The sequence below is a fragment of the Hippoglossus stenolepis genome, chromosome 14 (assembly GCF_022539355.2).
Source record: "Hippoglossus stenolepis isolate QCI-W04-F060 chromosome 14, HSTE1.2, whole genome shotgun sequence".
NCBI classification, from domain to species: domain Eukaryota; kingdom Metazoa; phylum Chordata; class Actinopteri; order Pleuronectiformes; family Pleuronectidae; genus Hippoglossus; species Hippoglossus stenolepis.
The window spans coordinates 8,051,552-8,283,674 of record NC_061496.1 but is presented as its reverse complement, the minus strand read 5'-3'; the positions used below and the strand labels follow the sequence as shown (position 1 = coordinate 8,283,674).

At 41.7% G+C, this 232,123-nt stretch overlaps 13 protein-coding genes and 1 long non-coding RNA gene across 26 annotated transcripts; 6 read left to right on the top strand and 8 right to left on the bottom strand.

Annotated features, from left to right (window-relative positions):
* The first annotated feature begins 10,972 nt into the window (after nt 1-10,972).
* ptprc (protein tyrosine phosphatase receptor type C) lies at nt 10,973-32,659 on the top strand. 2 transcript variants are annotated; one of them, XM_047342879.1, is made up of 33 exons: nt 10,973-11,299; nt 15,812-15,832; nt 16,663-16,755; nt 17,013-17,033; nt 17,917-17,937; nt 18,689-18,781; nt 18,992-19,021; nt 19,834-20,106; nt 20,209-20,436; nt 20,528-20,638; nt 20,965-21,114; nt 21,225-21,377; nt 22,652-22,801; nt 23,060-23,268; nt 23,363-23,423; nt 23,557-23,665; nt 23,913-23,950; nt 24,458-24,567; nt 24,646-24,736; nt 25,272-25,348; nt 25,556-25,592; nt 25,716-25,813; nt 26,529-26,654; nt 26,904-27,061; nt 27,433-27,568; nt 27,922-28,071; nt 28,370-28,460; nt 28,545-28,678; nt 29,250-29,375; nt 29,469-29,591; nt 29,678-29,829; nt 30,578-30,713; nt 31,873-32,659. In XM_047342879.1, exons 1-33 carry the CDS (start codon nt 11,236-11,238, stop codon nt 32,137-32,139), a joined length of 3,837 nt encoding a protein of 1,278 aa, XP_047198835.1. In that variant the 5' UTR covers nt 10,973-11,235; the 3' UTR covers nt 32,140-32,659. The 2 variants fall into 2 exon arrangements, with proteins under 2 accessions (XP_047198835.1, XP_047198836.1); XM_047342880.1 differs by lacking the exons at nt 17,013-17,033; nt 17,917-17,937; nt 18,689-18,781.
* A 278-nt stretch (nt 32,660-32,937) lies between these two features.
* abhd8b (abhydrolase domain containing 8b) lies at nt 32,938-42,682 on the bottom strand. 2 transcript variants are annotated; one of them, XM_035177000.2, is made up of 5 exons: nt 42,400-42,682; nt 37,680-38,486; nt 36,458-36,628; nt 36,056-36,272; nt 32,938-35,220 (listed from the first exon to the last, which is right to left on the bottom strand). In XM_035177000.2, the coding sequence occupies exons 2-5, from the start codon at nt 38,474-38,476 to the stop codon at nt 34,936-34,938; spliced, it is 1,470 nt and encodes a 489-aa protein (XP_035032891.1). In that variant the 5' UTR covers nt 38,477-38,486; nt 42,400-42,682; the 3' UTR covers nt 32,938-34,935. The 2 variants fall into 2 exon arrangements, with proteins under 2 accessions (XP_035032891.1, XP_035032893.1); XM_035177002.2 differs by lacking the exon at nt 42,400-42,682 and adding an exon at nt 39,595-41,918.
* A 2,208-nt stretch (nt 42,683-44,890) lies between these two features.
* LOC118121588 (DET1- and DDB1-associated protein 1) lies at nt 44,891-48,837 on the top strand. Its single transcript, XM_035177589.2, has 5 exons — nt 44,891-45,229; nt 45,818-45,898; nt 46,113-46,164; nt 46,666-46,727; nt 46,897-48,837. The coding sequence occupies exons 1-5, from the start codon at nt 45,221-45,223 to the stop codon at nt 46,999-47,001; spliced, it is 309 nt and encodes a 102-aa protein (XP_035033480.1). The 5' UTR covers nt 44,891-45,220; the 3' UTR covers nt 47,002-48,837.
* A 114-nt stretch (nt 48,838-48,951) lies between these two features.
* ano8b (anoctamin 8b) lies at nt 48,952-87,361 on the bottom strand. Its single transcript, XM_035177585.2, is given in 21 exon segments — nt 48,952-52,700; nt 53,732-53,842; nt 54,419-54,550; nt 55,336-55,527; nt 56,450-56,839; nt 56,964-57,123; nt 57,611-57,858; nt 59,776-59,910; nt 60,061-60,135; nt 60,225-60,280; nt 60,446-60,572; nt 60,768-60,920; nt 61,020-61,181; nt 61,291-61,418; nt 61,904-62,020; nt 62,243-62,339; nt 62,414-62,552; nt 66,430-66,562; nt 67,320-67,430; nt 86,970-87,062; nt 87,065-87,361. Coding segments are annotated over 21 exon segments (3,555 nt in total). The 5' UTR covers nt 87,138-87,361; the 3' UTR covers nt 48,952-51,977.
* A 3,090-nt stretch (nt 87,362-90,451) lies between these two features.
* Nucleotides 90,452-103,776, top strand: gtpbp3 (GTP binding protein 3, mitochondrial). Of its 2 annotated transcripts, none has more exons than XM_047343203.1 (11): nt 90,452-90,776; nt 91,416-91,687; nt 92,336-92,422; nt 93,212-93,294; nt 94,029-94,148; nt 97,506-97,578; nt 98,517-98,660; nt 99,647-99,812; nt 101,974-102,104; nt 102,393-102,579; nt 102,916-103,776. In XM_047343203.1, exons 1-11 carry the CDS (start codon nt 90,715-90,717, stop codon nt 103,145-103,147), a joined length of 1,557 nt encoding a protein of 518 aa, XP_047199159.1. In that variant the 5' UTR covers nt 90,452-90,714; the 3' UTR covers nt 103,148-103,776. The 2 variants fall into 2 exon arrangements, with proteins under 2 accessions (XP_047199159.1, XP_035033027.2); XM_035177136.2 differs by having other exon boundaries at nt 91,413-91,687.
* Nucleotides 103,777-106,686: 2,910 nt separating this feature from the next.
* Nucleotides 106,687-112,851, bottom strand: plvapb (plasmalemma vesicle associated protein b). Its single transcript, XM_035175707.2, has 9 exons — nt 112,396-112,851; nt 111,890-112,066; nt 111,580-111,670; nt 110,821-111,022; nt 110,410-110,629; nt 108,194-108,343; nt 107,863-107,985; nt 107,275-107,379; nt 106,687-107,026 (listed from the first exon to the last, which is right to left on the bottom strand). The coding sequence occupies exons 1-9, from the start codon at nt 112,597-112,599 to the stop codon at nt 107,018-107,020; spliced, it is 1,281 nt and encodes a 426-aa protein (XP_035031598.1). The 5' UTR covers nt 112,600-112,851; the 3' UTR covers nt 106,687-107,017.
* A 2,100-nt stretch (nt 112,852-114,951) lies between these two features.
* babam1 (BRISC and BRCA1 A complex member 1) lies at nt 114,952-118,763 on the bottom strand. 2 transcript variants are annotated; one of them, XM_035176935.1, is made up of 9 exons: nt 118,627-118,763; nt 117,544-117,989; nt 117,383-117,441; nt 117,174-117,294; nt 116,977-117,055; nt 116,852-116,879; nt 116,628-116,757; nt 116,445-116,531; nt 114,952-115,923 (listed from the first exon to the last, which is right to left on the bottom strand). In XM_035176935.1, exons 2-9 carry the CDS (start codon nt 117,973-117,975, stop codon nt 115,723-115,725), a joined length of 1,137 nt encoding a protein of 378 aa, XP_035032826.1. In that variant the 5' UTR covers nt 117,976-117,989; nt 118,627-118,763; the 3' UTR covers nt 114,952-115,722. The 2 variants fall into 2 exon arrangements, with proteins under 2 accessions (XP_035032826.1, XP_035032827.1); XM_035176936.1 differs by having other exon boundaries at nt 116,852-116,876.
* Nucleotides 118,764-119,289: 526 nt separating this feature from the next.
* On the top strand, nt 119,290-129,154 carry ushbp1 (Usher syndrome 1C binding protein 1). 2 transcript variants are annotated; one of them, XM_035176934.2, is made up of 14 exons: nt 119,290-119,482; nt 120,106-120,320; nt 120,414-120,550; nt 120,893-121,056; nt 121,276-121,464; nt 121,586-121,851; nt 122,660-122,800; nt 122,975-123,063; nt 123,179-123,308; nt 123,567-123,801; nt 124,558-124,716; nt 125,235-125,332; nt 125,899-126,006; nt 126,116-129,154. In XM_035176934.2, exons 1-14 carry the CDS (start codon nt 119,477-119,479, stop codon nt 126,279-126,281), a joined length of 2,103 nt encoding a protein of 700 aa, XP_035032825.2. In that variant the 5' UTR covers nt 119,290-119,476; the 3' UTR covers nt 126,282-129,154. The 2 variants fall into 2 exon arrangements, with proteins under 2 accessions (XP_035032825.2, XP_035032823.2); XM_035176932.2 differs by having other exon boundaries at nt 123,176-123,308.
* Nucleotides 129,155-140,145: 10,991 nt separating this feature from the next.
* LOC118120819 (nuclear receptor subfamily 2 group F member 6) lies at nt 140,146-150,218 on the top strand. Its single transcript, XM_035176164.2, has 5 exons — nt 140,146-142,112; nt 143,157-143,251; nt 146,030-146,364; nt 146,728-146,974; nt 147,610-150,218. The coding sequence occupies exons 1-5, from the start codon at nt 141,844-141,846 to the stop codon at nt 147,882-147,884; spliced, it is 1,221 nt and encodes a 406-aa protein (XP_035032055.1). The 5' UTR covers nt 140,146-141,843; the 3' UTR covers nt 147,885-150,218.
* A 453-nt stretch (nt 150,219-150,671) lies between these two features.
* si:ch73-61d6.3 (occludin) lies at nt 150,672-168,352 on the bottom strand. The gene is made up of 9 exons (XM_035176163.2): nt 168,084-168,352; nt 162,783-163,396; nt 162,379-162,573; nt 161,447-161,614; nt 156,026-156,189; nt 153,825-154,043; nt 153,036-153,207; nt 152,684-152,725; nt 150,672-152,164 (listed from the first exon to the last, which is right to left on the bottom strand). Exons 2-9 carry the CDS (start codon nt 163,374-163,376, stop codon nt 152,063-152,065), a joined length of 1,656 nt encoding a protein of 551 aa, XP_035032054.1. The 5' UTR covers nt 163,377-163,396; nt 168,084-168,352; the 3' UTR covers nt 150,672-152,062.
* Nucleotides 168,353-171,985: 3,633 nt separating this feature from the next.
* csnk1g2b (casein kinase 1, gamma 2b) lies at nt 171,986-208,208 on the bottom strand. Of its 7 annotated transcripts, none has more exons than XM_035176147.2 (12): nt 208,029-208,208; nt 204,155-204,960; nt 189,306-189,375; nt 181,305-181,453; nt 180,726-180,960; nt 180,161-180,246; nt 177,947-178,031; nt 177,700-177,848; nt 177,408-177,488; nt 175,650-175,751; nt 174,162-174,268; nt 171,986-173,194 (listed from the first exon to the last, which is right to left on the bottom strand). In XM_035176147.2, exons 2-12 carry the CDS (start codon nt 204,380-204,382, stop codon nt 173,140-173,142), a joined length of 1,347 nt encoding a protein of 448 aa, XP_035032038.1. In that variant the 5' UTR covers nt 204,383-204,960; nt 208,029-208,208; the 3' UTR covers nt 171,986-173,139. The 7 variants fall into 7 exon arrangements, with proteins under 7 accessions (XP_035032038.1, XP_035032042.1, XP_035032039.1 ...); XM_035176151.2 differs by having other exon boundaries at nt 177,700-177,845; nt 208,029-208,205; XM_035176148.2 differs by lacking the exon at nt 208,029-208,208 and adding an exon at nt 207,774-207,975.
* On the top strand, nt 206,998-213,001 carry LOC118120814. 2 transcript variants are annotated; one of them, XR_004698245.1, is made up of 3 exons: nt 206,998-207,182; nt 210,284-210,436; nt 212,633-213,001. It is a non-coding gene; the product is annotated as an uncharacterized LOC118120814 (long non-coding RNA). The 2 variants fall into 2 exon arrangements; XR_004698246.1 differs by lacking the exon at nt 212,633-213,001 and adding an exon at nt 211,119-211,615.
* On the bottom strand, nt 209,659-213,961 carry zgc:101100 (uncharacterized protein LOC445169 homolog). The gene is made up of 4 exons (XM_035176155.2): nt 213,669-213,961; nt 212,664-212,836; nt 211,211-211,386; nt 209,659-210,407 (listed from the first exon to the last, which is right to left on the bottom strand). Exons 2-4 carry the CDS (start codon nt 212,827-212,829, stop codon nt 209,901-209,903), a joined length of 849 nt encoding a protein of 282 aa, XP_035032046.1. The 5' UTR covers nt 212,830-212,836; nt 213,669-213,961; the 3' UTR covers nt 209,659-209,900.
* Nucleotides 213,962-220,446: 6,485 nt separating this feature from the next.
* Nucleotides 220,447-231,744, bottom strand: rexo1 (REX1, RNA exonuclease 1 homolog). Its single transcript, XM_035176645.2, has 16 exons — nt 231,404-231,744; nt 228,372-230,245; nt 228,182-228,268; nt 226,438-226,639; nt 226,158-226,306; nt 225,934-226,071; nt 225,585-225,708; nt 224,826-224,951; nt 224,564-224,704; nt 223,916-224,029; nt 223,751-223,824; nt 223,369-223,479; nt 222,941-223,056; nt 222,675-222,813; nt 222,286-222,406; nt 220,447-221,555 (listed from the first exon to the last, which is right to left on the bottom strand). Exons 1-16 carry the CDS (start codon nt 231,594-231,596, stop codon nt 221,467-221,469), a joined length of 3,798 nt encoding a protein of 1,265 aa, XP_035032536.2. The 5' UTR covers nt 231,597-231,744; the 3' UTR covers nt 220,447-221,466.
* Nucleotides 231,745-232,123: the final 379 nt, after the last annotated feature.

Genomic DNA, 232,123 nt, shown 5'->3' with positions numbered 1-232,123 from the left:
CACTCTGCTTCCATACAAAGTCCCAGCTGTGGTTTTTAGGCAATGAAAGTACTTTGCTTCGATCAGAGAAAGTTTTATGGTAAATGTAAATAACAATGTGTCTGAAGTCACTGTGAACATTTTTCTGTATTAAAGCACAGACTGTGAGGATGGACGACATGACGGCTCCCAAAAGTCAAAGGGTCGTGATTGCTCCGTTGTGGCTGGTTGCAGTATAGGTCATTAATCTCACCTCCTCCATGTTAGCAGATGGGACATGGACCAAACAAAAACATTTCTTAAAGTTGGTTTCTGTAAATTTTTAGGACTGTTTATGACGTTGCTTCCTCCCACTATCCAGAAATGTCCCATTTCTATGGCATTAAAACTTACTGGAGAAATGGAAACTTTGACATGCATCATATGATAGGAACTACCTGGAAGAACGGACACCATCAAATGTATCTGATGTGTATTTTGCCATTTTTGTTTTGGTCCATCTCCCAACCATTCACATGGAGGGGGCAGGATGTATGACCTATACTGCATGCAGCCACCAGGTTGCATTGGCTTCACTTTTAGGTGCTGTCATTTTGTCCATCTTTATAAACAGTCAATGTATTAAACAGAATCATAAAGAAGTTAAAATATTTACCTATACAGTATATATATATGTAAATTAAAGTCTGTAATTATTAAAATAAACACATTGTTGATTTTAGTTATCTCTTTGGAAATATAGAACCCACTGTATTACACCACATAATAATAAAATATACATATCATTCTCATTTACACAGTCTGTAATTTAAACTAAATGTATTGTTTTATTCTTTGGGAGCAGCTCGGGCCAATGAAACACTCACATATACTCCTGAATATTTTATATTAAACCACATCACTTCTCCTGATGATGAATTTAATGCAGCTCATGTGATTCTAAGTCTTTTTTCCCTCCCGGTGCTTAAACACTGTTAAATTGAATTGAATTTGGTGCTTAGTCAGATCAGTGAAACCACCGTCCCTCCGGCACTGATGTCACTTTAAAAACGCCCACCAGGATTATTGTTCACAGATTAGTCAACAGAAAATGAAAACAAGCCTTCGATGAATATTTTACAGTAAAAGGGAATTTTTAAGCAGAATGTATAGTAAGCATTTTGTAAAAGACTCAAAAATATTTTATCATCTCATGGGGCATCTGGTGAGTCTGTGTGTGTGTGTGTGTGTGTGTGTGTGTGTGTGTGTGTGTGTGTGTGTGTGTGTGTTTTCCTGAAGTCTCAGAAATGGTAATGCCCTTAACCCCAATGCAGGGGAGACTTAACAGTTGGTATTGACTTTGTGAACATTTACCATTGAGGATTCAGACTATTCAATTCCATTTCAACTGAGGGCTGCAAAGAGAGAGGGAGGAAGTCCCTAGGCTCCGTGTTGCTCACACACAAACACACACAGTCACACACACACACACACACACAGAGACTGCGTGTTGCATGTATTATTCTCCAGTGATATCGACTCAATCGGATTTTAACCCCTCTCTGCTGGAGCCATACAGAGACAAACGCTCTCAACATAACAAAGTCTGTGTGTGTGTGTGTGTGTGTGTGTGTGCGTGTGTGTGTGCGTGTGTGTGTGTACTTTTTGGATTATTGTTTCAGATGTGTAGCCCTTTGAATAGCCGTCACACAGGGGAGTACAAATGTGCCACTTCAGTCAACACAAATCAAAATAAAAACCATAATTTACATTTTTATCCACTTCTCATTTTTACTTTTTTTTTTTTTACAAATTTAGTTTGTCCTTAAAGGGATAGTCCAACAATTTGAAAAAAACAAATGCTCTTATGGGTGTGTGCTGGGTTGCTGGGTTGCTTGGGCTGGATCAGTGGTTTCTTGAAATCTACTCGTGCTGCTCAGCAACTCATCTTGGCCAAGAGGAAGTCTGGTGCACAGCTCCTCCTATAAAAGGTGCAACTTGAGTTTTAGTTCCTCTGTTTTTGTTTGGACTAAAGAAAATGAAAGAAAACATGTTAACTTGTGATCGCTTTGAAGATGTTGGTAGGATTTTGATGCTGTTTGACTGAACGAGGCTGATTCCTGACTGGATATAAAGATGGATGACGATGCTTACACTTCTTCCTCCTGTTGTCTGTGTCTGTGTCTGTGCACTGGTGATTGTTGTGTGGAGCCAACATCAAATTTTCCTATTTGGAAAAAGTGCAATGGAACGCCACTCGAAGTCGGAGCCCTGACTTGGGAACTCGGGGCAAATCCATCTACCCTGACTCCACTGAGAAGCAGGTGTCTGACGTCACACAACAATGGCGGCGCTCATAGAGAATGGAAAATTCTAGATTCTGGAGCTGAGGCCCGTCTCTGTTGGACTCGTTTCCTCGTTTGTGTGATTTAGTGACAGTGCGTGTGTTCTCTCCCTCTTGTATATTCGAATATTTCAATTATCAAAGTGCAGTAAATTAAAATACTAAATGACGTCTGTTACCTCATGCGTTGTTTTCCCTCTGCCTTGTTTCTGTATGCAAGGAGGCTGCACTGTTGAATTGTCTCATCACGAGCCAAATAAACATCAGCTTCTCACGTTCAGCCATGTTTGTCTCCGCTGGACGCCGTGCCGTATGCACCGTGCACTGGAACGCTTAGAAGTTGGAACTTGGAAATTTCAAGATGGAATATCCGACTTCCGAGTTCTCTCAGGAACGAGTCTCAGTGGTCAATCATGACGTGTCATCCCTTTTTTATCAAATAACGAATCAAAACCAAACTGACTATAAAAATCGGCACTTGAACATACATCATAGTGATAATTATCTAAAATCATAGAAACTCTCTTTGAGTCCTTTGGTCCAAGTCCCGTCTACTAACATGGGGGAGGCAGGGTTTCTGACCTGCAGCCAGCTCAGCTAATCAAGATGATGTGGCTTCACTTCTGGGATGTGTCATGTCGTCCATCTTTATATACAGTCCATGGTTTCTGCTCTTTTTGCTAAGCATCATAATAATAAAGGCAAACTGAACAGTCTGAGCTTATTTCCCAAAAGGTTTGACTCATTTCACTTCACCATTCTTGTCATTTTCTTTTTCGCTCTTCTCACTTCTGTACATTCCGTGGTTTTCTGCCCGTGTCGTCTCTCGTGTCGTCTCTCGTGTCTCTCTCTCTGCGGATTGATTCCACGCAGCCACGTCCCACCAGGACACCCCCCTCCACCCGCCCCCATCATTTATACATGTGAGCATTAGGACTTGTCACAGTCTCTCAGTCAGGCCCTTCATCAGCCCAGGCCATAGATTCTCATTAAACGGGTGAATCCAGAGTCCCTGACACTTTGGCCATCACACGTCCACTCTCCTGTTTCTCCACCACTGACCATTTGTCCGATCCGACTGGACAGATAGAAGTGGAGCGACCGAGCCATTGTTTAACGCTCAGGGTTGTGTATCTGCTATCATATCTGCTATCATATCACACTGGCAGACACACACTTTTGAGCTGCTCTGAGTAAAATACACCTCACAGTCCACAGTTGCAGCCAGTAAATTCTTTTTGCATGTATATTTCGGTGTGTTACTGTGGCTGTAACTTGACTGGACGACAGGCTAATCAGTTTAACCACTGGTCCAACACGGTCAGGAGATAGCCAGCGCTGTGTGGTCACTAGATAAGAGGCGCTGCTCCTCGAAGGCCGGGATAGCTGCCTCGTTAGTGCTGGGTCAGTGAACTGCCGTCCAGATTTCTAAATGGCCACTCAAAGCCCAGAACTGGATTTGTGCGAGTGTGTTTGTGTGTGTGTGTGTGTGTGTGTGTGTGTGTGTGTGTGTGTGGGCGTGAGACCTGTGTCGCTGCTGTCTCTCTGGACTTTCTCACCGAGGGCTCGCTGTTTGCTGCAGTTAAACAAGTCCCTTCAGCGCGTCGTCACAGGGGGGAAATGTTTAATAGGGATGTTTGTTTACCTGCGTGGCTGCTGACTGAGATTAGAGTTGAGCAAACACACGCACACACACACACACTGGAACAAACACACACACACACGCACACACACTTGAACAAACACACACACACACACTCCTGAGGGGCTTTGTTGTAATATTGAAGCAGGTAAATATCAGCAGCATACAGAATTTAGCAGGCCTGAATAGAAGAGTCCTTACACTCTTCCAGCCCGTTGACCCTGTCTCTCTCTCTCTCTCTCTCTCTCTCTCTCTCTCTCTCTCCTCTCTCTCTCTGTATCTATCTATCTGTATCTCTCCAAACACACACCACACACACACACACACACACACACACACACACACACACACACACACACAAACATCGACAGACACACACAAGCATGCACTGGTCTCGCCCTGACCCCCACAACCACAGAGAATGTGAGGTCTGTACTGAGCTGCTGCTAGATTGACTGGCAGTTCATGGGTCCACAGAGAGAGAGAGAGAGAGAGAGAGAGAGAGAGAGAGAGAGAGAGAGAGAAGAGAGTGTGTGTGTGTGTGTGTGTGTGTGTGTGTGTGTGTGTGTGTGTGTGTGCGTGCGTGCGTGCTGTGCGTATGCGTGTGCGTGTGTGTGTACAGGTGTGGTGGTGTGGCAGCAGAGAGCAGGATCTCCTGGGAGGGCCGGATGTTGGGTCAGGAGGTAAACATGAACGGAAGAAGAGTAGAGGAGTAGGAGAGAGATAGAGATAAACATTGAAGACATGTATTCACGTGTGTGTGTGTGGGAAATGTAAAAAATGGATGCTTCCTACACCTCTTGCTACATCAGGTATTGGTTTGGCATATGGGAATCTCTCTTTCTCACACAAACACACACACGCATATAGCATATTCATGTATGTGTGGTGAATCTGTGGTCGATTTTGATTTATACATTAATCTCCATGTTGTGTGTATGTGTGTGTGTATATAATATATATAATTTTTTGATATTATACATCAACATTTAATGGCAGCAGGAGGGCGGGAGCCTGCACATTTTTTCACCTCAGTTTGAATGCACCAGATCTGTCACTACACGGGGGGTAGAGAGAATGTCATGGAGGAGGTATGTCTTTCTTCATCGTATCCATCCACATAGTATTTTAATTGGGTTTTCTCTCCTCCACAGAAAAAAAAAAGAGAGAGAACAGGGGTGAGAGGAGGGATGAATCATGAAGGGGTGGAGAGGGGGGCAGAAAATGTGCTGCTCTGGGTTTCCGTCCTCACCTCCCCAGCTATGTCGTCTTATCACTGCGGCCTTCACAACAACCACACACCGACGCACACATCTGTGTGTGAGCACGCCGACCGGCCCTCAGCAGCATTGTGTGGTGCTGTAATGTGTTTGTGTTGAAGCTCATTGAACAGTGGTGCAGCTGACATTCTTTCTGCGTTGGATAAGGCCGCTTCATAGAAACCTAATAATAGTGTTAAAGCCGCAGCGTCTCCCAGTGACTGTCAAACACTCCCTCAGCGATGGACACACTGATTGAGCCGAGGACAGAGAAGGTCTGCAGAGAGACAGAGTCGATGTGTGTGTTTGTGTGGGTGATATGTTCGTGTGTGTAAATATGGGAGAGGGCGTGAATGCTCCAGAGTGTGTGTGTGTGTGTGTGTGTGTGCGTGTGTGTGTGCGTGTGTTGTATGTTGATGGTTGATGTACAGGCCTGCAGGGCAAACGCTCTAGGCTGCTCTCGTTAAGAACCTGCCAGTCATCGGCAGAGAGGAACCAAAAGGAGTCCAAATCGCAGCACCGTGCAGGTGTGTGTGTGTGTGTGTGTGTGTGTGTGTGTGTGTTGTGTGTGTACACGTGTTTGCGTGTGTATAAAATGCATTCAGCCAATTCGATATTCCCCCAAAAAACAACCTAGGGGAGGGATGTTTGTGGAAAGAGGGGGGAAACGGCTGTGGCGCAACGTGAAGCCACACTGCCCTCCGGTGGTTTGTAGCTGCTTCACCACCGCAGACAAACCAGATGATCTAGAGGTTTGATTTTGTAGGTGAACTAACACAAGGCCTATAGTTCACCTTCGAGACGTGAGAACAGGAAGTGGTGTAAAGTGTGTTTTTTAGATGAAGCCAGATGGTAAAGATTCACATAGTAAAGACTTAGATAGTGGAGGGGATGCTTGCAGTCTAACGGAGTCACAGTGTGTGAGCCAGAGAGTGTAGACAGGAAGGAAAAAGGGGAAGTGTAGAGAGGTTGTTCTGACTATAATCTCTAACCCGGCCCTTCTGATGAACACAAGTTGTCTCCATTTAGTTTAAGATCTGGAGAGAATCAGAGTGTGAATGTTCTTCTTTGTGAATGATATAGAGGATGATTTGGATTCACCTTCAGTGAGAATTGATACAAGTCACTTCCTCCATTTTGTGGCCGCCGCAGGAGGACTCAAGCCTTCATATGCACTTCCTTCATTTTTTATATTTTCATACTTTTGCTTTCAAACAGCGACAGCTTCTTTGGACCTTGTAGGAGGAGAGCCAGATCATCATATGCAACCCAGAGCTGTGGCTAAATGTGCAACAACCACACCGCACTTTAAAACTGTCGATTTCTCTTATAAGCTTATGATTTTCATCATATCAATCCCAGCTTTAATATCGTACACTTTCCCTTCAGTAACTTTATTTCACACAAACACTTTCAAACAGAATAATTGTGATTCAGTTATGTCAGAGGTAAAAAGAAAAGAAAAGGTGTTCATTCTTTTATGTCTGTATCGGCCACAGAAACTTTTGATAACGATTGAATTTCTCTTTTCAAGTTTAGCCAAAACTTACTTTCTTTTGAGAAACCTCTACATACAATTTGTGGTTTAAAGCCGATGGATACACGAGCGAAATATCTATAAAAGCATCTCTAAAGTAGTGGAGGTGTTTAAACAACAGGCAGATGTTGAACTGTAGAATGACGCTGTATGAAACTCATAACCCACAAACAGAGTGTAGGTGCACGGTGCAAAGAGCAGAGCAAAGATTGCACGCAACATGGTGCAGTGCAAAAAAACATGTATCACCAGTGATCTGCTTTTACCTCACACCCGCCCCGTGGTCACAGCTGCTACTGCACAGAGGAGAGGAGAGGAGAGGAGAGGAGGAGGGGAGAGGAGAGGAGGGGAGAGGAGAGGAGAGGGAGAGGAGAGGAGAGGAGAGGAGAGGAGAGAGGAGAGGAGAGGAGAGGGAGAGGAGAGGAGGGAGGAGAGAGAGGGGAGAGGAGAGGAGAGAGGGGAGAGGAGAGGAGAGGAGAGGACAGGAGAGGAGAGGAGAGGAGAGGAGGGAGGGGGAGAGAGAGAGGAGGGAGAGGAGAGGAGAGGAGAGGAGAGGAGAGGAGAGGACAGGAGAGGAGGAGGGGAGGAGAGGAGGGGAGAGAGAGGAGAGGAGGGGAGAGGAGAGGAGAGGAGAGAGAGAGAGGGAGAGGAGGAGGAGAGGAGGGGAGAGGAGAGGAGAGGAGAGGAGAGGAGAGGAGAGGAGGCAGAAAGTTTTAAAGCAACAACCCAAGATTGTACAAATTGAAGGGGGAAAAAAGGGAAGCTATGACACAGCTTCTCATCCAAACCACACCTCCCGCCTCAACGCCTACATAAACCTCCAGAGCTTAAAATAAAGGCCAGATATACTTTAAGTTTTCACACGGATTATTACAGTATATTCATTCTCACCGCTGGAAATCAGTTAAAACTACCCGTCCTCAGCTGCCTTTATGTCGTCTCTCTCACACCACGTGGGGTAACATGGGGAATATACTGAACCCAAGTGAAGACCAGTAATTCCCCCTGAAATCTTACTAAATAAAGGAAGATCTGTTATGTGGGAGGAGAAACTTCCTCTGAAATAAGCCGTCATCTTAACAAGGTTTCTCTGCGGTGGATGTGAAATCATCACTGTTAAACTAGAATGGTGCTCGGTAAAAATCCAACCTCTGTCAAGGCCCAACAGTCCCTGAGGTTCCTCCAGGTTTATCGCCCTATTGCACCAAATTGCACTCACTCATAGACATCGGTGCCCTAAATATGCTTTATTTTTCTCATCTAGAACCACAGATTATTCCCTGAAGAATCTCTGAAAGTGTGAAAAACAAACACAAAAAAAGGGTCATATCTTGCAATGTTATAAAGTGAAAAAAGTTTTGTTCAATTTCCCATCAACTAACATGGAGGAGGTCGCATTTGAGACCTGAACCGCTGCCAGGCACTAGGTGGCGATCTAGAGAGTTTGGCATCACCCTCAAGGAGCTGTCATGTCGTCCATCTTTAGATACGGTCTATGGTCCAGACCTTAACTGTGGTGAAGCACAGATTAGAGATTATGAAACCATTTCTAGAGTCTGTGAGTCTTTGCCAGCAGCACAGAGACCTACATTATTGTGGAATGGAAGAAGATTGGAAATACAAAGACTCTTCCTAGAGCAGACTGTCCAGTTCGACCTGTCAGAGGGGCTGACCAGAATCCAACCTTCATTCTGTCAGAGTCTCAGAAGTCTGTGCTGGAAGGACCATCATCTCTGAAGTCCTCCCGAAGCCGCAGGAGACAAATGTCTGACTTGCTTCCCCCGTTGAACAGGAAGCAAAGGTTGGCCACTGCCACAGTCGTGTATGTGTGATCGAGCCCTCACACAGAACTAAAAAACACTGCTCATCACCTGGAGAATGCTGTCGACGGCTCAGCACAGTGGTGGCAGCTTTGTCAAGTGAGAAGTGGGAAAACACCTGAAGGATTGTCTTTAAACGTGTTGATAAAAAAGTTCAAATGATGCAAAGAGGTTCTTGGTCACGCAGATACCAGTGTCATGTTTAGCTCAGCTGACCAGTCGCTGTTTTTTTTTTTAGAATAAAGAGTGTAAGAATGTAGAGGTGTTTGTTCAAAGGAGGGTCCTGAACTAAAGATGCTAATTTTGTCTGTTTCTTCTGTAACATTGCTAAACGACAGAGCTGCAGTTCCAGTTAATATCAATATTCGCCTTTTTTCTTAATAAGTAAAGAAAAGGAACAAGTGTTGCAGGGGGATATCGTGGTTATAGTTGCCAGTGGCTGCATCATTTGTCCGACCACGTGTGCTCTCTTTTCTGTTTGTGGTTAGTTTGTCACCCAGCAGCGAGAAACACACATGGACATTTTGGACACTTTGCAGCACTGTCATGTTATCATGTGATTTAGACCAGAGTCTTTTATTTAACCTGCGTTTGAGACAATAAGCCTTGTTTTGGTTTTTCTTCATATGGCCCTAATTCTCCATTGTAAAAAAATACATAAATAATACTAATGATAGAACTGAGACACTTTAAAAAGGGCCAGTGATCCAGAGAAACACATGATCGATAACACATTTCTCTGTTTGCTAGTGACACGTTTCTGTTCACGTCACTTTCCTGCTCAGACTGAACCCAGAACAATCAACATTATTTTTCAGTCGACGCTGGGGAAAAAGAAGTTTACACATACTTTGCTTTTTACCTCCACCGAGGAGGCTATGCCCCTGTCCATTTGTGTGTTGGTTTGTTGGTTTGTTTAAAAGTTTGTTGGTTTGTTTAATCTCCCTCCCTTAAGTTTCCCTTACTAAACTTAAGGGAGGTATGAGTTTAACAATCTGTTAACACTAGATACGTGCAAATTAAACTGATAACAGACCATGATACTAACACTACAGTGACACAGTTTTCACGTTGTGGCAGATGATTATATTTTTGATTTAGTCGACAGATGGAGCTGTGGAAAATAACTGAAATTTGACATTTTAAATCACATTATAGACGGTTTAGGATGAACTCTTTGGAAACAGGACACTGGTGAACAAAACCATAAAGTTGTCTGATCTCTAAATACTTTATACTACACCAGTATATACACTTAGGTCAGATTTGGGAGCCTGACAGCTTTAAAAGTCATAACTGTACAGGGTTGTTTGACTTGGACACACACATGGAGGTCAAAGAGTAATAAGAGCCTTGTGTGAATTGCATGAACATGATGCTGCTTGCCTAAGAGCCACTTCCTGATTACAAGAATCTACAGTATACTCTCAGAAGTGGAAATAACCAAATACCATATGTTTCAGTGTCTTAGGAGGAAATCCTTATTTAGATCATCGCCCTAAAAATGTGAGGTCATTGTTGGAAACATTGTCTGTTCCTATAATGGGTTCAAACTTATTTCCACAGAAATATTTGATGTGAGTTGATCTCTGTGTTCTCGTCTTTGTTTCGTAGACTCGACGGTCGACTCTATAACTGCGGTTGAACTTCAGCTCAGCACCAAACTGTCAAACATTATAAAAAAACAAACTCTCCTTAGTTGCATGTATTATTTTCCCATCACTGTGTTAAATAGCTGAGCGTGTTTCATCCAGATTCACATCAGCTCACCACCCAGTGTGTGAGGCTCACTCCCCGGAGAATTTCTCTGCTCCTCTCCTTCCTCTTTTATCCCCCTATTTTCTTGTGTATGTAAACAGGAGTGAAGCAGTTTTGGGCTCCGAGGCAGAGCACAATGATCAAACAACCACGCACACGATCAATGACTTTGAAGAGATCTAACATCCCTTATGAATGTGTTTCACACAGAGTGAACGGCAGAAGTGAAGAAATGGCCACAAGAAAAGGAAAAGGCAGCATCTCTTTTCTTGCACGCTGCAGGGCCGGCTACTCGTGTGCTTTGACTACGTGTTCGGGCGACTGTGGGCTTGAAGAAGTTCCCCCGGTGAACGTGTCGTCTCTCAGATGTCACATTTCTTGTGTTAAGAGCCTCAATTTTTGTGTCTGTGAATTTAAAAAAGTAAAGAAAAAAAGGTTATGCAGGCTATTAAGCATGTTTCCAAAAGTGTAAAACAGCAAAAAATAACCCTTGAATTAAAGCTAAACTTCACTCTTTTCTTCTTATTATTCTGAAGATTTTCACACTTGAGCAAAAGCAAGTGAAGATCCGACGTGAGACTTCCTGTTCTTGGTGGCGTAGCCTAAAATGAAGCTTCCTGTCACTGAACGTTAAGGTGAAGGCAGCCTCTTTTCGATGTGACATCACTCGCACTCGCTCGACTTGAAACCAGAAGCGAGGTTCAGGGTTTGGGGAACAAGACCAGGAAGCTGCGGCAACTGATAAGACAGAAAACATATGAAGCATAAAATAAGACAACGTTGAGAACTTACTTCTCTCTTAGAGTCGTGTTGAGAATTGGACTTAAGCTTCGATCAGGCATCTTGAGATCTGCCGGTCGGTCCCCTCTAGGACTGTGCTGTGTGGTCGTGGCAGGAACACGCCCTAACTCCTGGATATGGCAGGTCTCCGTGGTGTCAAGATCCTGCTGCTCTGGGCTGGAATCATTGGTTTGGCCAAATGTAAGTAATCATCTGTAATGTAATAGTAACGTTGAGTCCTTGCACGTGTCATGAAAGTATTAAAATCTAGTGAAAAAAATCTGTAAATGACGTAAAACAAGCTAATCAACTGAACACCATGAGGTCTTGTGTTCTAAACTCCTAAATTGACTGTTTTTGAAGTTCGGTTGTTGAGAGTGTACTCGTCTTCATGAGGAATGTTGAAAAACCCTCCATGCCTGAGATGCAGACGTGAATCTGTCAGTCGAGCAGCTTCTTCTCTCTTTTAAACGTCAGCACTCTAACTGTAAGAACACTGAGGCCAGAAATGACAGACGTACTGTACCTCACGTCTTTGAGTTTGTGCAACTTCACGTTTCTTAAACTTTCCAAACCTAAGAACACGAAACAGAACAAGTGCGCGTGTTTGTGATGTGAGGAGCCTGAAAGTGACAGGTTCCTGAGCCCCTCTGGCAAAAGAAGCAGCAGCTGTGCTTCAATCAAAGACTGATGTTAATAAGACAAGTCTCCTTAAAACAACACTTTCATTTGGTTAAGAGCTGTGGGAATTTTTTGCAGTCGTGTTTCTGTTCTGCTTCGACTGTGTGCGCGTGCGTGTGTGTGTGTGTGTGTGTGTGTGTGTGTGTGTGTGTGTGTGTGGTGGTTTGTATGTTTGGTTGGGGGTTGTGTGACAGATATGACATGAGTTTTTGGGGTGTGTCTCTGCAAGCTCTTCACTTCAACCCCAGTGGCTGTGTGTGTGTGTGTGTGTGTGTGTGTGTGTGTGTGTGTGTGTGTGTGTGTGTGTGTGTGTGTGTGTGTGTGTGTGTGTGTGTGTGTGTGTGTGTGTGTGTGTGTGTGTGTGTGTGTGTGTGTGTGTGACCCAGCTCACAGCCTCCAGCCTCACTCGGAGTTCTGCTGCTGTTGGAGCATGTTCTGCTATTTTCAGCTTGAGATCTGTTCACATGAGCTGAAATAAACTCTTCCCTGTGTTGTTTGTGGCTTTATGACAGATCCTTAAAGAAAAGGGGCAGCGGCTCCCGTCGAAGCAAACGTAGACTTTGTAATTAGATTGATCTGTGTTAGGGAGGAAGGCCGTGAATTCCCATTCAATCTCCACTCTCTATTTCAGAATAGCACACAATCAACATCCAGGTAAAGATAAAAGAAAATGTATTAGCTTGTACTCGCAGGGACTAAATGGTGATTCAATAGGAAATGTAGTCATGTGGGTAATAATGTTAGATGATATGATAAGTCAGGGTTGTATGATGATACTACTAATGGATAATAATGTCTATGACTCAAGGATTAGAGCTCTAGTAATGATATTGACCGAGTCATCAAAGCAGGATGAGTATAGCTGGGATGTAGACTTTCTTAGACAGGGACCAGTTGGTGGAAATGTCCAGACGCATCATCGGTTGCAGGCATTTTGGACCGAGATGGGGAGGTGGTCTCGTGGTCCACAGAGAAGAAGGAAGGTTTCATATTTTAGCGTGGAGGAATCCTTAAGTGTTAATGAGTTTAGTTTGAGTTTTGGGGGTCGTTGTCTGTCCAGAGTGTAAAAATGACACAATTCCACATTTACATTTCATTTTACATTTTCCTGACATGTTGTTTGGTCTATTTAATGAAACAATTGCCCTTGAATCTGAATCTGAATCAGGAGCAGAATTACAATCAGCTTCGTTGGCCAAGTGTGATTTAAGCATCTGAGCTTTTCCATTGATGAAACATTATTTTTCATAATTAAAAGCAAATTAAAAGCACGTGGTGGTACATTTACTCCAGTTCTGTACATTCTTACTATTTTGATGTACTTTAGTATTTTAGTTATATGCAACATTATGTTTCTACTCCAACAACATTTCAGAGCAAAATATTTTACATTTCCTTTAGTTAATTTTCAGAGTAATATTTTAAAAATGTACAATCAGCATTTCCAATGTGATGCAGTGTATACACACAATTCTATTTATCTAGATATCGGTTTTGCTAACATTTAATGTACCTGTAAATATTTTACAGTGGTGTAATGTATGAAGGTATAGAAAAACATTTAAAGTTAAATGTTCCTGCTGATACTTTTACCTAAGTACAGTTTTTACATTTTGTGGTTTTCCGGCTGTTTCTGAAATAAAGAAAATATTACAGCATTAATTTATATAGTTATTTTATTAAGAATAGAACAGAAGTCATATAATTATGAACGCAGTTAATATTATTCAAATATTAGGGGTTAAAAAAGCCTTTAAAATGTATATTTTCAATAATTGAATTGTTGTAATCACTTAACCAGATAAAAGTCTAAGATATAAAAGTTGCTTTATCAAGAGAGACATAGGAAAACAAGTATGTATAATAGGATTTTACCATATAATTATACAGCAGACCACAACAAATATAAGTATTAGACCAATAAACGTATTTGTCAGTATCAAATTTGATTCTAAAGTCTTATACTTGTCAGATCAGCGCCAAAAAGCCCCAAAGCGTGCGAGCACCAGTTTCATTTGCCTAAACTCTCCCCAAGTCTATTTTAGATGAAGCAGGACGGAGTTGTGTGATCAAACATTTGACCACTTCCGTGTTCCATTCTGAGTTGCCTTCACTTCCTGGCAGAGCAGAGCAGATCGACACGGGCCAAACAGACTGAGACGAAGTCAATGACTTCGGAATGCTTGGAGAGGAAAAAAAAAATAAAAAGGGGAAGTGCGGCGTTCAAAATGCAGAAGTGAGGTCAGAGATGTTAAACATGCTGCACGATTAAAGCAGATTGTGGGAGGAGGGGGAGCTTATCACAGAGGGGGGTCTGTGATCTGTGAAGTATGCAAAACACGTAAAATACAGAAAAATCACTGACGGAGAAAACATGAGGGACCTCAGACATGTAGATGGATTCAGGGACAGGGATCATGGGGCGTTTGAGCTCTGATAAAACAGTGTGAATGTCACAACTTTGTTTCACCCTCTGCCCTGAAGACACAGAAAAAGAAAGAACCCAAAAGACAGAGAAGGCTTCACTTTTGGTTAAGACGTTGAAAATGAAACGTAAAAACTTCATAAAGAGGAAGTTACAGTGGCCTTTTTTTTCTATCCATGTCTACGGAAGCCCTGAGAGCTCAACGCACTGCAAATTAAGAAAAACAACTTCATCGATTTGAAGGACACAACACAAGCTAATACAGAAACGCGCTGCAAATAGGGAAAAAGTGACACCGGGAAAAGGTGATGAACCTGTCTGTACTTCAATGCTTTGTGACGTTACCGAAGTCTGCTACTCATCAGTGGTGATAGAGCTTCACAAAGCATTGAACTGTTTCCGGTGTCGTTTTTTGCCACCACGAGGCATGAAGAGGCTGCACAGGGCGGTGAGATGTCACTGCACACAGAGAGAGAGAGAGAGAGAGAGAGAGAGAGAGAGAGAGAGAGAGAGAGAGAGAGAGAGAGAGAGAGAAGAGGGCGCGCATCTCTGCAGTAAAACAAGAACGAGCCAAACCACATCCTGAGACTCATTGTTCGACTGTCCCCTGCTCACTCATTGCTCCCCACATAGAGAACCAGAAAACTACACATTGTTGTTTCAGTGGGGTGTGGTAGAAACTAGTCATGGCTTATATGAAAACCGTAATCCAAATAAAACAAAAAAATACATGAAAAAAGCGTATCAATACAGATAATTGGACATATATTAGTTTAACAGAAGAAAAAGGGAAGAATCTTTGCTACGAACACAGCTTGAAAAACAGAAACTAAAAGCTAAGTTTTGTAACAAATCAAATGTTGAAACAGCAGAGCATTTCTTTTTATACCAGGACAATGACACAGAGGAATCCACAGCTTGATCACTTCACCGCATTTAACTTATACGAAGGTAGACGAAGATGCTGAGCCTGTCCAGTTTGATCATTCAGGAATTGTGAATTGTTGCCAAAATCGTCTCTAAAACAACAAGTTAAATCTTGTAGCTCACTTTGAAAAGAAAAAAGTGTACAGATTTGAAATATACTAATGTGAAAAATAGTCAGCTGTAAAGGCTTTTTCATTGCTTTCATTTTACATTCAATCCATAGAGCACAAATATTATTTTAAACAAGACTTTGTGATGCTTGGTTTTTCATTTGTTAAAAACGACGATGTAACAGAAAAGGTCAATTTGTTATTCTATAAAAGCGAGTGATGTGTCCAAACGGTTTAAGTGTGGGGGACTCTAAGTTTTAGTGTCAGGCAGGAAGTGGTGGTTTGTCTTCTGAAATAGCAAGTGAGGCTATTTGCCACATCGTCATGGCAACCAGGTTGCACAGACGACTTAGTAAGAAAATGGTGGCTTTGCTCTTTTGGCCTGATCATTCCCACCAGAGTTTTATTGACCAATGGGAAGAAAATGCTGTAATAAAAAGTTCAAATGAAGATTTCTTAAAATAACCCACTGATCTGACATATTCTCTGCGACATTCAGCTACACTATTATGACAAATAAAAAAACTGCAATGCAACAGTTGACACAATTTTTCTCTTCTGTGATTCCAGGTCAAGAACCCACTGTAACAAGTGAGTGAGAAAACACAAGTTAATGTATACAATTCATTTAGTTGTTGCTGTAATTAGTCGAGAAATCAAGAAACGTTTTATTTATGTATTCTGTGAGCAGAATTTAACTGCAAACACCAAGTAAGCCACAACACTAATGCTGAAGCCACAACATGAATATAGAAGCCACAACAAGTATGTAGAAGCCACAACACTAATGCTGAAGCCACAACATGAATATAGAAGCCACAACAAGTATGTAGAAGCCACAACACTAATGCTGAAGCCACAACATGAATATAGAAGCCACAACAAGTATGTAGAAGCCACAACACAAATGCTGAAGCCACAACACAAATATAGAAGCCACAACGCAAATATAAAAGCCACAACACGTATGTAGAAGCCACAACATGAATGTATTAGCCACAACACAAATATAAAAGCCACAACACGAATATAGAAGCCACAACACAAATGTAGAAGCTACAACAATTGTTGACAATGAAATGAGCAGTGACTGAAAGTGGTCAAGTCACTGTTGTATGGGTAAAGCGAGCAGTCGTTTGTAAAAAAGACAAAAAAAATTGGCTGCTAAAAATGAGATGCTTGGCTATTTGAGGTGTTAGACATCAGGTGCTTGGAGCATCCAAACAGGAAGAACACACCTGTACCATCACACCTCAAATAGACAAGACTCTAATATTCAAGCAGCAACACTTTCAGCAGGTTTGTGTTATTCGTTCAAACGCTTGTCTGAGACATCTCAGCCACCGTAGTTAAGCATCATATCAGGTAAGACTGTTGGCAGTCAAGTGAAGGTGACCTCCATCGTGCTCTCCATCCTGCAGCCACTGCTCCCAACGCCTCACCCATAAGCAGCAACAGTAACACCACTTCGCCCCTGACCTCACCTGAAGTCCCCCGGCTCCACACCACACGAGGTTGGAATTTTCTCTTTTATCATGTGAGAGTGTGATTAGATTGTGTATTAATGTGAGTACAGACAGTGACAGCAGCACTTGTTACTGTGAGTAGTATTTGTTCCAAGTGACTCAGCGATTGAAGACATTTTGTCATAGTTACAACTGATTATACCACTGATCTGACATATTCTCTACGACATTCAGCTACACTATTATGACAAATAAAAAAACTGCAACGTAAAAGTTGACACAATTTTTCTCTTCTGTGATTCCAGGTCAAGAACCCAATGCACCAGGTGAGTGACAAAATACAAGTTAATGTATAAAATTAATTTAGTTGTTGCTGTAATTAGTCGAGAAATTAAGAAACGTTTTATTTATGTATTCTGTGAACAGAATTTAATTGCAAACACCAAGTAAGCCACAACATGAATGTAGAAGCCACAACACGAATTTTTAAGCAACAACACTAATACAGAAGCCACAACATGAATGTAGAAGCCACAACACAAATAAAGAAGACTTACCATGGATGTGGAAGCCACAACAAGAAAGTAGAAGCCACAACACAAATGTAGAAGCTACAACAATTGTTGACAATGAAATGAGCAGTGACTGAAAGTGGTCAAGTCACTGTTGTATGGGTAAAGCGAGCAGTCGTTTGTAAAAAAGACACAAAAAAAATTGGCTGCTAAAAATGAGATGCTTGGCTATTTGAGGTGTTAGACATCAGGTGCTTGGAGCATCCAAACAGGAAGAACACACCTGTACCATCACACCTCAAATAGACAAGACTCTAATATTCAAGCAGCAACAATTTCAGCAGGTTATGTCTGAAATTATGTAAAAATCACAAGATGGCAGCCCCCATGTACAAGATATTTTGGCTTCAGTTTTGCACAACAGGTGGAGGTGGAGTCCTGGCAACCAGGTTGCACAGCGCCGCCTCCCACAGACGACTTAGTAAGAAAATGGTGGCTTTGCTCTTTTGGCCTGATCATTCCCACCAGAGTTTTATTGACCAATGGGAAGAAAATGCTGTAATAAAAAGTTCAAATGAAGATTTCTTAAAAAAACACTGATCTGACATATTCTCTACGACATTCAGCGACACTATTATGACAAATAAAAAAACTGCAACGCAACAGTTGACACAATTTTTCTCATCTGTGATTCCAGGTCAAGAACCCACTGTAACAAGTGAGTGAGAAAACACAAGTTAATGTATACAATTCATTTAGTTGTTGCTGTAATTAGTTGAGAAATCAAGAAACGTTTTATTTATGTATTCTGTGAACAGAATTTAATTGCAAACACCAAGTAAGCCACAACATGAATGTAGAAGCCACAACACAAATGCTGAAGCCACAACACAAATATAGAAGCCACAACACGTATGTAGAAGCCACAACACAAATTTGGAAGCCACAACATGAATGTAGAAGCCACAACATGAATGTAGAAGCCACAACATGAATATAGAAGCCACAACAAGTATGTAGAAGCCACAACACAAATGTAGAAGCAACAACATGAATATAGAAGCCATAACATGAATGTTGAAGCAACAACATGAATATAGAAGCTACAACAATTGTTGACAATGAAATGAGCAGTGACTGAAAGTGGTCAAGTCACTGTTGTATGGGTAAAGCGAGCAGTCGTTCGTAAAAAAAGAAAACAAAAATTGGCTGCTAAAAATGAGATGCTTGGCTATTTGAGGTGTTAGACATCAGGTGCTTGGAGCATCCAAACAGGAAGAACACACCTGTACCATCACACCTCAAATAGACAAGACTCTAATATTCAAGCAGCAACACTTTCAGCAGGTTTGTGTTATTCGTTCAAACGCTTGTCTGAGACATCTCAGCCACCGTAGTTAAGCATCATATCAGGTAAGACTGTTGGCAGTCAAGTGAAGGTGACCTCCATCGTGCTCTCCATCCTGCAGCCACTGCTCCCAACGCCTCACCCATAAGCAGCAACAGTAACACCACTTCGCCCCTGACCTCACCTGAAGTCCCCCAGCTCCACACCACACGAGGTTGGAATTTTCTCTTTTATCATGTGAGAGTGTGATTAGATTGTGTATTAATGTGAGTACAGACAGTGACAGCAGCACTTGTTACTGTGAGTAGTATTTGTTCCAAGTGACTCAGCGATTGAAGACATTTTGTCATAGTTACAACTGATTATTTCACAGATGTTGCTTGATCATGTACTGATGTTTTGTTTTCCTCTTTTCTCCCTGAAGTGCAACGTTCTACAGCTCCCACGCTACAGTGTGAGTATCAGTTCATAAAATCATATAGAACATTTTATATTATAACTAGAACGGCACTGAGCAGAATACATACCTCACCCCGCTAATGGAACCACATTTAAATTCACCAGATTTGGATTTTTATTTGATTCTGAACCAATATGCTCAAAAATATCTTTTTTGATTTTTTTCATCGAGAATCTTTTTAAATGTAATGTTGCTGTTTACTTTTGTATTTCCTTTTCTTTTAAATGTCATTTTAGCATGTTCTTATGTTTCTTAAAATCTGTTCTCTTCTTATTTGACTTACATTAGATTTTGTAATCTATATTGTTTGTAAAGCGCTTTGAGGTGAATTTCTTGAAAGGTGCCATACAAATAAAGTTTTTTATATTTATATTTATATATATTTATTATTATTATTATTATTATTATTATTATTATTATTATTATTATTATTATTATTATTATTATTATCAGTAGTAGTAGTAGTAGTAGTAGTAGTAGTAATAATAATAATAAAAATAAATTAAATAATTAGTTCCGGACCGGACCAAACTTCTATCAAGTTTTCCGTCCAGTAATTATAATTTTTTGCATAATCCTGCCAATTTACAAAAAGGCAAACAGATGAAAACTCGTCAATGTCATTGTCAATCTCAATTTAATTTATTAAGCACATTTAGAAAACAGTGATTCATAATATATCAAAAAATACTAATGATAAAAAATAAAACATAACCTCCTTGGCAGAGGTAATCATATTGTTATTATCTGGTGTCTGTGTTTTTCTATGACTTATTTTATTTTAATTCTCTTGATTTTGTCTGCAGGTACTTACACTGTAAAACCCATCAAGTTTGGCCTCCAGATTAACATCACAAGCTCGGCAGTTATCCATGTTAATGCCACCATAATGATTAATGAACAAGGGAAACCACTGACTAAAGCAATATCCTTGGCTCCTCATTCCAATCAAAGTTCATCCCATGAAATCAAACAGCTGAAGCCCTGCACTAAATATGAGCTTGATGTGACACTTGCTTCCGATAAACACCAACCAACGCCCTGCATTACTGTAAATGATACCGTGACAGATCCAATAAGTGAGTCAAAAGAATTTATGTTGGTTAAATTCATTTTTCAAATTAAAAGATAGTACTGTGTGTAAAACGAGCAGATATTTGTTAATCCCTTGTGTATTTCAGGTGAAGAGGACATTAAAGATTTCAATTGCAACTCTACCAGCAGCAAATTCGTGTGTTACCGAACTGGATGGGACATCAGCTCTTTACAAACAGATAGGATCCCAGCTCAGCCATGTGACAACAACACCGTCTGTTTCAAACCTGGTTCTGATGACATTTGCTCTAATATGACTTTGACCTTCTCATCCTGCAACAACAACTTTCAGTTCAACAGAAGCATCCCCCTCGGTATGCGTAACAGTGTGTACTGTTATTTTGAAATGCATGTCCTTTTGAACTTATTTCCTCATGTTTTATGTCTGCTCTTCTTTTTCCACAGGTTTTTTAGATGTCAAAAGCATAAACCAAACTGCTCCAACACAATTTCCTGCAGAATTTAAAGCAGAATTACCTCCAAACTGCAAACTCTCCATTGATTACACCTGTCGTGGTAAGTGGAAAGTCTTTGTGTGTCTGCAACATTATACATAGATTTACATTGAAAGAGGTGATGATATGAATTTACTACTGTCCAGTTTCACTTTAAACTGAAGTGACCTACATTTATCTAAGATTCTTAATTACTCACGAAAACATCAATGCTCAAAAATGAGTGTGAAAATAAATATGACGTATTGTCTGAACTCCTTGCTTAATGCAACAGACAGTGGTTTCCTTCTAGTAAATTTACATTAATGAAAATGGAATTTTTCCCATTATAATTATTATATGATAGTATAATCATAAGACTAATAACATAATCAATGTGTCTTAAAGTGTCCTATCATCCTGGCGAGCCACGAGTCAATAAGGCTAAGAAACCGTCTGAGCTGGAGCCTTTCACGGACTACAGCTGTATCGGTCACATCAAGGACAACAATGTCAACGTATACAACACAACTCAAGTTAACGTCTGGATCGACTGTGGTATGTAGACGTTCACTGGACGACAGCTTATGTCCTCAGACACTGGGGAGGGAATGACTGTGATGTCAGTACTCAGGTCTGTGTTCCACATGTCTAACTTGTCCCAGCAGATCTCAAAATAAACATCACAAATACAAGCACCACCAACACATCCTCTCAGCTGACTTGGAACACAACCAGTAACAGATGTAAAAACGTGATTCAGAATCTTACGAAGCTTTCGTACAGCTGCAGCTGTGTAGATCGACAGGGATATGTATGGGGTAAGTGAAATAGATTATTTCCCTCATGCTTTTATTCTTCCTTGTTTCTTTTCTTCACTTCTGAAGATGCTGGAGATCGTTTCACTCATTCGTTGGAGTATAGAAATGTAATGTGGACATTTCGATCATTTACATTGCTCCACGCTAACATTTATGCATGCTATAGGCTTACATCATAGACTGAAAGATGAACAACGTAACAGCTCCCTTAAAGTGAATCCAAATCATCTTGATCATCCCCTGGTGGCCGGCTGCAGTATAGGTCATAAACCTGGCCTTCTCCATGATAGCAGATGTGACACGGACATAAACAAAAAAACTCAGAATAGTAAATAAGTCAAGTAAAATATTCCCAAGATCGTTTCTGTCATTATAGATGTTATCTTATCACACTGATCCAAATGATCGTTTTTTTTGTAAGCTTTGTTTTGATTAGTTATTCGATGCTGTACAGACAGGATGAAACGTCATGATTGGCAGCTGGGATTGACTCATGATTGGTCGAGCATGTGTATCGACAGGATCTTGATACCGTGGCTACACGCTGCAACCATGGCTTGCACAGACTCTCAAATTATGTCAAAAGCACAAGATGGCAGCCCCCATGTACAAGATATGTTGGCTTCAGTTTTGCACAACAGGTGGAGGTGGAGTCGTGGCATCCATCTTTATGTACAGTTTCATGTACACAATTAAAAAAACAACATTGTGATCATATTCAGTCATTGGAGAGTATTTTAAAAGTTTACATAAATGTTCCTAGTCTGCTTTCCTACCAGTCACATAATGTATATAATAAGTCGACTTGACCCGCGCCACTCTAATCATGTGATTAGTCTCATTCTCCACAACCCTCTATAATACACACCCTGTGTATCACTCCCTTTTCTTGCCCCCCTGCTGCTGGGTCAGTATTGCTGCCGGCTGATTCAGCCCCTCCCCCTCCCCAGCATCCACCTCCAGGCTCCAACAGAAGGTTACAAATATTTGCTCATATGTATGTAATCATATCTGGGGGAGTGATGAAGTCGGAGCCTAAACACAAACTATGTTCTGCCAATGTGAAAAACATTTCAAATGTGAGTTGTCTGACTGAAATAGTTTAAGCTTGCAGGGCTGCATAGATGATATGAACTGATAGTAAAAAATGTTCTTACTTAATGGGAAACTTGACCCCCCCAAAGAAGCAGAAAACAAAGTGCTGTTTTATGTTGCTATAATTTTGCATCTGTTATCTAGAACATAAATTAACAGCTTGTGAAACTGTGTCACAGGTTCCAAACAGCCTTCAGGAGGAACCTGCAACATTCCTCATCTGCAGCCATACACGGACTACACCTGCAAGGTCCAAGCCTACTACAACAACAACTACAACTACAACCATGATAGGCCCACTACAGTTCAACAGAAAACTAAGATTGGAGGTCAGTGACAAACAGAATGAAACCAGTTGTACTTTTTGTAGAACAACTAGAACGGCACTCAGTGGAGTTAATACCTGACCAACAGACTTCTTAGGAAACCACATTTAAATTCACTTGATCTGGATTCTTATTTGGATCTGCACCAAAATAAATATAAGTCCCCTATTTCACTTCATTATTCTGTTAATAAGTGTTGAAATATCACTTTTTTGGAGGACGCATACAGTGTTGTAACCGTTTTTCTTGACTTTCTTACAGTACCAGGGGATATAGATCGACTGATCCTGGAGGTTAAAGACCATAATACGATCATTGTGACCTGCCAATATTCGAAACGCTTCAATGGACCTGACAGAATATTCAGAGCACAACTTCATTATGGTAGTAGCTCTCTGAAAAACATTAGCGGGGGCAAATGTAAATTTGAATTCGACAACCTGAAGTACTCTACGACCTACGAACTGAAGGTTTGAGTCATCCTTCTTTTTACCGTCACTGTTTCATTCCTGATGTTTCTTCTAATGCTTTAATAAGTGACAGAAGGATTCTCCATCTTTCCAGGTGATTGCTGCCAACAGTCGGTTTGAGAGCAAGCCCATCACAAAGCAAATTTCTACTGAATGTATGTGCCATTTCGATCAATGTCTCCATTTATCTCACGTTGCTTCGTTAAAGCAGACAGATTTCCTTTTTTTTTTACACATCTAATTCAATACATTATGTTAATGTTGTTCTTCGTCAACCTCATTTTATAGATAATGACAAAGCTGTCATTGGTTTTCTCGTCTTCCTCATCATCCTCACGTCTGTGGCTCTGCTGCTGGTCGTCTACAAGATCTTGGACTTGAGGCGCAGGAAGTCCCAGTGAGAATGATTCTGCATAAATCTTACATCGGTGTTTCTGTCAGATTGCCTCAGGGTTTTGTTTTTATTTATTTATTTATTTATTTAAGATGAATAAACCTGCAGATTTGTTCCCCTTATTTACGTTACAGGAATAGTTTAATCATTGCATTTGAATTGATGGCACTTCACACAGGAACATCATCACTGTTACTCTGCTCTGTATTTCATCATCTAATCTTTACAACCTTCACTATTTTCATTGCAGTGACCTGAGTGAGAACATGATACTCATTTCAACAGCAAGTGAGTAGATTTAAATCAACTCTCATTCCACTTTCCTGATTTTTCTTTAGTGTGATTTTAGCAGTTTACTGTTGTTTTCACTTCATGATTTGTATTACAATCAGAACACAAATCCTTGTTAGGTAAGTTATTAATATGAATATATTATTATTATTATTATTTCAAAACTTAATCAATTTACTTTATTTATATACTTTTCATCACATAACATGCAGCTCAATGTGTTTTACATAAAACAAAACAACAGAAGCTTAAAACAGAGCATATTAAGACGATGTATGTTAAAATAATACAATAATTAAAAACGGTAACACAATGTTACGATTACAATAAAAGCAAGATCATAAAAATAAGTGTTGAGCAGTTTTTAAAAACATGTCAACATGATAGTCGCTATTTTGCATGTTGCATTCTTTAATGTTGCCTTCATAAAATTATTTCCAAATATTTAAAGTAACAGCAGATTTTCCTGAGTGTGTTTAACGTGCTTAATATTTGCTGCTGCAGATGATGAGGAGAACCTGCTGCCCGTCGAGCCCATTGCAGCAGAGTTGCTGCTGGAAGCCTACAAGAGGAAACTGGCTGATGAAGCGAGACTCTTCCTGGCTGAGTTTCAGGTACTTTTACTGGTTTGTGGGTTTTGGCGTTTTGTTTTTTTTCCTTCACTGTTAGATGACATTTGTTTGTGCTTACAGAGCATCCCCAGAATTTTCTCCAGGCACTCGGTGAAAGACGCCAAAAAGTCCACCAATGTCCCCAAGAACCGCTACGTCGACATCTTACCCTGTGAGTGGGAGCGTGTCCAACCACACGTGAAGCCTTTTTAAATAAAAGCGATCAAAACACTGAGCAGATGAGTGAGATTTTATCCACTCGTTTTTACCATAAAGATTAATAACACTTGCTTGACGATACACTGTGAATTTGCTGTCATGGATTAATCTTACTATAGTTTCCATTGTGGTATATATGTACTTTTTAATATCTCTGGATATGTTGAACCAACGTGGTCAAATCCTGCTTAATGGCAACATTGGATTTACAGGATCAATCAGTGCAGAGCTATATCCTGAAATTTAGGTATTAATTATAATCATAGTCATAAAAATCATCTTAAATAATTATATTTAATAATAATAATTTATCCTATCATATAACAATATAATGATGCAATAAAATGCTTTTTTAAAATCCAGATCACCCACATGTGTTGGGTCATCTCCATATGTCTCCTACACACAAACACACACATTGTGTATTTTAATATAATAGAAGTTTCCCCTGTGATGTGAATTCTTTTTCTTTTTCTCCCTTGAACCAGATGATTATAACCGTGTCCAGCTGACCACAGGAAATGGCGAGGCAGGATGTGACTACATCAACGCCAGCTTCATTGATGTACGGAGGCGGATCGTAATACAACTGCTTTTCCTGTTAATGCCACTGTTGCTGTGACTAAGAATGAGGAGAAGATTGAGCTGCAGACTATGATAGAAATATGAGATATCACATTAATAGCTAAAACTTTGATTTTGAGGGTTTAATGGACACAAAGTTTGTGTTCTCTTTCCGTCAATGAACATTTTACTTATTTTCTGACTGCAGGGGTACAAGGAAGCCAAAAAGTACATTGCAGCTCAAGGTAAAACCATGTTCTCATGTTCTTTCATTCACTCAGTCAATACACTTGTGATGCTGTATGTTTCTGGTTGATACAAAGTGCATGGCTCCCTGTGTGCATTTACATTCCGTGTGTGTGTTGTAGGGCCCAAGGATGAGACTTTGGGTGACTTCTGGAGGATGGTCTGGGAGCAGCAGTCATCTATTATCGTCATGGTAACCCGCTGTGAAGAGGGAAACCGGGTAAGAACGGCAGCTTTAACATTTAGTTGGCATTGGGTGTGAGGGAAACTTTGCAGGGTGAGGGAGTGAAGTTTTTGCTTAAGCAAGATTAACAAGTTAACAGCTGTATTGCTTCCACCAAATCTGAGCGGTGGTCACAAAAAAGCAGTTTTAATCTTGTGGAGTGACTCTATCGGACAAATATGTTCAAAACTCTGAGTTTCCTCTCACAGAGATATTCAGAACCTTCATCCAGTTGTTATCCGGCTTCTTAACTCAACCTCAGGCTCTACGAAGCCTTTTATTCAAACTCAGAATATAGCATGATATTCATCTGTTAGTATTATAACACAAATATGTGCCGGATTTTTATAATTCAGCATTTACCCTATGTTCTGTCATCCTGGGTTAGATAAGGACCAAATTAAGACAATGCATCCTCACTGAAAAATAATAAAAGTAAATTGACAAACTAGACCTAAACTCTAAAAGACTGATGTCACATTGATACAGTGGATTTCTTTACATAACTAGTTGAAAATGATTCACTGTGGGAAAACATAAAGAGCGTATATTCCCATAACTGTCTGGTTTGAGTCTGTCTACCACTCACATATCAGATTTAGACATGACAACAATTCACACACACGTTTTCACTGACTGCATATTTGAATTTTGGGTTAAAATACTCAACCAGCAAGGTTTAATGTGCTCTCTCTCCTGTCACGTGTCACAGGTCAAGTGTTCGCAGTACTGGCCGTCTCCAGATCGGGAGGCCGAGATCTTTGAGGAGTTTATAGTGAAGCTGAACTCAGAGGAGACCTGTCCGGATTACACCATCCGTCACCTCAGCCTGACTAACGTGAGTCTCCATTAAAATAATTGAATATTTAAAATTGTGTGTTGTTTTGTTTGTGTCTGGATATGTGTGATCTTTACTGCAACAAATATAATTGTGTGCATGCTTTGGTGCATGTGTGTGTGTGTGTGTGTGTGTGTGTGTGTGTGTGTGTGTGTGTGTGTGTGTGTGTGTGTGTGTGTGTGTGTGTGTGTGTGTGTGTGTGTGTGTGTGTGTGTGTGTGTGTGTGTGTGTGTGTGTGTGTCTCAACAGAAGAGAGAGAAGAACTCAGAAAGGGAGGTGACTCACATCCAGTTCATGAGCTGGCCTGACCACGGCGTCCCAACGGAGCCACACCTCCTCCTGAAACTGAGGCGGCGCGTCAACGCTTTCAAGAATTTCTTCAGCGGCCCCATCATCGTCCACTGCAGGTACATGCAGGGTCCCATTCTGTGGCCAGCTGCTGCTCTACCGGTCTTTTTAGAATTACAATTATCATCATGAACGACATTCAGTGGTAGAAAGTCATTAAACATATTCAAAGAACAATTTTTTTAAGTAATTTATACTTCACTCTCTTTTTTTTTACTATATTACATTTACCCAGTTAATGGTTAAATTTCATATCAACATTGTGAGATTTTTTTTAATTTAATTTATTGTTTGCCTCTCTGAACTTGCTCCTTGTGACTTCCAGAATTATACTGAAAAGGATTCATCAGACCAGTTCATCTCTATTTTTCTATTAGAACTAATGGAATTAATGAAATCAATTAACACAGTGTTGTTCTCTCATGCCCAGTGCTGGAGTGGGTAGAACAGGGACTTATATCGGCATTGATGCCATGATGGAGGCTCTGGAGGCGGAGGGCAGAGTGGACATCTACGGTTACATGGTCAGACTCCGCAGACAGAGATGCCTCATGGTTCAAGTGGAGGTGAAATAACAGTTTAAATCCTATTTTGCGTGTACGTCTGTGTGAAAGTGTGTCTGATTAGAGCTAAATTTATGATGATACATTAAAACTGCAGAGAGCTGTCAGAAAGTCCAGTAAACTAATAAATATACAGAGATTATATATGAAAATGTATATATGGACAGGCAGGAATTAATCACGTATCATAGGCAGATACACAAGTAAGTCTGAGTTTACAGAAGCATTGAGTAAATGTAATGAATGAATATATATAGAACTTTTTTAATTGATCAAGTTTTTGATTGACTATGATTGATTGAATTGTTCATCCTTTGTGTATCATGTGTATATAAAGTACATTTGTCCTCACGTAGGCCCAGTACATCCTGATTCATCAGGCTCTGGTGGAGCACAACCAGTATGGAGAGACTGAGATCCCTCTGTCCGAGGTCCACAGCACACTGAGCACACTCACAGAGAAAACCTCTGAAAGTGAAGCCACCCTGATGGAGGAGGAGTTTGACGTATGGCACTTTATTTATTTATTTATTTATCTACATATTATTTTATTATTTGTAGGGACATTTATAATAATAATAATAATAATAAACTTTGTATAAAACAGTTATAAACCAGAGAACGACAAAGAGATCATAATAGCAGATAATACGTTTAATGTAAACAATTGAATCACTGGTTTTTATAGTAACTGAACTGAGATTTGCACCTACAACCACATATTAACTTGTATTAACACAAAACTTAAATGTTTTTAATCCTTAATATCTTGATGATAATTTTAAAAATTCTCTTGCAATTCAGAGAGTCCCCCTATTTCATAAATGGAGGACGTTCAATGCAGGGGTCACTGAGGAGAACAGGGAGAAGAACCGCCCTTTGTCTGTCATCCCATGTGAGTATCAGCTCACCACGGAGATTAGTTATTTTAAAATTTTACACAACAGAATAACAACTAAGGTAACATATCAACCCTCAGATGACTACAACCGAGTGCTGCTGAAGATCGACGAAGGACGCAGTCATGATAGTGACCCTGAAGATGAAGAGGAGGAGTCATCAGATGAAGAGGATGAGGAATCCTGTAGATACATCAATGCCACCCACATTAATGTATGATTATTTTAATGACACTTTCCATTTGTTTGTCTCATAACCTGTTTCTGTGTAAAACTGAGCAGGACACCAGGACAAAAATAAGATGCTTTGTTTCGTTAGAGCCCTTTGGACCTGTCACCGTCTTTCCAGGTGTCGTCTCTGTAGCTCTAAGTAGATTCCATTCCTTGATACAGTCTGTTTAGTTGTAAAACAGGTGTAACTAGAATGGCACTCACCACCTGCATGGCCCAGCAGTCCCTTTTAATTCAAGCTGCACCGAATTTATAGATATCAGTCCTCTAAATGTGGCAAATTTTTCTCATCAAGATCCACGAATCATTTTCGGGGGGGAAATTGGTGAAAATGACGTCCTCACATCTCCAAACGTTAAAGAAATTGAATGAGTTCTTCCCTGATCCTTCCCGTAGTTTTTAGCATAATCCTTCTGACAAACCAAGAAAAGAACCAACAAAAGATGGACAGGGGGGAAGTTTCAAAGTCTTTGGTGGTGGTGATGGTGTTCATCTTATTTGTGGGGCTGATGCACGACAATAGATAACAGTAGGTGTTTGTCTCGCTCTCACAGGGATACTGGGGCCCACGTGCCCTCATCGCAGCTCAGACTCCACTGCCGGACACCATGGCTGACTTCTGGTTGATGGTTTACCAGAAGAGAGTGTCCACTCTTGTCATGCTCTCAGAGGAGAATAAGGTGCCTAAAGTACCATGCACACATGTAATTACATAAACCTTACATGTACGTAAAAAACTACATCACACATTTCCTTTACATATATGTTCACAGGAGTCGGACACTGTGTACTGGGATAAGGACAAGAGGACATTTGGGGACTTGGAGGTGGAGGTGGTGAGCACAGACACCACCCCGAATTTCATCAGACGCAATCTGATGATCCGCCACGACAAGGTAACACAAGAGTTACTCTGCAGCTGTAACTGAGTCGGCTCTGTCTCCATAGCTGTCAGTTTATTGGTCATTGCTTCTGTCAACAGAGGACAGAGAGTCGCTCGGTGAAACAGTTCCAGTTCCTGAAGTGGGCGAACAGGGAGCTGCCGGAGACGCCTCAGTGCCTCGCAGACATGATGAAGGAGATCAAGAGTGGCGGTGGAGGCAGCAAATCACAGACGGCCGTGGTCCACTGCAAGTAAGACAACAGACACAGGAGATGTCCTCTGGAAATAAGACGTCTGGAAAGAAGGACTCTCAAAGCTCCATTTTGCCTCTATGATCTCTTTTGGAAGAAAGATAGTCAAATTAGTTTAGGGGTAGATTGTAGTGTCAGCTCATTAAAAGGAAGATATGTATTTGATTCCGGTCTGGAAGGAGTTAGCGTGGTCTCTAGAAAAAAAGACAATCTGAATCAGAATAAGAAGAAATGTATGGATGCCAAGGAAAAATTGTGTTTTGTTATTTTTTCTCCGATCAAGAATATAAATATATACAGATCTAAAATATATTACATTGAAATAAAGTATATAAATAACAAGTATATACAAATATATACATTTTAATTGTATATTACTTGGTTACATATTCTCAAAGCTTCACTAATAATACTTGAAAATCCTCTAAAAAAGTCTTATGGATAAAAAGAAAATGTATTTGCTGAGTGTGACCAATAAGCAACAAGTATATTTATCGTTCTACTGTTCTTACTTACGATTTACACCAAAGTATAACAGCAGGAACAATCAATGACATGGGTTTATCCCATTGTTTAAATAGTTTAGAAAATCCTAATGTTTCACTTTTTCCGAATAGTGATGATAATGATATAAAAAGAAAAGAAAACCAAATGAGAACAGTAAATAAATGTCCATGCTGACCTGTATGTGGTGCAGTTGGAGGAACTGAGGGGGAAATGAACGTGTCTGTGTGCTCCCTCTCTTCAGTGACGGCTCGTCCCGCAGCGGGATCTTCTGCGCCCTGTGGAATCTGCTGGACTGCGCTCAGACCGAGAAAGTGTTGGATGTTTTCCAGGTGGTCAAAACTTTACGGAAGGAGAGACAGAACATGATCTCCAGTCTGGTAAGAAAAAGGAAACTCAGGATCTGTCAGGACTTGTGGTTGTTACACCATTCAGAGTGTTATAGCACTTGTAATAATAATAATAATAACCCTGTTACAAATAGGACAATCCTGGTTGTAGCGAGAGATAAATTTAGTTGAAGGTCTGAATACATATTGTTTTCTCCACTTCATTACTGTTTATTTGCCTTAAATACAACTTTGAAAGAATCATAGGAAAGGGGTGATAATCCCATTAAAGAACCAAATCCCAGCACTCTTACCTCACTTCCCAGTCTTTGGCTTTAAGACCCAAGCCCATCATTTACTATGGAAGATCTAAACCTTCAAAAACAAGTCATTTAAAAAAACTATTTTCATTTTAAAAGCAGCTTAACATGTTTTAAATCATCTGGGCACCGTTCTGTTTAACAATTGCATCTCTTTGCATTACTCAAAATAAACTATGTCTGTCTTCTTCATTTTCACCTTAATGGGCAACAACTTGTGTTTAGAGCATTTGACTATACATATTTCCATAGACCACATAAGACCAAAGTGGTGTGGCATGCATGCAAATCATTTTAAACGTTTGCGAGTTAATCTTAAAAACATCTGCATTGGTTAAAAAGTCTGGTTTGGGCAGTTGTTTGGTGCACAACTGAAGTTATGTCCCTAACATCCGCTGGTGGCCACTAACACCTGCTAACATCCACTGGTAGTTGGTAACTTAAACTGTGCAGAAGACCTTCGGACGTACAAGAGATATTCACCATCTTGTCCTGTAGTCTAAAAAAATGTAACGCAACTGACAAAAACATTTGACAAGTTCACATTAAAAGCTCATATTTGGAGCTGGTTGTAAAACTACGTCAATTGGTTGCCAAGCGATGACGTCAGAAACTCACACCAAAACGTTCTGCAGCTTTGCGTGTTGTTGTTCGACTTGAGGTGACGTTATCTCGGATTTTCTCTGTCGGGAAGTTATTTTTCCGATGTTACGACACCACGTGAAGGTATTATGTCACAGAGGAATCAGCACAGATATAAGTGTGTTTGTCTTGATACATCACTCGTCATTTCAATCGGCTTTAGTTCTGATAATTTGGGGAAAAATCTGCACAGAAGTCTTTACACAACGACGTGGGTTAATGTTTCCACCTGTGTGTCTCTCTCTCAGGAGCAGTACCAGTTCCTGTATGACACAATGCAGATGGTCTTCCCTGTCCAGAATGGGGAAGTGAAAGCGGTGCAGGCCTCAGCAGCTGACTCCATCCAGATTATCAGTGAAACCGCAGCAGCCAAGCAGCCAGACAGCGCTGCCAGCAGCCAGCAGCAGGAGGCGGCAGAGAGCACTCACCTGGTGGCTGAGGAAGACAACGAAGAGGAGCCTGGTAAAGAGTCCTCGCTGATGGAGGACACCAGCACTGTCCCTCTGGAGGTCTGAGGAGCGGTGGCACACGTGGCTGAGCCTTTTCCTGAGGAGATTTGTGCTGCAGCGCAATGCTTTCTTTTCAGTTTCTTCATGAATGTATAGAAACTGTTAAACTCAATGTGGTTCAGGTTCTGACGTGTTAAAGAATTTGATCAAATGTTTTACTTTTGATTTCCAAAGAGAGGAAAATATAATGTTAGAGTAAGTTATAAATATTTTAGTAGCTAATGTGTAAGGGTGCAAATGTGTGCAAAGGTTATGAATAGTGCTGTCGTCAAACTCAAACGGACTTTGGATTTACTGTATATTGATACAAGAATTCAAATTTTAAATATGCAATACATTGTTTTATATCCCTCTATAACATGCATTTTCAGTTGAGAGGGTTAGTTTATGTTTTGGTTTTCTTGCTAAATAAACAGATGCTATGTTTTCTTCATTTATACAGATATATATTTGATATATCTAAATAATTAAGTTTAAAATTTGTAATGTAACACAGTGATATTTGATTAAAAGATACTTACAATAACGAATTGGTTTTTTTTCAACTTTATTCAAATGATTTGACTTTATTTTAACCCGCTATTGTATAAATGCTCCAAAAATAGTTTTTTCCTTGTTTCAAAGAATAACACCCTAAACATTTTTTTATTAACTTTAACTTTATTTGCCTTTTAATTATTAATAAATAAATAAATATTAATCATAAGCCAAATCTGGGTGAAGAAAGCTGTTTCTCAATTAGAAGAGTCACATTCAGAAAAACACACAAGGTTAGAATAAAATAAAATAGCAAAATTCCCAACATAATATAATAGTTAACTTTAATTCATTAAAATTCTCTAAATGAGCAGTTTATTTACATCATCATTGTCAAAGGCAAACAGTTATAAAATATAAGACACAAGATATAAAAAATAACAGGACAACCAACCTGTTGCATTTCTGTGATCAGAACGGCTTCTTCCCTGAACACAGCTTCTGGTGAATCTCTAACAATCCACCACAAATCTAAGTAGAACGTATAAAAAGTATATTTTATGTATAAAACATATAAAAAAAAACAATGAACCTACATCATAAATACTTTAATTATTGAAGTGCTAAGAACATGTCCGTGAATGTAAAGACAAACACTACTGCATTGTGGGTATTGTGGAGCTTTGGATTTAATAGCTTCCTGCTGACTGGAGTCAAAATGAACTGTAAATAAATTCAGACTTCTGTCACAAATGCAGTCAACACTTGTTCTCAGCTTAACTCTTACGTGCGCGAACATTGGACTCAACAATATGTGTCAAAATACATCTTAATATAATAAATTTGCTATAGTAACTATTTATCTTCTCTAGGTAGAAAAGGACCATTGCAGTTCAAGTTTCAATGCAAAATGAACGATCATTATTTACACAATAAATAAAAAGAAACTAGGGTCGATTTCAGAGCACAGACTGGCTGAAATATTATATAAATATATAATTAAAAGCTGCATACATTATGTGCTATGCGTGAACCATAAAAACCATTAAAACAAGATATGTTATGGTTTTTCTGTTGTTTTATTACGTCTGAAGAGGGACTCACCATCGACTTTACGTGTATTTGATTCTGCTGCAACAAAGTTTACCCCTTAAACTCAAAAAGTGTTTTGGGGACTCAAACACGTCACCCACCCCTCCATCCGTGTGTGAGTGGAGAGGAGATAATGAGTGAGTTTTCCTTTTTCAGTGAACTATCCCTTTATATCTTTATATATAACTCCGATGAGTGGGAGGTGAGGCTGCTCCTGATCTTGTAAACTTCTAATGCACGGTGCAGAAGTAATAATATTGCTCAGTCCAAAGATGTGTCAAAGAATAAAAATAAATGACACATGCATTTTAGTCACTGAATATCTTTGCATTTTAGTGGCATTTTGCATATCACAATATTTTCATTTGGTCTTTTTAAATCATCGCTGCAATGAGCGAGGTTTCCAATTTATCCATGTAGACATTTCACAGGTGGCTAAGTATGTGTTTGATATTAAAGCTTGATAAAACGAGTACATTAGGCTTATCAACGAGCCAGGCAGTGGGCAGCACCACTGCCACGCTGTCGGTTTGAGTCCCAGCTTGGCCGGGGTCTACCTGTTTGGAGTTTGCATGTTCTCCCTGTGTCTGTGTGGGTTTCCTCCGGCTTCCTCCACAGTCCAAAGACTGATTCGGTTATCGGAGACTCTAAATCCCCCGTACTGGGTGTGAATGTTGGTTTGTCTCTATATGTCCGCCCTGTGGTACGTTGGCGACTGGTCCAGGGTGTACTCCTGGCTGGGATTGGCTCAAAGTGGTAAAGATGATAGAATGGATCTATCTTTAACCTTTCTGTGCAGCAGGTGACACATTTTGTCCACAGAGGTTTGACTTTTGCTGCTTGACAACTGATAATTTTCATTCTTGCCATCATGCTAATGTTTCTGCCTCTTGCTCCACCTACTCTAACATCACCACTTCATCATCACTTCAAGGCACAACCATCTCATCCCTGCTGAGGACGGGAGAACGGTCCATCTTTGTCTTGTTACATTACTGGAGCTCCCTTTCCTCCGTCTGTCAGCTGACAACACTGGAATCAGATGTGAGGTCTCTGTCGTGTCCAAAGTCAGCTGAACCCCTTCAGAGGAATTGGCTCTTTTGGCTCGTCATCAGGCTCAACAGCTCCAACAGGCTCCGTTGTCCAGGACGTACAAAGTGCATGGCCAGCCGTGATTTAGTGAAACAACCACGTGAAGTTTCAGTTTTAATCTGCGTCAGCTTTTGTCTTCAGTCATTTCTTGGCCCTGCTGTCTGGCTTCTCCTCTGCGCCGCAGTTTGATGAGGTTTGCCTGGCAGTCGCCGGTCGGACCTTGGCGGGCTCAGACGAGGCCTTGGCGTTGTCAGAGTTGGCTTTGGCAGTCTCCGGACGTGTTTTGGACTCTTTCTTTGGCGGCGGAGGGCTGGCGGGCTCCCAGAGGAAAAACTCATGCAGGAGTGTGTTGACGACCTCGGGACACTCCATCATTATCATGTGACTGCCATCCTCCAGCAACTTCAGGAAGGCCATTAGGAGGATCTGACAAAATGTAAAAAAAAAACAAGTTTGGATTAAGAATCATTAACAAATCCCAACACTTTGTGTTTTGTGCCAAAGCCGTTTACAACCTCTGAATCGCTGCCCACATCTCAGAACTTAAGCCGCATAACGAAGAGAGAAAAGAGACACTTTTGCTAAATTATCATGCTGCTGAGTTTCTAATGCAGCTGGAGGAAATCACATTCTAAACTGATATTGCTTGTGAAGTCAGTTTGGGTGGAACACAGATAATATTAGTGCAAGACGTGTTAAGTTGTTGAGTTCAGTTCTGTTGTCTTCTCTGAACAAGTGATTCTACACAGCAGCCCCTGAAGATCAAGTAGTTTTGCACTGTTTAATCCTTTAAACCACAATTTTGGCCATTTTTTGTTTTTATCGTGTTCAGCTGGAGACAGAAAGGAAACAGAGGGAGTGTGAGATGAGGAATGAAATGTAGTTAAAGTCCCTTGTTGGACTCAAATCTGGAACACTGCACTTTAGTGTTAGCACATAGGGGAATTATTTCATTTTACTTTTTATTAACTGGCGCTTTTTATACTTTATTATTGATTGTTGGCCAAAGCATTGGTTTTATTGAGTTCCTGCCTTTCAGAGCCTTTATTTTCCACACACTTCCAAGGGCTTTTTTATGTCTTAAATGAGACATTTGATGCTTTTACAGTTTCTCTTTCTCATGTGTGTTGTATAGGTTTTTTGTGTTACTAAAAAGTTTTGCAAAGTTGAAAAGCCACAGTAAAGGGAGTTCCTGAAACGCGGTTTTAGTGGATCAGTTTTCCAGTTTGGTTCTGAACTTGGTGGGGTTTGACCTCTTCACCTCTGCCATGCGCTGATCCTCCTCCACGGGAACAAACTTGTCGTGCATGCCGTGCACCAGCAGGATGGGCACAGTGAGCTCGGCGTGGTAGACCTCGTCCCCCTCAGGCCAGTACTGCCCGCTCATCATGGCGCGCAGCACAAAGGACGACACGTTAAAGGCATTGTTCTCTTTCAGCAGCTGCTTCTCCTTGGCACCCTGCCGAGCAAAGCCGGCCCTGCAGCGGACAGAGCAGAGGAGATTCAATCCAATAACAAAGCGCTGGAAAACATCAAAACTGTGGTGGAAATAAAAAACACTGAGGGACCACATGCATGACACAAAGAGGCTGCAGTCTTCACATCTTTTTATCTTTCCCATTTTGTGCGTCTCTGTTAGCCGTCCTGTTGCAGGCTGTCTTACTTGAGAAAGCTCCAGGCGAACAGCGGCGACAGACAGTGAAGCACGCAGGTGGGCAGGTTGAAGATGGAGCAGAGGCTGGGCTCCAAAGCTGTGGGACCACCGCCGTTGATCATCACCATCTTGTGGATCTGCTCCGGATACTCGTGAGCCAGGAACGTGCAGAACGACACACTGGGAGAGAAGAACAGGAGGCTGGTCACAGGACAGGCTCGCAAAAAGAACGTATCAATGACTTTTCTCTATAAATTATGTTGAGAGTGACATTTTTGAGATTTTTACAAGTTATGTTTGTTTGTTGGTTGGTCTGTACGTTTGTTTATGAACAAGATTACGAATAAATTTATAAAGTACAGATTTCCATGAAACTTGGTGGAAGGATGTGATATGGGTCAGAGAAGAAGACGTTACATTTCTGTCTGGATCTGGATCAGGGGGGCGATTTTTAATTCACTTTCTTTAACATTGTGAGATTTTTCGACATTTTCATAGATTTATCAGGGAATAATTCATAGATCTTGATGGAAAAAATCAGCCATGTTTAGAAGACATTTATGATATTTATGTGTCTGCACAATTTGGGTTAGGGTTAGAGGGTTAGGGTTATCAAATCAAAATCTGGATCTAATGATTTTAAATGTGGTTTCATGAGGGGTCTGTTGGGCCTTGGTGGAGGTATAGGCTCTACTGAGCTATTCTAGTTTTTTTTAAATTAAAATGTATTAATCTTTTAATCAATTTTCCATATATTCATTCTTCAGAAGAAATACTGTATCAACATAATAACAAATAGCTGCAACAGTAACCACATGATCAAATTTTTGGTTTATTTCTGTAGAATTTTAAAAACTGGAAAATGGTTATCACAGTCTCTCTGAACCAAAGATGCTGCTTATGGTGTTTTTTATTTTATTAATCCAACTGTACAAGATCTAAAAATACTGGATTTACAATTAAATAAAAAAGACTATGGATGCATTCAAACCAGTAAATGCTTGGCAGTTTTTGATAAATGAATATTAAATCATGACTAATTGTTGTAGTAACTAATTTTTATCAGAGTGATTTTTGTCTTTGTACATTACGTCTTTCTAGAAAAAGGAAAACCTTTTTCAGAAGTCAAAGTGACATCAACTACTTTTGTTAAGAACGTCTCCTGAAGCCCTCCACATGCTCTCCATCACTTCCACTGGGTTTCATGTGAGTGCTGTGATCTTAAATTTACCCGTAAGAATGTCCTATGAGAATATTCCTCTTCCGTGCGTATCTCTTGAAGATGAGTCTCATATCCTCAGCCAGGGCGTAGAACGTGTACGCTGCAGCGATCTGCGGGGCCGAGCTGGCTCCGTGACCTGCCAGGTCTGGGGCGATGACCTCGTAGCCCAGCCGAGAAAAGAAGTCCAGCTGGCTTCCCCAGATGTCCAGCGAGCCTCCCACTCCGTGGATGAAGAACAGGGCCACGTCCTGATGTGTCCCTTTACAGGCTGAGATCTTCCTCTCACAGTCGATCACCACAGTGCGTTTGGGTTTCCGCCTGCGCATCCTTGGTTGCTGTAACTGGTCGTTCTGTTCAGCAGCAGGTGCCACGTCTCGTTCTCCTGCTTCAGATGCCCCGTTGTTTCCAGCTGTGATGCCGTCTGACCGGGCCTCAGGGATGCTGACGGGCGGTGAGGTGTTAGCACAGTCTACAGGTTCAACCTCTGCTGGGCTGTTAGGCTCTGTCTTTCCATTCTGGCCGTTTTTCGGCTCTGCACTCGCTGTGTCGCCCAAGTTCTCAATGAAAAGTTGTCCATTGCGATACACTGTGATCTTTCGTTTGCAGCTGACACTCCCACCCTGCCCGGTGGGTTCCTCCACCACCGGCCGGTCGGGGATGATGTGCCGAACCCGCAGGACGCGGCCTGGTTTCACCTCCACAAACTCGTAGCCATCAGCGGGTTCTGAGGTTTCTACTGGAACCACGATGTTGGCCGACTTGGAGGTCAGGCAGCAGAGGAGACCTTCCAAAAAGCTGGTCAGCATGGCTGCCAGTCTGGAGAGAAGACAGATGAATCAGAACAAACATGCAAACATGACTACAACAAGGTTCACAGAAATCCAAAGGAACATTCATTTAAGGTAAAACTATACCGACTATAACAATGATAAAATATCTCTATGGAGAGTAAAGATAAACTACATCAATCATGATTCTGTTTATTCTGTTTATTATTAAGTTTGAATCAAGTCTGGAAACATAAAAAACCCTCAACATATTAGATGAAGAGTTTTCTTTCTATTTGAGCCCCATTAACAGGTTATTCTAGATGTTATTATTGGGGCGGCACGGTGGGGCAGTGGTTAGCATTTTTTCCCCAAACAAGAAGCTTCTGGGTTCGAACATGTCGACTGGGGCCTTAAGAGCGTTGAGTGAACATGTTCTCCTTCAGCCTGTGTAGGTTTCTTCCTCCGTCTTCCTCCCACAGTCCAAAGACATGCAGGTTATTTAACTGGAGACTCTATTAGACATTAGCCCTCTCTGACTGGTGACCTCTCCAGGGTGTAACCTGACCCCCTCCCCAATGTTAGCTGGGATTACTCCAGTCCCACCACAACCCTCAATCCGTTAATCACAAATATGAAAAAATATCAAAATGTATTTATTTAATACTTGCAAGTTTCAAAATGCACCATGGAATCAGAAGGAAACAACTAGAAACCTGTATTTTCCTTTTTTTATTTTCCACTAAAATAATCAGCAATGGTATTTCTTTAAAAATGTTTTTTTTTAAATATGCATGGGCCTTGGAAGTCCCTTTGTTTAACGTTTGCATATTGTAAGACCGAACTTTCATGTAAAGAATGGAAGAATGTATTTGATAAATACAAAGTTTACAAAAAAATAGGAAACCTGTACTTTAATAGTTCAGATTAAAGAAAAGAGAGGAAAAGCTAAATAACAGCAAACGACTGGAACGTCACTCAGTAGAGCTCACACCTTCGCTAAGGCCCAATAGTCCCTTTAAATTCGATCAAGCTGCTTTTGTCATTACAAAGCAGAACGTTAAATCTCTACGTCAAATGAGCGTCTGGGAACCTTCACTGCACCAGTCAAAGAGGTAAACAAGTTCTTGTGTCTCTACAATCTGGCGTCTACTTACAACTTAAACCCTCACGACTTTCTGTCCAACGCCGGCGAGCAGCATCTACCGTCAGTGCGGCCTTTGGGGGTATTAATAGACGGGGACAGTAATAGCTCTGGGAGTTAAAGCTGCCCGCCATGTGATCACTCTGCAGCTGGGCTCACACACCGACATACTGTCAGGACCAGTGGCTCGTTTTGTGGGGGTTAATATTTTGCCATGTTGGAAAAGAGAGGTTACTTTGGTGTAAGTTCAGCTCAGATAGAAAATACATTTATACACACATTCACATGGTCTAAGTCGTGTTAAGTGCTCCTGTTACAAATGTGTTCAAATGACAAATCAATACATATGGATTTAATAACTATCTAATTGTCTTTTTCATGAAATCAAAGCAAAAGCATCAAACCTTCACAGCCAGAGAGGTTAATATCCAGAGAATGGACGAGACAGTGAATATACTGCACATCTCATACACACAACAGGTGTGTGTTTGCTCCACAGTGCATGTCAGGTTGTCAGTTGATTACCAGCCATGGCAACAGCAGAGCAGCCACACAGGGTCTGAAAGTCTCTGTGCCGGTGGCATTAACCTACCTCCCTGCTGGACGGGGATTAGGCTCCCTGTCTGCACACTACAATCTGTCTTCCCCCTCGGTCACAACACACTTCTATCCTCAGTGTGATCTGTTGCATCTTTTTCTACACATGCAGCCCATCAGCTCCTGCTTTCATCCAGGGATCACGGACACAATGTAATGCAGCATTCCTGCTTTGCTGGCTGTTCTCGTTGTGCTTATACGTGCACATCCTCCATTGAAACAGCAGTGATGTGCAGAGCTGTACATGTGCACTGACTGGAGAAGGCAGAGCAGGACATGTTGATTCCACCGGGGACGACACGTTCTCCTCTGATGTTGCTCCCACGTCAGAGTACATCCATTATCCATTAACAAGATGTGACCTGTTTCATATGTAATGTTGGTTTCTGTTCTGTTTAATTTAAAATCAATCAAATCATAACATACATTATCCCAAGGCACTTTGTAAAGATTAAAGAGAAAGGAAGAAACCTCTAGAACCAGACTCAGTGTGAGCGGCCGCCTGCCTCGACCTTTTAGTGATATAGTGATTAATAGAATTCATTTCAATTTAATCACTGGCATAAATAAATATGTACTGTGTGTTAAAAGGTGATCTACACCAATATAAACCAGCTGAAACCTGCCATTCATCCACTCATCCATCGATCCATCCACTCTCACTTTCAAAGTGCAATATTACCTAAATCAACTATAAATATTAAATTAACTTGATAGCCAACTTATTTTTGGTGATAGTGACTAAATACAGAGACGGTGTTTTGTGATGAGGTTGTTTTGTCGTGAATGTTAGACACTGTTTCTTTTATTTAATCTAGGCCACATATATTATTTAATAAGCAGGGGTGGAGGTGGTGTGGAGAGTTTTTTTGCGGTACAAGAAATGTTTGCAAGCTGAAGCTGGCAAATCACAGGGCAAATAACTCTTGTAATATTGCATATCAGTATTCATAGAGTTAAGTAAACTTCACAGAGTATTTAAAATATCTGTAACAGTTATCAACCCCCCCCCACCATTACATATCCAGAATACATACAAAGCTGGGGACTCCTCAAACAGGGACCGCTTATTATTAACACCTTATAAAGTACAACTTAAAGGCCCAACCAGTGTTTTCTCTACTGGAGCAGTGGTGAATTGGTTTTGAGCAGCTCACTGGAAGGTGATAAGAGAGAGTCAAGTGCTTCCCATTCACCTCCTACTCAGACTGATCAGGATGTTCTAAAGGTCGAACCGATCACAAGCCCTGACTAAGTGTCGGGGTTTGTTTTCTAACTGTTACATGTAGAAAACATTGTTTAATCCTTCATTTTATCCCAGAGATGTGTTTTTATATGTGTTATGTGTGTGGGTAGTATCTTTCTCCTCCATGACACATGATACATTATTATCAGCCCTATCTGTGGGTTTGCTTCTTGTTCCATTCTCTACATGTGGCCTCAGTTGTCACTGGCTGCAGGAGACTCTTATATAACGATTCACGCACGTCTGACACAATCCCAGTGAGGCCTGATGCCAAGAAAAGAGTAGAGACGTCGGTGGAGATTAAAAAACAACTACAGAGCTGTAAGTTCACTGCTGATAGGCCTCTTCAGCAATTTGACACTTTATAGTATATTTCACCTTTAGAGATCCTATTGGAATCGACTGCACTTGCTTGCATGACTCAAATCGAGTCAATCACCACTGTCTGAATGTTGCACATATGAAGACAAATGATCTGCACCGAACTAATAAAAAAACACATCATTCAGCCCCAGTTTTATGCTGCATCCTGTAGGAGGATGATTAAATATGGAGCGTGCAAAACTGTAGAATAATAATATGAGCAAACATATTCATATATAATGGTGATAATAAAGGGGTATGAGCAGCTACATCCTGCCTGTTGCTGATTTTAGTGGGATGAAACGTGTCTAGTAAACTGAGTAAAGCACATGGCCCCATCTATTCACTACCACAATAAAAGAGTTGAATAGTCCACTCACTGTCGTCTGATGGTGCAAATGAGGCAAGTGCCAGAAGGTTTTCTCCTTTATTTTAGAGTTATTTTAAATGACATGTAATGTAGCATAGTATTTAACAGTATAGACACACAAAACCTGGTTGTTCTGGTTGGAAAACAGCTTCATTCTGTGCCTATAATTCCAAAATCAGACCATCCTGATCCAAACAACCACAATGCAAGAAAAAATACAAGTAAGGAAATAAAACACCTACCTCTGTTTTCCAGAAAACTCAGCTTAAAATACGTGGATTTCTTGAGAGGCACCGAGGAAGCAGGAGAGCTATAATCTGCAGCAGCCAATCCAATAATCTAATTTATCTGGATTCTGTTGTAGCCTCCACATGGTGGACACTGCCAGTCCACTGACAGCAGCTCTGTGTGTGTCTGTGGCTTGTCAGTGGATCCACAGAGCTGCTGCTGCTGCGGGTCCCTGCTCTCCACCTCCACGAAGGAGCTCTGCAGGATGTCAGGCTGTTTTAAATCCATCAGCTGTTGTTGTTCCAGTATTACCTCCTGCCTCAGTGTGTGTGTGTGTGTGTGTGTGTGTGTGTGTGTGTGTGTGTGTGTGTGTGTGTGTGTGTGTGTGTGTGAAGCTGCAGCTGCCCCCTGCTGCTGCATGACGGAGACAACCTCTGGACACACATGGAATAAAAAAATCTTTCTCTCGCCCCAATAAGATGATGAACCCAATATTTAAAATGTGTTCATGTATTGGTGATTCCACTCTGTGTTTAGCTTGTTGTTGTTTGACTTGGATGTTTGACTTTCATATATTAACAGGAAAAAGATGATCTTCAGCCCCACCTGGTGAAAGGGGAATGTTTCTTTATGATTGTGTGTACCTGAAATCTAAGTAAGTTTCTGGTGTGTTATATACAGCATGATTTATAAAGTTTGGATGCAGGTCCTGGTCCAATATGCAACTTACACAACTTAGCTGTAGAAACATGAAGCCTGCATTGCACATATGAAGTAGTTGAACTTAATAGAATCGACAATAATTGCTACTTCATATGGATTCTGGAGAGTTTTTAAGTGATCGAGTTTTTGAGTGAGGGAAACATTTTAAAAGGGTAATTAAACTTTTGTTGAAAAAACTAATTATATTTAGGGCCCGAGCACCGAACGGTGGGAGGCCCTATTGTATTTCGAAGGATTTGTATTTCCCTTTTGGGGATTTTTCAGGGCCTAGACATGCTCAAATTCTCACCAAAGTTTGTAGGAAATTCAAAACCCTAAAAAGTATTTGAATTCTGGAGTAATTTGAAATGGGCGTGGCAAAATGGCTCAACAGCGCCATCTACGGAAAAGCCCCTCAGTTAGCTTTCACCGATCTTCACAAAAATCGGGACACCTGTGTATCATGACCAGACGCACAAAAAAGTCTAGAAGTGCATTGTGAAAAACACAACAGGAAGCACGCCATTTTGGATTTAGTGGCCATTTTCCACATTTTCCACATTTTTACTTTGACGAACTTGTCCCAGGGCTTTCATCAGATCAACTTCATATTGAGATGAATGTCATCTCAACAAGATGGAGATATAAACTACCTCGAATTGCTCACAATCCTGACCTGAACAGCTCCATATATTAATATTAGTGCAAGTTCATAGCGCCACCTACTGATCAGTGTGAAAATAAAGTTGTTGTAACATTGTCCAATCGACATAAAATTGCTCACGCTACATCAGAGCCCCTACTTGAACAGATCTATTAGTCTGTATGTAATAATAGTGATGGCGCCACCTACTGGCAACAGGAAGTAAGCTTTGTTTTACAACTATTATTCGATTTACATACAATTTTCACTGTGTGAACTGCAATTGATACCGTGGACCGTAATGCGCAATTAGCAGGCAAGGATCGACGTCTCGTGACAGATGCAGGAAGTGAAGCGTTTATCCTTCCCGCAGTGCGCAAAACGCATGCAACGCAGAGCCGTGTGCCTGCTCGCCGATCGCTCTCTCCACCAACAGCAACAGGTCCCGAGTTGCGTGTGCTCGGGCCCGTTCAGTGCTAAAACGTAGCCCTAGTTCTAAGAATGTCATTTGTCTTAAAACATGTCAGGCGAGGATCTTTAAACTAAACCATGAAGTGTTAAATACTATATATTCTTATATTTTTTGAACGTTGGTGAATCTCCAGGTTTAAAGCAAACAACTTGATTCTTTTCACTTACAGGGAATTTCAAGGACTGTTGTTCTCTTTCACAAGATGACCTGGTTTTTCCACTCACACACAAAACCTCTCATAAAGTCACCAGATGGGCCACCAAGCAAAGTTAAATTACAGGATGTGTCATCGTGTACTTCTGAAAACCAAACAAATACAAATGGCAGAATAGAACATAAGGCCTCAATCATTTTGGGGTTGTACTTTTGTACAGTTGGAATAAACTTAAGACTAGACGAGAAGAGAAGAGAAGAGAAGAGACGAGAAGAGAAGAGAATAGACTCCACTAGAATAGAAGAGAATAGAATGGAATAGAACATAATGAAATAGAATAGAATAGATTGTAATAGAATAGAATAGAACAGAGCACTTGTTAAACGGTGTGACCAGTAGCTGCTGGTGTTTTTATGACGGAGCTCCTCATGTGCAGAGCAGATCACCTAGTTATTCACCTAGCTTGTCTTTCTCTTCGATGATTGGCTGTCTGGTCGAGCTGCGGTCACGTGGATGCAAGCCTAGGCCAATGGGCGCTCTCGGGGCGGTGCTGCGGAAGCTACCATCATGCTAGCTGCAAGAGTCCTGTGGAAGCCGCTCTGCTAAACTCATGTCCTGACGTCCACTGTCTCGTCTTCCTCGTTGTCTTGTCCCTTATTCTCACGGACACGTGGATCTAGGATGGAAACAACAACAACGTGTGCCTGAAGCTCGTCGTCTTTGTGCGCCAGGAGGAGCCGGCAGGACAGTCGGCTAAGGTGAGCTAGCCGCGAAGCTAGCGCGGCTAACCGTAACACACCGCCTCTGCCATCACGACAACAGACACAGCCCACGAGTCGGTGGTTCGACGTTTCTGGAGACATCATGGAGAAGGTTCGCATTTCACACACAGACACACACACACACGCACCATGTCTCCCAGCTCCTGTTGGTTCATGTAGGAACAGCGAACGTGCTAAGTGCGAGCTAGCTGCTAGCCACACCTGCTCCTCCTGCTTGAAATGCATTTACCGAGGCCGAGCCGGCATCTGTCTCCGCTGGGCTCGGGCTCGCTCGTTTGAAGCCGCTCGTCGTGCAGTTCATCGGGCATCACCTCCTCCTGTCGCCGGAGGTCGGTGAGGGGCAGAGCCGCGGGGCCCCGTGTCCAGCAGGGGTCTCTGAGATGAGGGAACGCCCAGCGGCACCGAGCCGGTTATCCTCCATCCACATTAACAGGGACACCTCCACCTGTCAATCACCTGTACTAGAAACCTCCTGACCACACACACACACACACACACACACACACACTGCCCATGTGCACTGCCACAGGTGAATGGCAGCAGTCTGTTCGTTACAGGTGTTAATATGTGTGGAGGTCACAGGACACATGGCCTGAGACTTGCAGCCTTGTTGAGATTCTCATGAACTGCCTGATGGAAGAAAAATACATTTATCAAACCACTCTCTCCCCCCCCACAGGCGGATTTCTTGAAGGGACTTCCTGTCTACAATAAGAGCAACTTCAGCAGATTTCATGCAGACTCTGTTTGTAAAGCATCTGTGAGTATCCTACGACGATATGTATTTCACCAGACTGTCACTTGGCCCACTGAATATTTGCTTTGGATTATATGTTTATCTTTTTATTTCATAAAATGTTTTCCGACACATCAAATAAACGATACTGACTTTGTTACTTAAGTTAATACACAAAATGTTGCTTGAGAAGAACTCACAGCTGCATTTTGTAACCTCTTACTGACCTGTTTTACAGAATCGAAGGCCTTCTGTGTACCTGCCAACACGTGAATACCCCTCTGAACAGAGTAAGCTCACAGTAAATAGCCTGGATACATATGTCTTAGACTGTATATTTAGATAGACGATATGTGTCCACCTCCTTCCACCAGAAAATCAAGCCAAAATAACCCACATAAGAACACTGTCAATCATGACGTTTCACCTTGTTTTTATTGCATTAAACTTACCAGAAAAAAATGATCACTTGAACAAACATCAGTGTGATAAGAGCTACCGAAAATCACAGATATCATCTTGGAGAAAACATGTATGTACGTGTGCTTTGACTTTTTAGTTTGGCTAATGTCCTGTCCACTAACATAGAGGAGGCAGGATTTATAACTTATACTGCAGCCAGCCACCAGGGGATGATCAAGTCACTTTAGCTTCACTGAGGGTTAGAATTTACAAAGGGAATTTAGAACCACTGATGTGTTTTTAATAAATGTCTATTTATCAAATCCATACCATGATTGTTTTGTGGAGACTAATCAGGCTAAAATTATTTATTTTCTGTGTTTCTACAGTTATTGTAACAGAGAAAACCAACATCCTCCTGCGTTACCTCCATCAGCAGTGGGACAAAAAGGTGAGATGGTGCACTTGTTTAGAGTTTATAACCTAAGTCTTCAATTATTGACTGTAACTTTTTTATATTAGGTCTTTACCTTGAACAATCTTTGGTGTTTGGTAGTTTTATTATTATTAAAAAACAAACTGAATTTACTGATTGCTGTATGATTCTCTGTGTCACACAGAATGCAGCAAAGAAAAGGGAACAGGAACAAGGTGAGGGGGACAGCCCGGCACCCCCAAGGAAGATCGCCAGGACAGATAGCCAAGAGATGAATGAGGACTCGTAAATGTGCGCGTGTGTGTGTGTGTGTGTGTGTATATATATGTGTGAATGGACGTGTGTGTTTGCGTGCACAGGGTATAGCTAATACAAACCAACAAATTCAAAGGATAATCCGACCCGAATACTATGGCAGGATGCCAGAATCTCACACAAAGAATTAGGGGAATTCCTACCAACAAAGCAGCCTTTCCTGGTGTAAAGATTTGAGTGCATGAAAAGATCGACAGAGCAAAACCAACATCAGCGAGGGATCCTTATACGGGTGTTAATTAATGTTGGCTATTCCCTGTGTGTGTGAGTATAAATGTATATGCTTGTATGCATGCTGAGCTGTGATTGTGGGTTTCTTGTGCGTTGTACTGTGTGTGTGTGTGTGTGGGTGAGAGCTGAGTCAATAGTTGAAAACGTGTCGGAGTAGATTTAGGATCAGCGATGGACTTGACAGATGAAACTATACCCTAAAAATCAGTCTCATACATGACTCGTGTAGCCTCCTGCCTCCTGGAGAGTCTGTACTGATTAGTGCAACGATAACATTTTTTGTTACTGTTTTAATTTTATTATGATAACTTTTATTTTTTACGTACGGCAACGAGCTTCCTGCCAGCCACAGTGCCCGCCCTCTCGGTTTCACTGCCCACTCTGCGACCACACGGGGGCATTGCCACATTTCTCCACACTGTCAGAATCAACAGAACCAAGAACGCACTGTGAAGAACAGCACAAAGTAGAAGCAACTCTTTCCCTTAGATGTGTGTTTATGGTGAATATGCATATCGTCGTTCTATCCTGGGACTTGTGCTCTGTAGGAAAAATGTTGTGTTGTGGCTCTGAGAAATATTTTTTACATCTAGCACCACCTTCTGGCCGGTCGAAGGTAGTAAGTAAGAAAGGCCTTGAGTTTCAGTTTTAGGATGAAAAAGATGGGAAAAGTTACATCCAGATATGAAAGTGTTTATCGTGTTGTTGGGTTTCCAGCTGCACCACTCGGCAACAGCACAGATAGTGAAGAAGAATATGTATAGTAATGTATGAAAAATAATACATTGTGTGTAAATAATTACCAATAACAGATGGAATATCTTTGTGTCTGCATTTTTTGTAAAATATTACACACCTGTGGATACAATAGAAAATCACCCTTGTGAGTGTTGAGAGCCGGGCGGACGTGACCTCTTCTCGCATGTTGATGTTTTCATGGCTGGGTTTCATATCCATGGACCGGTAATAAGAGTGAGGGGGTGCGGGGGTGCGGTGTTATCTCACGTGACTGCAGGAGGTTTTAGCCTGGAGGCCTTACAACCTGTCAGCGCGGTTCAGACTCTCTGCTGGGGATGGCTGTTCTGTTCGCCCCGTCAGTACGACAGCCCCGCATGGTTTGAATCTGAGAGCTGGCTTCGATGAACACGAGGGTGGGGGGTTTGAAGGGGGGCGTTATAATTTCAGCCATAGAATGCACAATAAGCATGCACAGCCAAGTGCTGTCGCCATCCTGCCTTGTTCCAGAGATTCAGTTTTGCATCAGTCTTACTGTACATGACTTAATGAAGCTTTTTTTCTTTTCTTTTTAAAAATGTTTTCTTACCACCGCGCATCAGTCACATTAAAGCGTCCTGTCCTTTTATTGGTTGATGCTGCAGTGTGGGTCGACAGCGTGGACGGTCATCTTCCTACCTGCAGTATAAATACACCATCTGTTATTGAAGCGAAGAACCATGTTATGCTTCTGCTCTGATAGACTGTTCTACTACTCCACCCCAGGCCTTGCCCCCATCTCATGTGTGTTAGATAAGATGTGTTCTTTTTAGCTTTGCTGAAATAAAACTGGATTGAAACTGGGGTTTTCTTTGTCATGTGGTGCTTTAAAATGCAGTTAAAATCCTTGACGCATGCATGTCCTAACCTTGAGGTTTGTCTTCAAAGGAGAAAAAGAAATGAGTCACAACACATAAAATGCATTTGAAATAGTTTTATTAACTATTTTTCAGGTCTTACAAAAATATGACAAAATAAATTAAAAGAAATAAATAGTCCCATTTCCCAGTATTTTTCTTTAAAAGATTTGTTTTGTACAGTGGTACATTGGAAGAGCATGTGATGTTCAGTAAGTGAGGCTTCCACAAAGATGACTTCTCTTAAACTTCGAGGTTGAGGGTCAGGTTTTTTTTTTTATGTAGCTGTGGTGAGAATCTCACCTGTTCACAGACACTTATCATCGTCCAGTAGACAGAACATTTGCTAAATTCACTCAGTCCTTTCCCACTGATTTGACTTGTAAAGTGTGGATACACTAAATTCCTACGAGAGCTGCTGCTTTGATAGTGAATTAAAGACGACTGATGAGTCTGAGCTGACGCCTGTGCTTGGCCCGAGTCACTAACATGTTACTTTACTTCAATTCATGCAAATTTAAAGACCTCCGTTAAAACAATATGCAAAATTTGTTGCTGCTAACAAGAACTCAAGGATGAAAATTGGTTAATTGTGCCCAGTTCTCCCTGATTAAGGAGGAACTACATACAAATCCAGGCCTGATCTGAACTCCCATGCGATTTGCCGGAGTCAGCGAACGCCCTCATGTTTGCCCTCTCACTCCAGTTGCCTCCATCAGGACACCGGCTTGTCCTCTCTACAAAAACACCCAAACGATGATGAATCGACTCTGTTGCATCATTTATTCGTCCCTGATGCTGCAAGAATAAAGGTTTGGATGAAATTAAGCTCAGCTCTTGTTCTGAAGTTTTCCAGTGAGAACAAAACAAAGAGACACCGGGGATATCAAATGTCTTTCAGCATGTTCTCTTCTCATTTTACACGCACAGAGAACAATAACTTCCAGATATAAAAAGAACATACTGCAGATTTACAGTCACACGACACTGCGACCACACAGACGTCCTATTCCCTTATTGCATTCAATGTCAGCAAGATATTTTTGTCTTTCTGTGGAAGTACGTTTCTGAATTCTATTTAGGCGCATGACTAAGAGGTGGACTTTGCTTACTGTAAAGTTATGAAAGCAGCGACGGAACATAAAAAACAGTTTGAAGCTGGGTGTCGTCAGCACCCCTAGGACGGGTCGATTCTGTAAACACAAAGCTGTGGATGGATGAGATTAACTGTTTCCGCACATTAAATATGAGACGGGGCTGGCAGAGCTCTTACTGGACGGTAAAAAAACAAAAGATGCATAGAGTCTGGCTCGGGGTAATGCAGAAGGAAGTGGTGCTGCAGGTGGGGGGGGGGTTAATAGTCTTCAACAACTCGGTTATTGCCAAAATCATTGCCAGAGGTGACGGCGTGGAAATGCATAGTTAATGTTACTGTGTCTCAACCCAGAGGGCGATGGCCACCGACACCTTCGTTGCTGTGTTAGACGCCATGATTCATTTCCCTTTCACAGTCCTGCTGCAACCACACAAGTCAGATGACTAACTGCTTATTTCAATTCGTTGTTGACTATGTACCCATTTGTGTTTAAACTGTTCAGTGGCGCCCCCTTCTGGGGAGACTATAGAAGTGAAATACCGGTTAATTAATGGTAGACGATGATGGGCTTCCGTACTTTGAGGAACATCTATTTTACAAACGGCGCCGAAGTGCACGATAAACAGAATTTACAGAAAATACATGATTGGATAACAGTATAATCCGAATGAAATAACACTTTGGTTAAAAAAAAAAGAAAGAAAATCTCCATCATCAGCAAATGATGCGTATAAAAAAGATAAAGCTCAACATAAAATAAGAGCAGCTATTGTTTTTTGTTTTTTGTTTTTTTTCTAAAAGCCTCTTCTGAATATTTAGGAAAGTTCCATAGTAGCTGAGAGCAGGGACGGGTGAGAGGAGGGAAACAAACAATCCAGCTTTTGCATAATGTCAGGAGGCAGGCTGGTGTCAGCGCTCTCTCTCTCTCCAGGGTAGAGAGAGGTTTGCTTCTATGCAGGGCGTCGAGGTTTAGTGCAAATGTTGTTGTTTCTTGAACTCGCTCGTTTTGCCAAGTCTGGTTGGAGTGTGTGGAATGGAGCTCCGTCTGCCTACAAGATGTTCTACAGGCGTGGATGGAGAACGGCGCTCAGGCCTCTGGGCTCCAGGTTCCTTTTTAATTTTTTGCAAAATCCCCATCGTCTGCTTTATTTTACTCATTTATTTATTTGCCTTTTCTGGTCTCTCTTTCACTCCATCTTTTGGGGGAAACACTGGTATGCGACAGCTCGACTTCTTTCTCTTGGAACAAATCTGACTCTGCCACAGGTCGGGACCGCGTGTGGGAGGACGTCACCTCTGCTTTGAAAATAAAGCTGGTGATTTATCGGGGATGTTCATAAAGGGAGGGTTTGGGTGATGATTGATAGGAATAATTAAAAACACTGATTGGTATTGCTTTTACATTTTTTTTTTTTTACCCACTTCAACACAAAAGTGAGGGGCCCTAGAATTCCTCACTGGTGATGATCACCGGTGTTGTGACGGCTAAAGAACACTCTCAGTAGTTAATCGCATGTACAATCGTAGATCCTTTCACACCAGGTTTTTTAATCTTTTTTCCTCCGCAGCAAGCTGATATGTCCGAGTGGGAGGCCACAGAGATGCTTACAATTTCTGACTAGAAAAAGAAAAATCAAGAAACACAGCTCTCTGCTTTAAAGGCTTGAAAATATAAGAAACGCAGCTCATGCATTTCTTTATGTATTGCAGACAAGGAAGGGGTTGTATGTTTGTCTGTGTGTGTAAAGGATTGTGTGTGTGTGTGTGCATGTGTGTTTATTCAGTCATCGTAGCAACGTCTTTCTCATAAAGCCAGTTTTTTTTGTCCCTCAGCAAAATAACCCAACACACCAGTCACCTCTCATCATCTCATCGTTTCCTCTCCCTGCTTCAGGTACGTCTACACGCCACCTAGGACGATTCAGCAGGTGGGTCAGGCTTCTCAACACGTCGCTTCCTCAGCCGAGACGAGTTTTGTTCTCTCTGGAGCGACTAAACTTTAGAGCCGGCCGCGTCCACAACTGTTGAAGGTCCGTTCTCAGAGTCTTCCCCTCCGGGCGAGGGGATCTCGTCTGGAACGCCGTTCAAGTCAGACCTGGAAATGTGTCTTTCTGATGCCCCCTCCCCGGGTCTGGGCAGCGCCGCCCCGTTCACACACGTCCCTCCCTCGGATTTCCCAAAGTTAAACAGTTTCCCAGGGTTGAAGGCTTTGCTGGGTGACTGAGAACGCTCCTGAGAGCTGCTACCTAATGATGAAGATGATGATGATGCCGATGCGGTGGAATTGTTGGCTGAGGCGGCAGACGCCACACCTTCCTTCTTGTTCTCAGGTGACTTGAGGAATTTGAAGCTCAGGAACCCAGGGAGCTTTGGCTCGTTGCTGGTGGGTGACTGCGGGGAGCGGGCGCCACCCGAGGAGAACTTGCTCTGCAGCGGGATGATCTGCTTCAGCTTCATCACGTTGTTGTTGGCCAGCAGAGAGCTGGGCCTCTTGGGTTTGTCGGACCCCCCGCCTCCTCCCCCTCCTCCACCCCCGGCCCGCGATTTGCTGCCGTGACTTTTGTCATGGTGGTGATCCCCAGAGGAGTCACCCTTGCTGTCGTCCCGCTCCCTCTCCCTCCGGGCCATGTGCTCCGCCTGCCTCTGCCTCTCCTCTTCCTCCCTCTTCCTCCTCTGCAGCTGCTGGTAATGCTGCTGCGCCTGTCGCTCGTGCTTCTGCAGAGGAAGGGAAACATCGCCACGATATATTTATCAGAATCAGCAGTAACCCAGCAAACCTTTACAATACTGCAGTGGCAACAATCAAACAAATACCTTACTGTAGTAATAAGCCTGCATTAGCACTGCAGGGCACAACTACACCTTATTCTCTTTGCTATGTCGTAGATATTGTATTTCTCAAATGTGTTGTTGTTAAAGTATCAGCAGAATGAAACACTAAAAAGAAAAGTGCAGCGTCGCAGAACTGAATGTTTTCTACTTCTGCCAAGGAGGTGATGTTTTCATCCGCATCAGTTTGTTGGTTTATTTCTCAGGAGGATTACACGAAAAATTATTTTACGGATTTCCACCAAACCTGGAGGAAGGATTGGGGCCGGGTTTAAGAAGAGAATTTCAAATTTTATTACTCATGCAGATTAAAAAATGTATCCGGGATTCTTTTCACGTTCTTAAACTATGTTTTATGACAGAGAGGTTGGGTCATCAGACGATTCCTTTTTAACTCCTGTTTTCATGCGCTTATGGTTTACGCAAAATCTTGATGAGAAAAAATCTGTACATTTGTTTATAAGTTTGTTATTTGATTGTCAGCAGGATTATGAAAAACTAATTTACTGATTTGCATGACATTTTGTGGATGGGTGAGGGATGACCCAAGGAAGAACCAATACAATTTTGGTGCAGATCCAGAAATTCTTTAACATTTTCTTTGATTTCTCAGAGAATAATTTATGGATCTTGATAGAAAAAAATGTCACTTTTAGAGGACTGACATATATGATAGTTTACAATCTGCTGCAGACACAAATCAAAATCTGGATCTAGTAAATTTAAATGTGGCTTCATGAGGGGACTGTTGAGACTTTTGCTCTACTGAGTGTTCTTCTAGTTTTATTACGTTACAGTTAGAGGTAATATTTTGAGGCCTTGTTCAATCTGCCTGAAAAGTTCTTGATCTTGAACTTTATCTCTCTTTAATGGACATTTTAATTAATTAATTAATATAAATAAGTCTCCTCATTTACCTTGAAGGCCTCCCTGCGCTGATAATCCAGTTTAGCCATCTCCTCTCGGACCCATGTAGGGATGTCAGGTATGGCCACGTGGATGATGTACTTCAGGAGAATGGCAAAGTGCTGCAGACAAACAGGAAGGCAGAGACTTAAAACCACGACATTAATACAGTACAACCAGGGTCAGAAACAGAGCACCAAACAAACATCGGGCTGTGAGATTCTCCTCCTGATCGGCCCGACTCCTTTACCAGGCCAAGACAGAGCTGCGGGCTGTTTACCCTTTTCCAAAAATAGAGCCACAGAGTGCATGGCTGACAGAGCCAACGTGAACCAGAGCATGTTCCAAGAAGCAGGAGAAACACGGAGGGAGCTTTATACTCAGTTATGGACAATCAGTGAACATACTCTATGTTCAGAATATATGTATATGAATATTTTTGACCGACCAACACATCTTCTTCTTAACATTCTTTTGAAAATATCTGTAGCATTTAATGAATCGTCCAAAGTCTTTACAGATAGAAAAACAAAACATAAAGTTGTAAATGGATTTGCAAACAAAATATCTGGCACATACTCTGATAAGCGTACACCTTGTGCTGGGGTCATTAGAAAAGGGGGGGTGGTGTTGGAAGAGTTCCAGAGGTAAAGTTTGAAAAAGCTCGGAGTCCTTCTGAGTGACGAGCGGGAACAAACCTCGAGGATGACGATGGAGATGATGGCCATCTCCGGGCTGAGCCACGGGAACAGACGCTGCAGCTGACCACACTGACCAATCAGGTAACAGTTCACTATGATGGCGATCAGGCCCATGGCTTCCATTGCAGTCTGTGCACGAGACAAGAGAACAGGTTGCAGCTTTGTTGTTTCTTAAAAAAACGATTTTGTGATTTGCTGAGAACAGAGGGAGCTTTTATATTGAGTTCAGGTTCGTGGCTGTTTGTCCGACTGTTGGCAGGATTACGCCGAAACTACAGAATTGATTTTCCTGAAACTCAGTGGAAGGGTGGAGTACGGGCCAAACAAGAACCCATTGATTTTTGGAGTGGATTCCATTAAGTGGCGACTCCATGAATTTGAAAACATTGTGAGATCGGGCGTTTTTGAAATTGTGGGGGAATTTATCAAGACATAATGCAGAGATCTCTATAAAAAAAAAAAAATCAGACATGTACAGAGTGTTAATGTCTATGAATAAAGTCAAATATGGTGCGGTTTTGGATAATGATATGGATTTTGTGAATCAAAATAAGGATTTTAAATGAGGTGATCTTTATTCAGTACTGTACAGTAACAAATATACAACTTTCAACTATATAAGAACGGATATGTTGCCTGTGTTCAATGTGAGCAATTTGCAGAAAATGTCTGTATACATGTTATATTTATTTGATCTTAATACATGTACTGTATATGCAATTTGGTGATAAAGTGGCCAATTACCCGTGGTTAAGTGCTAGTTTTCAGCCTGATGTTAGTGCTTGATAAACTCCAATGCCACTGTTCCATACAGTAGTCAAGGTTCAATATTTCTAGTTGTCTTTGAGTGACAATAAATTCAGCTGACGTTCAGGCTTGGCAGAAAAAGCTCATGAGCTCATGTCTTCACTCACCTGCCACTGGCCGATGCTCTCCACTCGGAGTCCAAACGGCCTCTGCAGGCCGGTGCAGAGCTTGAAGGCATCGCTGCGGATCTCGATGATGTTGTTGATGAGCGCGCACATGGCCGCCAGGGGGAACGCTGAGGAGAAGAGCACCACGTATCCGAACTGGACAAACATCTCCTGGTAGTCCTGGAAGGTGTCCTGGGAGGGACAAAATAGATCATTGCACCACAGCTCTGGTCCGAATGTCAACATTTCACTAATAGAGAAGAAGAATTTGTTTGACTGAAGCAAATCAATGAGCAAAAGAACAGAAAAGAAAGGTGATAGCTTCGCATTTTTCTGAAACAACAGTTGTTATTCAGATCACACTCTGGGCTCTTGTGCGGTCGTGTCACTGAAGGCTGATGGATTCTGTTGGATTCATGTTGCAGTGCTGAACTAAGTATGAGGAGAATGCCAGCGAGTTCCCCAGCAGACAACATGCAGTAGAAGGTTGTTCTCTACTATTATACAACATCAAGTAGCTATTTTCTATCTGTTCTGATTATGTTATGGCGTCATAATCTGACCGATCTACAGAGAAACTTTCTGCGATCTAACTTTCATAGAAAACCGCTCAGATGAATTTGTCAGTCTGGGTGTTTCTCTCATGCTTCTGTTATGAGACATTTAGAAAACAAGGGTCAATCAGCTTTTCAAATAATCTACTCAAACAGAAATAACCTCAGAAATAATCTGACCAAAATGAAACACAGAATTCGCTGCTGGGAACGTCACAGAAAAGTAGATCTACTTCCCGAGTGTGTCCCCTGTGTTCATAGTGATGCAGGGTTTTGGCTTGTACTCAATTTACTCTTGTGTGTTTGCTAAAGAAGTTGCAGCAATGATGATTAGTAATGATTTGCAAGTTTGTTTGAACTGCAAAAAGAAAATGACAAAATACACATAGTGCGGTTTTCTTTGCTCTGCTTCGCCAATTAACATCAGTCTTTCCTGGGTCTGTGCCAAGTGTTATTTCAACTAATCGTCCTGATATGAGGGTAACACCCAGGGTGACAAATACGACGTCTATCTGTTGACACACTGTCCGCAGTTCACAGACGAGGTGTTTCCTCCTTACAGCATAAGTCTGCATGCAGCTCTCCATCTCAGCCTGAGTGAGCGTGGTGCTCTCCCTCTCTGCAGGGGGGTCCATCCACGATTCCCTTTTGGTTTTAGGCTCGGGTCTCTCCGTGCTCCTGCCTCTTCTCCTGTGTCGCAGTGACGTGCTGCTCTCAGAGCCAGAGGGAAGTGGAGCAGCAGCAGCAGCGGCAGCAGCATTAACTCCCTCAGCCGCACCTGTCCCTCCCCCACCAGCCTCCTTCACATCATGGATGTCATTATCGTCGTCGTCGTCACACATTTCAAACACAGAGGACGGGTCCATTCCCTTTTCCACCATGGTGGGGCTCCCTTCATCCAGGTAACTGTTGTCTATGGGGGGTCCAGTGCAGACGGGTCTTCTGTCCACCTGAGCATCATCATCATCATCATCATCACAGATCAGCAAAAAACACCATTAATAATAAAGACTATATTAAAAAACAGTATAAGCAGATTAACAGTCACATTTATGTTATCACAGTGTATTTTACCTTCTCTATGAAGCTGACCTTCCTCAGCTTCAAACCGCAGTCGATCAGACTTTCCTCCTCCGTCTCTCCTTCGCTGAACCTCCCACTGTCGGCCTCGTCCCTCTCACCTCCCTCCTCTTCATCGGGCACCCCGCACCCCCCGTTTAAACACTTCTTCTCCCTGAGAGGAGTCGAAGAGACCAACACACGTCAGACAAAACGTGTAAAAAATAACAAAAAACTTGTGTTTTTGTCAACAGCTCAGTGTCTAACCCCAACGTGAATCATAACTGTATGTGTGTGCACAGACAACGGTAGATACGTGTCCGTCTGTTTGAACAGAAGCAGGTCTGTCTGCAGTGACTTATACTTTACGTGTTGATGTATACGTCTTAAGCCCCATCAATATGGATTTTTGGAGTAAAACATTTAGCAACAATATATTGGGCGATAAATATAAAAAAGAACAATATTTGCAAATAAAACAAACATAAATGCATCTTCTCTGCAGGATAATAAAAGCTTTTATTTATCGTATATGCGTATCGGAAAACAACAGGCTCATTTTGATCGATTTTTAAAAGGACTAATTTCACACAAATACAGCTAATTATATAGAAGTTGAACACATTTTTTATGTAAAATGTAATGTAAGTAATGAGTCTGACCTCCTGTCTGGCTGCCCCAGCCCAGGCCGCGTGCCCCTCAGTCCAGGTCCCGGCATGTGCTGGTCAGTGGGAGAGACCTGGGCTTTCCCAGCTGCCAGCCGGGCATATTTCAGCAGCACTGAGAGCAGCAGGTCCCACATGGCTCGCAGTGAGAGCTCGCCCAGCTTGTGGCGCTCATACAGATAAGGCTGCAGCACCTCCTTCACATTTTGAAGGAACTGGCGTATGATGAGCAGAGTGGCCAGCATCTGAGAAGGACGCAGAGAAACAGTCATGACTGATCAGAACATTTTAAAGAAATGCCTCCCTGGAAAACAAAATGCAAACTGCTCGGGATGCAAAAGGAACAAAGAGGACCGGCTGGACAGAGAATAGACTCCCAGGCTGAGAGGGGCAGTGGGAGACACACTCTTAATGCAACAAATCAATCCTAACACACTTATGTATGCAGACTTTATCCACAAGCAAATCACGTAAGACAGAGGCCTGCTGCGGAGCGTTTCCCAGAGCATTAAAAATGTCATGACTTCCTTGGGATGTGTCCAGAAGTGTAATATATTTGAAAGAACCAACATCACAGCGTCTAATCCACTGTGGGAAAATGCTCCAACAGCTCTGAAAGCATATTTCACTGATGAACATGAGCATTAGAAGCCTTTCAGTAACTCTCATACCAAACAAATGCAAATCATATACTTTAGAACCAATATGCTTAATTAAGAATATACTTCTGGTTTATTACAACTGGGGTATGATGAGGAATCTTTTTTTCTCACTTTCTTAAACATTGGACGGGTGTTTTTCAACCTTTTCATTGATTTTTAAGAAAATAATTAATGGATCTTGACGGGGAAAAAAATCTTGTTTAGGGAACTGATATTTAAGAGTGTCTGCAATTTGGTGCAGATCCAAATAAAAATTCAGCTCTAGTTCATTTAAATGTAGCTTAAATTATTTTCATTTCTCCAAAATGTCCTTATACACCAGAATCATCCTTTAACACTCAAAACCAAGCAGTGAGTTTATCTTCAGCCGTTTAACATAAACCCAGAGGATGAACATTGTCATGAACTGCGTCACGAAGGCTTTACTGTCGTTTCATCTCGTCTCCAAGTCAAATAATGCCGATGCACAAGATGCAAACACCAAACCACAATGAATCCCAGTCAAGGACACACGGACAGAATGTTATTTCAGTCAATGATGGGAGACCTCGGAAAACGGAGAAAAGGAGATCGTGTGCTCCCGCTGCTTCCGACTGGAACAGTCAGCTCAGCTATGTCAGAGTCTGAATCAAGCTGACAACACCAGATGGTTTTCTGTGTTTTCAATGTTTTAGCCAGGTTATTTTTACTTTTGTTTTCTATTTATTTCACTGCAGCATCAAGAATAACTACAAAAATACAAGAAAAGTCGTGTCTGCTTATTTTACTCTTGTGTGATAATGTAGTGTTCAGTATATATAGTATGAAGTGTGTACAGTATATCAGTTGGTACTACGACATGGGAAAACAATGAAGTCAGGTGATTTTATCAGTTTATGAATGAAGTGTCACTCCGGCTGAGAGTGGAACAGAAACTGTCAAGACTGGGTGAGAAATGTAAGTGTGAGAGTTGTAAACAGCGATTAACTCAGACTGCATGAGAGGAAAAGACAAATAAAGAAATCCACGTTGACTCCACATTACCATGTCGAAGAAAAACGTAAAAAGAAATTGAAAAAAATGTTCCATCTATGCAGGTGAGGTGGTTTCATGGAGGGAAGGTGGGTGGGGGGTGTGCTGTGAGTTCTCAGTCGTCCAGAAATGAAAACACCAGTCATTTAACACTTAGTTATCTTGAGATTAGAATATCAATGCATGAACCGGCCCACATGTCACTGCTGTCAGTTTTCAAAATGACACATATTATATTTGAGAAGGTGATATTGTAAAATCTGAATTTGGTTTTAGTTATTAAACGTAAATATGAATCCTTCAATGCCAATGGAAAACAATTCAATTTGTAAAAGCAAGCCTTCACCAGACAGAGACAATTAAAACAATGGGCTGCTGGTTCATTCATTCATTCATTCATGGTTGAAAAGTGCCATGCAAAACCCCCCCCCGGGGTGGTCAGAGTTTGACCTCTGACCTCCCACCCCGAGGAGGAACAGGGGCTCGTACTTTGGACCTGAGAAAAGTCCTGGAGAACCAGGGGACAGAGATCATAAACATCTTGATCTTGAAGAGGAGGGAGGGCAGCAGGTTAACCCGGACCTGCCGCTGCAGACTCCTCAACAGAGACAACACCAGCAGCATCTTCCACAGACGCACAAATGGATGGATGTGTGGATGGAGGGTTATGGGAATCAATGCATGGAAGCAAAGAGAGCAGAGGATTTTAAGAATGAGAGATTACAACAACACGTGTTGGGAGTCTGGAGATTTACTGACAGAGACGTTTCTTACCTCTTTCAGACGCTCCATGTCTTTGAGGTAGAATCCAATGTAAAAAAGGCTGAGATAAGAATTTACAAACTGAAACTGCAAGAGAAAGAGAGGCCAGGTGTCATATTTGAAAGGAAATAATCAGATTATATGGTTTAAATATTATGTAATGAAAAGCCACTCACAAGAACCATTTTGATGATGAGATTTTTCTCATAGGCACTCTGGAGTCTATAGTTTTCTGTTGAAACACAAAATACAGTGAATAATCTTTTATTGCACCTCTTGAAGACTCATAAACAATTTAATATACTGCAAAAATAAAAGTAAATTAGAGTTTACAAGAATCTCGAATGACAGCATCGTTATCTTTAATAATAAAGATAAGATCTTTATTTATCCTCACCCATGTCGTTGAGCCAGCAGGCGATTTTCCTGTACACCTCGTCACATGCCGTCACAGTGATGGCTAGCATTATTTTGGGGATGAAGCGAGCTAGCCGAGGCATTTCCTTGATCCCCATCACAAATTCCTGCAGAGACACAGATTTTTGTTCATCATCTCCAGGAAATAAACATCAAGCACGTGTTGGTTTTCAGTTCTTTGAAAGAGAAGTTCACTAGCAGGGACCACGCCACAAAAATATGCAATTCAAAAGGTTTTAAGTATGAGTGCTACGTTCAGACGAGCAGGAGACGTGTGCAACAGATGCTGACAGCTGACTGACCTGCAGCTCAAAGCAGATGAGCATGACCAGGAAGACAAAACAGAGACAGAGGATACAGATGGGCAGGCTGACCAGCCACCTGAATACACGCCTCCTCCACGGAGGATAGTAGAACTCCTCACATCCTGTTACGGGACTACAGCGCTTGACTCCCTGCAGACAGAGAGATGCAGAGAGAGGGAAAGAGTGTGAACAGACCTCATATAGAGGAGGGGAGGAAAAGGAGGATGGAAGGTTTTTACTTTCTCTCACCCGGAACTGAGGCCGTGGTTCCTCCAGGGATTCAGACGGCGTGTCCAGAGTTCCCCACTTGTACGCCAGCTCAGCCCCCCTCCTCTTCCACCGCTCCAGGAACAGAGTGGCCCACACGACGTTGAACAGGGCAAACACCACACAGCAGATGTCACGGCTCGTCTGAAAGCCCCCAAACACAAACAGATGCTTAAATCTGTGATCAGGTTATACAATATTTTTCGGCTGGTGATTAGAGATGTTTGAGGCCACGACAGGATCTCCCACTCACCTGATCTGACTCGGTGAGCATCCACAGCACAAAGCCGATCACAGCAGGATACAACATGGATGTGGTGTAGAAACCCAACCAGGCAAAATACATGGCGATCTTCACCCCGAAATAGTCACAGATATCATCTGCACAGACAAAGGGAAAAACTGAAGTTAGAATGAGGAAAACGCTGTGTGTGCTGTTTATTCCCCAGTCAGACAAGGCAACATATTTTATTTTGTAATAAAGTTGTTTCATCATCAAGACATTAGCATGTTATTTTTACCGTATGAGGACAAATGATTGATTAATCCTAATAAACTGTATTTAGTGTCTTTAATGGCTATTGGTTGGAAAAGTGAATGCATAATTAAACTACATAATTTTCTGACTTTGTAGAGATGTAATGATGACATTCCTGCCATATGATTCTAAGTTATGTTTGATCTATACAAGCTTCAGGTCATGTTTGTAGTCCAATAGGACGCAGAGATACCACAAAACATTTTCTGGGTTCTTTGTAACTTCTTCATGGCGTAATTTATCACATACGATATGAAACAAGTGGGAATAACTGATTAATATAAGCTTTAGATTGTCTCAGTCTGTGCTCATGTTTTGTGATTCTGACCTAAAGGTTGTTTCTCACAAACAGCCTGGACCCAGGACTTCATCAGCTGACCCAGGATCCTCTGCTCATGGAGAGGAAACATCTGCTGGATCACACCTCGCGCACTCAGCTCCGGGACTGCAGAGAATAATGAAGCGAGAGGAAGATAAATTGGATTTGCACAGAAGACAGAAACGCAGAGAGATCAGACTGCAGTAAACTGTGAGATCCTCATGACCTCAAACCCAAACCAACTGAGGGATTATCTCCAAAGCCGAGCAGGGAACACCCCTCTGTCTCAAAAAAGACAAACATCACCCAATCTCTACTAACATTGTACTGATGATAGAAGCAGCTTACTGATTGGCTGGCCCTCCAGGAAGTTGATATTGTGAAGCACCTCCCCGTGTTTGGCACGTAGATTTTCCAGCCAGTATTTAATGATGCTCTGCCTCTCCTGCAGCAAACGAGAGGAGTGAGACACGCACGGTAACTTGAGAACATGTTCATACGCGTGTTAGCGACTCTGACCTGTGACGTGAAGAAGCACAGCTCGCTCTCGATGTTCTCGTAGATGTAGTCCTCCTCGCAGGAGAAGCTGCGCGTTCCTCCTCCGAACTCGGGCTTCACCGCTTTCCTCAGTCCCATCTCGTCAGCACCTCGCAACAAACTGCAGCACAAAGAAAAACCTCAAGCCTTAAACGCTCGGTTCAACTTGTCTCGACAACATTTGCTTCAGAAAGTGACTGATATGCACATATTGCACATTTATGTTAACAATCTGTATCAGAATATGTTGCGTACCATTGAAATATAAGTATATGCACATATAAGTTTTTATTATAAGAATTTAAAAAAATTATCCTACAGGGGATGAAAAAAGGTACATCTGATATCTTGTGTTATTGCTCTTCTCCTGCTGTGGGTGAAGAAACTAAAGTGCTTTAAAACCAGATATTTCCTGATTAATGTCGAAATTAATTACCAACTATTTTAAAAATAAATAATTTTTTTAAGGAATTAATGAAGCAAAAATGCCAAATATTCTCTCGTTTGAACTTCACACATTTGAGGATTTACTGGGTTTCTTTGTTTCATAACATAATTACAATTTCCTTTGACTATTTTCAGACATTTTTAAAAAAAACTATAAATTAATTTGTCGAAAACATCATATTTGTTAACTGAAGTCATGTTGTGTGTAAATGAACACATTTCTGAATACACTTAATCTTATCTGCGTAGAAAACAATGGTTGGTAGATAGATAGATAGAGAGATAGAGAGGTAGAGAGGTCGATAGAGAGGTAGATGTCCCAACAACCCCTCCTCCATGTCCCTTTCTCTTCCTCCCTCCTCCTCCTTCTCCTCCTTCCACCGTCACTCTGTCTCCTCCATCCCTCTCATCCCCCTCTCTCCATCCTTTCATGCCAATGAGTTCTCTCATTGACCCCCCTCCTCCCCTTCTTCATCCCATCATCCCTTTCTCCTCTCCTTATGCCCTTCCCAGCAGCTTTGTAATAATGCAGCACCACGCCCTCTGTTCCCCTCAGGCCGACAGCTCAGCTCACCTCTCTCTCTCTCTCTCCCCCTCTCTCCCTCCCTCACATGTACATGTATGAATAGTTTAGCCTGTAGCATCCATCCATCATGCAGCTCCAGGCTCTTGGCGGAGCCGGACAGAGAGGCACATTCAGCACTAGGATAGATTGCAGCAGGAATGTGAGGTGTACGGTTCTGTATCACCCCTGACTGGTGTTTACAGCGCGCAGCTGTTACAGACAATGTCCTTGTCTGAGGAGGCAAAAAACAGGGCTGTATCTGTTTAAACCAACTGTTTAGTAATCTAAGCCAATAACTGCAGGGCCTCTCAGAGGTGTGTGGCTCCTTCTGCTGCCAGGAATCTTAATGAGATTCTCCCTCTCTTATTTGATCGCAAACTTTATCGTCCTTTTACACTCGTCCTAATTTGGAGACGCAATCAAACACAGCATGTGGACCAAGCTGAGCTTAGACAGCAGAATTCTGAGGGGCCGTTCTGCACGTAAGGTTTATGCTAATTCAACAAATATATATCCGGTCGTAGACTCTCAGCAAAATAGAATGGCTGCAAACTGCCCAGTCATGGCTGAGGAATGAGGAATGGATTGTACATGAGGTAAGAAAAGGAGACGTCTCACAGAAAATGTGCAACTGTGCTTTTTAAGTTGTTTTCTAATTAATAAATAGAGCCATTCTGAAAAAAGTCTCTCGCTGTGATGATGCATGATAACAACAGCAGGATTCCCTCACTGGTTACCGAGCTCCTTCAAAACAAGCACTTAGTGTGAAAACAACGCTGTTTCTGATGATATCATAATGAACACAAGCCTGCGTGGAGCCCTCAGCTTGTATTCTCAGATACAGATGGGTGACGAGTTAAAAGATAAAGCAAAGTGTCACGCAAAGCACCAGACCACTAGTTTTGTAGGCTCACCCTGTTTGTTGATGTAAATGATACCAGACTACATTTGGCCACTATTCATCAGGGGTGACAGTTATCCAAATTGCAAAATACATACATTTACACGGCTGCTACAAAGACTTTAGATAGTGGAGCTGTAAGATTGTTCAAACGTTTGAACCTTTGCCAAGACTTTGAATGATATTTTTCCTTTAACTTATCAACATCTATAACTGGACTAAAGAGGGAAGGGGAAAGTCTCAGAGCTTCAGGAACAGTTATCCAAGGTGAGAGGGCGGAATACGTCCTGTGTTAACTTTTCTGTCACATGAAATGTAGGTCAACTCATCTGACAGCAGGTGTGTGTGTTTTTGTGTGTGTGAGAGAGAGAGAGAAATGGGAGAGAGAGAGAGAGAGAGAGAGAGAGAAAGGAGAAATAGTGAGATTGAAATAATTTTTCCTTGAGCCTCTCTCTCTCTCTCTCTCTCTCTCTCTCTCCTCCCCCGTTACCTTTCCTCACTCCTTCCTTGTCCTCTCTGCCCTCATCCTCTCACATATCCTCTCTGCTTCTGCCTTTCTCTTTCATTTTCTGTTTATTTCTTCCTGTCTTTTCCTTCTGGCCATCTGTCCACTCCTGCTCCATTCACGGGGGAAAGGTCTGGTCTCATTGTTAAATGCACAGTCAGCAGAGAGGACTTAACATTTGTCATGTGCTGAAATGTAATAGGGAACAGTGAGTGCTGCCCTCGTCTGCTGGATTGGATTTCTCAGTATTTATACACACAAAGTCAACACTGAGATGCAAACGACCCTGCGCTCATGCACAATTCCCCCCTGGGATCTTCTTTTTAAAAGACACTGTGTCTGTGTGTTGTGATCAGAATGAATACAATCACCGTACTGTTCAACCTGCCTCCGGCTTCCTGCAACACTGGAGACAACCTGCAGCACATGCAGCAGCAGAGGAGTGGAGCTGATACACCTGTCGTCACTGCAGCTTCACTAATGATCCACCGTGCAGGAGCTAAACTGCTGTGCTTATTATAGCTACAGTTATATATATGTATGAAAACCATGACAAATTAATGCACTATTTTACTCTAGCACAGAACAACAGGGATATTTTTGTCTTCAATATCCCAACTCCGGCAGAAGCATCTAAAAATAACTGAAGCTCAAACTACTGGAGGAAGTGATCTACTGTATAATTCAGTAGCCGGTGCGTTCATTTCCTGTCTCTCTGGAGGAAAGTTACAGCTGTAACTTCTGGTCTGTGTCTTGTCCGGAGTGACAGTGTGATTAATTCACACAGCTACAGTAAACACAGCCTCAACAGCAGTTACCTGTAACAGGTCACGAGAGAAAAGCAGAAATGGGTTGTGTTCAGCAGGGTTAAATATAAATACGGAGCCGTCGAGTCTTTTTATATCGCTGGGAATATTTTTACCTTCGCAAAGGGAGTTTTGTTTTTGTCTGCGTTCATTTTGTTAGTTAACAGGAGAAAAACTTCTCAACCGATTTCCATGCAATTTTGTGGAGGGGTGGGCCAGATTTTCACTTTCTTTAACATTGTGAGCCTTTTCCAACATTTTCCTTGCTTTCTCAGAGAATACTTCATGGATCTTGATGAAAAGCATCAGGCATGTTTAGTGGACTGACTGCAGATCCAAATCAAAATCTGGATCTGGTGGATTTAAATGTGGTTTCATCAGGAGACTGTTGGGCCTTGGTGGAGGTATGTGCTCTCTGAGTGACATTCCAGTTTACCCATGTGGAGAAATACATTAAAATATTATTGAATGCAGTTATTCGCAGATGAGAAAACTGATTTAATTGTTATATATTTCTGATGGTCAAATACAGCAGGAGGGATAAGATTTAGGTTTAAAATAATTTATCAGTTTACTTTATCCACCTTCCTTAACATAAGGATACACTGCTTCTCTATTATTTAACTGAAAATGGAGTATTTCGCGGGTTTGGACAAAACATCTGGACACATCTTTCACAACATCTTTCACTATTATCTGATTAATCGCAACAGTAATTTACAGATGAATCAATGATGGAAAATAACTGTCGGGAGTCACGGGCAGATTTCTTACTTTTCATACGTGGCGGTGACGAAGAACGCGTAGACTCGTGTGCGCTTGTGATGTCGAATTTGTATGATGAGCTCTGGGATTCCCAGCCGGATGTGGTTCAGTAGCCATAGTAACGTGTGGTCATCTGTGGCGTCTGTGGTAGGAAATGAAGAAGAGAAACACATTTTCCAACATACCCACGCATCATGGTACACAGGAGCTGCTCCATCCTCCCACTGTTTATTCCTGAGCGGCAGCTGGAGGCGAAGTGTCGTACTAACAAACACTAGACATTGACTTTTCCTCTCTGCCGTCTGAGCTGGTTCACTGATTCCAACTGATCACAAGCCGGATTCTCTAATGTTGAAGCTGTGGCTCAGAGAGTTGAAGGGATAATATTGTAACCCTGGTGTCTGACTGGGTGGGGTTCTCTATGCTGTGGGCACAGTCTCATTAACTATCACACTGAAAGTCAGTTTTAACGTGTTCAACAGCAATGTCACCTTTTCAACTGTCCCCCTGTAAAGTAAAGGGACATGTAAATAAGAAACCTAAATAAACATATCAATATATATAAAATATCCAATAATATATTTGACACACATTATATATATATATATTAAATATGAAACATTTTGTTGTATAATACTTAACTTAACTCTAAGATATTACACAAATTAATATACAACAAAAATGTCAATTATCCTTTTTGCTGTCAACAGTGTCATCTAACTATTGATTCTTGTAACAACCATTACAAAATGAAGACGAATAAAAAAGAAGTCCCTGCAATCCCTGGTTTAGTTTATGGTCAGGACAGGTATGATAAGTAAAGGTTGGGGTTAAGGACCAGGGATGTCCTCACATGTATAGAGATACAGACGTGAGTGTTTGTGTGTCGAGTGCTTGACCTGCAAATGTCATGAGGACGTCACAGTTCTCTGTGGGCACCGTTTTCATCCAAGACTTATGAGACATGATGTGTCTCCCAGCCTGCAGCAGCCGCTTTCCGAACAGCTTATCTGAGAGAGAGAGAGAGAGAGGAGAGAAGAGAACGTCACCATTAAAAACGGCGCGAGGAGCAATGACATTTCTGTCAAACACCCCCCAAATCTTAGAGCCACTGCCCAAGCACACACACAAACACACACACAGAGAGTCGCCCTCCTTGGTGGGACAGATATAAATGTCGTGCCCCTTCACCTCACAACATGACACTAACAGAACTAATCTGGCCCTGCCAACACCAGAAGCCAAACACTCTCTGAACTGTCACACACACACACACACACACACACACACACACACACACACACACACACACCACACACACACACACACACACACACACACACACACACACACACACACACACACACACACACACACACACAGCTCAATCAACTCATCACGTCGCTGCAGCTATTTCACTCTTCTGCCATGTCCTGACTCCTCAGTTATGAAAGTTCAACTCTCCTTTCCTTGTCTCTATTCCTATAGTAATAAAACTCCCAAAATAGCTCCACTGTAGCCAAACAGTGGTTTCACATTATAACACAGTCGTCCTTAATGCAGCAGACTGAAGGTAAACAACGCACAGTGTGTATATCCTCTGGGCTGGATCCTGTTACGTCAAGGATATGTTATATTTTAGCTTTGGTCTCCCGGCTCAAATGAACCTTATCTTCACTTTAACACCTGATTCATGTGCAACCGACCCTCTTGAGTCTCATATTCCCGCCAATGAGTACTTCAGGGAGGCAGCAGATACAGACAGTTCAAACAGGAATAAAGCGATTATGTGACCACAACGTTTAGCTGTCAGAGAAAGGTCTGTAGAAACCGTTCCTGTCCTGAACTTTCCTGAATCATAATGACAGCGGCCTGGAGAGAATGCCTCTCCTTTAACAGCCCTGTGATCAGCGAGGCGCGGGGAGTCAGAGGAGACAGGAAGTGGAGAGGAGATCGCACAATATACCGTTTATAGGAAAGCTGAGTCGAAGCAAAAGACAAAAACTAAAATTACAAAGGATGGTGATGGATATGGTTTTACTGTGATTGATTAGGCATCAAAGCGAATCCACACCCATGCAGTCCTGAAGGTCATGGCAACAGCAGGCTGTAAATTTAACCATGACACCTGCACTACTGCCGTTAATGCCGTAAATCAAACGGTTTCTCTGCGTGTTCTGCGGCACCAATAAACATATGTCACATAAAAACATCATTGTGAACCCCCCCCCCCCATTTCCTGGAAATGGAGACAGAGAGGGACACGTGGGAGATTCCAAGAAAACGATGCACATACGCACAACACAAAGCTGATGGACAAACAAAGTCACGACGCCAAATGCAAGTACATTTTTTGCACTTGATCTGTGAGCACACAAAGCTGCATTAATGTAGATCTACAAAGTGTAATTGAGGGTCATTAGTGATGAACCCACAGATAATTATCACTAAATCTCTGCGGCACCCTTCAGCTGAACAGAGATTCATCTATTAGGATTAATGCTGAGGTTTCTGCTTCCTAACCTCACTCCAGTCACAGCAGGAAGCTGGTTTTTAGCTAAAATGTTGTGATATGAACAGCACCAACCTGCAGACAAAGTCAGTGTCTGAACCCAGTGATGCATTTAGCTGATTAAGCATGAGCCTGATATTTTATTCAGGAGTTGCTCGACACCAGGGCCGCATGGTGGTGCAGTGGGTAGCTCTGTTGCCTGACTTCTTGGTTCAAATCCCAGTTTGGCCTGGGGTCTTATTGGAGTTGTTCCTGTGTTCCCCGTGTTTGCATGGGTTCTCTCCGGGTTCTCCAACTTCCTCCGACAATCCAAAAACATGCAGGTTGTGGTTAATTGTAGATTCTAATTGGCCGTAGGTGTAAATGTGTGTGTCATATCCTGTGATATTCTGGTGACCTGGCCAGGGTTTACGCTGCCTCTCGCCTGATGTCAGCTTAAAAGCATAAGTGGTATAAATAATGGATGGATGGTCGAGACCATAACAACTAAAAGGAGAGAGAATATTGAATTCATTCATCAGTTGGCCAGAGATACAATTCTGTTTGCTCTTAATGTGGCTCCATGTTTGCAGGACATGCACGATCCTGACAAATTATGGTTTAACACAAATAACTAATAAAACATATTCCTATAGATTTGTACAGTATCTTTTTGTTGCACAACTCATGTTCCTCTGGACGCACAATATTTATTCACCCACACACACACACATTCATACAATGTCACCATATACCGTGCTTTTCTATCACGCATCATTCACACTCGGTAGGAGAAGCTATCAGGGGCAATTTCAGGTTCCGCTTCATCTTAATTTATCGCAGTTTTTATTTCCTCATATTTCCTTCCGCTCTATTTTGTAAAAAGTAGAACCATCTGGCAACAACATAAAATAAATACCCAGTATTCTGAATCTACTCCGACTTGTCGGCTTTTTCATAAAATTCAACCATCGACTTATTTCGCTGAAGATGATATTTTCTGTCAGGAAAGATCAAAACCTGTCGGAGGAGCGAACAGAACTTGACTCGGAGGTCTCATTACTATTTAAAAGGATTTCTCTTCAGTACTTACAAACAGGTTGTGACAACTTTATCTGGTTCCACACGGCTCTTCCCCTTCGAAGAACATCTTCAAGCATCGCAGCAGGTCCAGCACTAAACAGAGCCAGGTAGTTTTTATTCTTCTGGATCCTGAAACCAGACTGGACGCCTCGCTGTGCTCAGAATGAAATGCTGCAGGCAGTGCTGCGACATGACAGCAATTCTAATGAGTCCTAGTATTATTTGCTGAGGGCAACACACACACACACACACACACACACACACACACACACACACACACACACACACACACACACACACACACACACACACACACACTCTTTGTCTCTTTGTCTCTCTCTCTCTCTCCTGGAACAGTTAGCAGACTGGTTTTAACACTTACTTCTAAGTGCGTACTCTGATGGTTTGAATACATTTGTACAATTGTTCTGTTGTTTAACATGAACAGCAATTCCTACATCACCCTTCAAGGTTTCACTGCACAGGCACAGGCCTGTCTATCAGGTTTGTGTGACTCTGTGTGTATAGTATTTTTCAGACACACACTGAACTCAAATATCAGAGTCAGTTGCTCCGGACACCTTTTGGATCTTTTCCTGCCAGCCCCCCCATAAAATGTCAGAAGATTAGGTCCATGTGAGAGGACTGGGCTCGTTGATGTTTCTAACACACAACGGACGCAAAACTGAAAAAACTAAAAAACCAAAATAATACAAATATGTCAGGATGAAGAAGAGGAGCCATACACGTGGGAAGATGCCACAAAGATGTCAATTTGGAAAGACAACAAGCTTTTGCCGAATGGCTGATGTGCTGCAAACAAGCAAGTGATTTCTGCTGCTGAATTTATACGTCATCGTCCTGCCTCCTGCGAGTTATCTGCAGATGCCAGACATTGTCCTGTTGTAAACACGTCTGACCTGGAGAATCTCCTGCTGCGTTCCTCATTTGTGAAAGACAATCTCTGGAAAATGCCGCACACAATTCTCTGGAGTTCACGTCTGAAAACGACTTGAGAGTGTTTCTCTGCAATGCACGAACAAACCACCTCTCAGCTGTATAACTGTCAGGTGATAATTCTGTTTTCACACACAAGCAGTCATGCGATCCATTGTTTTTATAGAAATAGCGATAACAGTTGTTTTTCTATGCGCAGTTCAGTGAAAACACGTCTTGTTAGTTTCCAGTCCATTATATAAAATCCTTTTTTAACCCATTTGTCTCATTATATCCACCCCCCATTGATTTAGCAAGGGTAATCAATTTGTATTGACGGCTTTCACCTAATTTCACCTCATTAGTGTTCATTCTGAAAAGAGTGAGCGCCACAAATAATTTGCACGTAGCGTAAGATGGATTTTACAGTGCAAACACCTTTTACTGTCTTCAAAAGACCTAATTTACAGTTTAAAGAGTTTAAAAATTCCATGTTGCATGTGTCTTTTAAATGACAATTAAATCTCTGTATAGAATGTATGAGTTTATTTGTATAGCACCAAATCAGGACAGGCATTATTTCAAGGCACTTTGCAGAGGAAGTACTACACGTGATCCCAAATGTTGTTTACGTGAGTAAAAACGAGTTTGAAAAGCTCCTTTTGGCCCCGTAACAGAAACCAGGTCAATGTAGACGAGGTTGGCCACTGTGATGCAGACACAGCCTGTACGACCCACGGCCTTCACAGCGATATGTTGGAGGGCTACAGCTTATCAGACAGCAGCCAGGCAGTCGGGGGTGTCTTTCTCTGATCCGAGTCGCCCTCTTCAGCGTTTCCGTGGGGTATTTACTCCGTGCGTTACCATGCAGGTATTTGTCTGTGTGCATGAGTGTGAGCCTGAGATAGACCGTGTGAGATTAATTGGGTGCAAGTGATTATGAAACTCAGGCAAACACGGAAATGAAGAAGGTCACAGACTTGATGATGCCTTTGCTGGCAGTGTGACTGGGTTTGATAACAGGCTGCTCTTTATGCTTGGCTGCAGCCGCTTTGGGTCAATTGATGATTTAACTCAGTCAGGTAGAAGTGGTTTAAAGTTTTCGACCGAATGTTCCTGCATAAACGTCCCAGAAACACAAGTGAGCTCTGCAGTATTTTGTGTAAGAGAAAAAAAAAATGTGTCAGTTGAAGTGATCATCAGGCATTCATTTTGATGATGGGGAGTAATTGCTTTAGGTTTTTGCTCGGGAGCCGCTCAGGGACTCCGGCTGAACATTTCATCTTATTATTTCCAAACAAGCTGCTGTTGCTGCTTCAGTAGCTATAGAACACATCACTTTCTATTGACTAGGGGATTTAATTTCCAGGTAAGACCTTGTACAACACAGCAGGCAAAGCAACGCCAAGCGCAATGCAAGTGTCTTCATTTCCTGTTCGTCACACACATCGTTTAACACTAACAATATATAGCTTCAGCCACTAGTTGTCACTCAATCATAACAATAACAACAGACCTATGGGAGAGAAGTAAACTGCAATGAATAATCTTGAACAATTACAAGCGACCAATACAACCAGTGGAAGGAAAGAAATCTAAACTAAAACTAAAACTAATTGGCGAGAAGTGTGTTTTTCTTTGTCGTTGTCCCAGAAGTCAGAGACTGACAAAGCCATGGGTAAAGCAGATATTATGCAATTAAAAGAAATATCTTTAAATAGCAAATACACTTGTATCTATGCAAGCGCCCATGGTCCTAAAATGAGGAGTCAGGCACATGTCGTCCTTTGCTCACTTGAGGCAGCAGCAACTTATTGCTCTGCCGACCAATAACAACCTGGAGTACAGATGGTGGTGCAGTATTTCACTGGTATTTTAAGATTATCAAGATAATAGCTACTATGCACACACCCACACCCACACACACACACACACACACACACAGATGGTCTCGGTCACACTAGAGCAGATCTGTTCCCTCTGCAGAGAAACAACCTCTAATAGCAAATAGTCAAGCTGCCAGCACACTTGGCGTTTAAAGGGAGTGTGATATGACATTATGATTTATGTACATGTGCGTTTATTGCACACCCATGATTAATTAAGAGACTCGGTACGACCATGCTCCTGATGCAGCAACCTTTTTAATGCTGTTTAACTAGCAAAGTGGATTTCACACACCCTCGAGGCACTTGCAATGTTTTAGACTACACACTTAGATAATTACAATAGTGCCCATTAATATCATAATAACAGTAAGACATCAGATTTTAAGTGATTTTAAGAAATATTACACATGGGAGAAGCCTTGGATATAAACCGGGCTTGATGAGGTTCCTCCGTTTGTTTCACCAATTATCCAATCACGAGATAACGTGTCTGCTGAATTAGCACAAATGCTCTATGATTATATTAATGTCAACACACAGGTGACATCATTTGGGGGGACACCATATTTCTCTCTTTGACTTTGTGAGGCCTGCAGTGCAGATATGCTGAGGATTTGTACTTTCAAAATGCACCTCTACAAAAAGACGCCTTTGCCCGGCAGCAGCATGTATTTCCTCAGAGGCTGGAGACTAGATTATTATCTTCACAGCCCCGAGTCATATTGAAGTTTGACTTTTTATTTATTCAGCAGAGCAGAGAGAGGTAGACAGACACAAACACGCAGCCATACTGTAACACAGAGAGAGAGAGAGAGACGGATCCAACAGAGACAAGGTTTTTGATCACAAACCCTAAGAAAAGATTTCCGTTGTCACGTCTACTGAGTGTGCGAATGAAACAAATTGACCCTGAACGATTACATCAGTAATATTTCCTTAATTAGAATAATCTCCATCCATTGTCGATTTTGAATATCACTGCACTCTCCCAGTCACACAAACCTGCTCCCAACTTCACGTGTGTCTTCAGAAAACACACATGGCAGAGATTCACATACAGGCTCACATTGAAACACACACACACACACACACACACAGACACAACCAGAAACAACATGGGCAACAATTCAATGCATACATAACTAGGGCTGCATGTTAATCGCAACGTCCTCCTCGCGCTTGTCCTCCCGAGGCAAGGTGCCGTACACACAAGGCTCCAAATCAACAAACACTTCCAATTCCTCATTGCATCTTTCTTTCCCACTGGCAGCTGCACACACAGATGTGTTGTAGACGATAGGAAAGCTCCTCTTCCCACTGCAGCAAAGCACTGCTCCTGTCTCTCTTTGCTTTTCTTTCACCTCCACCTGCTCCTCTCTTCCACACCACAGAGCCCTAAGCCTCTCTTTCTCCATCCCCCTCTCTCTTTATATATTTTTGCTACTACCATTACTGCCTCCTTCTCTCAGCCAAATCCTCTCTTTCAGCCCCCCCGGTCAGAATCGTTTCTGTCATTCCTTCTCGCTGTGCTTTATTTTTTTTTTATCCATTTCTCTCTTATGCTCTGCTCTCTCTCTCTCTCTCTCTCTCGCTCAGACTGTCTCAAGTGGCTCAAGAGGTATTTGACATCTTTGTGCACATGCAGCTTCTATAGGTGACGTCTTCAAACTAGGGAAAGAAGGGGGTGGGGGGGGGGGTTGCTAAAGAGTAATACAAATAAACCGAGGTCAACACGGCGCTGGTGCTTCAGTTGTAAATACTGCCACTGAGAGAACTGAAGATACACAAAGATCCTACTAATTCCTTTCATACACAAGCTCCAGACAGCAAGGTTCAATATTTGCTGTAGGTGTTTTCATAATGAATCATTTTCAGTCAAATGTTTATACACACACATACAGTACATACACACATATATACACACACATATACATATATATTTCACAGTTAACAGACTGCGCACCAGATGCTATATGCTGTGAACGTCTGGTTATTATTTTCCATGCATTTAAACACTTTTTTATATATTGCATTAGCCGGAGGAGTTTTATTAATCTGTTTTTGTTCATTCCAAAGTCTGGTGACTATTTGCTCTTTACTTTTACATTTACTGGAGTCCAATAGTTTTTGTGTAAACCTTTTGTTCGGTTTTTCTCAGATTTTGTTGTACTCTGTTCACAGCAGCACTGCAGGTGTGTGATGATGTGTGAGTCCTTGGTTCCGACGGTTAATGGTCAGTTAATGAGTGTGAGAAAATCCCAAATTACCTGTGATATGCACTTTGGAAAAGCAAGTCATCAAAGCTGGTTTCCTGTAGTTGTATTACAATCAACCTGCGATCAGTACTGCTTCTACAATTCTTTATTTTTACAAAAATGCATAAATGCAACTGAGACACACTTTGCATGACATCAGCCTCAATTATAACAAGACACAGGAAAGCTTCAGTAAGTCCTCTAAAAGTAACTAAAACTAAACTGTTTCTTTCATGTAGAACAGTAAATGAAAGAGAAACAAGAAGAATGCTTCAGTGAGGTTAATGTTAATCATGTGCATCATCTTTTAGTGTTAAAAGATTAAAATAAACTACAAAATCTGTATGAAAACCAAAGTTATTTATGTTCCTCCATAAGGGAACATGCATGACTTCACCAAACATCCGTACAAATAGTTGTTGAGAGACAGTTCACCAAAAACCAAAAAAGCAACTCAAGGTGGCGATGAAAAGGACAAAAGAAAAAGTCCCTTGATCCCCAATTAAGCAGGCTTCATCCTCTGGGGATCATGAACAGTAATAAAATCCATTAAGAGGTTGTGGAGATAATTCAGTCTGGATGAAAGTGATGGACAGACAGACATTTCTATACATACAGCCATTCTGCGAGTACAGTCCGGCTTTAAACATCCCCAGAGACACCTGCTTCATGATTAGAAAACCTGCACATGAGATTAGGACGTTTTTTCCGCAGGAGGGAGATAAGAGGCTCCTGTTCTGCCTTTGTGACAAAATGGGACGAAGATGTCAATGCTGGTGAATGTCAGAACTCTGGTTTCCTCATTAACAGGCACAGGGAGGATAACAGGGACTCGTCCTTGGCTTGAAGAATAACAAAGATTGCATATGACACCGGAGCCACCCATGGCTGAGAGCCAAGAGGTCGAGGCAAGACCATGTAGAAAGAAATCCAGCACAGTGCTCTCACAGCAGAATAGTTAAAGTATCACTTTTCCTGTCTGCTTTCTCTCCTTTACATCACTCATTGTCTGCGCTCCCCACTTAGCTCACAAAATCTGCCTCCCTCATCTCCCACTCTAGCTTTCTTTCTGCCAAGTCGGGTAATGGGTGCTACATTCTTGGTAAGCGGGTTTATTTGTGTGAGCTACGTCAGTGCAGAAGCCAAGTAGCAGGGATTGAGCCGTCATATCTGCGAGAAAGCCGGGGTTAAATGAGGAAAGTGATGCCGAGCTCTATTCAGTCAGGTAATAATCATGAACGGAAGCCAGCGTTGAATCCTTTCAAGCTCGGTCGATGCAGACTACTCCTCCAGACAGCTACCACAGACTGGTTATCCAACTGGCTGAATTGAGCATTGTTGTGTGGGACTGGGAGGGCAGGTTTTTTTTTTTTACGAATTATGAATAAGCCATTGGTGATGATGAATATAGTGGAGTGAATGGCAGCATTGTGGAGCAAACAGACCTCCTTGTTGAGCGTCCGGCAACTGCCCAAGTGGAAGGATGGTTTTCTGATGAACATGCAGCACAATGGGACATGAATTACACCCAACAACGATGTGAGCATTCACGAGTGGTAATTTCTGTGTTGTATGAAGAATGCTTAAGATCACTGCAGAGCCAAACCATTCCTAAAAAGGTAACATGTTCAATAGCTTTGCTTGAACTTGGCTAAATACTTTGGATAATGAAAATCATGGAGGGGGAAACATCCCCTGCACATGATCTCTATACTTTACATTTATATATATTAAATACTTAAGTTCTCCTGCCACAGTTTCATAATGATGCAAACATATTTTACACAATTTCAAAGATCTCTCTCTTTCTCTTTTGATCTGACTCAACAACACACCAGCACTGGGAGAAATCCTTCGGCCCTTTAAAACATCCATTAGGTTTTCACCATCCTCAGTAAACAGGCAATCTTGGTGAAAACTTGGTGGATACCACTTTTGCTGTGTCCACTCATGGGCAGACATCTAAAAGAACGTACCGTGTGTCATTCCCAGAAAAAACAATGGCTCCAAAAGTTCATCCGGAGAAACCCTCCCAAGTAATATTCCCGACAAGTTTGGTTGTTATTGAGTTATTTTGTTCATACATACACACAGAGACCGGGTCTAAATACGGAGGATTAGATGATAACCACTGTAAACCCATTTCCTATGGTGAGCTTTACAGATGCTAGTGGGCGTTCCAATAACTGTCAGGCAACTTGGTATTTCTATTCACATCTGAAATTAAACTGGATACAGCAGCCATTGAGAAAGAAATGATAAGAGAAGAGTTTTAAAGAAGGGATACTGTAGCAGTGAGTCATTGAGTCTGATGGCTATGGACTAACTGATCTGCACAATGATATTCTAACCCTCCACAGGAAGGATGGGAGGGAGGCTCCGAGTCAGATCAATGCTCGGAGGAACCAGTGATTATCCCACATTACTAAACCGTTCCTCCCATTTCCTTCCCCGCTCAATGACAAGCAGAGGAAGACGTAAATTAATGACTTTGATTTTTTGGTGCCTTTCAAAAAAGAAGCCTGATAAATGCAGCATTTCATCCTGACTTACTTTGCTCTGGATATTCTTCTGCAGAATGTGCGGACGGTCAGTAAAAGGGTTACAGAACGAAAATAAGAACGAATGCATTTTCATGCATGAGTAGTGGGAGCTGTGTAAATTAACCATTTTGTGATTTATTTGAAACTATAAAGGGACTGATTAATTTGAAAGTGTTGCAGAATTGAGCCAATTCAACCCAACTGGAGCAACAGATTTTACACTTATAAGCCTCGTCAGTTTAAAAAAAGACAAACGAATAACTCTTCTCTGGTTGAATGGAGACACTCAAAGTCTGTCACACAAGAACGGGCTGTTGACTCTTGCTTCAATAAACACTGATCAGGAGGAAAGAGAAATACTGGTGGTGACATCTCTCCGTCAAAAGGCAAACATGGGTGTTGGAGCAGTGGCGGAGCAGTTGACTTTCCTTCAAAGCCAATTTCATCAGGCATGATCAGAAACATCACAACCCTCTCACTGCATTTTACCGTAAAAGCTGCAGAACACCAGACAAGATTTCAAGACGTGTCACCAACAAACAAATGATGATGTTGAGGATACATAATGTGTGTATTAGTATATGTTGTTTTGCATGGGATGGTGTGGACTGGGGAGAAGAAACAGGGGGTTAAAGGCAGAGGGAATATATGAGGGGGCACCGCAATAAAAGCCTGAGCTGTACCGCTGTAGGTTTTCATCAGTCAACATTGGCGATGTGCAAATATATGAGCTGGAACAGAATGTTCCCCCTCAGCTAGCGAGTCTTTCACCACATTCAAATCACTATTAAAGGCAGGAGCCAGAATCTGACGAGTCTTTTCAGACAAGGAACAAAGATAAGCACAAAAAAAACTGTGAAAACTACCTCTGTACACTAACGACACTCAGTAGAGGAAATAAAACAATTTAATGATTCTTTTTATGCCCCATTCCTTCAGCAAAGTTGGTGCAAAGCAGTTCAGCATTTTTTGCATAATAATTCCGACAAACAAAGTAATCAGCCTCATCAGTGGATGTGTCAGTATAAACTCATGTTGTTTAAACACAACATGAGTTTATCAAGTTTTGTTTAAACACACAGAAATTATTTATAAATTCTAGTGAACATTTCAACATTTTTCAAGCTGGTTTTAGGTGAAATGTATATAAAATTATGTTTGACAAAAATGAGAATGTTTCCACTGTAACCATAAAAACATGCAGATTGGGTTTGCTCATAACATGTCTTCATTTTGTATTTCTTAAAGTATGTTTGCTTTAATAATATAAAAGTTGGAGCAATGTCGAACTAAATAAAAGCAGTTAGTAGTGGTGTTGCTCTCAGAAAAGCAATAAATTCAATCGCAAGATCTGTATATACAGTTATAATGCACATATAGGTTTGCATGAGTATAACAGTTCATTAACAACATAGTGTCGACAGTAGTGAGAGTTTACGCAGAACTGATTCTTCCAAACTATATACTTTAGTGCTATGGTAGGTTGGTGTTGGCACCATAGATTTTTAGTGAAGGGTAATGGCACTGACATTGTAGAAAGACCAACAAAGACCTATACAGATGCAGTGCCTTAACAGAAGTTGCTTGTGGCCATTGTTTTTCTCCCTTTGTATGATTCTTGTAAATAAAAGATGGCTTGAAAAGGGGAAATATACTATTCAATAGATGAACTGAGATGAAATGTCAGGGGAGAAACTTCTTCAAACTTCCTCTCCAGAGAAACAGCGCTTCAGCGATAAAGAGCGGAGGCTGACGAACACTGATCCTGCTCCTCGTTAAGCTCCCGTCCGGACCTACACTTTTACCAAACAGCACACAGAGGAGGACAAAGAGGCTGGAAATCAACTAAAAGAGAAAAGCAATAGAAGAGCTGAGGTATAAAGTCATCGCCAGAGAAAGTCTGAGTTGACTGCAGCGTTTTTTTGAGTGCGCATTACTTTGAACAAACAGATTATGCTGCTTACTGCTAAGGTTTAACTTTGACATTGAGCCAGCTGCAGAGGGTAATGAGGGGAAGATGACGAGGACTGGTTGAACTCTACCTGCGGAACAAGTCTAAAGCCTTTTCAGACATGAAACCTGCAAAGTGTCCAGAAAAGTGTTTGCCTTTCACACATTAAGAACACAGCAGGAGATTGTCCAAGTCAAACGAGTTCATCAAAACCTTAAGTTGTCAGGAACATTAAGGTGAAGTGTGGTTCCGGGTACAGCAAGCAGGAGGTCGATAATGATGAATTCCGCTGTGGACATCTTTTGCACTTTTGTCTACAGCACATCGACACCGGCATTGGCCCTTATCGCAAAAAGCTCTTTGCTCCCTGAGATTTTTTTTAATGGGGACATTTTATTAGGGGGCTGAAGGGAGAGGTTCCAGAAAACGGAGCAACTGACTCGGACATTTGCATCCTCACATACAGCCCCTCTGGAAAATTTCAGGAAAATGTATTGGGTTCACTGCATGCCTGAAAGCATCTTTAAGATGGTGGTTTAAAACCCCCTTGCTTATCATTGACTGGCTCCGTTCTAACACCGACATGGATAATACGTCTGGATATTAGCTGCAGGGGAACGAGCTTTTCTCCCCCATGTGTTGTACGCTCCACTTTCATAGGCCTTTAGCCTTCTCTAGAGGCTGCACAGTGGCTAATGTGGAGCAATTCCCTACGACTGGGGCTAAAAACAGCGTACTTTGCCGTGGTCATTGTATTCCTCCTGGCTTAGTTTAGCGACTAAAGAAATGGAATCCAGGCCTCGTCAGTACAGTCGGAGAGCATGAAGGACACGGTGACCAAATGCACTTCAATCCTACTTTTTCCTTCACGGAAGGAATATCAGGGTCCACATTGGACGAGGGTGGATATTGACTCTGCTTTGATCGCAGCGAATGGATCCTAGACTCACTGATACGGTCTCTGTGACATGCCACTGCTTCCACACAAGGCAGGAGACGGCCAACACCAGCAGCGCTCTCTGTGCTTGGAATGCATTAAGCTCCAGAGGGGGCATTATCGTTTTCTGCTTACAGTTTGATAATCATCATGGCTATAAATGGGAACGTGTAAACTTCCAGAGGGCACAAATGGGGATTTAGAAGATGGTTGACTGGAGGCAAAGAGGCCTTATCGTTGATCAGATTAAACCATTAAAAAACTTGAGAATCTAGGGCGAGTGAATCACCACATGGAAAACAGATGGTTTATCACAACTCAGGGAATGTTCGTATCCCCCTAACGCATCCCACATCTAACGATACGTGGAAATGTATCTAAAAAGCTGCATAATTACGAGGGGGGTATAATCCCCTGAAGGTGTCTGATAGCACAGGTGGTACATGTATGGGTTCATCTCTGCATGTGGAAAAAAAATTAAGCCAGCAAGAATCAGGTAATAAAAAGACACAGCTGTTGGATAGAGGGAGCAGCCACACTCATCCGTCACTAAACGGATATAAATTCAACATAGTGTGCGGCTCTCTGTTTGTTTTTGGATTAACTTGATCCAAGAAATAAGTCCTTGACTCTACTGATTAAAAACATGATGGCAACTCTGATCCAATCTTTTAGATACTTTGTTTTTCAGAACTACTGATATTAGACTTTCTGTTTCTCAAATGTAATATCTGCAAACGTCACAAAACACTTGGGACCTTGTCTCATCCCATTCACACAGCACTTCTGCTTTCACACACCATTCACACATTGCAGGTTCAGCTGTCAGGGGCAATTTTTGGGTTCCTACCCATAGACCCTATATAAAGATGGACGACGTGTCTCCACTTGCTTCCACTATCCAGAAATGAAGATTAAATATCCTGGATAGGAGCGCTGCCATCTTGCGCATTTAGAGCCAGATTCTGCGCAGTAGTGTTCGGGGGATGGAGCCACAGTACATTATTGTGTAACTACCAAAAATGACCAAACCCATCTTTGAGAAAAATTTATTTGACTTGTACTTTGCCTTTTTATTTTGATCTATGTCCCATCCATTAACATGGTGGAGGCTGGATTTATGACTTATACTGCAGCCAGCCACCAGGTGGTGACCAAGATACTTTGGCTTCACTGTCTTGTGGTCCAATCTTTACATGCATTCTGTTCTCTTGCCCAAGGTCAGGACTGGACTGAAGGACCAAGGGGATTGAACAACCGACCTTCTGATAAGTGAATGACATGGTGCATCTCCTGAGCCACAGCACAGCAGCAAAAACATCAAGATGTAAAAAAAGACCAGCGATTGCAGTCAACAGCAATCCGTGACTGAAAGACTGTAACTGATAGCAGAGACATGGACTGAGACAATGTAGAAGATTGAATTTACTTGTCATTTAATGACTGATACTCAGATCCACTTCATAAGATCAGACTGACGTCAGTATAATAGTTCAAAGCATCTTTAAGCCGGGCAGAAACAAAAGATGACAACCCTTGTGTTTCTTGCAGCAAAAACATCAGTTTGTGTCAACGAGCAAATAACATGAAACGAGAACCGGCCACACAAACACCATCAACAGAAAATCCCTGGAGACGACTGCGGCACTAACTGCAGTGTTTACCACCATCTAACCAGCACCTGCTTCCCTGTAATGATCTCAAATTTAAGGCAAGCTGCTCATTGTAAATGTGAGGTGTTGAAACAGTAAAGAGCGGTTCATTTCATTTTATAACCTGCTTTACGTTAGCATGAAATGTCACCACCCCATCAAAAGCCGGCTCACCGAAGTGATCTGCCATTTGAATGTTTGACCGCTCAGGTAAGGTTAATAAAGCTCCGGTGTTACTAACAGCAAGGTCACCTCCACATGGAGAATTTCCTCGATCGCTAATGCAGCTAATGTGCAGCTCAGCACTCACTCTAGAGGAGGAGGAGGAGAGAAGGAGAACAGGAAATACATCAGTGCAATGAATAAGAGCGAGACAGGCAGAGATCCAGAGAGATGCATTAAGTTGAGAGTCATTAGGCACAACACACTGCTGCCATTATATCATTCTGCATTATATTCATCAGCCCCTTCATTTAGGAAGCTGTGGGGTATGAGACACAAACATATGGCTCAGGAAGACTGCATGCAGCTCTTCTTCAAGGAGATTCACTGGGATGTTTCCCCCCCCCTCCTCACCGCCCTGCCTTACACTGCTGTATTTAAAGCAACCTGTGTGACACTGAACCTGACTAAATCTTTCTGAAGCAAAGCTGAGGTATTCAACTTGCCTCAGAGGCAGAGACAGAGAGAGAGAGAGCGAGGGAGCAGAGCCTCAGCCAGGAGTCAGTGGATGAGTGCAGATCCCTGCTTAATATATGTTTCTCATATATTTTGCAGAATGGAAAGTGCTTCTATTAATGCCAGGCATCAAGAATGGAGTTATACGTTTACGTCGATAAAAAACGGCCCCATCAGATCTCACCTCTGTCTCAGATAAGATTTGCACTTTCAGGGGTGAAAAAGGTTTTTAGACTAAAGAGCCCTTTTCCTCGTCAAAAAAACCACTTACACCCACTAACACCCACTAACATCTGGCTCTTGTCTGCAATGGGAATTGATACAATTCACTCTGGGGTCAAATGACTCTGCAGTCGACAACTTTTTAATCGGCTCTGGCTCAGATCGGCAGTGATTAAAACATGGCACCCAGGTGAACTGCCAAATTTCTTCTTCCTCATTCGGGCAGTCCAGAGGCTGATGCTGCACCTTTTGCAGTGCAACATTATGACGTGCATTGAACTTCTGGGCATTGGCGCGTAAATTGCTGAACTTTGGCGTACTTGTTGTTTTTTTTAGATCTTGGGAACAACGTGCTACTGTTTGTATCGCGCAAGATGCAAAACTGGCAAGACAGCGAGGTTAGAATACTTCTCAGTTTCCAACGTGTTTGTGATGAGGAACATGACTCAGGTGGGGAAACAACTGTCTGACAGTCTAATCGCAATAAGAAAGGAGTCAATCACCATTTTTAAGTGGGTTTAGCTGCATATAAAAAAACGTGCGTATATACTCAATCATTTTGTTGTGTGACAGAGGTACAGTACCAGCCCGACTTTAAATGCAAAGCCTGCTGACTCTTATGTTCCATATCATACTGTGGAATCGATTCTGTATCACCTACTCAGAGGAAAACCTACAATTAGTCTGAGTACATTTTGATCTTGAAACGTTTTGCAATTGGCGATCAAGGGCTGTTGTTATAGCTGTTGTGATGAATACTCATACATGAGGAAGTATAGCAGGGGAAGTTGAAATCAGATTTGATTTACAGGAACGTACACAGAGACACAATGTCGGGCTGCAGCATATTATCGTCATATTTCTCAAAGTCAAAATGACTCTCGCCTTATATCCTATAACAAATGTCCTCAATCCTAAACCTCTGTGCTGTGATAGGGCCAACACAAATTACATGACCTGATTTCCCGAACACAGAATCGTATCAACACTGGCCCTCGGAGGGAACGCAAACTAATTGGTGAGAGTTTTACATTTCTTTCTCTAATGATGGGCGCTTAATTAATCTCTGAAACGCCGGCTTTGTGAGTAGCTGGAGCTATGAAGGAAGAAGGCTGAGAGGATCAGAGTCACTCCAGTCTACTGTTGAGGGATTAGGAAAATATGGTGGAGGCATGGAGACAATCGAGCCTCTCGTGAGGAAAATCCTTAAAGGCTGTAACCAAAACCTCAGCCCCATGGAAAACTCACCCTGACTTGCTGCTGTGCTGTAGCTGACTGACACTGACACATGTGAGGGCGGTTATGTGATATCATGGTAATCCCACCGACAGCCCCAATCCCAAATCTTCTCACTCATAACCCATGAAACGAAATATAAAGACAAGAGGGGGCTAGAAGTTTCATGAAGGCAAAACAGGCACCTCTTAATCCCATAGCATTTGGTGATATATGTGAGTTACTAACTGCTTGACGACACATGCCCTGAGTTTGAGTGTAAACAAGATGGAAAAATAATGAGTTGAAGGTTTTGTAAAATTAGAAATAAAGCATTTAACTATTTCAGGTTGGGGTTTTAAAACATTGGACATATGACGTAGTAGACCTAATGTTGACGTGAGTCGAACTATGCTCTGTGACATGTAGACAGGAGTATGAATGGGATTTTCTATTAGCAACTCACGTAAACATCATAATCAGAGTAATGTCAAAATAAGGTCCACAGTCCGATTATTGCTTTCCATGTAAACATAGTCACCATCAGACGTAATATTCTTCAACAAACAAAACATGAATGATTACAGTGGCAACGGCAGAGGCGCTCAGTGTGTAGCTCCACCAAGGCCCATGAGTCACCTCAAACTCAATCAAGCTGCAACAAATTTCACACACTCACAAATATCAGTCCCCTTGACGTGTCTGATTTCTTTCTCCCTCAAGGTCCATGAATTGTTCACTGGGAAAATGGTGACGACGTTTAAAGGGCTTTTCTCACAATGTTAAAGGGAGTGATAAAAACCCTGGCTCCACCTCTTTGTGCAGATCTGCACCAACATTTAATGGATTCTTCCCAAAATTAAACCACGTCATTAAAGCAACTTCCATGGAAATACATTCAGTAGTTTTTGTGTCATCCTGCTGACGAACAAACAAACCAAACAACAAACAAACAGACAGGGATGAAAACAGAACCTCCTTAGTGGAGGTAATGAGGTTTACAGACATGGCTATAAAATTCTAACATGTGAGACTGAAGATGTAGGTATACTATCCACCAGTGTGCTTTTCATAGGTGCTCCACCTCATTTACTGTTGGTACATATTTATTTTTGTAGTTTAACAACAAAGTGTGAATTCATTTCAAAACAGTCTCTCAAACCTACACGTCACAGAATCCTCAGAAGAAGCATTTATGACCACAGACAGTACCTGAATTTTCAGTCCTGATACCCACACATTACTTATAGCATTACTTACTGAATCCCTACTTAGAGAAATGTAGACATGTATTTCTATAAAAACCAAAGGACACAAAGCTCTCGAATGAAGGATGTCTAAAACATGTGCAGGCCAACAAGACCGTTGCCTTAATTACATTTGCAAACTTCTGACCTCGGGATGAATCTGATCTATCTGGTCAAGCAATAAGGAAATGAGATTATGTACCTGACCAGGTATTTTTGTTGTATCATACAGATACATTTCAGTCAACAACAAGAAAGAAGATTTGGATGTTTTAGACAACTATAACCCACATTTATCTAGAGTCTGCTACCGGTAGTCTTAAGTCAGTATAGATGTTTGTTGTCTTCTTCCCAATCACTCCCAATCACTCTCTTTGTCCCAGGAGGCCTAACCTTCACTTTGCTACCCTGTAACCCAGTCACTGCTCAGAGCTGGGTGCCACCCTCTCTACAGGGTGACATCAGGCTGCTCTTCCCGTCAGCAGCCTGCTCAGGTTACCTCGGCCAAGTGTGGAACAGGAGCGCTCGGCCGCTGACAGCCCACTGCATCACTCTGCAGCAGAGCACGCAGGGAGCACACAGGGGCCGTCTGTGCAGTGTGCACCCCACACACAGGAAAACAACCCAGGCAGCTGAGGCTCTCTACCCGGGCTAATATTGTAGTCTGTTCCAAAAATAGCCTAACGCAATTCTTCCAACGAGGATATGGCCGGTGTTGAATCCACTATCGGTGTCATGGATTGTAAACAGAGATGTTTTTTCCGCGTACTAAAGGTATAATTTTAGTTATCCTACAGTTAAATGTGACCACAAACGCACACTGGATCTGACCATGAGTGTAACAGAGGCCTTTATGCTTTGACCCCCATCAAAATGACTAAACATGCACCTGCCCACCTCCAATAGCATGACCACTGCTGCTGAGGCAAGGAAGGCTGCAGCAGACATCAGCCTGTGTCAGTCACTAGTTTAGAAACCCCTGGATGACATCATGAAGTTCTTACACATCTGGTTACCAGGGGGGAGGCTGGCAGATCTCACACAGGGACCCCGGTAATAAAAAAAAACTAACAGCCAATCACAGCAGCCTGTATAAGGATGCTGTGGGGAAACTATAGCAGCGATGATCACAACTGCCAATGGGATGACAGAGGGTGATGTGCGCTAACCGAGAGTAAGGTCAAACCCAGACACCGGGATGAGCCCGAACCAAGACGTTCTCCTGATGGAGCAATAAATCACCTGTTCTTCTGAGAAGCGGCAGTGAAATGAAGTCACAACACAAAGTACTTGTGGTTATTTACGGGCCTGTGGTCTGATCTGTGGGTGACTCCGAGCCGCCCTCGTGCAGACAAAAGAACGGCGGAGTGTGATGCACGCGCCGCGTTCACATGTCGTCTCTTCCTGAAAACACCGCATCGTCCAAAGCACAAGAGGCGACCTCACTCACCCAGTACACCGGAGGAGGCTGGTGCTGCGGCGGCGCCCGGCTCCGGCCTCTCCGCGTCTCCCTGCTGCGCTCGGTGTCGGTGCCGGCTGCTCCCGGGCCGTCGCCGGCGACGGTGGCCGCGCTGCTGGCAGCCGCCGCCGCCGCCGCCGCGGTCCCCGTGTCGGGCATGCTCTCTATCAGCGAGCAGGGGCGACGCACGACGGAGATGTGCTTCGGGAAATCGTGTCCCAATTGTGCATCTCAGGAGGAGGGCAGCGCATGGAGGGGGTCAGCGTGCGGAGCTCCGAGTGAGGGGTTAAATGAGAGCGGCGGCGAGGCGCAGGTCGTCGGTGGTGACGGTGCAGCGGCGGATCATCCTGACCGGGCTGAGGAGCAGGATGCGCGGCTACAGGGAGAGAGAGGGAGGGGGGGGAGTCAGAGAGAGATGGAGAGAGAGAGGAGGGACAAAGAGAGGGAGGGAGGGCGGGGGAGGGGGGCTGGCTGACACACACACACACACACACTTTTCTTTGTACAATACTTTGGTGAGGGCACTGATTTGCATAATATATTCCCACTACCCTAACCTTCACAAATACATGACTAAGCCTCACATAAACCTTACCCTAACCCAAACCTATCCCTAACATATACTTTACTTATAACCTAAACCCTATAAACCTAAAATCAGCCTAAACCAACTCTCAAACAGCCCTTTGAAAAAGTGAGAAGTGGCCACATCAACAAAACCAAACCCTACAGCCATAAATAAACAAGGGTCTTGTTTGTAGTTTTATTGCAGCTTGCTAATGTCTGTAATGTTCAGATAGAACTACAACACATGGAGACATGCATAGATAAATGCAAAGTTCAAGTACACACGCACAATGTCTAATAATTTTTATCAGGATTGCATCCTCAGCAAACTAGTTTATCTTTGTGAATATCTACATTAGATATCCTAGATATGACTAAAGTTATATCAGACAGTTTGTGGTGCTCAGTTCATTTGAAGGCTTTAACCCTACAGAGTTTTAGGAAACGGGCTAAGTAGCCTAATGTTTCTGTGCATGTCCTGCATGTCCCGTTGTCCTCCAGGAGAAATGCATATCTATCACCCTGCAGTGACCTGTGCCAGCAAAACGATGCTAGAAATAGAATCTGCTATGCGGCATGAAGTAAAATACAAGGCTTACACACTGATAACTTTAACCTTCTTAATTGGGAACATGCCCATCCATGTGCTAACAACATGTCGCCAATTCTTGTTCCCGTATAGATTTACAGTTTGCTCTTACCAGTAATTTAAAAAGCAGTGATCCCTCCACCAGCGGACACATCCGTCCAGCAGGTAGACTGTTGCTCCTCTGTGAGTGGGACTGCACTACACCCTGCATGTGCTCAGAGATTAAATAGACTATGACTCATTTATTAATGCAAAACAATATTTCCATACGATAAGATCTTCAGTGACACAGATCCAGGGACAAGAAATGTCTCCTCTCAGTGCACCGGACACAATACACACTCAGAAAGCTGCAGCTGTATAATATCAATCTTTATTGTCTATAAATTATGGTTTAATTTCATTATTTTATCATTATAGGCCTACTATACTAGACTATACTGTACTACGATATGCTATGCTATGCTATTCTATTCTATGTTATGCTATGCTATGCTGTGCTATCCTATGCGATGCAAAGCTATTCTGTATGCTGTACGATGCTATACTATACTATACTTTACTATGACATAATATACTATGATATACTATACTTCTATATACACCACAAACCAGAGGGTTGGTGGTTCAATTCCTGGCTGCTGAAGTGTCCCTTGGAAAGACCCACCCCCAGCTTGTCCCGGTTGGCTGTGCCCACAGTGTGTGATAGAAAAAAACTGCAGCATTTAGCAGCACTGTATGAATGTGTGTGTGAATGGGTGAATGTGGCTTGTAGTGTAAAGCGCTGTGAGTGGTTTATAAGACTCAAAAAGTGCCATATAAATACAGTTCATTTACCATTTATCCACATCAACTAACTGTGCGCACGACTTCCTGTAATTAAAAGGTCAAACTGTGTTGTCATGTCCGATCATAGCTGTCATATGTTTTTCAAAATAAATACAACTAAGCCAGATGATGCTCTACTGGTGATATATGCATCCCTGTTATAAATGACCACACTGTGTGTGTGTGTGTGTGTGTGTGAGAGGAGTGTGGGGGTAATTTGCTCCTAACAAAGAGAATTTGTCATTGTATTCAGATCAATTGCCTGATTAACCGTCTTTGTGTATTGATGGTGCTCAACAGCTGTGAGGTGGCAGCTGTCATGCGTTGTGCACACACACTGAACAGTCCATAAATTATTGAGATCCCAGGTTAAAGATTGCTCCCCGGGCCTCAGGCCATGCCTCTTCAGCATGCACACAGTCTATCTCCTTGGCCGCTGGCCCTCCTGGATGCTGCGTTTCCCTGTGCGGTCACACTGACAGGCTGGCAGCCCTCCCCCCTGGCTCAGGGACTCAGAAGCGCCTCATATGCGAGCAGAAATTGTGCTTATTCACCACCCTCTGGGCTGACAGTTGCAAGAAGCTGCAGTGGAGTACACATGGTTTATATTCTGTGATTTGAATGATGTGTAGGTCATGAAAAACATCGGACAATAGTCCTGTACAAGACACAAAAACACAATCTGAGCAGCGAACAACCAAACAATAAGTGGTGACTTATCTTTTTAAAAATGCATGTTATGGCAGAACAATGAAATTTGATCTATTGAAAGTGGGGTTATGAAATTGTGGTTATAATTTAATTTTTTTGATATATTATAGTTTTAGAGAATTTTGTGATACTGACGTCTCTTAGTGTTATACTGAGAAATGCTTTTAATAATTAGTCTACCATCTTTTCTGTATGATAACATTAGAAACACCACTGGATGTTTTCTTAAAATTTAGTTTAAATACAACAAAATCTTACTTAAAATAATCACTTAGCATATTTACAACGATTTGCATGGAGACAGAAAATTATATATTTGAAGAAGCACACTTTGTTACTTTAACAAATTGATAATAACAGGAACACATATACTTCTACTGTATTACTACTCCTTCATTATATTTTGCAACCTGATCTATTCACCTTGTTCTATGGAATAACCACAAACAAAGGACAGAAAGACATATCAACAAACATACAGACATTAGTCAGAAGCAAATTAATCAAATGTATTACAATCAAAAAGTTATTTTTAATTCAGTTTACCTTGTTAATGTTTTATATGTATTTTATTTATATTCAGTCGTGCAGCAGAAAAGCGATTTTTTTGATTAAAATCGGACAGGAACGTAAAAACACGGTGTCAGTAGCAACACGGACGATATTTAACTGCGCACAGTAGGCGGGTCTTACATGAGATTGACGGGCTGTTAACGAATAGGAATCTAAATACTCTCACCGTTGTTGTTGCGTTGGCCAATCACAGTCAGCGGGGGGAGGGACGGACTCACGAGGTGAAGTGTAAACAATGGAGGCGGAATCAGTTGTTGGAGAAGCATGAGACTGTGAATGAAGACTTCTCACAGGATAAAAAACAAACACGTGTGGATATTTAACAGTTTCCATTTAGCTGCCGGGTTCAGCTCCACAGGTTGTTCAGGCTGAGGTGCACAGGGGGGCTGTTCGCATCATGTTTGTTTTCCTGCTTCAGTCTCTGAAACCTGCCACAGGTCACAGGTCTGGGGTCAGAGCTGTTTAGGCATGTTTCCATGTGTCAGTCGTGGGATGTGGAGAGCTGCTGCCGTCCACACGCTCACAACCAGGTCTGTTTCCACGTCTTCTACTTCTGCTCTCAAGCCTCCGTTCATCTGCTCCCTGTGGTTGAGACTAGATATGAACAGTGGAAGTGAATGAAAACCTGTAAATGTCAGTAAAACATCATCAGACAGAAATATAACTGGACGATACAACCAATAATCATAGAGAGATCAAAAGTCAATATCAATAACTATCACAGCAAATGTCACTTTCTTATTTCTTTTGAGTTTACAGACTGATTTTAGCTCCTGAGTGAAGGCTGTGGTTTGAAACTCCTCTTTATCTGTACATCTTGGGTCATTTCACTTGCACAATACATATTCAATATATTGATATAGATTGAACACTTGTTATCTTGCTACTGATGGAAATTATACTCTGATCATTATTAATGACGTTTTTCTGCCAAGCCCTAATCACAACTATCAATAACAACATTAGCAGATATCTTGTGTAAAGAGAAGCAAATTTCCCTTTGATTTTGAATCTATTAGCAAATAGAAAAGCTTTTTAATCTTTATCTTTAAAGAGACTTTCATACGATGTGTTGGAAGCTTATGTAAGAACAAACATTGACTTACGTTACTAGTTAAACACGTAATCAGAGTTTACAGTGCGTCTTATTACTTCCTCTTCTCCAGCAGAAGAACTCCAGCGTGCAGGCTCCTGACCACCCGTGACTGCACCCCCCCATCTGCACTGGCTGATGCCGAGACTATCTTTTCACTGTCGTCAGGTCATGGCAGGTGTGGGGTCGCCGTGGTGCGAGTCAGCGGTCCGTCCTCAGCTTCAACACTGCGGTGCATGGCCGGGCTCACACGCTGCCTACCTCCTCCTCGCACCGCCATGCTGCGCAGCATCAAAGACCCCATCGGCAAAGAAGTGTTGGACCGAGGACTCGTCATCTGGTTCCCAGGTCTGTTCCCTAGGACCACACACACACACACACACACACACACACACACACACACACACACACACACACACACACACACACACACACACACACACACACACACACACACACATTGGATTTGGGTGTTTAGAATAAAATGAGTCTTATATTAGATGTTAGTTGTCTTTCCACAGATAGTCATACGTTAAATGAAACCATGAAATAACCTTTTTCAAGCAACCTTCCAAGTGCCAGCTGTGGTTTTTTTGTGTTGTCTTGAATCTAGCAATGACATAACAGGCTTGATTAGAAGTAAATGTACGCCCACCGTGAAGGAACAAATTATACTTAAACTGTTGTATGGTACTTTGAAATCAAAATACACACCCTCAATCTCTGTGTGAGGACCTTGTTGAGTCAAACCAAACCAACTCTATTACTAAATATTAACGTCATGTCCCATCCTTGTGTGTTTTAGAAAACGTCTCTAACCTACAAGCTACAACTGATCTATTTTATCTTATCATATCATTTAACCTTGTGAATATCTGTAGCTTTATCAGTGTCACCCACTGGTAGTTTAATTAGGGTATTTCTAAACATTTAAACTTTTACGTGCTGCATTTGAAAGACTCAATAATATCGTGTCTCTTGTGTTCTTGTCATCAGCTCCTCACAGTTTCACGGGAGAGGACAGTGTGGAGTTCCACATCCACGGGGGTTCTGCTGTCATTACTGCCGTCTTACAGGCTCTAGGTAACATCCAGATGTCTTAATGAGTCTGACAGAATGCAGTATAATACAAACAAACAGTCTCCTTATTGCTTTGCAGGGCATCGATGGTATATTTGTCTTTATAGCCCAAAGCTCTCAAGCTCTAAGCCTGCAGAAAACGTCTAAATATAGATTCTAGTCGAATCGTTCAACTGTCCATCACTGGGACTTCAAAGAGGAGTCTGACACATGCATTCCTGTTTCTATGAAGCTTATAAGATTTGTCTTGGCAAGTGTAGCAATCCTCCTGTGATTGACAAGTAATATTCTCACTGCAGTTCTCCCACGGACCTTCTAGAGGGCAGTGTTGTATAATGAGAAATGTTAATAACCATCACTCAATATCAGGATCTCACTGTTCAGGAAAAGTTAAATAAAACATTACAGTGATGTCACAAGACATTTGTGAATAATTCTTATTTTGTAAAACTAAAATGTTTTTGAGAGTGTTGGTGAGTTAATAACAATCAGGCAGGATGTTGGATAGAATATTTTGCCGTTGTTAATAGATCATTACCTTCATTTGCCAAATGGTTCTGTTGCTCACCATTGTCTCCCCCTGATGAGACTTGGAAAATGTTTGAGAAAACACTGAAGACCTCTTTGACCTGCGATGTCGTGAACCCTGAGTGACACATTGACCCTGGGTTTCATCCTCCTCTGTTTGTGTGTGGGTGTGTGCGCGCCCGTGCACGCCTTGTGTGCAAGATGCATGGCCTCCCTGGACCTCATACGTTTTTTACGTTTGTATGCCGTGTTTGTGTTTCTCAGGAAGCGTGCCTGGCATGAGGCCTGCTGAAGCTGGGGAGTTCACGCGGAGGGCCTTTCAAGCCGGGAAACTGGGTTTAACAGAGGTCGGTCAGATTTGAGCTTTTCTGAGTAAATTTACAGATTACATGTGGAATAAACAGGGTCAGAAACACTCAGGGAATTCAAGGTCATTCAAGGTCCCGTTTTGCATCTTTTGGCCTTTGCACATTTCTTTCATTGATGAAAGAAATGTGTTGTTGTTTTTAAAAAGCAGCCAAGTATAAAGCTGTAAGTGTTAATAAGGGGCTGTTGTGGATATTCTGTGTATAATGTTTAACACTATCATGATTTAGATTTCTATATATATTCTATTTACATTGGATATATTACTTCTCTTTTTTATATTGCCTTGTGTTTATACAGTAGTTTTACTTATTCAGTCCTTTTGTTTTCAGGTTCTTTTTTCATTATCACATTTGCTGCTGTAAAACAGCAAATGACTCCATAATGGGACTAATAAAAAATCATCTTATCCTAAATGTTAGCTGTATTAAGTACATTTAAATTTTTTATTTATAAATGGGCAAATGCGTTTTTTACAATTGAATAAAATTATTCCTAATTATAATCCCATCAAGGAAGGAAAACTTGGGTGTTGGAAAACTGTTTCCTAGGTAAAACCGAAAGAACATTGAAAAGTCAGTTGTTTTGATAACCCAGAACATGATTGGAGAACATTTTCTCTAAATATATGTATATACTCTAGATATTGCAGCATAATAATGTATAACAGGTACTTCTGTTGTTATAATATTAACTAGTACAATGCTGCTTGAAGGTGGAGGGACTCGGGGATCTGATCCACGCTGAGACGGAGGCCCAGAGGAGACAGGCTCTCAGGCAGATGTCAGGAGATCTGGGACGCCTCTACCAGGACTGGAGCCACAGACTGAAACGGGTAGGTTGAGCGTTTGTACCTGAAAGACAGAGACAGAGACAGAGGTTTATATACATGCAGACAGATGTTTTCATCTGGATTACTGATGAAAATCTACCGGACGCAGGCGCTAATCATGTTCACAGATAAGGTCATTTCTTAAAGTTTTATTCACATTACACAGCAAATGTCAATGAACAGTAGTGATCCATTAGGAGTGACCTATACAAACAGTGGATGGAAGAAGCAGCCGACTGGCTAATTGGCTAACTGGCTGTGTGTTTTTCCTTCATCATACATCATATGATGCACTAAAAAGACAAAGTGCACAAGTCAACAACATATTCAACATATGTCTTGTTATGTTTAGAGATTTTAATGAATAACTTTTACATATGATAAATCTTTAAGTCATTTCATATTTACTCTAGAAACCTGTGTATTTAATGGTCCTTCAGTTGAATGTTTGATGATCACACATCTCTGTTTCTCAGAATCTCTGCTTGCTTTCTGGTTTTGACCTGTATTCACACTGGGTTTGTTCTGGTCTGTTACGTGACTCGGACTCTGCCAGATGTTGTCATTGAACTGACAGATTTACAAGTTGTCTTTAAAAAAAACAAAAAAAATGTGTCCAATCGTGCGTTAGCTTCACAGCAGCAACAAGCCCAAATCCTGGAGCTCTCCCTGGAGAGACATGTGCATGTCTGGTGTTTTGGAAATTACCTGTCGGTACCATGACTGTAGGTCAGGCCTCAGTATTTTCACACCCAAACAATGCTTTCTGGGTTTTTTTTATGTAACTCTGCAGCTGCTCTTGCTCCACACTGTTGATGGATTAATTTACAGGGCTCTGAGGCTTCCTGTTTTCATGTGACTCACACGTGAAGCGGGCCTGTTTTCTGTTCAATACTGAGAATCAAAATACTGATGTGTATGCACGTGTAGATACTTATCTTACATCCCCTCCTGCCCTGGAAAAATAACACTAAACAAACAAAACAAAAGCAAAAGTCAAAGAGAAAAATACAATAAAAGAAAGAAAAGAAAAATACTTTTACTCTACAAAAGGAAACCCAGCCTGGCGTTAAGGGGAATCAGGTAACATACTGATGGGACTACTTCATTAATTGGGGATATTTTATAATATATATTTCATGTCAAATACTTTAGTCCATTCAATTGAAAGAAGTTGGTATTTTTTATATTTATTATTAAATGGAATACTATTAGTAGTAACTTAGTACAGGGGTTTTAACAGTAAAATATAACTGATCATCAAAGTGTAAACATTTTATTTCACTTCCAGTAAAGTTTTTCCACAACTCTACTGTTTGTTCCCTTCCAGTAAACCTGTTTTTATATATATTGAAATAAATGTCCCTGAAGATAGTGTTTGATTCCTTCTATGACTGAAGGAACAGGTTTACTTCATGTATGAAAGTTATCATGTGATGATGTCAGATGGCAGCGACGTCTGCTCCGTGTTCTGTGTAGTTCTTTACTGTCCTGGCCTCTGAACTGCAGAGTGACCCTGTCGAGGGGTTAATTTGGACTTTCCTCAGGAAAGCCACTAGTAAGCATCCAGTGTCTCAGCTCTATTTTTGACTTTCAAAGAACAAGAGGTTTTAAAAAAGCATCGCCTGCAATGTAACTCGCTGCTGTTCCACCTTCTCTCAAGTGACTATTTAATGTTTTTTCCATCTCTGGGCATCTGGCTTTGCATTGTTTTGGATGAATTAAACCTCAGAGGGGTGATGTGCCCTCCGCGCCCCGTACAAACTCCAATCAGGCAAACCCAACGTTTCAATTAATGCAATTTCATAATGATGTCATCATGATGTCATCAAGAAGTGGGATTATCCTTCCATATCTTTATGAATCATTTTTATCCATACAAACTTTAGGTCTACAGTCCCATAGGAGGTAGAGATGCCTTGAAAAATGCATTTTGTACCTAGAATGTTACTCAGTAGAGCTCACACCTCCACCAAGGCCCAACAGTCCTTTTATGAAAACACATTTACATTCACTCACCAGATTTTTAAATTGCACAAACTCATAACTATCAGTCCCCTAAATATGCTTCCTCTAAATATTGTTATCATCAAGATCCATGAGTTATTCTCACACGCACACACTCTCACACAGAGCAGGCAGTAAATCAACATATTGATGTGTTCTGTGCAGCAGTATTGTTTTTCTTATCTACACAGTATCCTGTATATACTGTGCATAGAGTCGGGTCACTGTTGACGTCAATGTATTTAGTGGAGGCGTTTGTTCTGTTGTTGAATGCTTCAGACTGTTTAGCGAACAGACTCAGATGCATGGTTGTCTTGCACCACTTGGTACTTGAGTCAAAGCCCCGTCTGTAGTTTGTTGTTGTGAACTTTCTGCATATAAACTGTTAGACAACTTATTTGCAATACACCACATTCATTAATAAGACTTCCAGCGAAGCTACAGGCTGCTCTTTACCCTGATATGATGTCTTCAGTGACGTTGGGTGTTTCTTGTTTACAACTCCTGAAAGAGGGTGAGGGTTCCTTAGAGTCACCTAAGAGCAGCAGGTCACTGACCGCACATGAGCACCTCAACTCAGTGGATTCCAGCCAAACCCTCCTCGATTGTGAGAATCTTTGGAACGAGGAATCTTGCAACACTTTGGCACCAGATCACGAACAGTGGTCCAGGTCTTCTCCCCTGAGAAACTCTGTTGAGCTGCTTGTCATTAGCTTTCTTAAGACAGTTCCAAGAAGCAATCTGATCCAGGCCTTTATTTAGTTTTCAGATTTCTGGAAATCCAATTCATAGGAAGTATACCATCTGTATAATGCCTCATCTGACACCCAAACAATGCTGCTTTTTTGGGCTTCCCACTTCTGTGAAAGGATTAAAGAATGGGAATCTGACGTTTCCTGTTTTTGTGCAGCTATACCACTGTTGTGTTCCTGTCCAGACGTGTCACTCAAGATACTGATCAGTGCTGTGGTTAATACACTGATGATCTATAGATAGATATAATATAGCAGCAGTATGCAGCATGTACCTACACTGAATACATGTGTTGGTGAACACTTAGAAATACAAATTGTGGGACCCAAAATGTTTAGTCTGTGACTATGAATATTTTATGTTAATGAATTAGTTACCTGTGTTTAAGTATCACCTGCTTCACGAGAATAAACCCACGTGAGCTGCTGTGTCACTATCCAGATTTATTTTACATTAGATTCCTGTTCACTGCCAGTCCTGCTTGTCTTTCAACACACAAACAAACTTAGAAATAGAAAAATATATATTTTTTAAATGGCTTCAGATTTAAAATGGGATGACACATATTTCAGCCTCTTCTCTGTTCTGCTTGTGTCACAGTGTCTGGCTCATGTCGAGGCCTTCATCGACTTCAGTGAGGATGAACTCATTGAGGACGGGGTCTTAAACCAAGGTATGTGTGCACGTTGTCCTAACAGAAAAATAACAGGACTGTCGTCCCTGGGGCTTTAGAGGGAGGCATGCGGGTCCGAGGGCTTTCTCTTTAAAGCGAGGGGAGCCCGGCTGTCTTCCTGTTTGGCTCTTGAAATGCCATCGTGTGAGTTTGCTGCACAGTGGGGAGAAGCTATAGCCATCCAACTGCTCAAAGGCCAATTTCCTTTAGGATGTGTGGATGGAAGAGCAGAGGGACAGTAAAAGCATTTGTCTTACCTTCAAAGCGAACCTGCCATGCCACTCACAGGAATAACGCTGCCAGCAGCATCGTCCGTACGGCCAGGTTTCCCATGCTTTCAGTGTATGTGAGGTTTTCTGTATGTGTGTGTGTGTCTGGTTTGTGTGTGTGTATGTGCGTGTGTGTATGTGCACATAAGAGGGATGTCCCCCCTGAGACTGTCGCCTACTGTCTGGCACTGGCGCAGCTCTTCACAGAGCCTCACAAGCTGTGAAGCTGCGACACAATAAACCCTGGGAACTAGTGTTTGTTGTGGTGGCACGAAATGTTGGCTCATGCCTCCGAGCAAATAATAATAGACTATGATCCATAAATAGAAAAACTGGCATAAAACATTCTATTTCCTCCTACAAAGATACTGCGTTTCACATGATTTCCTTCACATCTGAAGTTTTATCTCAAGTCTAAATCTTTAAGAAGTATAATTCATTCTCTTTAAGAAAAATGTCTTATTGTTGATGCAGTGCATTGTCAAACACACTTTTCCGCTTCAGTCCGTGACCCATTTATCGTCTAGACGACGGGTGTCAGACGCAGGACGATGGGCTTTTTTCCTTCAAAGGACAGAAATTCCTTTTACAAGGCCACAAACGTCAAGTTGAACGTGAAGCCGTCGTCATGTCCTGTTCCCTCCTCTGTCTCCGTCTCGCCCCTCGCAGTGGACACATCGGTGAGCTATTTACGAGCAGAGATGGAGCGACACCTAAAGGACGAGAGGAAGGGCGAGCGGCTTCGCAGTGGAGTTCAGGTGGTCATCGCCGGAGCTACTAACGCGGGGAAAAGTAGCCTCCTCAACACACTCTGTAAGAGAACCAAGGGAACCAGTGAACACACAACACACACACACACACACACACACACACACACACACACACACACACACACACACACACACACACACACACACACACACACACACACACACACACACACACACAGGAGATACATCTAGAAACAGGCATCAGTCTGACTTTGAAATAAGAATCTGTGTTGAAGCAGACAATAGAGGCCAAATGATCAGGATTGATCAAATTACCAATGTCCTATTTGCCATGTTCAAGTGGAGATGTATCACATGCATATAAATAAAATAGCAAATGCTGAATATTTTCTTTGTTTATTGTTGTAACGTTAATGTTAACGTTTTGATTCTAAATCACTGGTCATTTGGTGTCGACCTAATGAAACCCCTGTTGTTTATGGTGTGAGGTTATGTTTGTCTATGATATTGTATCCTGAAATCATTAGGAAGCACATTATATAAACTATCCAGAGTGGAGGCTTGGCGGGGGCTCCTCACAGCTTCCTATCAGAATAATAGGGTTATTTATCAAATTCAAGATAAAGTGCCGTTATCCTTTCCTGTGCTGATTATTCTTCATGGGGGCCAGAAGGCACAGACAAGTAATAATGAGCTGTCAGCGTCAGTGGATGTGGGATTCATTGGCGTCTTGGACCCGTGAAGTTCCTGAATGAAGAAAAACGGAAAGGATGACGGAAGATATCCCCTGTTGTGTTTGGACAGCACAGAACTTCAGTTTAAAAGAAGTAGTAGAAGAGTTAATGTTCTGTTATCACAGGAAAAATCCTTTCTTCTTCATTAATGATCATCAATTTAATACAACAAAATGAAGAAAATAAACAATTTACAATGGCTGATACACAGAAACAACTATTTTGTGAGAACCCCTTTAATTCCATGGTGAGAAGAAAGTCAGAAAGATTTGAGCTTTGAGTCCAATCCCCCCAAAAAACAGCTAAACCTCGTCCTTTACCTTTTTTAATCCAGGCCAGAGACCTGCTGCCATTGTGTCCCCCATTGCTGGGACCACCAGGGACATAGTGGAGACGGCTCTGGACATCGGTGGCTTCCCCGTCCTCCTGAGTGACACGGCAGGCCTCAGAGACAGCTCGGACCTGGTGGAGAGAGAGGGCGTCCGCCGAGCTCGGGAAAGGTAGAGAGCAAATGGAACAGTTTTAATCAGTTACATAACTTTCTCTCAAGATCTGGATGAAGTCGACCAACAATCCTGAGAAATCACAAATAATATTTTGAATGTCTGACTTCAGGATGCAGTATAACTTCACAGAACAATAGAAATGTGTAGAGAACTGCTCTGCTGCTTCAGCCACTGTTTGAATGTGTATAATATAACAGAACTAAATGAGGCTGGGGACCAGTGGAATATGTCACTGGGAACAAAGAAAGGAAGAACTAAGTCAATTGTTTTCCCTTGTACATGATGCTATATTTTTGTAATGTCTGTGAAACCTCCAGAGTTTATTTTATGCTGAGCCACAGTTATAAATACACGGGACAAACACTCTCAGGAGGTTGCGTAACGATGAGCCACCTTTCCTCGTTGGGGAGTTGTTTCACCGTTGAGAGGTTCTTCGTGTGTGATGCAGAGAAAAGGACATATATGGCCATTTACTAGCAGCTACTTCCACTGTTTACACCAGGGAAGAATAGCCGAGCTCGTGGCACTCGTCATCACGGCTGTATCACAAACAGGCAAACACGCAAGTAGAACCTGGTTCACACCGACTCACACATGCATCAACTCGGATACGTGTTCAGTGACATGTTTTATTACATGGGTTTGGTGTTGGAGAGAAAAAAACGCATAACACACTCCCTCATTGATTATTAATTGATTATTTATCAGTGAATGTTTCCTGTATTTATAGAAAGTTGCATTAATGCTGCAGATGTAAAAGGAAAACAGCTCCAAGTTTGAAAATAAGGCTGTTCTTTATTTACAGTTGATTTAAGTGCGTAACCAAAACAGTGTTTCTCTCTGAACTTAAGATCTTCAGTAAATATTCAGAATAAAATATGATCATTTTCAAAATAGACAAATATAAACTACAATGTTACTCAGCAGACTTCATACCTCCGCCAAGGCCCAACAGTCCTACTCACACTCGTAAATATCATACCTCAAATATACCATAATACCATAAATAGCATAATAAATACCAAAAAACAAAGGAGTGGGGCAGAGGTAAATATTTTCCACAGTTCTGGCAAGTGGAAAAGCATCACACAGCAATGACTTGTAAAATGACTTCACTGAAAATCGCACTAATGAAATATATTAAGTGGTAGACGGACTCAATCCACCTTTTCAATGGGAAATGATCCTGTTGAAAATGCTTTTTTTTAATTAATTTTTAATATTGTTTGTTGAGTCGTAACAGAATCAGATGAAAACTATCAATGAAAAAAAAAAATAAGATGAACATCAGATTACAAAAATACCAGTTTCAGTGCAAATATTTTGTAATTCTTTGGCTGTTTGTTTAAGTTAAGTGTAGGAAGGGTGGGCAGTTTATGTTCTGTGGGGAACTGTTGTGTGCAGGGAGCAGGTCAGAGGCTCGTGACCTGGGTCACTACAGGAAGGACATGGTAAGTACAAGCATCCGCTGCTGCTGCTGCTGCTGCTGGGTCACAGTGAGACAGAGCTGCAGAGTATTTCATAAAAATATGAATCAAGAAATATCAAAACCAACACTCATACGGTTTGTGTAACAAATTGCGCAGTATATTTATTTTTTAACCAAACTTTATGAATTCTTCATCAACAGCAACAGTACAATATTTACATAGTAGAGCTGCAGTTATTTACTGTAGTGAAAGGTGGTGCTGTGTGATGTGTGTTTACAGAGAGAGTCCACAAATCCACACAAATCCTGCGTCTGTCTCAGTCCTTAGACGACAGACACCAAACCTCTGCTCTTAGATGTCTCACTGGTGTAGAACAAATATAAAACCTTAATGCAGTGACAGCTACTCTCATATTTTCCATGTTCCAAAAACTCATTATAGTAACTTTTACAGAAAAATTAGGAATGTACATATGCTGCCTAATAAGATGGATGTGTTTCATTTTCTCTGAATTAATTAATTTCGAAAACTTTAAATTTTCCGTTCAAATGACAGAAGGTGAATCATACGATATTAAAAACTTAAGATATTTATCTCTGGTTATCTCATGTCAGTATAATTTCAGTTCTCCTATGAGCACCCAAACCTCCTGGCTTCATACCAGATGTGATGTATATTCAGTGTGAGGAGGTGAACATGTTCTGAGATTACTTCCCTGTTTCCAGGGTGGAGCAGGCAGATCTGACTCTGGTGGTTGTGGACTGTGCTCACGTTCCCACTGACGCTCAGCAGGCTGCAGCTTTTCTACAGGGACACCTGAGGAGTGTGCTGCCCGCCCAGGAGCAGACTGACACAGGTATCATGCTGTGGCATCTTCGCTTGATGAGACTCTCAGAGAGACTTCAAGGCTCTTCACAAGAAAACTAAATAAAATAATTAGTTTCAGCACCAAGTATCATCATTAAAAGGTGGTAGGTTAATCCAGGTCAGGGAGGTTGAAGTCACTTTAAATCATCAAACAGAAATGTGCCTGAGGGAGAAATAGCTGAGTCGTTGGTGTTGATTAACAACTGAAACTGAAAAATAAAATATACAATTTGACTTAAAGTTTTTTAATCATTATCATTTTCCTGTGTTGTGATAGCGTTTCCTGCAGACAGGTGTCTCCTGGTGGTGAATAAGACCGACCTGCTGCCTGAAGGTGAGAGACAGAAGCTGGACATGGAGCTGAGACGGGTCCCTGGACTTCCTCCTGTCTGTCTCATCTCGTGTCACACTGATGAAGGACTGCAGGACTTCCTCACGCTGCTGCACAGCTCCGTCAAAACTCTGTAAGGAGCCATTATTCATCATGTTCTCTTGTGTCAGGACAAGTTTCATCAAAGAGACTTCTCATGTCTCCTGTGATACATTTATATCACATGTTTGCAAGTTTTAAAAGATTGATATCAAACACCAAATTCAGAAATGCTCAATTCCTGCTCTATGCTAAATTCAATTAAAACTAAATTAAAGAAACAGAATGATTCTGTTGCAAATTGATCCTTTTAAATATCAGATTTTTGTAAAAGGGGGTGTGAGTCGGGCTTTCAACATTTCCAAACCAAAAAAAAACAATGGGTTTTATTGCTCATCTGTTTCATTTTGTTCTCTGACTTCCTCTCTAGGTGTGGCGACCCCCTGTCTGGTGGCCCCACCCTGACCCAGGCTCGCCACAGGGCCCACCTGCAGCAGTGCGTGGCGGCCCTGGCTCAGTACAAAATGTACCGTGACACCGACCTCGCTCTGGCAGCCGAAGGCGTCCGGTTGGCTCTCACCAGCCTGGGCCGGATCACTGGCCGAGTCGGGGCGGAGGAGATCCTGGACATCATCTTCAAAGATTTCTGCATCGGAAAATAGTCCAATGAGATGTGGTGAAAACATGAAAAACATGGTGATAATGGTCTGCTCGGAGAGGAAAGCTGTGCTCTTGTGCCGTCCCTGTTGGATCAGTAAAGACAACGAGACAAAGGGGCATGGCTTCGTGCCAGAGTGAAGAGAATAAAACTCGTGTTGTTGGCTGCAGAAAATGCCTCTTCTCCCAAGACACAAACATGTTTGTTTTCTGTCGATGCTTTTTAATGGACTGAAATAGTTTCGGCGTGATGACAGGTGCCTCAGAGGCCCCATGTGCTGGACCAGTGTTTGGCTCGTCTTGAGTCGTAATTTAAAAATAGATTTTCAGACCCTTTGATATGTGAATACATGTATTGGGCTCCAGGGTCACAACACAGCAGCCAAGAAGATTTAAAGTGAAGCCAGCTGCAGACTTCTGAAGGTCACACACTCAATGATTGGATGTTTACTTGCTCTGCAGGACAATGATGGATTTGTTTGCGGAGCAGGTATCGTTTCTGCTGAGTGTGTGTGTTTGATGAGAAATTTACTTCACATGTGCCATTTGTTGTATAATATGTAATATTTAACCATTTAAAATTGGTGATATGTTCATACATAATAAATGTCCCAGTGGATCCTGGATGTTTAAATAGTTTTGTGTGTGTTTTTGTAACAAATCAGATTTGTCATAAGGACAACTGGCAACTTTAAAATGGTATCTTGTAGTTGTTATGGTGAAAGTTTTAGTTACAAACCTAGTTACACATCCATTGGTCATGTGTTTCTGGCTACCAGACAAATTTCTGTCAGAAAGTTGAGTTTTTTCCCTCAGATTAAATATATTAGAGTCTAAGATTTATTCCCACTTCCTCCCCCATAGAGTGAAACGTAACAGACCTACAGTGTGGAGGCAGTCAGACAGACCCAGGTCCACTCTGTGGGAAAGGTTTGCTTTAGGAGGCAATGCTCTCTGTGCCCTTTGTTCTCCTGTCAATCTGGCCTTGATCAAATATTTATGTTTCCCTGTTGACCTCCTCACCCTTCTTCCCCACTTGGTTTCTTGCCTCCCAGTCTCTGACGACATTGGCCCTACTGTACACCAGCCCGACTGCCCATCTCCCTTCTTTTTTATCTCCTTCAACTGCGTCTCTGTTACCCGACCTTTCCTCTTTCCGCACTGCTCTGTCAGCCGTTTTGTCCTCTTTCATGTTCCCTCTGATTGATCACGACACAGGGGAAGTTCGGGCTAAAAGGGTTTCGTGCTGTCGTACAAATTAGAGGCAGTAAATTTGGGGGCCTGGTTCCTTTCAAAGGTGACGTTTGTGTGTAATATCCTGCAGATTGTTATGTTTACCACAACACAATACTTTTTTCCCTTTTGTGCATTGTTACCAAAAATAGTGTATTATTTAATTTCTCACTTTTACAAGCCACATGTTTTAGCCTTAACGGCCGAGTAGCTTAATGAATGCTGATGATTGACACTTAGGCTGTAACACCACCTCAGCTCCAACTAAAATATCTGAACAACTATTAAATGATTTACCAAAAGAAATACAGACATTTATCGCCCCTTAAGGATCAATTTGATTAACTTCAGTGATCTTTAGCCAAATAAACTAACGCTACACTAAGATGGCTAACATGATAAACATCATACCTGTTAAACATCTGCATGTTAGCATTGGCAACGTTTTGGTGATCGCTCCACTTATCGTCAAGCACCAGGTGAAGTTTTTACACTTCTTTGATCAGATATAATGATATTTACCTCAACCTCAGCTGTATTGTTTGTTTATTAGCAAGTATTAGCATGCTATACTGAGATAAACATCATAGCATGTTAGCATTAACAGTTAATTGACTGATCTCTCCACTGATTCATTGGATTTCAGTCTTGATTAACCAACTGACCAATACACTTAAATGGAATAAAGTTTGAATAAAGTTAAAAATCACTTGATATGTGTGACTATATATATACATTTAATTCATCAAAATGCAAATGTCAAACAGACAAATTTATTATACAATATGAATGGTTTTTCATAATAAATATAATACATTTGTACTTTTAAATGTGTAAAATAAATATTTGGGGAGTTGACTCGACCCATTTGTGTGTCAGACTGTTGTTCAGCACTGACAAACAGCCGGAGCTGTTAGTTTCTGTCCTGTCAGTTTCCTGTGGTTCTGGTTAATGTCCCTCTAGAGATGTGGGGTTGAAACAACCAGGTCCAGTACAGCCAGTTCCACCCTGTACCCGTGTAGAGTCGAGGTGTGTGTGTGTGTGTGTGTGTGTGTGTGTGTCATGAGACTGAAAACAAAGGATTTCCTCAGGAGAGGAGACAGGCTGACTCACCTGTAACACTCAGTACAGTGAGTTTACTTTAATGTGTTCTTATGCAACATGGAAGGCATCTCAAATATTTGTACTATCCAGATGAGAATTTTATTTTTCCACGTCCGTCTGATGCTTGGGGAAATTCTATCGTTTAAAGTGCAGACGTCAGGTGTTCTCAGGAATTTTTGACATGAGTAAGAAAATATAACTGCTACCGTCAGTTTCACAATGTAAGAAATGACGTCCATCCATTGGCTGTAGCTCAGCAGTGTCGACAGAAAATACTTTGAGGGTCACAGAGGAGCTCGAGCCAATACATTTTAAAATGATTGAAAACATCATTTGAGGTGTTTACTTCCTCTTACGTTTTGGCTTGACCTAAGGAAGAACCCATCAGGTTTTGGAGCCGATCCAGATAAACGGGTGGATCCTTTTCTTTCACTATGTCAACACGTGCCATGTGGTGATAAAGTCGTCCGTCCTGGTCCTGGTGCTGTTTTTCCTCTCTGAGAATCCCTCTCGTTGTTTATATGATTCCCACATTTACGTCAAATGTGATAATGCACATTTCAGACACTAAAATTATTACCAACCACATCAACTCTTAAACATGACAAGTTAAAGCACCTGCCCCCATAAATATGTGTATTTGTTTTATTTTACATTTATATTCATTCTGTCTCCTGTTGTTTCATACTGGAAACATGGTTTATTACAAAAATGATTTTAGTTTTTTATGGATTTATGATCGAACACATTCCTACAACAGCAAACACCAGCTGACTGGATGTGCTCATGGCTTTGTGCTCATGAGAGGAAAAGGAAGTAGTAAAGCTTGAGGGCAGTTCATACAACAGCTACTGTCCTGAAATGCACCATAAAAGTGCCAATGAATAAACTCGCAGTCCAAACTCGTCTGTGTTCAGTTAGCGATAAAAACTACAACCATCCGTCTGATTCACGCCTCATTTCTTCCTCTTGGTTTTTCCCTCTGTACATTGTTTAGGATGACCGACGAGTCTGTGATGACGAGTTTATGACTCGATGTGTGTATCATCATCCGGGCTGAGGTAGAAACTCAAACGTGTGAACCAGCAGGAAACACAAATCCAGCTATTTTGAGAATATTCTGTTTATAGCAGACGAGTGAGCGGCTGCTGCCCAAAGTCTTTGTTGTATTTTTACTGTCACAAAGACGCCGGGGACAGAACAGTTGTTTGGGTTCATTTCATTTTTTAATTCCATGGCAATAAAAAGAATTTCCAGTGTCATTTGTTAAACTACATCAATCACAGTGAGTGACACACAAGAGAGAAAATATTTACACCATTGACATTTACCTGAGAGTAAAGATACAAAGACTTTTCACAGTAAATGAGCTCAAACACGAGTAAAAACACAAAGGAGCCTTCAGCTTAAAGCAGAGCTAAACAAAGCATGCACCACAGCAACTGTGTCATTAAAGAGGAAGCTGAGTATTTACAGGTTGTGTTTGATGGAGTGGGGGGGGGATCAGGATATTAATATATACACTCTGCTGCTTCCTCTCATCTCCCCTGGAAGACAAAACGTTAACAACCATGATTAACCATCAATGAGGTGATACAATAAAATGTGTCAAATCAAGAATACTTGAATTAAAGTTGATGCAGTTTGCAGAATAACATTTTATTTACAATAATGCATCAAGAAATGGTGCACGAATGAATGTGTAACTGCTCAGTAATCGTGTCGTGTGTAAATTGCTTCTTACAATGAATAAAAAAAATAAATAGCAGATTTGTAAGTTTCTCTTGTAGTTTACCGTTGCAGGTTTGTTGATGCCTTTTGCCCCGTTAGACCAGTTAGGCACAGTCTGTCTGTCCTGCTGGGACGCAGCCTGAAGGCCTCCCAGTTTAGGAACACCAGGCTGCAAGGACAAGATGGTTTTATTAAACACAGCTTCTCAGACTCTTCATGAACACCTGCACCGTTCACCCATAACTGTGGAATCAGAGATGACTCATGACTGAAGATCTGTTTCCCTTTGTTATCTCTCCTCGTCCGTCCTTCCGGCTGCTGCAGCGTTCAGACTCCTCTTATCTGCTACAGGTCACGTGCACAACCTGACCTCTGCTCTGATGTCAGTATAACCAGTGGAGGAAATCTTATTTATGAGATAAGATATTTATTTATAAGTTTGTGCTTTCAGGACATTTAGCCTGAAGGTTGAAGCAGTGGATCTTTGAACCTGTTTAACACTTTATTTGGGCACGAAAATGAATTTCTGTCACATGTGAATGATGGTTTCATTCTGCACTTCCTCTCCCTCATTAATTTCATGTCAGACAAAATAACAAAGTGGTTATATATCCTCTGTGTCCTTTATATTTATCATCTGTGTTTATTTTACCTTAAGAGCGGATTGAGCAATTTGCATTAGGGTCTTGACTTCTTGCTCTTTTAGGCCCAAACGATCTTCCAGCAGCTTCTTCTCATTCCTCAACCTGTTCTGCTCCATCAGTAGCTTTTCAACCTGAACAAAATATTCATGTGTTAATGGGAAACATTTCTTTTTTATCACATAAAACAGGAGGAGATTATCATATACAGTAGATTTTATAATGTCACTCGTAGTTTTATAACCAGATCCTGAGGAAGGACTGTTGTTCCATGGATCTCTCCACTTCCCAGCCACACACACATCCGAACACAGTGCACATCCCAGCTCAGGTCAAATCTACCTGGTCGTCATGAGTCCTTTGCTTGAGCTGCAGCTGCCCGGCCGCCTCGGCGATGGTCTTGCTGCGATTCTGCTCACACTGCTGCAGATCGGACGACAAATGTATCGTCTGCACCTCCAGACGACTGGACAGGGCCTGGATCTCTGACACCTGGACCAAGAAAATCATTCAAATCAATAAAATTCCAGTTTAAATATTGTTTTTACCTCGGCCAAGGCGGTTTGGTTTTCGCCCCTGGTTTGTTTGTTTGTTTGTTTGTAAGCAGGATTATGAAAAAACAGATTCCCTCAAAACCTAGCAGAAGGATGGGACATGCAAGAAATCACTCAACTTTGGTTTGGATCTGGACCAAGTGGTGAACCCAGGATTTTTGTTTTCCACCGTCTTTAAAATTGGGACATAAGCCATTTGATTTCCCAGAGAATAATTTATGGATCTTGATCTTGGATGATTGAATTGACGGGGACAGTTGGGCCTTGGTGGAGGTGTGCTCTCTACTGAGTGCCCTTCTAGTTGCTTTGTTGGACACGTCAGCAGAGAGGATGGCAGAGAGAGAGAGAGAGATAATGGGCTTTAGTTGAACAATGTGTCAGACTCTCTGTAGCAAATGTGTTTCCAGATGGCGCCTTTACATAATCGTACCTGTTTTTGTTGCCCGTGTGCCTATTTCTATCTGAATGTTGGCGATGCAAATCCTTTTCCTCAACGTCATGCTGGTGTTCAGGCTTTGTAGCTGAAGTAAGAACAGAATCTATGCTCACTGTGTCCGAGAGGAACCAAAACATGTTATTGTTGCTCTAAATCAACTGTTTACTGCCTCGGACGCTGATGACGGCTTCTTACGTTTGACCAAATATGGAGCTGAACGTAACGTAAAGGTTCCGTAAGTTTTAATGTACGGTTTGAAAACTCAGCTTATGTCATGACCCGCTTTTTCCCAGGACTCGGCCCAGGTCAGATGTCGGATTAAAGATTTAATGTTTGTCGAACTGGTTCTAAGTTTCCCAACTAAAACACAAGCAGCCTTGATGATATCACATTTATATCCATGTGTTATATACTCTTCCCTATAAAAATAAACATTAATTAATAAATATATTTTTATCTTAAAATGCTCATGAGAACCATCTTCACCCGACAAAAAGGAGACAAAAGAAAGTTAAATTGATTGTTTTCATTGAAGTTGAGTTTGGATCTTTCTGCATGAAAATAACTGATAAAGATGATCTCAGATAAACAACTCCTGATCCCTCAGTGAGTTTCGCACCCAAATTAAATATTGCTTCAACCTACTTGCTGAGGTGTTTGTGTTGCTGCTGCTGTATCAGCAGAGACACACACTTCACCTCTGCTTTGACCCTGACTTCACCTCAGAGGATGTGTCTCTCTTTAACTAGATTTATCACGAATGATGCTGCGCTCAGACTTCCTCCCTGGAGGAGCCGGTTTCCCATTCAGTTGGTTGTTTGGAATATTCCACCAGCTTTTCACGATAGAGAGAAATATCCACTGTGAACAGTTAAACCAACAGAAACAGAGGTGGCACCACAGCATGTAGTCACTCAAACCTGTTTTAAACAGGATGTGGTGGAATTTAATTTCTTTGTTTTTTGGTTGGTGGTATTTTTCTGCTTTCACTCCTTACATGGTTTATTTTGTTGAAAATCAGTGATGGGAATCTTTCCTGTTGTGCTCTATATCATCTGCAGACATTAGTGGAAAATAACAAACAAATATAACGTTTAAAATGCCTCTAAATCTCTCTTATGATTCAAGTTAAACAGTTTAAGCCTCAATAAAAACTTTAAATATAAAACTTGAACCCCTTCTTATCCTGTGAATCATCTCAGGACCCTCAGACTTTCCTTCTGACCCTTTGAGGGATCCAACCCCTGCCACCATCAGCAGTAAAAGGTCTTTTATACATGAATACATCAGTATCATTTTGATATACATTACATACTATATGTCTACAGAACAAGTACAGTACTTCTACTTTCGGTACTATAAGTACATTTTGCTGATGTTTGCATACTTATAGCCGAGTAGGTGTTGAGGATCTAAATTCCTCTTCTACCTGTTGATCTAGTTTCTATTAATAAAAGAAGCTATTTCTCTGCCCCTTACCTACAAGTTTCTAGTCCGTCCATCTGTTATCTCAAATAATAACGTCAAGGATCACACACTCACACTTTAATGACGAAACATTCACGCACCTTGTTGCCCACTTTGTCCAGATATATCTGGAACTTGTTCTCCACGTCTCTGGACAGGTTGGTGCAGCTGTTTCTTATCTTCTCCATCTGCTCGTGCTGGCTGTCACACGTGAGGTGAAAGGTCAGCTGCTGCGGGAACAGGTTGTTGATGCGGTTCAGGAAATCCCTGGTCACCGTCGTGATCCCGTCCAAAGACTTCGCAAAGTCCTCTTTGCACTTCCTGGGAAAAGAAACCAATAATAAAAAGCCCTTTAATCTCAGTATTTCCAGATACACACAGTGAGCAGACACACACACACACACACACACACACACACACACACACACACACACACACACACACACACACACACACACACACACACACACACACACACACACACACACACACACACACACACAGCACTGTACCTGGTGTAGGTGGTGAGGTGCTCCTTCACCATGGTGTTCTCCCTGCGCAGGCTGATGGCGTCCTGGTGGTGTGTGTCCCGGTCTTTGAGGGCATTGTCTCTCTCTTGGCTCAGGTACTGAACCATCTGGGTGAAGTTTGCCTGGATGAGGTTGATCATTGCTTTCTGCTGAGCGTTGAGGCTCTGCATTGTTCTTAATTCACCTGGAGAGAAGAGAAGAACCGAGTTTACACAGGAAACATTAAATGGGAAAATTATACTCATTCAATTTTCTGAAAATATTAATACAGTTTCTAATAGATCACACTTTACAGAGGGTTTACAAGTTGTAAATAATGGCATTATTCATTTCTAATAAATAATTTAACAATGCCTTATAGATCAGCTATTAAAGATTAACAAGAAATACTTCTTTTTTTTCTAATAAATCAACAGATTTGTTGATATAAATGTTAATAAATCATTAATAAATAAATATAAACCATCAATTAAACCAATCTGTTAAATAACAGCCAGAGATATTTTCCCAAACCTGAGACTCAAAACCTTATTACTGTCTTAAAGCTGATTTACAAACCATTAATAAATAACTTATTAACATTTATTAGAAGCTATGGACCCTTTAGAAAGTCGTACCTATATTCATTTTTATTTATCTGTATCTGAAACACTTTAGCCATAGAATCATTCTGTCCAGTCTCTATTTTAACATTATTTCACTTATTAGTAAACAGCACAGTATTAGTCTGGTATCACATACTGCTGCTGGTGACGGGAACCGGGAGCTGGATCGGAGAAGTGGGACGCCGCAGAATGCTGAGTGTTGTTGCACTGGCTTTCTCACAGGCAGCCTGTGCATGGAAGAAAAGATGACATAACATTATTCATGCTTTGTGGCTTATAACTAAAACCATGGTGACACAAAGAAAACTAGGGATTCAAAGTAAACCTTTCAATCTTAATTTTCAAAGATTTGATAAGCCGTGTTAAAAACTACTTGACAGTTTGTGGCTTGTTGCTTCTCGGTAATTTTTCTTTTTAGATCTTTTCCATATTAATCATCCACTCACCACTTTACTCTTGAGCTGATGTTCTGTGTTGTTGGCGTCAGTCTTCAGCTTTGCCAACTCCTTCTCCAGTGCAGCTTTCTCTCCTGTGCGAGCTGCCAGCTGAGCTCCCAGCTCGCCCTTCTCCTTCCTCAGCTGGATGTTGATCTCACTCAGTCTGTTAAAGTTCAGCTCCAGGTCCTTCAGAGGAACAATCACATCACTCAGCATCATCATCACTGTTTTTCACATGTGGACAATAAGTCCATCTCATTTTTAAAGCCTAACAATGGTCTGAAAGATCATTCCACAAAAAACATGGTTTGTTTAATGTTACTTAACTTTGAAATAGATATGATTATAATGTTTTCTATGGGAATAGAAAAATATAAGAATACAAAAATATAATTCAAATGTAAGTATTCGTCTTAAAACAAGTCAGGAGATGATCTTTAATATCTAAGATAATCAAACTGAGATTTCTCTGCTCGTATCTCTATAGATTCTCTGAACAAGAAGAAACCACTGACCTCGACCCTCTTCTCCTCTGCAGACTTCTCTGGCTGTCCATAGATGAGGAAAAGCACCAGACTCACGATGATGAGGGACTGGATCAGGGAGGAGAAGAAGAAGACGATCCTCATGTAGTAGCCACAGCTCTTTCCTTTGGGCTTGTGCAGGGGCTCCCTTGCCTCCAGGCCAAACTTGGCCTGGGAGTAGCTGGAGCTGTACATGGCTGTTGGAGGAGAAATGGTGGCAGCTGGGTGTTCAGAAGATCTAAACAGGAATTATTTTGGTTGCTTCCAGCTGATGTGTTCTTCCCTGGAGAACAGGTACAGAGTCTTCAAGATCACCGCTGTCACACAGAAGAGGAGGAAGCCGGACGGTCTCCTGCAGCTGCACTGTCAGGGTGCCAGAGACATACAACCAGAAATGGCACGTAAAGATGGATGTAAACAATGACCCTCAGGTCTGTCAGGGGGCCATGTTTATAAATGCTGCTGGAGGCACACTTCCAGGCCATCCTGGCCCAGCCCTCACCTCACCTCCCTCTCTCCCCTCCCTCCCTCCCTCCCCTCCCGACCTCTGTCACAGTTACTGCCTCCAACTCAACCACAGAACAAACCACACGTTTTCCTACTGTGAGGAACAAATAGACTAATGTCACAGAGTAATCATTTGTTACTGGGAGGTATTTTCTTTAAAAAGGTTTGAATACTTAAAAAACATGTATAATTACAATTATCACTTTTCCAAAGACATTCGGGTGGAGGTTTGGTTAATTGGAGAATTTAAATTGTCTGTAAGTGTGAATGGTTGTTTGTCTCTGTATTGTGGCCCCGTGATGGACAGGTGGATCTGTCCAGGGTGTACCATGGGTGTACCCCACCTTAAACCCAACTAGGAGTGGTAAAGATAATGGATGTATATATTTATAATTAGTCCTTCTCTCTCATTGAAAAACCTAGTCCAATAAAATGTATTAAAGAATTAACATAACATAAAAAATACATGAAATTTGGAAAATTCAAAGATGTACGAGTTATGTAAACAAGATTTGTCTTTGCAACACTTGCTATTGGTTGTATGTGGTTTGATCAAATTCCAAATGTATTTAAGAATGTGCACCTCTGAAATTTAATATAAACTGAACTGAGTTCTGATCCTTATTTGTGTCAAACTCTACTTTCCAGTTCATACTGTGCTCCTACAGGACCACAGTGTTCCAGGAGCACTGGTTGATCTCTGGGTCTTGGGTACAGAATGAAGGAGGGGCCAACAAACAGATCTGTCACAGGAGCATCTCAGAGGTTAATTGGGGGTTTCAGCCCATAATAATATATCATAGTTTTAAGTTGATCGTGTTGTAAATCTTAAAATTTCACCTGAAAAATTACTTGTGACTATAATCGTCACATAATTGGAGTAGAATGAAAAATACAGTAAAAAGTATGACCTCTGAACTGTGGTGGAGCAGAGGTATTACATAGCCTCAAAAGCAAATACTCAAGTAAAGGACAAGTATGACAAAACTGTAGTAAATGTACAGTACTTGAGTAAATGTACCTGGTTGTTTTCCACCACAGTTTGCATGCGATAGAAACCAGAAACCAGAAAAGATCATCCGTGACTTCACATTTAAATATAGCTGCTACAGATTGTTGTAGAATTCCAGATGAACAATGTAAACCATTTAAGAAGTAAAAAAAAGAAGAAGAAGAAAAAAAAATAACCAACCCCCCAAAAAATTCCACCATATCCTGTTCCAAGCCGGCACGGAAAGGAGTCGTGGCTGCGGAGGAGTGAAGGAATGAAAACAATAGGGACCTGTCATTCTTCTGGGATGAGGGAATAACAAATTCTCCCTGCAGTACAGATGTAATGGATCCACCCCCCCTCTCGCACTGTTGTCCACACTGATGACGTGAGGAACAGTCGACTCTGCCTGGGGAAGGGTGTGAAAGGGGAAAGGTCCTCGGAGCCCAGGGTTTTCCTGCTCCCCATTGTCCCCGTGACAACCTGTCCTCACCGGATAAAAACTAATTTATGAAGGTACGTTAGAGTGACAGAAGATGAGTGACTATCAGGAGTCGGGACAGATGTCGGATCAACCTCTGGACAAAAACAGGAAACCTAATGAGTGTAGCCTGAGATAAAATCCCCTCATAAGTCCACAGACCTTTAGGGGGACAGGAAAATATATAGTTGACACTGAAGTAATATTCGCGCTATAGGTGGATAAGAGATAAGATTTTCAACAATAGATGCAAAAGCGGCTTAATCACTCTGTCATGCAGAGATCTGGACTCAGCAAAGGGAGCGAGTGAGGATTTAAGTAGAAAACTAAACTAAATCACCTCAACACTGATCAAAGCAAATGAATTATATCGAAATGGCCAGTATAGAATATAAAAGATATACATAGGAATAAGAACCCCCCTTCCTCCCACAGACCACCAGTGTTCTGAAGAGGAGTTTGAATTCAGTGGGTTTTCTCTCACGAGGGATTCTGCTGCCATCTCCTGACAGAACAGCAGCAAGCACAAAAACACAATTCAACACAAACTGTACACGAACACGAAAAATATGATTCAACACGTCTTTTTTGTTTAATATCCAGGAACAGTTTCAAAAAGCTCATCTATACAACGTGTTTCAAGTGCAGCCAGGCGGACTGAGCCAGGGCCCTTTTCACTATTTACCCACTGAAGCCACAGAGATCCTTCAAGGGGAAAACGATCTAAATCAAACGAGGCCACATTTATATTACTGTACATACTTTCACTGTCTGTGTAACATACAGGAGTGACACGTGAACACTTATTAAAAGCAACCCCATGTAAAATAAAATAAAAATAGATTTAAAAAAAGGCAACAAAAGGTGGAAAAATTACAAACTAACAAGGGGAAGGAAATATTACAGAAGTTGTAGCCTCCATGATTCAGTTCATCATTATTAGAAAAACAAACAGTAAGGGAGTATGTGTTTGAGAAAGTTGTATGCTTCTATTTTACTTATTTATTCTTTCCTAATCTTCTCTTTTGACTCATGTCCATCTCCTGGAATCTCTGACATCCTGTTCATCCCCAGGATACCTCCAGACAACTCAGATTTTTTCCCGCTAACAACAAGATTGTTTTATCATTTCCCCACCGTAGAACAATAAATGACTAATTTACTGTAACACCATGATGGTGTTGATAGTCACCTACTTGGTGACTTGCTCTGTCACAGGAAATGGGAAACTACCTTCAGTATGACTTGTACTTGGAAACACTCCCCCAGGCCCTTTTCTGTTGAGCTACAGTGTGTACATTTCACAGAGAAGCAGTGCTTTGTGAGTGCGTCCCGTTTTTCAGACTGTTGCCTCAATGTCCTGGGGATCGTCCCCCTCAAGCAGACTGTACGACGCATGACTCTGGAAGGGTCTCTGTAAGGGGTGAGCCAGAAGTTTGGCCATGCAGTTGTGCAGCTCGATGGCCGGTCCGCTCAGGGAAACCTCAAAGTGATAGCACACGCCCTTCGAGTCCAGGTTGCAGAAAGAGGTGTAGTTGTCCTGGAGACAGAAAATGTTAATTCAGTGAGTGTCAAAGAAGCAGAAATACACCTGGGAATCATTTAGATTGATCATATGGAAAAAAACGAATAGTTAACTCAGCTCTTCATGCCTTTGAAGCCCCTTCTCGCACCACTTACCATAAACAAGCGATGGAAATACAAAACTAAAGTGAAAATATTCTTGTTCCTTGTCTGTTAAACTCCCACTGTCTTAAATTTGAATAAGTTTCATCACACAGCGCAATTGGCTTTAACCACGAGTATCATCCTCACTTATCATTCCACCTGTTCATAAACAAGCCAGCAGGCTGACTAGAAAGAATTTAGTTTACACATAAACTTGACTAGAAGCAGACATATGGCCCAATGCATACAGGAACTGGCAGTGTAGAGAAAATTGACCCATCAAATCTGAATTCATAGTAATCTCATGAGACTTGACAAACCTGATCCAAACCACTGAATTGAGTCATGTAACTAACCACAGATAAAACCGACTCCAGCAGCTGTTCCACTCACCCTCCAGCTTGTGTCTTCGCCCTGCTCCTCCACCCCGTTGTGCAGATAGACCACATCAAAGAAAAAATATGGAGACTGGAGCATTTTCTGTAGCAGGAGACAAGAACAAGAGAGAATGTCACGGCTCAAAGCAGCCAACAGTAAACTAAATACATTAGCACAGATCAGTAGTGTTGTACTTACACTCACAGCCTCAGAAGGGTTGAACTGAAGCTGTCCCGCTTGTCGGCTGTAGATGAGCACGGTCCGCACCACGTAAGGAGGCGGGATGGTCTGAACATTCTCCATCAACGGAAGCTCGATCTTCTGGCGGCTAGAAAAAGAAGAGCAGACGATATGACCCACGGTGAAATCACCTTTCATGTGTTTTATGAGACCAAAAAGGGTTTTATTCAGACAGTACTTACATCACATTAAGAAGATCTTCCAGGTCTACGGAAGATAGTTAAGGCTCAAACTGATAAGAACTACAATTCCTTTACTGCCCTTGTGGCATGAAATGTAATTTAATTGTTTAAGAATTAAAGGATACTGAAGGACTCGCACATGTTAGTCTCCAGATCGTAGAGACAGCTGCACAGCTCCCTGGGGTCAGACGTGAAGCCTGACAACTACACAAGAAGAAACAGACAATTGTAATGTAACAACAAACAGGGGGGGGTGCATAGTGCACAGATACAGACATTACATGTAAACATCTGGAAGAGATTAAAGAGCTCCAGGACTCACCCATAGGGCATCATCATTGACTACAACCAGGGCAAACTCGTGCCTTTTGTCGATCTTGTGTTTAGTTCTGACAAACATCTCGATCATCTTCTGAGAAATGTTCAGGGCATTTGCTTTAGACCTAAAGGGAAAGTCAGTCAAATCAGGCAGTGACGACAAACATGAAGCATTAACACAGTGAAATATTAATTTATCCAAATGAAACTTACCCATTAAAAGATTCTAGCTTCGGCAATGACATCTCTTCAGAAAGGTCTAAGCAGATAATCTGAAACAAGTAAGACAACACAGGATAAAATAAACTTTAGGCTGAGTAATAGTTTTAAATTGATGTAGAGAATCACAAATCATAACTGTAGCGTGGACCTACCACTTTCTCTGGGCAGTTGACACGGGGGACACGGAGCTGGTACTCAGCTGGTGGAGGGACGGAGGCCGTCAGCGCGGGCTGCTGCTGTGTGGGCTTCGGCCTCTCTTTGGCTGCAGCAGCTACGGTGGACAGGGGCGCCGCGGGACCGGCTGCAGCCGCCACTGCAGCCGCAGGAGGAACCACGGTCTGGGCTGCGGCTGTTGAGACAGTCGTGGTGGTCGAGCTCGGAGGACTGTCGCTGGTCGACGCCTCGCCCTCCCCCTCCACCCGACTGCCCACCGCAGGCTGAGAAATGTTCGGGTTGCTGTTCCCGCCCAGGCTGCCGGTGCTGCTGCGGCGGTCCTCAGCCCCTTCAGGGTTGGAGCGTGTCCGAGGTCGCAGCTCCACCAGACGCTCCTCTCCATCCGCTGGCCCGGGCTCTGGTGTCTCCATGGTTACAGAGGTTACTAAGGATGTGGAGAGGATGAGTTCATGAGTTAGTTTGGCGATGCAGAGAATCTTTTTAACGGGAACTTCCTGAACATTTAAACTTCCTGTCCAGAAGTTGATTACACCTCCTAAAAATCGCTAAGAAAATGTTGACATATTTGATACGTTAATTTTCATCAGAGGGCGACTGACACTCTGGCTCCCATCCACTTACATTAAAACCTAAATCCAGCTACAGTTAAATCACAGTTGTAAATATAAAAGAAAGGTTTTAACTTCTAAATCTAAAGAAGAGTTCAACACATGACATGATCACAATGAAGCTGCAGGAATGACCTCATCACACCGAGTCGATGCAAAGTTCATCATCACACTTCAACATGTCAGTAAAAGCAACGCTACAGAATAAAAGGTGCGATTCACAAAGCGGAAGTAGAGACTATCACATTAATTGAGGAGAAGTTCACATAGAAACTGACACCGAGGCCACGAGCTAACAAACATTCATCACAGCTGGTGGAGCAGAGATGTTAGTGACAGTAGCATCTGAGCTGCTAGCATTAGCATTAGTTGGCTATCATTTAAAATACGTCTACGCAGGCGAGTTGTGACGTGTGAAACGTGTTGGGGTTAAAATGAAGATCGTAGACTTACGTTAATAACAGGAAGCGGAAAAAGTCTATAACGTAATTAACGTGACACTCATTGAAAGTCGCAAAATATTTCTACGACGAGCTAACAACTGTTTTGAACCGATAACTTCCTGACCGGAAATGACCAAACCCGGAACTACGAAGTCTCATGGGCTTATGGGTAATGGAGTTTAAAGGCTTAGCAAACCTCATCTGCAATATTTGTATTATTACTATACCACGGGAGTAATTATAGTATAAAACACATTAAAACATTAAAAACACATTTAAAAAATAGCTGCTTATAATCACACATGGTTTTGTAAATAATATCTGCTCCAGATTGGTTTTTAGAAAAGGTAAAATAATGATAATGATTTATAAGACAAGGACATATGAGAAATATCATACTAAAACACTCCAGTGTTAATAATACTAATAATTATTATATTATAATATATAATAATTAGTATAATAATAATCATGATAATAAATTGATTCCCACAGCAACAAGTTTCTAATGACATTACATTAGATTGGATATTTATCATTTTGAGCGAGCAGGATGTCCAGAGTTCACAACATCAGCCATAGTCTGCCACTAAACAAACATGGAAGCCAAAACAGGAAAGGACACGGCGTGACAGGGAATGGGTGGGGATGACTTTCTAAGTGTTTTCCACTTACTTCATTGATCACACGAGACGGGCAGACGTGCAGAAAGCAGACTGTCGCACGACTGACTGACTATTGGAATGTAATTACAGCAGAACAAACTGTCAGAACAGAAGACCTCTTCATTGTGTCAGATGTTTCATTGTCGTCAGTGAACTACAACAAGAGAGAAACCACTGCTGCTGGGATCGAGAAGTATGGAGGTAAGTTATGTCTCTGTGTTTACCTTTAAAATTAGTCAATTAAACATTGGGGAGGTTTGTTGCATCACCTGTAAAGTAAAGTTGACCAACAGCGACCAAGTCTTTCCCAGTGCACACTACAATAAGCTCTGTAATGTGACTGGGAATAGATGGGTGGTAGGCAAAAGAAATTTGAAATATGTTGCCATTTATAATCTACATTGAATGTTGGAATTTATGTGTATAGCATTTTAGACATTTTGTTGTATGTATGTATCATTTAATTTAAATGAAGCCGACATTTGTCCAAAACAAAAGATGGTTTGGTCCACAAATATTTGCGAAGCAGGAAGTTGGATCTCAGGATGTTTTAGTTTCCCCCTTTTCCGCTGCTCAAAACAATAGCTGCTAAACAGCACAGCAACAATGTCTGGTCCAAGAGCATTACAGGCTTTTCATGTGGATGCATTCTGAGGGATTTTCTTCCTTTAATTATGAGTCACTCTTCCCTGGATGATTTTACACAGGCAGTAAGTAATCGTATGAGTAGAACTGTGCAAAAAATAATATATAATAAAACTGCTAAAAACAAATTACTTTAATAGATCTAAAAGGTTGATTGTCACATCCCCATGTTCCTGCAGGACTCCAGCCTGGTCAGATGTGACAGTCTGGACGGTGGGTCAGGGTGTAACAGGGAGGTGATTGACCACATGACCTTTGACGTCGAGGGCTCTGACCCCATAGCAAACCTCGAGCCCTCACCAGCAGAACTGGCTCAGTGTGAGGCTGAAGTAGGGACGCTGCTCAGCATCATCGCTGAACTGAACAAGAAGATGGGGTCATTGAAACCCCCAAGGTAACATTAATGGAGTGTCTGATGAGATGTGTGAAAAGCTTGTAGCCTAGGAAGTTGTTACGAGTAAAAATGGTTTCTACTCTTCCTCTGCAGTGAACCAGGGGACCTGAGACCACCAGGACCATCCAGGCCTTTGGTTCCTGACCTTCTGTCTCACAGGCTCGTCAGAAGAAGCCCAGAGAGACAAACTGCTTCTGCTGCCGCATCGAAATCTCCACTGACTGACAGAGGTTCGCACTAGCACTGTGTAACTTTGTCTGTGTTCAGTAGACCTCATCCCTAAATCCCGTGCCCCTGTACTTTATTTCCTCCCGCCAGGCAAGACAAGAAACAAATTAAACCAAAAGCAATGTTTTATGTCTGAAAGAACAACTGATGCATTATTTCAAATACTCTCTCTAAGTCTGTAAAATACAGTAATTTATCTTAGAGAAAAGCAAACACACAGTAAGATGAGATCGGCCAAAGAGATTCTCATATTTTTGTGTGAAAGAAAGATGTTATTCCTTCATGTAAAAATATGAAACTGCCTCTCATTTTGTTTGGCTGCACGTCTACTTTTCCTCCACTAGTGGGCAGTGGTGTAGTCTGGACAAAGCTGCAGGAGGTGTTATCATCAGTGGAGGACTCCATCAGCTGTAGAAGACGCTGGGCCGCCCCCATCACCACCTCTGACCAGGAGAGGCAGAAAGAGCATCTGAGAGCAGCTCAGGAGAGCTGGGTCAAAGCCACTCAGGTGCTGATACGTCATGAGCCAATAACGTGTGCGAAAGCAAAAGCAATGTTGGGTCACACTTATCGACAAATTTTGCAAAAGCAACTTGATCCACAGAATCATTAGCTTTAGCCATTTGACTACATTTAATGGATCAGTCTTAGAGATAAATACGCTGATGTTCAGGTTCTCTTTAGGCTCCCATCAGCCCCTGCAGTAACTTTGTCTCACTGGTTGCAGATATTAGAGGAGATGGAAAACGAGTTTGGGATTTCTTGCCCATCGGTCTTACCAAAGGAGCTTTATCAGGGGGAAATCCTGGATCTGGAGAAACACGACTCTCCTCTCAGAGGCATCTTGCACAGTCACCAGGAGGAGCTGGGGAGAGCACAGAGCACCATCAGCCAGATGGAAGAGGAAAGGAACAAGGTGGGAATTACTCTGGTTTCAGTTTTGTTTATGACAAGGGTAAGGTTTTAAAATGTAAAGAAAGATGAGACTGGAGGTCATCGTGATGTTTGAAATACAAGACAATTCTCTTGTCTCCCAGCTGGTGAGTCTCCATAAGGCCTGGCGGTCAGGCTGCCGCTCTCCTTCTTTCTGGCCCACGACTGGAGCTCTCAGTCCAGACGTGGGCTCTCCTCCCTTCCCTGGTTCTCCTCCCTTCCCTGGTTCTCCTTTACTGCGCAGAAGAACATCCAGAGCTCTAACACCTCTGTCTGCTGCTGGAGACGGCTCTCCGCTGGGCTCTGTCACCTCAGGCAGCCCCTGTGCCAGCCCCATCAGCCTGGAGACCGAGACAGAGCGACTGAACAGGCGAGTGTGAGGAGCAGCCCGGGATGTCTGTTGATGCTGAGGAGACTTATATTCAAATGACTGAATAGATTTATTTTGTCCAATGACAGCCGGCATGTATGTCATATTGTAAATAAGTCAAAAAGAAAAACAATGTATGGAAACAGATTTTTGTTCCTTTCTTTGGTTTTTAAAAGCTATATTTATACTGTAGATATACTCAAACATATATTGTGTAAAGCATGTAGAGTAGAGTAGATTTCAGGCCTGATACAAAACAAGAAGGTTCTTTGAATCCTGGTTTGGCCGCAGCCTCTCTGTGGAGTTTGCATGTTCTCCCCCGTCTGCGTGGGTTTTCTTCACGTACTCTGGTTCCTCCCACAGTACAAAGACGTAGACTTGGGGTTAGGTTGATTGGAGACTCTAAATATACCGTGGGTATGAATGTAAGTGTGAATGGTTATTTGTCTCTGTATGTTGGTCCTGCAATATGCTGGCAACCTGTCCAGGATGTACGCCGCCCCTCTCGTCCAATGTCAGCTGGGATTGGCTCCAGCTCCCCGTGACCTTTAAAGGATAAGTGGTATAGACGATGGATGGATTTTTTGGTTTCAATTTGACAAGTAGCCAATACAATTTGGCTGGAATAATTATCCTGAACATCTAAGAAGCCAGAAACCAGTGATTGTCTGAGGTTGAGCTCAACCAATCTAGTAGTAGTGTACTCAAGTGTTTCTTCTTCCACAGCTGCTTTATTATAATTAATCAATTTGTGAAGTTATTCAGCCCATCTCTTCCTCTTAAGATTTCCCTTCTCCCTCTCGTGCAGGTACATCGAGAGGCTGAAGGCCAGAAACGAGCGTCTGACAGCAGCTCTGGAGCGGAGGAAGGGAGAGTCGGAGCAGATCAGCGTTACACTCAGCAGACTCGAGTCCGACTGCTCTGCCCTGCAGACGGCTCTCAAATACTGGTACTCGCACAAAACATACCTGTCACACCAGTTTAAAGGTCTATTCTTTGTCAGTTTTACAATGTTGTTTGACGTGTGTCACAATAACAAATCTAACAATCAATCAAAAAATATTAAGTTGAGTTTTTCTCATCTTGTGAGGACCTGTTTTGTTTTTGTGGACATGATTGACAGTGAGGAGTGTGAAGAGGCCTACAGTGAGCTACTGTCACTTTATGAGGCCCAGAAGCAGCAGAGCATTCCTCTGCAGACGGACCCAGCAGGTGTTTGAATACCACTTTTTAATACTGCTTGCACTCATACACAATGGGTATGCAGGTCATGCACACACACACACACACACAGTTGGACTCACAGTTTTTTCCCTCTCATCAGAAGAGGTCGGTGACAGGCAGCAGCCTGACAATCCATCGTCTGAGAAGTCACTGGGAAGTGATGAGCTGTCCACCTCCTTCTCAACAGCAGGGGTCACAGAGGAGACAGAAACACAGAGTCACACAGGGCAGAGGTGAGGTCATTAAGTACTGTTACACAATCAAGCTACATAACAGGATTGGTTAGAAAAGAGAGGAAGAATAACAGTTCAGAAACATTCCACACATCATTCTCTCCCTCCAGCAAAGATTAACGTTATGTAGACTAAAAGATATTAGAGATGGCTCAGTGCAGTGAGAAAATAATAAAGATATATATTTTTTTGCAATCAAATATGAACATTTCCTGGCCCATGTTTTTGTCTAATCAGTCACTACCTGTAACTCCACAGGTCACCTGAGCTGGCGAATCGAGAGGCTACTCTCCGTCAGCAGATTGAGCGTCTGAAGAGGGAGCGGGCGGCCATTAGCCTCCCTAAACCGAACCAGCAGCAAGAGAGCCAACTGAGCCCTGAAACCAGTCACCCAGCTGGGCCCAGAGGGGGACACGTGACCAGAGAGAACTTCAGACCTCTTGATGCCAAGAAAGAGAAGGCCTCCCTCTTCTATGAACTCATTTCTGTCAGGGTAGGAGCTGTGTGCTTACGGTCTGTGTTTACATTTGTACAATGAACAGTCGAGATGCTGCCATGTCTAGACAAAAAAAAGAAAAAGAAACAGGCTGTTAAAATCTTGCTGCAAGGACAAGATGAGAGGAAATGTGACGTTTGCATCATCTTTGCAGACAAAATCAACTTTGCTCTAAATAACCCTACCCTTAGTCTCACAATCCTAAAACACATGTGGGTAAACACAGGAAAGTGTTGGTACTGCTGATACATCTCTGAGGTCAGAGAGGGCTAGTAAAGCATGAAGTGACTGATCCCTGATTACTGCCACCAAGGAGGTTATGTTTTACTCCTGTCTGTGTGTTTGGTTATAACCAAGATTACACAGATTACTAGAAGATGGTTTCCATGAAACTTGGTGGAGGGTCAGGAACGAACTCATACAATGTTACTGTGGATCCAAATCAGGGGGAATCGGTGGTGACTGAAGTGAATGAAACCTTCATGTATTGCTAATGGGTAAATATTATTTTACAGGGAGAAATTAATTCATGAACACAATACAGAATGTATTTTTAAATGGTATGAGATCAAAATCATACAAAAGTACATGCATTGGGGACTTTGAACTTCAGACTCAGAAATGGAGGTAAAACCTGCTAGTTTGGATTAAATGTCTACATCTTGTGATCTGTCCACCATTGAGGACGTTCTTCCTTCACAGCTTTGTAAATCTTTAAACACTGTGGTTAATGGTTTAACAGTTTTGTTTCAGGAGGAGATGTCAGATCTGCGATCTCTAATCCGCCTCAAAGAGAAGGAGCTAAGGTGCCTGGAGTGGAGTTTAATGGCCCAGAAAGCTCAGGAAGCAGCTGGAGTCTTTGTGCCAGAAAGTCTCCGAGAGGAGCAGGAGGATCGTAAGACGGAGAAACAGGTAGGACACACTCGTACGGCAGCAACAGAGGCTTTTTTTTGTTTTAATTCAAATAAAACAAAGTCAAGGTGAAAAGAGCAAGAGGGAGCAGGACTTTGGTCCACTGTGACCGACCCGATTCAAATCCGGCTGTTCCACGTGGGAAATCACACGTCTACCAAAGCAGGATCCCTTCAGGCCATGAAGGATATTTTGGTTCCACAAGGTCTTCTGCTGCACCAAGCACCTCTGTCACTGTCGAATGACGTACAACTGAACAGCTACTTTACGCTAACACAACTTTCTGTCGAGCTCTCTGTGATCTTACACCGCACAGGTCTTGTTTTCTGATTTTCTTTAATGACGTTTTTTGATCTGCACATGGTCAGATCTCAAGTCGTGTACACTTCCTGATTCCTACTTAATAATTATTTTAGCTCAGTTTAGATGACTGTGTAAACCGTGTTATCTCCTCGCTGTTAGGTTGAATGTAAATTACTTTATTGAGCTTTAAAGATAATTTGTATGTTCTCTTTCAGAGGTTCTGTGAGGCTGCAGCTAAACTGGGTAGTGACGGGGACATTGTTGAAGCTCGAACCAGATCCATTCTGAAAGAGCTGCAGGCCGTCCTACAAAGGTGACGTATTCTGTCCTAAATACTGCCTCCCAAATTCAACCAGCTGAAATAGTTTCAATAAAATCATTTATCAAAGGGATAATAGAATCTATTATATTATTATTATATAACATTTGAGAGGTGAGAAAAATCTAAACAAGGGGACAGAAAACTTGGTCCCTATAGAATCTCTGACATATTGTCACCCGATAAAATCTGATTAAGATTCAAAACATGCACCTAATGGATGTCGTCAGTGTAAAATGAATCATCCGAGTAGACACTGCTGGTTTTGATCTGTTGCTTGGAAACAACATCAGCAAAACCACAGACCTTGGACATAAACAGCTTCTCATTCATTCTGTCAATCCGGCGCTTCACAGAGCGTCCTCTTTCTCATCTGATCTTGAGCTGTGAATACTTCTAAACAAAGCTGCTGCTGTTAACAGTCTCCATCAGGTCAATGACACACCATGAAAACATTCACGATTCTTCTTTGGGGAAATATCTTCTGTGCCTCAAGCAACGGGAACATCTTGACAGTACGTCCTCTCTTCTGTTGTATCTAATATTACGTTTGCTTTCAGGGAACAAGCCCTGAAGAAGAGATTAGCTTTAGTCCATGACTCATCGAACACAGCTCTCTCAGACAGAAGAGACAGCGGAGAGTTTGCACGGCTCACACAGGCTCACAGGTAAAAAGTCCTTGAGAAAGTATTCAAAAGAAGTATTTCATCCCCGTCTTTATGCAACCAAACTGAATCTGAAAAGCACTAATTGGATCTTGTGTGTGTTCTGTTCCAGTAAAGCCTTGAGCTCGTACCGGCAGATTCGCAGGAAGTACCGGGAGCAAGTATGGAGGCTGGAGCAGAAAGTGGCGGCCATGACGGACAGTCACCGCAACCAGAGTGGAGCGTCAAAAGCTGCAGGGGAGGCCGTGGAGTGGAGGAGGGAAGAGACTGTTCTGTGATTCTTCAGTCAGAGAATCAGCACAGCCAAATCATACAGTGTAGATTTCTGCTGTTTTCAAAAAATATATATATAGTTTATATTCTTATATATCTTTATATCCTGCTAATTCCCTTTATTGATAGTGTAAAGTGACATTTATGACCAAGCACAATCTATTTGAACTAAAACACAAGAAGCTTTGTATTCTTCTTGTCAATGTTGATTACAGCATTCAAACATTCACAGTGCGGAGAAAGCATGTGAACCCCCGAGGCTAATGACATCAAGAAGCTTACTGGAGTCAGGAGTTAGCAAACCAGTCGTAAGTGTAGATATTCATCTGTGCAGACTTAAAGATCAACCTGTTTCTTAATGGGGATGATTTAGTACCGTGGCTACTCACACCTATTTCTCAGGAATGTTTAAAATCAAACTTATTTTGTCTATGTGCTCTTTTACACAGAGCATCTGTTGCACTTCTGTCCGTCCTGGGAGTGGGATCCCTCACATGTCACTCACAGTTGTGCTATAGAAAGAAAATCTGATTGGATTTTACAATGCAGATCGCACAGTGAGGTTGAAAACAAGCTCAGAGTTGCAGCTAAAGGTTTGAAGGAATCACCGGAGCTGGAACATCTTTGTTAATGAGTCCACCAACACAAACTGGATATTGTTTTTCTTGGCCCTATCTCTGTCAACCCAGTGATGACATGTGAAGCAGTCGGTTGAGGCATTGATTGGCTCTGGAGAGGTAAATATAGAGCAGGTGGGGCAGTAGAACATGGAAACGCAGTGAATTCCCCCTGTTCAACCCCTTGTGAGAGTTGCCAATAAACCGAACAGGATTCCAGAGCTTAACTTGTCTAACAGGACTCACACATCACAAGACACATTCCTTATATCAGAGAAATAGCTGTCATGCCGGCTTGAATGTGTTGGGCTGACTCAAGGACTGAACCCACTGAGGATCGCGGGACTGACCTCCACAGCGCACATGTCCTTTCCTTTTTTTTCCCATACAAGCTGACTCAATAAAGCCTCGGCTGGCCGGCTGTGCTGCCGTGACAATGCTCCGAGAAAGGAGGGGGATGGGGGCCGGGACAATGGCTGATGTGCACACAAAATGTACGGCCAGCCCATTTGTCTTCTTTGCACTTTCATAGTTCTCTCCATCTTGATCTCTCTGCCTTCCCTCACTGGTCAGTTCAACCAAATTATAGACAAAAATCCCCCCCCCATCTCTTGTGGTATCCAGACATGCAGATGTACTTTTGAACCCATGGATTTGCCACAGGTTGCATGTTTATGAGTTGTATTCAGTGGAACTAAGACTTTTTCATTTCAGAAGTATAAAGATGGAAAACAAAACTTTATGCTGATTAAAATGAAAGAAATTCATTTTCAATTTTCAAAGTCTCTGCAACCTTGTATGGGTCCCGAACCTCAGTTTGGGGATTGTTGCATTAATGTTTTTGGTGATTTCAGAAAAATATTGAATAACATCTGCTTTATTCCACCACCATGACCTCTCCATGGACAGAATACCAAGGAGTTTATGTTTTCACTCCTGTCCATTTGTCTGCTTGTCTGTTTGTGTAATCTCATTTAAGATTATACAAAAACTACTGAACAGATAACCACCAAACTTGGAATGGGTCAGGGAAGAATCCATAAAATGTTTGTGCAGATACAGGAACTTTTTATCTATTTATTTTTTAAATCACTTACTTTGACACTGTAAGATTTGACATTTTCACTGATTTCCCACATAATAATTCACGGATCTTAATGGAAACAATGAGGCACATTATAGATTATTATGACGTATTATAACTGATTTCTATGAGTGTGTGCATTTAGGTGCAGCTTCATTGAACTTAAGGGGAGTATTAGGAATTGGCGGAGGTATGCGTTCTGCTAAGTGCAATTCTAGTTATATGTAGTACACCCCAAATGTCAAACTCAATTCAACTTGACGGTCTTGGATAATGCGGATTTGTTAACACATGGACACAACTAGTAACCTACACCACAAGAGGAATCTAGAACTAGTTTGAATCAACCCTTTGAAGGCTTATCTCTTCACATCTCCTCATATCCATCTTCTTCTATTTACATCTCACTGATACCTCAATTTCTCTACCCTCCACCCCCATCTTCTCTCCTGGCTCATCTCTCAATCATATCTGTCCCCTCTCCCCCCTCCAGCCGACCCTGTGCCCTGACCTACCCGAGCCGGTCAGCTGCAGCTGTGACCGGCGGTCAGGAGGTTAAGGCAAAGGTTGAGTGTCACACCCACAGGGTCACAACGATGCCTGGCTGTTGTGTTATCCTGTGAATGGAAGGTTCAGAGTGCCAGACGATGTGGCGAGTCCCTGACGCCCTGACTCTTGCCTGCGTTTGCCCTTTCCCGAGCAAAGGTCAGCGCGCGGGGCCTGTCCTCTGCACTGCCCCCATACCTCCAGGTCACCATCGCTATTGTTGTAATAGCTGCCATTAGAGCAGATGATACAATTATCGATCCATTTTGTGTTTCCTCTCTCTGAGGTCTGCGTTGAGCCTCTGAGTTCATCAAAGCTTTTTAGATGAAGAAAGAAAGTATTTAGTGCTACATCAAGTACAGCCTCATGTGTGGTGATATATAATTACCGCTCCATCCCATGATTTCAACAGTGTCACTGCCAAACTGTCACAATATATACCTCAATTATATGTGTGAGTGATATACAGCACTATCGTAAGAATATTAATGCTGATGATTAATGTGAGCAAAAGTGTTAATATATATAAATAAAAGCAGCATTTTGCCTTTTTTTATCTGGTCGAGGTGAAGCTAATTTGAATCATATTAAATTTATGTATTTTAAGATATTAAATATCTTGTATATGAAAGTGTGTTGTTTGTTGTTGTTTTTTCATCATATTATTCTTTATTGTTTCCAAAAACAGAACAGACAAAAAGCACTCTAACATGAAAGAAAGAAAGACCTTCACAAGTAAATGTCCTAAAGCTAATAAAATAACATATTTCCATTCTTATTTACTCAATGTCTGGAGGTTTCATTTATGACAATAACAGTACCATATTTTATTTGTGCATCAAAATTGTAATTTGAAAAGTAACTAGCAACCACAGCTAATACATATGTATATAATCTAAGTATAAATGATTCTGTGTGGAAATACTCAAGTAAAGTAGTACCTGTTCATTTAATTTTTGAGTAAATGTATCCATCACTTGAACTCATTGAATTGCTGGAGCTGTTTTAAATCGATCGAACACAAATATCACTTAAACATGTTTTTAAAATCATCTGTGTAGAATGAACGTAACCTTGGTTTAACCTTGACCCCACATGAAAGTGTAGAAGGTCTAATCTAATCTGCCTCCTGATAAGGTTACTGCAGATACCGTCTGTGAAGAAATGTGCATCGAAAAACAGTTTGTAAATGTGCACCAATGACCGAGTGCGATAAGAAAGTTAAACAGCATGAGAACTTAATGATTCTGTTATTTAAATGGTCGGTTTTTTTGTGAAGGTATAAGAGCTGAAACAAACACCGTGTTCACTTCTATGCGCCACATTTCTGGACAGATCTCTACCCCCACATGTTACAGCCAGTCAGGCAGTGTTTTTAGTGCCTGGGAAAAATACCCGAAGCATTATTAAACAACGACAGAGGCTGTCAATCAGTGTGGGGGTGGAAGCAATCACACACACAAGGACAAGCTGGGGGGGTGGGGGTGGTGGTGGGGGGTTGTGACCCAGGGGTTTAGGGTCAACTCATTTATTCTCTGCATCCGTTCCTCATTTTAATACGTTGTTCCTCTGTAAGCTGTATAAAGAGATCATAGCTTGTACCTTCATCCCTGTGCCCTTTCTTTCTTAAAGCCATTAGCTCACCTGTCACAACCACTCCATATCCCTTCTCATCTCCTCCTCCTCTCCATACCTCTCTCTCTGTTCCCTGCGCTGTGCGGCGGGACGCTGACATGCTGACCTGACACCTCTCTCCTGAGCCTTCTGACCCCGTCTGCCCGTGTAGAGGTCAGGACGATGGGGCGCTATCGGCGTTGGACGAGTGCGAAAGAGATTTGACCTCAATCAAACGGCCTATCACATCCGCTTTGTGCTCGCAGCCACTCAAATAATGACGGCAAATGGCTCAAGCCAAAAGGCCACCTCAGCATTACTGACATAAAGAGTGAAACCTTGTTGCATATCATTGTTGCCTGGTGAACAAGTCCCATTAAGGGGATTTTCATGCCTGAGATCCTATCATAGGATTGCATGCTTGTCAGTACGTTGTTTAATGCCTGAAATGCATCCCGCTGGATCGATGCTGCAATAAGCATCAAAACATTATCATATTTTGTAATAATTGTTTTATTTACATCATCACATGAAACTGATGTAGTTTTTCTCTATGGATCTTGGGGATTTCATACAATAGACTAAATTTGATTAAATAAGTAGAAAAACAACAAATGCGGATTCTTGCTTACTGGTGTAAAGAGGAAAAAACACTACACTCAACCAAAGATGAAAGAAAAAACACATAAGTATGTAACCAGCACTGAAGGCCACAAATCAATTAGATCGTTCCTGTTTTTTTACCTAAAGAGCTCAGGGGAGAAGGACATTTTGCCTCTTTCAATGTGTAATGGTCCTTCTGACTTGTCATCAACTGGTGCACTGTCTGACACTAGATGAGGCAGCTGTCCTCAGATCTGTGACACTGAAAACCTTTGTAGACTTTTCAGAATCAAACTGTGGAAATATTTGTTTTATTTCTGCACAATAATATAGAAATAAAACAGCTTAGTTCAGAATAGAGTTTTGCAGGATGCTTCACAGGTGCTTTCTACAGAGGATCATGTTGCTCTTTAAATAAAGGATCATTTCCAATATTGTTAACTTTTTGGATTTATTTTTCATATTCTATGCTTTCACTAGAGAGTTTGACATTAGAGAAATGGAGAACGCCCCTGCACAGCCAGACTCACAGCAGGGATGTTGTGGTATTTAGTTGGTGCGTTAAACCTACAGACCTCCAGGGCAATCCATCTTTTCAGAGGAATGTATGTTTTTTGTGTAGAGTGTAGAGTATGGAAATCAACTTGCAGAGACTTGAATTTTGATTGAGATGGATTTTTTAAAATAATTGTCAAAGTTGTTTTCTCATCATATGGTTACGACACATTACTAATACATGTGCGCCTGTATTCAAGCCTGAATCCTACCACTCAACTGGGATGAAGTTTTCAGACATGCACTGAAGTCTGAGCCTTTTCCTGAAACTTTCCGGAAGGGGCTGTATGAGAGAATAAAACAATCAGAGTCAGTTGCTCTCGACATTTTCTGGAGCTTGCCCTGCCAGCCCCCTGGTAGAATGGACCCATGTCTGGACATTGAGTTGATGTCTGAAAACAGCCTTAGTGTGCCAGTGTTTTTTCAGTGCAGACAAACACACCACAGATCAGTGTCCAGTCCAACAAAAACAATCTGCAGAGCAGATGAGCTAATGAGGTCACTCAGCTCGTCAGCTTGTGTGCGGTAGATTACAGCAATAAGGTGTTTAGGGAGGAAAGGCGGCTGGGGGAGTGGCCTGGGCCTAATCCTGTTAAAGCATTTGAGTCGTCTTCACAGAGCTGATTAGGTTAATTTTCTGTCATCCTCAGCATCTTAGTTGACTAATGTCTGGCTGATAGCAGAGGGCACATCAGGGAGCAACAGATTGGACACAGATTTACAACAGATTTAAGTTGGCTATTTGGAACTCGATCAAATTGTTGTGGCTGTGCAAAGTGTTAGGTTAATGCCCTGTCTGAAAATGTCAGGCTTCACGGAATATACGCAAAGAAGTTCATCTTTTAAATGGGTAATCTGGTCACAATATATTGACAGCATGTCAATGGTAACCACTTTACATCAAGAGGAAAACATTTAGCTACAAAGTTTGTTTTGAATAACACTAACCTCTTCAACCTATTCAGCTGATCCATCAGTACACACTTATATTGTCTTAAACCATTAAATCAACACATACACCATGGCTGGGAACAGGGGAAACGATCTTCATGGGCCACATAGACTGCGAAGGATGAACCAAAATGAGACTGTCTGGTTTACAGCACGTTTCAGTGATCAGCATTACCAGTTTGTCCCATCCAAACTGCTTTCTCTTAGCAAATCAGCTGCGAGAAAGTTTCAGTGGCCCTTGGTTGTTCAACATGTGTTCCTGTTGTCTCTTGCAGGTGCTATTACTTCTTTGAAAAAACGTTTCATCACCAAAATGCAATGAAACCGATGCGTAGAAGGATTCGCCCGTTGCAGCCTTTGTTTCTCAGGGATGAAAGGACACATTTGTAGGAGCATTTGAAAATGGGACAATCTAGTCGCGTCACTGCGACGCAATCAGTCCTCTAATGCAGCCGCAGATGAATGCTGCCTCTGCCTCTATCCATAAAAATCAAGGAAATAATCTATAAAAGTGACCTGAGCTGCTTTGCTTAGTGTGCGGCCAAAGAAAAATTTGCATTTGATATTTAAAACTTTGTATGATAAGATGGAACAATAACCTTACAGAGGACAGAAGGTCAAAATTTGCAACTGCAGTTTGCTGAACTCTCACATAAATTAGATAGGACTTGACGTAGGAGTCAACCAACGCTGGTACATGGTAATTTTATATAAACAACAGTCAAATGAGAAGTGCACATGTACTGTGAAAAGTGTCCCTCGTAGCGATGAACCCACAGAGCATTATCACCCAGATCTCTGGCCCTCTGCCCTAGTGAGGGTTCCAGTGTGTGTCAGCTCGTTCTGTTTTGATTCACTCTCACTGATCATCAGCTTCACTTCTGTTTGAAGGACCTGTTTTTAGCCAAAGAAAAGCACCAAACTGCACAGAGACCAGCTGCTGAGAATAGTCCAGCATTTGCCAACTTAAGAGCTAAGACCTATGGAAGTTCCCTCATTGACTGATAGAGACGAAACCTGAACTGAATGATAATTTATTTTTGTTTTATTTCCCCCGTTTTTTAACAAGGTAAATTGCATTGAGGTCAACAACCTTTATCTCAAGGGAAACCTGCACAGGACAGCAGCATTTCAAGTTTTAGACTAAACAATACAACCTTCATCCATCTCGCTTATCCTTTGGAGGATCTCAGCGGGGGGGATGACACAACCTAGACAGGTAACCAGTCCATCACAGGGCTGACATACAGAGACAAACAACCATCCATGCAAATGTTCACACAATGGACAATTTAGAGCCTCCAATTAACCACAGCTGCATGTCTTTGGACTGGGGGAGGAGGCCAGAGTACCCAACAGCCCCCTCAACGTCAATCATCCGCACTAAATTGCAAACTCACAGATATCAATCAATTCTATATACCTGACTATTTCCATTGAGATCCTATATTATTCCCTGGGAAAAAGTAAAGAAAAAAAGACAATCCACCACATTGTCCGGATCCATGCCAAACTTTAACAGCTTCTTTCTTGGCCCATATCCCATCATTCTACCAAGTTTCGTGGAAATTCTTTCAGTAGTTTTTGCGTTATGTTAACTAATGGACAATTGGGGTGAAAACATAACCTCCTTGGACGAGGTAACCAGGTGACAATGTATAAGGCTCAATGAATAAGAATAAAGTGAAAAAATAATTGTGAATAATGAGAATAAGCTGCTAAAATGTGTGAGTAAGCAGCAGTTCAAAATAAACAGAATTCAGCCTGACTGGAGTTGTCAACATATAGAAAGAAAGAAATTAAAGAGGAATATTGCATGTAGTTATACTGTAGTAGAATAATGTAGTAAACAATATTGTATGTAGTAATATTGAATATCAGGGATCAAGGTAAAATAAGAGTGACGGCTTATTTCCTGTCTCTGTTTAACCTCATTCAGTGTTTTCTTATCTTTACAGCAAACACATGGAAAAAGGCTTCTCTGCCGTTACAGTAAACACTTCTATTGACTCCTCTTTAAACAATGGGCTGATACCTCGTTCACAGTGAACACTTGATAGCTGATTTGAATGACAACAAAACACACCAAATGGGAAGTTTCCCACCACCTCCAGCAGGTCCTGTGCAGGGAGGAGGGCAAATATTGATTGGACACCGTGTGTTGCTCCGGACTCACCCCAGCAGATGTTTTTCTTTGGCAGGTCCCACTGCCCTGTTTATTTTAAATTGCTCCGTCATTCGCTCGAGGTCAAAGGCCCGAGGATGGAGAACGTGTTGTGAGAAGAAGGTGGGACAGAGAGACAGGAGGGCGAGAGGGGAGAAGATGTTTTTTCCTCCGGCTTCTGGGCCAAAGGGCAGCGGGGCTAATGAGGAAGGAGCAGGGAGTCATGTGCTCTCGCTTGTTCACGCAGAGTTACTCCTCAGAGTTAAAGTTTAACCCCGGTTCTCAAATTCCTCTACACTTTAGCTAATGCAGTTAACACACTACCAGACTAATATACAGTCCACCACTTACACAGAATTGATTCAATCCTCTCAAACTAGGGTCAAATTTCAGGGAATGCTAAAAAAAAAAAAAAAAGAGACTAAAACAGCAGAAGGATTTTGTAGCAGTTTAGCAGGGAGGATGAGTTTTCATTGAATACACTGTTTACTTTGAATATCATCTGACACAAGCGTCCGTAATCTCCTCGGTTGAAAAGATTATAGAACGAGAAACCTAAATCTCTGCTGAACAGGTGATCACAACGCAGCAGCTCTAGCAGCCTTCGGATCTCAACTGGTTCAGGCCCTCATGAAAGTTACGTGTCAGACATGACGCACTGTACATTTTTCCTGAAAGTTCACAGAGGGGCTGAGAACGCAAATGCCTGAGTCAGTTGCTTCAGACATCTTCCAGAACTATTTCTGCCAGCCCGCTTTTAAAATGGGTGTGTTGATGATATATCTGACATGCAACGGATGCGAAACTGAAAAGAAAAATATTTCAGGATGAAAAAAGGTGTCATACATTTAGAAGACACCGACTTCAAAAAGAATTTAAGACAATATTCGAAAGCCTTTGTCGGTAAGGGCCGACGCCGTTGTTGATGAGCTGTTTAAAAAACGTGAAATTGAAAACGTCTTGTCCTGCCTCCTGAATGCTTCACCTCGTCCGAATGTTTCGGACATTTTCTTGTTGTTGTGAACGAGTCGGACCTGAACAGTCTCCTGCTACATCCCTTACCTCAGACTGTACAGCCACTGGGCACTGAAGCCACTTCATATTTTAAATTCACTTGCCCTCTTAAGATTGGCATTCTTATCTATTATACTAACAATAAATGGAACTCAGGGACAATGTGTGTTTTTCTTTTTGTTTGTGTGATCTCCTTTGGTCTTTTATCCCAGGGGAACAACATTTCCTTCTGCCTGCACTACTGTTGTATCTCTGGTAAATGACAATCAAGTCCGACTTGATTTGATATGTGAAATGCAAACTCGATCCAGATGTTACTTTCCAGAGTTCATGTCTGAAAACAGCTTATGTCTGTCTTTCTCATGTTTGTATCATGTTCTCTTCCTGTCTACAGGAGTCCTGAACTTTCACTTCAGTACTTGATAACATAAAAAACCCTTTATTACATTCATACACCGACAGACTCACACGTGGGTTTGTCTTTACATACCTAAATATAGCAAAAATATGTCTATAAGCTACATTTAGAACACTGTCATTAGCTTGTATTCACTTACAAAGAAGAAATTATTATTGGGAAATAATCCAGTACAAAATATTTTATGTAAATGTTTAATCCTGCAGCTGCAGTGAAACACAGGATCAAAACCTAAATATTCTGGGAAAATCATTGATTTTTACATAAAATAAACCTAAATTAGAAAGTGTGAATCAACCAGGGCTGTATGTTCAGGTCTCTGTGTGTGTACAGTGTGTGTGCATTGTTCAGGTGAGTACACTGAGTGTTAATCTGCTTCACTCTGCGCTGACTGTTGAGAAAATGCACAGACTCCATCACAGTTGACTTCACGCTGAGAGCAGCTGCATTCCTGACCTGCAGTTCAAAGAGCAAGGAACACACACACACACACACACACACACACACACACACACACACACACACACACACACACACACACACACACACACACACACACACACACACACACACACACACACACACACACACACACACCTCCCAGGTATGTAAGGCATATGTATTTTTGCAGAAGGGCACATGCATGTTCTTCCAAAAAAAGACACACACATTCAAAAACTCAACAACACAGTGCTGTAACTGATAACTGTAACGGCTACAACAGTCAGACACAAATGTGACTGTGACTCTGTTCTTTCAAACACTGCAGCTGCTGCAGGGCTGCAAACATGAACAGTCCTGTTCCGACTTCACACTGCAAACCTGCAGAAAAGTCCTGCAACAGAAACATGTGGAGACAGAAAGGTCAGTGATCTGACCTCTGAGAAATGTGGTCTTCCTCTCGCTGCCTGTTTCAACTGATCACACTTGATTATTTCACTAATCGTCACTGTCACAATGTTCACTGACATTATTCCACGTGTCTCTGAGCTTTAGAAGCAGCGGAAATCTTGCTTTGTCTTTTTACTGTGTCAAAGTTTAATGTTTACAAACCCTAACCCTCGAGATTAAATTAACTCTGGAACACAATTACAACACCGAACTTTACACAGTGTGCTTGTTAAACAACAACAACATTTCCAAATAACATAACTAACTTAATTTTCTTCCAATTATTCCCGTAATTGTCTCAATCAACTGCTTAAGAGGAATCAAAGAAATAAAATCCAACTATCTGCAGAGGAAAAGGATAAGCATCGTAATTACATGTCACATTTTTTACTATATACCTAACTATTTCATAGCCTCATATGTATTCTTAATATTTTGGATCGTAACTTCAAGATAACGCAAAATACTTTGAGATGTGTATCACCCAAAAACACAACAGCCTCGGTGGTAGTTTGGCTACGAGACAGGTGTCTCCAGGACTCAAGGGTTAGAATGTCAACATGTTGTTGGTCGTTATCAGTCCGTAGAATCCCATCACATGATCTCTAGATTTTTATATTTTGAAGATGTATATATGTCAATGATTTATTCATATAACACTTAAGTTAACTGAGCAGCACATAACTGGTTTTATTCCACTATATCATATGCTCAGTCGCAAACATGTCTCGAGATCAACAAGTTTTTTCGAAAAACATTTTCCCTCTGTCTATGTACCTGTAATATATGCATTATAAATACATATATATCTTATACATAAATATATTGTATTATTTTATTTCCCTAAGATACTGTTGATTGTTCTCATTTTTTAAAGCTGTTGTTACCGTTTCATGAGAAAATATCAAACAGTACTCCACATGGTCTGACTGCTGCGAACACACATAGACAGAGGCTTAAAGGAAAGCACTAATTCAACTTGCAGCAGCTTAGCTTGGCCCCTGATAACCTCTTAACCAAACAAAAGGCCTACCCATGCACAATGAGTCTCGCTGTGACGGATGTGGGCTAAAGTTGCCTTATGCGCACATTAAAGAGGCTGAATTAACCTCAGTGAAGAAGAAAAATCCTTTCCTCTCCTGCCAAACCTTTTTTTTTTTTTATGTAACTCTATGCTCCTTTGACATTTGTGCACTTTTTAAAAAGAGATATCATATTCCTTTGAAGGTCCAGGGGACAAAATGTTTTGTCATTTGGGAGGAATTCCTGTAAAACCATGTGATGAGCAAACACTTTTTGGTACATAGAGCTTCTTTTAAGCAGCCATGTTTGTAAGCAGCAGTGAATACCTCCTCTGTGGGTTTTTTCCCCTCCTGTGTTTGGAGGCTGTTATTGGAAACCTTGGTTGCCGGCTCTGATTGTTTATTTTGTCCTCCCTTTTTTTGTGAAGACCTTCACATGACAGTGCTGTTGGTGTGACAGACAAAGCAGGCAAGAGATTCCACAGGAGCACTGCCTACTGCCAAGACGATAGATGAGTTACACAGAGAGTCATAATTGGGTTTGTGAAACAGAGAGAGTATATATACAGAAACACAATGCTTTTGTTTTTACCATGAATAATGCACAGGCTAAGTTAAAGGGCTGTTCTACCAGTTTTAAGGCCAGTTTACTCATTAGCACTATGTCAAAACACCAAATTACATTTATAAATACACGATTAGTTTTTTCACCCAGATTATATTTTTAACAAAGCAATGAGAAAATATGAATTAACATATATGAACATATCTGCCAAACGCTCCTTGACAATTTAATTAATTTGTGAATCTGTTCTTGTGGACAAAATCTCAACATTGTCTTAAAACGTGGCAAAGAACATGCAGTTGTTTTTTTATTCAGATGTTTCTACTTAATTGAAAGAAACATGATATAACAATACAGCCCGGCCAGCCCATTCCCCAGGTCCAGGTCACTGACCCCAACAAATCATCCCTGCAAAACATCCTTGAGGTTCATTAAGAGTGAGTACCAAGATTCCTTCACTCTATGAACTCAAGTATAAATTGTCCAGACACATCAGGACCCAAACTTGAAAAGAAAGGGAGACGGGAGGCGTCCAACTTTGAAAGCTAAAACATATTTTAGCTGCTGTAAGCCCAGACAACAGTGCTTGTTTTTTCGCAGAGCAGAGTGGAGCCCAAATTTCTCACGTCATTCAGACTGAGTGTAATGGGCGAGTAGGACGACTTGGAGAAGTTAGTGGCGACTGTGTTCCAGAATCGTAAACACTTCCAGAGCATATGAAAGGAACATTCTCATCTTATTAACATTTCATCTAAATCATCATCATCTGTTTTTGCTGTTAAACCAACTGGAAACACACAAACTTGACTCGGGATACAAAGTGCGGCGTCACTTTGTTTTTTCAATCCCGTCCATGTGCAGAAGTGAGAACAAGTGACAAAAAGGGAACTTCCTACCAATGGACTATTGTCAGCACAATTTACAGACCATGTAATTCTACGTAGGCACCAGCCCTGGTGACTCCCCCCGCGACCCTCAATGGGTAAGTGGTATAGATAATACTATATAATAGTAATTCTAGGGATATAAATCACACTGACCTAGAATCTGTTTTTGACTAATTAAATATGGTAAGATAAGATCTGGTTACATATAGGTAACGAAATCATTTGGTTAATGTTAAGGAGCTGTTGTGGTTACTGTTGATAAAACTCAATCGTTACTAGCATGCCTCTAATCAGAGGTCTCATACATAAAAGTATGAGCTGCACTCATATGCGCTACAATCTCCACAGTAATACTTTCTGCCTCACTACATTTAGGGAACAGTTTCTGCATTTTCTCTGAACTCTGGCGTTTTGGAAATAAATCATGGAACACAGAATTCTCCAATATACATAAGTAATAAGGCAGGTTTCAAAGATTTGAGCAGAAAGTCAGGATATCTTTACCTCCGCTTCACTGATTTTACACGTTCTATAAAAGAACATGTTTCTTACAAGTCAGACTACTTTATAGACAAACAGTACTTAATTGCCTTGCTTATTAGAAATATAACCAGTAGCATCCAGGACCGCGCGGCTCCCCAGGATCTCTGGCATCTTTCACACTGACCTGTGAGTGTGTGCAGCAGGTGTGAAAAGGAGCCGGTGGCGTATCATATAACCTTTTGACAAGTTGCTCAACAACAGCGGGCCCTCCCTGTTATTATTGGGTCAACAAAGTCGGAGGAAGTCTCAAGGATTAGAGTGGAGTGGAGAACATGAGTGCGAGTGCCATGCGCTCGCTGTATGTCGACCAGAGGACCCCCACCCCTCTTTGTCTCTCGGCAGTGTTGAGGTTAACTACCCCTTGCTCCCGGGCTGGCCTGAGGTCAGGGGGAGAACAGGCAGCCAGTGTGTGTGTGTGCGTGTGTGTGTGAGCGTGGCTGCAGCCCACTCTGTGCTCTTTGACTCCTCTGGCCTTATAAGGCATCCAGTGTCATGGCAACGGCAGGGCTTGAATAGCAGTGTCAAATCCCTCAGCACACAGACACAGCTCACTCTCTCGAAAGGAGGGAGCGAGGCAGAGACACGCAGAGAGAGAGCGAGCGAGCAGGGATCGAGAGGAGCAGGAGAGGAGGCTATCTCTCCACCACAGCGTCTGGCTTTCACTAAAAGGTCTGTGACCGTGTTTTTCCTGCGCTTGTTTGCCTAATTTATTCCTGCGGGGGCCAGCCGAAAGAAAGGCGGAGAGGAAGAAAAAAAGGACAGACGGAATAGTAAAGAGTGCAACAGAACACCGTGACTCGCTGACAGGGAATGCAGAAAGGTTCTGGCCTCTGGTTGTTACTGCTGGATGGACAAGCACTGACAAAACGAGAGAAGAGAGGAGACTATGACTGAGGAGATTGTTGAACTCGGCTTTTGTTTTGGCTTGTTGTTTTTTCTGTGACATCTGAGCCTCTGACACCACAAACTCTGGAGAGTTGGAGGAGCCACAAGAAAACGTAATTTCACCACAGACAACAGAAGAGCACAAAGTCCTTTCACGAACTCCGTTGCTGCAGAAACCACATTTTCGAGGACTAAAAAAATGAGGGTATTGTCTTTCTCACCACGCTTCTAATTTGAATATCAAGAGGTGGGATCATTGTCTGTATATGGTTAATTTCAGGGCACAAAAGTGTTTCTGAGCCAAACTACTATTTGTGCATAAAAGCTAAAGGACTGAATCCAATTCCAAAACACCCCAGACTTTTTTTCTTTTTCGCATTAAATTTCCAAAATAAAATAAGGTCTTATTTCTTCCTTCTCATCGCTATCACTTCAATTACAGCCTCAACAAGTCAAGAGTGCGTCTGGACTAGAACTGCCTCAGATCAGAAGATAACACCTCTGCACGGCAGGAACTGGTTGGACTAGTTTATAAGTTGGAAGAGAGGGCAGGGCAGTTTAACCCTGCCTGAAGGAGACCTGTGTTATTTCCCTCCTACTTGCTTGTCCTTTGGGGAGAAAGTCATGCGCTGAGAGAGAGAGAGGCTGACCTTCTTTTTGTTTTTGGAGACTGACTCTTGTTTTCTCCCTCGCCGCTATGCTTATGGATAGGTGAGGTTTTTTTAAACTTCTTCCTGGGGGGAGATAGAGAGAGAGAAAGTGAGAGGGAGAAGGAGGGAGTAATTTATTGTTTCCTGTGAAAAGAGCAAGGCTGCGCCCTTTTCTCCTGCATGAACTCTGAACCACTAAATGTGTGTCTGAAGTTTTCTCAGACCTTGGGAGCCATTGATCGGAGGTCAGGGCAGAGAACAGAGGGGTGAAAGACAAGAGCAGAGCGAGCAGGGGGATTAAAGAAGAGAGAGAGAAAACAGCACTGGGAAGGACCTCCAGGTCAGTCTAAGCAGACGGCGGAGGAGCGTAAGGTCAACACGGAGGAGCCGGGACAACTTTGCATCACATTTTTGGACAAAACCTGCCGTGAATTACAAACCTGGAGCCACTGTCTTCAAGTGTGGAAGCAATTTTTAGACTTTGAGGGTAACTAGGAGCTGGGGGCACAGGGCGGGTCTGTGAATGATCCATTCACAGGACTGCACGTCTCAGAGAATATGGCCATGGTGAGCGGGGGATGGGGCAACCCCAATGGGGACACTAATGGACTGGGGGAGAAGGCTTACCTGAAGAGGGAGGAAGAGGACGGATCGCCCCAGGCCGGCAGCAGCGACGTGGACGTCGGGGACGAGGACAAAGCCTGCGTGGTGGACTGTGTGGTGTGTGGGGACAAGTCCAGTGGGAAGCACTACGGCGTGTTCACCTGCGAGGGCTGCAAGAGCTTCTTCAAGAGGAGCATCAGGCGGAACCTCAACTACTCGTGCAGGTAGGGGCTGCTGGGAGATTGAAGTTGATGTTTAAATTGTTTTTACATGAATGATTAACGTAGAGTTAGACAAGGCACATTGAATGAATCTAAATCATCTTTTTTTTGGGATGTGAAACTGAAACTGAATAGTTTGAGTTGCGTGTCATTTTATTAATAATACACTGCAATGTAGTTTTAAGAACATATAAGTGTTAATTCATATATTTGACAACAATGATAACTTATCCTGTGGACACACATAAGTGGAGGCTGCCATATAAACAGAAAATGGATAATATATGATACTTAAGTAAAAGACATATTTAATAACATAAAATATGTCTTCATAGATGAAGTTGGTTAAAAATCCTTAATCTTAAATCTTAAAATCTGTAGACGAATACATTACAGTGTGTCATCAATAATTAACTGTGTGTTTATGAGAAAGTTAACATCTTAACAAGCCATTACACGGGCATTCAAATTCACAAAGGAAACAGCAGATGATTTGTTCCAACCTTGGACATGTCTCACAAACAGCCAGAGGAAAGAAAAAAAAAGAAAAAAGAAATGAAAGCCCTGAGAGTCATGTGAGGATGGATTGCATCAGAAGGTCAACATTCCCATTACTCTTCACCACAGGAACACAATGTCACAACTCTGCTCTCCGCTCTCACACATGGAGCCTTCAGCCGCTGTGTACAGTTATTTTCTTCCACATAATAAGCCTCTGTCTGAATGGAAGGTGTCTTTGTAGAGGTTTTGTCGCATAAAGGGCTGGAAAAAAAGGGCTCTCTTGTTGCCAGAACTCGTCCTGCTGTAAATGGCAACGCGAGGGCGTGTATGGCTGATGATTTACAAAGGTCACAGCCTTGATAGCTTTTCAGCTCGCACAGTTCACTCATCACAGGGGTCAGCGTGAAGGGGACGGGGACAGACTTTCATGTTGGAAATAATTTAAAGCTCTATGACTGGTTTCCAAATTACCATTATGAAATATTACAGCTTGTTAAAGGTTTTTTTTTGGGCTCTAACGTTTTATCTTTTGTTTCCTATGGGCAGATCGAATCGAGAATGCCAAATCGACCAGCATCACCGGAACCAGTGCCAATACTGTCGGCTGAAGAAATGTTTCCGAGTTGGGATGCGAAAAGAAGGTATCAGATCTCTGTCATCCACGTTCACAGCAGACTAACAGTGTTTTGTCAGGATTGGGTAACACACAAATCAAGCAGTGAATCATGTCGTATTAGTCTCCGAGGTTAGTGTTGGGTTCCAACCTACGGCATTGATTTAAGATTCTTCACCTAAAGTGGCAATAATCAATATTTTTATCCTAACTATGGGTTAAATTAATACAGGGTTAGGCAATAAAATATGTTTCATCAATAGCAATATGACAGAAGTCCAATATATATCAATATAATACTTATACGTTGTGTAAGCACAGTGAGGAGGTATAACACATAATTGATGAGTTTGTCATTCTCTGCTCATAAAAACTTTTAACCACCACTAAAAAAGATTTTAACCACAACTTTCACTCAGAAGCAAAAAACAGTTTAGAAACTAAGAAATAATAATGTGACTTCTACCGTGGTAATTATTGATATCGACTAATATTTGAGATTTGGTCTTGATATCAATTCTGGCTATTTTTCCCAGCCCTGACTCATAAAGTGAAGGTTTGTCATGGTTTCGTCACCTGACTCAGCTCTGTGGGGCTTTTTTAGCCTCTTTCAGTTCTCTTTGGTTTTGAAGAGAACAACTTCCCTGCTCTGGTTTCCTCTCATCACTCACTGGAGCTGCTGAACAGACCAGTGCTCTATGAAAACCCACTGTGGTCAACCTGCTCAGCACCAACACACAGGAAATGTCCCCAAATAGTGAACACAACGCTTTTACATCCATTTGTACATGCTCATACTTCTGTACGTGTACTTACATCCCTGTGACAGGAGGAGGCAGCGTTCCTTGAAACAAGCTAAGCTAGCCAATTAGCTGTTAGCCACGAAATAAACAACCCGTACTCCGCATGCTCACCTGTAGGGGCATGCGCGCGTGCAACTTCCGGTAAAGAAAGAGCGGCAGGGAGAAAGATGGAGGACGGAGGTGAGCGCTGATGGCGCCATGTTGCTTTTCTTATTGAAATTCATGTTAGTTAGTGGAACTCGGCCAACAGCTAACGTCCATATTGTCCTTAAGTCTTTTCTTTTAAAAAACTTTATCAGCAGTGACATGTGCAAACAAGACAAACCACTTCAGTACAAGTTCAAAGTAAAGACATTACAACAAAACATGATACATACATGAAACAAGAGAAAATCCTAAAATTAACTTAACGATATACTCAATATATATTCATTAAACGAGAATAAAATGATAATAATAAGATAAGATTGATATTAGTCCCACGATGGGGAAATTTGCAATATTACAGCAGCAAGAGTCTAATATAAGGTAATGTAAAAAATATAGAAAAATATGAATGGAATAAAAACTAATATAAACAGTATAAAAACAAGATAGATATGTGCAGTGTGAGAATATGTACGTGAGGTTTGTTACATTACAACCAACATTAACAGAACTATGAATTAACTCTTATAGGATTGTAACAAGTAGTCAAATATCACCCGTTATTATTATGTGTCCACACTCACACACACACAGACACACAGCCGCTGACATTTGCCACCGATCCAGGCACAATATTTATACTGTCAACCAAAGCATGTTTTCACGCTGGTGCTCGACTCCCTGCAGCTGTTGTGCTTCAGGGACGAGGGGCCAACTGGAGGCATCCATGTTTGATTCTATAGAAAAACTGAACAGAACTGCTGCTGGTTGAAACACACTGGTCTGATGCCATCTAACAAATTAATTGTCGCTTCTAATGTTCTCCGGGTTGATTAAGAACCATGAATGGCCTGTTGTTATTATTTTCATTTCAATCAACAACCCAACTCTTATTATTACATCACAAGTGTTTTAAGTGACTGCTGAGGTCTGTAAGAAGTCTGGTGACAGGCAAGTCTGTAATTGTGTCCGAGCGTAACCCGTCTTGTATTTCAGTCTGTGTCAGTGGACACCTCAACCACTCCTACACATAATGTGCTCTGAGGTGACAGCGTGCCAGCGGTTATATTGGGCCTGGTTATTAATGAACCATGCTGACCGTGGCCATGACGCAGGCGGCACTGTTTCCACATTACCTGGAAACGTCTGTTTGACCTTTGACCCTGTCAGAGAAGCAGCCACGTTGACAGCTTCAGTCACTTTTTTTGGCACAAGACAGAGCACTCACCTTGGGATACTGGCATTAGATTTCAACCACTAAGAATTACAATGAAACAAAGCTGTGTCATTATCAGTGTATTTAACTAATGATTATTTATACCTCATTATAATCGGTGGTGAAAGTAAATTTATTTAACACCTGGAGCTATTGTAGGCTTGATGCTATCAAAGGTTGTCGTATATTATCACTGTTCAAAGAGCTGACAACATTTCACACAACACTGAGAATATGCATTTTAAAAGTGTAAATGAAAAAGATAAAACCCCTTTTCAGTTATGTTACTTCAAAAATGTAAACCCATCTTCCACAACTTTCAACAAACAACATTCAAATTGAAGGCTTTCAGCTGTAATTTTTTATGTCCTTGAATCAAAAGAGAGCCAGACGACACTCAGAGGAGACGAGGACATGTTGCTCAGAGAGCATGTGCCTCTTCTAAGGCTGCTTTTGACACAAAATAATATGTAATTCATGTAAAATATTAAAATATATTTATTTTGGTAATAAAGATAGTTAAACATCTGGGTGATATACAGCTGAAGGTAGACAAGCTTGTAATACAAGGGCCATAACTTATCGCAATTCATGAAATGATAATAAAAACGTTAAGACAAAACGTTTTCTTGCTCTGCAGCTGTCCAGCGAGGTCGTATCCCTCCGTCTCACTCAGGAATCAGTCCCAACTCCCTGGCAGGTGGAGTCGGGGGTGCGGGGCCCGGTCACCTCGGGGCCGAGTATTTCAACGGGCAGCCGGTTTCAGATCTCATCTCCCAGCTCCTCCGGGCCGAGCCGTATCCCAGCAGCCGTTACGGGGGCCCCTACAGCCAGGCACAGATGCAGACATCTGCGAGCGGGGCCTCCGTCATGGGCATCGACAGCATCTGTGAGCTGGCCGCCCGGCTCCTCTTCAGCACCATCGAGTGGGCCAGAAACATCCCATACTTCCCAGAGCTGCCAGTTTCAGAGCAGGTCAGAGGAGACATATGTTGCTTTTCAGTGCGGATCACATTTAAATTCAGGTGCAAAATTTACAGTTTAAACAACATGGCCAACATTTTTATGTAAAATCATATCTCTAACGTCACACCCACAAATTATGAACCCACATATGTGAGATTTGGCCCATTACAAATTACTAAAATGCATAACGGCTGAATTCCATTTAGCTGCTTCAGTTTCAGGGTCATGACATTGTTCACATGTCATAGTTTACTGGGTCACGTGAATAAAACATCAATAACGTTATCAGTAACACTCGTTTCTGCTGTGAAAACATCTTTTCAGACCCTCAACTCTAAGTGACCCTTTCCTCACTTCCAACTGTTCCTACAGGTGGCGCTGCTGAGGCTGAGCTGGAGCGAGCTCTTCATCCTGAATGCGGCTCAGTCGGCTCTGCCCCTGCACATGGCTCCTCTGTTGGCCGCAGCTGGTTTCCACTCATCTCCCATGTCTGCCGAGCGTGTGGTGTCCTTCATGGACCAGGTCAGGGTTTTCCAGGACCAGGTGGACAAGCTGAACCGGCTGCAGGTGGACTCAGCTGAGTACAGCTGCCTCAAAGCCATCGCACTGTTTTCTCCTGGTGGGTTTGGTTAGATTTTCACAAGGTTATCTAAGTGATGAGAACAACAGCAACTGGATGTATTTACTGTAAACTATCTTTTATATATGAAGCCAAAACACAACTGTCTGTGTGTGGTATTAAACACAGTCAGTTTTTGGGCCAAGAGACTAAATCCCTGTGGTGGAGGAATTTTGATTTGACTTAGTATGACCTCTGACCTTACTGGTATGACCTCTGACCTGATTGACAGAAGGTTAGAAAAGAGAAAAGCTTTACTACAACGTTTTTTTCCTGCTGATTCCTACCACGAGTCTCATGAAAATATACCACTTTCATGTCTGTCTAATAAATATGATGCTCCAGCCAGTTATCTTAGCTCAGCATAAAGACCAGAAACAAGGAAACACACCCACCTACTAACTTTTAAGCACACTAATAAAAACAACTTAAATGTGTGATTTTACAGTGACTACAGTGATTTATCTTTGTTTACAGTCTATGGAATTTTCCATGAAAATTTTCTTAATATAGCCCACAAAACAGAAAAGAAGACTCAAGCGTAAAATAGAAAGTTATATAACCCATAAACACGCAAAAGGACCGAAGCAGTAAATCAAAATGGTGACAATATCCTCTTTTTCTTTGCCCTACAGATGCATGTGGTCTGACAGACCCGGCCCATGTGGAGTCCCTGCAGGAGAAGGCCCAGGTCGCCCTGACAGAGTATGAAAGAATGCAGTACCCCAACCAGCCTCAGAGATTCGGCCGGTTACTGCTGCGTCTCCCTGCTCTGCGCGCCGTGCCGGCCAACCTCATCTCTCAGCTCTTCTTCATGCGTCTGGTGGGCAAGACGCCCATCGAGACGCTGATCCGAGACATGCAGCTATCAGGGAGCTCCATCAGCTGGCCCTACGTCCCGGGACAGTAGACCCCGGTGGCACCAGAGTGAGATGGACTGAGATCAGATGGGAAGTTCCCAGAGATGACACACGAGTACAAAGTGAATGTTATGAACACAAACTAAGTGATCAGTTTTTCCTCACATAAGCCTTGTACAGTTTGGTGGTAGTCGCACACCAAAGCTGCTTTCAGGGAAACAAAAATGTACATTTGTTTGACGCACTTGACAGTTTTCTCCTCCGATCTCTCTTGGTCTCACTCTGGATAGAAGAAAAACAGGGCTTTAAATAAAATGCAGACTCTAACATGAGGCCATGTGCCTATACTACCTCCTTCCACATCACCTCATATGTGACTCAGTTTGAACCCAGGCCCGAGTGTTTTCCCTCTGCTTTGTTTTTGAGTCCAAATGAAGCCATAGCGGTGCCACTTTCCACAGACAGAGCTTTATATCGCCACAGGGACACATCGTTCAAGTTGTGTCATGTTTGATATGTGGATGAAATATCAGACGTTGTTACCAAATGTATTTGTGAAGACTGCAAAATGTCACCTTGCACAGCGTTGAAACAAAGAAGAGGTGTGAGCATCGTACTGCAGGTTCTACTCTGTAAAGTACGACCAGTGTGCCAGATGGGAAATGTTAAAGTATCGTACCAGAAGCTTAAAATGATTGTATCTTGAGGAAGATTATTGTACGCGACCAGGGTAGGGATGGGACGCTCAATACCAATGTTTGGAAGCTGTGTCGAGATTCCGAAATGTACCTTCCCCCACTGCGGGAACAAACTGAGCCGAGCGCTGACGTCGTGCTCGCGATTCACGTTCATCATCACAAGCACGATTGGCTGGAAAGACATCACGTGAGAAGAGATGTGCAAACACAGACGTGATCCATGTTTTGCTATCCAGCAGAAGTGTCATCAAAATATCGTACAAATAATTAATGTACATCTGGCAACACTAAGTACTACCAAGAAATATTTTGTATGGTATATATTTAAAGGCATAGTTAAGCATTTTGTGGATTACGTTTATTTGCTTTCTTGCAGATACAAAGACTGACACCAACCTCATGTCTGTACAGTAGCTGGCTAGCTGTTTAGCTGATGCTAATAACTTCCAGCAACTCTAAAGCTTGCTAGCTAACATGCTATATACATTTTTTTCCAATTGCACATAACCCTGCATACAATTGTTAAGATTTTACGCTTTTTGTTTTTGTCAGAGTTATAAAGAGTTTTTAGCAGCGATGCCGACGGATATTTTGTCTATGACCAAAACGAGGCTAGCTGCTTCCCTGTCTTTCCAGTCTTTATGCTAAGCTAAGCTAAACAGCTGCTGGTTCCATCCTCAAATTGACTCTGAGGGTGGAATCAATGTTCTCATCTCATCCTCAACAAGAAAGCAAACAACTTTATTTCCCAAAGTGTGGAACTATGCCTTCGATGTAGAACACGATAAGGTTGTTCCAGTAGAAAGATAAGTGGAGGTGAATATGCTCGGACACACCCTGGCTCCCTCAGTCACATCCCTGTCCAACATTATTACCTCATGTTTTATACATCAAAGATTGTATCGTGAACTGTTCATGTACTAATAATATAAAGGGATCAAATCATCATTATCGCAGAAACCACAGACAATAATATTCCCTTAAAAAAACCCGTCTGTCCTTCAGACTTCAGCCAAAATATGTTTGAGTGTTTTAAAAATGTAAAGTTTGATGTAAGAGGACACGTGAAGTTTATCGGATCATTTTACAGGGAGCGGCACTGAGTCAAATTACTCTCACGCTTTTCTGTTGAATCTCTGCAGACTGGACATTGTGTCTTTTGCCTTTATAAGGGCAGAGGGAGTTCATTTTGTCACACGTTTGATCCCCTTTTCAAAAGCGTGTCCTGGTGCACAGCGTTTACTATCAAATCATCTCTACGCAACATGCAAGGTCCTTGCATGTTGCGTGTTGAGGTTTTAAGGTTACGTTGTTGGTTGGTACTGAGATAAAAGGTACGGTACAGCGTAGTTCATGGCTCGATGTCACACGTGTTTGTCTTTCCACAATAATTGAGTGAAAGACAATTTTGGCTTTTAAAGTTTTGTATCACCTGTTCTTATATCATAAAAAAAAAAAAGAAGGTATCAATGACCACGATCCCTGAAGCAGCTCATCGTGCTCGCCCTGAATCACTTTGTGTTATTTGTTGGAATGTAAACTAGTGATTTGACTGTTTAGCTTTGCATTTAAAAGAAGTTTGTTTCTATGACCATGCCAAAACTTAAAAAAAAAAACTAATGCAAAAGATGTTCATATAGCTGACTGGTTATTTTTGCATTTCTGGAAATAAAAGAATGCACATTCCTTCTGTGCACGACTTCCGTGTTTAAGTGTAGAACACGTGCTGCGAGTATCAGAGACACTTTCACAGTTAGTTTAATATTCAAGTTCCTTCAAGATGAGATGAGTTGGATCAGAAATGAGTCAATATTGATCCTCATTAAATAGTATAAATATTTTGATCAAGCAAATATGACAAGGATTTTTTATTCATTATAACACAAATGGTTGAAGGCAGTTACATTTCTTTCAAGACTTTTTTCCTTATTTGCCAAAAAGGTTTTATATTCACTATCAACTAATAACGACTCTCAGCTTTAGTAAAATGATGTCAATGTTTTTGACCAAAAGAGGGCGGTACAGCTTACCTTAAAGGTTCAACGAGTACTCCTGCTCCCCCTGCTGGAAGCTCACTGCGGATGCACACAGCTGCAAATCTCCAAGATACAGAATTAAAAAAAGATATGGACCTACATGCATTTTTAGAGAATTAGAGATGTTTATTACTTACTGTATTCAATACTTTTTAGACATAATTCCATATGGAAGCATACCGTTACAAAAAATGGTCTTTTATAATAGCATCAAAGAAAATAAATTCATACAAAAATAAATGGCTCGCAAAACGGTTTGTAAAATGACGACAATGTTCTTCATAAAAATACAGATAAGTGACAAATCAAAAGTGTGTCTTAACGATTTCATAAGGGTACAGCAGATCGTAAAACTTTGCACATGAAGTGGATTAATATAAAACAATTACTGAAGACATTGATGATGATTTTTTTACTGGTAAAGAATCAAATGAAAAGATGTGCTCAGCTTACAGACAGTCGGAAACAGGCAGACACGTTTGTTGAGGAACAGACATGATAAACAATATTGAGAAAGTATATTGTTTTTTACCATTTTGCATAGCTTAAGCTTATTTTGAATAACAACTGATTAAAAAAAAAAACAAGCCTCTATGGATCTTTAGTATGTACAGATAACATCACAAATGCTAAGAAATCGGCTGAATCTAACAGACGGTTACACAAAATTTGTTCTTGGTACGAAGTGTGAACAAGATTCATTAAACATATATACAACACAACAACGTCACACATATCTCATTGGCCAGTTTGTCCCCTTTTTTTTGGTCTAACTCGCTTTTATGACAATCGGTATAAATATCTTAGTTGAGAGAAATACTCGTGGTCCCGGCAGAGAGCAGTTAGATGCACTGACACTGGAGTTAGTCACAAAACACTGACGCAAAAACATGAGGAAAGCACAACTAAAGTTAATTTGCAGTAAAGATAACGTCTAGCCACGGGTTAGAAGAAGCATAGTAGTTACTTGCAATTGATCCTCGTGACCTGTCTCACCCATAACTACGTTCTCCTACAATACTGTACCACCTCTTATCTGTGGAGATAAAACAAAGAAAAGTTTCCAATCTGGAGAGCAAACAGAGCGACAGAAACCCAACCCCAGTGTTATCACAGGTGACTGAAGGTGAGGCGACTTTCAAACAACCTCTCATGTGAGTGCACTCTGCAAACTCTGAGCAGGACCTTTTAAAAAATGGCAGTGTTTGCTGTGGAAGTGGCTACGACTGACGGCCCTGTTTCCATTTGCTTCCCAAAAAAGTAGTTACTGATACGTTTCTGACCAGACAGAATGTAGATCATTATTATTATGTTCCCTGTGTGAGTGTGAGTGTGTTAAAATGGGTCCCTCTGTATCCAGTGTGTGCTGTGAAGGTAACTTTGGTCTCAGCGTGTGTCCCAGGGTCTTTGCAGTGTTTTGGAGTGTATCTTGGCCCATGTGTCTGTGAGTGTGTGTCTGTGTGGACCACAGAGCGGAGTCAGGACTCAGTGGATTCATGGGTGGGTCTTGTCGTAGTTCTTCACCATGCGCTTGATGTGGAACAGTTTGTATCTCAGCCTGCGACAGTCCTTCTTCCTAGACCGGTAGTCTGGTGTCTACAGAGCAAAGCAGAGGGAGCACAGATGTGTTTATTTAAGGCTACAGCACAATACGTGTGTTGTCATTGTCAACAACACAAATTAGTTATTCAATAATAACTTCAAAAACAGTCGTAAAACTCTATGATCTGGGAATTTTCCTCGGTTCACCCACTCTGATGTGAAATATCTGAGTTATTGGGGGATTGGGTGGATTCAGCTCCACCAGAAAAATAATGGATTAATGAAATGATTCAGATTTCATCATACGAACACATGTTGGGTGGAATTAATAATGAGGGAAACGCAATTGAGACATGGGAACACTTTTGGCTTCATGTCAAGCCGAGCCTAAAATAAAATAATTACAAAAAGAATTAAAGATCTGGGATTGACAGTAACAGAAGATCTATGAGAAAAATATAAAAATAAATATACATATAATACATATAATACACAAATATGTCTGTAAACATCTTTTTTAGGTCTTTAGTAAGAGAACTTTATAAAATGTCATCATCAGAGACGTTTCCTCACCTGCTTCAGATCCTTAAGAAGATTATATTCCTCGGCTGCAACCTGAGGAAAAATGAGGAACAAACATTTGTTATGATCACGTCTCCCTAAACTACAAACTGAATGTTGAAGGATGTTTTTGTGAACTAAAGATCTCGATGATTCATGATTTTCGGGGGGGCTCAAAGGAGTCTGTCTTAGACTAGAGGACTGAGATTCACCAGCAACATCTCAACTCAGCTAAGTTTGGACATTGTGAGGGGGAAGGTAAAGGGCTGAGGGGGAGATTATGTGTATTTTGACTTGTTAGTTTACTTTGGAAAAACCTAATGAAACTCATGACGTCTAGATGTGAGTCCTGTGCATGTCTGACCTGGTATTTGGCCGAGGTGTCGTCCAGTGTGTCCAACTGCCGGCTGAGTTTGTTCATCTGATCATTGATGTCATCCATCTCAGCACAGAGGCGCTTGTAGTCCTTAAGGTCGGAATCAAACTCCCTCTTGTAGTCGTGACGCTGCACATCAGATGTTATCACCGGGTAAGAGCTGCAGGAAAGAGACAGAAAACAGGCAGGTTTGGGTGAGGAGAGGAAGAAAAAAACAGACGTTAGCATCAGAGCTAATCTTGCATCAGTCACTGGAACTTTCACTGAGGTTATTAAGTTTACTGCTGAACCACGATAACACGCTGCAGAGGTCAAGGAGGTTTGGCTGTAAGTGCTGCTCTCAAATCAGAATACTTCCTCATAAACTACATTAACTCTCATGTGTCGTACCTTTGGCCCAATTCTCTCATTATCCTTCTGCACAGTCCATGTGAACTGGCATGCTTCAGAGGATTAACCACTCTCCCGGACAGAGGAAGGAATACACAGACTGGAGACTTTTCCATCCTTTGTTGTTTAAGCATCTGTTTATTTTTTACTTTTCTATTCTAGCATGTTTCAAACCAAAAAGATATTCCAGCTGCACTTTCCTGTAAGTCCCTCTCAAGTGAGCTTGATTTTCTGAGCTTTCATTTTCATTCAGATCAGTGAATTGAGGTCTGGTCCTGAGGGAGCCACAGTATTCAAATGCAATCTACGTTCTGGGTTCTTTAAAAAAAAAAGACAATTCCATCTCTAATCCAGAGATAGAGCCGTGCAGTCGTGTCCAGCTCTCACCTCTCCCACTCTTCTTCATCAAGCTCATTGCCCGTCTCTCCTCCCGTGGTGTACTCTGTCTCGTACTGAGACTCGTCCAGCTCTGGGTTACGTCGGCGTCTCTTGCCCCGGTTGGCGGAGGGTTTGCGGACACTGCTCATCTCCTCTGAAGGGCTGGAGCTGGTCCCTCCCCCGTGGGAGAAGACCTCTGAGGGTCGGCTTGTGGTCCTGTCCGAGTACCTGCAGGAAAGACACAAAGACACAATAAAGTTATGTGAGTGTGTGTTTGTCTGTGTGAGAGAGACCTAGAGCAGCAACTGTTCCTCTTCGGAGCTGTTCAGAAACTTCTACATGGAAAATACCTTAAAGGTCTTAAAGGAATAGTTCAACATTTTTGGGAAATACATGTTTCACTATCTGGCAGAGATTTGGATGAGAAGTGAAACTACTGTCATGTCTGTACCTTAAATATTTAAATAAAAAACCTTCCAAGAACATCATGACCCAAATAACAACAGGAAGTGCAGGGATGGGCTGATATGAGACAGTGACTAAACAAAACAATCATTTACTGATATGGCCCAGACACAGACCATATGGAGGAAGGTAGACACTTTGAACCACTACTGATTATTATGTTGCTCACACCCGACAATTTGACTCCGTGCCATGTGGAGGGCTCGGACCAGGAAGCAGGTACAGCTCTTTAATAACAACAGGGGGAGACGCGCTCAATTTTGTAGATTTGTAGGGATTTACGGAGGAATCCAAATCCAGTGGAGCAGATATTACGTTTGTAGGAAAAACAAAAGCAGCATGTCAGCAACAGAGGCCACGGCAGGTCTTCAGGCTGACATTCTTCAGCTTATGAGAAACGACAGGTCTGTTTACTTTGTGAAAGAGGAAATCATCAAATTAATAATATTCCGTTCTCCACTGCTCTGTTGTTACTGTATGAGCAGTTCTAAGGTCTCTCTGGCTGTGCTCCCGACATGAGATGAACTTGTTTTTCAAAAGAGCGACAGCAGTGGACGACACACACGCTGAAATATTGAGGACAACAGAAATAGAGGTGCTCAACAAATCCTTTCTAGCTTTGAAGGAAAGTTAATACATCAGTTCACAAACATGCTGCTTTTTCTGGTCCGGAGAGAATTCAATGAATATGAGAAAAAACACATGGACATGTTAATCCAACACAGGCTCAAAGGTCACACATACACACAGCTCACTTTTTGAGGGCAGGACAATATGTTTCATGAGCTTCCAAACAGAGCAGTGATTAGATATGGCTCGTGTGGGGGTGTCACGTGTTGGAAAGGTTGACTGGTCTTTGCTTTACAGTGAACTGATACAAATAGAAACGAGTCAAATGGGTTCTAATCCTGCATACTTGTGTCAATTGTTCTGTTGTCTCTTGTCTATACCTCAAATATATAAAATGAATAGTTTTGGAGGATTTGTTAATTATAATGTCTCTTTTCTCTGTCTGAAAAAATAATTTTGTTGGCTTATCTTGTGCTTGTGGCTGCATATAAATAGATTTATAAATCCAAATGGTATTTGCACAACTGGTTAATCCCTATAAACATATATATATATATACCTCCAAAGAATAATTTAATCGGCCAAAATGTACTTTATCTGATTTGTATGTACTTGTACACTTGTTGTGAGGTAATGGAAACTAGTGCAGTGCCTGTTCTAAACCTGCCTGCGTGGAATGGGCTGTTTTCTTGTCCTGTGGTGATGCTGGTTGCTGCTTTCTTTCTGAAACTGTAAGTGACCTGCAGTAATTGAGGCAAGTAAAGACCTGCTGCTGGGCTCAGATCACAAAACCACAGAAGCCTGAAGCTTCCACCACGGCTGCTGCTGAGCTGGTCACCTGTTTATTCAAAGTTCGACTCCGTACACAGAACCGACGAACTGGAGAACCAGGTGTTGTTGACCTTGTCATGAACAGGCTGTTGTCATGATGAACATCATCTCTTACGTTGATGAGTCCCAGACGCTGCTGCCACAGAGTGCTGGTTGTCTTTTTATTCAAGGTTTATTAATGTTAAATAAACATCTGGCAAGTGTGAAGGTGATTAGATGAGCAGATCTTTAGAGATTTAGAGATGTGAGTATATTCCTAAGTTACCCTTGAGAAAGATTTGTTCAGAACCTAATGAAAATGTAAGTGTGAAAAAAAAAGGAGCTGAGAACACAGTGTCACTTACTCGTTGTTGTTGTATGTGTCCCCATTGTAGGAGCTGCTGTCCACCTTGGCCGGGGGGTAGGAGATGACACTGTTCGCCGAGGCGTTGAGGAGCCCGCCTCCCTTCTCTGACACCAGCAGGGTCGGGGCGTCCTGAACACTGCGGCTTTCCTCCACATTGTTCACCTACAGCAAGAAGGAAAAAACAGGAGGAACAGACTGAGCAAACACAAACAAACAATCGAAAACACTCACAAGGAGGCAGGACACACACCACAGGCTCGTTTTCTGACTGACATCCTGTTTCAGAATCTCATTCATTTCCCTAGTTGTGAACTTAAGGGGTGAGGAGAAGGTGTCTCTACGACGGAGATGGAGGTTTGGTAATCAGTTCTTAAAGTTGGAGAGAGCTGTGAGGCATGTAATTGGTCCAACTCCTCAGTGAAATGTGGGTTATCTGCTTGATTCACAGAGCACGAAAAGGTCAGGAGAACGAAAACAAAGGACTAAAGGCTAATTAACAAAAATGCACCAAACATTAACCACAAATAAACCAAAATCTTTGAGACTGTCATTGATGTTTTTCTGTTTACAGCGTTTTCCCATCTGTTTTCTGCCTGATAACCTAAAACGATTAATCATAACGACATAACGTACGCAGAGAAGATAAAAGACAATGATTAGAGTTTTGCTTTCACTTCTTTTTGTTATACCACGTCTTCACGGACACCTGGAACGGATGAGCTCCTCCTTTCTTCCCTCAAACAAACGGAAACGCTGTCCGTCAGATAAATACGTTTGCCTTCATTCAGGCCCTTCCTGTGAGGTCAGACGGCCTCACAAGGGAATTCCTCACAATGAAGGGCTCACGGGTGGTCACTGTCTTCCTGCAGTAAATTTATCAATCATTAGCTGCCTTTACCAAAACCTCTGAGTTGTTTCTCTGCAACCTGGAAGGCGGACTGGTTTAATGTTAGCAGAAACTATGACGTTGTCTTCTGGGTGCAGTATATCTTCCTTTGTACATGAAATGAAATCAATAAATGGTTTGGAAGGGATGTTTTTTAAAAGGATGGATGTTTTTTCTAAAAACATCAAATCTGTGCAGGGCAGGAAGTGCAGGATTATTTTCCTCTAGAAATCTGACCTCTACTGTCCTTTGCACAGGGACGCATGAATATTTGCTGTACCTTCTCTTTAATGTGTATTCAGCTCCAGCCACATGGCCACAGACTCAGACATTTCTCTTGGGCACTGGTTAGAGGTGAGAGTCCCTTACTTCACAACAACATCGCACCAAGACAAAACATTATTTCTTCTACTTTCTTGGATGATGCTTTACTGAGAAACTCAGAAATTCCTCACGAAGCAGGAGCAGATCTGAACATCAGCCTATCCCTCCGAAAAACAATAATCTCTGTGGGTGGAGTGTTTGGGTGGGGGAGAGTTTCCCTTCTTGGAGCTGCGGAAGAATCTTATATTGCTCGGTTCATGTAAGAATCCCAAAAATGCCCTCTGAGTGTGCGACACAGCAGCTGCTGAGTATGAAAGCACAGAGGTAATGTGTTAGAGTCCTGAACCTGCTGGAGAAAAGACGCAGGAGAAGGGACATCGAAACGGAATAAAGACATTTATATGGACACCAATATTCCAATATTAAGACAATAGTCTGAATAAGACTGTGCTGATTACCTTAACTTAAATAAGGTCGAACTCAATATAAGAAATAATTGAATTAAGACGTGGAGTATTCCGACGTTAGTCACAATAAATAGACATGTACATGTTAATCACATTCTAACATCCTATTGGAGTCATCGACATACAGCAGTTACCAATTGCTTGATGTATGAGGTAGTGGACATGATAAGACCATGCTCTGTAACAGGTAAACAGGATTATGAATGGAATATTCTATTAGCAACTCATGAAAACATCATAATCTAAGTAATATTGTATTCAGTGTAAGGTCAGTAGTCAGATTGTTGGTGTCCATGGAAACGGAGGGAAGGAGGAATTAAGATGAAGCAGAAAAAACCCAGTGTTAAGGACAAGTGAGGGAGCTGGAAGCAGAGCAGCGCCATGATAGAGACAAGTAGAAATCAAGGCGAGGCGGTGTATAGGAGTGTATAAGAGTGAAGCAAAACATTGACATTATGTGAGCTTCCAAAACATCTCCATGAAAAACAGACGATTCTTATCTGGAGGCATGTGCTTCACTAGATGATGCCACTTGTGGTCAGACAAATCAAAATCCTTATTATATATGGAACTACTATATGAAATGGATTAACTGTACGTAAGACGATACATTTTCAAAGTATCATAAATCCAACAAAACAATCAAACCTTTCATAGACATTAATGCCTGTGAAAATAATCCCGGATGCCTTTACGTGTGTGCAGCACTTGAGAGTTTCCAGCACACACAGGCAGCACTGCAGAACCCGACTCTGATGACCTCATGCAGCAGACACAATGCACCCCACCACCGCCCCAGCCCCCGTCATGGGTGAACTGAATAAGGCCAGTGTGTGAGGTCATCAGAGCGAGCCAGGCCTCCCCGGGCTCAGGCACAGAGACGGGTCAAATCTCAAACCAACCACTGCCTGAGACTGTCACTGGCCAAACCAGCACGATGACTCATTCTGTGGCACAGATTCAGGTGGGCCAACGTGAAAGATGGAACAAATAACCACAGCAAGGTGGCTACCGAGCATCGTTTGTTCCTAAGATACAACACACGTATGTCGGCCGTATGGTTAATATGATGATACAATAATGACACACTAACCTGCTTTTGTAGAGATTAAAGTCTTCAGGCAGTAAAGTTATACATGTTTCACAACCTACACTACATACAGTGTATATAGTACATACTACAGCCAGACTGATTTATTAACAGGGTGAAAGTATCGGCCGATATGAGCTTTTTACAGACATATATTTGGCGTTTTGCTGATATGAAAACCAGTTTTTTTATATAAACAATCCTAAAACGATCCGCATTCATTTTTACATCTTATGTAAAAAGGTTTCTCTCGATTCAAGTTCTGTAGAGTTGGTTGCATGTTTGTTGTCTTTTTATTAATAGTTGTTTATAATAAAGTATATTGTTAAACTGTAAAATATAAAGCCTCAATTACATTTCTTGTCATAAGGGTTCGATAACAACTGTCAACTTTGTTTTAAAATACATATTGGTTGATATATCAGCATCAGAAATGATATCAGCCGGGCTCTGTTACATACATAACGTTTCAAACTTTGAATAAATAATTAGGTCCTGGTCTGAGATGACTGGGGAACCTTTGGAGACGGTAAATAAAATAATGATCTATTTGCAATGACAGCCATCTTTTCCTGAACCTTTTATAATCCTGAACATATTCCTCACTCTTTTTTTTACAGTTGTATTTACGTTAAAAGTGCTGAGCTTCTAAATGCAGCAGAAGCGTTCAGTTAATTACTGCAGTGCATCACAATAAGTGTGATGACACCGGGGAGCATGGCTCCATTATTAGACTCCAGTGCGAGTCAGAGGATTCACTCTGGGCTTGTCTGGTCGCCTCGGCCCTGCCTGTACACCTCTGTGTGCATGATGCCATGTTCCAGACGACGACAGCCACTCAAAAACAAACAGCTCTATATAATCCGACATAACACCACGTCTGTTTGGTGCCTCTTTTCTCAGTTAGTGCAAAAGATAAACTGTGACTCACTGCAACATTATTTGACTAATGTGATCAAATGACAGAGCTACATGAGTAATTCTAGAGTTTTACACTCTGCAGGACATGTATATAGATGGATAGGAAAGGGCTTAGACTTTCCAGACAGTAATGAAATCCAAAAGAGAAAACGGCTGCAGGAGTAATCTCAAATCTTAAGAAATGGATGTCAGACAATGGAAAATTATCATTAACTTTAAATAACTTATGTTTAGAAGGTTCATTTCTGTTCAGTTTCAATGTGAGACGGCTGTGGCTCAGGAGGTAGAGCTGCTTGTCCACTAATCGCAAACTTGGTGGTTCCTGCAGTCCGTATGTCAAAGTGTCTTTGGGCAAGAAACTGAACACAAATATCCTCCTGACAGTTGTGCCATTGATGTGTGTGTGAATGATAGAAAGCGCTGTATGGTGAATGTGTACTATGAAGTAAAGTCCTTCGTGTGCTTGTTATTTATATGTATTTATAGGTATTCACTAGCAGTTAGCAGTGGTCAAATACATGAGGGGATTGGTGGTTGGGGGATTAAACAAACAGTATTTAGTTTAATAATTGTTTTCTTTAATGCCTGAAGGAATTTTGATTTTAATCTTTTTATTTATTTGTATTTCTCAAAAATGGAATGGATTTATTTCATGCCATTTGTCAGCATTTACTAATTTTTGTTGACCTCTTGCACAATATCTGGACAAACACCGTCGACAGCATGAAAATGAATCATTGGTGTGAGTGTGTGCTCTAACAGAACAAAAGGAAATACTCTTCAGAACAATTTTTATATAGATTCAGAGATACACTTGTGTTTCTAACGTAACTTTAAAAAATGTAACTGTCTGACTATTGCTGTTTATGACAGCAATTCAATTTCAAACCCAAGCTTTTGATGTCAACGTATGAAACTGGCATCATTTAAAAAGAGGTCAATAAACAGCCTGTATCTCAAGGAACAGCCTGATACGACAGGAGTGCTGTTGACATTTAAAAACCCGACGGCAGCCTCTCTAGAAACCACCTGCGGGCTTAATATCTTCTCAGGTGGTTAATGATTACTTAGAGTGAAACCAGGAGGTAGGCCGTGAGCAAACAACCCCCGACTGCTATCAGCCCTGACCCTGAACAAAGTGACTCAGTCAGAGGAAACGCTCGGACGGCAGTTCGACTGTTTCCCTGCTCGATCCCGTAAAACGATAAAGATCAATATATATGAGGCACTTTTAGGACTTTGATCTCATAAAGATGAGCAATGACAACATATGAGAGATGTAAAACTAGTGCAAAACATCTCAAAGTCTACCTGGACGTGGAGCGTAGTTTTATCTTAAAAATAGCATTCCATGAGACAAACCAACCATGGGAATGTGTGAGTCTCGGCTCGGCTATTTACTACATGTGCATCACCACGATCCCCTAACCTGTCGTTACAACTGGTGACTCACGTGACTCACTGATGACCTACCTCCTCACCTACTTCACACCAAAAGAAAATGCCAAGCAACTGTTTTGATACAAGACAACACTGAAGTCGATCATTTCATCATCTAATCAAATCTGTCTGTGGACATTATAATCAATCAACCTTCCTTAGGCTGGATTTAAACTCCGTGCGACCCGGTTCATTTGACCTCAAGTCGTGCGTGCAAATGTGATTTTTCTCCGTAAATCCCATATGAACCCAGTCTTATTTAACCGTGACCACCACACTGTTGTCTCTTACCCAATCCTCCACATCTCTGCCCTCGGAGGCCTTCCCCCCGACCAGAGGCTCCTTCCAGTAGATGTTTGGTTTCCCGTAGCGCCAGATCTTCCCCCTGGTTTTGTGCGCAAAGAAAGCTGCAACACCCAAAGCGATTACGACCAGGAATCCACACACCATGGCAACTCCCTAAAAATAAAAAACAAAAAACCAGGGAATGAAATTTGCAAAGTTCTAAAGCAGATAAGCTCAGAGATAAAGCAGCTTTATCCTGGTACAGGAGGTACAGAAACACACGTGACGTCACTGGGGGAAATGTACATCAAACTTTGTGGCTCCGTGTACTAGAAATATAACAAATGGTTCAGGACAGATACAATTACAAACCAGTGCATGACTTATGTTACAGGAGGCTGAAATACACCTTGTCCAACAACTGAATACTCATTTTACTACTCCGAGGAGAAACATTATACAAAGAAACTAAAAAGAAAGAAAAGACAATAATTTAACTCAATAAAAATGCAAAGCCAGCAAAGATGTTCTTGTTCCAGCTCCTGACTTGTCAGGATTTACTTCTTTTCTTTGTTTTTCTAACTGTACATTGTAGATATTATTGGTTTGGTCTGTTGTTCAGACAAAACAAACACAAACAATTTGAAGACGTCACCTAAAACGTGAACTCCAGGAAGTTTTGATGTCTAGAAATAGAAAATATATACAGTAAATTGATAACACTGTTACTTGTTGTCCTAATGAATTTATTTGTAACCCTTCACATTTTGTAATCTATAATAAATATATGTTTGGTGTCCTTAAAGGCTCATTTAACATAAACATAAAACAACTGGAGCACAATGAATTTAAAATAATGCAACAGTCAAATTAGGTCAGTGTTCGACTACTACATGTAGATGACATTGTTCTAATCCTACATCCATAAAACTACAAACCTCCTGTGGGTCCACGAAGCAGTAGTGGTAGAGGTACTGGTTGTAAATGGGGAAACCTCCGCCGCCTCCTCCCATCTGTGAGTAGCCGCTCTGATACAGGTTCTGGCACATCATGAGCATTGGATTGTACATCATACTGGAGGAGCCCTGGGCCATGGGGTTCACTCCGACGATGTAGACAATGTTTATGATGCCCTGAGGAAGAATCAGTACAGTTACACTCATATTTCTAAATATGAAAAATGACTTGTTCTCCTCAGTATTCAAATCAAATATGACTAAGACGATATCTTTATATCATCCAAGTGAACATACTGTCAATGCAAAGAGCTCTAATCAACTGGAAACATCTGAAGTCATCATTAAAGTAAGTTGACAAACTGTTCCAACTGTATGTGGTTCACCTGCAGAACAGCCATGATGATGCTGGTTACCAGGAGGGCCAGGAAGAACTTCCTGCTGTGGACCATGTTGGATTTAGAGAAGCTGGCAATGAAGAACACCAGCGCTCCAATGAAGTTAATGGCTGCCAAGGCGATCATGGCGGCTTTGGCCGAGTAAGGCGAGATGTAAGAACCTTGGCCGTTTCCGTAACCTCCATATCCTCCATATCCTGAACCGTAGCTGCCGCCGCCGTAGCCGCCACCGTAGCTGCCGCCGTAGCCGCCGCCGCCGTAGCCGCCACCGCCGTAGCCCATTCCAGCACCATATCCATACTGCATGTCCCACATGAGAGTGGAAGCCACGCAGGCAAATATCGCCACACACAGCACAATCACCGTAATCATCATGGCCTTGATGATGCCGGGAGGCGACAGCCATTTGTAGAAGTGCTGCGGCTTGTCCTCGACGTAGTACGATCCCGGCGGAGGTGGGTACGCATTGTAGTCGCTCTGAGGGCCATGGAAGCTGGCTGCAGGGCCAAAGCCGTTGTTGGATGCAGGGGTGAAGGGAGGACTGTAAACAGGCGGACTCTCGTACTGCTGCTTGTTGAACATCTCTCAAAAGATCCCAGGAACTGTGAAACAACAAAAACAACAAGGGTTTGTGGACAAGCAGGAGAGAGAGAGAGGTGCACTGCACGAAGCTGCGGAGAGCTCCCTGCCTCTGCCTTTCAGCAGCCCTGAAATGAGTAATAATGTTACGTGGAGAGATACGGGAAAGTTAGGCGTGACCGTCTGTGGTATCGAGGCTTGGTAACAGAACAGGGTAAATGTTTGACCATTTCCACGGGAGTGTGATTTATGAGGGTTCAGGTTGAGGCTGTTTGTGCAATTTTCTCTTTCTGTCAGGTAAAGTAAATTAGATTTCTCACGTAGCTGCTTAACAGGAAATAGAAGAATTAGTGGAATGACCTTAGCTTTGAGGTCTCTGAAGCAGATAGATCAGAATCAGTGTGGGGATGTCCGTACCAGGACGGAGAGCGCAGCCAAACAACAATACTTTCATTTTTTGCCACTTCACAGGCTGTAGGAGTGTCTCTCTCTCTCTCCCTTCAGCCTCCACAATGTCCTGCCAGACTTTGAACACTTCCAGTTCTCGCTCCTGCTTCACATTTTGTTTTCTTTCTGTCAAATATCTTACAGAGAAATACCCGAGGCCACAGTGCGTACGACTTAACAACAATGCCCATTCTTCTCCCGGGAGTGGACTGCCTACATGTCGTAGTGAAAACAAGAGGGAAAAGTTACTCTCGAGGACAAACAATGAGAACTAAATGCCTCTTTTACCTTGTCCTTGTTTTCGTACTGTAATCTCAGCCTGATAGGAACATAATGGTGAGAGCACTGCGCTCGCTCTGCTCATACACCACAGAACAGGGATTCATTGATTCATGGGCTGCGAAAAGGAAATACTTAAATAACTGATTCATCTATCGTTTATTGATTTTTTTTTGTCTTTAACTTGTCAGAATATTGTGGAAATGATTGAAATAAACAGTTGAGTCATGAATTAGTCTTCTAAGTGAGATATTAGAAATATAAAGATTCTAAAAAGTAATAATTTGCTGGGTTTTTTTATGTACCGCATTCCCTGATTTGACCTAATTATTACTATTGTAATGGGTGGTTATGCTTAACATCTGTAGGGGCTTTATTCTTTAATGACTTTGAAGTTCTCTTTAAATATAGATATTATTATTATTCAATATAGTGGACTAGACAAAATAAATCATTGAAATGTCCCCTATCCCCTGTGAAGGGCTTTTTAAAAACTATTTACATGTTATCAACCAAATGACTAATAGAGAAAGTTGACAGCTTAGTCATTGAAAAAACAATGTTTGTAGCGGCCCTAGATTCTCGGTTTCTAAATCCGGCTGTAGTTACATAGGCCAAGGACGTTGTGTTTGTTTGTTTGCTTATTTGTTTGTAAGCAAGATTCCACAAAAACAACTGGACTGATTTCCGATAAACTTTATGGAAGGATGCGGTGTGGGTCATTTAACAATAACCTGTTAAATGACTTTAATATTGTCATTTACATTTTCCCTGATTTCCCAGGGATTCATTCATGGATCTTGATGAGACTGATATCCATGATTGTGTGAAAGTTGCTGCAGCTTGATTGAATCTAAGTGGACCATTGGACCTTGGTATGCTGAGAGCACCGAGGTTCGCTCTCTACTGAGTTCCATTCTAGTCAATTCATGAATTACATTGCACAGTTCCTCTTCTACTGTCCCGTCGTCCACTGGCACCACAGGTCCTTTCTTAAACAAAGCCACTTCTTTCTGTCTGTAGCTCTGTGAGTCTTGTGGGGGGGGTGATGGTCTCTGGCACTGCCCACAGGGTAATAACTCCTCTCTCTTTATGGGGGTCTGGCACATACAGCAGCAGAGGTCTCGCCTCAGAGCCTCCATCCTAGACACCTTCCCATTATCCCCTCCCCTCATTCCTCCATATCCTTCATCCCCTTCACAAACCCCCTCCCTCCATCTCGCCATCCCTCCATAACTTCTTGCCTTTGTTTTGGGAGCAGGAGGGGCAAAAGTCAAGGCTGCTCGTCACGGGAACAGTGTTGCCATGGAGTTGGAGTAAAAAAAGAAAAAAAAGAAAAAAGAAAGAAAGACGAAGGAAAATTGGGGCACTGTCCAGGGAGGATCAAACAAGAGCTCCTCTGTGCTGCTGCGGAGTGGAGGGAGACGGGGGAGACGGAGAGAGGGGAGGACAGGTGGATGGGTGTCAGGTGTCCTTTACTGTTGATCAACAGAATGTCCTGCAACTCACTGGGTCTTATTTACTACTGCAGTGTCAATATACCGCTGACTGGCAGGAAACAATCTGAGGGTCAAGGTCTTTCCAAGCAGTGAGGAAGGCCCACACAACGGTCATATCTACTTTCCAAGACCTCACAACACTGTAAAACACTCCCTTCAGAATATTTCCACTTTATTACATTGCGAAATCTGCAATATTTCAGACCCAATGCTGGCTCTTGTTCAGGTCCACCAGTGTGGGCGGTTTGGGCTCAAAACTTTGCACTAATGTAACAAAGTAGGGAGTGTTGGAGTGGAGGGGAAAATGAAGTCAGAAATCTGTTTTATACCAACGTTTTTCGAAAAGTGGAAACATGTGATGTTAGAGCTTCAAAGATTCTTGGATTTCCTGCTTCTTATTGTTTGAACATTATTAGAAACTGAATATGTTTGGCTTTGGAACCATTCATTACACAAAACAAGACATCTGATGATGTTACATTGGGGTTTTTGAAAGTTATGATGGTCGTTTTCCACTTTTCTTCAAATATTTTATGGGCAAAAAGATGAACCGATCAGTTAAAACCATAACTAGCATTACTTTACAATTCAAATCATCACCTGGACAAAAGGAATGTACTTGTGTCTCGCTCACTGATTGTTAAAGTGAATTATTTGGGATATTTGCTCATTGGGGGGAAACCGAGTGTAAACCTACTCAAAGCGCCTGCTGAATAATACTAGCAAGAGTAGGAGTAACAGTGACAACAGCAGGAGAAGTAGTAGTAGAAGTGGTAATAGTAGTAGTAGTAGTAGTGGTGGCCGTAATACTGTGGTATTTGTCTAAATCTGGCTCACAAATCTGGTTTTGAGCCGGGCAGAGAGTTGAGAGTCTGGACGACAGTCACAGGTCAGGTCAGACTCCCACCAGCCGCAGCCTGAGCTCAACTACAACACAGAGACTCTATCATCGGCTGCCGATGAAGGAATTCCAGTCACATGTCTCACATCTGTCAAAAACAATTAGGCCCCTGCCCCATGTTGACTGGGACCCACTGGCATACACACTGGAGTCAGCCAAGACAAAAAAAACCTGCTGATAAATCTCCTGAATCCTAAAAAGCTAAACTCAGTAAACCCAGCAGATAAAACACAAAGGTTGGTTTGAAATGCAATCACACAAAACTAGAGCTCAACTCACTATTACAGAAACCGTTTAATACAAGTGTTGTGGTTGTCTTGTAGACTTCAGTGCGTGCGGCTGTTGTATTGAATTGCATTTTAACAGTTTGCAGAACTGAAGCAATTAGTCGACTTATTAATTAGTCAATCAACAGAATATGAATCTGCAATAAATCAAACAATATTTTGCCCCATTCCTCGGAGTAAACAAACAAACACTGACTTGTTCGACCTTCTCTGTTGTGAATACTGTTGGTTTTATTTCTCTCCTACAACAGTGATCACATCTGTGGGATTTGAACTGTCGATGGAACATTGTGAACATTCAAAAAATTTCACATGAAACATCCTCAGTATTTACATCAACCTAATGACAGGAGGACAACGTATAACACACTAACATTAGACAGGACTACGAACTGCAGGTGCCACAGAGTTGAATCGTCATCTACAACAAAAGCTGAACATTATAACCTTCATGAGGTTGTTGGGTTTACTGCAGGGCTGCTGGGTGTCCCTAATAAACTGACACCTGTAATGAATCAGTCCTTACAGCAGCTATAACACAAAACTATAAGAGACATTCGTGGCTCATCGTCCTGATCAGTCAAGGTGGTAACTATACTGATGGATGAAGAGTAGGTATTACTCTGCTATGTTTTAAACTCATCTTCAGTACATCTTCTACAAATTGTGTTTCTATCCTTTATCGGAGCTTGTGTTGCTTTTCCTTCGCACTTTGGCTCAACTCCTGCTGTTTTTAATGTTTTTCATTCTAAAGAAAATGTGACTTGAAATGGTTTAGCTGTGTTTTCCTTCAACACCCTGATCTGGAACCAGCCACCTGGGCAGATTACAGGTTGTATGTTGTACATATGTTTTTCATTTGATTGTGGGGTTAACTTTACTTTTCTCTGTTGATGATCACAGGTTAAAAGCTGCTTTAATCGTGTATTTGTTGCATTATTATGAATTTGAACTGGGATCATTCAAAAATGCATCATATTTTACACTGATTAAGACAATAACTGATCGATTATGATGGTTTTCTCGTTGTTTTTCCGTAAGTTTTGTGCTATTAATCCATCTGATTCCTTCCTGGTCGATAATAAAACAGTGATTATTGGCGTCAACGTGTGAAGTGATCGGGAAACAACGCGAGATCCACCTGTTACCAACTTAGTGACGGACCGTTATTAACACGGAGTTCAGTGTGAGTGTAGCTGGAGACTCTGATAATATGACTTTAATAAAACAGGTTTATTCACGTTAAAGAACTTCACCCGCTGCTGTTGATTAAAAACATGTTAAAGTCTCGTGTTACCTGAGAAGAGTCTGAGGCTCGTCCCGGTTTCCTGTGAAAAGTTCCCTGCGCGGAGGGAAAAAAAGGGAAAAGTCCGTAAGAAAAGAGTTAAAAAGCCGCTGGAGAATAAAGATGGAGGTGAAAGTCTGTTGAGAACCAGGAGAGAACCAGAGGAGCCGAGTCTCCGCTCGAAGCTCCGGACTCACACTCGACGGTTTCCGCTCCGGACAAGTGCTTTGTCCCGCCTGTCCGCGGTGATGAGGCCCGGGCGGACAACACCTCCACACCGCCGCGCTGCCGCCGCCGGGGGTCGCCCTTTGCCCGGTGGACGCGTGAGACCAAGGGGCCCCCTGCCCCTCCGACACTATATGACAAAGACCCTGCCCCTCCGACATCATAAGACCCCTGCCCCTCCAACATCATAAGACCCCTGCCCCTCCAACATTAGGAGAAGACCTCCCAACATTAGAGTAGAAAGACCCTGCCCCTCCAACATTAGAGTTATAAGACCTGCCCTCCATTATTAGAGTTATAAGACCCATGCCCCTCCAACATTAGAGTTATATGTCCATGCCCCTCCAACATTAAGATACCATGCCCTCCAACATTAGAGTTATATGTCCATGCCCCTCCAACATTAGAGTTATAAGACCCTGCCCAACAAGAGATGTCCATGTCCACATTAGAGTTATAAGACCCTGCCCTCCAACATTAGAGTTATAAGACCTGCCCTCCAACATTAGAGTTATAAGACCCCTGCCCCTCCAACATTAGAGTTATAAGACCCATGCCCCTCCAACATTAGAGTTATATGTCCACCCACATTAGAGTTATAAGACCATGCCCCTCCAACATTAGAGTTATAAGACCCATGCCCCTCCAACATTAGAGTTATATGTCCATGCCCCTCCAACATTAGAGTTATATGTCCATGCCCCTCCAACATTAGAGTTATAAGACCCATGCCCCTCCAACATTAGAGTTATAAGGCCATGCCCTCCCATTAGAGTTATATGTCCATGCCCCTCCAACATTAGAGTTATAAGACCCATGCCCTCCAACATTAGAGTTATATGTCGCCCCGGCCTCCCTCCAACATTAGTTATATGTCCATGCCCTCCAACATTAGAGTTATAAGACCCTGCCCTCCAACATTAGAGTTATAAGGCCCTGCCCTCCAACATTAGAGTTATATGTCCCTGCCCCTCCAACATTAGAGTTATATGTCCATGCCCCTCCAACATTAGAGTTAAGACCCTGCCCCTCCAACATTAGAGTTATAAGCCATGCCCTCCAACATTAGAGTTTTAAGTGACTAACCTTCAGGTGAGGCCTTGAGGTCTGACTCTCTTCCTCTTGGCAGTTTCCCTCCAAAAGTCACTTCCTCATTTATGTTCTGGTCTCAATTCTTATACATAAATACAATTCTTGCTGTGTTTAAAGTATTTAGGAGGGAAAGTAGGCTGTTAATTAAATGTTAATTTAAAAATAAAAACCCTTCGTGAGTCAGTGGTTCTTTTACAAATATGTAAATGGTGACTGGTATATAAACGTTTATTTCAAGTTGAAACAACTTCGAGCATAGAGCATAGGCTATCTATTGTCTATCTATCTATCAATCTGTCAATCTGTCAATCTATCTATCTATCTGTCCATCTATCTATCAATCTGTCAATCTATCTATCTATCTGTCCATCTATCTATCAATCTGTCAATCTGTCAATCTATCTATCTATCTATCTGTCCATCTATCTATCAATCTGTCAATCTATCCATCTATCTGTCCATCTATCTATCAATCTGTCTCCTCCTCTCCACAGGGAGGCGCTATCATGTGTTTTGCTCTCTGTATTTTAAATTAGAAAGGCGGGATCAGTCCACAACAGGAGACAATCTGATTCGCTGAACAATGGAGGGGCGTGGTCATGGGTGTGAATGAAACTCAACGTATCCATGAGTTTTTCTTCTCAAGTTGTTTTCATTCATCATTGTGTCTTTGTGTTAATGGAAACATCTTGAAACAGATTTAAAAATAAATAGTTGAGAACAAACATGTATCAATGATATCATGAAAACACACACACACATTTTCCCAAAGAATAATTCATGGATGAAGTAGATCAGACACATTTAGTGACCTGACGTGTGAGCAGATTGAATTTACTGGGCCTGTGGAGGTTTGTGCTTCAGGCCCAGTTATAGATCTGTTTTAATATGAATCTACATGATTCAAATACCTACATTAACAGATGTTGAGCAAAAACTGAGCAGCACTTAAATGGCACTTACTTACAGCACTTTGTAGTTTTGCTTTTTTGAAGAAACTGTACTTTCTCGATTCTTGTTGTTCTGGGTTTGTACCCTCATGGTTGAATGCACTTATTGTAAGTCGCTTTGGATAAAAGCGTCAGCTAAATGTAATGTAATGTAAATGTAATGTAACTTCTCGGAGCATCTTCAAATCACAGAAACTCACTGTTGAATTGTAGCTGGTTCCTCTTCAGTCCTCCAACATGGACACACACACACAGGTGCCATTCATTCATAACTCTACATCAGTTTCAACATTTTTCTGCAGTGTGTGTTGTTTGGATGAAATGTGTTGAAATTTAAACCAACTAAACAGATACCATGAAATTACACTTCCACTGATGTCTGATGTCAAGTGCAGTATTGATTTTGTGGTACTGGTCAGTGACTGTCACACAACACAGCACCTGTCAGAGGCCTGTATGTGTTGATCACGTCTGAGGATGATATGACTGGAAATTTATATTTTCTATTTGCAGCAAAGCAACTTGATTAATGGCTGCTGGTCAACGTGCTACGTTTTAGGCCTCTAATATATGAGAATTATTATTCTGCCTTAAAACACAGTGATGGTGATCAGAGCAAGAAGAGATGCAGAGGTCGTCTCCCTCCCAGAGGAGACAAAGCCAGCCAAGATAAAGACAACGAAATCGGGTTGAAAGAAACAAAATGCACCATTAAACACTAATTTATCCCATGAATAAAAGCATTTACTGTCTATATACATTTGTATGTGGAGTTCACACTTTAGAAACTTGAGCTGCTCCAACAAAAACGGAGTGCAGGTCCTGAGGACAGGAGTGAGGAGCGGGGAGTGGAACTCTGGCCGTGGCTCCGTGGACCTCGGCTGGCTGCAGGTCGTCTCCGGCTGCAGGTGAAGACAGGACATCTCGGCTCCGGCTGCTTTGATTTGACCCGTTAGCCTCATTTTATCAGATTTTATAAACAAGCTCCCCCCCCCCACATTTAAGGAAATAAAATATTAAAAATCACTGGAGTACTACCTTAAATAACTCAAGGCCGTACAAAGTTGCAATCTCTGATGACTCTAAAGGCTTAAGGGGAGATTTAAACCTGGCTGAGCACAGAGCACCAGGCTGTCGCACAAAAAGGACGCACATGAAAATAAATGATCGAAAAAGAAAAAGTACATGAAGCTGCAGTTGTTTACAGCAGCAAGGAACTCAGAGAGGGAATATGATTTTTTCCCTTTTCAGGTTTAGAAACAGTCTCATCATTTCACAGACACGACAACGCACCTTATAAACAAGTCTGTGACCTCCTGACAAAAATGAAATGGTAGCTCAGACAGATTTGGGATCTGCTGGATGTCTGAGCCACACACCCACACACACACACAGTCCTGTTCCCTCTCTGAACCACACACCACTGTACAGATGTGTTGATTGTCACAGCCCAGGAAGAGGACGCACAGTATTGTGATAAGACGTGGTGATAATAAGGGATGTGTGTACTCATACAGTCAAGCTCACTTACAAAAAAACCCAGGATTTTCATGCACACACACACAAACGCACACAGACACACACACACACAGTAATCCACAGAGCATTTGGGACAGATTAGATAAAATGTCATTGCGGGACACTCACTTGAGCTTTAAACATTTTACTTAGAAAGGCACAAACTATGATTTCCTGGTAAATTATTTTTGATGTAAGAAATAAAAATCGAAAGACATATCTTTCTCTTTTCATGTAAATCAACAACATTTTTCCCGACCATAACTCCGATATAAGCGTTGTGAAGGACTCTTCCTAGATCAGTCTTTATTAAGTTTGTTTTCTTAATTGTTAATTTCAAACCTAGAGTTTTCCACTGTAATTTGTCTTAATCTTTTTTTTTTTTCAAAAAGTGCAATAATAATAATAAGAGAGCTTAATATCTGTTTCTCTCAATCTTCCACAGTACCTGAGGCCAGTGACTGTGCTACAAAGTCCATGTCGACAGACAAAAAGAAAGCCAGAGTGAGGAAAAAGAACTGAACTCCAGAACACTACAACATAAAAGTAAGTTTTCAATGCAGGAATTTGACTTCGAAAACTGAGGATTCAATTACAAAATAAGAAAAAAAATAAAATAAAAAAAAAATACATAAAAATCCTCCAAACTCGGTTTCATACAGTAGATGAAATGCTTCCTGTGTCGCTCAGATTAACATCAGCATAGTTCATCGTTTCCTCTTTACCTTGATCCCAAAAACACACACCAAAGGAAGAAAAAAGAAAAATAAAGAAAAAACATTTTCCTAAGGAGCAGGTTTCTTTCACTTGAACCACTTGAATGATTCCCCCTGATCAACAGCTGACTGTTGGAACAATACACGTTCATTATGGAATCTAGAATACAACAACTGTTTCAAACAGTATCTTTTTTCATATTCACGCCACGGTATTCGAGTTTCATTGTTACAGCTTTTTTTAACGTTTTCTCTCAAGCCCCCGTGGTAATGCAGGTACGTTTATTTTGCGTCGATAAAAGGAATCAGAGTCTGTTGTGGAGTCCGCAACATTCCTTTAACTCGCCGGTAGCCGGGGAGCACTGAGAACGAGAAAGAGAGCGCGCGGTGGGTAGGGGAGGGGAGGGGGTACAAAGTGACAGGGGGGGGAGCGAGGTGAGAGGGGTAAAGAGGTGAGGAGGGGGGAAGCTGGAAAGAGAGAAGAGGCGAGGGGGAGGGTCTGTGTAGTTGCTTCCATTTAAAACTTGACAGTGACCACAATGTTTCAAGTTCTCTCCGTGCTCTTCTTCACTTGTGCCTCTGGAGGGCTTTCCTCTTTCTCCTTTTGAAGAAACAACAGCACCTGCAGGGAAACACACAAACAAGAGAGCGACATAAGAGCAGAGAATTCCACACTGTTGATATCAGATCGAACACGACCTCATTTAAAGATGTGCAATACTCATTTTCTATTAATATACGTGTCCTGCTGACCTGTAAATATTTGGTTTACATTGTATCTCAACTAAATGATTATTCTTATTGGTCTTTCTATTCTCACCATCTCCTTTGCTCTCCCTATAGTGGGACGGATAAAGACTCATCTTATCTTAAGTCTTTATGCTAAGTCATTTACCTTCTGTAGCTTCACACTGAATAAGTGAGTATTTTTGAAATGTTAATCTATCATTTCAACCCGAACCCAGCTGGTCAGGGTTGGGCTGCAGCTTATCAGGCGGGTGAAATACCTGAATTTGTGAGATTCTGACGCCAACAGCTCTTTGCTCAAACCTGGAATCTGCACAGTTTCTATCACGTCACTAGGAAGTTTTACAAAACCACTGCCTTTTTCGCTCGATTTATCTTCTTTTCATATATTTATTGGCAAAGAGCAATGTTGAAGGTCGCAGGCTTCTCATTTGAAGGTGGCTGTCACTTTCAATGGTTTAAAAGATAAAGTAGATTATGTCACAGGTGGACTTGGATCTTGTCAATTTCACGAGAATCTCCCTCTCAAATATCAATATTTTGATTCATAAGAATAATAGTTAAGCACCAAAACATGTGTTCGTTACATCTGTGTGTTATTGTTTTGTGTCAAATGCATTTTCTTCTGATTTTGTTTGTCAAAACTTAACTGTTTCTTCCCTCTCAGCAAATCAGATCTTTCAAATATTAAAAGTTATTCTGTTCAGGACTAAAGTCCATTTGCTACCAACTCAAAGCTGGATTTGGATCCAGTACAGTGCAAACGAGTCCCAACGCTAAAGCTAGCAGCGCTGCTAAAGACAGACAGATGTTCTCTGTGCATCTGGACGGCTGTTCCGTACTTGGTTTCGTCAGCCACTTCGACCTCGGTGGGAGCGGTGATGGGAGCGTTGGAGTGTACAGCTGTGGCGTCGTCAGTGTTCAGCTCGCCATTCGTTGAGCTCATCACCTGCATGAGGACAAAAGGAAACAAAACTGCTGACACACACACACAGACAGACTTAAAGCCACTGGGAGCAGGGTGGAGCTGCACATTCATATAAAAATATGTAACCTTGATTATCATCTGTCAGATACGGGCAGTGGTTAAACCTTGAACCTGGATTGCCCCAACTAAAGCAACTTCATAGATATTTAAAGGACATGTCCACATTTTTTCCTGTCATTTATAAAACATGAGGAAGTTTCCCAAATGGATGTTTAAACACGTTTTACCAGCTGTAATCATTCATCCTGTTTGTACTACTATCATGAGATTCCTTTGAAAACGTGCTACCAGTGAAAGGTTGGGACAAAATGCAGTCCTTAATCTCGCCACTAACTTCACCTCAAGGTACAAAGGTCGGCTGTAAACTGGCCCTAAAAAAGTTATGGTCACTAAATGTCTTAACTCTCAGCTTTCTTCCAGCAATGTAAGAAAATAAGGCATCGAAAGACAAGAGCAAAAAGACTAAATGGATTCCTACAGAGGCTCAAAGGAGTAGTACTGTTTATTATAAGAGAAGAACCGGAGAGTGGCTTCACATGATAGAGGAGAAGCACCTGGAGCTGGTTTGAGATGAATTGGACAGAAAGTGAGAGCAAAGCCACCTAGAATTTTTGGGGAATTCAGAAGCACTGAGGCGTCAAATTATGTAAAAATTACATCTGGAAAAACTGAGGTGATCCAACACTTACACTAGTTGTATGTGTATGTATTGAAAACTGTGATTTTTTTAGTCCCCAATTTGAAGCACAATTTAACAGGAATCATAACGGCAAATAACATTTTCCACAGTATGTGAAAACTGTTTTAAGAGACTGAGAAAATGTGAACCTTTCCTTTAAAAGCTGCAATCCTGTCACCAGACAGTAGGTGGCACAGTAGTACCACTATTACTATGGAGGCCACTGAATCCTGTTGCTACAGAAATGTTTTTTTTTGTCTATATTTATAAAGGGGGAAATATAGTTTAGTTGATGAATCTGGGCTGAAACAAAAGGTAAACGACTGTAGTGTCAAAACAAATTAAATTAAAAAAGACTAGTGTTTTGTAATGATCTGTGTTTCATGGGGTTTGCATTGCAGTTGCTGCTGGATGTCATTTTGCGAGGCCCTTCCTGTGAGCAGCCTACAGCACATGAGGTGAATGAGAGCAAACAGAACAGGCGGAGCACTGACACACTGGGATTCAAGGAGTCGGATGCAGGACGGGAGTTGTAGACAAAGCACCTGACGGGGCAGGCAGTGTGAAGCCAGTGAGGGACAACGGTGGTGGGACACACATACAGAACTAGGTGGTTTCATGCATTAGCCATATGAGCAGCAGCAGTCGCAGCAGCAGCAGTACCTGAACAGAGCCCCCCAGCCGCTCAGCTGTGAGGTGCGACCCCAGAGTCTCCTTATTGGTCACGGGAGTGGGCTGAGACTCACTTCCTTTGGGCTCGGGAGACTTGACGCAAAGAGCAAAAAAAGGGTGGAGGCAGGTGGTGGCAGCGTGGTGAGAGGGGGGGAAGGAGGGAAGAGGAGAGGGGTTGAGGGGTCAGGGGGGCGAGGGGTGAGGCAATGTGGTGGGAGGGGGGGTGTGGAGGGAGGAGAGGTGTGGAGGGAGGAGGGGAAGTGAGTAAAAAAAAAAAAATTATAGAAGACATCTTCCAAGCAGAAGCAGGCTTGTTAAGACAAACTATGTTAATAAGAGAAATAGAGGGAAGCAAATATTTATGTGAAGCACAGATCAACACACTAATAAAGTCATGCAGGAGTAAAAGAAAACAGCCTTGATCCCCTCAGCTAACACTGCATATTAAATACAAAGTCTATGGAACCAGGTGTCTGCATTAAATAAAGACACACAGTGGTTATAGTGTTGCATGTTTTTCATCTGCGTTTGTCTGTTATTTTGCAGGATTACACCAAAACTACTGGATGGATTAGCACAGAACTTGGTGGAAGGATGCAGTGTGGGTCGGGGAAGAACCCATTACATTCTGGTACGGATCCAGATCAGACAGCGGATCCGCTTATTTTGTCTGCCCCCTTTTTTTAAACGTTTTGGGTAAATTTCTCAGATACAATGCTGATTTCTTTATCAAAAAAATCTGAAATGTGTAAAGCTCCAACATTAATTAATAGATCCAGATAAGAATCTGCAAGTATCTGATCTCAATCACATGTATAAACAATATGGTTATAATGAGTGACCTAGTTTTACAAAACTTCAAATTTACAGTATGTTTTTACATTATTATTCATTGCAGAAAATGTATAACTTCATATAATATGTGACATATAATCTTTCAGTGCAGATATTTGTTTTTAGTTTGATATGGTTAAGTGTTCTGACCAGGCTGTTGTTGGAGGTTGTTGTTGTTTTTACAGTCAATAAGCCTGGTACAGAGAGTTGTGCCCATCACGATAGAGAGCAGTAAAAAGAGGCAAGAGTCCACAGTAATCAGTCATAAAATGTACTGCACTCCCTGTGTGGCTGTTCAGGAACCATCGACTCATCACAGTGTGACTTGGACCCCGATTTCTGTCCGTCAGAGTGATTTCATTGTGGTTTTTGAATAATAAAACTCTTGAGTTATTACCCTCTTAAAACTAAACACAAGGCTCGGATAGCATGCCAATAAAAAAAAAAATCAACTCTACATTTTGTCACACACTAAGCATCACTGTCATTACTGGTATGAACAATGCTATTTGCATTTTCAACTCGTGCATGCAATGACTGGAGCTTAGAGTGACAAGGTGTGACAATAAATTGAAGCCAAACCAGTGCTTTGTTTCACAGCAGAAGCAGGAGGTCTGCCTCGTGACTTGTGCACATCAGCTACTAACTACTGAGGCAACTTTAAGTCTTGTTGTCTGTCTGTCTGAGGGAAAGATGACTTCACTGCCAAGCAGATAGAAAAGGAACAGGAATGAGGGAGAACTGGATCTGAAAGGCAGCCATTTTGTCCAGGAAGTTGCTTCCAGCTGGTAGTGGAGCCTCGCAGGGGAACTTGAATGACAGGGTTTGGTCGGTCTGCTGGTCGGTCTGTCAGACTGACACGCTGGTGAATGGGTGTGGTGTTTGCTGTGTTATCGATGCTGATGATGACCTCACCTGGTTTTTGGTCTGCTGTTGTGCTTTGTCTCTGCTGGGCTGCAGGGGCGTGTCACTGGGGATGGGGCCTATCGGTGTGGGCTGAAACATACGGAAAGAAGGCGGTGTCAAAACTAATACAGCGTTAAATTACACAAACAATTTATGATCTTTGCTTGTGCAAAAACAATCGGTTATGATCTAATGACAAATGATTAGAGAGAGCAATGAAGCAACTGCAGCCATGGTCCAATCAAACGATTTCAGAGGGAGACCAGGAAGAGGAGGAGAGGATTCACCAAGAGGCACTCACAAGTGATTTGCCGACCCAGTCGTACTCGTAGTCAAAGACGTAGCCGTTCCTATCGAACAGATCGGTGAAGAGCTTTCTCAAGTAGTCGTAATCAGGCTTCTCGAAGAAGTCCAGCCTCCTCACATAGCGCAGGTAGGTGGCCATCTCTTCTGTACCAAAACGACATGACGTCAAATGCGGGAAAACTGGAACCCCAATGAGATATTCAGTAATGCAGGTAAAAAGGAAACCAGTTGGTTCCACTCACCGGGGAAGCTTTCACAAAGCACTTCGATTGGTGTCGCTCGTTTGGTGTCTCCAATTTTCTGATACCGCTCCTTCAAAGTGTCCGCCTGGAGGAAGAAATACAAATATTACACTCAAATATTTTACATTAGCTTTGTGTGGAGTAAATGAGTACGAATAATAGACAAAGGTTACAGCGGGTACTTGAGTTGCACACATGCAAATCCTTTTGTTAGTTTCTGAATTCTTGAGTCACCATCACACAGATGAACTGGAGCCTTGTGAGGCTGAAAACCAGCTTTGTCCGCCATGGCACTTTGCCACAACAATTATGCCACAAGCTTTGGCAACGACTTAGAAAAGGACCTGTAGCTTAGGTGTTTTTAAAGCTATGTGAACAATGGCATTTGGCACAAAACTCCCTGTTGTTTACACAGGAAACTGGGAGAGTTTATATTCATCACGTCCCCTGAAGGGTTCTCCAGCCTTGTCAAGCTCTAGTTGTTAACAGATTGACTGTGTGATTGCTGAATGCACTTAGAGACAAATGATGCTTAAAAAGCCCAAAGTCCATGGTAAAGAAAGAAAACATGCCTTGTGATGTGTTTTCTGAACATTAGAGCATGTAAACATTTTCAAGTAATGACCCAAATTAAAATGATGAACCTTAATATGAGCAGAATATGTCTCCTGTCGCCACGTCCGACAGGGTTGTTGTCTTGTATTGTTTAGACCGAACCAACCATTATCAGCATCTAAGCTGGATTCATTAGACCAGACGAAACATAATTTCTCTTATGCAGGCTTTACTACACCCTCACCAACAGTAACCACTGAACATGTTCCTTCCAGGGTTTAATAAATATCTGGTCTCTGGTCCTTCATTGTATTTTGATGAGAACTGGTTTTGGCCTGAGCCACCCAACATCCCCCACATTCATGCATCTCTCACATTCATCCACCAAGAGCTTCCTCCCACATAACAAATGTTCAGAATGAGGTGTCTTGTCTTCTCGTCTATTCTCTGTACACCTTTTATAATCCTTCAAAAAGAGGACAACACATTCATACTGTCCTCCTGGAACATGTGATCAGGACAGTGTTTTAGTTATTTCTCAGTAAACTGTTCAAATGCACATTGGAAGTGTGGAGGTGGGTTTGTTTGGTGGCACCTGACTGTTTATATAGCAACACATTTGCAAAGACTGTTACCACCCATAGCGGATACCGTTATTTAAATATAAACACATCTAATGTGTAGCCCTGATCTACAGACGGAAGACTGAGAATTATTGATTCTGACTGGTTGAAAGGTGACAAAGTTTGTTGAGGCATCCCTGCTGTGTAGCATGTCATCAACCACTATTCTTGTGCTTTGGTAATGTTTTAAAAGATCATAAAATTTGTAATAGAACCCAGTTTTGACACTTAAAACTCAAGTGTGTGTGTTTAGGGCGACAGCAAGAGCCAGTTGTAGCCTTTAAAGCCACCAGCTGTCCTAACAAGCAGAGGAGAGGTCGAAAACATATTTCATGATCTTTCATAAACAAGTTAGATCAAAAACATATTACATAACGCAAATAATTGGATTTAATGACATATGGCAGGCTAGTTGGCAAGTGGCTATGATGTAAGTGGAAAGACAAGTAGGAATGTCAACACGAGTTGCCCCAACAGTCTGTGTTACTGCAGTTACATGATGTTCAGGCACCAACATCTGTTTCATATTATTATAGACATAAAACCTATCTAGTTAATTTGTGTGTACCTGTCGTAGCACCAACATTCATCTCTTATTTGTATCTTATCAATATGTAGTCTGATGCTAAAATTATAAACTGAAAGTGTCTTATCAGATGGCTACAGGGGAAATTTTTTTTACTATACAAGTCTTGTTTTACTACTGATATTTTGGGTGGTGCGCAGACAAACTCACAAACACCTTACAATTGTGCATAAGGTCCACAGATGATAACAGGTTTGTTTGATGCAAAAACAGCAAATGCACAAAGAATACTGAATGTTTTCTGTACGAGGAACTTGGGGCTTCTTAATCTTTTAGGTTAAAACGAAATAGAAACAGGGACATCGGTGGGGAGACGTTGAAATGTTATCACCTTGAAATGAAACATGGTGCTGTAAACATCAGGCTTTCTCTCCCTATGGTCATGCAAATAGCTATGAAAGACAATCATTGTGTGTCAACATGTGGATGTCACAAAACAAACTACAGTACCTTGAGGCCCTGCCACGGGAGGCTACCTCGGAGGAAGTACATAAACATGTGACCCAGCGCCTCCAAATCATCCCTTCTGCTTTGCTCTGGAAGTAACAGAAGAAGATGGAAAATTAGCCTAGAAACAAATTAATCTTATAAGTAGCTGAGAAGGAAAACAGGCAACTGGGCAGTGGAAAATACAGCACAATTGCACAATCATCCAAAAGTTAAAATGGACCATGTACAGTGTAAAAGGCAACAGTTCCTCCATAGAGCAGGTGTGGCCGAATCACGTGTCACAGAGCACAAACAGTCTGCAGGTTTTCATTCCAAACAAACACTCCACCCACTCATTAACACTTATTTACGTAGAAGGGAGGAACTAATCAGGGAAATCACTGCCTGAGGGGATTGGTTGAATTAACATTGTGGAGACTGAAGACTCTCTATGGCACATGGTTGGACACCACTGTCACAGATGAAAACCAGTAATGTGTAATACAAGTTATACATCGGAGACATCTTTACAAAAGACTACAAAAGATGAAAGGGGGATGAGAAGGGCTTCCTGAGACTTTCTCACCTTTTCCCAGGTGTGTGTTGATGCTCATGTAGCGTGCCGTCCCAGTCAGACTCTTGTGCTCCCGGTAGGGGATGTGTTTTTTGGTCTCAGGGTCTATGTACTCTTTGGCCAGACCAAAGTCGATGATGTGGATGGTGTGCTGCCTTTTGCTTCCCGGCCGCCCAACCAGGAAGTTCTCTGGCTTCACATCTCTGTATATCAGACTCTTGGTGTGGACAAACTCCATCCGTGTTATCTGCACGAGCAAAGACACAATCAAGATTAGCCTGTGGTCATTTCAATCACTCAGTTATCCAGGCAGTTATTGAACAAGGAAAGCAAGTATTCAGAGTACAGGGGGATAAAAGATCAAATTAGTCAGTAAGATTTTACCTGAGGTTACACTTAAGACAACTCGTGATAACTTTATTACATTGTGTTTTCAGGTAAATCCCCAATCACACCAACTTCCTCCTTGATTGAACATTCCTTCCTCTATTCAAAAATTCAAAGTTGTAGTACAATTCCTGTGCAGGTTCAAATCACACATGCCAGCTTAAACTACAGGTAAGTTTGCGGTCACCCTCCTCCAGGCCTCACCAGCTGTATGGCTATCATGAGGACGGTCTTGAGGGAGAAGGTGCGGTCGCAGAGGTCGAACAGGTCCTCTAGACTGGGTCCGAGCAGTTCCAGCACCATGGCGTTGTATTTCCCACAAGGACCAAAGTAATACACCTGAGGGATTCCCTCTGTGGAGACACAAAAACACAAACAACGTTAGAGAATTTGTCAAATCTAAATACATTGATAACTACTACTTTACTGTATGCCAATGCCTTTTACTGAATCAAATAATTACTGATTGAAATCAAGTGTACAACATTTAAAAGTTGAAATTGAACCACAAATATGCTACTGGTACTTTGAGATGTGGTCTTCATTACATTTTGACAAACAAGCTGCTTTTTCTTTTGTTTCATCTCTTCAACATAAGAACCAAATAAGATTACTGTTTTTGAATGTATTTAAAATGTCTAAATATTGCCACATACGATATTAGTGTAAAACCAAAGTGTGGAAACTTGGGTGCAAGGTGCATTTGCTGGGCTGAATCATAGCCCTGGCGTCCGATAAGAAACACAGGAGTCTGGTCCCTCACGCTGCAGCTGATGTGATACATTACATTTCAGTTTGCTTCCCTCAACAGGTTTGTCAGAAACAGGCGTCATTCACTGTTTCTTTTGCTCTAAAAGGTGTCTTAAAAAAACACTAGTAAAACGTGAATGACACAAGATCACAAACTGGAAAGAGTCTTAAACCTCCACACCCACTTCTTGGTTGCGTGTATGACTTCTGAAGAATGTTAATAGTTCCAGCACTATGTACTCTATGTACAGTAAAATGACAGTGATGCAATGATAGTGGAAAGAGGTGCAACAAAACACGACCGTATGTTCCTCTAATGCAGCAATCAGGCACACGCTAGCGGAAGAGTGTTTCTGAATTCGCAATAGAAATATATAAAAGCTTTTATCTGACCTTCTTTATGTAAATCAGCACTGAAAAATACCACTTCGTAATATTAGCAAGCGTTCTCACAGATTTAACCTGGTGTCAATTCAAAAAATCTAAAATGAATTCATTTCAATTTGATGATTCAGTTACATTAGATGAACGTGAAGCGCTTACATTTCTTAAACATTCATTTAATACGCAATACTGTGGTTTCTTTGAATATAAAATTATGTAGAGTTCACATCATCGTCTGAACCGTAAACACATTTCCTGGTTATAAAAATGTGGACCGAGGATGAAGAGGACTAAAACACGATACATCATGTTTTTTTTGTTCTACACGAGTAAAACACCTGAGCAAGAACATGAAAAAACCTGCACCTCTTACAGGAGTTTCATCAATAAGTAAAAAAGCCACCGATAGACTGACGGTAGCAGATGCTTCAACGACAGACAGCTGCCATCTTTTTCTACCTGGTAGGAACAGACAGAACAGTTGTTTGACTTCCACGCCCCCGTATCCTACAGGTAGAGACAATATCTCTTCAACCAACACAAACTAAATTCAGAGTTCAGAGTGTGTTTCCTATCTAATGGATGCAATCTGCAGCTCAGCTTAGAGATAGCCAAGGTAAGCTAGTTAGCTGAGTCATTAGACCACGTGGACTGTAATTATTCGCGTCATTGTTTATGAGCCCAAGTTCCTCATAAAGCTGCCACAAACTTATTGCTCAACAACCATGCACCAACTAACTACAGCTTACTAACAAAAGGCACAAATGCAAAGACTGATACTGAATCATTCAATCAATAAAAATAAATAAAGTTGTATAAAGCCCTCGTAAAAACCACAAAAAAGCTGTCTCATTGTGATCTAATGTCTTTATGTCTCCTGGCAAAACAAACTGCTGAGGTCTTACAAACCAGCATCATGTTTTATCATGCATTATCTTACTAGGAACAAAAGTAAACCTACGTAGACGCAAAGCCATGATTCATTTGACTGGCATTTTTGTCAGCCCTTCCCAAGGGAAATTCAGAGGAAATGGAAGTCTGAACATGCATTCATTTCAGATCCACTGTCAGAGAAGTTAAACAGCCTTTCCCTTCTGACACAATCAAACATAAATGAACGACCTTCTGGTCCCCAGGTTCACAGAGATCTGGGTCAGGCCGTCCGTGATGAGTTGCTTCTCTCATCAGGGTTAGTTCTGGGACCGTGGAACCGTTCTGTGCTGCCAAAGGCGTAGGACTGTCTACAAGGCAGCCATGTCCCTGAAACCCAACTAACCATAGGATACCACATCAGTACTGCTGCGCCTGCTGTGGTGGCAGCACTGACGTGGTGTGTGAGCAGAGAGAAAAAGACAGTGACACAGACAGGAGGAGAGTCTCAGAGAGTAAAACACAGAATGAAAACGGAAGAAAAACTGAGAGAATGGGCAAACACGTTTTAAACTTGTATATGAGAAAAATAAACGAGATAAATTAGTTTTGACAATAGGCACAACTTTGGAGCGCTATGTGCTCTATAGTATTCTGTTTGGATCGGGTGTGTATCAGCTGCTAACCAGGCGACGGGAAGTTAACAATTTAATTTACCCGATCACCCCTTAGCGTTGCTCTAACAGGGCAACAAGACACACCTATCTGCACTTAGGTCTCGAGGATTGTCCTGGTAATGATGCCCATGACAGATGAGGCAGTGACAAGAGATCACCAGGAGGCTGACTCATCAAAGCTTGGCCCAAATCTAGAGGGCATTCAAAGCATAGTCATCACAAGAGGGGAGCATAGTGTGACTGTGTATTATCATCTTTCATCTGTAAAGACTGGTGCTTTACAGCAGCTGTAAGCACCAGTCTAGAAATGACTGGTGGGAAAAAAGAAAACGCCCAGAGGACATTCTGGGGGTGATTCTGGTCTGATACTGGGACACAGCTTGCCCACTATAGCTATTGGATTTGGAAGAATTTATTCAACTTTTACTTAGTCAACCAAAACTACAAAACAGACAGTTGATCAGACAACAGTTGTGTTCTTTCCAAAAGCTAAATGCCAACCAAGTCATTTCAGCAAACACAGGAAGCAAACTCAAATCAACTCTTAGGATAAATGTCTGTAATAATACTAATAATTATTAATTATTGGCCGATATTATCGCCTAACTGATACATGGGTTGGGCTCTAATAAAGTCAGTCATAAAACACATCTTATAGCTGAGGAAATGCTCTCACTGCTGGCCAACATAAATGATGCCCTGACCCCCGCTGTACGGGAAAATTGAGACAATCCCACCTATTGTATCAGCAGGCGGGCCCTCTCGGGCGTCACAGTATACGAGGGAAGGCTGCATCATGGCAACTGAAGACAATGTGGCCATACAATGAAATGTCAGCATTAAGGGCCATTGAGGAGAGGAGAGGAGAGGAGAGGAGAGGGAATGTGTATTAAAGATTTAGATTATGGTATGGAGGGCATTGAGGAGGAGGAGGAGGAGGAGGAGGAGAAGGAGAAGGAGGAGGAGGAGGGACTTCCACTAGGCCCAGTGCTCTGGAGATGTTCTCACAAGGCTGAAATGTGATCAGTGCTCGGGCTTGCACAGACTGAGCCTGGAGCTACAAACGAATCATAGTTCATATAAGCACAACAACGCCACAAGAAGCCACAGGGTTGAATGCTCATCAGGAATAAATCAAAAACTCTTGTTCATATTAGATGCATTACTAATTCTACCAAATACTTGCTGCTTTTAACCTCCAATCTGCAAGAACTCACTCGTGCAACCATTTGTCAGATTTTAGAAAAACCTGGGGCAGTTCTGTTTTCTCTGATGCTACACAGCACTTTCTTCATTCATGCATGTGTACAAACTAGTGTGAAGTAGGTTAAATAAAGTGATTTAGTCTTGACGCTTTGTATTTAAGATTAGTCATGAGAGAGTGTTTGTCATTCTCCATCAAGCAGCACAATGGTTCATGTAATGTTCCACTGTTGACCTAATAGGCTTTATTACACTGCATCCTTTATGCGAGTACTGGACACATTAATCTACCTAGGTGGGCTGCCAGAGTAAAGCCTAGATATGGCTAACGCTGCATTATGTCTTATGTGTGGCCTCTAAAGGCACGTCAGCTGTTAGCTGTTAAAATGATCTCATCAATCTATCCTAGAGTAACCACATGAACAGCTTTCATTAAAATGATCCACATCTCGTGGTTAAGAGTCCATGATTTGCATGAAATAAAATGATCAACATAGATCCCATGTCACTGGTTCATCATATCATGCAATCAAAAGCCTTGATGTCGCTCATGAATATTCACAGTCACGCTGAAACTCCTTGTAAATGTATGAGACAGTAATTACTCAAACATCATGAATGCATGATTGCATGAGATAAGTTGTATATTATTATCTAACGGTTGGTCCATAAAGGATAGATCTGAAGCTCTACCCCTGACCAAGACCCCGCAGAGTGGTTTTGAAAGAAAGCCCTGCTTTGCTATCACTAAAATGTCCACTCTATTATCAGTTTTCACAACATTTTGGAGAGGCAGTATTCCCAACAGCTGGGATGTGTTCAGGACAAGAGAGAATTAACAGTGTGCAGATAAGCTCCTCCTGGGCGTGACATATTTGAGGCTCCTGGGTTATGCAGGACTAACAGGGTCACATGTCTCCATTTAGCCAAGTTGACAACATAAGTAGATTTAGTCTATTGCCTTGATTCCTCTAATGCTATACAGTCAAGTGAGCTATCCTGTCATATCATGATGAAGTGGCAAATCATCTGCAGGAGACGAGGCCTCTGGGCCGGATTGTGCATTCGATAAATAATAGTTGATTAAGTTACTGAAAACGATTCCCTTTCCGGCCCTGCCAATACATGTCTAAAATATTTACATCAAAATGACTCACTTATCTGAATCCATTGTACATTATTTTACTTTTGAAAATGTAGGATGTTTTATTTTAGATTTACAAAATTGAGGGCAGTGAAATGCTAAAAAACAGATGGAGTATCCTGTCATTTATTGTGTCCTTCACCATGTGTAGACGTCACACTACCTGTTGAATAAGTTTTTATTTTCAGATGACCAAAATAAGTGAAATCTGACCAGCTCTTCCAAAGTAAACAGGTCTTAAAGGCCTCAACAAAAATAAAATGAACGTGTATTACCTTTATGTTTTAACACAAATACAATAGCACAGTGGACATAGGTCAATGTAGCCTCAACAAGTCTCAACAAAATTAATGTAGACTAAAATGAAATGTAATGACTGTGACACAGGGTGTGCAGATTTACTATGGCTTCAAAGGATTCACAGTAGAAAACCATATACTGTGTGTACATGTAAAGATAACACAGTACATACCTTAGTTAATTAATGATCTGCTCTTGAATGCTATTTTCACATTTATATTGTTTTACAAAGAAGATATGCCTACATGACTATGGTATTAATACAGTTCAGTGCAACTAAAGTGGCTGATGTCAATCTTGTAGATCATCATCACATTAGCTTGCTTTCTTATCCTAGTGCACGGTTACTCCCTGTCTCTCGTTCTGTCATATACGTACGTACGGTACAACCCCTTGACCTCGGTCAATGACAGGGAAGCTGAAGGCCAGCAGTGGTTTCAATGGAAGAGAGGATGATAAGGAGATATTTAATACAATGGAGGAAACAACCAAAGGCAGAGAGAGGCAAGCCTGGACTGGTGGACTCCTCTAATGTAATCAAAGTAACCGTAGGAGATTACAATTACAGTAACAGTTGGGTTTATGAATGTGTGGTGGCATGCATTGTGTGAGATTCGCTTACAGATCAGACAGATCAGCTTAAAACAAGTTCAGCGTAGAGGAAAATAAGCCACACCCTGTCAGCAATGCATGCTGGAGAGTTTCCCTGCACTCCCCGCAGGCAGCACAAAGTCAATCAGGGAGGCAGAGGGTACTGTGGCGAGGGAAGCTGTCCAAGTAGAGACACCATAACGGCCCAATTGCTTGAAGAGGGACATCTATAAATAGTCAAGGACTGCCCTATTGCCCCACCTCCTTATCAGCATTGGAGGGCTGGCACAAGGATGTGTCACATAATCAGACCACTGCAGACACACGAGTGGATCACTGCAACAACATGATCAGACCATTTCCAGCAGATACAGAAATACAGTAAATACACAGGCTACAGATGAAACAGTATGAAAAAGGCATAGGTGCAGGCTTGTTGTGACTGCACTGCAAACAGAGGCCAGGTGTTAAGCAGATGTCCGACTGCCTGCTGAGAACTGCAGGAACGCATACAGCTTAAGCAGAGACTACCAGTGTTGTGGCGAGTTCTGCCAGCCGGCTAGTTACAGTAAAAAATTATGGATGTTTTAACAGCCCTCCGAAGTGGCAGGATGTCTCCCAGTATTGCTAATGGCCAGTCTGACAAACCAAGATCCTTCATTCCAACATGCCCACACTGCTCAAAGACACTGAACAGTTTCAAGCATCTCACACACACACACACACACACACACACACACACACACACACACACACACACACACACACACACACACACACACACACACACACACACACACACACACACACACACACACACACACACACACACACACACACACACACACACACACACACACACACACACAAATTATGTCTTAAAACTGGAATTATTCAACTGTAAAGGACTGAATTGAAGAATAACTGTTTGGGACATGTGGATGTGGTTGTTGCACAAAGAACAGAACCAGACTGTACTTTTTGCTTTTGTCAGTTTGACAAAGTAATGTTTGCACATGATTCTGAATTAATGGCTGAGCGTGGGCGTTGTAAGCAGGCCAAATCAACACTATGCATCTACAAACACTTGCACCGACATGACAGGCGAGCCTTTTCAAACAGACAGCAAACCAGGAAGTGCTGTGAAACAAATCAACTCCCAGTTCCTTGCAACTATCTGACTCTTTCCACCTCTCCTCCTCCATAACTAGCTGATCAGCCGGGCCAGATCACGGATTCTGCTGCCCCGGAGCCACAGTTATGCATCATAGCACATGTGGATGTTCTGGGCAGTACTGAGGGAGGGTGACTACTCTGGGAACTGTGGAGGTGGTTTTAGGAAAGAGGTTGCAAACAAACATACATAAATTACAGTTGTTATCATTTCTCTGCTGCCTGATGTTACCTGTCAACACTTGTGCAAACACATTTAAAAATGCATCCCCTCTTCTCCATGTTTGTTTTCGATCCACTGGCTGGCAGTTTTCATTTGTAACAACATTTACATTTTTCAGATTGATTCTTCAAAAAAAGAGGCATAACACTGCAGTGCAGAGACGAATTATAATCCATTCTAATTGGAGGACTACACAAAAAGGTAAACAAATCTAATACAACAAAATCAATAACTGCACAACAAATAACTTGCAGACCATGTGTGTAAACATGAAATGAAATATTCGCTCAAGACATTTTTTGTGTCAAATTTGAAAAACCTCCTCAAGGCATTCCTGAATGACAATTACATTCATGAGAATCAAATGGTTGAGCAACCCAAAAGTATAATGCCTGTGGCCGGGCTTTCGCTAATGGTGAGGTATTACAAAAATCCACTCAGCCAAGTAAAATCAACTGACTTAGCCACCTCCATATCAGAGTCAATGTTTTTTAGGGATTAAATCTTCGTCATCGTCTATCTCTCTCCCATTTAAGCACTTGTCCATATAAAAAGTAATGTCTTTGCAGCCAGTGTTCCTTGAAAAACAGAACCAGTAACCTCACAAGTAAAATATTCACACTTGCAAGACAAGGCGAGACCACTGCAACCAGCTCAGTCTTACACAGGCTGGGAAATAGATCCCCCTTCAGCCAGTTTAACTGAATAAAACATTAAAATCACAGTGATGATAATATTACCCCCTTTAACATCAGCACAGCCCATCAAAGCAAAAACGATCTGAAACGTGAATGGATGTCGCTTTCACAATCTCGTGTGAAAATACCCACCCACATCATTACATTGCAGTTTGTCAGTGACTCATAATCTACAGCTGCAATCTCTCTTACCTGAATTTCCCAACTGTTTGTAAAATCTATACTCCAAATGAAGCTGTGGCGCCCTCGACTTTATAGGTTCCTGAAAGAGACGAGATAAAAAAGAAAAAAAACAGTTAATGCACAACGTCAACATTCTTTACAAGCTTTCTGCAGTAAAATACATCTAAGGCATAGCAATAAAAATGTAATTCCACAGTCACACTGGTCAAAGTATGTTTGTCTGGTTTTCAGTGGTATTTTTTGCACATATATTTAATGCACTTAGTATATAATTCCATTTAAACTGTGCGTAAATATAATGATAATTATTCACATGATTGCAGAATAAGCAGTAATAACCAGAACAGTGGTTCCTAATAATAAAATATAATATTAACCATTAAACATGAGGTAGAGGTAGAAAAACAGCAGAAAAGGGTAAGATGGGTGGATGGATTCATCAATTTAAAAAATACTTTACATTTCTTTATTAATGGAACATGTAAACATTTAGCATGAAGTCTGCACCAATGTGTAAAGAGTTTTACCCTAAGGGAAGAAACTGGTTTGTGAGTGACAACCTTGCACACACACAACACTACGATTACCTCAGCCTGCAATTAACTTAAATACCTACAGTAGAATGTTTCCCCTATTTTCCTGCCTTGCAGAACTTCAATTAAGTCTCAAGTCAGACTTGTGGGAGGTGATAGGATAAAGAGCAGTTCCAGCCGGTGAACAGCAGGCTTTAGTGATGACATGGCTGATAATCAACCCACCAGGACATATTGTTCATTATATCGCTAGCTTCAGCTTTACAACCTAAAATGTAATCTGATTAGCCCCACTCTCATGATGACAAGGGCATTATAGACAAACATGAAGAGGAGGGAACAAACACACCCACTTAAATCCTTCCCTTAATCTTCAATAGCTGTGCCATAGCCTGTGTTAAAGCCCTAATCTACAGTGTGAGTGTGTACAGTGTCAGACACCTTTTCACACACATTGCCAACCAAAGAATAATGGACATTATCCCGTCTCTCAAACGGATTATTTAACCCATAACTCTGTAATAGGACATTGGTGTTTTTGCTTTCTGTGATGTCATTTCTTGGAGCATCTTCAAATGATTCACATTTCTAAAACCTGTATAACCTAAGCTAAATGGTCACGTAAATCAATGAACCACAATAAATGATAAAAGTACTGAAATGTTTTTTTGATTTAAAAAAATACATGTTTTTTTATTTTGAAATTAACGCATAAAACACATTGATCCCAAAGATTTATAAATATATATATAATATTTATAAACAATTCTAAACACTCCATAAAGGTATTGTACCTTTTTAGCTCATGTACATTTTTTTCTGCTACTTCTGTTACGAACATGTTTTCCCCCACACATAACAAAACGTGACTGAGGCTTGGTTTTCTACTGAATGAATGAATGCTCTACCTATTATGGTTTATTGATCTAGATCGATTTGAACAGGATCATGCAAACCAGAATCTCCCGTGGGCAGTAAGAGGCCAAGAGGGACTTCATTTTTCAGAGGGTTAAGCACCATGTCCGACATCGTGAAGCAGCCACACGCATCATTTGTCGTCAGTAAAATGTAAATGATGGTGACGTTTCCATTCAAATACAACGATGACACACACAGCTTAGTTTCAGCCCAACTTATGAAAAATTAATTGCGAGTGAAGCTAGCCTGAGTGTGTATTAAACTTACCACTATACATACAAAAATGCCTCAAACTTAATTTAGCATAGCAACTTCTCCAGAGGTGCTTGAAGTAAGATTTAATCTTAAAAGCTGTTTCCCATGTGCATCTAATTCCAAAGCACTTCTATTTTAAATTACATAAACTGATAGCCGAAAGGCTGTTAAGCTCCCACATTCACTCCATTAGGCCTTTATCAAATCAGGATTGCTTTCAGTTCTGGTGCCCTGTGAGTGTGTAGGAGTGAACACACACAGTATGAGCCACGTTCAACACAGTGAGGGACTTTCCATCCTTTTACGATGACCGTTCTCAGTCTGATACAGTATTTTCTGTGGTTTTAGTTCAGAGCGTCATCAGAAGATGGTTTAGCAGAGGTGGTAAAAAAGAATTTACCAACTTTGCGTTACTGCATCTCTGTGCCAAAATATCCCTCACACAGCTCTGGATTTTAATCCGCAGACAATCCTCATTTCATCCTGTCTGCCTTCTACAAAACAATAACAGCCAACTGAGTCATTAGAATTATTGATCCAATAAAGAAAGAACTCAGAAAGTCTCAGCATCTCTTCATTTTCCCACTGGCCGGTGATTTTCAGTCTTACATAACCATCTGCCATGTTCTGACTGTATGATCGACTCAGGAGTCTGGCCACAACGCAGTCCTGTTATACTTTGCTGTGATGTATTAATCTACTGCTAATCTACAATGCCAACAATACAACACAGCAGACAATAAAAACATCGGAAATGTTTCTAAAACAGAGTCAAGACTCTAAATCAAGGTACAGATGTTCCAATACCAGTGTTAGAAATGTCTCAGATACTGCCAGAAATACCGGGTCAGGCATCTGCGGGATAAAATTGTGACTTTCTAATCTAATGACAGCAATAATCACTTCCTTACAGGGTTAGTAGCATAGAACTGTTATAGTTTGTTATACAAGTTGCCGTTTTGTTTAATACACTGGTATTGGATTGGTACATGGCATCTGCCGATATCCAAAGCCCAGGTATCAGAGTCGGTATCAGGAAAATCGTAATCAGAACGTCACTTAAACATAGTAAAACTAAAAGGATGCTTGGAGAAGCCCCATCAAATGCAACGTTAAAGAAAGAGGAAAGATTCCTGGGTCTGCCAGTTTAACAGGATCCACTCCAAATTAAATGGGTTCCTCCTTGCGTCAGGCCCCACCCATCCAAAAGGAAATCGGTTCTAAAGTTTTTTTGTAGTCTTGCTAAGTGACAAACAGACAAACACGGCTGAAAATATAAGCTCCTTGTCGGACATGTTTAAGTTTTTTCTTATGAATAATGCTGAGGTTCTGTCAAACACTGCAGGAACTATGTATTTTGACAGTTTGATTTTGTTTGTATACAAAACGAAGAAAAAGCAGCCACATAATAAAATGACTGGATTATGATGATGCAATGTGGAAAATGGAGAGAACTAAAGCAACTTCAAAACATCCCTACAAAAAACTATGATGATCTCACACACAGAGTACAAACATGTTATTCTTCAATCTATGGAAAAAATAATTTCAGCATCACGCTCCAATAAGATGCCAACAAGGACGCCTGCCAGAGAAGTAAGGAGGAAGTATGTGAGGAGGCAGCAACTGAGTGGAAGAGAGGAGGCGGCAAAGAGGAGTGGAAGCCGGTGGGAGGAGGACACATGACGAGTCTGAGAGGCGGAGTGGGGAACTGCTGTGGTGTCATCCACCTCCCACTTGAACACGGACAATGAGCACGTCTCTCACAAGTCAGGCCATGTCAGGGAGGAGAGGGGAAGAAAATATAAAATATATAAATAACGAGTCAAAGCAGATGGCACAACCCGCAGGACCCTTTAAAACAGCTTACAATAGGAAACAGAGGCTTATGGCAGCTTTACGTACTTAAGAGACATCTCTTTTCCCAGCAGATGGACTGAGCTATGGCTGTGTAAATGACCAGGGCCGAGCTGCAAATGTCTGATGTAACATCTCTGTATATGACAAGGATTTTTCTCAGCTACTTCCCATCAGATACTTGCTGATCTGCTTTCTGGGCTGACATGTTTAGAATGAGTGGGCCGTCCCTGGCATAGGCTGCTCGTGCAGAAGCAATATGCTACAAGGGAATAGCATTTAAAGTATATTTAGACTATTTCTACTAAATAAACTACACCTTTCACCTCCCTTATGTCTACAAATCATTAAAACCTGTTCATGAAGACAGCGCTGCAACATTTTACAGATGAAAAGGAAGTGAAACAGCTTTTTCTAGATTGCTATCATTACCTGGCCCTTGGCATCAGGAGTCATGTTTCAGAATATCATCTTGTTTTTCAGAAATAAATGAAGTAGAGCGGACGTTGTGGTTTCCCTGTGTGGTGTCATGCAGAGAACAGTTTTTTGCAAAGTGTGCAGGCCTGTGTCCAAGACAGCTGACCCACGGGCTAGAAGGGCCCTCTCCTGTCTGACCTGCTGCCACAGGAACCTCTCCACCTCAGCTGTTCCACACTGCAGCTGTCTGTGTTTAATCTTGATTCAATGGGTCTGAAACAAAACTGTCTTTGCACAGCTGTGAAACCAAAAAGACGACGTGTGTTGAGTGGGAAATCTTAATTCAAATTACAGCTTCATGAGAGTTAATAAAGTCAAGGCCACAACAATTCTGTGTTATAGTGGATTGGTTGAGTTTCTCTCTAGCTTATTCAGTTTAGGGACATTTAATAAACCTATATCAGGTACTGCCATGACACCAGCGAATCTTAATTTGTGTATTGTGATGTATTCTGTAGCATTATACAACCGTTATGTCTTCATGTTCTGTGCTGAATAGAATGATCCATGTCTGTGATTCCAGTTTATGTTTGTCAGGAAATCTGTGCACTTTGTTTGACAACACATCTGAGAGGTTTAAGTTACAAAAGGTTTTAGCCACTAGTTTCATCATCCCGGGCATTTCTGCTATTGTTTTTTTGCTTTTGGTTTGTTTCATTTTCATTTCCCAAACTTTGTAAAGCATTCTCTGTTACAATGAAAGATGTGAAAGTTATTATTAAACAAATTTAGTAATTTTCAATGCAAATCAGTGTTAAACTTGAAAAACTAAATGCTGATCCTGAAACACCTCAACCAAAAACATTGAGCGATCCTTCTCACTGCACAAAGGCCAAACAGATCCGACAATTTCTGTATCCACCATTATTGGCTGCCTCCTCAATCAAATCATGACAAAGACTGCGGGGACGATGGACAAGAGGGACACAGAAACAGTGATAACAGACTTAACTATCTGCTGCTCACAGCTAAAAGGCTTACAGATTTGTTGATGAAAGCGCTACCAGCAAATACTGCTCCAGCAAGATCAAATCCTGTCGCCGGTGGTGGTGTGAGATGAAACATTACATGCCATTTCAAGGGCCCTGCTTAGAGTTAAACACTTGAAGCTTGTACAAATATGTGATTATGTCATCGTGGATTAGGTGGTTTGTGTATTTCAACCTGTGGCAGCCTCCCTAGACTTGTGGGGATGGAGCGAGTCATCGGCACCACATAAAGTCCTCTTCCTAGGATTAACCAACCCTGCATATGATGTCATCTCATCTAAATCTGATCTCTGCCCCAACGCAGCTGAGAAAGATCAGAACTGACCTTGGTGACTGGATGAGGAAAATGACCACGAAGCAAAATGAGGAAAAATGGGAAAATATAAATGATAAGATGTCATCGTTTAACGGTGGAAATTAAAATACACTCGACCACAGTAAACCACAGTCACAGACCAAATGTAATGTCTGGTCAAAACCTTGACTTTGAATTCAAAATGAAAAACAAAAAGACATTTCAACAAGGTGATATTGCTGATCAGTTTTTCAGCCATTTTCACCAACGCACACAACAACCTACCACCTGAAATATCAAGTCTTGTATGTATATGCTCAAACTGTAATTATTACACTTATTGTGTTGATGACTGATGTGTCAGCTTTCGACGGCTAAAATTGCCATTTCAGTATCAAGATACATATTTAAAATCGACATTACGGCCAATATTGGATTAGACTCAATATCCGTGAACAGATTGCTTTTTAATAGGGGTGTAGAAATATCCCAGTACTAAAATGACTTCCTGATATTACATTAATAATATAATGAAACATAAATCAATCCAGCGACTTTTCTTTCTGTCATGATGCAGCAACTATCTAGTTCACAGTGCGACACGGCAAGTATTAGTTGTTATTATAAAATATAACCTTGACTATGTGCTCTCTCAGTGGGAGAGCACATGAAAGAGAAGTTCTGTTCGACTGTGATCTCCTCTGCTCGGTTTCTGCTTTTACACACAAGCGACGCAGTCAGTGGGGTGGGGGTGTGTGTGGGTGTGTGTGTAGAGTCATAAGTGTTGTATGGGGGAAATGCAGGCATGAAATTGCAGCAAGCCAAATGAAATTGAATTTCAAATAAATTTTACAACCACTTTCAAATATAATAATAATTTACTACATTCATGATTCGTGTCGTTTAGTAAAAGCAAGTGTGATATTCAGCGTGTGCATGTGTATGCATGTGTGACATGTCCAAGGCAACAGATCCAGCATTACGCTCAAGGACCAGAATAGACCCTGACCTTTGCCTGACTCCCAGTAAACCATTTCACAAAATGCAACCGGCAATGTGACTCATCTCATCTGAGACAGAACAAACCCAAATGTCAACACAGTGCATCTCTATTAGGCATTAATGACGCGTACTGTGAGATGGAAACAAATGGAGACGGGTGGGACTCTTTGTGAGCGCGTTTCTCTATCAAAGCCGTCTTTATGATCGGAGGTGTCTAAGGTTTGGAGATGGTGTTAAGGAGGGAGCGTTGTCCGAGAGCAACAGCTGGCCTGAGTCCAGCACTTCTCCAGTTTCAGCTCAGATTCAACGAACACAGATGAGCCCGTCAGCTGCCTCCGAAAAAAACGACTGTGACCAGTCACTGCTAGAATTAGACAGAAGAAGACATCGGTTGTAGGTTCTGCAGCAACGTTTGTACAGACTGGAGTGGGAGAATCATGACCTTTGACCTAGGTTTATTTCATAGCCAACTCAAAAGGTAGAAAAGTGGTAAAACTAAATTATTCCACAGATAGTTTCAGAAATGCACTGAACTCTGTACATTCTCCTTAAACTATCCGGAGGGGTTGTATTTTAAAAAACGCAAATGTCCGAGTAAGTTACTCTAGTTATTCTCAAAAGATTTTCCAGTCAGCCCCCCTGGAACAATGTCCGAAGAATGTTTGAGTGAGGCCACGAGAGGATACAGCAGGAAAACGTCCAGACAATTCACAGGGAGTGAGTGGGCGTGCTGAGGACGTTTCTAACACGCAATGGAAGAAAAAAATTAAATAAAAATAAAGATTCTCAGGATTAAAAAACGTAAAACGCTGAAGATTATGTCCAATTGGAAAGACATCAGGATTCAGGAAAATTTGGCACTGGGATAAATGTGCTGTAAACAAAATATGATTTCCACTGTGGAATTTACACGTCATGTCCCACCTCCTGCATCCTCTACCCAGACGCCATTCCTCGCCTGAATGTTCCGGACATTTTCCTGTTGTTGTGAACGCGTCTGACTCAGAGTTCATGTCTGAAAATGGCTACAGACAAGATGCCACCACAAAGGCTTGATTATGGTATCATCGTCAGACCTTGGGAGGAACTAAAAGCTGTAATGCACGGTAAATAAAAACTGAATTTCTTCTCATTCTGATGTAAATAATAATAAAAAAGTATTGACTATGGAACTTGAAAAAGCCTCTGAACAATGTAGTGGATCAGTGTAGAATGTTTTCCCCATTTACTTCCATTACAACAATACAAAAACTACAGTTGGCATCTTGAAGGCACCAGTCAAATTCACAGGTTTTACAAATCTGTAAAAGTTTGTCTGGCTCTTGAGAAATGTGCTGAGCTCAGTTGCTATAGTCAGATGACAAAACACACCAGCACAATGATGCCAGTGACAAACAGAGTCATGGGAAGTTCCATAAATACGAGACGCAAGTCTCCTTTGTCATTTAATACAGGAGCGAGGCGGAGCGTAAATATAAAGTATTGTTCTGAGTACTCACTTATTTGTTTAACTGTGAGCCGGTACCCAATATAAACTGTTCTGTTGGGTCCTGACACAGCTCAGAGTAATGACACAGTACAGGCACTAAACACTAGAGCAGCAAGTCATTTCTATTGTTGAACGTAATATATTAGGTTTTATATTTAACAATTTGGTTTAAATAATAGTTGTCAGCATCAAGAGTGTCACAACAAAATAAGATGAACACTGTTTGGAAGCAAAAAACTCCTGGAGAGAATAGGAATGAAAGATTGGTTGAGAACAGACACAGCAGATCATTTCCAACCATATTTTAGTCTGTTGATCCCTTGAAAGGCTACTCTAAAACATGGGATGTATGTGTATTAGGGGTTAGATGTGCTACCATTACTCTGATGTGGCTGTTACACCCAGAAATGAAAGCTGAATTAAATGGATTTGTTCCTTTTAATTGTGTCCGTGACCCTCAGCACAAAATACTGAGATTCCTGCAACCCTCATTAATAACATTAATTACACACACAGCAAAATGTCAGCTGTGATAAAGGTAGATGTTTTTTTTCCTGTGATTTTGCTAAACTACAATACACACAAAAAACTTGTCGCTATCAAATTCCATCTGTCCTGACGTGATGTCCTGTCAAGCTTTGGTCATCCAGCAACATCATTTAATTTCTCACATGCTACAAAGCTGCTTTAATTCTGTCTCTTAAATTCTGAAACCTGGACATTTTGTCTTCCTCAGCAAACTCAAAATAGACCTGAGGTCAATTTGGCTTCAGCCCTTTTTAAATTACCATCATCTGATTCTGGTTTAGTTATTTTGGCTCCAGTTTACCTCTTCAATTTTGATGCTATAAAGAAAGTTAAGTGAAGTGCAGTTTATTGTAAATACACGGCGGACACCGTAATCAGAAAATGTGAGAAAAGGTTCATTATTACTGAAACCCCAAAACAGTGAAGTGTCAGTGTAGCTCCTTGAAGGAGAGTCCTGCACATTTCCAACTCTTTCTTTTTATTCTGGGACTCTGCTGAAGTAGCTTTTTGTGATTCGCAGTTATAAAAAAAATTTTTTTTTATCCCAAGCTGCCTGTTATACAACCCCTCAGTTAAGCCTCTAACTGAAACAGGCAATATTAGCTGTGGGCTCCTTTAGGCCCCACTCCCTAAAAACCCACTTTCTTCTGATTGGCTGACTTCCAGAAGCCAGCCGAGGGGCAGAACCCAGTGTTTCTGATCAATGTCTCATCCTCTTAATGGTGTCAGGGTTTTAAAAAGCAAACTGTGAAAAGAGAAGTAACATAACTGATTGGAAATAGCAAATTCTCAAATCCATCCACACGTGTTGGGACCTGAATCTGCTCCGGAATATTACAGTCGACAGAACAAACATCCTCCGTGACTAAGTTTACAACAGGACATCTCTGTTCAGTAAATATTACGCCCATTACCGGCAGATTGCATGACGGTTGATTCAGCCTTTCAATTACGTATTTATTCTTTTGTCAGTAAACCTGCACCACCTTGTTAATTGTATGCTGCGGTACATTTAAAGAAAAACTACTCGACATGTTTTAGAAAAAGATAACAGCCTAAATTTAATTAACTTTCAGCGATGAGATAAGTGTCTTTTTAACTTGATCATTTTCTCAGAGTGCCGTGTCATGACACTTAACTGTAGATGAACAGCGTGTGTGCGGTCACAGAACTGAACAGCAGAGGATTTTAAAGTGACCGACCTTTTGGTAAAACCATTTGTTCTACCTGCCCTTGCACAAATGGCACAGAACATTGTGTCTCTTCCATTCACCTTTCCACGTCGTCACCATTTGAACTTTCCAGTCATACTTGGTAAAAAAACATCCTTTGGCTTTTGGGGGCTGGTGAATTTTCCATCTCTTTAGGAGCCTGACACTTTTCTGCAGTCTTGCTGGCCTTGGCTGCAGTACTTACACCATCAATTGGTTTGAATTAAAAAAAAACTTGTCTGCTTTAATGTATCTGAGTCGTGCTAGTATCCAGAGTCGTACCTTGTCACGTGACTAAACACACACAGTCCCATTTGGCCAACAATATTTGCATCCAACAGACAACCATTTATAATTCCAGCAAATGTAAACTCTGCAAGTTTTATCCCGCTCCCTACGATTCACTTGAAAAGTTGATTGTGGACCCCTTCAAGTTTCATCACCAGGTAAAACCCTGCTGTTGATATGGAAGGATTTATTCATTCTGTGTGCCCATCGTGCTCTCTGGAGAACTCCAACACAAAAGTGAAGAACTAAATATCATCAAAATGTCACTTCAACTCTCACCAAACATGCAGATGGAGCTCTTGTGCCTGCACAGTCCTTCGACAACTGCCTCGTGGCAAGCTGGTGTAAGCTGCTGAGTAAAGACTGCAACAAGAGATGCTTATCAAGCTACAGTGGGAGGCAGACAGGAGAGTTTGATACACCTCAGATTTCCTTCTGAGCATCACGACTGACCGGCACAGAGTGGCTTCACTCATCTGATCTCCCTTACATTTACACCTCCACATCAGTGACTCAGGTAGAGGAAAATAATAAGTCTGCCAGAGGCAATTCACCCGACGCCTTACATACAGCGCAAATACATGATATAGGTATTCTGTGGAAGCTAAATATATTATATGAACTTAGAGCCCACTTTATTGTTATTGCACCTGGGAGCAGAACTCCACAACAATCTAAACAACAGCCTGTTCAAGGCACAAATGTTAACCTTCATGAATGTAAAGGGTACCAACATGTACGCAGTGGAGGGAGTGACCGAGCCAAATTGACATCTGTGTAAAAGGGAGAGTCAGGGTGGTGGCACAGACGCTGGCGTTGTTGTGATACGTGTTACTCCTCCGATTCAGGGAAGCCGGCAATTTGAATGCAGCGATCTACAATTCACATCATCCATCAGTGTAAAGATGGCATAATGATCTCTGAAAACACATTTTACATATTGCCTTTAACAGTTATGGCTAACGTGTTAATAAACATGCTATCCTGGAGAAATATTAGCATTCATTAAGAGAGGAGTTTCTGGCAACCTAACAAACTATGCTATCAACCAAATATTCAGTAGTGTTCTTCTCTTCTGCTCTGTTGAAGAACGCCATTTCCTTATCCTCGGGTATGAAAGGTACAGACATCAGCAGAACACATTTACATGTCGGACGACAACCAAGACTTAAATTTAGTAGTTTGTCCAACTGGTGTAATTAACCCAAATTAGCTTTGGCAGATAAAATTCGCCCCTGACGACAACACATTTCAGCCGAGGCAATCAAGGTTGCAGGCTAAATCTAAGACGCCTAGGCAACCAATGAATATTTGGGTGGCAAAAGACAATGGTATTTTCAAATCAGATATCTATCCCTGCTTTGAACAAACTGTCGATATAGGACAAGTCCCTGTTCTGAATGTACAGGGCTGGCACATAATGTACAATAAGTCTCTGTGGTTACTGTGTATGTCTCCATAGATGGTTACTCCTATAGCAGCTCCCTCTGTGTGAGCTATAGGGAGGCACCATGTTGTACAATAAGTCTCAACACTATAACACTCACTTATTGCTCTCCTCCCTTGTGGGAAAAATATAATGGCCACTTGTCACAGTCAAAGATAGCCATCACAACAAAGAGGAGCCTCCAACTGGTTTATTACTTGCAGCTGATAATACCAGCTTCGCAGACATAGGCTCCTATGAAAGGAGTAAAAATGGATGGATGATGGGAGTGTGCATGTGACTTGCAAACTAAATAATGTTGCAGTTAGGAGCTGGCGATGACCTTGATAAGACAAAACCATTAAGCTAGTATCATATAGTAAGAAACAGAGCACTAAAATAAAATAATGTATAGTATATCAGAAATGTGCAAAAAATTATTAGATTCTCCTTTTTTTCAGTGGACATTTATATATCAGCATTGCAGGGAATGTATTGATGGAGATGGGGGGGTGACTTTCTACAGTGAGCCATGATAGCAGGCACACACGGAATGCTGCTGTTTCTTTAAGGCACCGGGATCTCCCCTTGGGAGTAAAGCCTGCAGTGTACTTACAGCAGTGGCTGCACGGTCCTGCCTCCATCACACAGGCGTTTGTCAGTGTGAGAAAGCGCCCAGCTGAACCAAAGACTGAACCACTGTGTGTCGACAAGGCCTACGAACAAAGACCACCTTTCAGTTTCCCACTTCTCTCTTGCTTTTTGCAGCAACATCCACAGCAGTTCAAGACCACTGCCAGAGGACCCCGAGCACTGGCCTGCCACACATCTCTCTCTCGCTCTCTGTGGTCACGCAGTACAGCAGAGTGACACTGGGACTCACCTTTATCCCAGGTGCAGACAGGCTCCACCCAAATTTCCAACTCATCAAGTCGGTACACAAGACACTCAACACATAACGCACCAGCTCAACACTTGTGCCGTGGTATAGAGTCAAAAATCCACAATTCATTACAGATAATTTAAGCAACCAGAGTCAAATTAAGTTACATTTTTAGTATACTGCTGCTTATCAACTCACTGCTACAGCCAAGAACTATTTTGTCATCTGGTCATTTAACCAGTCACAAAGTAATGAGTTTTATTGTGGCCCTTTTTGATTTTAATGACAAGGGGAGTATTTAAAAGAGTCTAGTCTGTAAGTACAGCAACTAATAGTTGTGTTTTTATTATTAATTAATCTGTTGGTTATTTATCTTGCTCAATCTATCAATTATTTAGGCAGTAATATGCTACAAAAAAGTTACAAAAATAGACCAAGTTACAACCCAACAACCGGTGAAATCAAAAGTATCATCTAAGGGCAGAACTGCCAGAATTTGGGCATTTTTGATTTATAAGAAGAAATCAATTCAATCCTAAATGAAAAACATTCTTATTTTCCAGTTTCTAAAATGCTTTTGTCACTTTTTTAAATAATTGAACATTAGACATCTTAAGGTTTTAACTGTGTGCTATTTTAGTGATGCAATGACTACATATCTTATGCATTTTATGTTTTAAGTCAAGTAATTCAGTAAAAGTATTGATTCTCCAGTTGAGGGATGCTTAGATGTGTCACATGTGTCCTCCTGAATTTTCAGTCCGGTATTTTCTGAGTGACCAGGCATCAAATAGGGGTTATTGTTATCAATATCAGAAATAAGATAAGGATTCAATATTGAATGATTTATGATAACATTCTGAAAAGGCAATGCACTATAATAAATAAACACCATCAATTGTATTTTCCTGGCACCTCTCAATACTAACTATTATTTTAGGTTCTATACATCTTAACATTTACGAGTGAAATGACTGACGGACAACGAGGAGTCACAACTCATGTCAAGCACGTCGGTCACAGATGACAGAGCTGTTATTTGTTTTAGTCCAGAAGCAGGAGCTCAATAACAGCCTCTGACAAAACAGATGCCCTCCTAGACAGTCAGTCACATTCACAGAGTTACCCCAGGGAAGTGCGAGACCAGGGACAGAAACATGTGGACAGACAACTGTGCTAAAATCTGGGTTAGCCTGAGAGCTGACAGGAGAGAAGCCCTCTCCACGTGAGGCTCAGCAACACCAGTATATAACACCACTTAAACAATGAAAGTGAAATGTGTCTGGTTCATTGAAAAGAGATAATCGTTGTGAGTGTTAAAAGGAACAAACTTGCGTCATCACTTAACCTCAAAAACAACGAAACATCAATCTCCATCAGATTAGTTTCAAAATGAAATCCTAAATAAACCAGTTTCCTCTCAATCAGGCCCTGCTATTAGCCAGGCCTCGTTAAGCTTGTTTACACCAGTAGCACACTTCCTGCTCTCGCCCTGCACGTTCAGATAAATGCTGGAACCAGTGGGCCACAAGATCTATGGAGCTGTGTTATGGCCCTAATGCCAGATCCAGATATAGCTGGACACCATGGCGATAAAAATACCCAAACAGATGGGAGGGTTCACAGGCAAAGGGGGAGCGGCAGCAAGCACAACTAAAGATTTTGAAAAGAGCAGAACTGCAATTACAGCTGTTTGCTAACCTCTGCCTTCTATGTGGTTAGCAGGGCCTTCAATGGATGCCCGTTGGGAGATAATGACCTCCCTGAGAGATACAAATGTAAGGATAATCATACACAGACCAGTGGAGCTGTGGTGGAGATGACGCCTAGCTTCCATTAGTTTCACTAGGGCCGAGTCCGAGTTAGGCCTTGCTTAGATTAAGTCATTACCAGCGGGGGGGCGGGAAATACCTGCCAGTGATTAAAGTGTTACGAGTAGCAACACATTTATAGTAAAGGAAAAGATATGTGGAGAAATGTTTGTGTGCAGAGGAAATGGTTGAGACGTCATCTGCTGCCTCACAATCGGTAAACAAACTGGCCTCAACATTTCATGTGGTTTTCAGTCTAAATGCAACTAAACCAGACGCTGTGGAAAAAAAAGCATTCATGCTGAGACAAACCATAAAAGACATAGTAAATTATTGATTGCTCATAGGGTCTGGTGTGAGCTTATCAGAGGAAGAGATTCCACATGATTTGACATCATGATTTGACTAGAGAAAACAGGGAATAGAAAATTCTGTTTTTACAGAGACATTTGTTTCACAGGCAACAATTTTCGCTCAGAGCACAACCTGGAAGTATTAGTCGACTTATTTAGATCCAATTTAAGGAACTAAAAATTCTGCTGTTACTTTGAAATGCATGAATTTCTATGCAAAAACACGGGTCAAGAAAAATTTCAAGAATCAGGCTAATCTGAGCGAACTCTTCTTCCATCTCTTTCATAAGCAAAAGGGGAACATGGTTGACTCATTAACAGTGCATGAGACAGAGCTGTGGGAAAATGTACTTCCTGTGTCTGTGAAACTTAGGTCAAAGAGTTTAAGAGATTCTGCTGCACATAAACATTTATCATGACTTAATAAATGCCATTATAAACATTAGGTGTGTAGGATTCTGCTCATGGGATGTGGGTTGGAACAATGATATGGTGCATACATGGAAATCTGGGTTCATAAAACAACCCTGAGGATTCACTTACCAATTTGATGGCCACATATTCATTAGTATAGAGATTTTTTCCCAGCCGCAGCTCGCCAAAGTTCCCACAGCCAATTTTTTTGCCCACACGGAAGTTTGGACCAACCATAAGAACTCCAGAATTGGTCCCAGAACTCCGGCCCCCATGTCCAGTCCTGCTGCCTGCTGTCTTAGACATCTTTTTCCCTTCCTCTGTCTCTCCCTTGCCCCCTCTCTTGTCAAAATCCATAAGCTTGTGATACCCTGGCCTCTCCACGGTTATTCTCCAGCCATGCAAACCATAGAAATCCCAATAACAATGACTGAGAAGGCTTCAGAGAGAGGGAGGAAGATGAATCAGGACAGAGGAAAGGTGTTTGCTGCTAAAATGTGCAATGGTTCACAAGACCATTGAGAAAACAAGCTCAAACTACAGCTGAGGTGTGTCGATCAAGACGTCTCTTTTGCTGAGGGTTCCCTTTAGTCTTCGTGTTCCTCGTTTACTGGAGGGGCTCCTTTCTTGTGCTTGTCTCCAGCACCAGTCTCAGAGTAGCATTTCCCTGCCTGAGGAATAGGCAGGTTATGCTATGCTGTGCCCACAGATGCACATACAATGCTAGTCATAAAAAAGCACTCCAAAACCCAGCTACTGCATCCACAAGGCGATTTGGAAACATCTCCTGGAGTGCCTCATTCCTTCTGGTCAGCCTTTGGTGACACCGTGGTTAGACTCCATGTTGCAGGGCCACAAAAGACGAGGCAACCCAAAGTTGAGAGGGCACAGCGATGAGAGAGACGGGCAACAGATGGATTTGATGTACTGGATATCTGCAAAAGTAAAAACAGACAGAAATCAAACCGTATGTTATGATGCTGGTTTTCATGTAGTTTAGTAGCATGTGGATCATTTGTAACACTTAAGCATGGCAGACCATAATATCTTGCGGCCTGTTTGAAAATTACAAAAATGTTGTGTTTACTAACTGCAAATGAGATTGCCTCTCCAGTGGTTACCGCATTCTACACTCCCACTGTTCAATACTGTGCATGTATTTTCTGTGAAGCAATAAATATGAATCAAAATGTATTAAAAAGGCAAATATATCATTATTGTCCCAATAACACTTTATGGTCATTAGGAGATTAAAACTCTCAGAATTCTTTTTTTACTCGAAGATCAAATTATGTCGACTGTGGCTGTTTCTTACTAAAGCTGAAATGAGATCTTGCTCCAGACAAATTCAATAAAGCAATCAATACGAGCATAATCATTTAACAGTGGACCTCAGACATGGAAAAACATATCTCTTTTGCAATTAAAGCAATTTTTGAGGGAGATTTTGTAGATCATAAAGTTGGGTTTTAATATATGAGACATATGCATCTAATATTGTGAGATTCTGGGATAAGTTTCAGGCTTGTTCTTCAGGTGTGTAAATCCGAAGATAAACAGAGAATCTGAACAGTGAATAAACATCTGCACACGGCAGGATTGGAAACAAATACACATATTTACTCACTTGTGTCGGAATGTTTAATGGCGCAAAAAGGTGCTCTGGTAAATAAGTGACAAGAAATCAGGCTACACTATTATAAAAGCTTTGCCAGGCACAGCCGACAACATCCTATTGGCAACGAGTGTAATTTGACCATCTCTGTGCAGCTTTCTGAAAACAATCACATGCAGATGTCTCTCCGCCCGCCCTCCTAACTCCCCCATGCCCATGAGCTAAGATGTTGGTGGTGCTGAAGAGTGCAGGTAATGCAGGCACGAGCAATGAGCAGCTACTTTTTCCTATGGAAAGGCACTTACACGGATCAATGGCTGCTGTAATGCCTCATCTCATCGTAACATTTTCATCATCGGGAAGCATTTTATTGGACGGATTTGCATACAGTCCAGTCGACTGCTAGCTCAGCTGTATACGACAGACCAAGAAAATACTGTAATCACAACAGGATTAAAATGATCAGTCAGAGGTCTGCTGCTGATGAGTGAGCATTATTTTTATGCCATTTAATATTTATCAAAATCCTTTCGGAGGTATGATGCCGTTGTGATTTCAATCCGTCTCAAGTTTATTCCACAAATAATGGATGAGATAACATTTCCTCGAGGAGGCAACATTTTTTTGGGTGTGCGAGCAAATAAACAACGATACAGCCCACAGAGATCCGCTGAGAATAAAACCTCTGTAATCTGACTACTGCGCTCGGCACGCCTGAAGAAAAGAGCACATGTATGAGCCGGGCGTGCAGTCAATCATTGCACTGTCATGTCTTCCTCATACCATGGAAATACTGCATGACATCATAAAGAGACCAACCTAAAACCAATTCCAGTTAAGGGAATTGAAAATACAATGGCAATGTTAGAATATGTGACACATTTGGATCTGGCGCCAATTAAGATCTGGTGAAGATAAAAGGTGAAAGTAGAATCCAAATAAGATCAGAGTATAATGTTAAAATCCTAATAACTTACTCGCAGTGTTGGCAAAGCTAACCACTCATTTCAGGAAGTTGTATTTTGTTTTTTCACATCAGCTGTTTGGTATATCAGCCAAACTACTTACACACACACACACAACACAACACAACACAACACAACACAACACTTTGAGTGAGTATCTATACTAGGAGGAAGTGGAAAGGTGGCTTTTATGAACCCAGAAACAAAAGCACTGTGAACAACATCTCCTGAAAAGTACGTTTCCAGTCAGACATCGACAGCCTTTGCTACAACTACCCCTCAACCCAGCTAGCTAGCACCAAACACGACGCGAGACGAGGTCCAACGTTGACATATGAACACAACCACAAATTTTAAAAAAGACTCCACGTGAGATCGGACATTAGCTCTCGGGGACAGATTCCCAGATATCCCTCGTACGTGATGCTAAATATCTGCCTTCTTGATCTTGGGCTAAAGATAGCTGCTAGCTACCTGGCTAGTGGCTGGCAGCTGTCATTAGGCGTCACTGATCGGTGGATTCCAAAGTACCGGATTTCTCCCCGTGGCGGCACAAAGTTTGTTTTTCTGATACGAGGTGAGAAATAGATACCGAAAAATCGTACAAACCGGTCCGGTCGATACGCGTGTGGGAGAAAACGTAGCGGTAACGTTACTACCCCAGCTGGTTCGGCGGACAAGGCCAAATGTTCTCCGGCTATATCCTCGCGTTAGTTCGCTAGCTCCCGGCCGCCTGGTGTCGTTCGATCGCAGCCCCGTTCGCGTTCTATCCAACTCACCTCTTGTGGTTTCAATACACGTAGCGAGGCAGGGAATGGATCCAGAGGAGAGGTGTACCCTCCTGCTTACAGCTAGGTCGGCATGTCGCACAGCTAACCGGGGCTAGCTCCCTACCAAACACAGCGCCCCCCCCTCGGCCCCAGCAGCGCCTGATTAAAAACCAATGAAACGTTTACCAGTGTGTTGACAACACCATCAAGATAACTATTGCTGAACCAGTGTCAATACAGGAGTGGGTCGGGACACAGCAGGAAGTATTCATTGATTGACATCACCTCTGCTAGCTGCTTAGTTAGTAAATGCTTAATAACAACGTCCCCGGCGACGCTGTTATTATTAAAGCTACCAGCTGCGGTGACAATTATAATAAATGGTTTATTGGTTTTACCTGAAAGTGTCGCTTGTAATTTTTCAGATTCCGGCTATGTTCGTTTCTCTGACCGCCGCCGGGCAACTCCTTAATCCCGAACAACCGACTGCTCGCCAGCGGCAGCCGGGGGATCTCTTACCGCTTAGCACGGTGGCTAGCCACTTAGCGAGCTAGCACACGAAACACCGAGGAGGGCGCCCGTGTACATGGCGTCTGTAACAATCAGCAACGGACGACCGAATGTCCGTCCCCCCCCAAAGCAAAGCGAGTTACCTTGAGACGTCCGCTATGGAGACGCAGTCACGGTGCTTGTGGAGATTCTCTCTCATTTCGCGTCTCTCGTCCTCAACTTGCTATGATTTTCGCTGTTGTCTCTTTAAGCGCAGCGGGGCTCGGCGTCACTGGCGCTACGCTGGGAAACCGACGCAACTGGTTTTGGTGAATCGGTCCCAGCATCGGGCGGGCGACGCGTCTGCGCCAGACTGATCGATGGGTTTGATCAGAGCTGAACTTTTTACCCCCCCCACCACACACCACACACGTGAGGTTCAGATCGCGTGAAGACAGACACACACACAAACACAAACACACAACCTGGGTGATGTTTATCTGCTTTAGTTTGACAATTCAACAACAAATACTGATTTGAAATTATATCAAATATAAAAATGATGGAGTTTTAAACAACAGCTGGATTATTATCATGGCTTCATATATATGTTTTTGCCATTTAAAAACCTGATGGGATATTTGTTTTATTGTTCATATTTTCCAGCTAAAGACTTCACCCATACAAGTATTTACACTGTATATTGACATAGGCTCCTATTCACACTGAATAATCCTGTTTATCCCTGTACTATAGTTCTATCTATTTCATTTATCCTGTTTATCTATTTATATAATTCTAATCTATTTTCATTCATCTACTTTTTCTGATCATGTTCCATTGTTTTACCGTCATTGCTTTTTCAACACTGTTAAGAAAAGTGATAAAGGAATGACATGTATTACTTTATAATATAAATAATTTGACAATATCTCAACTGGCTAATTTACAGAACATCAACTGGCAGCATATTGATAATCACTTTATTGTTTAAGTCCTGTTTTGAGGTGGGTTTAAGACTGAGTCGGACCAAACAAGTGGTGATGTGGTTGAAATCAATGTCATGATATTTAAATTTGTCAAAGATCCGTATGTATTATAATGTGGCAAGTGCCTGCAAAGTCACACATAAAGTATCTATCTATCTTAAGTGATAGTATGTTATGATCATATAATTGCAATAGAAGTCCAGTCTCAATCAATGCATGTTTTATTATATAGTTTACATCTTTTTCTTGAGTGAGACCATCTTCTTCTATAAATATTGTAAATGTATACTTTATGTACTATTATATATACATTTTGTAAAGACACCCTTTATTATATTAATGTGTATTTTTGTTATCGTTCCATCTACTAATACTCAAGTACTTTATTTTTTATTCTTAAATTACTCTTTTTAATGGAGCTTTCACATGATTGTATAACTGGTTTGACAATGAATTTATTCAATATTCAATCCAAAAACACCCTCATATTCTTAGGTCTCTTAAAAAGAGTGTATTTTAAGTAGGAGAAACATATCCTCACAAAATCAAAGAAAAAGAAAACAACAGAAAATTCTACAACAAATAATTTTATTACACATTTTGTATTTTACAGTGCTTTGTTACAACTAGGGGCTTTTCTCATTATTACTTTTGAGCTTCTTGGTGTTGTAGCCAGCTGTATAATGCTGAAGGAGACACGAATATCTTTAGAAGTGGTGCTGACACGGCTTATTGTCTGTGATGGAATAAACAACGGCAGCAAACTCCACAGGCCAACTTCAACCAAAGTGTACATGTTGAACCCAGATTGGACTTTGGCTGCTAAAATCACGTCAGAGAATATGTAGACTGTAGATTTTACTTTGCTTTAGACAGACAGGCATTCAATGAAAAAAATCTAAATAAGAAATCATAGTCTCTGCACTGTCTGTGGTCAGGTTTACATGAACAAGGCAGAAGGGGGCTTCTCCATCTTGTCTCCCACACTGGATTTCTTCAGGTGTCCCACGAGAAGAGAAAACATCTGGTTGTATACGTCCACATCAGTTACAGCCCCAGGTGAGGGTGAGGTATAGCTTTTCTGGAACAAGCAGTCTGAAGGGACAGGCTACAGTTTTTAGTTAACGATGACGGGGGCAACCCCAGGGCCGAGCTGTGCTGTTGTATGATGGGCCAGAACACCGGGGGGAGGGCGAGGTCGGCGGACAGCACTCCAACAAGCGGCTGGTGAGGTGGGAGGCCGTAGTGCTCCCCCGTCATGAAAGGGAACAGTGGAGGGGAGTGTAGTCGGAGGGGGCACCGTGAGATATCAGAGTCTGAAGGGGTGAGAGGAGGGTGAACATCCCGGACACGTGGAGGAGGACGAGGAGGAGGAGGAGGAGGGCTGTGGCTGTCAGTGCATGATGTGATGACTTCCTGTTTGTCATCAGGCCTCGCTTCCTCCTGACCAGCCTTCCTGCGGTGTGGGGTCTCCTCCAGACCGTTGTTGTCCCTGGAGAGCGACGAGCACTTCTGATCTTTACGAAACTTGGCCCTCCTGTTCTTGAACCACACCTGGAGGAGAGAGAGAGGAAACCACCACGGTAAGTTCAATTTATTTCAATTTTCATTACTTCACTGAGATTTAATCTTTAAAACAACCTGGAAAACAAACTTAAAGATTAAATTAAAGATAATATGTGTGTATAAAAACATTCAGAGGAAAAAACCTGATCTAAATGAATGACATGAAAATAAATAACATAACACAACGTCAGAAGGCAGCAGAAAATAACAAGATTATTAGTCAGATTTTTACGATCACTTAACTATTAGTAGAAATTCAATCATTTGACTGACAGAGAAAGAAGACACACATACATACACATACACACACACACACACACACACACACGCACACACAAATAAGTGAGAAAAGGACAATGAAAATTAAATTGTAAAAATTAATAAAAGTCAAAGAAAAACCACTAAGATATTTAAAAACAGGAATAAAAATCTATTCAAGTTTCTGTTTAGTTTAAGTCTATTATGAACTGTACATTTTCTTGTATATAAATGGTAAAGTGCTTAATCAAAATGGTGCAGGTCTTCAAAATAACTGTACTTATACACATGTAGATATATATATATATACATATATATTTGCTGTATTGTATTATATCTTAATAATGCAGTAACCATTATTCATATTATCCACTTTCTTCACCCCATTGAAAATCCATATCAGTATCAAAAGGTAACTGCAGCTTTCTTCATGCTTTCCAGCTAACTGTTCCCCATTAACAAACAGCCACAGTGCTGCAGTCTTGGTGTCAGGTGAACAGTCAGGTGCTGCCGGGTGGAGTTTGCTCTCTCACCTGAATACGAGCCTCGGGCAGGTTGATGCAAACAGCCAGCCTCTCTCTCATGCCCACGTCTGGGTACTGTGTCTGTTGGAAGGCTTTCTCCAGAGCCTGCAGCTGGGACACGCTGAACGCTGTGCGGCTGCGACGCTGCTTCTGCTGGTTCCCATAGCGAGCCTCCAGAATCAGCTCTGATGGGACAGAGAGAGGAAAATAACCATCACACTATGAGTCAGCAGATTGTCGGAGGTTGACAAGGAGCAGCCTGTGTAATTAGTCAGGAGCAAACATGTCAGGTCAATTGTTATAAAGCATTTGTATTACAACATTTTACCAGAGCGAGGCCCAATGGGTCACATAACTCCTTCTAAAAGCTGAAATGAGACTTAAAAGCTGAATAAAACCTGTATTGTTAATTCATTATGTGGGTTCAGTTAAATAATTCTCTGCATTTTCAAATTGATGTGACCATTCCATCATTTTCTTTACAAATTCAACAATGTATTTTTTACTTAAATTCTGATCATTTAATCTATTTTGACTATTTATAGATAGATAAATGTTTCATTTGTAAATTAGTTTATTTTAATTGGTAAAATTATAATTTTTTGTGGCTTTGCTCCACTCAGTTTTCACACATTTTACTTTCCAGCTTTTTTATTTATTTACCTTTTTTTGTCTGACACAATCTTTACATATGTACATTATTCTATCTATTAATAAAAGTTATGTTGCATGAATGACAGTTATATGAAAGTCGCCAGAGGCAAGAACCCACAAATCAACATTTGTACTAGTTTTTATTATAGGTTATAAAAGTCCTATTCAACCATTATTTCGCCCTTTTATGAAGTAGAGCAAAAAGTATGAAAGTGTCCTTCACCTAAGGGAGAGTTGCGATAGCGTGCTGAATGGTGAATATAATATTATAAGTTAAAGTCGTGCACTTAAAAGGTTTTTTAAGTATCATAATCAAAAGTACTCAGTCAGAAAAATATCTATAAGTGCTAAACAATTACACATTATATAATCTGATTATTATGACGGAGGGATTCATGTGTACGTAACACTTTACTGTTGTAGTTGGTCGAGGTGGATTTAGTTTCAACTGTTAAATTTACCGTTTATCAATAAAGATGCTATTTTAAAAGCCTCTCACAAGTTCAATTGGCATCTTAAAAATACCTCAAATCTCAAGACGCCTACAATGGGCTATTTCAGAGTAGATTAACTTTATCTTTAGTTAGTTAGCTGAGTTCCTTCCTCTGGCAGCTTAACACCCCATAACCCCATCACTACTCATGTGACCCTCACATGTGACCTCAAAACTCTCAACCCCCCACTTCGAAAGCTACTTAGATTATTTAAAACAAAAGAAAATCGCATTGCTTGTTGAATTATATACTTTAAAAATGATGGAGTGGCTAAAACTTGTAGATTCCACATGAGCCGGAGCCCGGGGACCCACCTGCCAGCCGCTCAGCCACAGACAGGGTGTGCACCGTGGGCCCTGCTGCAGAGTAAACGTGGTACTGCTCCGCCATCTGCTGGTGCAGGTCGAACAACATGGAGCTGGCCCCGTGGAGAGGAAACACTCCACCGCTGGATGTCCCGCAGAAATTCAAGGAGTTCATGGTGAATCTAAAGAAACAGAGAGGGAGAAGGTGCCATTTTAAATCCACAGATATGAAGGAGACATTGAGGCTCGTTTCCTTTTCAAAGCAAAAGTCTGTGTCATTTGCCTCAAATTCTTTTTAAATGGCTTCACTTGTCAGCAAATGTGGTGAAATAAATGAATGAAAATGTTCTGATTTATTCATTTCATAAAACTGATAGGTGAGAAATAATAACTGTGAGAATTAACGATCACAGGAACCAACATCAGGTCACAATTGACCATTTCCTCTATTTGTATCCCTTTATTTAGTTTTTGTTTCTTTACTGACCAATAAAAACTTATTGTGGCATAAAAATAAAAAGACACAAAAGAAGTTGGTTGTTTTAAAAACTCTACTAATTCATTTGAGGTGTGATTCCTTTATAGTAAAGTTTACTTATATATAATTGAATTCACTGGAAAGTAAAAATAATCTTATCCCAGTGAGCTAAGGTCCCAATGAGCATTTGCTGTGTTTATAAAAACTCAAATGAAACCACGTTGACTTTCATATTAATCATTTAAAAACATGTGAATGTAAGAGCAGGAAAAAACAAAACCAATGCATTGGGTCATTCCGTCTATTTATACCCCTCCAGTTAGTTGTTGAATTAATTGGGGATTGAAATACTAAATACTAAATTAAAGGTTTTAATTTAAATTCACACCTTACACCAAGCTTTACAACTCTTTTCCATCCAACAGCCATTAAAAACAGCATATTACAACCATTGACGTGCACCAACAGAACTCGCCCCTCACTCACAGATGAAAACATTTCTGATATCACAGTTTTTTAGTCCTTGTCTGTTTTACCTGAGCTCCAGAGGCTGAGGTCCTGGTGCGTCTTTACGCACAGAGGTCCAGCACTGGTCCGGGGTCTGGTCTCAGTTTGGGCCTTAAATCCTCACACAGCAGCGCCTCTTTGTCGAGCCACACATCTCATTCCCGAAACCATTCTCACCCACGACTCTTTAAGAAGCATTTACCCAGGCTCCCCTCAGCCATTAGCCAATAGAAAGAAAGGTATTAGCCGGGATTAGGTGGGATGAGGGAAGAGAGGGGGGCTGCGAGGGGCTCAAGTTTTTGAAACTATTGAACTTGAGAGATTTATGCCAAGGATCCCCCCTATAAGCGAGCATTTCATTCCCCCCGTTAAAACAATTAAAACAATGTGGTCGGCTAATCTCCGAGGCAGCACAGATTAAAATAACAGCCTTTGATTGTCCTCTCCCTCTCGGCCCTCTTTCTCCCATACACAGGGGGGTTTTCTCCGAGGGTTTGTTTTGCTAACAGGCGCCATATTTTGCCCATAAACTGTCACCGTGTGAAGTTAATCTGAAGCCTGCTCAATGAGGACAAGGTCTTAAGACGCAGCCCAGCGAAATTAGAAATGTTTCTCAGGAAGAGAAAACCTTTAATAAAACATCAGAGGAGAAGTTCTCTCAATTTGTCCTTTCACAACATTTCCATCTCCACAAGGTGCAGTTGTATTATACAACATTTAATAAAAACATTGCACTTATAGGGGACAGATTCTTCTGAATACTTGGACCACTGCGTTATTAGTAGTAGTAGTAGTTGTTGTTGTATTTTCTCCCTGACGATCTGGTTAGTCTTCTCTCAACTAACTCAACTAATAAAACTACAATTAAGACATTTATTAATTTATCATTAAATTATTCAGCTGAAAAACACAAATCTGTCCCAAACACGCCAGGTTCCATCCTTAGATGATCAGTTCTTCAAAAAACCCTTTTACGGGAAAAGAGAGAGAAACATCCAGATATTACATTTGCAAAATTTATGACATAAAAACATAAAACAATGTTTAAAAGTCTACGATACTAATTCCTTTGATAAAGGTGAATAATTATTAGTTTCAAGGTGTCTTTTCTTTATAGTGGAGTTAACTTAAAATGTAATTGCATTTACTAATATGTGAAAATAAACTTATCCCAGTTAACAAGGGTCACAATGAGCATGTTATAACAACTCAAATAAGACTTTGCTTTCATACATATACATTTTTTATGTTTCTAATGTGTTTGTAAGAACTTCTGGGACCAAATAAAAGCTTCAACTAATACAGTGATGAAGAAAATCTGTCTCAACAAATGAATATGGAGAAAACTCACATGAAACCACACCGTCCATCATATTCATTCATTTTTAATGTTTGTAATGGAAAATTCATTCGGTATAAAAATGCTTTGCAGTCAGTGCAGGACAAGTTGTTCATTGTGGAGCTGTTTCCCTGTGTTCAGTTTCAAGGCCGACTCTCATCCAACAGACCTGCTCAATAAGAAGCTACAGGTACATTCCTGCACCGGAATCAGCTGCAAATAAGGAACCTGTCTATAATTCTTTAAATCTATATGTGAATCGTCCCCACTGCTGTGTACCTTGAGGGTGTATAGACCAATGACCACGGTTCACTTCTCCCTCTCACACTCGCACACAATAAACAGCTCAGAGTCCCAAAATATGTGAAAATGTTTGTGCTCCTTCTTCCCCTGGCTTTTTTCTTTTCCGCCTCCTTTCGCTGTTCTTGGCTGTCAAGCTATATTAGTGTCCGATAGAAATAAGTCATTTAGAAGAGCCTCTGTCGGCCAGCCCCTCAGCCCCACTAAAAGCTCCAGGATTAGGTCCCAGAGGCCTTTGTCTCCGCAGCCCGCAGGATTAGGGGAGATTTACTGCGAAGAGAGAAAAAAAGTAGTTATTTCATGGCACTTTCATGATGAAACCTGGCCAAAGCTGTGTTGGCTGGGGGGATTAGAGGCACACAAAGAGTGTGGTTGTGTGTGACCCTCCCCATCCCCGGAGCCGCTGCCACCGACTCACTCACTGCACGGCCCCCCCTCCGGATCCTTTCCCCTTCTGCAGGCCAGCAGGGCCCGGGCCGGGTTCACCTCCTATACCCGTCAAGACGAGCAGGGTTCAATCTTTAATTAGCTCCTCACTTCTCACTCATCCAAAAGTTGTTGCCGATGGGCTTTCATCCTCAAAGGCCCCCACAGCAACTCTAAACAACACTAGCATCATATTCCCGTAGTCTTCAAGTTAATCAGCGGTTTTAAGAAACAGGCCTGGGCGCTTTAGGTCTAATCACCAGGATATACTCTAAGTATGTTGCATTAAAGGAGTGAGGTGCAGGGGTAAATGAGAGGATACTGGGTTTTAGTCCCTCCTGTAGTGTTTCAAACTGCTTGAAAGGACTTATCCTGGTCTTAGAGGATCCACTTACACATGCATGGATTAAAGGGAATAAAAGACAAAAAGCTGAGCCACATCACCGACGACCGCCGAACAGGTGAAACTCGCACAGGTTTAGTGGCTGTTGTCACAGAGTGGAGGGAATTAAACAAACGTCCCTGCAGCGTGAACAGTCAGAACATCCAGTGTTTATCCTGCACCGTGTCAAATCACATGAAGTTATTAAAGTTTAGACTCATTTTATATGCTGAGGCAAACAATGAGGAAAAACTGCTTGTTTCAATCTTTAAACATCAGGTCATTGGAACATTTTGGAAGCTCTTGGATCCTACAGAATAATAAACGATACGACCCTCTATAATTTTGCTGCTATCACATTGTCGGAGTAGTTATTTTGTGGTTTTAGGGTAAAGGTTTGGATCCTGGTGACTGAAAAAATAACATTCACTCAAAAATAATGAATAAAAAGCTCCAGAACTAGAATAGATTCAGTGTGTGATCACAAAAAACAATGAAAAACAGTCAAGTTGTACAACTGAGAGGCTGAAATCAGAGATTTTGTTTTAAAAAATTGTTGCTGGACAAATAATATTTTAATCATTTGACTAATCAATTAATCCTCTCTCTCTCTCTGAGTGTGTTCATTCTATATGTTAAAAGACAGACAGATTGATGGAAACTGATTCTTTTGAGATGAATGAGGACGGAGGGGGACTCACTTTCTTTCTATTTTTCTCTTTTTGTTCTTAAGTCCTTTTTGTTAATGTCCCCTGTTTAACAGATGTTTTATAAAGCAGCACTCCCTTATGTTCAGGCTTTCTTTAATTACTTATCAATAGTAGAAATTTGTATTGACAAGGGCCTGTCAGGAGGGGACCTTTGTAGTTGTCAGTTATCTCAAAGGAAAGGCCCCCTCGGACACCAAGTGGATCGATCGGCACGCATTACACAACCGAGAGGCCTTTTCGGGGGCCTCGATGTGAGTCCGGGAGCATGTGGGGGCCGGAGCAGTGAGAGCGGGTGGAGAAGCTAAAGACTTCTTCATCAATAGGGCCCGGCTGGCCTTTGACCTGAGGGGGACAGGCTGAGCGGGCGGCAGGTCAGCCGGTCTTCTTAAGCCCCTCTGAGTGCCAGGATCACGCTGTGAGGCCTGACACTGGCTGTGACACACTCAGGGCTTAGAGTGACATTGACCCGGCTGCAAACACAACAAGTACACACAGAAATCTCAAACATACACACACGCTGAGTCGGCTTTGCTTCACAGTGTGTGTGTAGGTTGAGTGAGAATGTAATTTCACGACTGCTAGAGGCCGAGGTTTTGAAGTGAAGAAACCGAACCATTAGTGGGAATTTAATGATCTAGAATGAAGATCATGTGAGACGTGCATCGGACTATAATCATCCCCCCCCCTTTATACGACCCAGAGATTTATTAGCTTCCAATTAGATTCTTATGATCTGCTGCACGGCCCTTGGGAGCAGAGCAATAAGCAGCTCCGCCCGCAGATCAATTTGAGGTACTGAGCAAAGATCAGACGCTTAGTTGGACGAAAGTGCCATAGATTAAAGACAGGGAGAGAGAGAGAGAGAAAGAAAGAGAGAGAGGGCCAGGCAGCTGTGGGTATCCGCGGGGGTCAGGGGTACCCACTGCGGGCCAGACCGGGGTGCAGGGTTTAACTCAGGCCACAGAGAGAAAGCAGACCCCGGGTGTTTTAAAGCCTGGTGATAATACGAACTGTGTAAACAATGATTTTCTTCCACTTCCAAGCAGGTTTAAGTTTCAGAAAACACAGAAAAGTCAGGATATGAAGAAGTGATTTTGCATGAGACTGAGAAAGCGTCATCCCGTCAATGTGTATTTGTGCACAGATTTAATATTCTAAAGATCTAACATCCTTGATTCTCTCCATCCGATGATGCCCACTTGTTTACCTGTATCTTTTCACTGATCCATTTATATTATTCACTGTAAATAAAGATGGACGACATGTGTCTCCACTCCCAATATCCATAAGTGAAGCCAAAACATCCCGGATACTAACGCCGCCATCTTGAACATTTGAAGTTCGAGTCTGAGCTGTAGCGATCGGGGGATGGAGCTGTCAACCAACCACAAGTCAGTCCCAGCTGTCAATCATGGTGTTTCGCCCCATTTTAATAGCATCAAAGTATGTATTTAATGTGTACTTTGACTTTTTAGCTTTGTCCCTTCTGCTAACATGGAGGAGGCTTGATTTATGACCTATGCTGCAACCAGCCACCAGGGGTAGCGATCAAGAATGAAGTGTTAAGTCTACTTTTTGGAACAGATCTTTCAGTTTATGTCACCATTACCGAGATATTTAGACGCGACAAACCAACAAACTTTTCCCGAACAACATTAGACCTGAAACTCTGCTTTGCTTTTGCTTATATGGTGAAGGACAACGATAACTTTTAAGTTTTTGGACAGTTTGTCAGAAAAAAGTAAATTCAAAGTGAAAGTAAAAGTAAAAGTAAGAAAATCTGTAGTACCATGAGCTGCAGGTTCAGGATCAGGGCTGCAACTAATGATTATTGAAAGATCTATTGATTTAGTTCTCAGTCAATCGATTGGTCTAAAGAAAAGTTTTGTTTTCAAGGTGACGTCTTCAGATGTCTTGATAAACAACACGCTCTGTTGATAATCAAACACTTTCTCTGAAGAGCTCCTGATTGACAAACGGCTTCAGGTCTGTTTGGGATGAGCCCAGTTAAAGTGTTTCTTTGCTGAGGCTCTCACAGGAGATAATGCAGCTCTCCATCTCCCAGCGTGGGGTCAGTGTGGAGGCCCCCGGCCCGCAGCTTCCCCCTCGTGACCCCCACCAGTCAAAGGTGATCACTGGGGACAGAGAAAGAGAGGCACTGATCGAATTTGATAATGAAGACGATCTCTAAGCTGCTTTGCTCCACATGTTCAAAATCTCTGCAACACTCGATAAACACTAGGAAGCCCCCCTCCCTGTCAGTGGAACATTGTGTAGGTATTGATCCCGGCTAACTGGCTCTTTTAATACCTGGGGTCTGCGGCCCGGCCTCGGGAAATGCATCCTGACATGTGACGGGACGAGCTTAATAGGCAAACACATCGAAGAAAGGATGGGCCTCTCGGTTTAGCATTTCTCTCCCATTTTTTCCCAATTTACACATCTGCTGAAGAAAGGAGAATTACGGCCGCTGCACCTGCTGTTAAAGAGACATATAGACGGCAAGAGGCCCGGCACTGTACCGAGAAAAAGCTGTCACACTGTCAAAAACTATTTGTGCAGCAGAGGTGGGAGAAGTGTGCCGAGCTTACTTTTACTGGAGGAAGGGTCGAAATTCAAATGTGGGAAAATACTAAAGAAATGACAAGATTATTCTAGTAAAGGTAAATAATCATCATCAGTAAAATGTACTTTGAGTATCTGAAGGTAAAGTATTTGTGACGCAGACTAACATTCACGGATGTTTGTTGTTATAATGGACTTATAAGTAGCTTATAGTAGTTTTAACTACTGGAATTAAGTGTGAACTTTAACTTCATATACAAGTTTTACCGATGTCGTACAATTTCCATTTTCAGATCTAGTAGATTATCTCCAAGACGCCTAGAACAACATATTTGCCATGTACCGTTTTAAAGGTGGTTACAGAAAATAGTGTTTTGATTTACGTTTTAATGTGTTTACGTAACTTTGCATGCAGTTCATTGGTAAGTAAAAAATATGAATGGTATTCTTTTTCAAAACATCCTCACTTTACTTAGAGCACAAACCCTCTGCGTAGTCCTGTATATAACTGGAAACCTGCTGTTAGTTTTTAGTGTTTTTTAACTGTTAGATTCAGCCAATACACGGAGTTCACTTACAGTCCAGACTGAACGTGAAGCAAAAGATTTGTTATTCTTCAGGATCTGAGCCCCGGCACATACAATGTGATATAAAATAATGGATTTCAACATCTAAGTCTCAGGCAAAGTCTCAGCTTTAGTTTTAGAAATGAAAGGGAGATGTAACCATTTACCGCACGATGCCCAAATTGCAAAGGTTGGACAGACGTACAACCTGACTACATTATGTCTCCAGCTGCTCGTTGAGGCATTAAACACAGGGGAGCACTGGAAATGAAGAAAATGGCAGACTGTGTGTAGGCGGACATGTTTCCTCGTCAGTGATGGAGACGAGACTTAATGCAAATGTGCAAAGTTGTGGAAAGAGGAACAACCCATGAGGAAAAGCCACCACTCCACCTGGTTCTGTTACGGCTTTGGCCAGTGGAACCAGCACACTGTCATGTACTGTTGATTCCGCTGCTGACGGCGGCAGCAGGATGAAAGCAGACGTCTAGAGGAGCATAAACAAAGAGCGGCATCTTATTTTTTTTACTAATACCTTTTAATAGAAAAAGATGAACAACCAAAAATACAAAAGGAAACTGCATATTTACAGCACTTGGTTAAATCTTCTGTCATTTTCAACATAAAACAGCCGATTCACACTAAATGATAACTGTCAGTAATTCACAACCCAGGTTTAACTCTACAATACTGAGCCTACTTTTGTCATTATGAAGGAATATTTTGTATCTCATGCAACGTTCGACACGGAGACGGTGGCGGTTATAGTATTTTGTCTGAACTATAAAATACAGTGACATCGTCCATCAACTTTACCAAACAGGTAGCAGCAGAGACTTTACAACGTCTGCTGAGGGTTTTGTTTATTTTAAATGATCAAGTATTATAGGATTATTCAGGTTTGAGAGCCAACTGACATAATGAAGGCGATAAGAACCGCTGCATGAACAGAGCATCAGCGACGCCAGACGAGGCGCATCGTGAAAAGTGCGTTTACACAGCAATGCTTGACAGACTAAGACATCAATGCACTTATGTGTAACTAAGAACATGTGTTATCCATTAGAATTGAATGCAGTATAACACAGATGAGGTACTCAGACTTTGGCCCTATACAACAAGAGCATTTCTATAGTGCAATTTAGGCTGAGGGTGGAGCCTGGCATGAATATCATATTTATCGGTCAGCGGTCAGCGGACAATGCCCTGGCGTTTTGAGTAGTTCTTCTATAGAAAGGTTTTTATTCATCGACTGTCCGAGGTGTTAAAAGACACCACTCAAATAACAGAAATACTTTGAAACTAACATCGTTAAGAACTGAAATACAAACAAATGAAAACACTGTCAATTCCGCCTCCTATTGCTTTTCAGTAACAGTAGGTATCAGACTTTACTGATGAAAACTTCCCTCTGTTCTGATCTCTCCACCACTGAGACTCTCTGAGAGCAGGTGCAGGCCTCCTGAACTTCTGACTTCCCGCTAACAAACATGAACGCAGGAAGTCGTGCTGCGGAAAGTGGAGCAGAGGGGTCAGAGGTCATCTTTTGACCTTTGCATCCTCCTTGATCCTCCAGATCATCAGCTCCAGGCAGGCGGACGCATCTTCGCTCGAGTCGTGGCCCTCCACTGGAAACACAGGAACAAATTATATTAGAAATTATTCTTTTTTTTTAATTAGATTTCACAGCAATCCAGGTAATGGTTGTTCAAATGTTTGTATCTAAATTATAAAGATGACCTGGATGATGGCACCAGAGGAAAAGTTGTGATAAATTCTATACTTTTGTTTTAAATGTGTGAGATCTTAATGGATCTGTAAACTCAGACTGGGTAAAAACAGTATTGGGTCTTTGCGAACAGAAATGAGAAATTACGTTAATTTTGCATATATAGATCAGGTTGACAGATCAGATGTCAAGTGGTCACATTCAGGACACATTTCTGCATCTTAAGAAATGTTGTACTGGAGTAAACTGTTGGTTAAACTACTGTAAATGGTTTTTCATTAGTCCTGGACAGACCTTAATATTTCAGAAAAACATCATGTGTAGTGATGAAGAAACGTGTCTTTATGAGGAAATTCAGCAAACTGTACAATAAATAGCTTTAACACGCAGACTTCCACCGACAGAGCAGTTGAGCAACATCTGCTGGAGACACGGCCACACTGCAGTCACATGATGTAATATATAACACATTTATGATTTTTTTATTCATTGGAGTTCAGTTTAATTTCATTGACTCACTTTCCCTGGACTTTTTTTTTTTATTGGAAATCATTGTTCTGGATTTCCTATTCCTACTTTTATTGATCCATTCGAATCCTACTGTTGGGTTACGATCACACAACTCTTACCGTTGTCCTGGATGATGCGTTTGAGGTGTTCAGCCATCAGGTTTCTCAAGGCACGTTTGTAGGGTAAGCCGAGGCGGTGAGGGAACACGATGGCTGTGTCTACGACTGAACTGTGGATTAGCTGGAAAATGAGAGACAGGAAGAGACGGAGTGATTAAACCGATAAAACCCATTGTCTCATCCTGGGCAAATGGCCAAGGAACAAAGGGTTTCTCCCATTAAAGCAACATTCAGCTACAGATACTACTCTATTATAACTGTAACTAATTATAACCAGTTCTCTGGTTGTCACTGACACATCTTCAAGATTGTATCATATTCACTTCACAAATTAAACCAAATTGTTACATAGAGCGTCTCAAGAATTAATAAATGCAGAGTCACTGCACCTTCAGAGCGAAGAGGTCGCTCTCCAGACTGTGTCCGATGAGAATGGATTCAGCGCTGAACATGCTGAGCAGCACGGCCTGAACATCTCTCAGGGTGATGGTGGCGCTCTCCAAGTCCTCCTGCGTCACCCCGGAAAATCTGTGTGTGAGACAAAATCTCCCTTTACAATACTGTTTCTGGAACTGTTGTTTAAAAGACTAAAATAATTTAAGGCCTGGCAACAGTTGACAGTTACTTTAAAACTATTCCAATGGCCCAAACTCACCGTGTGTTGTAATCCACCACTTTGGTTATAGGTTTGACGAAGGTGTCGTAGATAACTTTCATCTCAGAGTCAATGACCGTCACCCTCGTCAGTTCCAGGCCTTGTTTTGTGTAGCACTGTTACACAAGGACGGAAAAAAAGAACAAAAACACAAGATAGGATGAAAACAACACTGACCCTGTGAACTTAGGACAGACAAGAGCACACAACAGTGCACTGAAAATGACAAATAGCTTCTCAGAATCTAATTCCACCAGATGGAAGAATAATGTGCATTAATAAAAGATTGAGCTCTGAATGACTCGCCCAATAATAATAAAACTGTCCCACCAATAAATTAACTCCAGAATACATGTTCAAGGCCAAGTCTGTATTTACTCTGGAGTTTTTCAGTAGGTTCATGTTTTGGAAACATTTGTCTCACTCACCATCTCACAGTCCAAAGCAAACACCCCTCCGTTGCCATCTGGTGGTAGAGATTTACTGAACGTTGACATGTAGCCATCTAACGACTCTTTCCGCCCGTCCTGAACATGTTGCTGTGGGAACAGGAAACAAGTGAACTCAAGGGGTGACATCTTAAGAAAATGAAAAACTTGGACGATATATGAAAACAAGAATTTATTCTGGAAATGGTTTATTTACATTTTCAACTGGAAGGCACAGAAATAAAGGAAAGAGACTGACCCCTAGTGGTTGAATGGAAAGTTGTTTTCAGTTTAATTTAACTGTATTCCTGATACTGACCCACATATATAAAGCCATAAACCCAGCCCAGTCATTTCACACTGTGTGATGTTCTGATGATACCTTGCACACTTGGCAACCTGGAGCGCCCACCGCACCAGCACAGCAGTTGTAGTTGGTCTCCCAGCCTCCAGAGCCTGATGGACACAAGAGACAGACACAAATCTGATTTAAATTGGACGATCACAACTATTTACACTAATAAATGATGAATGGAAACAAACCTACCTTTGTGTCTCCGTAGACGTCCCCAGTGAAAACTGCATTCCTCTTTCCGTACACAGTTGCCATTGACATTGATCCTATACTCTGCTCCACATCGACAGCATATCTTGTTCAAGGCTGGGGAAACATTACAGGCCCATGTCAGTTAGTCTCACACAGCCGAACCTTCGCAGTCCTGAGTCAGCACTGTAGGAATGGTGACACTTCGTTTTTTAATTCTTTAAAACATTTCCAATCACCTTGAGCAGCGCTACACACAGGATGCAGTGTCAGTGCCCCAGCGAAATATTGTAAGGGAGGAACTTATTTTTAGTGGAACAAGTGGATAAGTGATCACTTAAAAAAGAAAATCCCCCAAAAAACTGTAAAAGGCGTGTGACTGATATTTGGCTGCACAGTCAAAATCTTTGTCAAAACTTGCTATTTTCGGAGGGTAGGTTGCTCGAGGTAGCTCGGAGGAAGTTGTTGTTTCTTACGGCAAACAGTAACAGGATGGGTGGAGGATGCCATGTGAAACATATGGTAAACTGCAGGCTTATACCCACTATCTACATCTGGTGCATGAGACTACCTGTCAGCTGAACGTGTCATAACTGCTGGACCACATGCTGTATATCCATGTTAGTTTTAATTTACAAATGAGATACTTACGATCTGTGATGGCCTTTTTCTCTGGGACGTTGTATACGAAGGCCTTGCCCGGAGCCTCTGGGTTAAATCTTGGGTAGCCGTGCTCCTGCAGCTGCTCCTCTGTCATCATGTACGTCTTCAGTTTCCTGTACAGAGTGAGTCCTACAAAGAAACAGGGCAACACGTGTAAACACGGAAAACATGATCCTTCACGTCATCGCGACCAAGGCGCTCCACTGTTAGCTCAGCCCAGAATAAGAGAAAAACAGAATTTGTCCCTCACCTGTGAGTTTCTCCTCCTGCTGTTTACCCATCCTGTTGACAGTGAAGCTGGTTGTAGCAGCCAACCGACCCCCGAGAACTTCCTCATGGGACTGGGCCTTCCTGTTAGCAAACACCCCCGGGTCCTCTGTAAAAACAAAAACACAAAACACACAAAGATACAGGGGTTACAACTAGAGTTTACTTGGATGAAACCAGTACATCACTAATGTCCATGCTCACGTGTTGCATCATATTATATATATATTATATTTATTTGGCTCATTGATGCATCCTAAGTTTTATTTCTTGTAAATGTATGTAAACAGAAAGTCGTGAGAACACAGCAGCGGATCCCCAGCTGGATTCACCGTGAGCGAGTGGGGGGTTGATGACGCTTCTAACACACAACAGATGCAAAAATGAAAAAAAAAACTCAAAGAAAACAAATATCTCCCGGTGAAAAAGCGGTGACACACACGTAGAAGATGTCAAGAGAGTTTGTGGTGATCAGAGCTGACGGCGGCGTCTGTGTGTTGTCCAGTAAATCCTGTGATCTCCGCAGCGGAGGTAATATGTCGCTTCCTGCCTCTGCCTGCTGCCACCGGCTGCTCCAACTCTACCATGAATAATGTGGATGATTCGATGCTGTGGTGAATGTGTCTGTGCAGAAGAACTCCCGCTGTGTTGTGCATGTTTGAAAGGCAAACTGCAGGTAAACACCGGATTTTACCCGCAGGTCATGGTCAGGTTATGTTTCCTGTATGTTGAGGTGACTTACTGGTGACAGGTGATGGACGGGAGCTGCACTTGCTGCGAAGCTTCTTCAAGGTGTTGACAGCTACATTGAGATAGATGTTCTTACTGCTACTGCGCTCATACACCAGCTTCTCTTCGTCGAGGCCCTGAAACCAGAATCACACCTCAATCACTGTCCGAACTTCAGCTTGTTCTACTGGAAAACAATCGAGAGGCCCTCGGAATAAAATCATTTTACTTTTTATGTAGGAAGCATCTTCTCCCAAACAGTTTACGAACTATACATAGTTACAAGCAACAAGAGAGAAGAAATCCGTCCGTTACACCAAGTCAGATCCCAGTTTGAAGTGTTATGGGGAGGTTTTTCATACCATCTGGAAGGCAGCGTCCTCTGATGGGCAGAATTTGACACATTCATCTATGAAAATGTTGAGGTAGCGCTGGCGGACGTTGGTAGGAACTTTGGCCCCAAAGTCAGTGGGGATGATGGGCCGCTTCATCGAAGAACTCTGAAAAAGTTAAAGCACAGAGAAAACATCAGGCATTACAGATCATACTTATTTTTGTTTTATAGGTTTTAGAAACCTGTGGATACCTTCATGGTGGGAGTGTGCGCCATCCTCTTCCCCGTCACAGTGGACATAGTCTTGGACAAAATACCGGCTGTGGTTTGAGCCTTGACAGTCTGATGCGTCTGGTTGGGGGATAACACTCGACTGACAGCTGGTTTAGCATCTGCAGAACCTAGTGAGATAAAACACACACACAGATGTGACTTCAAATTCTGAATGTCAAGATAGTCCAGGTTCTACCACCAAACCCCAAACATATAGACAAAGCTGAAGGCTGCTACCATGTGACAGAGGCACCCATACTTGTTTTGGAGGATGATATCTGTGGGCTGGGACGGTGTGCTATCCTCTTCCTCTCTCCAGGGAAGCTGGAGCTGGAGCTCTGTGCAGCAGCTTTGACTGAAGCAGAGAGCTGAGCAGCTTGATGCTGCGCCAGCTGCATACGCTGGTAGCAGACCTCCTGGGCCGAGGCTCTCTTGTACGGTCGTACCTTAGTTGATTCACTCTGAAAAACAGGAACAGTCAAGTATTTATTTGTCTATGACGTTCAATGGAAATTACTCAACTGCGGCATCCGACTGAAAGTCTGCTAATGCAAATAAGAACACAAATATGAAGTATTGGTTGCGATTCCTCTTTGACAAAGCAAGTAGCTGGAAGCTAAACAGCTTATGTGATAGTGTGCAAAGGATTGAGGCTCTTATGTTAAGATTATTATCCTTGATATTCCATCAGGGAGGTGTCCGATTGTTCCCGAAATATTTCTGCAGCGCTACAGCGACCCCCAACACACAGCCAGAGAACAATCACCAGTGACAAGCAGAACAAGGAGTCCTGCAGCAAATGGTGAGGGACCCACAGAGCCATGACCACATCATCATCGAGTACGATTGGAATTGCATGAAGAAACACACCAAATACTGATCTGATTTAGTTTTTCTCTTTACTGTATTTTGTATGTTAACTGATGAATTAAAGCTACTCATGTGTCTTTGAAAACATCCTCACTTTACCTTAAGGCCCTCAAACTTTTGCCCACTACTATATATAGTTAAATCTGTCTTTCATGTAAAGATCAAGCTGATGCTGAAATACACCGATGCATTTATCATTCGTTTACTTGTTTGTTACATCAGAGGTAAAAAGTAAAAGGCATCAATAATTTAAATTATGATCAGCTGAGAAATACATTATCATTCAAAATACAACTTAAGCTTGGTTATATAACAATACCCCTTCAGGCTGGGCCTTTAATACAGCCTCTCATGATGAAGTCCACAAAACAAGATCAAACTACCAATACCTCAGCTGACTGATTAGCTCACTGCCCCTTTGGAAACAGCAGGTTTACTGTCACAAACAGATGAAGTGGAAAACCCCACCACCACCGCGTTCTGCCTCAGCTCACAATATTCTCACATCATACTTCCTTGTTTGTTGTAATTGCCGGCAGGCCTCAGCACTCCCTGCCTCTGGCAGAGAGGTTTGTATTCAGTCCCTGTGTCATGTATTTTCCTCATATATCTACAAAGAACAGTGACACAACTACTCAGTGAAATCTGTGAGGTTTTTAGAGTCACTTATGGCAACTTTGAGATTGTGTCTCATGACCAGAGAATAATGTTGAAGTTTGACCGGAAACATTTACTCAAGCGTAAACTCAGATTTGACTTGAGTCAAACTATGAACTGAACCATTCCAGCTTTGTATGAAGTCAGGACTCAAATGCTACAATGTGAATAGTTTACTTAAGCATCATAACCAAATAAGAAAATTAAGTTATGCAGTAGAGCCTGATATCAGTCAGGCTCTACTGTTCATAGCTTCCTCCCATAGAAAAAAAATGGACTTTGATAAGTTTAATCAAATCATTATTAAAAAAAATATTATTTAAACCTCTTAAATACCATTTTGCAAGCATGCTTTGTATAAAGGGATGTCCTGAATTGCTGCAACTTCTAATACCGTTTCACAACACATTTATGGGGCTTGTGCCCGTCTTGTAACGACATAGTGCGATGGTGAAAGATGACAAACTTAAACTTACTTTGGCAGAACAATGTGAGACTCTCTTCTTTTGACCGGGGATGAGAGTGGTCTCTGGGCTTTTCTCCTCCTCTGAATCCCTAGAGGGCTGAGAGGGCACAACAAACCATGTTGATTCAAATCAAATTCCACCAACTGGCATGAGCTAAATATGAATCTGGTCAGAAAAATCATGGTGGAAGTGCAGATACCTGTTTGGTTTGCCTGCCCTTGTCTTCCTTCTTTACATCCTTGGATTCGTTGAAGATCCGCAAACACTCCTCCATGGGATCTGAGTCAAGGTCAAAATCGTCCTGGAAACCGGAGATGTCGATTTCGAGTTGATCCACTTCGTCCCTATCTGCGCTGCCTCCCTCCACGTCACCCTCATCGTCAGAGGAAGACGGAGTCAGCTCGGACACTTTCCTCTTGTTTAGACACGCCCTCTTTAAAGCATCAGCTGACTTTCTCACCAAAACTTCCTCTCCATCATCGTCGTCATCGTCATCGTCATCCACCTCCATCGGATCAGCCTCTTCTGGACTCTCGTCTCCAAACAGATCTGCGTGGCTCAGACTCTTCCGCTTGTTCTCAGGTCTTTTCCCATTTGATGAGCTGACGTTTTGCTTCGTCTTATTGCTGCTTGCAGAACTTCCTCTACTGTGACTGCTGCTGCTGCTGCCACCCTGAGAACTGCTTTTGTTCATTTTCTTCACATCCTTTTCTCTTTTACTCGTGTCAAGTTTACCATTTTTATGTTGCCGGTCCTTATTCCTGCTGTGTTCCTTTTCCTTGTCTAATGTTTTGGGTTTCTTTCTTTCCCTTGAATCATTTTCTGTGTCTATGTGTCGTTTGCTTGAGTCTGTTTTAACTTTTTCCACAGCCTTGATTTTACCATCAATTCTCTTTTTGTCTCTTCCCTCCCTCTGAATTTTATCACTGGTCTTATCCGTTATCGTGTTTTTACTATCATCTTTCTTCCCAAGACTCTTGTTCTCTTTTTTTGCAGACTCCTGGTTTGAGTGTTTTATTGAACCTTTGTCGTTGCGACTGCTGCTACCGCTTTTACTACTTAACGTTTTCTTTGCCTCTTTTTCAAATTTATGGATTTTCTCAGATTTGCCACTTTTCTCATGACTAATTCGACTAACCAGCTTATTTTTCTCTGGATTGCCCTTTCGTTTAATGTCTACCTGGACATCCGAGTCCTGTGCCGAGTCCTCTTTATTCCTTTGTGTCAGTGCATTTATTACACTTTCAGTTCTCTCTTTTTTCTCCTTCGCAAAAGCGACACCAGCCGTTCCAGTGTTGCCTTTTCTCTGCTGGAGATTTCTAAGAGAGGTGGGTCGATACTCCGTTCCAGAGCTCTCCTCCTCAGAGTCAGAAAAAGTGTATTTGGACATGTCTACACTCGGCTGCTGTGTTTTTTTCACAGCTACAACGTACTCCTCATCTGATAAATCACGCACAGGTAACTTGTGTGTCTTGCTCCCATGAGTCTTAACAGCCCGGGCAGCCTCTGCCCTCTTGCTCTTTGCTGCGATTCCTGCCGTGTAGTTGGAGAGTGGGTCATACTCCATGTCTGTAGAAGGTTTTGAATTGTCCAGAGTGTATTTACACTTTGAGGCGACTGCGCTGATTGAATACTTTGGGCTGGAAGGGGGAGAGGGGAGTTTGTACGTTTTTGTCCGAGTTGGAGGCTTTTTCAACGTAGGAACATATTCCATAGAGTTACTGTTGCTCCCCTGGTTGTCGGAATCCAAGGTGTACTTGCTGCAGCTGGGGGAGGGATTATAACCAACTGATGTGATCTGATAGCTCCCAGGATCGTAGGCCATGTGTGAAGCTGCAGCTTTACTTTTTGTGGCACGAGATGAAGACAAACTGGTACTCCCACTGGGATTGTATGGTTCGTCCCCAATTCGAGAGAGCTTCCTCTTCTCCCACTCCACCTCACTGCGGGCCTCCTCAATGGCCCTGTTGACCTGCTCCAGGGCCCCGCTGAAGTCCCCCGACTCAGCCGGCTTCCCATTCTGCTGCTCCTGGGGCCGCACCACTTCTGGGTTGAAGGGATCATAACCTTGTTCTGCAGGGACACAAGGGAAATAGTTGTATTCAAACTGAATGAAGACTCGTTTAAGATTTGAGTTTTCTAATAGAGAAGCACCGATCAAAGTTGCCCCAATATGGAGCTGGTATCTTGTTTGATGTGACCGATGCACATTAGATGATTTAAAATTTTCATTTGACTCCGATATAAGTTACAAGCTGCCATTGAAATGTGATTTAAAGCTCCAGACAAACAAATTAATTGTCAAACCACATTCAACAACTAACTTTCACACTGGCTCTTAAACCTTTCAACACATCACACAACTATAATTAACTAAATTACCCTCTTACAATACAAGTCATTTCATTACATCGCTGTTCGGGGAGGTTTCAATGTTGTGTTTGGCAGAAACAGTGTTGGAGAGGAGTTGATTGAACCGTATGACTGAATCAGCTTTGTCTAAGTGTTCCTAATAAACCGAGAACAGAGAGTATGTGGGTGGCAACAGTATCTGGTACCTTTGCTTTATAGTTTCTGTTTATCTATTAGGTTTATTTTTCAGGGACAGTGCGACAGGACATCCAGTTCATGAGTTCTCTCTTTCCACAGTTCCCACAGTGCTGCTCATTGTGGGAACTGAACTTTTAAGGTCTTGACCTTATTATGTTTTGTTATGATTGAGAGCTTAATTTTGAGCTGAGTTGAAGACCTTTTATTTGAGTTCATTAATTTCTTGCCATGGGGTTTTGTGAAGCACTTTGTAACCTTGTTTAGATAAGTTCCATATAAATAAAGTTATTATCACATGTATAACAACAATGGTCCCTGGACTGGTTGTAAAGCTGGAGGCTACAAAAATCTACTGACAAGTTAAAAACGATTATCAGTTATTTTGTGTTTAGAAATGTCTCAAGATTTGACACTGCGCACTTGAACTCCCCTGGCAGGTCAACACAATAAAGACAAACATGTACTTTCTCGTAAACTTCTCAGTTTACATTCTCCATGGAGGGATCCGACGAACCCAGTGCAGATATTTAGCTCGACGTTCACGAAGCTAACAACAGAAAATCACTTGACACCGTGAGAAACACTGATGTCTGGTCCTCGCGAGGATTTACCCCCCCGGACCCAGCGGCCTGAGACGTCCCAGTCTCGAGTTAAAACCCCAGTAAACCCACAGACGAGCACCTTTCTGGGCGGAGAGCGGCTCCCTGTGCTTCTTCACATCCGCCGGCGGAGCTCCGTAGGACGGCCGCCGCTGCTGGCTGTGCCTGAAGTGACAGTAGGCTCTGTTACACCCATTCCTGCCGCCGCCAGCGTCGCCGGACTCGGCGTAAAACGGGCAGTCGATCCCTCGGAAGAAGCCGGTGGAGCGTAACATGGTGTCCGGGTGCTGCGCTCATGCCCGCGTGGACTCGCTCGGGTGGTTTCGCCTGCGTAGTTTTTCGTGGCGATGCGAAGAACCAGAGAGAGCGACGGAACAATAACAACGTCCCTACGGCGCCATGTTGGATCGGTGGGAGGAGTCGGAGGAGGGGGAAGGGGGGGAGGGGGGGTTGGTGGTCTACTGTTAAGTTACGTGCGTCTCTTTCCGCTGACGTCACACAGGAAATGAACCGGTTACCCTCCGGGTTAACTTCCGGTTTGTCCAGTAAACAAACAAACCTGCTAAAATGTCAACTAAAGACACAAATCAGTACTTTCTAGAAAAAAATAAAGATGTCCGCTCTTCATTCATGTGTTTATTTACAAGTTGCTGGGGATTTAAGTTTCCTCTCAACTTTATCAACTTGCTGTCGCTCACCACTTCAAACATTAGTGAACAGAAACACTTGAATGTGCCTGAAGTAGCAGAGCTGTGATGTAGACTCTCACGTTTGTCACAAAAGTAAATGACACAAGTGTTTG

Coding starts and splice junctions, on each gene's coding strand:
- LOC118120819 (XM_035176164.2), top strand. CDS start 141,844: ATGGCCATGGTGAGCGGGGGATGGGGCAACCCCAATGGGGACACTAAT. Junction 146,365..146,727: donor AGCTGCCAGTTTCAGAGCAG/GTCAGAGGAGAC, acceptor CTGTTCCTACAG/GTGGCGCTGCTGAGGCTGAG. Junction 146,975..147,609: donor CATCGCACTGTTTTCTCCTG/GTGGGTTTGGTT, acceptor TTTGCCCTACAG/ATGCATGTGGTCTGACAGAC.
- rexo1 (XM_035176645.2), bottom strand. CDS start 231,596: ATGTTACGCTCCACCGGCTTCTTCCGAGGGATCGACTGCCCGTTTTAC. Junction 225,709..225,933: donor AGGACGCTGCCTTCCAGATG/GTATGAAAAACC, acceptor TTCTGGTTTCAG/GGCCTCGACGAAGAGAAGCT. Junction 222,407..222,674: donor GCGACCTCTTCGCTCTGAAG/GTGCAGTGACTC, acceptor CTCATTTTCCAG/CTAATCCACAGTTCAGTCGT.
- plvapb (XM_035175707.2), bottom strand. CDS start 112,599: ATGTACAGCTCCAGCTACTCCCAGGCCAAGTTTGGCCTGGAGGCAAGG. Junction 111,023..111,579: donor GGTTCCCGTCACCAGCAGCA/GTATGTGATACC, acceptor TCTTCTCTCCAG/GTGAATTAAGAACAATGCAG. Junction 110,630..110,820: donor CACCTCACCACCTACACCAG/GTACAGTGCTGT, acceptor TTCTTTTCCCAG/GAAGTGCAAAGAGGACTTTG.
- babam1 (XM_035176935.1), bottom strand. CDS start 117,975: ATGGAGACACCAGAGCCCGGGCCAGCGGATGGAGAGGAGCGTCTGGTG. Junction 117,442..117,543: donor TCAACTGCCCAGAGAAAGTG/GTAGGTCCACGC, acceptor TACTTGTTTCAG/ATTATCTGCTTAGACCTTTC. Junction 116,532..116,627: donor ACCCTTCTGAGGCTGTGAGT/GTAAGTACAACA, acceptor CTCCTGCTACAG/AAAATGCTCCAGTCTCCATA.
- ptprc (XM_047342879.1), top strand. CDS start 11,236: ATGGCAGGTCTCCGTGGTGTCAAGATCCTGCTGCTCTGGGCTGGAATC. Junction 20,437..20,527: donor CAACAGAAGCATCCCCCTCG/GTATGCGTAACA, acceptor CTTTTTCCACAG/GTTTTTTAGATGTCAAAAGC. Junction 29,376..29,468: donor TGCTCTCAGAGGAGAATAAG/GTGCCTAAAGTA, acceptor ATATGTTCACAG/GAGTCGGACACTGTGTACTG.
- zgc:101100 (XM_035176155.2), bottom strand. CDS start 212,829: ATGAACTCCTTGAATTTCTGCGGGACATCCAGCGGTGGAGTGTTTCCT. Junction 211,387..212,663: donor TGTGGCTGAGCGGCTGGCAG/GTGGGTCCCCGG, acceptor CTGTCCCATCAG/AGCTGATTCTGGAGGCTCGC. Junction 210,408..211,210: donor TGCCCGAGGCTCGTATTCAG/GTGAGAGAGCAA, acceptor TCTCTCCTCCAG/GTGTGGTTCAAGAACAGGAG.
- csnk1g2b (XM_035176147.2), bottom strand. CDS start 204,382: ATGGATTTTGACAAGAGAGGGGGCAAGGGAGAGACAGAGGAAGGGAAA. Junction 180,247..180,725: donor CAACACACACCTGGGAAAAG/GTGAGAAAGTCT, acceptor TGTTACTTCCAG/AGCAAAGCAGAAGGGATGAT. Junction 174,269..175,649: donor GGCTGGGGGGCTCTGTTCAG/GTACTGCTGCTG, acceptor GTCCTCATGCAG/GTGATGAGCTCAACGAATGG.
- LOC118121588 (XM_035177589.2), top strand. Junction 45,899..46,112: donor ACTCTGTTTGTAAAGCATCT/GTGAGTATCCTA, acceptor CCTGTTTTACAG/AATCGAAGGCCTTCTGTGTA. Junction 46,165..46,665: donor TGAATACCCCTCTGAACAGA/GTAAGCTCACAG, acceptor GTGTTTCTACAG/TTATTGTAACAGAGAAAACC.
- abhd8b (XM_035177000.2), bottom strand. CDS start 38,476: ATGCTGACCAGCTTTTTGGAAGGTCTCCTCTGCTGCCTGACCTCCAAG. Junction 36,273..36,457: donor TTCGCCTGGAGCTTTCTCAA/GTAAGACAGCCT, acceptor TGTCCGCTGCAG/GGCCGGCTTTGCTCGGCAGG. Junction 35,221..36,055: donor AGGATCAGCGCATGGCAGAG/GTGAAGAGGTCA, acceptor ACATTTTGTCAG/ATCCTCCTAATGGCCTTCCT.
- si:ch73-61d6.3 (XM_035176163.2), bottom strand. CDS start 163,376: ATGTTCAACAAGCAGCAGTACGAGAGTCCGCCTGTTTACAGTCCTCCC. Junction 154,044..156,025: donor GACACATACAACAACAACGA/GTAAGTGACACT, acceptor TCTTTCCTGCAG/GTACTCGGACAGGACCACAA. Junction 153,208..153,824: donor GATGAAGAAGAGTGGGAGAG/GTGAGAGCTGGA, acceptor TCTTTCCTGCAG/CTCTTACCCGGTGATAACAT.
- gtpbp3 (XM_035177136.2), top strand. CDS start 90,715: ATGTTTCCATGTGTCAGTCGTGGGATGTGGAGAGCTGCTGCCGTCCAC. Junction 98,661..99,646: donor TAGCCTCCTCAACACACTCT/GTAAGAGAACCA, acceptor TTTTTAATCCAG/GCCAGAGACCTGCTGCCATT. Junction 102,580..102,915: donor CACAGCTCCGTCAAAACTCT/GTAAGGAGCCAT, acceptor CTTCCTCTCTAG/GTGTGGCGACCCCCTGTCTG.
- ushbp1 (XM_035176932.2), top strand. Junction 121,057..121,275: donor GCTGGGTCAAAGCCACTCAG/GTGCTGATACGT, acceptor CACTGGTTGCAG/ATATTAGAGGAGATGGAAAA. Junction 123,802..124,557: donor ATGAACTCATTTCTGTCAGG/GTAGGAGCTGTG, acceptor GTTTTGTTTCAG/GAGGAGATGTCAGATCTGCG.